Genomic DNA, 250,010 nt, shown 5'->3' on the forward strand with positions numbered 1-250,010 from the left:
GTGCGGACTATGCGGATGGTCAATCTAACCTGCGAACTCTGTAGCTTATTTATGCAACAATGGAGTCCCGACAATCTCTGAGACTATTTAACACGTTTTACTATTTGGTACCCTAGCCGCCTAAAAGTAAATATTATTCTTGCTCACTTGCTTAAATTGTATTTACATGATTGATGATATCCTTTGTAAATTTAATATAGCTATTAAACATTTGTATATATATTACGTTTTTTTCAAATGTGTCCTTAAACATAATTAATACTATTATATATGTCTGCACTAGACTATACTAAAACTAAATAGTGTTAAAAGTGTTGGAATTTTTATATGTGTCATAAATTCAAACTCCAACAAAAGGTCTATCAGATTAGCAGTCGAAATAATATAATACAACAAAACAAGCATAGGTACCTAAATATTTCTTACATATCTGCCTCTAAGATTATCTAGTACTATATATATAAAGTATAGTATAGTTCACAGTATCATCAAAAATAGTCAATTGTACATTTTCAGTTTTCAGTATTTGTAAATGTGTCATTCATTTTGTAGCTAAGTAAATTTATTTTATTTATATAAGTAATTAAGCAAGTAGAGTTTTAAATTACAATAAAATATTTTTCTATATATCTATATTGTTTGATGGATTTTCCGAACAGTTCTGCTTTTTTTTAATTTGGCGTTTCACTTAAACGTAACAATCTTCAATATTGTTCCTTTTGACATTACGAGACGTAAGGACACGCGAACGTAGGCAAAGTCTAGCCAACGTTCGCTGTATTTTATTAGGTATAATAATTTTTTGTAGTACATTATAAATATTAAAAAAATAACCCTTGCAAATGAAACAGTTACATTGAAATTTTCTTATAATTAGTTCTTAATTGAAGTCTACCATATGATAATTGTTGAGGTTATATTAAGATTTCTGGATATCGTGGCATATTGACCAAAATATATATTAAAAAGGCGAATACAAATCGTTTGCTTTGATGTAATTTGTGTATTTTACTTAACAGTGATGTCTCGAAAAAAAGCCTTTGAAGAGACAGACAAACTTACACGTATCGCAATTGTGAATGCTGATCGTTGTAAACCCAAAAGATGTAGGCAAGAATGCAAGAAAAGTTGCCCTGTGGTGCGTATGGGGAAACTGTGCATCGAGGTGACTCCCAACGACAAGATCGCTACAATTTCGGAGGAACTTTGCATCGGTTGTGGTATATGTGTCAAGGTTTGTAACATGTTACTGTATACTTTCCTACATAAAAGTTTCTTAAATACGTCTTAACACTCACAAATTATCATTCTCTGACCATAGGGACATTATATATTTTATAAACATCTAGAATTAATGAGGTTGTATATTTAAACATCTTTGTTATTTAGATTATTAATAGCTATATTATTTAATGTCATCATTTATGAAAATATTGTTTTTCATTATGTAACAAAAGAAAACCAAAGTTGCAGTATAAGTTATTATTAATGCATGATTTATTAAGACAATATTATGTACACTTATATAATGTAATTAATTGTATATTAATTATTTCAGAAATGTCCGTTTGATGCTATCACTATCATCAATATTCCATCAAACTTAGAGAAGCATACAACACATAGATACTCAAAGAATTCTTTTAAACTCCATCGTTTGCCAATACCTCGACCAGGTGAAGTACTCGGTCTTGTTGGTCAGAATGGTATTGGAAAATCAACTGCTTTGAAGATCCTTGCTGGAAAACAGAAACCCAACTTGGGTCGTTATGCTGTAAGTAGTTACTTATATATATTATATATTTACTTATGTCTTTAATTTATTTATAGTGGATATATCATTGCAAAGTATGAAAAAGATAATTTATTGTACAGAAGATTAAGTATGGTCAAAGAAATATCTATCACATTATCATAAGTTAGGACTGTAAAGCATACATATTAAGATAATCTTATGTAAATATTTACAACATAAATTAAACCAGTCTAAGTCCAGTCCCTAATTTATTGCAAGTATTGACTGTTTCTGAAATATAAATGTATGTTCAAAAGTATTATTAAAATTAATTACTTAAATATATACAAATATGAAATAAATTATAGTAAAAATTTATGAAATATTTGTTTAATATTCATATGATAAATAATTTTAAAAAGCAAATCACAACTAGAATACTTTTAGATTTTAAATAACCTTGTTATATTTTCAATAAGATAATAAAAATATTTTTTGTACAAACAATGATCTAGTGATGTGTTGAAATGTTATGCTTAAAACATTGCAAGGTACTTATTTTTGCTTTTGTAAAAATTGCAATTTTAATAGTTTACTCCATGACTGCATTGTTTATTATAATATGTTATTAAGTTACTCTTATATTTTAAATGAAAACTTAATAAATTACTGTTTAATTCATTAACATTTTAATATATCATATTTACTACTTACAATGTATACTAATATATGGTACATAATCTAGGAAAGAGATTTAATTAAAATGTAATTACCAGGACCCTCCAGACTGGCAAGAGATTCTGTCTCATTTCCGTGGCTCAGAGCTTCAAAACTTTTTTACTAAAATCCTTGAAGATGACCTAAAAGCTCTTATCAAACCTCAATATGTGGATCAAATCCCAAAAGCAGTCAAAGGAACTGTTGGCCAATTGCTTGATAAGAAGGATGAGAGAAAAAATCAACCTGAGATATGTAGAATGCTTGGTAAGTGTTACATATTCTATTACTACTATTTCCACCTGCAGCTTCACCTGCATGAGGGATGGACAGGTGTATAGAGTACTTATACCCTAACTCTATTTCTGTACCCTTGAAAGTGTGCATGTAAAACTTTATGATGATCGGTTAAGTAGTATAGATGTGAATGAGTGGCAAAAAAAAGAAAAAACAAAATCACTTTTGCATTTATAATACAACTTTTTAAGTGGTAGAGCCTAGCTACACCAACACCAGTGGCTCAAAAGGGCCAGGCTCGAATCAAATATTGTCGTGAAACAGCAGCACATTAATGCTGCTGTGTTTCGTCAGGTGAGTGAGAGTTCCAGATGCCCATAAATGGGGATTGGTCTGGGTGGTTGTGCTATATTAGACAGCCGTTTATCGATGCATTGGGTCACTTGTCCTGGAGGTCAGCGGGATCCGAAGAAACGGTACTCCGCTAGCCGCCCATGGTTTTTAGGTGGCCCAACTAGCGTGGGGCTAGCTCCACGTGAAAGGCTGCCCCGCCGGCCACGCATAATCCCGGAGTTTCGGTCGTCCCCGCGCTCTACAAACAAGTTCCCCATCGGTGTATTGTTCCTTGCGGGCTGCTTGGCTCCTGGTTTGCTACTTTTTCCCAACTTCTTTCCCCTTCCCCTATTCACTCTAACTATGAAAAGAACCAAAAAGAAAAGTAAGTTTAACCAGCGATTGCACTTCCTCTCCCTTAAAGTGCATTTCTCTAATATCCGAGGATTCCACTCAAATCTCAATTAAGTCCATCACCATCTCGATACTGAGAGACCTCACTTACTCTTTCTAACGGAGATGCAGATCTTGTAACCCGTCCGATCCAACATACCTGCACTATCCAGGGTATATCCTGGCCCATTCCAATTCCGTGCCCATGCGGGCGTGTGCGTATACATCAGGGACGTGATCTGCTGTCAGCGTCTTCGTAACTTGGAGGTTCCTGACCTCTCTGTTTTATGGGTTCTTGTGAATACTGGCCTTGATCAAATAGTTTACGCCAGTGTCTACCGTTCGCATAGCGGCGACCAGGAGACGACTAGACTTTTTAACCATCTAAATGAAGCTGCAGATTCGGTCCATCGACGCTTTTCATCTGCGCAGTTGATGTTTCTTGAGGATTTTAATGCACACCATGAAGAGTGGCTGTACCCGTATAGTGACACTGACCACGCTGGAAGAGAGATCTACAAATTTGCAATATCTTGTGGCCTCTCTCAGCTCGTCCACGAACCCACTCGTATTCCTGACGTCGTGGGCCACACTGCGTATTGCCTGGACTTTCTGTTGACAACCGATCCTGACAGATATTCGGTTTATGTTTCACCACCACTCGGGACATCGGATCATTGTGTGGTGAAAATTGTGTCGCACTACTCGCCTCCTGACACCAGTCCTAAAGGCACTAGGCGAGTTTGGCGATACAAGATAGCGGATTGGGATGAGATGCGTCACTTTTACGCCTCTTATCCTTGGAGGCAGATATGTTTTTCTTCTAGAGATCCATCGTGCTGCGCAGATGCTGTCTCGAGTGTGATTTATGAAGCTATGGAGTATTTTATTCCTTTTGCTGAAGTATCCCTTGAGACCAAAGCTCGCCCGTGGTTTAATGCTGAATGCCTCTTAACTGAAAAGCGTAAGCATGAAGCCTATTTGTCCTGGGCTGACGCTCGTAAAAGCAAAGCCTTGGTTGTCCAGGCAAAGAAGAAAACATACAACGCAGCTACTAAATCTTGTAAAAAAGTGATAAGAAAAGCTCGTTTTGACCACATTGGCCGTATAGGGGGAAAGTTAGCTTCTTTTCCCTCAGGGAGCATAGCTTTCTGTAGCCTCGCCAAGTCGGTTGAGAAAAACTTCTGTCGCTCTTCGCTGCCTCCTCTGCACAAACCTGACGGATCCCTGGCCCACAGCGCTAAGGAGAAGGCAAATTTATTTGCCAATCTCTTCGCAGAGTATTCTCGTCTGGACTGCAACGGTAAGTGTCCACGTCAGTTACCTCCGTTTGGCCCTAAAATGAGCTCCGTTAAAATCCTCCAAAAAGAGGTACTTAAATGTTTTCTGAACCTGGATATTAATAAGGCCAGTGGTCCTGATGGCATTCCAGCAGTGGTACTGAAGTGTTGTGCACTCGAGTTGTCTCCTGTTCTGACTCGTCTATACCAACTCTCTCTAGAAACTGGTAAAGTTCCGAGATCATGGAAGCTTGCTAATGTTCAGCCTATTCCCAAAAAAGGAAGCCGTGCAGACCCAGCCAATCACAGACCTGTCGCGATCACCTCTATAATCTGTAAGATTAAGAGCGTATCTTAAATAATCGTCTCCAGACATATCTTAACAACACATATATAAGCAAACGAGCTCCTTAGTGATAACCAATATGGTTTTCGCAGGGGACGCTCGACCAGAGATATGCTAATATATGCCGCCCACCTTTGGAGCGAGGCCTTGGAGGGTCACGGTGAAGCAATAGCCGTTTCATTAGCCATCTCAAAGGCCTTTGACCGGGTCTGGCACGAGGCACTACTGAGTAAGCTTCCAGCATGCGGCATACCTACTGAGCTCTGCGACTGGATATGTGACTTCCTGAGGGAACGGTCGATTCGAGTTGTCTTGGATGGTTGCTCTTCCGATCTAATGGCAATCAATGCTGGGGTATCTCAGGGATCTGTTCTCTCTGCGACCTTGTTTCTGTTGCACATAAACGATCTTTTAAAACCCGATATTATTAGCTACGACGATGACAGCACCGTAATTGAGAGGTACGTGTCCAACTCGCGAGCTAGTCCAGAGGAAATGCGGTCCTTGAGAGAGTTCATGATTGAACGGGTGAATGAGACATTGCAGTGGGTGTCCGATTGGGGTGACGCCAATCTTGTTCAGTTCAACCCTTCCAAAACACAGGCGTGTCTTTTCTCCGCGAAAAAGAGTAGCTTCGATTTAACACCCACTTTCGAAAGTGTATCCTTACCGATTACTAATCGTCTAGGGCTTCTAGGTATTACCATCACCTCTAACCTCAACTTTGGCCAACAAATTGAGTCTATGGCACAAGCGGCATCCAAGAAATCATCAATTCTTTCAAAGGTTCGGCGGTACTTCAGCTCTGAACAGCTGCTTAATCTTTGCACTGCCCAAGTTCGATCCCGCATGGAGTACTGCAGTCATCTCTTGGACGGTGCAGCCAAATATCATCTGGAAGCTTTGGATTCAGTTGGCCGAAGAGCCCGTAGGTTAATTAGCAACGACAAGCTCTCAAATAGCAGACTACACACCCTTGAGCATCGTCGTCGAGTTGCCAGCTTATCGGTTTTTTATAGGATACACTTCGGAGAGTGCTCGAAGGCTCTTTTCGAACTGATTGAGCCATCTCCATTCCTTTATCGTACTACTAGGCGAAAGCAAAAGTTTCATCCATACGTTTTTGACATACCCAAAATTCGAACTAAACGGTTTGATAGCTCGTTTTTGGTGAGAGTCGCAAAAATTTGGATCGACCAGCCTGAGTCTATTTTTCCTGATGAGTTGAACTTTGGAGCCTTTAAGAGTAGAGTGAACAGGTTTCTTTTGGATGGGCGTGTACCACCTTCGTCTTCATCTACACTTTCCATCAGGTGAGATGGAAAACAAACGCCTATTCCATTACAACTATAAAAAAAAACTATCAAAAAATAGTTGTACCTGCTTGCTTTTTATTTATTTAATTTATACCATACAATTTCAAATATTTATCATTATTTTAGATTTGACACATATTCGCAATCGAGAAATCGCAGCATTATCTGGTGGTGAGCTGCAACGTTTTGCTTGCGCCATGGTTTGTATACAAAACGGCGACATATTTATGTTTGATGAACCATCTTCCTACTTGGATGTCAAGCAGCGTCTTAATGCTGCCAGAACTATACGCTCACTCATAGACCCTGATAAGTAAGTTTTATGATAATAATTTGCCGCAATTTGTACTGTTGGCAAACACAGCACTAACCTTTAAGCATTTATAAATATATACATTACTACTAATAAGATTAGTAACAGCCCTATTACTAAGCACTGTCTCTTTTATGTAGGTTTATATTTTTTTAAAGAATAATTATTGGATTGCTTGACTGATCCTCTTCATAGATTGTGGACATTTTAAGCTCTATTGTGTCATGATATTGTCTTTTGCTAAAGAATGTTAAATATTCTCCAGTATGCTTGTATAAATATATAGTATTGATATAAATCTTGTAGAAATATACTTTATTCAAGTTGGCTTTTACAAGCTTTATATTCTTATTTTAACAAAATATTCATGTCAAATATGAAGGTACTATCTATTTGAGCCTAATAGTATTAAAAGAAATTGCAAAAATCGTAATACTTTATGCAATTTAGTGCAATAATATACATAAAATTATAAAAATTGTTAACAGGTTCATTATTGTAGTAGAGCATGACTTGTCAGTATTGGATTATCTGTCAGATTTCATCTGCTGCTTATATGGTGTTCCTGGTGCTTATGGTGTTGTGACTATGCCTTTCTCTGTTCGAGAAGGTAAGTAAATGAAAAAACTAAGAAATAACTATAAATTTGTGTATACATTAATATTTATGATGATATATTCATATTTCTTTCGTAATATTTCATAATTATAAATAATAATTAATATAATATAATAATAAGATAATTATTATAGTTGAATAATTTTTGTAGGTATAAATATATTCCTTGATGGGTTTGTGCCCACTGAAAATATGAGATTCAGAACTGAATCTCTTGTCTTCAAAGTAGCAGAATCTGCTACAGAGGAAGAGGTATGTATTATTTATTGTATATAAAAACATTGGTTTAACTTTTTATTGAATTAACACATAATCATAATATAGAGCAGACCAAATTTTTTAAATTTAGAATATTACATGCACTATACATAAACAACAGCAAACTTATTTTTTAAATTCAAATAATAAAATCTACATTTGCAAAACATTCAAATTTCAAAATAATTACACAGATAAAAAGAATGAACCATTATGAGTATCCAGAAATGAACAAATCAATGGGCGACTTCCATCTACATGTAGCTCAAGGAGAGTTCTCAGACTCTGAGATATTAGTGTTGCTTGGTGAAAATGGTACTGGTAAAACAACATTCATTAGAATGCTAGCTGGTAACCTGGAACCAGATGAAGGTAATATATATATTTTTTAATTTACTTCTACTTGAATAAATAGAAAATTATCAATGACTTAGATAATTATGTTATATATTTAAAGTTACTATAAAATTTCAACAAATTTTATAGAATCGTCTCTCATGCACACATCATTTATTTTAATATTGGGTTAATTTTTATATACTGATTATAAAGAAGGCTTAATATTTCAAAATAAAAAGTTAATCATATTTTTAAACATTATTTAAATAACAAAAAATAATTTTATCATTAAATTATATTTTACATTGTCTTAAAAGCGTTTTATTTTAGTCAACGTATCTGATCACGTATGACGTTTTAATGTGGCAACACGAATTAACTAACTGTCAAGTTTTCGTCATTTGTCAAATGTTTGGTTTTGTCGTGAAATCTACCAAGGAATTACTTTAAAAACGTTATCCTTATTTTATTTGAATGTTATTGTCGTGAAAATACGCTTATTTAAAATTAATTAATAAAAACAGTGCAAAAAATGTAGATGACATTAAACAGTGGAGGTTATATAGGCTAATGGTAAATTTTATTGCGCTGATGAATAAAACGTTGTTAACTAATTAATAATGGCTAGAACTGAATTATTTGATTTATTTTTTCATCCTGTGTTTCAAAAGTGTCTGAAACATGCTGAATCATCTATTACACCTGAAGGTAAAATATGATATACATTTCTAACATTAAAGAACTATATGATATAATATATGAACTACTTAATTAAATTAATAACTGAAATACTAATGCGTATAACTAGTTTAAAACAAAAAACTTTTTTAATAGCCTTATACAATAAACTACTTAAATTTTGTTTATCACTTGACCATATAAGTCATCATTATCCAATAGGGCCTTGGTCTTTAAAATAATATATTCATTTAAATATTCTACTCTTCCATTTATTTACATAGTTAAGTTAACCATGTATGATCCTTTGTGTGCAATTAAAATAATTATAACAACAAAATAATTTAAATTTACTAACAAAACAATTTTGATAATTCATTGTAGGTGCAAGCCAACTGCCGCAGCTACATATTAGTTATAAGCCACAGAAAATATCTCCCAAATCCCAAGGATTAGTGCGCAGTTTGCTTCATGACAAGATAAGAGATGCATACACACATCCTCAGGTAAATGTAATTAATTGTAGGTGTTTACAATAAAAATGCATAAATGTTTGATAAAAGAACATGAAATTCATTCATGTCATGTCAATAGTATAAATTAAAAGGGGGGTGAAACTGCAAAATACTACAAGTCTACTTATCTAATAATATTATATACTAAAACATAAGTATGCTGCATCTTCTGGTAAAAGTATCATGTTAATTGGGTTTGAGGTTTTTTCTTATAGGCATATTAATAAAACATTTACCCATTTATTAGTATAAATAGAAGTAATTGTATATATAATCTGAATCTTTGTATCGGCTATTCCTGAAAGTATGCAATACACAGTTAACTAATTATATATTGCACTATGAGTAAAGACTTAATGTGTAATATAATATGGTCATCAAAAGAAAAACAGGTCAAGTACTGGCTATCCTAGCTAGGCTAAAATTAACTAGCCTGTGTTAAGGATAATCAGTCCTCTCCCCGAAAGTTGTGATAATTAAAATACATTAGAGATCTATCGCCTGGGTATTACAAAACGTATCTTATGTAAAATGTTTATAGATAAGTAATTCATTAAATTAAAATAGGTAATAATTAAGAGATGTGTTTTTTTTTTTGTTGTTTTTGTGGGTGCGGGAGTGTTCGTGAGTGTTACTGTATATGCGTGTGTGTGCGTGCGTGTGCGTGCGTGTAAGTGTGTGTGGGTCAGTAGAAATTAGGTTATAGAAGTAATATATTTTTCTGTTTCATCGTACGTCTTGTTAAGCAGGAACACAAATACCATTTTTTTACACTGAGCTAGTGGCAATTTGTATATAAACAGTTCTGCATTCACCTTATTATACAAGTAAGGAACAAGATAATAACCGAATCGTTTAGTAAAAACAAATTTTGGAGTGTGTAAGCAACAAATGTTATTTTTGCGTCGTTTGTCAATAGAAGTGTACGGAATCCTCTTATGTTGGTATATAATTAAATTTAATACGAATAATTTTCTTACGCTAAGAACCCCACAATTTGAGTATAACAGATTGGTTGGATAGAGATGTGGCCGAAAAGTTGCCACCTTTAAGATGGCACGTTGAGCAATTTCTAAGGGTTTCATAGTAGTTTTTGGTGCACCACCCCAACATGAGATGCAGTATGCAATGAGAGATTGGCATAATGCATAATAAATTTTTTTAATCACTGAAAAATTAGCAACATGTCTTAGTGTTTTAAAAATATAAATGAATTTGCGTACTCTGCCTGTTAGTAAAATACTAGTGGTATATACATACACAGGGTTCTGTGCAACGTCACCTAAATAGATACAACCCATCCATGTTATACTGCCTAACAGTATGGTTCTTTGTCTGGTTTTGTCTTCGTTGAAAGATCACTTAATCTAGAGTAACAAATGGAATATAGTTAGCAGCATATTGACATTGTATAGTATGGTTCAATTCTTATAGTGCCATTAAATATCTATGATTGGGTAACCCCTTACCATATAAAAGCGTTGACTTCTTGTTACAAATAGTTTTTTTTTCTGCTTTTATTTGCAATCAGCCATAGAGCTATGAGCAAATCTGTTCAGTGATGCTGTCATGCGAAGCGGCTTCCCATTGGAGGCAATACATCTGTTGCTCAGAGCTACTGCCGGTCTTCTAACTCTAAGATATGATGACGTTTTAGTCATTTCACAAATTTGTCCATGGTGAGTTGGCGAGCGAGGTCGTTGGGGTAAGCCAAGATATCTTACGTGGTCACTGTGGGGTAGAATACATTGGCCCAATTTAACAGGTGGGCAATCTCCTCCTCTCAGTTTACTTTGTTAAGGGCTTTCTGCAAGTTCTCTGATACCAGTTTTGGTTCTTTGTTACGTGCCAATATAGCAGTGTCGTCTGCAAATGTTGCTGTGGTTACCCCTGGTGATAGCGGTAGGTCAGCAGTGTACAATGTGTAGAGCATGGGGCCGAGAACAGATCCTTGTGGTACCCCAGCATTAATTTCTTTGAAGCCAGAAGTGGCGTCACCTTCTTTTATATAAAATATGCGATCATCGAGGAAAGATTTGAATAATGCAAAGTATGAATGGGAAATATTTTGCCATTCAATACAATTACATAACAGGCCATCGTGCCAAACCTTATCAAATGCCTGCTGGATGTCCAAAGACACTGACGAACAGTATTCCTTTTGTTCTGAGGACTTTCTTATTACATCACATACTCTTTGGGCTTGTTCGACTGTACTATGGTGTTCTCTAAACCCGAATCGGTGATCTGGTATCACTTTGCGCTCCAAGAGGTTTGGCATTATTTTGCGAAGTATCAAATTCTCCAATACCTTGGATAAAGTAGGCAGCAGGCTGATTGGTCGATAAGATGTTTTTTCGGTCATTGGTTTTACAGTCTTGTAAATCATGATGATTTCCGAGACTGTCCAGAATAGACAAATAGAATAAAACATTGTTCTTTTTTATACTAACAATTTTGCCTACTTTTTTCTGATATATTGATAATGTTTATTTCAGTTCATAACCGATGTAATGAAGCCAATGAAAATTGAAGAAATTATGGACCAAGAAGTGCAAAACTTGTCTGGTGGTGAGTTGCAACGTGTCGCACTGGTGCTCTGTCTCGGAAAGCCGGCTGACGTCTACCTTATCGATGAACCCTCTGCATACCTGGATTCTGAACAGCGTTTAGTTGCCGCTAAAGTCATTAAAAGGTAAATATTTATTTCTATTCAAACAGATTTCAGATTTGGAAATATTGTTCCATACTGTCTCATAAGACATAATAAGTCATAAGATCTTGTGACACATTGTCTAACAGACATGAAGGAAAGAAATTACATGTCTGGCTTTGTAAATAATTACAGAATTTAATGTTTTTTTTTTAATAATCAATAAAACTGCTTATGTGTATGCGGTATACATGTGCAATCTGTATTTCATGTATTTAATTTAAATGTTGCGGTATTTATTGTTCTAGTACAATGAAACTCTTATCTCTATTTTAGTTGAAGATGTTATTAATATACTAAAATATTATAATAATAAATGTGAATAAATAATAAAATAAAATGTAAAATATATGGAATACAGCACATGCAACATATCCCCCTTCACACGAAGACGAAGCCGCGGGCGGAAACTAGTTATCAATACTGATAAATGATAATTGTCAAAACTATATAATGTTTAATTTTATATTTAATTTCCGCACATCAATACTTCACATGATTTAAATTAGTATGAGTCAATAGAATTTTTGGTTAGCTCTGTTTACATAACTTGTTTAGTGTTGCTTTTGTTGGTTACTTATGTTTTAGTTCGTTTTTAATAGTACATGCATATATGGTAATCATGATCAATTTGAAAATGTATTATAAATTTCTTTACCAGGTTCATTCTCCATGCTAAGCGAACGGGTTTCGTAGTTGAGCATGATTTTATAATGGCCACATACCTTGCGGATCGTGTCATCGTATTTGAGGGAACCCCATCCTCTAACGCAACTGCCCATGCCCCGCAGTCCCTGCTCAATGGCATGAATAAGTTCTTGGAATTATTGGGTATTACATTCAGAAGGGATCCAAACAACTTCAGACCTAGGATCAATAAACATTCTTCTGTTAAGGTATGGTTGCATTCATTACTAAATTACAGCTTTTAATAATTATACTAATCCACTTAATCAAAGAATGATCAGAAGTACTATTATATCTGCAATCTTAGATAAAAAGACATACAAATATATATTATTTAGCTCAACCTACAATGTTCAACCTACAATGTTCATCCTAATAATTATTTGGGAGTACTGTCACTATTACTAAACAACAGATGTTTGTCAACCTTTTCACCTAACTACCCAAAACAGGAGTTTAATGTTTTCTGGGTTCTTGTATGTATGTGAGTTTCTTTACTCCACCATAAAACATAAATGCCAGAATAACTTTGGATATATATGGTATCAATAGAATTCTTATATCCTCAAATGACTGACTATAGATTTATTAATTCATTCATAGCAGTTGTGTCTTTTAATTTTTAAATTAAAGAATGTTATACTTAAGTATTCCTTTGATGTTATGTAATCCTACTAGAAGAAATATATAAAGTAACAATCTAAATATTTCTTAGACTAAGATGTCTAAGAAATATTTGTAAATATTTTATATATTTTTAATGCTTCTACTTCTGAAACTGCTTGATAGTGTAGGCACTTATTAAAAATTTGTGTTTTTTTTAAGATACAACTAGTTAAGAAATTTTTTTTGTCATAAATCCTTACTAATTATACTAACATACATCTATGTATTATTATTATATAATTCATGTTTTGTTTTTATTTTCACAGGACATAGAACAGAAACGAGCGGGCCAGTATTTCTTCTTGGAAGACTAAATGCCACTATAACAAATATTTATATATATTGGAACAATTGTATCTGTCACAATGTTGATGGTCTGCCATCTGTGTATTTCCAAATAATTGTATTACCATAATAAATCAATTTTATACAATGTTTTTTTTTTTCTTATTTCTTAAATGTTTTAAATTATAATTAAGTTTGATCATTTATTTAGAAAAAAATGGGTATGTATTATTTTGATATTATAGTACATAAAATAATAACATATAAATATATTTTAATTTAAAGATTTATAAAATTGCACAATACTCATCTTCATTCAACAATTAATTTTTGTTTTTTTTAAACCACATTTGCATTTTTATCTATATAAAAAATCGTCATATCATATAAAAAAGAAAGAATTAAACAAAGATCAAGTCTCGCATACCTTGTAATCAAGTTATGAAGACGTGACTTTTTTGTATCAAAACATGTTCTTTTCATATAGCCCTATCAAATTCTTATGATAAATGCAATAAATCGTATCATTACATTGTATAAAACAAAGTCGCTTACCGGTGTCTGTCTTTATGTATGCTTAGATCTTTAAAATTACACAATGGATTTTGATGTGGTTTTTTTTAATAGACAGATTAATTCAAGGGGAAGGTTTATATTATTAATATATATTTATTATTTTTATATAATATTAAGTTTATATAATAAATATATATAATACATGCACAATATTGTAAAGAACCACTGATAATTAAAGTGAAGTCGTAAACATTGCGTTTACATTGCAAATGCTGGCTGAACCCTAAGAGATAGATCAAAATAATATACTACAGTATTGTACACCTTAAAAATGTCTTTTAAAAAAGTCCGAGATGGTATATGTCTCTCTCTTAGGGATAACCCACAATAACTACTATATCCTTTACTTTTTACGAGAAATAATGGCTCATTTTCGAAGCGATTTTAAGCAATAGAGCATTAATCCTTATCCAATTAAGTACCTTAAATACATTATGCATTTAATATAAGTCAATATGGCCTTTTACAGCATGTAATTTAAATGAAGATTTTCGAGATTTAAAACGCAGGGACATAGCGGTTTGTATTGTCTAACGACTGAAAAACTGTGAAGGCAGCAATGCACCTGTGCGAAGCCGGGGCGGATCGCTAGTATAATATATACGAATTTATGTAATTGCATAACTGCAATGCCATTTAATAACTCTTAAATACTATTTACACGCTTAAAACCGAATAAATTAATTTAACTTTAAGTGATAGATATAAAGAATCTAAATTGAAAAATAAATATTATGTAATCTGTTACACGCTTTTTTATTGCAAATTACGGAGAAGTTTTGGATATTAAATTGACATTATTACAAAATTATTTTACCGATAAAATATAGTTTCATACTCATGACACAACACAAAAACAATCGATATCACACACCCTTACTATTATTCATCGCATCTTTACCATCATATACATCGTCATAATTTATTCAATGCCTTATTACGCAGACTGATTCATTATTTATCTATAGGCTGATGATCTAATAACAGTGAATAAGATCTGTGACGATCACCGCGTCATGTCATACCTTTGACCCACGTAACAAATTGAATTGTACACACATTAACTAATGAAACATTAGTTAATGTGTGTACAATTAATATTATGTTTGTTGATATTATGATATACTTTGGTTTATTTTTATAACATTAGAAAATTCATTGATTAGATCTTAAGCTATTTATCTCAGTACAACTTAAATGTGAAATTAATAGAACTAAAATATTTTACGTTTTGTAGTAAAATTTTAGAACATAAATGTAACTACTTACGTTTATTTAATTATAAGCATAAAACTATTAAACATAATATAAAGTAATGTACTACTACACCTAGCAGACTACTACTAGGTACCTACCTCGGTACATAGCTACATAATATAAATTCTTGACCTTAATAAATTGTATTTTTGGGTAAGTATATCGTTGATACTTAAGTCCTTTTGATAACTTAATTCATAGATTTATTGTAATATGTAATTTAATTGTTGGTAAATGCCAAAATCTTTGCGGAATCACTGTAGTAATAATATCTCTATCTAAATAATATCTATCAATAGTTAATTTTTAAACCTAATATGAATATTTATGCATACGGTCTACTGTATTAAATTGCTGAGTTCAAAAAGTAATTACAATGATTGTTCTGTTAATTGAACTGATGTTTTGTTAAAGATTTATTTTTACGGAAAATTGCCGGCTAGATTAACTTGCCCATTCCTTTTTATATTAAGTTGTGTTCTAACACTATGCAATAAACTAAGAATGGAATCAAAACTCTTAAGTTAAAAGGATACTGATTCCTAAGTTAGAAGGATATTTCTGTATTTGTAGTAAGAGTTTACTACAGATACTGAAATAAAGCTTATAATTTCGGCCAAAGATTTAAGGTTTCCTAAAATTCTAGCCTGAACCTGTTAATACGATGTGAGTCTCAGCCTTAGGAGTGTTTCCCGGCCGGTACGGCGGCCCCGTAGCGCGGCCACGGGCCTGAGCGACGCCAATGACATCATCGCTTACGTGGACCAGTGTCTGTCAACATTTTGTGTAGTATTATTTACATTGAACTAAACATAGCATTAAACATGATGTATGTAATTCAACTATTGAATGAACTTATTATAACTTATTTAGGTTCATTATTCATTAAATAAATAAATTGAAGTGGTTGCAAAAAAAAACATTCGATTAAACAAATAATATATCCATAAAAATAATCAATATCAGCATTTCAAAGGTACCTCCCTAAGTTTTATATCAACTTTACTGCAAACTTAAAATACTATCAATCTTTTGTTTAACCAATGGTTGACAAGCCCTTATCTATTGCACTGAGTGAGAGGGCGAACAAAAACGCCACGATTACGATTCCGCCCGACCTCTCCGAGAGTTCTCGACGAACGATCGACGACGTGTTCGGTGTTTATTTCGGAATTCACTAGTGTCTTGTTTGGGTGTGTCGCTGATTAAATTAAAAGTACGTATTTATATTTCATTTTCTCATTAAAATACACAGTAACTTTTTGTTTAATGATAATAGCAAATCATGTGTCGCCGTAGTTTTAATTTTCTGTACATAAATGCTGATATAGTTACGATTCTGTTTGCAAAACGAAAAAGCCGGTTCATGTGAATCGTGATTGTAGTTTATTTTTAGTTTGTATAGCGTATATGCGTTCCAGTGTTTGGTTTTGAAGTTTTCGCGTTATTACCTATACTTATTTTTTGTTATAGAAGACAACATGAGCGGACAGCAGTATTACCCGTACAAGGTAAGTTTCCTCCTACATTGTGGATGCGAACAATCTGTAGTGGTATCGATTCTTATGAGATGATGTCATCTTTTCGGGGCAAGGTTACTGCTAAAGCGGGTTTTATTAAGAGAACTAATGGGTAAACAATTTAAATATAGAGGGGAAATATACTTTTTATTTCAGGTTTTAGTTAGTGTACCAAATGGTTATTTTTCTTATAAAATTATTCCATATAGATGGATGTAAAACTTTGATACTTTTAACAATATTCGTTACAGTACATAACATAATGCATACATAGAGATATATACCAAATATTTAGGATAATTTATTTTAAATATTATATTTATATAAAACAAGAAAAGTAAATAAAACATAGTTAGTAGTAGTTATTTAAACAAAATTATCTCCAAGTCACCTTACCTGCAATTTATCTAATGTCACGCAAGACTTACCAGATACAATAAAAGAAACAAACAATAATATAAAAAACTCACCTGCAGTACGGATGAAATTGCTTATTATCTAAATTATCTAAAATCTTTATTTCGTGTGATGCATTACATATAAACTAATCATATTAGTTCTAGAATAACTGATTTAAATAAATCTATATGAATCAATTTAAATAACATTTATAATAAAATACTTACTACTAGTAAAAGTAAGTAATTAGATTAAGACTTCACGCAATGAAAAACATATACGTATTATGTAAGTATGGTACTCAATAAAAATACAAACCTTTTTTATAGTGTACTCCCACGGTTTACCCCGCGGAACCTTTCGAAGCGGCCGCCGATGCGGAGACGCTCCGCAAGGCCATGAAAGGCTTCGGTACCGATGAGAAGGCAATCATCGACGTCCTTTGCCGCCGTGGTATCGTCCAGCGTCTAGAAATCGCTGAAACCTTCAAAACTAACTATGGAAAGGTAATTTTTCCACGTTTTTTATAATTATTTAAAGATCCTTATCCTCACTTACATCATGGTATGGTTATACCAATATGGTGCTATGATAATTGTTATCACAAAGCAAAAGTTTCATTAAAACAAGAAAATTTTATGATTTGTTGGAATCATTACAATTTTATAATCATTATTTAATTTATGACCTGCTATATAATAAAAGGCATTCACATAAGTTATGTACCGTATACGAGCTTTTTCTTTATATAACAAATAGTAATAGTCGCTACTGGATCGACTATTAATGTTTTTTTATTTGTTTATGCCTCAGAAAACTTCCGTTGTATTCTGCATAGTTGATTGGTTTACATGGGCATAATATGCCGGATCGAATAACACCTCACATATTTAGGGCTACCATTTTTTTAAAATGATTAACAAATGTTGGCAACATTTGTTAATCATTTTAACAATGAATAAAATTACTGAGCTAAGTTTTCCTTGACTCACTACTATTATGACTAATAATATGATCAAACTAGAGATGTTTCCGGTTCTTGCTCTAAATTTAATCTTGTAAAATGTTGGTTCAAAGGTGCTCGTAAGAGCTTACTTGAGAATATTTGGAAGTAAGAATTTGAGGTTACACGTTTAACTTCATTCTTCATTTATCACGGTGTTGGGATAAATTTCCGTTTAGGCCATACTTCTGATTGATCAAAGTATTGGTGTACATATCGATTTCGACGCCCTGTTAATTATGACATTCAAAATACCCACAAATTTAATTTCAACATCAAATCGAAATTCGTTTGTTTTTTCAATGTTTCTCCTGTTTATTTTGATAAATATTGCTGTTAGAGAAAAGAAATATCCTACAAAAGCTGTAGGTAAAACGATTTTGAATGCAAAACAATTATGAATTTATAAGAAAAAAATGCCGGAGTTGTATTATGGTGTACGATTTTCAATAAAATTAATCTCCTAAATGTACCATGTATGTATTGTTTTAGACATAAAAGTTATATTATTTCTATTAAATACCTAACTATCTATCTAAAAATACCTATTTAATATTATACCCACTGTTATACTTTTATTTGGTTTTAGTATCACATAAATAATTTCACGTTTCAGTAATAAGTTATATGTTCAAATTTTTCTAAAAATTCTTAGTCAATATTTTACTTTCTGAGAAATATGCTGTTGGTTAGTAAAACAATCTCGTGGTAAGTCAATGAACTGAAAGACCTACATTCAAAGCTATGCTACCTACATAAAGCGCAACTAAACACTTTAAACCTGCAATGCAGATAATAACCAATAAAATCGTATAACAACATAGGTATTATATTAAATATATTATACTAATAAAAAATTAATGCAAAGTTACTACTTCGTTATCGTATCTTACATATTTTGGTTAAATCGAATTAGTATTTTATAAATACAGATAAATAAACCATTACTGTAAAAAAAATGTATTGCGTTTTTACCAGCAAGTCTCTGATATCTAAACCAATAAAATTTTCATGCATATTTTATTCATTTTACGTTAGCCGTTAATGTATCGGAACTCGATGCCGTTCTCGTATCGGTAAATGTGAAATCACTTCAAGCATAATACTTTTAAGAAAATACCTTAACGAGACTACAATTGAGTCAATTTTCTTATAAAGTCTGCTTTAATTGATGAATCATTTTGTCCGATAGCGGATGGAGATGATCATTTTGCAAAATAGGGTTTAAACACGCAAGCGGAACATTGACATTCATAGCAGTTGTCATATTTAAAATTATTCACAAGTTACATTATTTATTAACAAACTACTTTTATTAACTTGGTGGTGCTTCGGGCAAGCACGACTGGGCGACCCAACATATACTAAGCACCAAACAGCCATAGCTACTTAGTATTATTGTGTTCCGGTTTTTAAATGAGTGAAATGATGAGCCAGTAAAACGGGCACAATGGACATAACGCCTAAGTTCCCAAAGCTTGGTGTCGCATTGGTGGTGTAAGGAATGATTAATATTTCTTAGTGCCATTTGCCAGACTACCTACTGCTACGGAAATAAATAAATAAACATTTTAAGGAAAGATTTATAATTGTATAGTTTTATTAGTTAGTTTTTTTTTAAAGTATTTAGACGGACGATTACCCACCAAGTTAATGTGTGCTCTAGTTGCGTTATGATTTTATATTTTCCACGTCGTTTGTCAAATAAATCATTAGGCATTAGTAAAAAATAATTGTTAGGTATCTTGAGTAACAATGATATTTGTTCAAAGGCTACAAATATATTGGCCTTGATAATTTTTCCTCATTGACTAAGTACTGAGTCAGACTTGCTGCGATAATAGTTGTAGCATTGTTTGGACTTGGAGTCTTGATCGTTGAGTGATTAATCTCTATGCAAAACGACAAAAAACATACTTCAAACATTTAACCGCCATATTTTTCGAAGTCATTTAAAAACCAGATTCACTGTCGCATATAAATTTTAACAATGTAATAAAAAATATTTGTTAGAATGTTTTTTACATAAAAGATACAAAACTAAATAATCTTTACTAAAATTATAAATAAGTAAATAACGCTATCCGTCTGTTACGCTTTCGTGGCCAAACCACAAACAACAACAAACCTTTTTTTTTGACACGTGATTGTGACGATAGGGCACAGATAACTTTGCCAATGGAGAACATTGAAGAGTGAATTTTAACCTCTTATTCTGGCTTAACTTTTACCATTGGCACTCCAAATACATTTAAATAATTTTATCTACAAACTAATTGAAGGTATTTAAACGTACACGGCGCGGCGGCGGCGGCGGCGACGTGAACAAAAAATTCCTACGAATAATAAAGATTATAAGTAAGAACGGTACGTTCTTTTATGGTTAAAATAAAAGTAAAAAGTCATATTAGTCTAATTTGAATCATTTTAGGGTCAGATATCACACCGCTAGTTGTTTTCTTCGCTCGATATAATAACCTTATCATTGTTTACATACTTGTCAAGTTGTCACAGCCGACACTACAAGCTTGTAAAAGGTGTAATCATTTTAGATTGCCATTATTATAATTATCTTGTCATTAAAGAAATACCCATTGAGGCCTTTCAAAACCGTGTTTTGCAATAAGAATATTCATTTTTTATGATATATGCGTACAAGGTTGACTTTAGGCTAATTTTAAGGGTAAGTTTAATTTAATAAGCCGTAACTCGCACAGGTTATGAGCCTGGTTATATGTGTTTATTAAATATGAAGTATTTTAATCTAACCTGGAGAGCGTCAGAGCATACTGATAATTATAGTCATCTATCTACCAGTCCCGACTTTGTTCGGGTATAAATCTTACAAAGTAATAACAAATAACAACTTTAAGGGAAAAACCCTTAAAGTTGTTATTTCTATAAAAAAAATACGTCGTAGGATTGTTTGCGTTACAAAATAAATAGTTTAAAATTTTAGCTTTTTCGAATCAGTAATTTTGGCTGTGCGTTGATAGTCACTCAGGGTGTATAAGTGTTGGTACAGATATATTTTCTAAATAATCTCAAGAGCTTCTGCTATTTCTATACTATTTTATCTTTAGACGAAACTGTTTTTATATTAAATGTTTATCTATTTGCCACCTGACCTAAGTATTAATTGATAAGACATTTAATTTCTCGTAGTCTCCTTTGCATAATTTATGCAGATGATGGAGATTAATAGTCATTTAGATTTTAACTTAACCAATAAGTAAAATGTTTAAATATTTGTGTTATAAATCCTTTCAACAATACAGCCTTATCATAAAAATTTAATACATAAACGATAACAGTTGTGAATAAATAACGCATACAGTAAAAGTCAGATTATATCACTAATTATAATAAATAGTATGTTAGATTTATATTTTTTTTCTATCTGTGACCGAATTAAAAAAGGTTTTAATGACCAATCAAAACTTAAAAAGATAAAACATTGTAAATAAAAAACATACTAAAAAAAACTACAATAGTTGTGTTCCCGTTCGATAGGACAACAATGGTTACTCAGTCAGATTGTGCCTTATTTGAGTAGGTTAATATAATCGTCGATTCTACCGAGTTTTCTCAGTCGAATGTCATAAAAAACTCTTTTGAATTGAAACTACATGGATATGTTAAAAAAAAAACTTTATTATCAAGGTCAATTATGGTGTTAGGAATGGTTAATACCTTTTAAACCCGTTACATACGTGCTTCTGATTCGCATTGCCACTTGACGAAATGCTAGGCGAGATATGCGTAAATTGAAATGAAATGTGAAGTGAAAAAAGCTGTTAGTAATGACCGTTTACATATTCGCGTGTATTGATTTTTACTTCCACTTTACGAAATGAACGACGTGGTCGGATAGACTGACGCGGCGGGGTACTCTATTCTATAATATGTAGTCGTAATCCCGTAGAGAATTACTACTTTCATTAATGAATTCGTACTCGCATAGTTATAGTTTAGTTGGTAAATGTTAACATTCCCTTCTCCGGTTCCCTCTTTAATCGTAGTTTAAATTACGCGCGATTGTGTTATGAGTAATCTAATTATAGCCCTATATTTACATAAATGTATAAGTAGAAGATTATACAACACATCCGCCACTACCTTCTAGTAAATTCCATTGGAGTAACTGATATACGAATAGTATTTACTATTACAATTATTGAATAATAAAAATGTTCGAATTTTACAGTGCTAACGTCTGAAATACAGATATGTTGGTACTTATCTAGTTCATACATATCTTTTGCCTTATTGATTTGTTAGATTATTTTTTGTATTGTAAATATCGATACAAAAAGCATCATATTATATTCTAAATAATATATAAATAATAATAGTAAAATCGAAACATATTCATTGAAATTATGTATCTAGACAAATACAGATTATGTAGGTAGTTATTTTATAACACGAGGAAAAAGGTTGTATTAAAATGCAGGTATATTTTTTTAACAGGACCTCATCAGTGAACTCAAGAGCGAACTTGGCGGTAACCTCGAGAACGTGATAATAGCTCTTATGACTCCCCTCCCACACTTCTACGCTAAGGAGTTGCATGACGCAGTCGCCGGGATCGGAACTGACGAGGAAGCTATCATTGAAATCCTTTGCACCCTATCCAACTACGGCATAAGGACCATTTCAGCGTTTTATGAACAACGTACGTAAATATTGTTGCTATTTTACTTTCGTGCGATTCTTAATTTAAAAAACATTTTTTGTAAGTTGTACAAACAATGCCAGTTTTTTACGGAATTAAATTCAAGTTTTAATATCTTTAAGGTTGTTAAATTTAAAAGTCTAATTGGAGTGCGACAATTATGTAACGTCTGAATAAAACGTTTCTGATGTAAGACTTTTTGCTTCGATGTTTCAAACATTCAAACCTCGATAAGAGTATTTCAAGTAGGTCAACTGAGAATGCAACGTAAATGTGTAACATTTGAGGTAACCGTCGTAATGCAGAAAGGTTCTTATGGCATATATCTCGAACAGTCTCATAGTCTCGAACGCAAAACGGTTCGTAGTAACCCATTTAATATTTTCATCAAATTTGGCTTACTCAAATGGAAAGCTACAAAATACTTTATCTAATTTAAATAATCCGTTATAAACGACATAATTATTCGTTTAAATTCCGTCAAATCTACTATTTACAACGGATATTACTAATTATGTTCGTTTCAATGTACAATCGTGGGTTCATTTATACATTTAATGATAAACCAGTTTATTTAGAAATCTATGACCGTACAATTTTCTTAATAATTCTATTATGTAAAATGTTTTTTATAATTCTTTGCGATTTGATAAATTTCTACTAATTATTATATCAATATATTAAAATTTATCACGATTCAGTTCGTAGAAACGTCATGAAATCATTTAAATTCCTCAATACACCTATTAACAATATAATATATTATTAATATATAATAAATTTAAATATTTATAAATCTCTTATGTCTCTAATGTCCAGGCTACCCTGATTATCATCATAATCATCAACATCGATTCTTTTCCTTGTATGTATTTAAAATTTTTCATTGCTACCATGTATGTTAACTCTATCAAATACCATATAATATATACCATACAATATTATATAGGTAATGGTTTAAATAAAATTATTTTTTGCTAACCGTATTTTTAAGTGCCAATTGACAGGTCGAGGTCATTGACATTCCTATTGATATTTGAATTGCTTATAAACGGGTTGCACATTTGCCCGCTTTTTATTTTGTTTCCAAGAAAACGAAAATGCCGACTAAATTATGAAAAACGTTTATTTTTACAAGAACATGAAATGCATGCTGTCATGATAATAGTTTAAATTTCAATATTAAAACCTTCTCCGAAATGCGCTTCACCATCTGGTGAAAAAAATCTGGGCATATATTGGTTTATTACTTTTATCAATGAGGTTGAGGCGGTTCAAAAAAGCAACTCCTCAATTTGAAAAGATACATAGTTTTGTCTTTAGTAAAAAGGTACGCTTGTTATAAAGCATCTTCTAAAATTACCTTTGTGGACTAGATGAAGATAGTTTTTCGCCAATTTTCTAGACATATAACCGGTTTGAAGGCAATGTGAGTTTCACTTATCAGTTAGTAGTTTTCGTATTTCAGATCAATATCTCGAGCTGTATTATCCCGTTAATAATAAATTCTAAAACATAAATGTTTAATATTCAGATTCTCGTTACAAAATTAAATGTGTTGTTTCAACATTTAAATTTAGTTTCAAATTTTTCATTGTAGTAGTGCTTGCTTGGGCTTGAACCCTCAAACATAAGTAAAAATCACGAGTTCAAACCACTGGGGTGTATAGAGACATAGATTTCGACTTGAAAAAAATACTTCTGGAACTTGCACGCGATGTGCCTAACGCCTAATGCACTGCGCAGTGCATAATTTACTTGAAATTGATTTTTCCATCAACCATACATCATAACACAGGCGTTTTATTAAAACTCTTTTTACAGGAAAAATCAATTAACGAAGGTAAAAGTAAAAAAACACGTACGACACAGTTCAGTATATCTAACAGAACTCACATTGCTCCATAAGAATTTCATTTTAACCTATAAACTTACGTTGCACTAAAAATGAATATGTAAATTTAACGTTTAAAATACATGTAAAGAGAATAGATCACGAGTAGTAAGCACACTCTCGACGTTATAGCGTGACGCTAGTCTATAATAGTTTTATGTTTGAAATCAATAATATTATTGTTGTATAGAGTAAGCATTAAAAATAATGCATTTACGCATTAGATTCACTTAATACTCTGTTGTATTAGTTATAATATTTGCTTCTCATCTTGAATCATGATAACGACTATACGACGTGAAAGTATTTTATTAAAGACGAATTCTGTTAATGTTCTTTAATTGAATAATCAGATTAATTGACAGCTTAATAAAAAAAATAGAAAATATTTTATCGAGTTAAATGTAAATTATTATTGTGCGTAACAATTAATGTAAAAAGGTTTTATAATTATAACGTATCTTTACTAATATTATAAATGCGGAAGTAATGCCTCTCTATCTGTTGATCTTTCACGGCCAAACCACTGAACCGCATTAGATTAAATTTTCTATGAAGTAAGCTATTTTTTACCTAACATCAACCCCTAAACCTAGAACTAGTATACTACAAAGATTAACGAATATTCCAAAGTTATAGATTGATATTATAATGTAGATAATTTTGAAAATGATGGAAGAGTCATGTTATATTTTTCAATTATTTTCAATTAATAGATATAATACAAATAAATATATATTGTTGTATTGGCGTCGACCATGAGTTAGTAGGTCATTTGGTACAAAGTGCCGTCATACGCCATTAGCATTCATAGCCAATGGGAAATTTACGTTCGTGAGCTAAAGTAATTAGACTAATGAAATTGTTTAGTTTTATGTGTAGAAGAATTTGCTGTACATGTTTTTTTTATTGTCGCAGTATATTCGTTTCCAAAAATTAATAGTAATTTGATATAAAGGGTTCTTTGTTTACACAAAAAAAAGCAAACCGCAAGGTTTTTAACAGTTATTTAATAACAGATATTGTTAGCTTTTGTCAAATATTAGATAGATAATTAATTTGAATAATCTTAATTTTATCTATTACCTATATGATTTTTTTTAGTATACGGCAAGAGCCTAGAGTCGGACCTTAAGGGTGACACCTCTGGTCACTTCAAACGTCTATGCGTGTCCCTGTGCATGGCCAACCGCGATGAGAACGCCGGAGTCGACGAGGGCGCGGCCAAAGCCGATGCTGAGGCGCTGGCGTCTGCCGGAGAGGGACAGTGGGGCACAGATGAGTCTGTCTTCAACTCCATCCTTATCACACGCTCTTATCAGCAGCTGAGACAAGTGAGTAATTAAGTAAACTAATTGCATTCCAAAGATATCCGATATTTAAAATAAACAACATTCCGTAAAATAACTACTGCTTATTTCCATATAATTTAATCTTTTTTCTTTAGGAAAGGTTATAATAAAAGTATGTTCATTATTTATGAGTTCTTCTCAATATCTAAAAGTACTTCTCACGCTTATTAATTCGAGTTCCATTTAATTGTATTACTTTAATGAATAAAATTAAAAATACTAGATTGGCTTCATTTCAATTTAACTGAGAATGTATTATAAATATTTGTAATAACTATAAAAACATAGATTGTAAACTATTAATAAAACTTGAATCTTAAGAATAAATCAGTCATTGATCGACTTATGTATGAATCACCTAAATACATATATTGTATGTCGTAGTCATTCAAGTGATTGAAAGCCAGAAACACTGACGAATAAGCTATTAATAAATCCCAAGCAATAAGAGAAACATTTTTGTTAAATCAATATGGAAGTATAGATTTAAAAAAAAAAACTTATAAATACGAGTATTATTAGCAATATTTTTATTCTTATTTTGTTTTATTAAGATAAAAATAGCGTGCATTAATGAAAACAAAAATAACTAAAACATACACTAATTAAGGTGACACTAAACTTATAACACAAATTCAATAGTTATGCTGTACGATATCTGTGTAATCTGTCACCCTATCTACAAGAAAATTGTAAATTATGTAAAAAAAAAAATACTAGTCAGCAAGTTACATACATCCAAATTCCAATTACACACACGTGTACAGCTACAATGCATTACGTATATACGTGTTTAATATAATTAATTCGAAATAAAAAGTTAATATGCTCAGCAAGTCTCGCTGGCTCATACTATCGTTATGCATTAAATATTTTAATGTTGGTCACAGACGTTTTTATAATGAATTATTCATATGTTCATACAATTTTAACAATACAATTCCTTAATTATCCGCGATGGCTCAGAAGATAAAGTACCTAGTATCTAAGGAATCATAGTTTCAATTCAAACACATAGATTTTACAATTTGTTAATTTTTACAAAGAATTTAAACAAAAACCACACAACTTGTAAATGTTAATTGAAATTTATGACTGTTGACATTGTATGATTGATGCACAGTCTACAATAATATTATATTATAATTTTTTAGTACAAAACAAATCATATTATTAATGTAGCACGTCGTCGGTTAGGTTGTCGTAAAAGTTAACTTCGATTTTTTTTTGTTGCGCATCCAAAACCAAACAAACAAAAAACCATCACAGGCTCCCACATTTGCCGCAAAGGCAAATATGAGGGCGGGGAACCAAAACGGACGAGCTAAACCAATTTCCCCATATGATTTGCATTAAGCAATGCAGCCGGCCATAAAAGTCCATTTTATATCCAATCCAATCTGGACATCCAATGATGATTATTGTTATTCTTGTATAAGCAAGTTTTTACATTAGAGTAATTGTGTCGTTACAGATCTTTGCTGAATACGAGGCCTTGACTGGCAAAGATATTGAAGAAACAATCAAGAAGGAATTCTCTGGAAGCGTCGAGAAGGGCATGCTTGCTATCGGTATGTATATTATAAAAGTAACAGCTTCTGTATTTTATATAATATATTCGTATTTAATAATTTACAAAAGTACTAATACATTAAAGCAATTTAAAGTAACAATTTCGTAACACTTTCTCTTATCATTAATTACTAAATTAAAATACTTGTTTCGTGAATTTATAATTACGAAATCGAAGACGAATAACGTTACTTTCGTCCTCTTAACCGATTTCGGCTATGACGGACCATCTCAAGAGACTAGCCAACTACGCAGGACATATAGTGCATAAGTGTGTGCACAAACACAAGAGCAGTCTCTAATCCGATGGGACGGCAAATGCGACACGACCGGAAAGATTCAGGCGCGGAACCAATTGCTTCACGCGCTTTCCGAGAAAACAAATATATCGGCATGACCTTGGTTTCATCCCAAAACCTCGGGATTTCGGCCCTATAGATACTAAACCAACGAGGCAGTCAAACTCTAGATTAGATATAAATACCAAAACAAACTTTCCCTTTTTTGTTACTTTACGTTACAAGTTATATAATTATAACAAAACAGCGTTTAGCAATAGGCTATTTGACAATGCGAAAAATAAAGTGTCAATTATTGTAATCAGTATATATTATGAGTTTCAAAATGGTTATTTATTAACGAAAGTTAAAAATAATAATTAATTAATTCATAAATCCATAAATAAAAATGCATTTCTTTAAACGTTTGTCACGTGACACAAAACGCTCCTGATTGGTCGGGCTTATTATGACGTCACTTGCATGTTAACCTCGTTTGCCTACTGTATGTGGATTATATGTGCCACAGATTACAATACAGGAAAGTGACGTCACCGACCCCATTGCAGCGCCATATTGTCAAAGTAGCGTTTTCGCGCGCTATTTAAATATGGAATTTTTAATTTGATATTTTTCAGCAAATATGTACTAGAATTAAAAAAAAAACAATTTTACTGGGTTCCTTAACCTCTACTAAATAATATAAAGTGGATTTTAAAAACGCGACATTTTTTATTAAGTAATGGCTACAGTTCCGAAAGTGTCAAAGATAAACACCGGAAACGGTATTAGTATTTCTTTTAACAAGGAATACCAAAAACTGGAAATTAATCTCATAATGAGTCATTAATGACGTACAAGAAGTGAAGGTTAAATTGTAACTAGAATAGGAAGTCAACTATGACCTTGCGATGACTCATGCAACTATTACATACAGAGCACGGAATTACCTCGACGATTTCGTCAATGAAACCGGTATAAAAAAAAAACCTTTTTTTAAATGTTACTATAAATAAACCGGCTATATCTTTAATTTTAAATTATTGCACTTCTTTATTGTTAGATATTTCCGAGCGAAGGGATAAGATGTCATATATTGAAACATACTTATAAGCAAAGACTAATTAAAATTTTCGTACGTAAATAGGAAAATCTTAATTGAATTACAAAATGTACATTGTATTTAGATGAATATTATGTCGTACATATTATTTTCGACATGATAACTCGAAAATATTTAAAGTCATGAGTGGATAAAGGTGTTATGACATAAAATTACATTTTACGTATCACCTTCATCCACTCACGTCTTCATTTATGAATTCTAGTATTATTTACTTTCTTTCTCTACATACTTACTTTCAAGCCTTCTGTGATTTTTATATTATTTTTATTAAATTATTAATTTTCTAGTCAAGTGTGTGAAGAGCAAAGTTGGTTTCTTCGCGGAACGTCTGTACTACTCTATGAAGGGTCTGGGCACCAACGACAAAACCCTTATCAGAATTGTCGTTAGCCGTTCCGAGATCGATCTCGGTGACATCAAACAGGCTTTCCTTGACAAGTACGGCAAACCCCTGGAGGAGTGGATCGCTGTGAGTACCTTGCACTTATTTATAATTATAGCAATTATTTTCTATACATTTTTAATAGTATCAGCTGAATTGGATGCTCAATTAGTACACTGTAAATACTTTGACAGCTACCAATACAGTTTTTTTAATAAATGAATCACTTATTGGCTTTTTAATGTTTATGTAGTGACAAATCTCAAGGTGATTAACCCACATTCATCACAAATAATATAAATCATTAATTGTGTAGCGGGGCTTGAATCATTAATTAGATTTAAATATATTGTATCAAACTAACCCAATTTTTATTGTTGTTTGTTTACTAATGGCATGTAAAACCTAATTTTTAAATTTTAACTATTTTCAAGATGCTGACCCATACTTTCTATGATATGAATAAAATAATAAATAAGTTAATTATATAACAGTCTGCTTTACTTTACTTTTATTGAATAATCAGCATGAGACAAAAACATGACATTTTACATTTTTCTTCCATGTATTGTGAATTTTCCATCATTTTTAAAGCAATAATGGTGTATACAGATCTGTTTATGTATTTCATTATTTAAATATTATTTTTATATATAAATAAAACCTCCACTCCTCATAAAGTCATAGTTATTTTGTGTATTCATATTAATTCTTTTAGAAAACATGTTTTCTAACGAATGTTTTATGTAAATAAATGATAATGTTTTAAAGCGTGTATGTTATATTGTTTAATAATAATTAGTTTCTTTATTTACCATTAAATATAAATGAAAGTTATTACAATTAATAAAAAAAGTAGGGTATTTTCATTTTGCTTTTAAAATACGAAGACTGATCTTCGCTATAATAGGTTTTTGGTGATGTTTGCCGAACAGTGTTCGACATACAGGATGCTTTTAGGAATCTAACTCATTTATCAAAATCAGGGTTAAGGTAGTAAATACAAACACGGAATTAAATACCCTCCTTTACTATAATCGGGGACCAAAAAGACTACAATCATCGTTTTACTGCTGATTATTGCTTTCGACAAAATAATTAGACAGCGTTCAGAATAGTGAAACATTTTGATTGCAGGGCGACACTTCCGGGGATTACAAGAAGGCTTTACTGACTCTTGTTGAGTAAAAAGTGTTGGCAAGGATGGTCTGGGAGCAACGAATGAGATCACCTAGATTTTAATTCACTACATTATTTTTGTCAATTGTTAGGTTCTTAAGAGCTAGGGTACGAGCACACTGAAAACAAACTTGGATATATTTTACTCTAATATTGTCTCAAAGACGATTAGTGTAAAAAATGTTTTCAGTATGACCAAACCTTAGGTTATCCATGCCGAGTGTAAATTTTATTTTTCATAAAGATCTGTATATTTTGCTTATGTTTATCATTGTCACGTAACTTTCTCTGCACAGTAGCTAACAGCTTAGTGTCGCGAGTGCATGGTGCCTGGTACCTCAGTGTGGAGGTTGCTTTTTTACAAGTAGTTGTTCCCATTTTTCAGGAGGAGATGGACGGTTCACTCGGTCATCTCCTATCTACAATGTGTTACTAAGACTACCCTACCCCAGACTAAATAAGTTATATTATAACCGCCACTACTATGTATGACCTGTGGTGTAAATATTTATAATCTATGGTACCCTATTTACATGTATTGGTACAGTTTACTTATTGATGCATTTCGAAAAAGATTATTGTTTTTAAGTTTTATTAATTATTTAATCTCATGTGTGATTTGTAATCTCATGCTAATCTCAATGCACGTTGTGTGATGTATCGATAGAAATTATGGGCCAGTTTCGGTATTATTTTTGCTACTGTTACAGTGTTGGTTTTTAAATATCTTTACAGGAAGACCTAGATGGTGACTTCAGGAATGTGCTAGTCACACTTTGTGCTTAATCCTGCAAAATAAATTATATATTTTATTTGCATATTATAAATTATTTTTCTATAAATGTTTTAAAAAATGCATGTTATTGAATAGTTCTATTACAGAAACAAATGTAATATTTTGCAGGATGATACGAAAGGAGACTACAAAAGGGTGTTACTCACTATTGTTTCTTAAGATAAAGCATAATAAGACTACAATGTACTGAATGTTTGTATTATTGCACTTAAAAAGCTAAGTCCCGATATGAAACTGCCTTTATATAACTGTTGAGATGTGTAGAAATAAAAGCTTGATATTTTTGTGAAAATGAGATATTTATTGGTGCTGTAGTTTTGTTTACGGTGTATTATATATACTTAAATACATTATTAATAAAACTATGTATGTTTCAATCGTATTTTATTGGACATCCCGAATTCCCTCGTGTGTTATCTGGAAAACCAAGAATTTACATGATTTATATTGCATAACTTTCTAATAGAATTTATTAAAAATATTGAAGAATGTCAAAGACAGATCAATTTTCAAGTCTCTCGAGGACTTAATTTATTGAAAACCAAAGATTACTCCATAAGATTATTTGATAAATTTTTGTGTTGGAAAAAAATGGACTAGATTTATGTTATTTTGGTTATATTTTTAATAGCATCTATTAAAGCTTGGATTTTTTTAATAGAATTGTGTCAATTGACTTTTACAATGTTTTATTTAAAAAGTTTTAAAGAACTATAACATTCGTGAACTTGGCAGTGTTTCAAACATTGAAGCACAATTACTTTGAAAATTATTCAGCATTCTCTTGGCTTGCTAAGACATTCCACATTAACATGCCAATCAATTTTACTGAACATTTAGTGGCTTTTTGCAAGTGCTCTTTAAACATATAAGCTTATACCGCCAGAGGAAATTTAAATATACATTTATATTGACGTAGTTATTAATATTTTTTTCGAATAGTTCATGTTTTGGTGAAAATTAGATTCCCTCCTCTTAACCGGAATATAATAAATTAGTCAAAGATACAAATCATAAATAAAAATTTAATTTAATAACTAGAATTATCTCTAAGATGGTTAAAATAAATGTATTAGTAAGGTCGTATGGTTTTTTTGTATTCTCCAAGGAATTTAAAAATCAAATATTTCGACTTAATGGGATAGTAATCATTTTATTATCTCATGAATGATATTATTAAGATAAAATCATTAACGTTTATTTAACTTAATAAACTATTCAAAATACTGAGGTTTGTAGAGAAATTGAAAGATATTTCCCCTGAATCGCATCTTAACGAGTAACTTATTGTTCCTTGGTACTGAATACACTTCAAATTAGCAACACACTGTTTCCAGTAATCGTAAATATCTTGTTAAGGAGTAATTTAATAAAATCGACATTTCCTTGATCCTGGTACTATAATTATAAAACATACTACCCATTTACATTACAAGTTGTAGAGAATTGAAATGGAAGAAGGAGTTTATAACAAAATCTATCCTATAATATGGAATAGTTTTATTAAAACAATAGACAAAATAAATATTTTGTTTACCTGAAACTTTCCAACGTCTTCTGCTACAATATTACTTTTAAGAATCGCAGCTAATCTTATATTCTCTAGCGGCTCTGGAGCGGAAAGAAGAACACGCATGTTACAACGATGCGACCAAGTGTCACCTAGAGAACCAACTATTGCTCCTGTTGATAGACCAATCCTGGTCGTCATTTCGTTTGTTAAAACGACCTGAAAAATATTAGGTTTTTTTGAGCGTAAAGATTATATTTACAATTCCAAAACGGGATACATGACGTTTTTATTCAAAATAAACTTGCATCTTGCCCTCATGTAAAATATTATTATTTGGAATCGGCACAGTCTTAAGTTTTATATAAAATTCTGAGAAACTATTTTAGATGGTGGGAAACAAGCGGGAGTTGAGGAGCTTTACATACTCGATCAGAGGAAATGCTCAGAAAAAAAAGTCTGCTTTTATGACAGCCATGGGTTGATTTATTGTAATTTTTGTTCTACTCTGCTAGAAAAACAGCTGATAAAGTGGTCAACATGTGGCATAAAAAATAAAGATAGCAATTTACATCTAAAGGTTGAAACTGGTTTAGCAAGGGTGCCAGTGCTACCGCGAAGAAACAACATAATGGTAATGGATTACCAGAATACATAGAGAAACAATTATTAAAGTGGACTATAATAATTGTTTATTTTCATTCATTTATGCTTATAAAAAAAGACTAAGTCATTATTTTTGTGCCAATAATGCATAGATGCAAATCCTATTTTACAAAAAAAAAAAAAACTTGTAACAATTAAATGTACTATTTAAATATAGTGTGCTTTATAAGTTTTTAGAAAAATTAAAATTTTATTTAAATATTCAATAGCATTAAAGAAGTTCTCACAGCAATTTGATTTTTCAATGTCAACTTCTGTAAATCCGCCACCAATCTAAAAAGCAATCCTGTTCTCTGTTTCATAGAGATGCCATCTTTAAATGGAAATGCTATTGAATCTATGACTATGAGTTTCACCTGTAATCAAATTTTATGTTACACAGATTAATTAAATACATCATGAATCATTTATTTTTCTAGACAGACTAGTCAAAGCAGTGAATCTGTTGAAATAAACAGTTGCTCACAGTTGGCCACTGAGCAAAATAGCATGATGTTTGGTGAGGGACAAGCGTAGCTGTTACGCACACTGAGATTATAAAGTTTGCTCATTTGTTTATATCTTCTGTAGTGTAACACTCTATCTAAATATATAAATAATAATCTAAGTAAATACCATTGAAAGTTATTATAAACTTATATTACATTCGGCTTATCCCTTATGAAATTGGGTAGTTGATATAAAAATGCACAAAATTTTTCGAGGCCAATTGCTTTAACATAATGAAATTTCTTCAAGGCATCCTCTTCTCTTATTGGTATTGAAGAATCCATAATCCTTTGACATTTTGCTAAGCTAGAAAATAATATTTCTACAGCACAAAATATAGCAGTTAGTATAGTATGTTAGTTAAATCAATAAATTATATAAATTCTTACCCTTAAATCTACTTAATGTAAAGTTTGAGTTTGTATCAATATAAAGAGCTTCTGAATTGAGCCCACCTAGAGCTTTAGGTACTTGTACAGAAGCACATAGTTGCAAACTATAAACAATTTAAAAATTATATAAAAAGTATGATTAATATTATTTACTTCATTTATTGCTATTTTAAAATGTGAAATATTTAAACATATGACTTTATAAATGTATGAATTATATTTGGTATATAAGTTTATTTTGGTTTAAAAATGGACGTAGACTACTTTTTTTAATTTTCATAAAAAATCGCGAAATAGACAGCGTTAACCGCCAGATTTGTATACAATTTACATATGAATAAATATTTTTTTATCTTAAGTAGGTATAGTGTTCAAACCATAGTTGTGTTTTCCCAGAACCCGGTAAGCCTAACAATTCTGTCAGAGAACCCAATTGTATTCCGTCATTACCGAGAACCTTATCGAGATTTTGACTAAATGTAGGTATAGAGGGTAAGCTGGTTTCAATCTGGAAATAAACAGATTTTGTAAGCATGTTCTTCAATCTTAAATAATAAGTATAATAGATTTTTCATATAAGTTGTACCTCTTCTACTCTTATTAGAATATTATTATAGTTATTTTACTTACTTGCCACAACTCTGTTGCATTATATATTTTGAATTCAGAGCTCATTCTCAAAAGGATGTCCTTGATGACTTGATGCTCATGAGTACAAATAGTTTAAATAATAAAAAGTTTAAAATTTGAGGCAAAGACTTTAAATATAATCAAATGTTTTGATTTGAAAATGTTTGAAAACTATTTTAAATTTTCATACCAGTATTACCAGTACTATATACAACAACTTTGTTAAGTAACAGGCTACTTGCTAGTTATTGCCTTTGTTGTGAATTTGCAAGTTATCCTTGTGAAAATGTAAATTTTTATTTTTTATATTTTTTTTATAAAAAGTCTAATGAACCTGGGTGTGAGGTACAATAATGAAACGTAAATAATATAAAAGTTAAAACAAATTAAATTACATGTCATGTACATTAAATTAATTAGTTGATACAATATTGCACCATGAAACGTCAAATATGTTATAATTGATAGTGTCAAGTTCTGTCAGATTGACAGAAGTTCTAATTCAAAACAAAAATATTAAAAACATTACAATTACTACGGAATTTCCAAAAAAATATCAAAATAACATCAACATCATGAATCAAATGAATATGCACGTGCCAATGAATTCAGTAGGTGCTAATCCTAATGTAGGCATGCAATTGCCAGTATCCGTTATGCCAGTGCCTTCACCCCAACAAATGCAGCCAGCAATGCCGCAGCAGCCTCAACAGGACAAGATGGATAATATATCTAAAGTGAAAACATTGATGGGCTCCTTGCGTGAATCTTTACCTGTAAGTAGGTTTACTTAATTAAATTCAGTTGTAATGGATAGGCTAGGCTATAAACTATGTCTGTAAGTATGTCAGAAAAGAACAAGGAGATATTATATAAATGAAAGAAAAAATATATCTTATTTAGAGATTTATAATTCTGTACTGTAATCTCAGCAGTGCAATGTCTCCAAAAGGGATAACCTCAATATGGTTGGTCAGATAACTTAAAATGATTTTTAGTGGCTTAGTTCAAAGTCACTTTGCATGAAGCAAAGCAAAACTTTGAACTGTATTTTAGTTGCTTCATAAAAAGAAGGTTGTTAATCCTAATTTGAAATATATAATGCTGATTATGAAAAGAAACATTTTTTTCAATTAATTAAATAATATAATACTACTTTTACAGATGACATTGAAATCAGCGGCACAAATTCTACATCAAAATTACAACATTGATTCAAATACTCAGTAAGTAAGCATTCTAAAATTACATAAAAAAATATAAAAACCTTTATACCTTTTTAGCAATACTAAAAAAAGAAAAAATCCACTATCAAAACAAAAAACACCAAGTTATTGTAAATTTATAAAAGTCAAGTTTTTTTGTTTTTTTAAATAAATGGTATATTGATCGGCAGGAAAGGTATGGACAATCCCGTGCCAAGATTTGATAAAAATTTGGAAGAATTTTTCTCACTTTGTGATCAAATGGAGCTACATTTGGTAAGTAAATCACACAATCAGTAAAGATTTTTGTTTATATCAAGTATTAATAATGTATTTAACAAACATATATTTTAATAATCAAACAAAACAGCCTTAATTTTTAATTTGTCAGTTATCAAGAAAAGCTTTAAAAAAAATTGTACAATCTATTTTAAATTGTATTTACAATATTAATTTGTCATCCATTACATATCTTAATAATTTATAGGATAGAAAATATTATACAATATTTAAAAAAAAAATACTTTTATTCAAATAATTAATGTTGATGTACAAATGTCCATTAGTGTATATCCATAAATACCTTTTATTATCCAATGAAGTGGCATTGAAATGACCGAGGCATGTCATCTTGTTATAATCAGGTGATCAGGTGAAAGCAACATTGATAATCCTATAAACTGTCACCTAATTGTAATGATCGTTTGGAAATTTCTAAATAGTTTTCTTATATACCTACAGTGTTACAATGTAACAAGCCAAGTAAACATATGTTTGAATTCATCTAAGAGCAACAATTAACTTATTGACCCGGCAACCAATCAGAATTACTTATTATAGACCCTTATCATTGATGTCTTTGCTTGACTCTATCGCTCTAACAAATAATAAGCAATGCACTTTTAATGGTAAGGCTTAGTTTGCATTAGCAACTTCTATTTTCAAAATCTTTTTTTTGTGGTAGTGTTACAATTAACATATATCTATAGACAGTTAAAGTGTATAAATACACTCTAGACTTAAGTTCGAATAAAAAAATAAACTTTTTTTTTTATTTAACATAATACACTTTTTAAGTGGAGAATGACGTAAATGCGATTGTTTCATTCCAAAGATTATAAGTCATCTAAAAAATGTATATAGTCATACAATAATTATTCAATTATTTTCCTATATATTGGCAGATTTATGATCCAATAACCAAAAGGTCACATTGTCACAGAGGTTAAAGTGCAATAACTTAATAGTGATAATGTGTATACTTAAACATTTCCCCCCATCCATTGTCTTAGGTTAAGTTCTAGTTATAATAACGGAAGACCCCTTTTACCGCTTTTGTTACAATTGTACAGAAATGTATTATATTAGCTATTTTTTATACTTGTTTGTAAATTACTATAGGATGATGTTTCCTAAAATTCTCCATGCAAAATTTATGCCAGTTGTCATGGCGATTGGTTGATGAGCTGCAGTGTCGTCTAGTGACCAGTTACAAAAAAGCTTATAAAATATAAAAATACATGTACATATGTGCCAACTTTCTAATGAAGTCTATTCTCTATCTATATATATCAAATACTTATACCAACATTCCTTTGTATAGATTATAGTAACGAGTGTCTTACGAAAGAAATAATTTTATAAATTTAATAATATGATATTATTCTAAAACATATATCAGAATTCATCTAGTGTGGCGGTAGCTTTATATTTCAATCACATTGACGCGATATGTCGTACGATTGCGTAAATGCGTTTTTCTGCTTTATTTATTCCTTTATTGATAGGTGTATTTACATAATAAATAAATGCAAGTATAACTACATTTCAAAGACAAAAGGAGACTCTTTTGTCTTGATAAGACTATCAGAGCGGAAACCTAATGCGAATTTACAATACAGAGCAGTTGCAACTTATTACAACCGATAAATTGTATTATATATATACAATATTTAGTTTCTTCTTCCAAATATCATTTTTACAGTACATATTATGATCCTAAAAGCGATGTATTGCACTATGATCACTTATAAATGTTTAAATATCAAATACATTCAAAGAGTTCCATTGTGCTGTAAGAAAGTATAAAAACAGATAAGAACATGGCGGACTATCAAATCAAATCAATCAATTTTATTAAAGTAAATTTCACAATGAAGCCCTTTTGAATCGTCGATATTTATATACTACCTATAGGTACTAACTTTATGTCATAAGGTCTGATTAAACTACGTAACTCAGTTTTGCAACCCAGACACTCCTACTTATTTCCTATTAATCAATTATCTTAAGTATACCAATCTTCCTTAACCTCTTACTAGAATTCTAATCCTCTTTTTTCCTGTTTCTTTAACGTTCTTATTTAAAATGCTCCTGTAATAACAAAACTTGGTGCTATTAATGTCCAATTGAAATGTGTTTAATCACCTTTTTATATATACTAATACCTCTAAACTTAACCCGACTGACAACGTTGGATCCCAAGATATAAAATAGCCCTTCAATTTAAATGCCCTGCTGAAACCTTTGTAATCTCTGGGAAGGCTATTTCTTTATTTTTCCATACCAACAATCAACAGTAGTCTGTTATTCTGCCTCCCTGACCCGTCTGTTGACTATTAAAGAAAATTATCTTCGTAGCAAATTATGATTTCCTATCGTTACTCATAAAACGAAACAAATCCGAAGTCTATCAGAACTATAAGTTCAATAATTTAATATGTAAAAAATCTTATTCACATTATAATTAAATAAAAACTTTTCCAGCACATCACACATACCACACAGTTCCCATTAGTTTTTATTTATTTTTCCAGAGGACGGCAATAACTTGCATACAACAAGCGCAGTCTGCTGCTCATTACCTTCCACTCACAGTCATACCATCGAGATTGGATTCAGGACCTACAAGCCAGGTATGTAAAACTGATTTTAAAATTAATGAATTATCGGTATAATATCGGTGGCCTGGTAAAAGAGCTAATATCTATAGCCCTTACTTTTGGTAATCAGAATAAAAACGTTAAACATACATTTGTTATTTCATATAACATATGCCGTTTTTTTATTTTGATGATTGACAAAGTTTTACATTTTACTCAAAAACATTTTTTTTTTGTTATGTAATATGTAGGCGGACGGGCTAATGGGCCATCTGATGGTCTTACCATGGGCGGTGGTGACCACTTATGGTCAACACCGCCCATTGACATATAAGAAATAATACCCATTCCTTACGTTACACCAATGCGCCACCAACCTTGGGAGCTGATGAAGATGTTATGTCCCTTGTGCCTTTGACACTGGCTCACTCACCCTTTAAACCGGAACACAACAAAACTAAGTATTGCTGTTTGGCGGTAGAATATCTGATGAGTGGGTGTACTTACCCAGGCGGGCTTGCACAAAGCCCTGCCACCAAGTAAATATATATACTTTGGAAGTTTTTACGCAAGTCACAGATATTAACAACTAATAAACTACGGCACTCAAAGAATAGATGTTGTAGTATAGATTTGACAAATAACCACGTTTTAAAGTTCCCATTTTTTTTAAAGACAAAAGAAATGCCCCAAATTAATTAAGAAATTACTAATATTCCTTTTAAGCTTATCACTTGTGTTGGGAGTGGAGACGAAAATAGGTCGTTAATACCAAGGGGTCAGGGTCGATCCTGCTACCTTTTACATCGCTAGCCTGTGTTTCATATAAGGAGTTACTTAATTAACAAAAAGTTATTGTTATAGTTGTAGTATGTTGACATCAGACCAATTTTGACAAATCTCAGCATTTTAAGATTCACAAACTTTAATTCGTGTTTCTTAGAAAAACATGCGTGTCTTGAGAATACATGATGTAATTGAGTCGAGACATAACGTTAACCAAAATGTTTTCATTAAAATCAATTTAATCCTTTTTTATAACTATAATGTTTTTATTAATTTGTAATGTTGATTCAGTGTTTGATTGTATTTATAACATTGCAAGTAAAAGTATTGGCTGATTTGCGGCGAATTCCCCTGCTTCTTACCTTCCCTTCCCTCTTATCTTCCCTTACCTTATTTTTATCTGCTGTTAATAGATTGTGTAAGTGCGGATGCCATTGACTGCGCTTTTTCGAAATTAGGTGGCTCGAAAGTACTCTATAACCTTCCGCTTACCAGATTTAAATTAATTTATTTTTAAATGAGATTTTATTCTTATATTTGAATACAGTGGATCATTATAACCAAATATTGATTAAAGTAAAAATTTCATATACTTATTGATGACATATTTATAAATACATAGTAACCTCGATTATCGAGAATTGTTATAAAATATTGCAATAAATAATATTATTATCTCCAAGGCTTCCGCGGTCTATTTACGTAGCTAGTTTGCTATGTTTTAACAGCGGTCATACTTACACAGGGTTACCAGTCGCGATTACTGACATATCCAATTTTTATTGAAATAATTTTTAGATTTTAAAGATATTTCGTAATACCATAAACCGTAACTTTTTATTAAATGGTATCGCAGAGAAACCGTTTGTATGCGTACCATTTCATAGTTTCTTAAAATTCCAATTTCAAACTGAGAATCTGCTGTTTTTTTTTGTATGCGTACCATTTCATAGTTTCTTAAAATTCCAATTTCAAACTGAGAATCTGCTGTTTTTTTTTACTAAATGCAGATATATTGTTGGCAACTAAGTGATTGCCGATTTCATATAAGAAGAAAAATTCAAGTCGAGTTTCTTGACATAATCAAGAATTTTTAAATTTCGATGCATGTATGCGATACATTGAGCTTCTCTGCAATATCACGTGTTGTACTATCACGATCTGAATCAATAATGGCCTTGATATGGGTTGCATTGATTTCGACTGGATGGCCAAATCGTTGAACATTTTTCAATGAAAAATCACCAGAACGAAATCTGGCAAACCAATTTCGACACTGCCTTTCTTACAAGGCTTCATTTCCGTATATGACACAAAACTTATTTTGTGTTTGCGCTGCGGTTTGCCTTTTCGGAAGTCATACAATAAAATATGCCTGAAGTGCACGTCCTGTTCTTCCATTTTTTAATTGGGATAAAAACTAATTTATATACTTTTTTAAAGGTGGAAGTCCAAATAATACGAAAAAATGTAAGTTAGATGTTTTGACCACGTTAAGAAAACAAAAGAAAGTGTAAAGTCTTCCTACCCACAAAATCGGCCATCACTTAGTTGCCAACCCAACATTTATAGAAGGTCTATTTCAAATCGTTTAGCGCCATGATGTTTTTAGTACGTGACGCATTTATCTTGTAAATGATTTATTACGTTATTTTGCTTATTTAATCGTATTGATTATATAATCAGTTATTAAAATGAGTGTTGTTTTCCTTTATTTTGTGAAAGTAACATTTCCGTGGAAAGTTTATTAAATATGAAGCCGGACTTAGAAAAGAAAATATTTACCAGAAGAGTACTTTGGACACCTCACAATCACCTTTGTGTATTTGTTATAGTTTTACCTCTAAGCCGTGACCTATAAGGTTGCAGATCACGATGTCTGGAGTCCGGTGTCATAAAAACGCTATCAGTACTTTATCTCAAGAATTTATCAGTAGTTTATAGCGGCTTTAAGTTTTGAAATTTATTGTTATTTCCGGTCATGTTGGATTTGCTGGCATTTCGGACTAAGAAAACGAATTTATATTTGCGCCTACATTTGGGCTCTATGGTATATCATGTAATTTTAACTGATTTAAGGAAATTGGCTACCAGAACATCCTTATTATCATTATTATCGATATCATCGGAATTCTATATAGCATTGTTAGGATACCAGTTCTTTAACGTCATTATAGAAACACCTTTAATGCAATACCTTCCACTAAATGTTTAATTATAAATTTCTTGTGTGCCCTAATACACATCGATTGACGTTCAATTTTGACAGACACTAAAAAAAAAAACAATTTTTTTAAAGTTCATGTTTTTTGCGTTTAAGAAGATGAAAACTTTCTTTGTTCATAAATGTTTAATAAATAATACAATTGCTCGGTAATTAAATCCTTATATCCTTGCACTAAATGATTGTGACTGTCGCGTCATCGTGACGCCTGCGCAGTCAGCATTAAAAATATAGTACACGTCCATAAACAACACACTGTCTCCATTTATTTATTATTTCAATCTAAAAATAAAGTGTTTTATGTACAGATGTGTGTTATGAATTATTTTGTGTAATGGCGTTTGGACGGTAATAAACAATTACTGAATTAATTTAAAAAGATCAATAGTCTTGATGTCACTTTTAATTATTTACATGTACCTACAAAAGTAACAATATTTTTAGTTTAGCCATTTATGTTTTTATTATTAATATTTATTTCTCCACAGACTTGTTCTATTTTGATTCATTATATAAGTAGTAGGTAATTTTGTTATTCTTTCTGTTTTTTATTTACACACACACAGTTACACAGCTAGTCACAGTGTATAAGATCTAAATAATCGTATTTCTTCGTTTTGATCAGCTCCTAGAAAATATCAAATTAGATAAAGGTATAATTTATATCGATCTTAACAACAAAATTAGCTTGCACTTTGATTTGATATCATAATAGTTGATAATAAATACTGATTTCGAGAGAGAGTTTCGTTTTTGCTTGCTTTGGCCAACACTGCCTCTAAAAATAACTGATTAGTTATTGTAAACAAGCAAACTTAAAAGTCGGTGTTACTTAACTTAAAAATAGTTTTTGTATCGTTTTTAAATTCAATCAATTTGATTAAAAAAAAAAGTGTTAGGGATGTTGTATAAGATATATTAGGTATGGCCATACAAAAGACACTGTCCAAATGAAAAAGCGCCGTTTCGAGAAAAAATAGTTAATTCCCTAGTTTTAAGTTATAATTCCACACAACAAATTATAATTTATTATAATGTTTTTTTCAAATTGATATATCTATATATCCATACCATTTAACTATAATATTCAATCGAAAAAAAAGAAAATTGGCTAATATCGAGTATAAGACAAACAATTATAAATTCACTACACTATATTTCAGTCGTGTAATAACATTTCGAATGAAAATGTGCTGAGTTAGACACATTTTTCATCTCCTTTTTAATTTCGGTTGTGATATAATAATTACTTATAAATATATCAAACTTACTAATAAATTAATAAATATATTAAAAAACCTAAAGCTTCCCTATAGGTTTGTCGTGTTTTCACGCAGCGATCGACATGATTTTTTATCTAAATCAAAAAAAAAGAAAAACAGAAAATGTATATTTCCTTCAGTATAGATCTACAGCGTTAATATGTTATGTATAGTTAATTACACATACCAAACTCGAGGTTCGGGTAAAAATTCGGGTAGATTTGGGTGTAGGTATAATTTTGTTTTAACAAGTTTAAATGCACTTCTTGATAATTATTATTTTATACTTTACTCGGAGTGAAATCCGTTGTGAAAGTGAAAGTGGTTAGTTTTTCTATTATATAAAATGTATTACAATTTTTTGTTTACAGGAGACAACTCTGAGCTACCCGCAGTATTTGAACACAGTTCGTCTACAAATATCATACGCCAAAGATATTCACGACACATTAGTAGCCGCAGCTCAAAACATCTCGCCCGCAGAGTGACCAGAGAGAAATTAAACACATTCTAGAGTGAAGAATATTTATTGTATAATCTGTATTCATAAGTCTAATTTTACGCTAAATTAATAAAAAATAATTGAATTCATTGGATATTTTTCTGAAAAATAATTTTATATATTATGTACTCCTAAATAACATTTATAAGTTGATACATTTTTTTAAATAGCGTCTAAATTATAAAATATAACAAACTATTTTTTATTTACAATAATTATATAACAATATTTCCACTCTTATTTCTAAAACAGGGCAAATTAAGGCACCAATATAATTTTAATAATTTTTGAGATCATAAATATTCTTATAAATTGAATTTCTATACAATAACATAAGTAACTAACATGACACAATTGATAATCATTATATTAAAAAAAAAACACTAAAAATACACAGATAATAAAATACAATAAATGATTTGAAATGATAACATGATTTAATTACATTTTAATTGGAACCGGCCTCATTGAAATATACGAAATAGCCAAATATAATAATGGTTATAATTTAAAATCCTACAATTCTAAATGTATCACAAAAATAAAATACTATCAGTCTTTATAATAGAATCATTTAATTAAATGCCAGTTTTCATATCTTCGCAAGACCAGGAAATGTGGTGTGACCTGTAATTAATAATATGGTTTTAATAGAGTAAGATATAGAATAAGCGGACCTTTACGGAAGGTTAAAATATAAATAATTAGATTTGATAAAAAAACTCTATATAATTGTCAACGTAATTTCATTTTACATGACCTGATATTTAAGTGACCTTTCACTTAGTGTTACCATCGCAATTACAAATAAAAAAAAAACATACGTAATCAATAAAAAAACAATAGAATATTTCACATCGGTAGGGAATTAAAACAACTTGTTGATTGAATGTTTAAATATTGGAATGTTTAAATATTTGCAATATTTTTTTGACTACATGAGTTGGTATTATTTTTAATCTTATCCACGATGTTTAGACATTTTAACGAAACATAAACAGCTCCACCATAGTATTTCACAATTAATAATTATTCTTTATCTGCATTAGTACCGAAACGAATACAGAATAACTGGTGTATTTTTAATATATTTAGTACAAACAAAATAATTATCGTATAACTTTAAATGTCAAACTGAGAAAATCGAAATAAAAAGGATATAGATCAAATGTTGCTAGCTCGAAATTATTCCTTCGTTTAATACACAGTATATGAGTATGTCGTTAGGAACATCTTGAGAGATATGAATCACCTAGTCAGCCCTTGGGGGGCTGTAGATAGAAGAAAGGACATAAATCGCTCTTATCAAGTCCTCGCTCCTCGGCCTGTTGTTTGTGTACGCGACCCGAGATAAAGTTATTATTGTGACATAAATAATTTATTGATGAGTGCCGTGGAATAATACGGGCCCAGGAACTCTGTCCGTGGCGACTAAATAAAGCCAGCTTATACATTTCTAGATGTTTAGTGAAATATTAGAGATAAGTTATCGTCCGTGACCTTCTCCATTTTGATTTAATTAAAAGCCTATATTTATAATTCATAGAAAGGTTTTGAAATAGTTTTTATTTTATTTTATACAATAACTTTACTCATTATTATACAAAACTTTAAAACCAGTTTTGTATTATTATAAACTTATTGTCTTATTTAATTACACTATAACTATTATCACAGAATCCTGCGCATAAACCTAATTCTAACATAGCATTTTGACAAGTAACCAAAGACAATGAGATTTAGACATAAACAAAATACTTTTTACCAATTATTATATTACTATTAAGTTTAAAACCTATGTTCAAAAAGTGGATAAAAAATTATTAAAGAAATAAAAAAAATAGTTTGAATAAATTTTCATGTTTGTTAACTAATTCATCCTATAAAGTATACGAGAATAATTTCACATTTATCACGATCTACATAAAAAAAAAATACTTATTGTTATTACCAATGAAACGAAATTCAATTAAAGATTTGTTAAGGGTAGCAATACTTCGCATCGTAACTATATTAAGATAAAATATAGTTACTCGCAAGTTTGTTGATAATTTCAGGTCATTTAAATTATGCCTAACTACTAGAAATCGTTATTTTACGTGATAATGATAGATAAACAATAATAATTATTATTTATTGCTAAAAGGAATTTTAGAAATACTGTCGTAGAATACTTTAGTATATAACTGCGATTCCAATTGAAAAAAAAAACATCCTAACACGACTGGCTAAACATGTAAATTCCTTATCTTTAATTTCTAAGAGTTGAATGGCCGTTGCATGGAAACATGAAAAAATAATACCATAGAAGTGCTAATATTACAGCGATAGTATAACATTACTTAATAGTTCCGGTTGCTATGTCGATTAAAGTGGGGACAATCACCCTTTGTGATAATGCTCAATGGACAATACATTTTAAATTATCTCCTTGACAACAGGCTGCTTTTTATTAAAATAGAATCATCAGCTTGGTAACATTTGCTGATGACAGATATAGATTCACTAAATTCTAGTGTGATTAAAGTAACAGTCTTATGTCACCACGCCGCGCCAGTGCAAGTTTGTGGCAGATTTACATTCAACGCATACTAGTCTACAAAATGCATCGCCGAGCTCAAGATGAATTGTGAACAAAACTCAAGAAACTCATTCGAAACTTATTCGAAATTTGGATCCACAATAGTTGATTTCTACATTCACCACTAAGCTATGTCGTCAGTAAGTCTGTTACATAACGATTAAGGAAGTTAACAGACACAAATGGAAACGATATGACATTTTAAATAAAAAATGTCAACTTAATTTTGTAATTAAAATGTATAAGAAAAACTTTCAACAAAAGTTAGAAAGTTTTTATTGAAACGTATGACTAAACTAATATTTACCAGATTACGAAACTAGTTAATAGCAGTTAAGATATCGGTATTGCATAAAATGACGTATTCAAATGTATAGCATAATAAGCATGTTTTCTTCCTTACCAATACTAGGCATGTTGGTGTGAACATGTTTTCTTTATACATTGTAAGTTGACCGTTATCACAACAAACTAATAAAACAAAACTGTACCTATACTTCAATGGGAGGAAGAGTATAAACATACCCAAAACAGTTTTTATAATATAATTTGACTTCCAAAGATCTGTTAGCAATTCCAAGCTATGTTTTTACTAATTAATATCACGGATCATTTTAGATATCACTCAATATCATGTCGATTTAAGGTCAAAGTTGTTTATCTACCTTTACTCTGGTTGTACTGGAAATTCTAAACTCAACGCATGTAAACTCAAATTTATACATCCATTGTCATTTTTTAAATAACTTCTTTGATTTTATTTTCAGATATATTTTTTTCTAGTATATTGATATTATTAGTATATGAATATATTTCAAATTATGTTATGAGCTACGTATTTTATATATAATATTAAGTGTAAATGGTTGTGTGTTACAATAAAAACTTTTAATTGTTACTTTTAATCGATATTCGCCTATCATTTTGTGACTGAGCGCCCGCTCCCTAGATTGTTCCCGCACGACGTTCGATTAAGATGGAACCGTCTCGAAGTTTCGATGAGTCTTCGTAAGCAAAATTGAACGCTTAGTACCTACTTACGGACTAAACTTATATTTTAATATTTTTACCTTAATATTTTCTTAATTTTAACTAAACTATATATAATTATAAATGTAATGACAGAAATATACATATTTTTTGTTTATACATGAGGTTTAAAAAAGTCTAATGTTTGTAAAAGCGATACCTACAGTAGCGACGGAAAAGTTGTATGTATGTATCAGTGTCGAGAGTGTGGAGTATGTATGTAAACAATTTATTATCGACTTTTGCAACGGAAGTCCTTGTTCCTGTTTATTTAATTAATTTTTAATTAAGGCATACATTAGTGACCTTGTTATGCTTTGCTTTAAGGACGCATTTGATATAAGTACGATTTTTCTAGTGATTTGCTTGACTTACGCTCATCAGTATATTTTTTTTAAATATGATATATCACATTTCGAATAAATGGTAACCGCGTTATTCTTAATATCTCATCTCTGCCCTAGAATATATGTGACGGAATTTCTTATGATACGTTTCACGGTAAAGCAGCGTGGTGGAATATTTTTCCCAGCAGAGACCTTTTAACTTTTTCTTTTAATTTTTACTGAATGTGTACAAAGGGATCGCGAATATTTCAAGTTGAGTTAAAAGACTATTTTGGAATGTCAGTTAATTTGAACACAAAACTTACCAATATTTTCAACCGAAGACTTGCTGCGCGGCGTAAGTAATGTGCAAAAATCCGTCTGCGCTTCGGAACTGGTCATACGCTTGAGCCATCGTCATGCTGTGGCTTACGAGCACTTTGTCGTTAACTAGTAGATACAACGCCTGGTATACAAAAACAGAAAAAAGTAGTAAGTACATTATTTTAATTAATCTGTTGAATTGGGTTTACAAATGTCACTGAAATAGGCTTTATTTGAAATGCTGCAAAAATGTGTCATTACCTATAAATGAGCTGGCTTTGTTGCGAATTCGTTACGACCTAGAACGTCGTATCAGATAAGACAGTGACCTAAACTATTAGTAAATTGTTTTGTTCATTAAACTAATTAATTTACAAAAATAAACATACCTGGGAGTCTCTTAATTTCATCTTAGTGCGAATTATATACAGGAACTGGGACATAGTGAGTTCTTGCGGCACCAAGAACTTGTTCCTGCCTAGTACAGGAACCTCTCTTTCTCTGGCGTATCTCTCCACGAATAACTAAACACAAGAAATTGAAATATAAATTTCAATACACACCATTACTAAAAATATATAACATAAAATAAAATCTGGAAATACAAATGTAAGACACAAAAAAAAACATTTTTTTTTAACCCAATTAATTACATGTTCATTTGTGTTATCTGTTAAACCTTTTATTATCATTAAGGTCACCCCAGCTTGTCGTTTTGGTACGGGTTATATTTATATATTTATCAAAGTGAAAAAAAATCTTTTTGTACAATATTATTTTAAAAATAGATTTTATGGATGGATATGACATCGTATTGATAACGTATCTCGCTTGTTTGTCAATTACCAAACTTTTTGTCAAGTTATTTTCACTTTGTTGTTTTGTACAATGGGTTATAAGATCATGTTTATATTATTTATCTTTAATAAATATTTAATTATATTATATGCAATGATTTACTCACCGGAATTTTATTCGGAAATCTGTCCCTAATTACTTGAACTTCCTTGTTAGATCCCGTCATATCTGTGAAAAACAAATGTGATTAAGAAACATGATTTTTTTAAGATGTTGTTTTTTTTCCAATTTCTTTGATAAACTCTGAAACCAATTTCTAAAATAAACTAATATATAAAATAATTGTTTTCTTTATAAATGGTCTTTATATGAGGCCGTAAACACCTCTGCAAATTTATGTCAGGCTCATAGAAATATGGACCAAGCATAAGCTATCATCAACGAATTTCATTGAAACCGGTTGGTATTCTCGCGTCATAAGTGTACAGTGTAAGAAAACAGTGAACTGTTTATCAAGCTGTGGTTAAAATTTTGTATTTATTATTGTTAATTTTAGGATAAAATAAGTATCTATATGAATATGTTTTTTATAATTATTTATTATACTTATTCTATTGGGCGGACTGCGGGCGGCTGAAATTTTCGCGTGTTTCGTTTTTTTTTTTAAACTTTCAAACAAAAGATAATCAGTTGACAATCAGAGAAGAAAAATATTAGTTTTCTTTGCTGTCTTGGGTCTAGGTGTTTGCGGTACCGTCGTTACTTCTGATTTTCATAACACAAGTGCTTTAGCTACTTACATTGGGATCAGAGTAATGTATGTGATGTTGTCCAAATACTTATTTATATTTATTAGAGAAAAAAAAGGTTCTGAAGAGTTTTGTGTTTGCATATTTAGACATAGCATATTACTGAGTAACTTACCATCTTGGTAACCGAAGACTTCCTGAGATGCGTAGGTAACGTAAAGAAAACCATCCTCGTCGCCATACAGCTCGTACGCCTGTGCCATGGTTAAACTCATGCTCAGCATAGATCTGTTGTTGATTATCAGGTAGAGAGCCTGGTAATTTAAAAACCTTAATTATTCTACAGCTAAAGTAATATTTTTTGTTTAATTACAGATATTTATGACAAATACCGGTAGTGCGTCTTTTTCGTAGATTTTACGATTTACGAGAACAATAATTTAGAGTCATCGTGAGGTACGAAAGGGATGTTTTTTTTCTACTTGAGCTAATCTAATTTTATCTTTCGGGGCTTTTACAGTTTACTACATCGTAAGGATGCATTTTTGTTTTTTTTGTCTGACGTGACACTTAATATTGAATGCATAAGAAAGTGTGAGTTGCACAAGTGAAGTGAAGTACATAGAAAAAGACGATCTAGTGGTAGCTTCAATCGCTAAACATATGTACTATGAACATCCGTGATCGATATAATACATAAAATTCATAAAATAACTTAGATTCATTGTTAAGTAAATCCCTACACTAAATATTGATAAGTAATGTTAATTATTTTCTTGTTTAGCACTGTTTGTAATTAATTAGTTAATCGTGATTTAGATAAGAGAAATGTTTTTCTCGCGTGCGTCAACTATCATCCGACTTTCAGGTACTAATTATTACTAGTTATTTATCAAGATCATAACCTTTTGAATCCGTTTAAACGTCTATCACTTGTAACTATTATTATCTGTGCTTATTCATTGATCAACAATATTAATTTATATACTGAAACATAATATACAAAATACTAACTATACGATGTTAATATGTATGATACCAGATATAATCCCTTGGAACGGCGACGTCATAGTATTTCGGATTTTATTTTAGATTATACTGTTTTATAATTGTTAAATATCATACACGATAAAACAAAACACAGCTATCTAAATAACATATAATCTTTTAATGGGGGTAGTCGATAATAGTGTTGATTTTGTTGTAGGTAATATTAATAGATTACATAAAATCTTATTTGAAAGAACTCAAAATATTTTTATACTCTCCCACGCATGAGAAAGAGATAGCAATATATTAAAAAGGATAGCAAGTCTTTAAATCCCGTAAAAAAGCAATCTATTTTTAAACAATATAGTTTTTTGTGTATAATTTTTATGACATTAAAATTTAAATATATCGTTTTTTTTGTTAATATAATATTTGTGTGAGTGTTAGAAACTGTATACATTAACATGTTAATATTATTATGAGAAAAACAACCGGTACGCATTGGCTAATTTGCAATTTTTTTTTGCTGCGGTGGCGTTATTACGTAATTTCCAAAAAATCTAATATATTTCATTAAATTTGTTTACTCACTTGATTTGGTTTTATTCTAATTCTGTTACGTATAATCACTAGGAATTGCGACATTGTAATGTCTTCCGGGACAAGAAACTTTGTTTTGTCCAACGTTGGTAGATTTCTCTCTTTGTGATATCTTTCTACAATGAGCTAAAACAATGAATACATAATTATTTATAGATTCTGTAAGACACGTTGCAGGAAATAAGTTATTGTTAGAGACTACTTACCGGTATTTTAGTCGGAAATTTACTTTTGATTGCCATCACTTCTTCTTTTCTACTGACTGAAAAGAAAGAGTTTGTTAATAATTTAAGAAAGACAAAACACTAATTAATCTCAGTTTGTTCCGAGAAAAAAGTCAATAGTATAATATATAAATTTAAGTAAGTAAAAATTATTTATTAATTTTACACAATAATAATAAAATAAATAAATAATAAATAATGTTATTTGTTTTTTTATTAGGGGTTTTGGTATGATTTTCGTTCTGTTTGTGGACAACGCAAGATTTTAATTGCAATTTTGCCTTCGTGCGTTTGCGCACTCTATGCCCGTAAATGAGTGCAAAAACTTACATATTAATATTAATTTTATTAGTGAGGTAGATGAGTGCTTGTCACTTGATGAAGTAAGTATTTTATTCGCAAACAAAACTATAACTTAAGACCATATGACATAATATAGCGTGCTATATTAATCATATAATTTATTGCACTCTTTGTTTATACTGAAAGATAAATAAATACGAATATTTATTTTCTGATTAATATTACAAGACAAAGTTTTTGTTAATGAATGTCTATAAGGAAATTATTATCTTTGTTAAATAATACAGAATGTCCAGCACTTGTAGTCCAAGATAATATCTTGTACTACAGGTACTGTATATTATACAGTTTAATATGATTGAAAGGGTTTAAATCATAGTTATTTTTTTTAAGCCCATAGGTAGTAATAATCTGTAGAAAGAGACAGATATACTTATGTTTAAAGACGCAAATTTTGTAGCACAACAGTATCAATTACTATAATTATTTTCAATAATTTATAATCTCGATTGCCCAATAAAGCTCCTTCTTGCCTTCATCCTACTTGACAGTGGCGAAATAATCTGTACCTTGATTATAAAACCAAGACTAGTGACGATTACTGTTAAGTATGGAACGAATTAAATTGAATAGAATAAGTAATTACTTACTAGTTAAAATATTTTCATATGCAGGCGACTGATCGCATTGCAATAGACATGTTGTTAATACGGCTTTAAACTTATGAATTAATATATGAAAATTACATAATTATCAATATATTCAATTATATTATTATTATTTATAAGTATCAATTTAAGAATTCAGTTAAATTTTGCCATCGAAGAGTCTTTCTTGAAATCCGCATAATTTTTTTTTTATGATTTCCCAGTTATGTCCCGTTATTTGGGTATATATTTTTTTATAATTATTTATAAGTCATATACTATGATACTTTCATGACAGACAGTGAAAAGTAAGTATACTTCTATATTTAAATAAAAAAATATTCTGAATAGAAATTAAAAATACGAATAACCAGAACGTAAAAATATTTTTAATATGAATTTATTTACGAGTTATCTAAGCTTTATAAAACGTAATGTGGGCTATGCACATAGATTTAAAATTCTAAAAGGGACTAGGTATTCCTCAAATTTTTAATCTTTATTGAATCAAAACTAATCAAAACCATAACCGGTTCAGGTACACAGTACACACTTCAAGAGGGAAGCGAGACGCACCCGGTGCGGCATTATTTAGATGTTTAGAATTCGAAACTATTGACACGGTGCCCTGAGTCACGTATCCAAAACACAAGCATCTAAACGTAATTAGGCAACTACTACATAAATTATGATAACGTTACGTGCAAATAGTGAATCCTAGTTTATTCGTATTTGATTATAATAAGTGCAATCAGTTCTTCAAGTTCAATGAACTGGTGTAATAAATCGCATTTAATTTATTGCTTTTAAAAGGCTTGAACTTAAGCGACATTGTTATAAATATCTAGTTTAATCATGGAATGAAAATTATATTTAAGCTGTATTGTATTTTTATATTAATTTTACAATAAAATAATTTAGCGCAAATAAATAACTTATTAAGCTATTATATAATAACTAATAAGATAATGAATGATTTATTATTTTAGAATTTCTGTTGCTAATTCTATTTTCCATTATTTTATAACCGTGTTTTTACTTTTATTGTATTAATTGAATACCGATCTTCATAAAACATTAAGTGCAAAGAGTCAATATTCCATTATAATTATATCAAAGTAATACAGTTATCTCTATTAGCTATTAAATATTATTTAACATAAATAATGATTCCTTATCGAATGAACAAACAACCCAATAAAGAGTGTTTAGTATCTTAACTTTGAGTAAAATAAAAGGATTCCCTAATAAGTAAGTATCTAATTGAAAGTAGAACTATTTTCCTTTTTGTGTTATTTAAATGTTAAAGTTAAATAATTATATATGTATTAGGCCTTAGCCTTATTGTTTTGACTATTCGTCCATCGAACGAGTTTTATGAAGTTTTGTAGTGGTATTTAGTAGTTTCTTTGGGATTCCTCTGAATGCGACTAAAAGCGTCAATAGACATCCATAAAAAAGCTCTCGAATGTTCATACAAGATCGAACTATTATATTCGTTAAAATTTAACTTACGTCCATATAAAGTTAAAACGAAATAATGCACTAATTATATTGTTCAATAAATTTGCTTTATTTTTTATAATAATTGTCGTTCTTATAAGAAAAAAACTTTAAACATTTCTTTAGATGAGTTTTAATTATTTTGAAAATATTATTTATAGAAATTAAACTCACCGAAAGGCTTTTTTGTTTTAAAACACTGTTTCACATTGTGGTTCACATCGTGTTTTATAAGGGTTGTAATAAAATTTAACTCCATTTTCGTAACTATCGCGGGCACAGTGATACGCGTTATTCCAATATTAATATCAATCGTCCGCTCGCGTCGCTGTCCGAAGCTTGACTACGGAAAGTAAATAATTACCCATTTGATTTATTTGTGAATTGATATAAAAATTGTAAACAGACACAACTAATCACCTTTATGTTAACCGTTTACACATAACCGAAGCATCTCATTCATCTAGCAGGTAGCTTTTTTTTTTTTTGATATACACATGTGACATTTTAAATTCCTTGCCCTTTGTTAATTTATTGGTTCCTCCTGTGAATATTACTCTAACAATATTTGTGATAACAGGTTTATTTTCTACATCTATAGATTGTAACGATTTCGAGTTCCTAATTCAAAAATAAAATCTTTATTATTTCGTCGTCCTCTATCCGTCAATACTTTTTTAGATTCTGGTATTTGCAAAACCGTTGCAGATTACTGTACATTGAAAAAACAAGATTATTATGATAGTTATATATGTGTGTTTTTGAGCTTATATTTACTATTTGTCATTAAATCTATTTTTTTCTCCAAAAAAGAATACACATCACCTCACTTTTGTAAATTACCAAAAATCTTAATGTTACATTTTTAAATTGGAATATTTTAGGGGTGCGCCTAACCCTGAATGTATTTCTGTCGTCCGTAGGGGAACGAGATTTAGCTGCCTTTTTTGCCACTTTACTTTTATTTGGTTACTATCTTTTCAAGGTTAACCTAACCTTATCTAGTACTAGCGACACGTCCCGGCTTCGCACGGGTGCAATATATACTACAGAATGTCTTACAACGTTCACAGTTTTTCAGACATTAGACAATACAAACCCTGAATATCCCTGCATTTTATCTGTAATATCTTCGAAAATATTAATTTGAATTACATGCTCTAATTTAAATGAATAGCTTGGTTTTATTCTGATTACCAAAAGTAAGGGTTATAGATATTAGGTATATTACCAGGCCACCGATGTTATACCGATAATTCATTAATTTTAAAATCAGCTTTACATATGATCGTGAGTGGAAGGTAATGACCAGCAGGCTTGCTTATTATATGCAAGTTATTGCCGTCCTCTGGAAAAATAAATAAAATCTAATGGTAACTGTGTGGAATGGGTGATGTACTGGAAAATATTTTATTTAATTATAGTGTGAAAAATATTTGTTATATATGACACTAGCGACCCGCCCCGGCTTCGTACGGGTGCATTGCTGATACTAAATATACTACAGAATCCATACTATCCATACTAATCCATACTTCCATACTAATATTATAAATGCGAAAGTAACTCTGTCTGTCTGTCTCGCTTTCACGCCAAAACTACTGGACCGATTTAAATGAAATTTGGTACACAAATAGTCTAGAGCCTGAGAAAGGACATAGGCTATACTTTTTATTTGGAAAAAAGAGGGCTGTAAAAGGTTGAAAAGGGGGATGAAAGGTTGTAAGTTGTTGAAAGTATTGTTATTTTTAGAACTAGAAGCATAAAACGTATATGTACACTTATAAACTAACATATCATGACACCCACTAAGGAGCGAATTTTGGAAATTCTACCCTTAAAGGGGTGAAATAGGGGTTGAACGTTTGTATGGAAGTCCGTTATTTTTTAAGTTAAAAACATGAAACTTTATTTTTGTGCTACCGATTAAAAATGAGTTGATTCGCATTTAAGCGTTTTTGGATATTTTACGCCTAAGGAGAGAAATTAGGTAGACATTTCGTTTATAGGATAGTTTGGAAGTCCGTCATTTTTGAAGTTAGACACTAGAAATTTTATTTTTAGGATACCGATTAAAAATGAGTTGATTCGCATTTACGCGCTTTTGGATATTTTACGCCTAAGGAGAGAAATTGGTAGACATTTCGTGTATAGGATAGTCTGGAAATCCGTCAGTTTTGAAGTTAGAAGTTGAAAAAGAAGAGAAATTGTTTTAACATATCGTATACAGGTTAGAACGCGTGCATCTTAATCGATGATTTCGGGTTCAAACCCAGGCAGGCATCACTGAATTTTCATGTGCTTAATTTGTGTTTATAATTCATTTCGTGCTCGGCGGTGAAGGAAAACATCGTGAGGAAACCTGCATGTGTCTAATTTCAACGAAATTCTGCCACATGTGTATTCCACCAACCCGCATTGGAGCATCGTGTTGGAATATGGAGGCCTTAGCCCAGCAGTGTGAAATTTACAGGCTGCTAATGTAAAAAAAATGTAATGTAGATAATACAAACCGCTAAGTCCCTTCATTTTAAATTTTTTCGAAAATATTCTTTTAAATTATATGCTGTCTTTACAGCATATCGATCTATATTAAATGCACAATGTATTTAAGGTACTTAATTGGGTAATCCCTAAGAGATTGACATATACCATCAGGGACTTTTTGAAGACCTTTTTAATGTGTACAATACTGTAGTACATTATTTTGATCATTCTTGTAGGGTTGAGCCAGCATTTGCTATGTAAGCGCAAAAAATATGTTTAATTACGACATCACTTTGGAAATTTTGGAAACCTTAGCACATGAAAATATGCGATGAAGTGTATGAAACTCAAATTCTTTGCCTAAGATATGTCACAGGGTCAGTACGGCTCTTTAAAAATATATTATATCCACCCCGAATATTATGTTGACGTAAATGTAAAGAAAGTGTCTACTATTCTACCGTGCAGGGGTCTCCACTCAAAGGAACTTTGTCCTGGGTAATTTGCATGACAAAGGGACATTATAAGACTGGTTCAGCACCTCGCACACAAATTTATTATTTATTTTCAAAAATGTTACCTCTTTTCATTTTATATTAGATAAAGCTTTGTAACAATCGAGTATTTGTTTTTATTTTTATTCATTTATAGATACGTATTATATTGTTGTATTTAATAAGTGACGCCCAATTTTTTTTTGTGTAGATAATTAACTCCTTCAATTGATACTCAAACTAGAACGGATTCCGTCTTTGTGAGTATTAAAAATACGCCTCCGATATTTGTCAGAAACAAGCAATTTAACAAACGAAGTTTCAAGACCAGAGCCGCTTTATATTTGAATTATATAATAACTAAAAAAGTGCACTCTGTTAACAACCGCAACGCGTTGATTAGACCGCTCCCGTTAACATAAATAAAAAAAAAAAATAATCATAACGCTATAAAACTGTCCCAATTTCTTAACTAATGTGCTTGCTCAAAGCTATTAAAAAATAAACTTCAAGAAGGATTTTCCCGAAACAAGAAGGAAGCTAGAGAATATCAACATCAAGGTACGAGACGAATCCTTCTTAACCTTTTCCCTTTTTGTCTCATCCAAACGCATAACACAATCAGTATATTAAGTATTTGTAATTTATTAAGCGTGTTAGTTGATTTTTTTAAAGTACCACTTGTAAACATTTCATCATTCACAATGGATTTTAATTCATTTCGTACTTTTATAATCACCTACTATGTTCAACCAACGAACGACGTGTCCGAATAGTTTTTGACCTTATATCGGAAACCTTATCAAGACCTTATGACCGCTTTGTAAGTCGCGAATGCTATTAATACGTTTATTAATGTCCATGTACCATGTCTAAACATTTTTTATGTAAGTGTTCCGAGAGATAAATAATAAAACGAAATGATAATTTAAGGAAAATAATTGCAACCCAATGTCTTTTGTCTATTTGATTATATATGGATAAAATTGTATAATGATTAAGGGATCTACGAATGTTTATTAACCATATCACCTCTTTCTTTTACAATCAAATTGCACAGAGTCACAGGATAGTAATATGCCTAAGATGTAGGTAATGGCCATCAGTAATACTTATTGCATTCTAAATTCTAAATCAATAAATATTTAAAATCTGGATATAGAATCAAGGAACTTTACAGAGAAGTTCATTATACAAGGTAAGTGAGAATTAAGGAGCTAGGGATCGGGTAAAGTGGAGGTTGAATTTTGGTTGGCGAAATATTTTTCTCTATAGCTAAATCGAACAAGGCCACAGGTGGTTAAAGTACTTCCTTGGAGATGATTGCATCTCGACACGAACAAATAAGTACCACGATACAATTATTTTTTAATGTCAGCGATGGGATCTATCTCCCTAAAGGAAACCAGCGACAGTTGCCAAGAATATAGAATACTACGCGATGACAAAGGTGGCTTCGCTTTTTATTTTTAACGAAATTGAACAAAACAGATCCATCGCCAACAATTATAAATTTTGCATAGGATATGTAACTGAACAGCGTGTGTGCGAGGGAAGGTACAAGTATTAGGTATCTTTTGTCCTTTTCTATACCCATGACAACATTCAGAATGATCGGTTAAGTACTAAAGATATGAAAACTCAGTTCTGCATTTATCATTTAAATATATAGGATACCGTAGCCATCGCCATTCCGCCACCAACTTTGAGAGCTTAGAAGTTATATCCTAACTGGTTCACTCACCCTTCAAATTGAAACATAACAAATATTATATGGTATACCTATAAAACCATGCGTGGTACCTATCGAGAGGAGTTTCCAAAAAGCTCTTGCACCAAGTTGTTTTGAAAGTATAAAAGAAGATTATTATGTATTTAAAATAAAAAGTTAAAGTTTAATGCGATATGGATATAGTTATCACATTAAATGTCTTTATTTAGCCAAGAATGTTAATTTACATAAAAATCCAACCAGGTAAAGATTTGCTAAGACCTTAAATATTATTTATCTATAAATATTCTTTATAATGTATCGATTAATAAATATTGATTCTTATGATACTGCTTATTAGGAGTATCAGAAGAATCAAGCAGTTCATAAGCCAAACATCAGATGGGTCTTGGAGGTTTTTTGTTGATTATAAGGAATTGAGGAGATTTATCTAACGAAGCATTAAATGATTCTCGTACGCAAAATATTGAAGGAAAATTTATCTGTTAGTTTATAGTCTGTTGTAGTACGTATAATGTGTGTATAATTATTAGACATTTAAAAAGGTCACCACACATCAGAAAGGGATGTATTTACTTTTCTTTACCCATAACCGTTCTAAGAAATATTAATCATGTCTTATATCGTCAATACGCCAACAGCTAAGTACAATCAACGAACTATTATACCAAGCTAAGGTCTTATGCAAGTCTGGGTTAAGTTCCACCGCGGATATCGTGGATATTGTGTTAATTAAAAAGTGTTATTTATATTATATGTATGTTAAAATTAAAATTCACGAATTTTATCGATATGTTAATATTATCCTCCCCGAGTCCGCAATATCAATTTCTTGAAGTAGTTAGTTATATATGTATACTTGTAGTTTTCATCGTCATTCAATTTAATTATTTATAAATTTCATCAATTGACTTAAATATTATTATAAAAAAATATTCGAATATATATAGATCTATACATTTAAAAAATATTAAATATTTTAATTTTTTATTTGTTTATATGTATACAAAAGTAGAATTATATTTTTAACCATAAGAAAAAGTACAAAATATCGTTATGTAATATTATTGTAGCGGCAAGATACGATGGCCGTTTTGACACATTAAAAAAGTGATGTGAAATGTAAATTTATTATCGATATAATATATTCAAATCTTTGTTTTTTGCAAGTAATTTAATTCAAGTTTTTGTTGCAAGTAGTATCTGATTAAAAAGGTTTAATAAAAAAAATATAAAATAAGTTTAAGTAATATATTCGAACGAAATCAATTTAAATCAAAAATTTGAATTAGAATGAATTATAAAAACGTTCTGTTGCCTGTTCTGAATACTAATATTATTTCTATTATCATTTTCTACAATAAACATATATAAATAAAATAAAATAATTTAAATAATTTATAAAATAGATAAAATATTTACTGTCAACACAAATATAACACCGACTACGAGGTCGAGTGTGAGAGTGTGACGTACACGTTTACGCAAAAAAATAAATAAAAAAGTTATCTTCGCGGTACCCTAATATTTGTAGTTTAGAAATCACATTCGATAAATTTTATGACTAACTGCACGTCACTGTTGACAATAAAGAACAACAATTTGCTCCTTTGATGTAATTATTTATTAAATACGAAACTTCATGAGCGGGCAAACGTCAAAACGGCCATCATAGCGTGCCGCTACTATAGTAGATATTTGTTAGGTCCCTAATTCCATTCCCTTGGAATTAACTACAGGAACTACAGGAACTTTTTTTATAACATCATATTAAAATAAAAGTCAGATTTGACCCAGGCAGCGTTAGTGATAGTAGACATACGGCTCTGTATCATCGTCATCGGCAATCATCTAGTTACTTAAACAGTTATTTTGTCGTAGCTATTATAATTTATTGCAATAAATTGTTCATATGTTTTTATCAATTTTTCTGCTAGTTGTATGTTTCACGCTAAACGACGATGATAACATTATAACTAAATCAGCAAATTCGATCATGGATAAGGTCATTATGTAATTCGGTTTTTTATACTGGCAATCTACAATTGACTTTGATAGTTTTGTGTAAAAAGTCATAAATGACATTTAGTGTGTAAAATCTAGAGCATTTGGAAAATGCGAAATTAGGAACAGAATTTCAAAATTGTCTTAATTTTTTATCACTGTAAATGAAAGACTTCTAAGTTTTTTAAAGTTTAAATCTAAATGCCTATTGGATTAAGTACCTTTTGGTGATTCTATTTTATTTTTTATATAATCATTATTGGATTATATCTGCATAAAAGATGGACTTTAGAATCGATAATGAAATTCTTACGGATTTTTGAATTTAGTCCAATATTGTATTGATCAAACTGAGTGACATGGTTTTGTGATTCGCTTAGAGGTGGTGCCTTTGATTAAAAATCAATAAGCATGCTTTTTACACCAATTTACATTGCAATGACTTTTATTAAAACTTGGCGTATCCGTTCATTTCGAGCTCGACTTTTAGAATTTCTAAACGGTAACACGAGTGTTGCATTTTGTAAAGTGCCTGAAAATGCAGCAGGTACGTAATATCAAACAAATTTATTTAGTAATACAAAATACGTATGATAGATACTTGACACTGTCATGAACAAAATTTTATTACATTAAGTTTGTTTATATATTTCCTATAATATGTTTGATATAAATCCTACTAAATATTTCAGAAACGCCTACTCTTAGTTCAAAACTATGTACAAATCCCAAAAACGCATATTTATGTGATCTACTAGACTACACCAATGCTTCAAGGATATGTAGCATGAAACCAACTCAGTGTATAGAAATCAATGACTGGGTTTCTTGTGCGGGGGGGCTGCCTTTAGGTTCAGAGGATGTTACACCGGCATCTGAATTAGATCTTGAATTACTATTTGAGTGTGAAATGGACCCACATGAAGATAGCTCATATCATGACATAATTCGTGTAAGATCATTTTATATACTTTTACTGGAATAAAATCTTCCTATCAGGAAATGTTATTCATGAAATGTCATTTGTAATTCACATAATAAAAAAAAAAAAAATATTTTATTCAAAATAATCCTCTTATGTAATCTATGCAATTGAATCTTATGCCAAGTCTCATAAAAAAGTGTAATAAACTATTTTTGTTTTAGTTGGAAACTATGGGAAAGCCGATTGCTTGGAAAGCTGGTTCCCATTTGGCAATAGTTTTAAAAACTAACATGGAAAATCTCAGCATGGTTGGTTTTCATTTTGTTGGAGGAGAATTCATAATTGATCACAAATTACCAGTTGTTAGGATACAAAGTATGTATGACTATTTATTGTTTAGTTTATTTTTGTTACAAACTATATTTACACAAGAAGTTCATTGACTTAATCAAAATACAGAATTCCATAACATACTTAAAATGAAGGGACTTGTATATTTATACAGTGGAAGGTCTTTGTGCAAGCCTGTTTCTGTTGGTAACTCCACCTCCACCACCACACAGCAATACTGAGAATTTATATGTTATGATTTGAAGGGCGAATGAACCCTGTGCGGGGAACCCTCACCATAAGGTGTCACATAAGGCAGTATGCCTACCTATTTTAAATTAAAATAAAATTCAACTAAGAGCCAACTCATAATTTGTCCATATGATGATTGATAATACTCTTCATTGATTTAGGCTGTGGCAGTTATTTCAACAAAGACTAAAAATATGTATATACAATCAAAGGTGTTCACTCTATTGTGTTCACTTACATAATGCAATGGGACTACTATTAATAAATATAAATATAAATAAATATTGGACAACATCACATACATTACTCTGACCCCAATGTAAGTAGCTAAAGCACTTGTGTTATGGAAAATCAGAAGTAACGACGGTACCACAAACACCCAGACCCAAGACAACATAGAAAACTAATGAACTTTTTCTACATCGACTCGGCCGGGACTCGAACCCGAGACCTCGGAGTGGCGTACCCATGAAAACCGGTGTACACACTACTCGACCACGGAGGTTGTCTTAAACTTGACTGGAAAACATGCATGCACAAGACCTGGCTTAATGTGCTTTCCGGAGCACAGGGTTAGCACTGTCTACTCATCCCAAACTAGGAGATAAAATTTTATAACTTTTTATTGGCCTGACCCATTATTTCAATCTAGGACCTTAAGATCTGCATCCTTTATAACTATCTAGATCAATAAGATAGTTTTGTTTAGTGAAATGTATGTAATATATGCATTCACACAATATAAATAAACATTAACTCCTATGTAAACTGAGCTAAAGGCATGTACACAAATGTATTGGAATTACTTTGACAACTCCAAAGTTGAATTACTTTCATGCCAGAAGCAGCATATACTTGTGTTTAAATTGTAAAATAATTAAAAATGTATATGTATGTCTAAAGAAAGATTTTTATTTAATCATATAACAGGAAATGCAGAATATCATAGTAGTTTCCTTAATTTGCTCAAATGTATTTTGCTCTGAATGTTTCCTTAATAGTTAACACGATGTCCAAGGACACTTATTATGTAGCTTTGCTATGATAGGTGTATTTTACTTGGTGGAATCTTATAGGGTATGAACCGTCCTATCATCATATGTAACACCACCAAGCAGCAATAATTTGTGTTGTTGTATTCCTGTTTGTAGAGTGTGTGAGCCAGTGTAAACTACAGACACAAGGGTCATAACAACTCAGTTCTCTAGGTTAGTGGCATAATGAAGATGTAAGAAAATGTTAAAATGTCTTACGACGCCGAAGTCTATGGTAACCATTATTTATGGTCTGCGGTAACCACTGACCATTAGGTGGCCCATTGGTCCGTCTGCCAGCTATTTCATAAATAAATTAATACGAAATAACTTTTCTTTATTTGAATGATCGTCGTACATGACTTTGCTCGCACATATATATTTATTATTTTTTAATTGAAATAATAATACTTATACTATGCAATTAATACAAAAATTAATTTCCGATTTATATGAAAAGCATTTTCCAGCTGTTCAAATATCTGGCGAGCCAAACAAAGCTACTGATTTATCGATGAGAGGTCTTCGAAGTGAAATTCAACACAGTCTAAAACAATCCAGGGAAGAATTTCAGTGGCCCATCCACGCAGCTCTTTTACGTAAATTATCCAAAGTCGTCGACATCAAATCTGATAGAAGGAGTATCGTGGAAATGAACGGAGGGAGTGACAAAGTTTATGATACAACAGTCGGAAGACGAAATGTTACTTTGACTGATGTTAGTACAATAACCACGAAATCTCTGTCAGACGAAGACATTAAAGAACCTGAGACTTCTAAAACGCTTCTTAAACCCGAAGTCAAAGTACCTGAAAAATCACCAAATACCATATCAGAGAAATTCATAGAAAAACCACATAAATCACCTGAGAAAAAACTCGGTGCATCCCCTGAAAAGATTTTAGGGAAGTCACCAGAGAAGAAAAATTTAGCGCCTGAAGAAGTAGTTGTAGAAAATGTCACCGTTGAAATACAACATAACATAACACCAAAGAAGTCTAGTTTGAAATTAGATTTGAAGAAGGGAACCAGTCAGCTTTCATCGTCATTGCTCAACATATCGAGTCAAATCAAATCTATAACAACTCATAAACGAGTAATAAGTACGACTGCACCGAAGCGGCCTCAGAGTCAAATGGAGACGACAACTTATATACGAGAAGAGACTCCAAAGAGCTCACCGTCTCAAATGACGCCAAAGTCCACGAAAAGTTCCCGTCCATTAGTGAATACTAAATCACCGAACGTTTTAATTTATTCGGATAGTATAGTGGCTAGAGACAATCTAGAAGCGTCTCTGAAGAAAGTTTTAGATTGCGATAGGTAAGTTTATTGCTCCGTTAATTATATTGTAATATTAATATTAAAGCGCAGGTGCACTCACACTTCAATAGTCTTACGGCTCAGCAATTATACAAGACTGACAATATAGTCTAAGCCACCTCTCCACTTAGTACTTTTGACGTTTATTCTTGAATCGACAATTTCATTGCCTTGGTCTCTTATGCCACCAATATATTTTAATACTAAATTTTGATGTTAAATACGTTTTCCTTCAATGTTGTCTGTGTTTTCTTTTCAACGATTACATTTTACTATATAGTTCGTAAATTATTACAAACTATATTAAAAAAGTAGCATTGGAGTTAAAGCTTGCTTCAAAGAGCAACAGACAAACAGACAGACAGACATAGTTACTGGCGCATTTATAATATTGGTACAGATAAGTTGATCAGTCAGTCTGACGTCGCAGATACACGGTGTACAGCGTGTCGCGCGAGGCGCTGTGCGGCGGCGCGTGGCGCGGGCGCGCGGCGCTGGTGGCGGTGGCGGGCTGCGCCGGCCGCGCCGCGCCGCTGCTGCTGGCGCACCTGCTGGACGGCGGCCGCCTGCTCGCGCTCTGCTCCGACCTGCTGCACACCGTGCTGCCGCACTACAAGACCGCTGAGGTAGGCCGCTCCACACGCACGATTCCATATATTTCTCCAATACTTTCTCGAGAAATAAATTTATTTAAAAAACTTTAAGTGACCTGATATGTTCAGACTAGACAAAGGATCTCACACACTTTCCAAAACGCATTCCTTTTTACTGTGCGAGATTGATGATCTTGATCGAGGCTTAATATGTGCTGTTCAGTTCCAGTTTACCGAAGCATCTTCTAAGCGACACCGATGAATCTAGTTTGTTGTGATTCCTAACCTTTTTTAAGGCAGTGATGCTTTGATATCCCGAATACTTTCCATCTTTCGATCTTTGCGAAAATTCTGAAACGAAAAAAAATCCAGATTATGATAAGAATACATATATACATCTTGAGAAAACCTCAACATGTTAGCTTAGGGGATAGAGAAAAATTGCCTTTAATAAGTTTTTCATTACCTAAAAATTGTACCAGGCGTTTTCATGCAAAAATAAAAGGACTTAGAAAAATTTGAAAATATGCCAAATGTCCAAAGAATGCTACAAAATAGTATTTAGTTATTACGTATTTACAAAGTCGTATCTTCGTATTATTTACGATTTAGACAAATCTTTATTGCAGATCAGAGAAAATGAAGTAGTTCAGTTCTCATATGATAAGTGGAAGTCGGTCAAGATGAAGCACCATATATTCTGCTACCAAGCTTCGCCCGCTAAGAAACAATTTTCGACTGAGAGCGATAGACAGTAAGGATCTTTGCATTTATCTTACAACTTTGAATATTTTATCTGTGTTTGACTTATCGATGGTAGCTTTAAAAGTGTTTTTTTTTTTCAATTTTTTCTTTAAGATGATTTCCACAGTACAAAATACTGAATTGGTATCAACGAAATATTTTAAATTTAAATTAAGGAATACAATGTTGTTATCATCTTATTGAATATATGTATTGAAAGCTCAGCTCATAGGATTGTTTCTATGATCTGAGGTCTGAAGCTAATTCAATGTTTAACTCTAACTTAAATGTGCTTAAATAATTACCTAATGCTTTATTTATGAGCAAGATTAAGATAGATGGAAATATGATTTCATAAACCACGCGCTTTGTCGTGGACAAACAAAAAATCTTACATAATATTTTTATTGACCCTTGATCGGTAGATTTGATACAAGTTGTGTTCGAAGATGGAACGAGCGAACCTTTGTGATGGCTTTAAATTTATCCAAACATCAAAATCAGGAGTCGAACTCATGACCCTAACTAAAAACCTAGTTACGCGTTTAAACTTTAAAAGTTTATAGGCGTATATAAATCGAAAATTAAATTGACCCAAATAACACAGTCGTAATTGTGAAATAAGTGCTTTATATGGTTTTCCAGAGCGAGTCAGGACGCTAATATATGTTGGTATGCAATACGCTTTTATTATACGTATATAGATATTCACAGCTTCGTATGTAAATACCGCTACCGTACGTGTTTACTCGTACTTGCTATTGATGTGTAGTGAACTGATGTTGTGCCTCTTTTGTTTTATGTATGTTTTTACGATATTTTAAATAATTAGTATTAAGAAGAATGAAAAACACGACTGCCTTGAATTAATTAATTTATAGCCAAAGTCACTCGATATATTATAAGGATTCTAACGATACCCATACATCCGAATTTGTTCAGGCATTTAAAAGTTACGGTGGAATAAACTCGCACCTCACACGCATACATACATAAATCTTGAAAACATTACACTCTTTTTTTGGGCAGTCGTGTAAAAATGTTATTGGTTTCTTGAACTGCTAATTGCTTGTTATGTTATAAAAAAAATCGTACTATGCATTTTTATTGATATTTCGTTTCGATATAAATCTCCGTCGATATTTCTGTTAACATTGTCAGTTGACTTTTCAGTTAAAAATTCGAAAGAAACAAAAACTAGAAGTAGTTTGGATTTGTAATGTTACGAATAAGTATCCAATGAAGCATGCGTAGAGACATATTAGAATATTGTGATCGATTTTATAACAAAAATGCTTTTTTACTAAAAAATAATGATACAACAAGGACTCGATAACAGTGTCTTGCGATTGAATCCTTTTTTAGAAATAAAATATTATTCCTTTTAATCAAATCTGGATTCTTGTTCAAATAACGAAATGCTAATGCAGGCCATCGAAGTATACGGGCCACCCGGGCCACGAACTCGACATCCAAGTGTTAGCGTCAGAGGAAACATGGCGTACTCCATCCTTGCTCCAGGCTACGGATCTTACTAATAGTGGCGTCGCGATATTCTCACAGGTAACTTCGGATATTTTGTAATATTTATCTATACGACGGCGACTGCGATAGATCAGCGGCCCGCCCGTCATCGGTAGGAGCTTCTGGGACAGGGTTCAAGGCGTAGGTCTCAGGCAGTTAACCACAACGATACAGTATGACAATTCTTGTATTTTATGTACGTTATCACAAATTATAAAGTAGATATATTATAATTATCCGAGTTGCGTGAACCAACGGTCCCGTTTGGAAGGCCCGACCTGTATCGCACTTTATAATAAAATGTGGCTTCCGACTCAAAATAATTCAAAATGTGTCAGTTGTCCCTTCAAACGATTCCGATCACGTAACTCATTACGTCACAGCGTTCACACCCCACAGATACAATAAACAGAATTATTAATTATTCGTAATCGACATATATATTTAAGATATTACACTGTTGGACATAATTAACTTCTAAAGCGTCAAAGCTCCGTGTTCCACGTCCACCTCTTCAGGTTTTCGATCCACATAGCATGAAGGCTCCGCGCCGTCTGCTGATCCGTGGGATCCACACAATAACTAAAACTATACTTTACGGTCATCGATCTTATAGAATGACCACGCCATTCCATTTACTACTTTTGCAAGCTTTATTGGTAGCTCTGATTCATCCCTAGATACTGTATTTTTGATTATTTTTCAATACTATTTTTACATGTTTTTATTAGTTTGTGATTTTACATCCCGTTGCTGTAGCGGAAGGTTATGGCAGCCATATCTAAACAGATAGTTCGTTATAGATATTTTATGAAAAAATAAAACCCGACAAAGTACGAGTCGAATTCGCGCATGAAGGGTGCCGTAACATTATCTATAAAAACGGCAAAAAGCATGTCTGTTGTATGGAGCCCCCAAAAATATTAATCTTATTCTGTTGTTGTTATAGCAGTAATAAAAATACATCATCTGTGCAAATATCAACTAACTATCACGCTTTTTGAGATACAGTCTGGTGACGGACGGAACGATAGCGAAGTCTTAACATTAGGGTTCCGTTTTACTGTTTCTAAGGTACGAAACCCTAAAAATTGTATAGAACGTAGCTTATGACTGTTTTAGATACACCTAGAAGCAGATCCAAGCGACTATTTGGGCGAAGAGGGTATCAAGAGTAACGAAGCTAGATTAGAAATCCTGCACAAGATCCTAGGCGACATTCTAGGCCTTCACGTCAAAGACACCCGAGACCTAGCCCAAGTGGAATATACAAAAGGCTATTTCCTAGGAAACCACGTGGTAAGAGAGTTTTTATATTAATAAATGATATCATTCTCATCGCCATCTTTGTTTTGTCACAGTAGCAATTGCTGTTGTTTGGCATTTATAATTTAGTATCACATAAACATGATGACTAATGATATAAGTTCGAAACATTTTATTTATCACATGACTGTATAGTCGTTGTTAATGTGTATTAGATTATAAATGACAAATTGAAATGAGTAAAGAATCGTTAGTTGTTATGTGCATACGTTAGAAGTGTAATATAAAAGTCTTACATTAATATAATATGATTTACGAGCTTTTAGAAACGCCGTCATTTGGTATGTTTTTTCATTATATTATTATTATGTATGAAAATTCAAATATATTTCAGAATTTTTTGTCATCGCGACTTCGTATCATACATACACTATAACGCGTTTACATTCAGCAAAATTTCAACAAAATTTAAAATAAATACAATATAAACGCAAAAGCATAGACAACACGTTCCTGGAGTATTGTCTATGAAAAGAGTAGCTATGAGCTGAATGTAAACGAGCTATTGGATTACACTAGTAGCGATAGTAACTTTAAATAATTTTTGAAATTCGAATCTTTAAACAAGGAACATACATGATGTGTTAGCAACTTCAACGGCAATCATTCTGTCAGGAAAGTAACAGTGGGGTTTTTAGCCATTTTGACATTTAAGCATAAGTTGTCAATTTTATGTTGACTTAAAAAAAATAAGAAGTAAAGTAACGGCCTGTAAACTTCTCACTGTTGTTCTAAGAGCTCCTCTCCTTTTGGGAAGGTTTGCAGAATTTCATTGGTATTAGACACATGCAGATTTCCTCACGATGTTTTCATTTACCGCCGCACACGAGATGATTTTTTATAAACACAAAGTAATTAGGTACATTGAAATTCAGTGGATCTTGATCATTAGTTAAGATTCACGTGTTCTAATCACTCGGTCCTAATGTTGACTTAAGATTATCGTACAGTTGCTAACACTCAGTCACACATATACATTTGCAAACCAAAGATAAGCCACCTCTAATACTAAACCATGCACCATTACTTGTCGGAAATCACCCTCACTGAAATAATAATATAAAAGCCATCTTTCACGTAAATACGTCGTTCATATTCACCGCATAACAGTCATATATAACCATAATTCAAAAATGGAAGTATCATTATCATAGACAATAGATCATAGACCATGCACAGATAGCGAAGTGGGTACATAACGGTGGTGTTTGTTAGGGCGGATGGGCGGCGCGGTCGGGCGGGCCGGGCCACGTGACGGTGTGATGCCCGGTGAGCGACAGCTCGCTACTTGTATCGCTTGCTTTAAGGAGATTTTATGAATATTATATTATTTATTTATAAATAGAAAAAGGAACTCGGTAAACGTACCAACTCGCCCAATGAGGTTTCACTCCAAAAACTTTAACTAGTACATGTTACTTGATAACATAAAACCGTTTAATTGTGACGTTGAGCTCCTTTGCTCGACGACTCAGTGTTTTGATTAATTACTTAACTTTAGTAGTTTTATTTAGGGCGTTAATAATGAGATTTAAAAAAAAATAAGCCAAACGAAACTTGATTAGCTTTAAATATATATTTTTTTGTTTTAAATATTCCTAAAATCTCAGTTTGCGTGTGCATATGCTTTGTTGAAAATCAAAGCTTAGAGCACCTAGCATGTTATCTAAATCAAAACTATTTACAGCACTGATTTATATATTTGTTTTTTTTTTCTTCACATGTGAAAACCGAAGTAAGTTTGCAACTAAATAAAATATTAACATAAATTAAATTATTGCTATTTATTATATTATAACGAAAACCGCTATTAAAAATGATTTCATTTTAGTAAAGCTTTGCGTGTTGCTTTAAAAAAATTGCTAGAAAAAGTCGAAAATTAAAACAATTATCTTTTATAATGTCATTCTCTATTTAATAGTCTGTGGCATGTATGTCTTAAACCGTGGTCTTTTAAATTCTAAATCTATTGTTTAAAATGAAAAAAAAAAAAAAAAACTTTTATATCAAAAATTTTTAGTCAAATTTCTGAAGAACTTGGCTTTTCTGTTATTATAAATATGCTTAAATATATTTTATCTTATTTAATAAACATTATACATTGACTAATTACGTCTTGGTAAACATTTTTCAAATAGAAATGGGTTTGTGTCAATTTCTTCAAATTTCAACACTAGAAAAATGCAATTGTAATTTCGTTTGGAATACTAAGTTGATTAAATACGTATTTTTTAGCAAAAAATGTCGCTAGTGGAGAGTTGGTGTCCGGTGGTAGATGGCAAGCGTATTCAGAAACTCGACGACTTGACGTTACAGTGGTGCATGAGAGACGAGACGCCCATACAACCCCCCTCCGAAACCTTCCTCCCCGTTCACATGTACGAATGTCCCGAAAATTTCTCAACCGTTGAATACTTTGACGTAAGTTTTTATTTTGTTATTAATTACTTAAATATTTCTTTGAACATTATTTTTTTAGTAAGGAACGATTGAATTTATCATTTCGATTGTATATCAATTTTTTTTTTTAATGAAATAGCTAGAAGACTGGAAAACGGGCCACCTGATGGTAAGTGGTCACCACCGCCCATAGACATTGACGCCGTAAGAATTTTAATAATGTCTTCATCTCCAATGCGCCACCGACCTTGGCCTGCCATTATGTCCCTCGTGCCTGTGGTTACACTGGCCCACTCGCAAATAGTACTGAAAGCGTGGTGTTACCGGTCGCGGCGCGTCTCAGAACCTGACGTCGCGGCACGTGGGGCGCGCCCTGCTGTACGCGGACGTGGTGTCGTCGACGGCGGCGTGGGCGCGCGCGGCGCGGGCGCACGGCGCGGGCGCGCTCGCCCGGCGCCAGACGCGCGCGCGCGGCCGCGCCGGCAACCGCTGGATCACGCCGCCCGGCCAGGCCGCCGTCTCGCTGCAGGTGACCGCGTCCTTCCCTCTCTCTTTTCTCTCAATTCTCTGCAGAGCAAGGGCGACGTCTAGAACGATTGATCTAATTTGTTGCATACTTATAATACATTCTAAATTTAATATTTTTTTTTTATTTCTCGAATATCTATACATTTTAACACTGTATAATAACAATTTCAAAAATTGTGTCTACGATACTAATAAAATTAACATTACGTCTCGCCGAATGTTCTTCTACCTAGACCTAAAATAGCAGATATGTGACCGTATATATGCAATGAATGAGAGTAGATAAAAACAATGGTCCGTCGGTGGTCGTCAGGTGTACCGGCAGGTGTCGGACACGCTGCCGCTCACGCAGCACGGCGCGGCGCTGGCGGCCGTGCGCGCGCTGCGCACGCTCGCCGGATACGAGCGGCTGGACATCAGGTCTCACACACACACGGACACACCTAGTGCACACAATAGTGAAATAGAATCAGACACTCATTATACTTCCCCCTACAATAATTTTATCTATCATATAATTTTAACTAAGCTAAACTCAATCGAATTTGAGTGCAAAATAATTGGAGCTCCCATACACATAAAGATACCATAAGAGACCTGGTTATCCATATCAATACAAACATTTGATGACCACGTCGTATTTGTAGCAAATGTTAGTTGGTTTCATCAAAAGAGTAATTAGTTCTGTGAATGGCCACAGGGCAATATAGTACATAGCATTCTAAAATACGCTTGCAATATCTAGTCACCCCGATACATAATACACGCCGAAAGACTTGTGACAATACAGAGGCAGTTTCATAAATACCTAGCGTACAAAAATTTTAGAACATTTAAAAGATACGAAAACCATCATAGAACGACACTTCAGATTCTAGAACAAAGAAGGGAACAAAGTGACATGCTTCAAAAAACAATCTTAAATTGAAAAATAGATTGCCCTAGCTTATTCTCAGCCTTCTCAATAAGTACTACAATGGACCCCCGGTTATCCGATAAACGTTTTGCAGGTCAATGTCGGACAGTAGAAATTGTCGGAATATAGTGTACCCTACTGCCTAAGAGTAAAACCCTAAATAGTACGGTTTTCCGACAAATTACATATCCAATGATAAGATTCTATATGTTATATTCTAAAGTATAAAGAAGTGATATGTTTTACATATAGTCAAATTCAAACTAAGCGATCAGAATCAAAACAAAAAACCTTATGCACGTTCGCAAATTTAACACACTCTAAATTTATAAATAATTTACTGCATCGTATTAAGATTTGAACATTTTCGTTTTTAGAATTAAATGGCCTAACGATATATACTACGGACGTGATGTAAAGATCGGTGGTACCATCACAACAGCAAATTGTATCGGTGAAGATGTTATTATTGAGATAGGTATGTATATTTAAATAAATTTTATATAAATTCACTAGGTGGTAAGGCTTTGTGCAAGCCCGTCTAGTACCAGTAGGTACCAGTAGGTACCACCCGCTCAACAGTAATTCTACCGCCAAACAGGAATATTTATTATTGTTGTTGCTCCGGTTTAAACCAGTTTAAGTACAGCCACAAGGGACATAACATCTTAGTTCTCGAGGTTGGTGAGGCATTGGCGATGAAAGGTATGGGTAATATTTTTGCACCAATGTCTATGGGCGGTGGTGACCACTTACCATAGACCCGTCCCGAAAATGAGATGTAATCCAATACCAGTTCGAAAAAATGTATGAACTCTTTTATGACTGCTTCGATTATTTGGGATCGAAATTAGATCAATGAGCGACCAGTAGGTCACTTGGAAAATTCAAAAACCATAAATACAGTTAGAATCATAATGGCATTTATTATAATTTCAGCATCATTAAGATTTTAGGTTAGATTATATTTTTAATAATCAATTAAACTAAATCAAACCTTTATTTCCAGGCACTGGTGTAAACATATCGAACAGTGTTCCAACAACTTGCGTGAACGATATTATATCGGAGTACAACAAGACAAACGGGACAACACTAGCGCCGATATCGATAGAGAAATTCCTTGCTCGATACTGCTCACAACTAGAGACGGTATTGGAAACATTGGACCAAGAAAATGGCACCGAAGCTTTCTTTGAAATGTACTATCAGTATTGGTTACACGAGTAAGTATAATTTGATATTCGTGTAATAATAATAAATTTATGTACGTGTAACTTAGTCCCATAAACTTGTGTGTGTGTATGGCAGTGAAGTTAAACTTGTTTGTGTCACTGTCGTTTTTTAAATGTTACGTATACACGTTGCACTAAAATTGCGCCTGGTAACATATCTAAATGTAGACGTAATGACGTAATAAAACACTTGGATCTGAACTCAAGATTAATTTAAGACTTTTTTAATCCGCGCAAGCAGTATTGAGCCTTTATGTGATGTATCTGTGGTCATGATTAATATCTTGTTTAGTAATAAACAGAAATGGAGGAAGGAAACCTGAAAGTAATGAAACCATCTTGTAGTGAAATAGCGAATGAATATATGGAATTCTTAATTAAAATATAGTTTATCTTAATGTGACGTAACAAATAAAAACATGTATCATGTTATTGTTAATATATTAATTATTACTTATATTTATTTAGATATAATTAATTTTTATTTAACAGTGGGGAAGAAATAAAAGTGAAGAGCTCCGATGGAAGCAGTCCAGTCGAGGGTACTATAAGCGGCTTGGATTCCGCTGGGTGGTTGTTAGTAAAAACCTCCACCGGGGAGATCAGAGTGGCACCGGATGGCAATACTTTCGACATCATGAGTGGACTAATTGCACCAAAGTTTTAAATTAATTTATACATAATAAATGGATTTGTTATGGGTTTCATAAGTAGTAAAGTCTACGTTTAAGGAAAAATTAAGCATAAAATAAACTTATTTAGGTAACAATTCGGGATTATGAGATCATTAAGTATAATACTCTTATCTCCAACAGGAGGTAAGATTTTTCTGTTGGCAATACCACGGATATCATAAGTGGGTAAATTAAAAAACGGTTTTGTATTCTTTACAAAGCCGAGTTTGTATCTGTAGAATATCTTATGGAAATATGCAAGGTGTGTTTGAATTCCATTGTCTGTCGGTCGGTTGTTGGAAATATTTGGAAAACATTAGAATACACTTATGCCAAAATGTAGCGATAATTATCGAAATAGTATAGTTTTTTTAAATGCCGACTATCAATCTGTAAACACTATCGTCTATTACCCTATATGTAAGAATGGTAAATTTACACCTTAGAACCTCCAAACGAACCAAGCGAAAGATTCATAATAATCGAGTATACTCTCAGAAATAATTCAATTTTTCGAAGTCGACTAAGAAAGATCTTGGTTTAAATTATAATTCCAGTTTCCACTACCTAAAGCTATAATACACGCTTACATATTAAGAACTCGGTAAGTCTTAAGACATTATTTAGAAGCCAAGAAAAAGTAGGCGCCATAAATAATATGATTATGCCCATTTTGGCATAAATTGATCCAATTGTTACATAGGTCATAACGTACGGATGAAGCTCACGATACGATTCTAAAATTATACAAAAAAAAATACAATTACATATGTTAAACAATTAGTAGACATGAAATACAACATTAAAATATATTTAAATTATTGTTCCAATTTAAACGAATATTATATCGTAATGCAAATTTTGCAACTAAAAAAAAAAGTTCTTGTAACGATATTGTGGATTTAACCAATACCAAACTAAAATGTTTCGTATTTAGTCGGGTTAAGGTAGATAGTTGTGTAGCAAGCGATTTTAGGCGTCATATCATGTAGTATCGGACAGCCGTATCACTGCCAGCGCTCCTATATCGGATTTCGGTAAGTATTGTACGCTAATGTAGTTGATATAATATGGGAATATATTGCTTTGAATCAATTTTCACAAAGTTTAAACAAACCACGTTTTAAATCCGTTTTTTTTTGTTTTTTGAGTAATTTTGTTATAATTTATGGTTTGTTTATTATTCTTTGTACAAATTTGATTCAAACAATCTATTTATTTTCCTCTTTTCGAACATGAACTGAATTATATTAAAACTTAAAAGAATGCGGTCTGTGTTAGATAAGATAAAAATTAGTTTTAAATAATAACATATAAATCACAATACACATTGATGTATGTTGCAATACCTTTGCCTTATCAAAAAGGAAAGGTAAAAAAAGGTATGTATAGAGGGACCAGCTGTAAGCCGGTGATATCGACTCAGCTTACTGAGTTGCCTCTTTTTGTCAACATAATACGTAAAAATGAAATTGTCATTATTTTATTTAGTTCAGTAGTGATATTATTTCTTTTTTTTGCCTTTATCATTAATAGTTTATCAGATATCTTAAAAGATTTTAAAATGTTATCCAAATACGGGATAACAATGAGTCACGTTCGAAAAGAGGAATAAGATTTGATTTCATAATTGTCAATTATAAGATCTCGTATAAGTGAGAATCTCATTAGTATTCGCAAATGTATTCGAAGTGTAAGTAGTACAATTACCCTATTCCCGCGAAGATTAAATGTTAATGCTTGTTAAAGTTTAAATAGACAATGTTGCCACTAGTATAAGCGTCTACCTCAGTTATGCTGCTTCCATATTGTACCCAGTTGACTTTGAAAACATAGACAAATATTCCTTAGTAGAACATCTTTTGCACGTTGTTATTTTGTTAATATTCCTATGAAATGAATATTTCTAAAGTTAATAGGTTATCCAAGTTGCAAGTGATTGAATGAGCATCTGAATGTGATTTGTTATTTTGGTGAATTTGAATTTTATCTAAACGGAACTGATATACTTTAAGTCAACGAGTTTCTTTTTCCGCAAGATTGTTATAAAATCTGATCATTATTGTAATAACCAAAGAATAATGTTAAAAATACATTACCCCATTGGTGCCTCTATATTTATTTGAAGAAATTTAATATAATATTTCATACTGGAGAAAAATTTGTGTCCATATAATTAAAATGAATGAAAATTTATAAATACATTTTCTCTTATGAAGATAGTTAAATTGGTTTTCACTAGTGTTTACTTGTAATAATATTTTAATAATTTTACTATAGAAATAAAACGTAATGCCAGGTTTATATTTTTTATTATTATAGATTGCTTAGTTCGGTATAGAAATTGTGATAGTATTTTTGGTGATAATAATTTTATATGTAGTAATTTAATAGTAAATGTTTTAAAATTATTTCTTAATAATATAGATAAACATTATTTGAAAATATATCTTTAAAATATTTAAACGCTTTGAAAATATAAAAAAAGAAAATGTAAAAAAAAAGCCTTTATAGAATTCAGTATAAAAATTTACACAAGACGTTGACAATTAGTATTTTTTATTTTTACTTGTAACACTTAAGTCTGAAATAAGGTTATTGAATGTTGTTACTGACTGTAGATTTCTCTAATAAAATTTACCAGATTTGGTAGTTTACAAAACAGTTGTTATGTATATTTAAAATATAATTTATATTTATGTTAATCAAATTATGACATGACGTATTTGTGCAAACATCAACGCAACATTTTTTAATTTAATTGTATTTTTATTAAACGTACTTTGTGTTGATTTATGACAGTTCAACCACATTTTTACCAAACAGTAAATACGTCAATTTTTCTGATTAAATATCTGAAATTTCACAATTAATTGCACTGTTGTAATGTTGTAAATATATAATGTACCTACAAATACGAATAATAATATTATATAATTGTTGTTTATTTTAACTATTTTGAAAAATTGTGTTAGGGTAAAATGTGCCTAAAATGTAATTAGTACCACATTATGTGGTTGTGAATTCATTGGTAATTTCGTATTTTAAAACATAATTCTTAGTCTCGGTGTGGTTGAATCTATTTAATCTTTTAAAAGATTGTTGATCTTATTGAAAGTTTGAAAATGCCATTCTCTATTTTTAAGAGCCGTTACTTTATCAACAACCAAGTGTCCTTTATTACTAATATTTCTGTTTGACACGTTTTTCAAATAAATTTTCAGAATATTCACGTGTTAAAATGTAAAACTTCATGTCGTCGTTGCAGTTATTTTAGTCTATGTAGGAACAGAAAAAAAATGCACAGATATGTTAAAATTTCGATCTTTTGTGTCAAATTGAGAAATAAGATTTTATTATTTAAGTTTTTTTATATCGTCCACATTAAAAAGAAGAATTATAAATATAAAATAAAAATATTCAATTATTTTATACGTTCTATGCAGTAGAGTATAATTAAAATAAAGTCATTAGACCAACTCTTTTGAAAAAGCATTTATTGTTTTTGGTATTAGAAGGCAAACAAAACTTATATATGTATAGTGCTGCGGCAGCGAACTCTGCTACCAACGCTGCTGCTGCTCTCTTGACCAATGTCTTTGACAAGAGAGATTTGCCACTTTTTATATTACCGTAAAGTTGAAAAACTTACAAGCATACTTGAGTCTAGTCGGTTCCACTGACAAGAATAAAGATAATAAACCACTTTGACTTTGAATGACACGACGTAATTGGTCGACATCCAAATAATCTGAATGTATTGGATTGTTGAAACAATGAGTTTTTATTAGGTATATGTTGTATCATAAATAAATATTTAATACTCAAGAACTATTTATCGTAAATAATATAGCAAAGCTATTACCAAATCGTATTGAATATTTATCTCTTGGTTTGTTTACTTTGAATCCTATTACAGTCGCTCGTGCCTACTTGTGCTCAAATTATAGTGCGGTATTTGCGGTGATACATGAAAGTGGTACTATAATGGCGACATGTCGATGTAACGACTCTTAATATTAAGAATCATATTGTTCTATACTTTAAGTTGTATTCAACCGTTGTTCTCTACAGTGTGTTTACAGTGTTTTAAACTTTACTAATAAAATTTCGCTGTTGTCATGTGTTCTTTGTTGATATTGATGGAGTCTAAAACGTTGTATTTCTTGTTAAAATCCACTTTATAAGCGCATGTTCTATAATAAATTTATTTCTGGTCAAGAAATGTTGTTTTTTTTCTAACTTTAATAATGTTGAAGGATATGAACTAATATTTTAGGACATAATAAGTTGCCTTAAATAAAATATCTAACAGAAAATGAACAAATACTTCAGTTTAGAAATTGAATCAACCAAATTATTTTCTTAGAACACATATTTTAAATTACATGTTTATAAAAGCGAGTTATCCGGTGTATTTAATCAATCATAGAGGCCCGAGACTCCCTTCGGTATGATTTAACTTTAGTCTTTTCCAACCACAAGAGGACAAAATCCAAATAAAAGACATTTGCCATCGAATTGATGCAATATTGGTCGAGAGTTAGAATAATCTATGATATTCATTATGAAAAAATGGCGTTTTAAACGAAACTGTTATCGGTACTTTGGAAGTAAAATTAAAGTGGACATAAGTCCTTTAGTGGAATAGTGTTGTTTTATAAATAAAGACATTAGTCGAGAACTATTAGTAGTGCACAATATAGCAGAGCTTTGATCAAGTCGCGTGGTATGCCAAAATTTTAGATTTGTCTTTATTCCGTCTTCGATTGGAATAGATTTAAGATATGTAGAGTACTTACAGTTGAATCATAATATATTAAGGACAGTGCTATCAATGAAGAATCAATGATGAATCAATGATATAATAATTGTATAATGTATAAAGCGTGGGAATAGCAGGATACTAGTCGATTTTCAAATCAAAATCAAATTAAATGTATTTTCACAATGAAGCGTTTTTGAATCGTCAATATTTTAACAGTACCACAGTTTCGGAAAGGAACCTCCAGCGAGAAGAAACGGCAAGAAACTCGCATAGTTGCTCTTTTCAAATAAACAGATTTACAATGCTGTTATTCACAATAAGTGTTCAGTCCCGTGATGGAACCCGAGCCTAAATCCACGGTTTTTTATTTCTAAAAAGTAATATTTTAATATTAAATACTATTTCAATATCTGCTGCATTACCCTATAACAACATTCCGTATGTCATAAGACTGAAAATTACTAAAATAAACTAGTCTAGCAGTAGGTAAATATATCTGTGAGTTTTCCAATTGTTTTGATTTCAAAAATGGAACTACTTAGTTTCCCTGCTAGGGCATACAGATGGGTACCCCACTGAAGTTTCGAGTCAAGGGTAATCCCTAGAAAGACCGTCAACTCAATAAACTAAAGGTATTCTTTATTCAAAATAACCGCAGAAGAATTTGACTTAACATTTAGCAGTGAAAATAAACTATATTTAGTGTTGTTTGCATTTAGGACTAAATTATTTATGTCAAACCAATCACGAACCTGTGTCAGAGCACTGCTAACAAAATCATAGTTGTTTATCTTTCTGTCGAATTTAAAAGCAAGGGATGTATCATATGCAAACAGTATATTGTCGCAAGACTTATTAATAAAATAAGGTAAATCATTTACATATATTACAAACAGCAGATGCAGTAAAATTGAACCCTGTGGTACACGCATTTGTGCCACAGCGCCGTTTGATTTTGCACCGTTAATAGCAACCTTCGAAACTCTTTCGTGAAGGTAAGAGGAAACGTCTTTTCACAACTTTATATTTCAAAAGCTTTTTTTTTATGTTAGAGGTGGCAAACGAGCAGGAGGCTCACCTGATATTTTCATACGTTTTTTTTTCAGAAATGTTTAGTTATAATTTTAAGCGGTAAATAAAACAAAATTAATGTTCTATTAGTTACGTATTTAATTCAGGTAACTCAAAAAATGAATGCCTTATTTTTTGTTTGTATTTATTTAATAATCATCAGCATTGTCAAATCGGAAGGAATACGCGGGCACGCCTCGGCTTCCTGTTCCCCTTATAGTGAATATAGCACCACTCAGCGGCTCGTTCGAGTCCAGTTTCGCCTTCGAAGTTGTCACAAATAATTCGTCCAGGTTTGGTCCGCCCCAGCAAAGCGAAGTCGTTCTAGACACCGGCAGCTTGTAACCGAAAACTATTTTTCGGCTGTCCGGGTCTATATGTAATACCTAAAAATTAAATTATGCCTAAGATAATCCCAAAATGCTGATTATTTTCTTAAATACCAGCGGCTTCCTTCTAATTTATTTTCTTACAAACTGTAATTTTTTTTTGGGTATATGGGATTTAGTTAGTATCTATGATTAAAAATAATAAGTAAATAATATTTTAATCGAAATGAAATCCTACCGTGCCGCCGAACATGACTGCGACCCAAAGGTGGCCGCGGCTGTCTATCGTCATACCATCAGGGATCGCGTCTTCGTATCCGTAGTTCGCTATATCGATAATTGTTCTTCTTCCGCCTGCAAATGAAAATTGATAAAATTGTTCAAAACAAGAATAATTTAAATGAGACTAATTAAATATAATCAACACGATTTACGTTTTATATCAATTAAAACAAAGACCAAAACGCAATCTAGCTGATTTAAAAAGATCACAAACCATAATTTGCGAAATTAATGTTTTTAGACCACAGTGCGTTGTAATCTAGCAATGCTAGCTGATTAATGTTAAAAACCGTGACGTGATTTGAGGTGTTAATTAGTAACAAAATCAAAACATTCGATTAATTGATATGAGTTTACTGATTACTTAATTGATATAAATTGCTTTATCATTATTGATTGAACTCATCACTCAATTTATATCAATAAATCAATTCATAATTTTTCTTTAATCTATTTTATATAACAATGACGAACGTTAAGAAAAAGTATAAAAAATATTTATATTTATAGTAAATAGTACATGCACATTTCTTAAAAGAAAAATAATATTGAAAACAGCACCATTTAAAGGCAGATGTCTAACTTTGTCCCTCTTTTCGCTTTGGGATACTTTACTGAGTAATAGCGTGTTTGTTAAAATTTCACCAATCTCGAAATTCAATATACATTATACATTTTAAAGGACACTTTCTGCACAGATATATTCTTTCTTAGATGAAACACATCAAAATGTATCACATGGTTATAGTACTTTAAAATTTCAATACAATTTTTATAAAATTAATGTTTGTACTAATACTTGTTCCTGATAATGATATTTTTATAACTTGTATATTAACGAAACATATCAGGAAGACCTTCACGTTTAAAACGTTTTATAAATTAACTTAGACATAAAATGACATTGCAACAAAGTTTATAAGTTCATTGATTGATCATTCATTATTGTTAAACAAACAGAAATAATGTTTAACTTATATAAGTACTCGATAAATTAAAATAAACATACCATACAAAGAAATTCAATAGAAGTTGTAAAGTTTTATGTGAAATATTTTACGGCAAAAATTTTTTTTATTATTTTTGTTAACTTCAGTACAACTAAACTGTATATCTAAATTCTTACTTATTTCTCCATTAACCGGATCAAAGTCGAATGCTTCAATTTTCTGAGTCGGTGAGTCGATGTAATACATGATAGTGTTATTGAGAGACCACACGAGGCCGTTGGAGATGGATACAGGTCTGAGATGTACCCGAGGCTGGTTGAAAGACTGCTGGCTAATGCTGTAGAACGTGGCCTTGTCTGGGAGCACATCGTCGCCTGATTGAGGACCTTTTGTACCTAAGCATTAAAAAAACACTACAATATGTAATAAAAAATAAAAAAGACATATTATAAGGGGCATTTTTAATGTTTTCTCATCGCGTGTACAGCCTGTAAACTTCCCACTACTGGGCTAAGGGCTCCTCTTTCTTTGAGGAGAATGTTTTCCTTCACCGCCGAGCATGAGATGAATTATAAATACAAATCAAGCACATGAAAATTGAGTAGTGCTTGCCTGGTCTTGAACCCGTGGTTAGGATGCATGCGTATTAACCACTGGGCCATCTCATCTGTCGGTAATGTTGAAAATAACTAAGCAATGTAATATTATATCATACAATTTCATTATATATTTTAACTACCCTACTCTATAAGTCAAATCTCACTCTGCCCGAGGTTGCCTGTAAGAGATCGTTGTTAAGTCGTCGTTGATAAGGCCACTTTTGCATGTAATTATATTATCTATGTATCCGTAAAACTTGTTAGTACTATTGTAATTGAGTGCAATATTGTTTATCTATCTATCTATATTATATACTCACAAGATTTAAGAATAAAATAAATTTTATACTAATGTACAAAATCTTTGATTAAAATTTTGCATATTTTGTTTTATTATTATTGTTTTATTTTGTATACGTCCTAGTGGTACATCAGATTAATTTACTGCATATTATTTGTCCGCAGCAATATATTTTATTTATATTTCTATTCATATAATAATAATTTAATTAATGTATTATTTTCATTTGAATGAAATGCATAAGTGTAACCGTTTTTATATATTATTAAGTTGTACAATTACCTGCCCAGAACCTCCCTTCAGAGTCTGCTTTTCCCTCATTGATCAGATTCTCTGGAAGACCCTCGTCCACCGTCGTCAGTAACCGGAGGGCGGCGTCACCGGATACCTTCCAGTCTAAGAGATAGAGAGCGGAGCGCACTGCCACTAACAGGCGACTTGATCCCGATACCAGGGATACTACATTAACTTGACCGTAACCTGTGAAAACAGCAAATAAACGACTTTATTTGATAATAAAAAAAGATTTTATAAAAACCAGTATTACATTTATACGAAAGGTGTTGTTTGTATATTAAACGGAATGATTTTTATCGATTAACAGATACGATTATTGACATTAAAATTACGCCTTGTTCTACTTATGCCCTTAGCTGGAAAAGTATCGGTCTTTTAGCGGAAAAAGCGCATTATTTCAATGTTATATAAGTTAATGTTGTTAATGTTACTATTAGAGTATTTCTTTGTTTTTACTATTGAAAATATTAAAATGTAGACACATACAGGACCAAATTAATTAGATGAGGAAATGTTTGCATATACTCAGTCAGTTTAAATAACATTTAAGTGTGAAATGGTAAATTGACATTCATTCACATGTATAATTATACATGTTATACATGTATAAATATACAAATTATACATACCAAATATAATTTGTCAATAAAAATAATTAGTAGGTATATCCTTAGTTTACTTATAAATTTAAAAAGATGTAGGTACATATTATTTTAATTAAAGTAAAAGTACGAACCAATATGTTTGGTAAAGATTTGTCCAGAAACATAATCTAATCTGTGCACGTTCTGCTGCAGCGCATCTACGAAGTACAGAGATTGTGACTCGACGTCCCACACCGGACTCTCTGCGTGCGTAAATAGTGCAACCGTATCGGTGTCGCCAGATGATACCTTGACCAACCATATATTGTTTTTAAATTCAGCGTTTCTTAAAAGAAATTTTGAATATTTATCAAATAATACCATCGGTTTGGATTTATATTTTACCTAATATTAATCGGCAATAAACTGATCATATGTTCATAGTTGCTCTTCAAAAATAATTTACTTACTTTTATCTATACTATATTGAAACAATATCATAGGACACAGTGATTCTGTTTTACGCCTTAAAAAAAGAATCACAAAAAATGTTCGAATTGACAATAAAAAAAAAAAAAATTTAACGAACTTTTTAATTGAACATATCCTGCGAAAAATCAGACAGACTCTAAGCCGTTTAGAATAAAAAATAATGTATTTCATTCCGGACCGGTTGAAATATATATTATATATTTAAAAAAATGAATAAACACATTTATTTTTAAATATGAAGGAGATTTTGATTTTCTACTTTCACTTCCTTTGACTTTTTTCAATAATATAAGCAAAAAAAGGTCATTCAGTCGTTGTGCCTTTATGCTATTCCAGTTTAAAAAAAATACTTATATTCTTTAAACTTCAACAAAGTAAATAATATAATATTCATCTATTTACATACTTAAAATGGTTTTTAATGTAAAAAAAACTTACCATAGAAATTTTGAAATGTTGTATATTTTTAGCCAGAGCACACCCAAAAAGGGACAAGATAAGTAATGAAAAATTAAGAGACATTTTGTGAAAACGCTTAAAGCACGAGTTTATTACACCTGCGATAATTACAAAAAGCCAACAACTGACATTGTTCTCAATTGCAATTAGATTAAAAAAATGTACGTCCACTTCGGCGCAGGTTGTTCAAATGTATGCAAAAAAATAACCATTACGTCTGCACAATGCGTAGTAAAACGGATAAAACGCACAACAATAAAATCAGGGTTCGGTGATATGAATATAGTTCAATTTATTTTGATAGTAATATATCATATTGATTCTTATCATTATACTTTCGATTGCTTACCGAAATATTGGTAGTTTTTATAGTAACTGAAACCTTATAATAATACTCTAAAGGAAGTGATAATTATTTTTACACCGTCGTTATAATCGCAACTAGCGTATAAGGCTGCAGATCACGGGTTCGAATTCCAGTTTGTTTTAAGTAAATAATAATATATGAATATTCCCTGACAGACTTTGTGGTAGGGCTTTGTGCAATCCCGTCTGGGTAGCTACCACCCACTCATCAGATATTCTACCGCCAAACAGCAGTACTCAGTATTGTTGTGTTCCGGTTTGAAGGGTGAATGAGCCAGGGTAACTACAGGCACAAGGGACATAAAATCTTAGTTCCCGAGATTGGTGGCGCATTGGTGATGTAAGGTATGGTTAATATTTCTTACAGCGCCATTGTCTATGGGCGACCACCTGATGGTATCAGGGGACCTATTTGCTTGTCCGACTACCGATATCATAAAAAAAACAATATCAAAAACTATATTGCTTTGATTTTTTGATAGAGTATTAAAATATTCCGATACTAAAAGGATACATCGACATTATTATTATTAATTCAAAATTGATAATCACTTATCATAAAAAAAAAATATGCTAATTTATATTATAGTCTTACGTAATTAAAATAAGATTTTTTTTTCACAAATGTATTTATTAATTAAATTATAATGAGCCGAGATGGCCCAGTGGTTAGAACACGTGCATCTTAACCGATGATTTCGGGTTCAATCCCAGGCAGGCACCACTGAATTTTCATGTGCTTAATGTGTGTTTATAATACATCTCGTGCTCGACGATGAAGGAAAACATCGTGAGGAAACCTGTATGTGTCTAATTTCAACGAATTTCTGCCACATGTGTATTCCACCAACCCTCATTGGAGCAGCGTGGTGGAATATGCTCCAAACCTTCTCCTCAAAAGGAGAGGAGGCCTTAGCCCAGCAGTAGGAAATTTACAGGCTGCTAATGTAAAAAAAAATAATTATAATATGTTATTTGGATATTATTAAAATTATATTGGATTAATAGAATATTTCATTTCCAACCCTAAATAAAACACATATTCATATTTATCATTTATTTTATAACATGACGTTATAGGTGATTCCTACGAGCTCACATTTATTTATCTATTTACAGTTTACTCAATGCAAAAGGACTAATTAAACTTCAATAACATCCTATATTAATAATTAATACATTAATCGAAATATGTTCTATTGAAATATAGACAATTCTAGGTATGAATCATGTATCTTCTGAGAATTGTCAGTTTTTGCAGAGTAGAAAATTATATGTATAATCCGTACGGGGACTTTTTGATTTAAATAAAAATTAAAACTATATTAAATATAAGCAATTAAAATGGTGTTATGTATGTAGTTGTTTTTATCGCAAAAATGCAGGTAATCATCATCGCTAATCAATTTACAATAATAAAATTATACGGTATTTAATGCTAGTAGAGATTCTATGTATATTTTTTATTTATATATGAAAAAAGATGAAAAGATAACATACATCGAAATAATGATTGGAGTTTAGTAGATAATTACTAAGATACGTTTACGATCCTTTTTTTAATTTGCAGTTTATCGCGACTTCAAAATACCATGAATTATCAACGATATACATTGTCAACGATAATGACACGAATGTAACGCATAATTTCGTAATCATAGATATTTTTTGTTTTATTCTTCATAATGTATTTTATTTAACAAAAATTATCCAAATAATTTACATTGTTTCCGTTTTTCTAATAAAATTTATTTATAATAATTGTATTGTGTATTGTTATATAAACAATTTAATTGATTTATGATGATAATACACGTTTGAATTTTAGATGAGTGATAATTTTTTCAAGAAACAATTTATCACGTGTTATCAGCGAGCTTTCAGGATGTGTATCGGAACGGAACTCATCATCTATAAGTACGTGATGAATTTTTATCGTCACTTTAATATTAAATTCTGATTGTTATAATTAGGTTTTATTGATAACGCTTTTCCTTGTAACTCATATTTAATCTTGCTAACATTACTTATATAGGTCAATTAAAAATAGCCAGCAGATTCACCTCATCAGACACAACATGACCCACAAACAAACGCAACACCTGATAAGTTCTTCCCGATAAACTCGTTTCTCCTCATCTATCGAAATTTGTAAAAATTGGAATACACGAGTAATAATTTAAATGCGCTCCATACATTAACATCATAATTCCCACACCGATATCATACAAAATATCCATTCGTCGGCATCGCCGCATCGTCACGCGTAGCGACACCGCGCCCGGTCGCTCATATGTTGGCGTATGTGTCGGCGCAGGTGTCGGCGCGGCGCGGCGCTCAGGCGTGGTGCGCGGGCGGCGGCTGCGGCGCGTCTGCGGGCGGCGCGTCGGGCGCGCCGGGCGCCGCGCTCGCCGCCGCCGCCGCCGCCGCCGCCGCCGCCGCCACGCCGCCCGACTCCGCCTGCAGTCTGCGCACGGAACGGCGAACACGTTATGCTCTCGCTCATCATCGATGGGAAGGAATCACCAGACTATCGCCTTGTAACGATTTTTTTTACCTTTGAATAGCGTGGTTTCTCGCCCGGAACTCGGCCGCCTTCAGCTGTTCCAGGTGGAACTGTTGACGTTCCTGTATCAGCTGTTGCCGTTGATACTCGAGACCTAGAAAATTTTCGTTATGTCAGGAACGATGAAAAGTAGAAAGCGGGTAGAGCGCGGCAGAAACTAAAATGCCTAGTATGTGACTTAAATCCTGACCTTCTCGCTCTCGCTCCATGGTTGCCTCGAGTTCCTCGAAGTGCCTCAACTTTATCTCCAGCTTCTTCATCTGCGTCTCGACGAGAAGAGCCACGAGGGACTTTATCTTGCGCTCCTCGACTCCCGCGAGATGCTTCGCCTTCACGGCGGCAGCCGCAAGAGCTGCCGCTGCCGCTGACTGTACCTTGGAATCTACCGCTGCTGGCGCTTCTGTGATGCAATACATTTTTTGTATCACTTAATTTTTGCCAATTAATCACTATAAATATTTTCTTTAAAATAAACATATATAAAATGTACATATTATATATACAAGGCGTTATTATATATTGTATTAGGTCCTTAGGTATGAAATTAGCGTTTTACATACTTAACGTACTAACCACTTTGATCTGAAATATTAAGAATTTAATCAAAGAGGGGATATTTCAGACTCAAATTTATAAATTCATTTAACTGGTACATTTGAGTTTTGGAAACGTCATAAATTTGTTTTTTCCTCATTCTTTTTTTCTTTGGCGTCGCTTATTACCGCACAATGGAAAACATGAAATATCGGTATATTTACGAATACGAGATCTACCGTGGCACCAGTGCTGCAGAAACAGCTCGAAGGATTAATGACGTGTACGGCGCTGGTGTCGCAAAAGAAGGCACGGTACGTTTTTAGATTCAACGTTTTCGTTCTTGAAATATCGACCTTCAGAACCAAACCCGTGGACGGCCGCAGACCAAAGTAGAAAATGAAGTATTAAAGACTATTGTGGAAGCGGATCTATCGCAAAGCTCTTAAGAGATAGCTGCAGGCTTCGGGATAAGTGATAAAACTGTATTAATCCACTTGAAGCATTTCGATAAGCAAGCAAAAAGTAAAAAAAACTTGAACTATGAATTGAGTGAATCGAACAAAAATGAAGGTATTTTAAATCGAATCATTACTTGTGATGAAAAGTGGATACTGTACGATAATCGGAAGTGCCCGTGGCAATGGCTGAACCCTGGAGACCCAGCCAAATATTGCCCTAAACGAAAATTTACTCAGGAAAAAGTTACTTGTGAATGTTTGGTGAACTAGTGCCGGTGTCGTTCACTACAGCTTTGTAAAATCTGGCCAAACGATTACGGCAGATATCTTAAGGAAGAACTAGCTGTTAAACAACCGAGATTGGTCAGTAGCTCTAGGCCATTACTGTTTCACGACAACGCAAGACCACACGGAATTTGGACAACTTATTTGGACAATGAAAAAAATTCAACTCCGATGCGGCAGTCCAAACCGCCTTCAAGGAGTTTATTGATTCATGCCCCCATGGTTTTTTTTTTAGTAAAGGGATCAATAAACTACCTATGAGATGGCAAAAGTGCATAGATAACAACGGTGCATACTTAGATTCATTTAAAATATTTTACAAAAAAAAAACATGACTTTATATTCCTCCCGTACAAAACGCCAATTTAATATAATATGTAACGAGAACACAAAATTATAGACGATAAATAAGTGTGGTGTTATTATTTGACGACTTTCAGGCATATAAATTTAATTTATACTCAAAAATTGTTGTTCCAAACAGTACTTAGTATATATTTTATCATTGTTCTATAAATTGTTCTTTTCAGTAAACAACGCTACTGGGAAAAGTAAGACGGAATTACGTTCGACTTTGCTATCCCTCTCGCTCATACCACACAGTCATGACTAAAGTTGTCATTGTTTATTTTTTTTTATTGCATTGTTGCGTTGTTAAATCAATTTCGTTTTTAAATTTAGCATTAAATTGTTTTTTTTTTAACATTTATATAACTGAATATAAAATAATTATCAAATTGTGTTGAACACATCTACAACTATTAATTTTTGAAGAATTGATTGACAAATGTGTTAATGCTGTGATATAAAAAAATACTTATTTTTTTATATAAAAAATATATGTATGCTAAAAATGTAACGAGCAAGGACTTATTGCTTATATTTTTATTTTCAGTTCAGCGTGATGCTTAGTTGTGAATGAGGACGACAAAAGCTCAAGATTGAAATTTTTAGTCTGTGTCGTACAATTGTTAATCATCATTGACTATCCCAACTAACCTGGCGGTGGGGTAGCATCGTCCTTGGTCTCTTTGGCTTCGTCTGCGGGCGGCGCCTCCGCCGGCTCCTCCTTCACCTTCGCTTCGCCCTCTCCGTCCACTTCCATTGCTTCTTGTTTTACCTCTGATCCTTCTTTTTTCTCTACTGCGGGTGAACATTAATCTCTCATAAAATCAATTATTTTTAGCAAAACTGTACCACCAGTGCCTTTTAAGAATAAAAGGCAAATTTGAAGTTTATCATATTTAGATTTAGAGAACATATGAAGCTGAATATATGTTATAGAACTAATAGGCATAACAAAACATTCGAGGCATGATCCAAAAGTGGTATGCAACTTAATAGCGGGGCAGGAGGCGGTACCTGCGGGCGCGGCGGGCGCGGTGCCGGCGATGCCGGTGGCGGCGAGCGCGGCGGCGGGCCCGTGCGCGCCGGCCGCCTTCACGTGCGCCTCCATCATGGCCGCCGGGACCTCGTCCTGTGCAATGTCACTAGCATGATACGTCACCGCGGACAAATTTTAGCACTTTACATAATAAAATTAATTTAATTTAAGCCACGATCAAAATCCTCAACCTGATGAGTCCACTGTAAAGTAACAATTTATTTATTGTCATTTTTTTTACAATAACTAACTTTTAGGGCTTATATGAATGTAAACAAACATAATTTTCATAAAATGTTTACCTTAATAGCAGAAAATTCGTCCATAGCAGCTCTAGTGGCTTTGGAAGCGATGCGCGGATCGACTACGGAAGCCAGGAACGCAACTGTACTCATCACGGGATTGCCGGTCTTGCTGAATGGAATGGGTTGGTAGGCTAATGGACCCAGGACACCACCTGCGAAAAAACAACATTTAAGTGAGTATAAATATTCAAATTCAACTTACAATATAAAAATATTTTTGATCTTTGTATTTTACTCTTAGACTCAGTGCACACTGAAATAATTACAACTTATTTTTAGGGGTATAAATTAGTTTACATCAACTTTGAACATGTCCATAGAGATTTTACCTTTCCAATAGACAAATGTTTATACATACAATACTGATTTCTGATTGGTATATACCTTATAACTATTATTTATGTCCCTATGACTAAAATAACTTACTAGCTGAGGTATCATTCAAATATGGGTCTTCTATGGGCAGTCGTAGGAAGTGCAGGATACACTCATCATGTGTTCTGGAGCCCACGTGCGCCGCCACGCGGTTCCAGTCGTCTCGGTGCAGTTCCAGTGCTTCCAACAGCAAGAGGGTCTCCTGTTCTGTCCATTCGCGCCCCCGGGCTCCTCCACGGTACTGAGATATATCAAACTTATATGCTTGCTGTTTTTATAAGGCAAGTAGAAATAGCATAAATTTCGTTCATATATAGATACAAGTATAATATATACAAACAAAATCGGGCAATCATCATATTTAAACTATTCCAAACATCGAAGTCTACAATTTTTTTTTGGTTATTTAATAACATCTCAATATTATCTAAACAAGTTACTTGGTCCATCTTGAGTCCAGGTGCGGTGCCCAGTTCGATGGTGGGCTCCGCCTTAACGTTGGGCTCGGGCTTGACGGGCGCGCCCGCATCCGCGCCGTTGGGAAGGCCGGCCTCCACCTTCGGCACCGCTACGTTCTCTGCTGGAATACGCCGCAAAAGTAGTGTATCGAGTTATACGAACGGTTCATGATATTAAATTTCAAAAGGTTTTCAAGGCTATTCATCAAGAGCAAAAGCATATGTAAAACAATTTAGTGGTACATGTACTGTTCGTACTCTTGCAACATTTCAAGCTGAAACATTACAAATTTGCGAACTAGACCTAAGATGAGCCGTGATGACACGGTATTGTATTGTTAAGTAACTTCGAGATTTCCACTATGCAGTATTTGTTAAATTACCTAATACCAATTCTGGTTGATAGAGTACCAAAAATATAATATATTAATTTGATTATTTTTCAGATCATCATTAGCATATAGGTAGCGATTATCTAAAATGGCAGTTATAGTCGAAGAACATTGAAAATAGATACTATCGGCTTCATGTTTTTACCTGGTCTAGGTTGAGTAGGTCTCGCCTGCAACGGCTGCAAACCGGACGGAGTGTCGGACAACACGTGGAAGTGTGACGTGGGCGGCGGGCCCATGGCGGTCGGACGAGACTCTGTCTCCACCTAGGACACACCAAATTATTTTTATAGTGTACATTTTATGACGTCACACCACAATGAGGAACAGAAGACAACATGTATCTGAAAATAAAATCCGCGAGCGCGACCTGGTAGTTGACGAGCCCCCACTGCTCGAGGAAGCCGTGCACGCGCATGATGGCGCACACGTCGCCCGCCAGGTTGCGCCGGCACGCCGTGCTCGTGAGGTACTCCGTCGGGTTCAGGCGGTACGTGTCCAGCATGAAGTTCCTGGGGGAGACGGCCGATGTGTGAACATGGATTATTGTTTACAATGAAAAATTCACTTGAAGCTTTACGATTTTCTATGCATACATTTAATGAAAGTAGCCGACGTCTGAAGATACATTTTGACTGGGTTTTGTCTTTGACATTGCCAACATTATAAAGTTATATTACGGTGCTACAAAAATGAAGCAATTCTAACATTATATTGCAATATTTAGAGAAGAATTAATAATACACTGTTAAATTATTAATGTAATTTAATTTATAATATATATATATATATATATTAGAAACTATTACCAATTATTGTATTTACACTTGAGCAGAAGTTTAATTTATTAACAGTATACACATTTTTATAAAAAAAAAAAACAAACCTATATGCCAAATATATCTCGGGAGTCTTCGACTTGTTTTTATTGTTGAAGAACTCGGGTAACGCTCTTTTCTCGATGGTGTGTATGGAGTTGTAGTCGAACCACGCCGAGTAGGACGGCACTACGATGTGGTGAGTTTGATCCGTTACATTGTCTTCCAACTCTTCCTTAGTTAGCATCTCCTGATGATATCATTATTAAGTTTTATTTTACCACTATGAGTTTGAATTAAATATTTCATTTCTTTTAGCTTTGAAATTTTGTTTCTTTAAATAATAATAATCCAATCATGTTTTTTTTGAGTGTAGAAAATTGGCATCGATTGAAATAAAATGGTGTATCTGTTAATCATTATTTATAGTTCCGTTTTACTTAAATAATATAAAACATGTTATTCGTCCCCCGCCGCGGCGCCGGCGTGTGGGGAGTTACCTGCGTGTTGGAGTCGCTGTGCTTGCCCTGCGAGTCGTCGTGCGCGTCCATGGCGGGCGCGGGCGTGGCGGGCGCGTCGGGCGCCGCGCTCGCCTCCGCCGCGCCCGACGCCGGCGCCGGCGCTGCGGGACAACGGCTAATGTACTATGCGGGACTAAATATCGAAGATGTGGCACATTCGTGAATAATTCATGGACTTCTCACAGTGCCAATGTCTATGTGCACAGGGCAGTGGTGGGCACATTTATTAAGGTTTTCTATTATATTTAAATAAAAAAAACTGATTTCATACAGAACTCTTACATTGTTATTTACAACAAAATACAAAATAATTTGATAAAAATAAGCTAGGGAAATTTTGATGGTTACTCGAATAATAAAGTTAACTGACAAATAATTAAACTAACTGTCAGTAGACCGCTCGCTCTCAGGTGTGGGTGCGACATCAGTATTGTCTCTGGACGCGTTATCCTCTTCTTCATCACCGTCGTTATCGCGACGCTTCGCCACACGACTAAACCAAAAGTTGAATAAAAACACACACATAATTACTAGATTTTGTCCACGAATGAAGTATATTTAGTGTTTGAAAAGCATTTTTATGTCGAAATAAAGCTCTTGGTTATAATAAATAATAATCGGTCATTCGTGAAATAGCTCAATTATTCGTACCTCTTTCTCTTCCCGTGTTTCTGCGGCGGCGGAGATGGAGATCGCTTCCTCTTACCCTTTTTACTTTTCCCTGACGGCTCCGACCCGGGGATTAGATCGTCAACGGACAGCCTCAACTTGTGTACCTAAAATGTACAGTTAGTATAAAAATACAAATAAGGTTTTGAAGAATTAAAATGGGTTCCGTAGCATTTTACGAATGGTTTAATTTAAGAAAGAACAAATCTTTGTTGCAAATATCAAATCAAATCGAATTCCTTTATTCAATATAGAAGCATTACCAATCCTCTATCAATCGGTTTGGATACTGAAATACTGATACTGAGCGGTTAATCATTGTCGATTTGTAATTATTTAATATTACATAAGTTTTACATATATTTAATATCACAGAGAAATAGACAGGGGGCGAACGTTTAATTCTCAAGGTATGCTATCAAAAAACTAAACTCACTAATTACATTTACCGTTGCAAAAAAGTATTCGTTTCTAAAAAAAAAAAATTACGAAAGATACTTAAAGATATTGTTAAGAGGCCTCGACTTTTTGTAATAAATTGCATCCAATGTGTTATGTGTTTTAATATACTATGAACGTATTGCTAGCTACAAATCTCATTGCGAGTACTGCCTCACCTTTTTCTTGCCGTTGACATCGACTTCGTAATCCTCCTCGTTCATCCACTCGTTGTACTGCGGCAGGTCAAGCGCCCACGTGGCCGACACGCGCCACGGCTCCGCCCGGTTGCACTCCCAGCTCACATTCTCGGGCACGTCCACCTGCCACATACAATTATCAATATAACTACATGAGGGGAGTTGTTCTCTTGATTAATTTTGGTACCCTCTCTAAGCAATTAAGTTTTGGGGATTAACAATTTTATATTTTTATATCGGCACAAAATATATTGAATTTCTTTTAATCTCAGCAAAAGTAGGCAAGTTTCGAGTCGATATCGTTCAATCAATGACGTATAATAATAAGATTCATATAACACTTGCCGGTAGATCAGACTGTGCCCAGGTGTCGTGGCTGTCGGGGAAGTAGTACCAGTGTATAAGAACGCTGTTCCCACGTTTGAATACAGGCCGAGCGTACTCTTCCTCCAGAGGATCTACCGCGGGGTGAATTATATGCGTTGCATCTTCTTCGTCCTCTAAAAAATACATTGTTATTAAAAAACTTTAAATAAAGGGTATTTAAATTATGTTAATTAATAAACCGAGATATTAACCGTTAAAAATTGCGGTTAATCTTAAACTTTAAATATGTATGTATTATGTGATTTTTTGAAAAAATAACTTCAATATGACTCACCGCAAATTTCTCCCTGATGATTGACAATGATATCCTTGACTTTATTAGCAGTGGCTTTGTCTACTTCTGGGCGTATGAAGATGCAGGGTGAGCGTATTACTTCAGCTCCCAGGAGAGAAGATTCGATTTCCATCATCATTTGCACGTTTAAGTCTTTTCGGGACGGATTCTGCAAATGGAAGAAAGAGGGAGAGGGGAAGAGAAGAGAGGGTACAGTGTTAGCAGATGATACTATCCATAATTCTAATCTCAAAATATTTTGAAAAACTATTTTATCAGAGAAAATTCATAGCTCTCATAATTTTATCTTAATGGGTACAACCATATCGATCTTTACAATTATTTTAATTTTAATTATAAAAAATAAATTGACAATTAATATTTTAAGCAAACAGTTTGTAAGAGGTAAATAAAAAAAAACATGCAACAATGAAAAGTGAGTCACAATCCCAATTCACATAATTAGTGATAGAAACAAACTGTTATGAAAACACATGTAACACAAACATTTTGTTTTATTAAAAAACAAATGATTCCACATTTATTTCCCAGAGATCCCAAACAGAATGGAACATTGCATGAAATGAGCACGTGAAATGAAAGAATATATACAGATTCAGATGTTCAGGATATTGTGATAAGTGTTACTGAAGTCCAGATGCTGAGAGTTGCGTTATTGAGTATCAGCATTCTTTAGTCACGATCAACCGACAGACTAGACGTCACGAAGACTCTCAGTGAACGTTCTCAGCGGCCGGACTTTAGACAAGAATATATTTTAATAACAATCATAATGTGTACAATTTGAATGTATCACTTGTGCTTTCAGTTTACAAAAAGTAAAAAAAAAACGTGTATCTTATAATTCTTTTAAATTTAACATTCCTGGTGCTAAAGTATTGTAACAATTCCAAGAAAATTTTGTTCATATTGTAAATTGATATTTTAAATTGTCTTTTTTAAGAATTAATAACAAATAGGACTTATTTGAATTTGAATAACTAAACATCATGCTTTTAATATTTGGAAAAATTGTGCTGTTGTAAAACTTTTTATAAGAAAATAATTATTTATTCATTTGAAATTATAGTAATTTTGTTTACTAATGTATTGTGTAATGTATTTGTTAATGACTTATAATATCATACCCACAATATCGTGCGATTGGGCAACGACACGCGTCTCGCGATTAATAACTAATAACAATTCTTACATAAAGAACGATAGAAAAATTGTGCAGTAGTAGGTTTTTTATTGAGTTTGAAGACAGGGCGATCAAATGGACCACCCCATCGCATCCAACATTGTTATACTGGCTCACTCACACTTCAAACTGGAACACAATACAAAGTATTGCTGTTTGGCGATTGAATATGTGATGAGATGGTGGTTACCATCAAGTAAATCACTGTTTTTCTTACTGTCATAATTGTAAAAATATGTTGAAAATACTTTAATCATTTCATAACAACTAAATTTAAGAACTGTTAATTCTATTCATATTGTGATGAAATGAGGTCAAAAATTAAGTATATTTGAACAGGTTTTCTCTTTAAGGTAATATTTTTCTTTTATAATCATTGATATATTCGTAGATCATGTCCAGTCATTATGTCGAACAAAATGGCCTATAAATGCATATGAACCAAGAACACTGTTTTTTTTTTTAAATGGATACATAGGATGACTAGGATTTGGATCAAGAATTTTTCACCTACACTTTATTCCAATTTGACAGCCAATTGACGCGATATCATTGGTCGAGAGCTTGATTAATCTATGATATTCACTATGGATTTGCGAAAAGATGGCGTTTTGAACGTCGACGAAACTGTCGGAATTTTGGAAGTAAAATTAAAGTGGAAATAAGTAGTTAAGTGTAATACTGTTGTATTATAAATAAAGATATAAAAATCATAAACTCTTAGTAGTACACAATATAGCTGAGTTATTAGCAAATCACAACAAATAAATGTGAGGTTTGTTTATCTTTTTTCCTACTTCCATTGGAATAGGCTATACAACGAAAGGGTCGTTGTCGAGATATTGTTGGAGAAAGTGAACAATTATGAGATAGAATTTAACTTTATGTTGTTTTCTTTCTTGTTATATATGAAAAAAATATATATTCTTTAAAAGTTTTATAGCACAAAATACCTGCAATGTTATTTTTTGTGTTTAAAATATACATAATGACTGTGCAATTGTGCAATGACTTATTACAATAATTATTATTTGTGCTATAATAAATCGCGAGACACGTGTCAATAGATGCATTGTTATGCCTTGCGGCGGGTCTGCGGGGCGGGGGCTGCGGTCTGCGGGGGCGGTGAGCGAGGCAGCGTGCGGGTGCATACCTTACCGACCTGGAAGTCGAACTTGCGCCACCGTTGCTCCGACTTGAAGCGGAACATGGTGGCGAGCACCGTGCACAGGGACCCGCCTGGTTTCATGTCCATGAATACTTTCATCTGAAATGATAACAAATTACAGTCAAAATCTGTTATAACGACATTGAAGGGACCACTCATATTTAGTCGTAAAAACCGGTGATGCTTATTTTTTTTATGAAGTGGTATTATTGAATGTGTAGGTCATAGGCAAAATATATTAATGAATGAAATTAAATTATATTTCGTTTATTTCAATCAAAACATATACATATTAAGAAAGAACAATGTCATTTTCCTGTATGCATAAAATCTGTAATTTTAGTTTGTTTGGAACACTTCTGTCTTGTATACACATTTTGTAATTCACGTTGGAGTTTAATCAGCGTATCATTATAATTTCCCTGCATGTGAAACTGTTCATTAAAAAGAAAAATCTTGCGCAATACACTAACAGCATTGAGACCATCATTCAAAGTTGCCACTGTAAATTGTTCATCATTTTCTTCTTGAACTTCTCATCTCATATCATCTTCCGAACCAGTGCACAAATCGCAATAGACCTATCTACATCAATGCACTCGTTTGCTTCAGTAGTGATTGTTTACAATATGGCTCAGCTGGTTGTTCTACAGACATAATTCTCCAAAAACATTAGTCAAATGTGGTCATGTAATGCAGTATTTTGTAGTAAACAATGTCGTACAAAGCAATATTTTTGATAAGACAGTTATATAGCATTCAGCCGGGACCTTTGATTTTGATCAATATAACCAATATGTTGTTCTAAACGATGTCGTCATACACGGTTTTAAATGTATTATCATTAGTTTTTTGTAAATATTAAAGATTTAGTTAATTTACATAAAATATTATACCTTTAATGTTATGTAATGTAATATTTTTTTTATTAGCCTTTTCTCAGTGTTTCACCATCACTTATCATTCCCTTGATCTATACCATATATTTTGGAAGCATATGTACCGCACAGTGTTTGTCAACAGTTTGAAAAGTATCATCATCATATTGGATGTTTAAAGAGATTATGTGCTCGATTAAATGATGCTTTTAAAAAATCACATCATGGTCACTTTAACAGCACCATAGGGTTAAGATATTAAATGGTGTATTTATATTGTGTGCATTTTAAACAAAATATGGTACAATTACATAAAAAATAAACAATTTTTCTGATGATTATGTGCCATGTATTTGATTTTGAATTAGCGACTGGCTCATTTTATTATTATTCATTAAATTCTTTTTTTTTTTTTAATTCTATCTTAGACTATTTGGCAATAATTTTTCACCACATTAAAAATTTAATCTGCTTTATGCAAATGCATGTGTATAGAATTACTTATACTCACTGGAAGTCTCATAAACGGAGGATCAGTTGCATTTTTTCCCAACTTATTCTCCTGATATTGAATAAGCTGGATGACCAGTTGGGCCAATCCCTCTTTGGTTGGTGGATCAGTTTGGACATGCTAAAAATCATAATTATGGACATTGTTAATAATATTAAAAAAAAAAATTAAGCAAAATACAATTTCTTATTTCAAAAATCCACTTATAATATTACACATTATAAGCCAGATGTAATTGCTAAGCATGATATTAATTTATATTTAATACTTTCATTTATTTACGATAAGATATACAATCACAATGTAATTGTCAGTCATCATCTCTTATTTACCTTTTTGCAGTTTTTCTGTAACCACACACGAATTTGGTCAAATTGAGTCAAAGATTCCGCCGACTGGAAGAACTCAATATTTGGGCCCCCATCTTTCTTAGGGCCTAAAGTTGTCATTGTAGTGAATAATCTAATTCACTTTCTTATTCAATCACCAAATACACAAACTATTCTTGTACAACTAAATGTAACCAAATGTAAAACCCAAGCGTCGCTACGATACATACACCGACTTTGTTTTTGACATCTACTTCACCGGTGTTGCCAGTTGCCCCTCTTTAGCTTTTTTGTTTAATGCGTGATTTATCCCTTTAGAACAATAACTAATGCTATAAAAATCTTATTCAAATAAAAGCCAAAGTATAATGTCTCTGACATTAAAACACAGTTTATACAAGACTGAGTGAAAAAGAAAAGTAATGGTTTTTAATACTTTTTTATTTTAAAATAAATAATGACATAAAATGACTGAATGAATTCTTTGTAATTATAATAATTTAATAATATTTAAAATAAATTTGGAGCCAAAATAATGGATTTATTATGATTTTTACTAATCTACATATATAAAAGTAACATACCACTCACTTTAATTAATCATGAAATCTCAGAAACTGAAACACCTATGTACAAACTTGAAATTTGGTAGGTAGGTTCCTTATAGACATAGATATAGACATCCGCTAAGAAAGGATTTTACGAAACTTTATCCCTGAGGGGCTAAAACGGGGTTTGGAAGTTTGTGTTTTAAATTTCGCGTGGGCACATTAACAAAATTATGATATTGTATTCTTAACTAACTTAAGTTTTGCGGTCTTCATCGTCGAACATACCTCGAGGTGCTAGTGTCGTGTGTTATATGGATGACACGTTTAAGAGGATCTGTCAGCTGGCTTTTGAATAACATTTTATGAAAAAGATGCGCTACAATTCATAATTACAGAGGAGCAAAATAAAGATTTTTTTACAAAATACCTACTGTATCAGTCAGTATTGAACCCACTGCGGAGTTAAGGCTTCCTGTCCTCTTGAGTATAGAGTTTGCAGCTTATTCCACCACACTGCTGCAATATACATATGACAGAATTTAATCCAATACGTCGTCGTCGAAGGATTCTTTACGATATTTACACAAATTAAGTATCTATTTAAAATCTCATTGGAGTTTACCCGGGTTGAACACGCAATTTTCAATTCGGAATTATGTATTCAAGACACTGGCCTCTCAGTTCAGTGGGGTTATTATGGTTATACCATAACAACTGTTGTTAACAAATATTTGTTGCGGATTGATAAGTGTTGCAGTCGATAAATCAGTATTTTGGAGTATTATGCTACTGCATATATCCAAATTACTATATATACTGATAGCAACAGTTGCTTTGCTTCAACAGTAATAGCCCCACGAGAGTCTTTACTATTTGTACAAGTTACGTCAATAACTCCAATAAATACTTATGTTTAATTAAGTGTAAATTGAGAATTGTATGTATTATGATAAAAAGATGCGAAGATAGAATAAAAACGAATAGGTGATTATCATTATAATAATTACACAAACTGTAATTTTCCTTCTATCCGTTCGATTTCATATAATTTCGATGAAAAAAATATTTCTGTTTGAAACTGTATATAATTTTTAGGAAAAAATTATAATATTATACGAAAACTTCAAAAAGAAAATGAAGAAAACTAGTATATAGTGTACTTCAAAATGTATGTACTAATTCATAAAATAGATGAATAACGTTAAAATCAGCATGTAGCTTATATATTTCAAATTGGAATAATCTCTTATGTAAGTTAACTTTCAGCTATAATTATAAAAATATACTTAACACAGGTGCTTGTAGTGTATATACACTTATTTATACATACTTATGTAAATTTTAAGATGCTGGAAAATCAAATCAAATCAAAATATTTATTCGAGTAGGCTTTTACAAGCACTTTTGAATCGTCATTTAACAAACTATTTAAAGTAGGTAAAGCTACCACCGGTTCGGAATGTAGATTATACCGAGAGGAACCGGCAAGAAACTCAGTAGTTAGGTACTCTTTTTCAACATCTAAAAATACAGTCATGTTAGTCAAACACAATTATATATGTATGTTATGTCTCCTGCCTGGAAGTCAATACTTCTTCTAATATACTCTTCTACTTCTTCTACTACTTCTTTAAATAGTAACGGTAACGAGTTCTTGGCGGTTCTTCTCGGTAGAATTTGCATTCATAAGTGGATTTATGAGCTTACTGAAATGAGGAATATGTATTTTGATTTTGCTTGTCATAGTTTGCGCTTTTATACTTTGTCTAGTAGATTTTTATTACGTATGTACTTATATAAGTAAAAAAAATTACGAAAATATTTCTTTCGTGACACGAACGAAATTCTATTTTCGTTTATAGCGTGCAGCACGCGGAAACAAACGATATTAATTCACAACTCTGAATAAGAATGACTTGCGAACTATATTGCGTTATTGCGAACAAAATTAATAGCTCATTGTCGAAGCCCAATTTAAGGAGACAATGGTGAAGCTCGTAGCGCAAAAACACGTACTACATTTATAAATATGGTCATCGATGCGAAAATAAAACCTATTAAATAAAGGGATTTTGGTATACTGATATTTTTTTGACTGTATTATACCGCTTGACATTTAGCATAATCATCAGTCAACTTACTTACAAAAAAATCCGTAAAGTAGGTACCAGTCTGTAATTGTCCCACTGATGGGCTAAAGTCTACTTTCGTTATGAGAAAAAACTTTGTTCTTTTTTATTCCAATGCAGGTTTATGGACACACATGTGGCTGATTTTCAACAAACAACTGGGTACCTCATGCTTTCCTTCACCGCTGCATACTATGAATTATAAAAATACACACACATGAAAATTCAGTTTGCTTGCCTGGGTTTGAATTTGCAATCATCGGTTAAGAGTCATGTGTGTGCCACTGGATCATCCTAGCTCTTTTAATGCATATTGCGCTCAGTAATTCACAATAATAACAACCATACCTTACCTGCTTTATATATTTATTATAAAATTACGAATAGTTAAAATATTGGATATATCATGAAAAGTCTTATCTAATCGAAGTCAACTCTATTGATCTACAAAAAGATATAATTTCCTGAGATGCGAAGGTTACGACCGTGGATTCACAGACCGCTGATTCGTATTCAATTGTATCAATCAATTCAATCGTATAAATTGTAAAGAAAATGTGAAAAGATTCTACAATTATTTAAAAAAAAACATTTATCGCTTTACGTTTTAACATTAAAGCTTGAAATTAAAAAATGTTTATTTTTATCTGTTTGATTAAACTATCATTACATACACAAAAAAGAAATATATTATATAGCATAAGGTCATTAATTAATACCTATAATCATAGATGAAAAGTACAGATAACCTTTTTGATCAAAGTTTCCAATCCGGCAAAGCTTTCTTAGCTTCCTTCATGGACCAAGATATGTCGATTCTATAATAAAAATTTTGCAGATATTTACCAATGAAATGATTTAAATTGTATGTTAAATTCATTAATAAATAAACTTACCCAATGTTAATTAGTCAACGCAAGATTACAATTGTAATTAATTACAGAACATTATACCTAGCCATATTATTTTATTTTATAAATACCTAACTGGCGAGTATCATGTCGGTTCTTCTAGGTAAATCTTCAGTGCAAAAAAATGGTGTAATGCTTCCACATTGGAAGAAAATATTTTAAAATGAATATTCAGAAGTGCTTGTAAGAGCTTACTAGAATAAAGTTTGTTATGATTTAGCAATGTATATTTCTTGTGGTATGTAATGGTTTGGTAATACATAACACTTATTTTTGTAACGATTCCCAAACGAACAGAACGTTGTGAAACAAAAGTAGGCTTAAATTATATTATATGAATTTAAGGTGCACTATAAACAGTAATTGAATCTCGTGAAATGATGAAATTAAAGGTCGATCTCCTGTTTGCACAGCTCTTGTAAAGTATTTAGCAACATCTTACCATTGAACGAGTAACAGCGAGACAAGTGAGACGTACTTACGAATTGCACACACGAATTTATTGTGAATAGAAACATGTGGATAAAAATTACTGTTTTGACTGTGTTCCTCGTGATTATAACCGTAGGTTCATTTAGGTCGACTACACCACTTATAAAGAATGTAAGTAGGTTAGTTACATTTACTTTAGGATTTGTGTTAAGGCTAAGTACTATATTCAGTACCAAGTTTATAACGATATTGAAGCTTTCTCAGTAACTTCTCGACCTTGTCACACGTTCGTTAAGATCATATTGTAGAAATATTCAGATGTTTTTATATAGTTTAGGTTTTTTTTATTATTATTATTACGTACATATTCTAAACCTAATTGGTTGAAAATTTTCTGCTTCCAAGATCGTTGGTTCAAATCCAATATGTAAAAAGTTGTTTCTTTGTAAAATTACGTTAAGTATGTATATACGTACGTTGATTCTGAGCCTGAAATCTTTCCGGTCATGTCCTTTTTTTTTTTTGTATCGTGTATGTAGTAGTGCAATAATTTAGGATGTTATACTGAGCATAGGTAGCTGTTGGCCCTATTGACCTTCACAGCGTCAGCGGACGTTGGGGCGAGTACTAGACTCAGCCGTTTGAAGTTTGAGCCCTTTCGACCTCTAGAGTGACGATCGTCCTGAGGGTGTCTCCTACGAGATCGGTCCTCGGCTCATAACGTAGTCGGTGAGGTCCGTCGGATTAATGTCCCATAATATTATAAAGGACAGGAAATAGACAGTGCACCTGTGTTTGCGCAAACATTTGCAGGGATTGTGCTCCAATATATCCTGCAGGGATGGCTATTCTCATTTACAAATGGACACCGTAATACGACGACGACAACAATTGACGACAATCGAAAAGTAACGACATCATACCATACGAGTGTCTTGTTTTATGAATCCTGACAAAATTTATTTTTTATAGGTTTATCGTGGTGGGGAACACTTTGAAGGTCCACACTTTGCAAAGGATGAAGGAGCTCTGTATTGGGTAGACATTTCACAGCAAAAGGTTTATAGACTTGACGTGGACACAGGAAATATCACTAGAAAGAACATAGGTATTTTAATTTAATAATATTTTAATATGTATTCTATTAGGTACATTACCTATGTTTTATGTCGCACAAATATGTTGATATATATTTATATATTTGGAAATATTATTAACATTAAGTCCAGTTAGTAAATTAAAAGTAAATAAATACAAATAGGAATTAAAAATAATTACTGTAAAAATCTTGACAAAGAATGCTAGCAGCATTTCCCTGTTGAAACGCAATTCCGATCCTCTCGCCAAAAAACGAACCAGCCCTCCTGTCACCAGTGGAGGCAATGAGGCGAGGTATTATATTTTAATTAATTAATTAAGCCTGTGTGGCAAATGGCATAATATATATATTGAATCCCTCTTGAGTCTAGCGGCTACATTAGTTAAAAAGCCACAGATCGTGTTCGATTTGCCTTATTATCGGATTATGAGAGCGAGGGAATAGAAAGTGCCCTTGTGTTGGTGCACGTACTCGTATCTGTACACAACGAGTTTAAATAACATATTCTGCGCCGTTGGCTAGTCTCTCTGGTCTCCTTGTATTAGAATTTTTCCTAATCATAAATTCATATATCACGAGTAACAGAAAAATTGTCTAGATTAATGTATATACTTTATATATATTTTATACATATCCAGTCATTAAAAATAACCACCGTAAATACTAAGAGAAAAAACTATCTTTATCGCAAAAATACTTTATTTTATCTATTGCGGTTAAGTTGAGTTATTAACTATTACAATCGTATGATAATTTTGTAAAACTTACTTGCGTAAAATTGACGTTTTGGCAATACACTGGCATTAATAAAAACGATATATAAGTACTTACAAATAGAAATTTACTTTGCTCAAATAGGTGTACCGTAAATAAAAGATACTTACTACTAATAACATGTTTTGAAATCCATTGATTTGAAATTAAACATAGCTACTCCGTCCACAACGCTCACTGAGAAAGTTTTTTTGTTGGATCACTCTGCATCTTTTACTGTATTTTTCACGGGGAATTTTTGGATAAATCCCGACCTCTGGGTTTTAACCTTCGGATATCATGTCAGAATTCTAAGTTTCATCCGCACCATCTTTATATTCGAAAATCCACCACAGCGCGATTTTCGCAATCACTGTGGAAACGAGCGGTTTTTCCGAGCCGATACAACTTAGGAACCTTCAAGAAAAGAGCCTGCTCATTTCTTAAAGGCCAGCAACGCACATGCAAGCCTTCCGGTGTTGCAGATGTTCGTGGGCGGTGGTAGTCACTTTCCATCAGATAAGCCTTCTGCTCACAAAAATATAAAATGAGAAAGATAAAGGGGTCAAGGTTAAAACCCGCTACCTTCACATTTTTTATGTGATATAAGATCCTATTAATTTCTTACTTAGGTTTAAAGTGTCTTTGAATTTTAAACGTTTTGTAATTATCTGGAACGAAAAGTATATATATTTCAAAATTTTTTATGGTGTTCATGACAATAATATATATACAAGTAGAAGTTAGGTAGAATACTATTTATCGACATTATGTTTTTTGTCTATACCTACTAACCTACTTATGTACGTAGTACAGAAGTAGTACATACATTATTATTAATAAGGAGTTATTTCTCTTTACCTATTCGTATGCGTGCGTCAAATCTTACAAATGAATCGTATCTAAGTTCGTATCTAAGTACAAATTGAATGAACTGAAATTTTACACACACTATGGTGTTCATGACAATACAATCTAATTCATAAGCTTACTTTTTTTGTTTTGCTTCAGTAACTAAAATATATGAAAGCTTGCTTTTAAATATATTTTTATTATTAAAGCTTTATTTTTATTTTATCATAAACAATGTGATTACAGGATATGGTCCAGTTAGTCTTGTAATAAGAGTAAAAGATTATCCCAAGTTAGTGTTAGTGACGTCTAGAACAGAAGTGTACTTTCTGTCGTGGGATGCGAAGGATGAAGATACATCATTAAGACTACTTAGTGCAGTAGATATCGGCTTTCCTGACAATAGATGTAATGATGGAAAAGTTGATGCTAAAGGAAGACTTTGGCTTGGTAAGATATATTTCTTTTTATCTATTTTACAAATTGTGAACTACGGCAGAAATTAAAATGTTTTTTTTTTTTTAATTATAAAATAAATTATGATGCAGTAATAAAATATAAGCAGTATGAATGTAGGACAATAACATAGTGTACCCAGATTATATCTATACTAATAATATAAAAAGGTAAATTTTGTTGGTTTGTATGTAATCTTCGGAACGCAGTAACCAAATAATACTTTTTCACTGTTAGAACGCTACATTATTCCTGAGCGCTTATATATTATAATATAGCGAGTATAAATTATTTTTACATCATATCATTTTCTTTATTACAAAATATCACCCGTGCTTAGCTGGTGCAGGTCGCTTGTATATAATAATGTTTGATGGACGATAAAAAGATATACTCATTATTTTTTTGTTGTTATATTAGCATACTTTTCCTTATCGTATCTCATGTATGTGCATAAATATTTGTTTTCAATTAAAATCAATTTATCGATGTATTTCTAATCGATAAAAATTCGATTGAGAGTGACGAGAAAAAGTTTCAAAATACAAAACTAGTTTTAAGAATAAGATTTTTATTAAATTGATTTTTTATGATAGGAACAATGGGTAAAGAAGAAATGGGAACAGTGGACAAAGATCAAGGATCACTGTATATGATAACAGAGAATGATTACATTAATCCTGAAACGAAAGTACGGCCCGTGTCAATATCAAACGGTATAGCTTGGACTGCAGATAATAAATTCATGTTTTATATCGACTCGGCTACAAGAAACATTGATGTATTCAATTTCGATTTAGAAACTGGCACTATAAGTAAGTAATTCAATTTAATGTTTCTAGAATGTACGTTAACTCGTTTCTTTATTTGATGCAAAATAAGACTTTAACGACTTGGTTGTCAAACTTAAAAGGGCTACTTTTAAATTATTTTTTTCATGTTATTTATGAATAATAATTGCTTCCTTCATTTTGAAGGATCGATAATTTATTTTAAAAGGAAAACGTAACCAATATGTATCTTAACAAAATGACGAAACCAAACTACAAACACACCAATATAAATTACTAATGTAACACAACTTGTGTGGTAATTAATAATAACTGGCATTGAAGTGGTAAAATTTAAATATTTAAAATAACGAAAAAGGAATTTAATTTAATGTTATAATACATATATATTTCAGAAAATAGAAGAGTATTGTTCAGTTTCCAAGCAAACAATGTCACTGGTGTTCCTGATGGCATGACTATTGATAGAGATGGAAATCTATGGGTAGCGTGTTATGGTGGTGGACTGGTAATATCATAATTAAATAATAAACTTTAAATAAATAAGAGTTTGTCAGAATTTGATAAAATCAGAATCTTTCAATCCAAGACATATTATAATATAGTCATATATATTATTATTATTTTTAGGTCATCAAAATAGATTCAAGAGCTGGTAAATTAATGGAACAGCACAAGATACCAGCCAGTCAGGTGACTTCAGTGATGTGGGGAGGATACGACTATTCAATTCTTTATGTGACCACAGCTAATCGTGGTCTCAATCCAGTTCAAAAGGCTCAGGAACCAGAAGCTGGATCATTATTTGCCATATACAATACAGGAGCAACAGGATTTCCTGAGAATCAATTTGTCTTCGGTAATGCTGATAAATATTAAGCTACGTCTAATTTTTTTTTTTTAATTTACCTTTAAAAGTTACTGTTATATAGTAAATAAAGTACAGCTACTAATTTGACTGAAAAACGATATGTTGTGTTAAAATAATAAATACCTTAATAAATATAATTTAATCTACGTCGGTATATGTATTTAAAGAAATTTCAATAGTTATTCTTAAAACAATCGTGTTGTTATCGCATTACAAATAAAATGAAATCGAATAAAAAACCATACATAACTTTAATAATAATTTATTGAACATCTATATCTAAAACAGTTTCAATTTAAAGTAACGGAAGCATGACGCCATTATTAATACCACGACTACATTCCATGAACATCAATTTTATTATTTCATAGTTTATTTTGTATATTTTGAATACGATATCTAACTAAATGTTCTTAAAACAAATCATATATAGTTTTATCTATTTGACAAAATATATTTGAATTTTCAAATTACAATAGCAAGCTAAAGCATGGACTAATTTACCGTCGCTACGGACGAAATTAATTTCACTAAACAATAGCGAAATTAAGTATATTATTATTGGAATTAAGCGGAATTTTGAATTAACATAATTTAAACGTATAAATGACTAGCTAATGTTTTGTCTTTTATTGGCACTTCCCGTAGCAACAGATTATAAATATACGTAACAACATATTATTAATTTAATATCAATTTAAAATGCATATACATACGTATGTAGTCATTACACAGAAAGTTACGCAAAGCCTAATAAACATGACAAAACATTAAATTTAATTGCTTATATGAGTAATATGGTAAACATGAGCAGATTTTGATGATAAAAATATATTTTACAGATAATATATAATTTATTTGACGTAAGCTATTCTCCTTTGCCAGGGTTCGGTTTAATTATGAAACGAATAAAATGTACTTTTATATGAGGATTTTAACATTGCCAACAGGATAAATTAAGAAGTCACTTCTCCTGCGATATTATTCTTTAGTTTTATAACCATTTATAACCATGATTTGTTATTAATGGACACAATAATCGACTTCATAGTAAACTTTTGAATTGACACGGATTACTATCTAGAGGAAGATGTCTATTCAACACTTACAATACTTACGATTACGTCTGATATAATTTTATTATTATTATTGTCAAATCGGTAATTGAACGACATTAAAACCGAGAACGTACGTATAATTACACATCGATACATATATAATACCACATAAATGTTACACACACAGTGGAACCACATTAGCTTTGGATCTATCTTAATATATTTAATAATATCAATTATACTGCAATCTGAAGTTGCCAGTAAAAAAAAAATACATTATTTTTATTTAAACTTTTAATATGTTAATTTATAGAGGTTATATTGTGATTCAGTATAATTATGTCATTGGACAAAAACTAGAAGGGTTTATGTCAAATAGGAACGGTATGAATACGCGATCATACCTACACAGTATATATATATCATCATGATATTCAATATTCTGATACCCTTCGGATAAGCTCTTGCACTATTAGATACACGTATTCGTTTTAATACCTTTAATTTCGTCGACATATATGTCAATAACAACGTGATAATTTTATATTTATTTATATATCTAATATTGAATTAATTTTTGTTATACAATTAAAAACAAACAATGTATATTGTAGTCTGTTTTTCACGGCAGTATAATTTTAACGATGCCAAAGGCGTTATCTATTCTAATAAAAATAATAACTCTTTATAAAAAATTAAATGCACACAATTTATCAAAAAACCAAAGCTAGCTGGGGACTAAGCGTTATATATCACCCGGTGAAAAAACCAGTACATGCTGAGTATAAACCTATAATATCAACAAGTATTAGCTAAGTGCAGTAACTATATTCCTGAGTTACAAAAATGTATCCATTTATGTTTTATTTTAACAAATAAACAGATGATTTGGTTGATTATTGTTAAATTTCAATTGTCATATATACCTCTTAAAATCTTCATTTTTTGTCATACGTTAGAGAGGATTGAGTAGGGCTGCCATTTCTATAATACTCATCCCATTAATGTTCAAAAATAAGACCAATTACATACTAGCCCGATAATTAATATTCAGAAATCACGTCGGACGCTAATAATATTATTGTCAGATCAGAAAACATTTAGAAACTGTAACTCAGAAGTGATAAACATTGTTTTTTTTATAAATGGCTGTTTTGAAAGATACATTATTGTATTGCCAGTTCAAATAAAAAATGTGACTTAAAACTATACATATATATATATATACATAGTTTTAAATACTAGACACACAGATTTTTTTTAGAAATTTTGCTATTTATTTAAATTTACGAGTTTTCAAAATTACCATGGATATTTAAAGTTACGGGCAATTAATTCAAACAGACAAATAGATTTTTTGTTTTTTTGAGATAAATAATATACTGCCTACAAAATTGACAAATAAATTAAACATAAATATTCATAAGTTAAAACATTAATCGCACAGCACAAATATTAAAATTAATTTTTAATAATAAAATATTATAATTAAAACTGAGTCATGTTCAACGTGACTACACAAAAGTAATTTTCTATAATTTAACCTAAAAATTTGCTAATAAAAAATATAACACATTCTTAATTTAAATTAAACAAAAATAGTGTCTTTGTCCTTCGAAATACATAATAATTAACCTTGAGACATGGAGCAATGTGACCAAATTAAAATTACACGCACTATTTTACACTAACTAAAAAAAAAAAAAAATTTCAAAAATGGAACCATTTTGCTAGAAGCATTCATCTAGTATTCAGACATTTTTGTCGAGTACATTTAATTTATCAGCCAAACTCTCTTTATATGTCCATCTCAAAACACTACAATTCTACGAATAGTTTAGCTTTATATATGCCTGCCGCCATATGTTTTTTTTTTAAATGCTAAGCAATACAAAATATAAATGTGCGTCGTTTAAAAATAAATGTTTTCTTATTGTTGTGTGGGGGTACGGATGCGAACTCATTACAGGCGGGGCAAGAATGGTTTTCATACTGCTGTTTGTTTTTATTTGATGCCGAGGTAGTTTTCGGCTAAACCTATGTAGTAAATAGATTGAGCTATGCCGAACAGCGGCGCAATTACTATCATTCGACAAGCTCCACCCTTAAAGAATGCCGTTGGACCTTCCTGCATCATAGTTTTCCTGAAAAATAAAATCAAGTATTTTTAAATAATTATAAATCGATATGATTAATAACTAACATAAAATAATAACTATCAAAATTATTTAATTTTTTTTTTAATATAAGCATATCATGACAAAAATTTGTCAGCCTAACACTTAAGACTAATAAATGTTTTCATACATAAATTATTATTAATGTATGTAAAAATTTATTATATCTTTCTGGTAGGGCTTTGTACAAGATCGTCTGGGTAGGTACCACCATCAGATATTCTACCGCAAAACAACAATACTTAGTATTGTTGTGTATACCGTATAACTTATTCCAGAGGACCAGCGAGTTTCGGAGAAGGTTCAGTTTATAATATTATTATTTAAGTAGTTGCGCTTCGCAGTTTCACCTCAGGTTTAGAGTAGGCTAGATACCAAATGTTCATAAGATATTATGAAAACCGAGCGTGTCATCTTTTTATACCTACGATGATGTCATCCCAGCCTTATTTGAACATCATGATAAATATTTTAAAATTACTGCTGCTATTGGTGGAATAAAATTACTTACGGATGGTAGGTAATATCTCAATAGTCTCGATTTACATAGTTAGTTTATAATGCACAGCTACACAACTACAAACTACAGCAGTTGCGCGTCAAGTTTTTGGACAGCGCAAACTTCAGAACGCTTGGTCGGACAGCTTGTAGTATCTAGCTTACTCCAAATCGATTTTCACTTGCTTTCATTGCAATTGTTCTTGTATAAGTAAAGTGTAAAATAAACTCACGTGACGCAATCTACTATAGAAGTGTACTGTCGCTCGTTTGAGCCCTTTGTGATGGTCTGCATGCGAGTCTTCACCACGTCCATGGGGTTGACAGATAACGCAGCAGTGGAACCAGCAGCGCAGCCGGAGAGGAACGACCACCTAAGAACAAGTAAAATATATACATTTATTTAATTTAATATATACAGTCATAGAAAACTAATTAATATATTGTAAGTTCATGCCAGTATAAAGTAGATTATGTTTTATAATTTGAGAACTCATTACTCGTCAACGATATTTCGTTGCTAATATTGGGAAGCCTTACCACGTTAACAATGCTTCATTGTACTCTAAGCCTAATTTTAAGCTAAAATATGTAATACTTTTAGGTAGAACTTGTACGCTATGCTTTTTTATTCTGTTCTTCCAAGGCGTTCGCTAACAATAATAATAGTGACATCATGACGGATTTCGGCCGCAGCGGCAATTTTTAAGGGCGACGAGTGTGCGCGCAAACACAGCAGTAATCTCAATTCTCTCCCATAATCCGAAGGGACGGCAAATTCAACACGACCGGAAAGATTTCTAGCGCATGAACAACTGCTTTACGCTTTTGCCGTGGAGTACCCGTTCTGTTTAGTCAAGAGGTTCAAGATGACATAAAACTATTATTAAACATAACATAACATAATCAGCCTGTAAATTTCCCACTGCTGGGCTAAGGCCTCCTCTCCCGTTGAGGAGAAGGTATGGAGCATATTCCACCACGCTGCTCCAATGCGGGTTGGTGGAATACACATGTGGCAGAATTTCGTTGAAATTACACACATGCAGGTTTCCTCACGATGTTTTCCTTCACCGCCGAGCACGAGATGAATTATAGACACAAATTAAGCACATGAAAATTCAGTGGTGCCTGCCTGGGTTTGAACCCGAAATCATCGGTTAAGATGCACGCGTTCTAACCACTGGGCCATCTCGGCGCACTAACCTATTATTGTCGGTTAGAAATATTTTTTTTACTGCTACGTAAAATCAACTTTTGTTTGGTAATCCAGGTTATGAAAATACCATATATGGCTACAAAGTTCTTGAAAAGCGTGCTAGATTATCTGGTGCCAAAAACCCAAAAGCAATCTCGGCTACGAGACTTAGAAAACATTTGGCTACCTTATCTAAAATGATAAGGAGCAACTAGATACATTCATGGGTCATACCAATGAAGATCTTAAGAAATTGTATCGATTGCCAGGTGACGTTTACCAAACCGCCAAAATATCGAAACTTTTAATTCTTATGGAAGACGGCAAAGGAAATGCTTTCAAAGGTAAATCTCTGGACGAAATTGATTTATATATGAATGAGGAGTTAGAAGAAGAAGTCCTTAATAATGATAAAATATTAAACTATGATTTTGAGTATACCGTAAATGTCAACTCTGATTGCGTTCAGCAAATATACAATCAAACTGATTTATCTTAAGCTGGACCATCCGGTTTTCAGAAAATTGAAAAGATGTCACAATTAAATGTCAAAAATAAAATAAACAAAGGAAAAAAAGGAACCTTAGTACCTTGGACAGTAGAGCAGAAGAATGTCGTAACAAAATTTTTCAAACTCCACATTCAAAATCATCAACCACCGAAAAGACACGAATGTGAAAAACTAAAAGAAAAACATGGAGATCTACTTCAAAACAAAGACTGGCTCTAGACCAAACTTTTTGTGCAAAATATTTATTCTAAGAAATGAAAAAATTCGTATTAGTGACGTCTTCATGGGCCGTTAGGATAGACACCTTTTAAACACTAATCGTGTTTTAAAAGATGTGTGATGATTAACATAGATGTTGATGATTAGGAAGATCTTAATATTATTAATATTCATTTTCAGGACTTTTATGAAACCAAAAATGCGATAAATTATTTTGAATGTCTCAGACAGTATTTGTGGATTTTTATTTATATAATATTTGAGTTATTAAAATAATACTAAAGTGGCTGGGTATAGCAATGATTAAGTTTTAAAAATATCTGTTTGTGTTCGTATCTTTTGTGTTTTACAATACTTATCAAATTGTGATTTGAAGACTGATTAAGTGTATTTTAATATTGTTGACTAATTATATTACTTTTAGAATATTGTTGTTAGTTATGTTTCTTTTTTCTTGTCTTAAATAATGAATAATGATTAACATAGAAATTAAAGCGACGTTGATTTGATTGAGAGAATTTTAACAAAATATGTTAATATTCGCTATTATTTTAAGAAAATGATTACCTTGTGATGTATGTTATGTTCAGTGTTTTATTTTTATGAAAGATTTTGACTTATGTATACAAAATGGAAAATAAAGCTTTACTTATATTATGATACGCTTTTTGTTACATGCATTTATAATATATATTTTCGAAAAAAAATTAAAATGAAACATAAAAAAATGTATATTTAATAATAATAATTAAAAATTACACTTCAATTTTCCGGAACTTATTTATATACAGCATTCACTTCTTTGTATTTTACCCACCCATATACACTAACTTACCAAACCATATAAGTAATCTTTCTACTTACCTGTTTACAGCAACTGATGTTAAAAAAATAAGTAGGTGATTTTTTCTACCTGTGTCTATGGGTTTGTCTACTTAAAGATGTATCTTTTTATTTACCCGTGTACGCCACTGCGCCTGTATTATTTAACTGACCTGTTTACACTAACTTACCTGCTTATAATGTTAAACCAACTTACCTAAATGAATGAAATGAATGAAGGCATATATAATGCCTTCATTCTTACTCGTCAACAATAACTTACCCGTACAAAGATATTCTAATTTTTTCTTTGAATATATACTTAAACCTAATCATAATTATCTTTCTGTTTATTTTTTTACACCAATTTACTTATAAATGTTGTCAGCTTACTTATTTCATCTATCATTTTTAATTTCGCTAACCACTATGCCACAGAGACGATAAAATGCAAATTATATACAAACCTAAAATAGTAGGTACTTATGGCTACGGACGCAGTATAAGCATTGGTATAGCTGGAAGCTGGTTGACTAGTACCATGAATACAAGATTACAAAAACAGTATTCGGTATCACTATATTTTCCAAAATAGATGGGTGTAACATTGTTAGCGTAATCTCTGTAATATATACAGGGCATTATATAGAATCGATTTAAGCATAAGTTTTGATGGACGCAGGAGCATTCACGGAGTGTATACAAAGTATACGGAGATATACAGGGTACAAGATGGTTTAGGTGGTGCACGGATGCGCTAAATGACCGGGAAGTTTATGAAATCGAATATTAAAAAATAATATTGAAACGAAATTCTGCGTTAACTCATGAAATTATACAGATATAAACATCATATATACGCATTAAAAACATTTAAAATGTTGTTACATTCAGTGGACGCCGTAGGGTGGTAATTTGGAAAGATGCGAGAAGTCTTTGACGATTTATATATATATATATATATATGCTATATAGCAAAATCAAAATATACTATATTCAAGTAGGCCTTTTCAAGCACTTTTGAATCGTCATTTAACAAACTATATTAAGTGAAGCTACCACCGGTTCGGAATGCAGATAAAAAACACAAAGTCATGTTAGTTAAATACAATTATATATGTATGTATATAATATTTATCCTGTCTGGAAGTCAACAAGTACTATTACATAAACGAGATTTTAATTTTAAAAAAGGATATTCATAAACAGTTTTAGTTTAAAATCGTGAGAAAGAGATATAATCCCGCAAAAGGGGGATATTAATAGAAATAGTTTTAACGTAAGTATGTTCTATAATTACCAGAATGGAGGCGGATCAGTAGGTTTCTCCCTAGGTCCGAGGTCGCTGAGTGTGGCGAATAACGGGAAGTACACGATACTGAATGACACGTCCCTAGCGGCGGTCGCGGTCACCCCCTTGTACAAGCCGAAGATGCCGCGCTCTTTTAAAAGCTGGCGCGTTAACTGCATCGCTGTTATGCGCTCGAATTTGCGACCCTCTGAAAAGAAATATGGATAATTTTAATAATCTTTAGGAGTCCTTTTAAACACATATAACAGATTTGTACTTATATTACGAGAATCAATCATAAATATGACTACGAAGCGAAATATAAAAGTAACATCAATCACACTACGTCATTTCCATGTCATCGCCCCAAATGACGACTGTCTATCAGCAGTACGCGGTAAAAGTAAATTATATAGAATGTCAAATTATTATCATGATTTATGTGATTACGTAACCACAAATTTTATTGCGCCTGCCACCACAAACTTCAATCGGGGAATCCCTACTACTAAACACTAGGACTATTAGAGATCATCACGTCACTCTCACCAGCTTTAGCTTGGGCTGCGACCCTTCCCGCGTCCTGCATCTGAATCTTCAGCAGCTCCATGGGTGTAGTGATGACGATTTGACACGCGCCCGCCATACCGCCAGCGGCCATCTGCCGCACTATTGGTAATGATCTGTACATGGAAATTACAAAGTATAAAAGTTTATCCTGCTAAAGTAACAATTAAAACCACCGTTACTGTATAAAATTCAAAATACATAACTGCTATAAAACGAATTGTGTTATTTATTTTTAATATATCATATACTCTAATTTTGTTATCTAACGTGAGATTTAATTCATTCTTGCTTTCTCTATGACAGCAAATTATCTAATATTAGTCGTTTCCTTAAGCTCGCTTTCTTAATATTTGTTCAATTGGCGGATGTAGTAAAGAAAAATAAACAACTTTGGCATTGAATTGACATGTCATTTTATGTCGAGATCTTATATTTATGGATCTAATTAATAATAACAAAAGGATCCCTGAAAAAAATGCTGTAATATCAATTAATTTGAATAGTGTAATAAATAAATATATTTATATATATATACAGGGTTATTGGTAATTCGACATATTCCCGTTAGGGGTGATTATTTGCGATAATTTTAAGAGTTAAGATATTCAAATTAACGCAAATAGTCACCCCTATCACCTCCTAACGGGAATACGTCAAATTACCAATATATATATATATATATATATATATATGTCGCAGCGTCAGATAATTAAATACTTTGATTGTAATCTTAGTTTTGAGATTTGATTCTGAATGGCCAGTGAAGTCAATCACTCTTTGTCACGTTACAAAAACATAAAATGTCAGTTGTCAAGAAGGAGAAGACAGATGTGGTCGCGGCCAATGAAATATTGTAAAAATCAATATACAATAATCCAGCTATCGATTTGTTGTATTATTTGTGAATATGTATGACGAAGATGGTGACCCCGAACCAAACAATACTGCCGGCTCGCCGTTATATATATATCAATCAAGAGCTGTTTGTAATGCATAATAAAATTAAATGTCTAAAGTTTGCTTATCTTTACTCTACATGCTATTGAAATGAACATTATACATTGGATGTAGTCTCCCATTATACTTAATATGGGAATTTCCACTTTATCAGCTATTACTCAATACAGACGCCGAATAATCTTGATATGCGAGTGGACTGATAATATATAATGCTATTCTTACACACTCGAAATTACTCTCGCATTCTTGTTATCTATATTTAGGCGGCATCACGATTTTAGATTTAACACTCGCTATTATCATTCATGTCAATTGCTAGGTTCGACAATTATGCGAAAATACAAAAATTGATTATTACATTTATTCCTAAATCAACCTAGTAAGATTTATAAGAAGAATATATCTATTTTCTCACTAAAGCACGCCCCTCCGCGACATATTAATTAAAAAAAGAAACCTTAACAAAAATAATCTAATTTGTATTACTGTACTTTTAGCTGTTTCACGCACCCTAAGACTGTAACGGATGATCAAAATATTTAGAGGCAATATTGACAAATGGAGACCTCCTGCTGATGAAATTGACGTACGATTAACGCTAAAGTATCAGCTGATATTCTACCTTCAATTAGACGCTAATGTGTGATGTACTAGTGGATAATGTATTTTTTATTAATTATTGTTAACATTTATTCATCCTCTATAATATATTTGTTGCTTTATTTTAAGATTTCGTTACGCTCAAAATTAGTTCGTATTACTTTGATAATTGAATTCCTGCCAGATTAAAATTACAATTAACACGGTGTTCTTAAGTATTTTAATTAATAAAAACGAGGACGAAACTCACAAATAATATGGTACAAATTATTGTTTCTAATGCAATAGTTCAAATCAAATCAACAACGTAACGAAACGAAACCAAAGACCAAAGCGTGAACAAAAAATGACATTGGAATCGTGATATGTGACTTCATTGTATGTCAATAAAGTTATCATTGTAAACATTAAATCAATTCATAAATGTTATCCATAAAAAAAGTGTAAGATAAATACTTGAGATGTTATTCTAATTATTTTTTTATTATACTCTTCTTGAGATGGGTTTAGTTCTAATATTATAAAATCTCAGGGATTCTATTCCGATCCAACTTCGATTATTCCTCACAAAAATAAAACTCAGGGCCCATTCAACTATTCCAACCATAACAGAAAAAAAGTCAAATAAACAACATTTTACTGCAAATTGATGCGATATAATTGATTGAGAACTTGACTAATTTATGATATTCACTATGGATTTGCGAAAAAATGGCGTTTTGAACGTCGACGAAACTGTTATCGGAATTTTGGATGTAAAATTAAAGTGGAAATAAGTAGTTAAGTGCAATAGTGTTGTATTATAAATAAATATATATGTCGGCGGAAAATCACGTATTTAAGAAAAACACGTGCCCGGAAATGATTGTTTTAATTATTTTTAATATTTGAAAACTGTTTGAAATATTATACCCATCAACATCATAATCAGCCTGTAGTAGTCGACTGCTGGACATAGGCCTCCCCCAATGCGCGCCACTAAGCCCGATCTTTGGCCTTTCTCATCCACTTCCTAACAGCCACCTTCCATACATACGCCGATTCACGGTCTCCACTCTAGAACCTTCTTGCCCCAACGGCTATCAGTTCTTCGACAGTGACCGGCCCACTGCCACTTCACCTCACCTCACTTCCGTTTCACCTCAATCCCTCGTTTCGGATTTGATCCTTCAGAGAATCGCCAAGCATAGCTCTTTCCATAGCCCGCTGAGCGACTTTAAATTTGTGGACCAGCCGCATAGTAAGTGTCCACGTTAGGTAATACGCATTGGTTGAATACTTTCGTCTTCAGGCACTGGGGCATTGGCGACGTGAAGACTCGACCTAATTACCCAAACGCTGCCCAGCCCAGCTGAATCCTTCTATTGGCTTCCCTCTCGAAGTTGTTTTTACCTAACTGCATAATTTGCCCGAGGTATACATACTCTTGAACAACTTCAAGAGGTATAGCGATGACAAAGATCACAATAATTATAATATTTGAAATAATCACACTAATTATAAAACGCGCAGAGCTGGATGTTTAGGCTCTGCGCTATAATTATGTGAAACTTTCAAATCAAAGCATGCCAACTATTCTCAAACACCATATTTTTTTATTTAATAAATTATACACGCTTTAATTTTTTTTTTATAATATTTTTTTATGTTAATAACTAACAAATATATAGCGGCCGATATGGATTTTCTTAGATATTGTTATTAATAAAAGAAGTTCACAAACTACTAGGTATACCCACAAGGAGTGTTCTTGATAGTAACCCTAAGCCACATGAGGGCAGAGGGAGTCAGAGGCGAGCAACGTAATATTTCAGTAATGATATCATTTGGCACGACCAAAATACTTATACCATGAAAACAAACGAATATAGAACAATTGATAATCTTATTCATTATTTATTTTTAGCACAGAATCTTGACCTTAATGGTAAATACGTCTTAAAGTTCGCGAAATGGAAGAGTTGTCAATAAAAAAATAGGGAACAATGTTTTCATTTCAAACAGCATACAATAAGATAGTTAGACACATTTCTAGCCTATTTAAAAAATGTTTTTCATCTCTGCCTTCAAAATGGCAAATATCGACTTGCATGTCTTTTAAAAATTTTCGAAAGAGATGAATCATTATGCAGTGTACTCAAATTGGCGGTATTTTATTCTCCCCCTAATATAGACAGCCGTTTCTTTTTCAGGCGCATGTTTTAATACTAATATTTCGACGATGTCTGCCATTGTGGCCTTAATTGACTGTATTCAATCGGTCCTCGACCTTGCTTCAATAGACCGTGCCGCTGATGAATCGTCTTTTGTAAAAACTAGGAGGATTCCTTAAACGGATTTCATCACACATTATGATTTGAGCGGATTTCCTTTGCTTGATCAATAACGATGTCTAAATACGATGTTTATTTTTCTCCATTATTAAAGTTATATTCTCGATGTTTTTTGAATAATTACTCAAAAAAAAAAAAACTTCATATGCTCAAAACGTGATATGAACGTGAATATACATAAACGAGCATATACTTATACATACTTCAAGTTGAAACGAGTATATACATACTTCAAGTTAGTTTCCAATAAGATGGTACTAAGTAAATATATCTACCACCACCTCTTCACCGCATTCCGCAAATATTTTAACTTCCCAAGTTCCACACGAAAACGCCCCTCCAACTTCGTTAGGGAGTCAAGGCAAAGCTACGTAAGACTAGCTTTTTTGGGTACACTTCAAGTAATAAGTTTTATTGGCATGCTCTCATATTAGTATAATACGAAGATAGTCGGAACTCTAAATTTAAATATCGCCTAGGCTCATATTAAATAATACACAATACATACCCATCAGGAAGAGCGAGATGGTAACGGAACAAATCGTTGGCCGCCAGCTTGATAGCCTTCTCAGGAGTGATTAGAATGATGTTGACCGCGGACCCTCGGTACATACCGAAGTAACCCTCCGCTTTGTATGTCTGTTTGAAGCAATCCAACCTGTAAGGTGAAAATATTTAAGATCACGATAAAAACACGACTAAAACATTACGTTAATCTTTAATGTCTAGTTATTGACAAATGATTTATTAACTACGACTGGGTGAAGAAAGTTTAGTGATATATGACCATAATATTGTCCTGCCCGATATGATAATTTAATTATCTTATTGTAGCGCACAATTATGTGCGCTTACACAAGTGCAATCTCTATTTAACAAACTTCTTAACTCTCACAATACGATGTGACGGCAAATCCGACATGACTGAAAATAGTTCAAGCTCAGAACCAACGACCAAGTATTTTCAGAGGCAAGAGAGTACTTTAACTGTTAACTTCCAAACTCTGAACTGTAACTGAAAATTTCATGAAAGAAAAACTCCAATAAGGGCCGCAGGTCCTTGGCATCTGACAGACAAGAAAAAGGTAGGTTTTTGTCCATCTACATTTATAAAAACGTTTTTCTATGCTGAGCAGATTCACTTGGAGCCAAAACGTGGGACAATAAGGCCATGCTTACCATAAATGCAAGTTAAATAAGTACTTATAAAACTAATAATTACATGTTCTTATATTGTCGTTCGCCATTGGGTCCTACGGTCTGATTCTGTAGTCGCGTCTTCACCAAGTCCAGGGGAAAAACTACCGATACACCGATAATTCCGGCAATGCCTCCATTTATAATTTTTGGTAGCAAACTGAAAACAAACGATGGAACTTGATGAAACTTTAAAAGATGGAAATAGTACCTAACCCTAATATAATCACAATAAGATTTTTTTATTTGTGCAAGGATTTTTGAGAATATTGCGAGCAAACTGAGTAGGCCGGTCTCAAGGCGTGCTCTCCAACACAATCGCATAAACCAATGAAAAATAATCATATTTTTTTTAATAAATTTACTACTTAAATCAATTGTGTTTATATTTATTTTGTTTCAAAATACTGTGAGAAAAACCGTATGCTTTGGACAGAATCCAAAGTAATTAAAAGATACATTTTTCGGATGTCATTGTTCTTAAGAATTTAGGGTTGCATAAGAAAACCAACGAAATTCGGTTTCTGCTCTTCGGAAGTTTAATCCATATTCTTATTCAAATTATAATATTCAAATCTCACAAATACAGCGTAGGACATATTTGCGGTTGTTAGAATACATTAACAACATTGACAAGCGCGTGTTTCTGTATGTGTACGTGGTGTGTGTGTATGTGTATCAGGTGACATAGTAGAGATATTAGATATGAGAGAGAAATTATACTATATAATTATAATGATTTAAATTTTTCGTAAAATATTGCGAGGCGCCAAATGTTACAAATATTCACCGTGGCTTTGCACGGTTAGAGTATTTTTTCCTTTTTAAATATTTCCTGATGTATTTTAAGAGAATCTCAAGTTAGTTATAATCCGATGGTATACCTGCGTCGAATTCAGCCTCCGCTACTCGGAACTTTATAAAAAAATAATTTAAATAAGTAAAAATAAATCCAAATTTTTTTTTCGCACTAAATTTTGACTTATCATAAAACATTCTTGGAGATAATTCATTGCAAATAAAACAAGATGGCACTATGCTATAAATTAAAATATTGTCATTTAGCAATCATCATTGTTGTTGTTAATTGCCTCTAAATAAATATACTAAACTAATTATAAAGATGTTTTTTTTTTTCAACGCGCTAATATAAAGATCTAACTATAATATCACATCACGCTACGAGCCAGGCTTACACCCCTCCCTCCTCAGCAGCAGACAGTTAGTATGTAATATGCAAATAATACATTTTATGTAATAAACCGTAATAAATAAAATAAGTACTCATAATATTATGATCAATTAATAGTATTTCATTAGAAACTCTTGTCGAACATTTCCATCTTTCTTAGATTTATTTTCGATGCAATACTTGTTGTTCTATTGTATAATATATTTTTTATTTTAAATATACGCATAATTAAAAAAATATCGTCGTACAAAATATGTTGTAGAATTACTTATTTAGATAGTCGAAGTTCTTTTACGCTTTTGTGAGTTCATTTTAGAACAAATATTAATCAATAATTAATTCACTTATATGTAATCATAATGCAACCATATCAGTAAATAGATAAACTATGCTTATAGCAATTTGTTAAATATTTATTGTACCTATGATAATTAATTAAATTCAAATTCGAAGCTTACGCATTTTTTCTATGGTAATAATATTATCACAAAAAAATCTTAAAAGTTGCCTTATAATTTAATTTTACACAGTTTTACGGTCACGTCCTGCCGCGGAGCGCAACAAAAATGTCTGGTTTTAATTAAATTATTAACAGTACTTTAATCAAACACAAATGAACCTTAAAAATTCCTTTCCTTTTTAAATAGTTTAATAGTAATAGTAACCATTACAGTCAAGTATAAAATCTTATCAAATCACTGTCATATTAATCTCTTATATTAATCAAGTGTATCGATCTATACCAATCAAAGATAAATGTTGCCTTGCTCGTTTAAATATAAAAAAAGATTCACATTTAAAATAAATGTAACAGCGGATCCTTTCTAAGTTTGTAGCTGTTTCACACAAAGAGTGAGAACAGATATTAAAAAAAAAAAAAAACCCCTAACCAGCAAAGCCTCAAGTATTAAAAAATATAACCCAATCCCAACACACTTGTACATATTTACTGTATAAATTTAAATATATTTGACTGACAAATAAAAATATGAAATGTAACGTTTTGCGAGTGACATTGTTACATAATGTATTGACACTATGTTATTTTAAGGACATTGAAGAAAACAATGGTATTTACTGAAGTCAAACTGCCTATGTATGAAATTAAACTTTATGTTGTTACTAATAGGGAGTAATTTATGTTAATTTAAATGACCTTTATAATCTATTACAAGATCATTCATTACAATTTGTAATATACATATGTGTTACTACTCTATTCAGTGAACATAATAATCTAGTAATCTATATCTTTTTAAGAATAATCACCATTGAATATTATTTACATAATTGACTTATTAATGTAAATTCATAATATAACTAGCCAATATATTATCACCCAAGTTAACAAAACTATAATAAATGTAATTTTTTAATAGTATATATTTACAGCATAATTAGTACCGCATTAACTGTGACTAGTGCCTGTGACCAACTTGAATTGTTTAAATGACTATGTTTATTATCATAGTAGAAATGTGTGTATTGTCTAAATATTATACTGCCAGTACGTATGTACTATACTTCTTGTACATATGGGTTTCTTAGCCCAGTTATTAGTTGTATAAAGTTAGTTGGTCCTTATCTAGTTCAGTCTTTAATTGACCAGTCTAGACAGCCTTACCTTACATATAAATATTTATAAATAGTCTACATCTTTATCAAATAACATAGGATTACAAATCAATACACATATAATATATATAAAGATCAGTAAATATAAGCACATGTCAGTCTGCATTATTCTGTGAAACTGGTTTTTTTATTTACATATCTTCTTATATACTTGGTTATAAGGTGGTAATTTACTATTGATATAAATGATTAACATACCTACTAACATTTAAATGAAATAGTATTAATACATATTAGGATTACTTTAAAGTGGAGTAATTAAAGTAAAACTAATTGTTTATACTTTTAATTAAGGACTTTTTATGATTTTTTTTTTAATTGCTGCACAATTAAACAAAAACCATTTAAAATTGTGAGGAGAAAGAACAATAGCCTAAGAGTCGGGATTAAACCAATAACTTTGACATTAGTATGTACCCTTGAATTCACACTCAAATATTTCTAAATTTTAGTATTAAACAATAAACTTAACAAAAAAGAAAAATTTGGGATAATGATAAATTATATATGTATATCATTTTCATATACTATGATGATTAACATTAAAATATAATGAGCAAAAGAACTCAAAGCAGTATTTAATTTTAATAATATTTAAAGAGAATGTTTAATTTATATGTCAAAGTTACATCACATATATCCAAAATTGTATAAGCACTCACTTAAACATAATCTATACTTACTTAAATTGTTGCGGGGGTGGTGCATTTGTTTTGGAACCACTCATTCTTAATTTTTTTAAAACCTGAATAAACATAAAAAAATTAAAAAAAAAATCAAGTAATCCAGAAAGCAGCAGCGTAACATAAATACGTTTCATTCTTCGTACTTTATAAGTAGGTAGGTAAAATTTCCATTATAATTTTAAAACTATGAAAACAGGCCAGAAAACTAATGCCTTTTACACATATAAATACGATAGAAGTAGGAAGATTTTTTAGGTGACTGTGCACTGTTCAATATAAATATTTTCAATAAATGTTACTTATAATTTTCTAAAAAATATTTTAAGAAATTAATAATTTGATAAACCTTTTCGGAACTAAATTATAAATATTAATTGATACTTTTGCTAAAAATATAACTTTTTACAAAATATATTTTGTACTCGCCTAAAACGAATAACTTTAACAATATGAATAGCATTAAAAAATTAATATGATAGAGACAATTTCATTCACGAAAAAACGGAATGTCTTTCTTTGGCATTATTTAGCAATACTGATTGTGGTATGTTTAATAAAGAGACATAATAATAAAAGATATGATCAGTTTTTTTGACAAGACAAATTGATTTTTTTAAAAAACATTAATTTTAAACTCAAAACAAAATGTTTTTTCGTTTTTACGTAATCTAGACGGTAAAAAAAATTCATACATACCTCTTCTCAATTACTACACACACAATTTTAAATACTGCAAATAATTTTGATCAGAAAAATGGCATAGCGAATTTGGTCTTTAAAAATTCTAATTATTGAACAACCTCAATCGATAGCTAGACAACCGGAAGAGGTTTTGCTGCAATTCCTATTGACATGAAAATGTCACTATAGAAGTTAAGAAGTATTGCCAGTATATTTTACGGCAATACCTTTTTAGGTATTGCCCTAAAATTATTAAACTGACATATGTAATATTATTATTTTGTATGTCAGTGGCTCTAACATAAAATACAAAATCATTATATCGATTATTTTGTATTTTTATGACAATACTTTATTATTTTCATATTTATCGGACGAAAACCGGTGTATTAAACCTGGTATGGACGTTAGCTATTTTCACATTTATATAAAATATGTCATTTATGTCAGGCTATTCTATTTTACTCGAAAGTTTATCACGACCATTACAGAAATTGCGCAGGATAAATTAAAGTCTAATATTATAATAAAAAGATTGACATTGTATACCTTACAGAACACATTCGATTTTGGGTTATACGCTCTATTTTTGTCACTTCTAATATAACGCAACTCTGCATATATGTTCCAAATAAAATAATGTAACTCAGATTGAGTTCAATGATCGCTATACATATTAAATTAGTTTATGAATGTATTTTCCTGTTTATTCATACATTTTTCTTCTTTTTTTAGTTTGAATATTCTTTTTTTAATTCAACTAACACGAACAAAATGAAAATACTCCGCAGTTTGCTTTAATTAATCAATATCTTAACAATCAGTTTTAGACTTTTCCAAATATATTATTAATGCCTACCAAACAGAATAACCAATCAAATTTTAATGCATAATACTGCATAATAAGCTTACCAGTGTTCTCCAGAGTACTTTGGATAGTTAGGTTAGCGAATACCATTCAGCTAACTTTGGCCCAATTGACTTTTTTTTATTGTAGCTGTTATCGCTTCTATCATTATGACGATAGAAGAAAAAATAAAGACGCCGAAGACATACACTACATCCTTCTACCCACATCTTAAATGACTGCTATGATAAATTATATTCTTTTAATTTAATTTCAGTAAATGAAAGCTTGAATTAATAGTAGAAACTTCAAAAATTGATATTTTCTTTCATAATATTTACTATTTTATCATTCGGACTGCAATAAAGCAAAGGAAATAGATTTGAATCAATCAAAAACTTATTACATTCCTTCAATTGTACAGAATACGAATTATAAGTTTTAGACGGTGTACTTATTATTAGTAATGTTAGATTATTTTTAATGTAATATATATTAGATAAGTTCTAGGAAAGTAAAAGACCTGTTTTTAAATTGTTTATATCCACTTACGGCCATCTCCTAGGAGGACAATCCCTTTCTTTTATTATATGACTTCCGCCTTGTATCAGTATATAATGATTGACTTGAAGTCTGTTACCAACAAAAACAATACATCGATCGTCAAAATATCATCACTTACAATGTCTCCAAAACTATTGGTGAGGATATATCTTTAAAATATAATTGTAATTTTATATGATGCGCCTGTAAGAAAAATATTAACATATTATATATTTACTACTTTTGCTTTTTTCAATTCTAAAAATTGTTTTATAAATGTTATAAAATTCGTGACAACCAGTGAATAATTAAATTTAAGAATCTCAGCACATATGAAATAAAAAACTATAATAAATTTATAATGTTTAGGTATTTTTTACGGCATTATTTGCTGTTTGTACTGCGGACAAGCATACTGAGAAAAGAAGTGCAGCTGGTTGGGATGTGACTGGACTTATCCCTGGCTTAGTACAAGTAGCTGGCGTGTCCATGCCGAGCAGCGGTATACCTTTTTAAACTAAATTGAATTATTGATTATTATTTATTCGTAACTATTTGGTATCTTATATGTAAAATTGTCTCAAGGTTGGTCATCAGAATCCAGTTCCGATGTTGCTGGCGCTATAGCGGCTGCGAAGGCTGCAGCGTCGGCTGTCATGGCAGCCCAGAAGCAAGTCGCAGCTGCTAAACATGCAGCACTGGAACAACAAAGTGCCGCTAGTGCTAAAGAGGCAGAAGCAGCACACGCCGCACATAAAAGGTGTGCCTAAATAATATAGGTGTATTGTTAGGTATACAAATCTTTAAAGAAACAAACACATTTTACTTAATTTGATTTTAAAATACTATTTGTCTAGTAGGAAAAGAAAGTTTAGTTCGATGTTGCAATCGCACACACGCGGATAACTCATGGATTAACTCATGGATAATCGGAAAAATCAAACTGAACTATAAATTAAATTGATGGGTATCTTTAAATTATAGTGAGGCAAAAGTCATATACATAATTAAGAAACAAGCGCGGGTTATAGAATACCTTGAGTATCATTTCAAGGTCACGGTTTTCTTTTTAATCATCTTGTATTTCTCTCGCTGATTGTTTGTCGATCATGTTAAACTAAATATCTCTAAAATGTATCAGTGTTTCTTGCATTCAGTTATTTTTACTATGGTATTGTTTTGATTTCATATCTAAATGTATTTTTAGTGAAGAAGCTTCAAGATTAGCTCGAGCCCAAGCTCTTGAATCAGCACAAGCGGCTGTACACTCTCAGGCTCAACTCGCAGCAGCAAAGGCTCGCGCCGCCGCTGCGCAGAAAATATCGGCAGCGCGAGAAGCTGCTGCGGCTATGGCAATTCAACGAGCTGCCCAGAACCAGGCTGCTAAGCTCCAAAATGCTGGTAAGGTTTTTTTATCGGATCATTTTACAACTTTTTCAAATATATTTTTAAAACTGTAGCTGCATACAAGTTATAGGAACTTGTTTATTTATTAATAGTATTTGATGATTATAATTTAATTTTGTAAATTTTATATAAAATTGTACATATATGTCCACTAAGTACCATTTTTGTTTAGAAAAATATATTAAGCAAATATTTTTGAATAACATTTTTAATCAACAGATTTGGAAGCTTTAAAGCTCTCAGTAATACAAAGTTCAGGGGCCGCTGGTGCAGCTGGCGCAGCTCAACACGCCGCTACAGCTGCAGCTGCTGCACTGCGTCCAGCTGTATGGAATCCTACCTGGAAAGCGGGCTGGACTCCATCTGCTGCGACTTGGACATGGTCATAAAATTATTATTAACCAATAAAATAATATAAGTTTCATACAGCTATGCACGTTTTGCTTTTATTTGATTTTATAATTTTTTAATAAATGTTTATTCCTTACAAATAAATTAATTTGGAACAAAACAATTTTAATTTTATTAAAAGTTGCCTAAAACCCGACTGGGATACGTATTTGTCTAGTGATATTTCTACTCTACGTCTAATTACGTTCCTATGAACTGTATAAAGATAATTATTTCTTACATATTACCTTTTAATATCCGTTTTATAATGTAATTATACTAATAATTATAGAAATAACCTACAAGTAGTGATTACATACTCTTTCATATCTCCTTATATCCTAGAAAATTGATTGGTACTCAATACGGCTGCGCCGTTTCCTTGGCAACTAGGGATGAAGCTCCATCTGTCGTTACTTCGCAGCTTCCGACAGATGTTACGTAATAATGTTTTCTTATTTTCTGAGTGGAATAAGTTCCATAAAATGTGAGTAAAGTTGAAAAATATTTAACCAAAATGGATGACATACGGTAAGTAATAATTCGTAAAAGAATAACGAAATTAATTTAATGTTTTCTAATTGTTGAATAAGGACAATAAGAGTAAGAATAAAAAAAGATTTATGTATTTAACACGTACAGTTAACGTTATTATAACATTAGATATTTTTTTAAATATCTATTGTAAATTTTAGTAGCATATTCGGTCCATTTTATGTAATATACCTACACATAGTTTAATTTTGCCTTCAAACTAAATTTTAATGAAAAAAAGACATTATCATTATTTTTCACAGAAAAATGATTTTCATCCATCTCATATTAGCGGTGAGCTGCTGTCTTAACCAAGTTGCTGGTCAAATAGACCGACGACGATTCTCGAATCCTACTTATTATAATGTTGGAGGTGTGCTCTCTAGCAACGAATCCGTCACGTTCTTCAAGGATACCATTTCGGTACTAAAATAATCCTTTAATATATTTCCAAACTACAACTGTTATATTATTAAGTAAACATTTTCAAACTTTATAAAAATATTATTAACATTGTCAGTCTGATAGTTGTGATTTAAATTATAAAAATATATTGATTATTCCGTCACATGGAATTATTAATTATATCTGATAGTCTTAATAATTAAACATTTTAACTCACGCAAATTAGCATTATATAGATTAATATTTTGGCATTCCAGAATCTAAATTTCAAAGACAAATACGTACCGCGAGGTGTAACGTACCATGACTATTCAATTCTTATGGATCCAAATCCAATAAAAACGGCGCTGAATGTGTGCAAAGACCTTATAGCTCATCGAGTAAGTACCTACTGTGTATAGAAAAAATTGCATATTTCATAAGTTTTTAATTATTTATTAGTGATAATAATACAAATGTCTTTAATAGGTATACGCAGTTGTCGTGTCTCATCCGTTAACTGGTGATTTGTCACCGGCTGCCGTTTCCTATACAAGTGGCTTCTACCACATTCCGGTAATCGGTATATCATCCAGAGATTCGGCATTTTCCGATAAAAATATTCACGTATCATTTTTGCGGACAGTGCCACCTTATTCCCATCAAGCGGATGTGTGGGTAGACGTTCTTAAACACTTTAATTATATGAAAGTTATTGTGATACATAGCTCCGATACAGACGGAAGAGCCATTTTGGGAAGGTATATTAAAATACTTCCAAAGAACATTACATGTTTTAAGTAATATAATTTATTGCATAATAATTGTTTCCATTAGGTTCCAAACAACTTCTCAAAGTATTGATGAAGATGTGGACAGGAAGGTTGTCGTGGAGCAAGTCATTGAATTTGAACCTGGCCTCGATTCTTTTAGTGATAAACTGATAGAGGTTAAGAGTGCGCAAGCAAGAGTATTTCTAATGTATGCCAGGTAAGTTTAATTCTCTATTCATTTTAATTAGTTTAATGGATTACGGTAATCATTTTATTTTTATTTTATGTATAAAAAATTTAAAAAAGTTTAGGAATATTGCCTGTATTATTTAATTATTATTAATTTGTATAAATTTTAGTAAGACCGATGCAGAAATAATATTTCGCGATGCCACCTATTTGAACATGACGACAACAGGTTACGTGTGGATGGTTACGGAACAAGCCCTGGATGCAGCTAATGCACCCGAGGGCTTACTTGGACTGAGACTGGTCAATGCTACCAATGAACATGCCCATATTCAGGATTCAATGTATGACGGATAATAAACTGTTTATTTTATTTTAAACTAGCTAATGGCATCTGGTGCCATGTCTCTTTAATTATTTAATATTTGATTAGACGTCATTTGCTCGCCACGTATTGTATTGTTTAGTACCATGCTAAAAATCTTGATCAACTTATGTGGATCAATGAAACGTAAACGCATAGAATACAAAAAAACACTATATTTGTGTAGCGATCCCCTTTTATAAAGTGTGATTATATTTGCAATTCTACGATTTTGTAAAATATTTCTACAAAAGTACACGAAATAAAAAATAAAAACTAAAAACCTCTAAATAAAAATCATACTTTATATCGAAAATAATATAAGTTCTTTTAAAAAACTAATTAAAGGCGTTTTTCAATTTATGACTTTTTTAGTTATGTCCTCGCATCAGCGATACGCGACATGAACACATCAGAAGAAATTCACGCTCCTCCTTCTGATTGTGACAATTCTGGTTCTATCTGGAAAACCGGACAGCTCCTATTTGATTACACTAGAAAGCAGAGTTTAGAGAATGGAGCTACGGGACACGTCGCGTTTGACGATCACGGTGACAGAGTACATGCAGAATATGACATGGTGAATGTGAGAGCTCAGGGAGAACATGTAGCTGTTGGAAAATACTTTTATTCCAAAGTAAGTTTTAAGCGTAACAATGCTTAATCATTACAGCCAGGCATGCATTTTAAACGATATACCAATCTACTCTTTTGTTACAGGAAACTCAAAAAATGCGTCTAGAACTCAAAGAAAATGAAATTATTTGGATGGGTCGTAGTTCATCAAAACCAGAAGGGTTTATGATTCCTACACATCTCAAAGTAATTATTTAATAATAATTTATAAGGCTCATTAAAGTGTTTAGTGAACACGATATCTTTGTAATAGTACTTTGTGTGAAATTTTGTTATTGTTTAAGGTTTTAACAATTGAGGAAAAACCGTTTGTGTACGCTCGTCGTGTTGACGATGAACTTGAATGTACAGTGGAAGAAGTACTGTGTCCACATTATAATGCTAGCGATGAAGCAGGTGAACCTATGCGAATTATTATTGTATTGATTACATTTAAACAAACAGACCGAGATATTCAATCCCTTTACCTGTATTTTAAGTTTAAAATACGCTTTGCTTCAGGAATATGTGCAATCAAAGCTCATCCATTCATTTCATCATCTCTTTAAAATTTGATCAGGTAGTTACTTCATAATTTATATTTTAGAACAAAAATATAGCTTTTTATTAACTTTTACTTTCAATTACGTCATTCAACGGTAGATTGTCTTAACTATTACATGTTTTCATCATTTTCTAGATCAACTTTATTGCTGCAAGGGCTTTTGTATGGACCTGTTACGGTACTTATCGAAAGCGATCAATTTTACTTACTCGCTAGCTCTATCTCCTGATGGACAGTTCGGAAATTATATAATTCGAAACTTTTCACAACCAGGAGCTAAAAAAGAGTGGACGGGACTAATAGGTATATTTCCAACAATTTTTATCACACTAATCTGACTAACTCTTCTATTATTAAAAAAAAAAAACAATCGAATATGATATTTAAATTATTTTTATAGGCGAATTAGTGTACGAAAGAGCTGATATGATTGTTGCTCCTTTGACGATTAACCCAGAACGAGCTGAGTTTATAGAATTTAGTAAGCCGTTTAAATATCAAGGCATCACAATTTTAGAGAAAAAGGTGAGACACAATTTTAAATATTGCTATAAATTAAACAATTAAAGTAGGTGTATAAAATTTTGCTATATTTTTTTACAGCCTTCACGCTCCTCAACACTCGTATCGTTTTTGCAACCATTTTCAAACACACTTTGGATATTAGTTATGGTTTCAGTACACGTGGTTGCTTTAGTACTATATCTTTTGGACAGATTTTCTCCTTTTGGGAGATTTAAGCTAGCGAACATCGATGGTACCGAAGAAGATGCCTTGAATTTGTCTAGTGCTATTTGGTTTGCTTGGGGCGTATTACTTAATAGCGGAATTGGAGAAGGTAACATTTTATGAACTATACAGGAAAAGCTTCTTTTTTATTTATTTTTATAGGAGCATATAAAATGAAGCCTAAAAATAGTTTGTAAAGATATCAAATTTGATTTAGGAGTCTTTTGTCTATTATTTAAAGTTAACTCACGATATACATCTTTAGTAGTCATATACATGTATCTGAATTATTTCAGAATACTTATTTGAACCAAAGTAGCGGGAATATATTGAATAAGTTAAATATCGTATAATATTTGACAATTTAATAACTTAAGGTACTCCAAGAAGTTTCTCTGCTCGTGTCCTCGGTATGGTTTGGGCTGGTTTTGCTATGATCATCGTCGCTTCGTATACAGCTAATCTGGCAGCTTTCCTTGTACTCGAAAGACCTAAAACAAAGCTAACTGGAATCAATGATGCCAGGGTAATTATTCTCTGTTATTTATGATTCGATTTTATTCTCTTGAAAAAATTGGTACCCAAATATGCAAATATTTTTTCATGTTTTAACATTATATTATTTGAAAGATACGTAAAAGTAATCCAACTATTGCAAAGACGTATTTTAGCTTCGTAACACAATGGAAAATCTGACCTGTGCTACAGTGAAGGGATCTGCTGTAGATATGTATTTTCGGAGGCAAGTCGAATTATCGAACATGTACCGCACGATGGAAGCGAATAATTACGACAATGCTGAACAAGCCATACAAGACGTTAAAAATGGGTAAATAGAAAATATAAACAAGATATAGAATAGATAAGAAGATAAATAAGACAAAAAATTTAATTAATCTTAAGTTTAGAATTGTTAGATTAGGTTTGATGTACAAGCAAGTAAATATTATCAGATATCAGATACGAAAAAGTGTAAACAAATTAAATATATTCTATTAACGGTAAAGATAAATTACATCAGTTTGATTTTGTGTCTACATTTCATGTTTAAAATACAAAAATATTAAAAAATGAACGTTTACATTAACATAATTGTGATATAGGCATTTTCATTTCTAATTTGCAAATTGATTGGTAAATAGCTTTAATGACATGAATATCCATTGGTATTTTAGACAGCTTTTAGGCGAATAGTAACTTAATAAGTATTAAGTTCGCATTATTCAGTAGGCAAGAACACGCCAAAGTAATGAATACGTAGGTAAGGTAGACAAATTAAGTTCAAAGTTTTCCATAAGCGGTACAAACTAAATTTTGTAAATGTATGGGGTAACATATTTATCTTAAAATAACATACTTACACGATTCTTGTTTGTTCTTTGTGGGAAATATTAGAATCGCTTCATATTGTGCGCCAATGTCACTTAACTGTGAACTCCATAATACCTACTTTTACAGGATATGGTTTAGCTTTAATATTTCAAATTGTATTATTCGTAATTTTTCTTAATCATAAAAAAGGTTATTTACAAATATTTGTATCAAAAAATATAAATATTCTAGTGTGTTTATAAAATAGACATCTAAATACTCAACAAATTGTCTTTAAAGGAAACTAATGGCGTTTATCTGGGACTCCTCGAGATTAGAATTCGAAGCTGCTCAGGATTGCGAACTAGTAACAGCCGGTGAACTATTTGGACGATCTGGATACGGTGTAGGGTTACAGAAGGGATCTCCATGGGCCGATTTAGTCACACTAGCTATATTGGACTTTCACGAAAGTAATAAAATAAAGTAGTTATTAATTAAAATCAGTGCTATCTTTATTGTAAAATGAGGAAATCAGTAATTACAATACTGCTAATTCTTTCACAGGTGGAATAATGGAATCTTTGGATAATCAATGGATACTTCGCAATAACATGCTTAACTGTGAGGAAAACGAAAAAACCCCAAACACATTAGGTTTGAAAAACATGGCAGGAGTGTTCATATTGGTCTTAGCGGGCATTATCGGAGGAATAGTCCTTATCGTGATTGAGGTGGTGTACAAACGTCACCAGATCAAAAAGCAGAAGAGGATGGAGATCGCGCGCCACGCAGCTGACAGGTGGCGCGGCGCCGTTGAGGTAAACCGAGCAAAGATACATGCCATGGACCACATCGACATCAAACGACAAATTGAAACAAAAATGTAACCCGCGCTTCCCCTTCTTGATAACGATTCACTTACAAGTATTGTTAACGACCAATATTCTTATCAATAAAAATATTTATCTTTCGTTTAGATGCTTAATTTGATAGTTGCCCCAACCGGATTGTCATCGTGGTTGTAAGTAGAAATGCGATTTTGTTATACTAATGGAATGTGCCGGTTTTTGATTATAATTATGTTACAGAAACGAAAGTCATTGCGGGCGTCTATTTTGCCATCACAGCGTCGAGCGAAGTCGAATGGCGTGAAGGAGACGGGAAGCATCAGCTTGGCGGTTGATAGAGGCGTGCGACGTCGCGACGAGCCACGTGTACCGCGCTACATGCCTGCCTACACACCAGACGTATCTCATCTTGTAGTTTAAACTTGGTCACGTATAAGATATAAGATTCATGTGTATTAAAACTTAGTTAGAGTCAAATCTCATATCACGTCTTTAGTCTTCACTAAAACTCAGATTCTTTAAGAAAAAACAACAAAATAATGGCCTGATGAATGAATGGATTTTACCGATTACCTGTTGCTAAAATTCATATTATTAATCTATTGAACATCATTTATTAGAATAATCATAACTGAAGGCATTCGGCCCCAAAAAACTAACCTAAAACAATTAGAAATCAATAAAGATTGTACTTTATATTTTTCGCAAATTCGGAGTATTTTAAGTGCTTACTTTATAAAGTAAGTAAAAATTATATAAAGAATATGTTTAGTATAACTATTCGTATAACATTAACTATTAGATAACTTGATGGGTACTTATTATATTATATTGTCTATGTATTTCATGAAAAAAAAGGAGTACAGTAAGTCTTCCTCCTTCTTCCCTTCTTCGGACAGAATCCTTTGTTGTCAAGATGGTGGGCTAGAACTGGGTGGACGCGCACAAAGAGCACGTCGTCGACTGAGAAGAGTAGTTCTTCGCCTGTGAACAATCTGACCACAGGTGCATTTGTGTGGTGAAGTACCACCTGTCTCAGCGGCAGCTGAAGTGACTTCTGACCGATGCCCAAGTCTCAGACGCAGAAGTTATCATCCGTGGTTCCATACTTGCCACCGCGAGCAAGTTTGCATGGGCCGGTGCCTTTTTCCGACCCTTCTTCCTCGTCTTAATATTCTTCTTCTTGCGCCACCTCTACCATCGCCTCTTACAACCCTGTCGGGAAAGATTTCGGCTCTAAAGGTGGCAAGTATCACTGCATGAGACCCGCAACTCACTTTAAAATCCCAACGTTACAGGCCCTTGACGTATTTAAGGAGACAGGAACAGAGAAGCAGGTGAGGCTCTCGGCACAACCGCCGCTGCGCCGCGCTTTTTCGTAGCAGAAACGCGTTTTAACGAAGCGGTCGAAGCCATGTTTCTTACCTTCTTTATGCTCCATGTGAGTCTATCGATCCACGCTCCTGCATCTTAAGACGCTGAGGTTGGTGAATTTGGCGCATTCTGACGCTCCAACCTCAGCACATTGTCATCAATCTCTGCTGCAGTCGTGGAATAACGTGTCTGTTCTCATAGCCACACGAAGACCGCGGACGAGGCTCCCTTTTAAATTGCGAGATCGATCCGCATTATTTTCAATCGCCAGAAAATAATTGGAAACACAGGCACCCAGTTCGTCCGTTTGACGTGCTTGCATTTCAACTCAACTAAGTTCTTCAGTTCCAGGGAGAATCTTTTTTCCCCCTGTGGCAGTTGGCACAACAGAGTAAGTAGTAATAAATTATCCTCAGTATCCCTTTCAGAAGCATCTCTAGCTTCTGATTCCCTTATTGGCTCAGATAACTCATGTCTGAGTCCTCATCTCTACCTCGGTCGCACTTAGGTCCGAACTCTTCCCGCCGGTCTAGACATTGTGGCTTGCGACTTGTCTCTCCCCATTCGTGCCTTCGGCTCACTCGGCGGCGGCAGTGCTCGAAACTGATTACGGCCGTTATTAGCTCACTGGCGCTGCCTCTATTTCTTTGGACAATCTCGCAGTTACAAGACTGCGAGATTTTCTGGAGCCTCCTCGACTATTGTCGCCTGTAAGGGCGAGTGGGTGGTATATGGTACCCGCTGGCTGAACTTGCGCCAGCTGCGAAGCAACTACTGCGCCCTCAGCATTGCTTCCTTAGCCAACCTCAACCGATTCGTCGTTAAGCACATAGGTTATATAATTTTATAAAAAAATGCTTTATTAATTATATGTATGATAAATTTAAACTTTTTAATGAAATTATACAATATGTACTCGTGTAAAAACGATGGAAGAAAGGATATAATTTCTTGTCTACTTCAAGACATTTTATGCAGACTTCGTATAATTTCTGTTGAGCCTACGACAAAATGACAATTTTGATATAAACAAATCATACATACATATAATATACACAATATATAAATACATATAAAAAATAAATTGTACTTTATTCAGTAGGTTAGCTAGAACTTCGTGTATTATGATGTTTTAGATTATTAAAGAACACCAAATAAACAACGATTAAGAGAGTAAATGTTTTAGTTAATTTTATTACCTTTTTTTCGTTCAAAGTTTATGTCATATCTTCTCTTACTTCTGATTTTTTTAATTCCTAGAAATTATAACAGTTATACCTTATTATAGGTACCATTTCGAAAAGTTAGACAACTAACTGATATTGATACCGCTCGTGTAGGATATTTTGGTTATTGTCATAGTATTATGTCATATGGCATATTACTTTTGGGGTAATGCTGCAGATATTGAATCTGTTTTTATTTTACAAAAGAGAGCAATCCGGTCTATTTATAATCTTGGAGCTAGAGACTCTCTTCGGGATGTTTTTAACAAAGTAGGAATACTCACTGTTGCGTCGCAATATATTTACAACAATATTATGTATATTCACAGTAACATTGATCACTTTGATAAAATCAGAGATAATCACTGTATGTGCACAAGAAGTAAGGATAAGCTTATAACGCCAAGTATCCGACTCCGCAAAGTCAATAAATCTTTATTCTTCACCGTTTCATAAATTCAAATCATTTATAAAAAATACGTTGGTAAAGAAGGCATATTATTGGATACAAGATTATAGATGATAAAAAAGCTTGGAGTTAATGCTTGTTGACTTGACCAGGCAGGATATATTACATACCTATATAATTGTATGTAACTACCATGACTGTATTTTTAGATGTTGAAAAAGAGTAACTACTGAGTTTGCCGGTTCTTCTCGGTAGAATCTACATTCCGAACCGGTGGTAGCTTCACTTAATATAGTTCACTTAATGTAGTTTGTTAAATGACAATTCAAAAGTGCTTGTAAAAGACTACTTGAATAAAGTATATTTTGATTTGACTGATTATAATTAGTACAAAAATTACTTTTCAATGAATTAATATGAAGATTTTTTTACTTTATATGTTAATATTTATACATATCATGTCATCTTTATCGCAGATATGACATACTTGAATCTGTGATAAAGTTACAATGCGTAAATCACAAGATTCATATTTTCATCATATATATAAAGAGTAGATATATAATGTTCTTCCACTTCCGTCTTAGATTGTTTTAAAATAATAAACTAAATTATTTAAAATAAGTACCTAACAAGATTTAGAGATCTCTGAAGACAGTGGCGGTGACCTGATGAAGATATTTCAAAAAACCGAACAAATAAACAAGTTACTTTAAATTATACTAACAGTATAAAATACGTACTCTATATGACTAGAAATGGTGGGTCAGGGGGTCTCTTAAGGGGCATTACAGAATCGCTTGAGCATATTACTAACTGCCTACCTATAATGTAATATAATCAATATATATATATATTATTAGCAAAAAGCTAATAATTAAAATTAAAAAAAAAAAAAACTACTCCAAATAAAAAGGTTTCTTATTTATAATCAATTTAACAATTAAACTTAAATAATAATAAAAACAAAATCATTAAATCTCTTATTAGAATATCTTTAAATCAACAAACAAAACTTTTACTGAAATGTTCTAGCAATTATATTGTAATAAACACAAAAGTATAGATTAAAGATTAGGATTACAAAAAAATCTCGTCAACGTCTTTACGTTCCGAGTGCCCAAGAAAAAGTGTCCGATCCCCCTTTGTCATGCTCTTTTATAGCTTTATAATAGTAGGACACGTGACCACAACACCGGTGATATTTTTGTCGCTAACAATATATATATATATATATGTATTTTAATCAAAAGAAAGTAAAAAAATCTTGAACAAAAAGAAGTTTTGTAATTTCTTGTAATATATTAATCTGAATATATGCACTTGCGATAAAATGCGTAATCAGGCGAATTTGTGGTGGGAGTCCTAAGCGCATTTTATTTTTTTTAAACATAAGTTTTAAATTTAGATATAGGCAAATGAAAATGTTCTGCAAAACTTTTATATAGAATCGAATAGCCTCATTTTAATTAATAGTCAAGCCATTTTACTAATCTGAGCATTGAACCAGTGATCTACTGGTCTGAATGAAATGTTTCGTTCATATCATAAAAGGATACTTTGCTTTAAACACTTTTTTAAAATAGTCACACTACTTATATGTATAAAAAAAAAATATATTTTAACCTAACTAATATGATAAATTTTATTATAATATATTCGATATCTACAGTAGAATAGGTACAGGATATAAATTTTATGATCTAAATTTGGTTTGAATTAAGAAGTAGGTACACTTACTCGTAGACACCTTCTGTTTTCCGTTTTTTATTTTTATAATTTATAATATAAACATTTCCAATATTTTGTTATATTGCCTACTGTCGTAATTATTTAATTCAATTCAAATCTTAATTTAATGGCTTTGAGTTGTGCCAAACCTATAATTAATTTAATTGTTAGGGCAATTTGAAAAGTCAAAACAATGCCAGTTGTCATTTTCATTGTCAATTTCACATGATGTCGTTATAGGTAGATTAAAGATTTGTATTTTTATAGTCAAAACCTCAATGCTATCCATAAGCTATTATATACTATCCAATATTGAAAGTGTTATTTAAATATCAGTTGTACAACATTTAATCAAAAATTGTTGTTCTAATTTCTTGAAAATCGTATATCATACTAGGGCAAAGTAAAATAATTTTATTTTTATTGTAAACGTTCCTTTTAATCATGATTAAGCCAGTAACACATGTTCTGTTTGATATGGATGGCTTATTATTAAGTATGTTATTGTTATTTATAAATAGAAGCATATAAACTGAATAAAAATATAAACTGAAGTTACGATTTTATTCATGTAATGAATGATTTTCAGATACTGAGGATTTATACACGGTAGCATTTCAGAACATTGTTTCACAATATGGTAAAGATTACACATTTAATTTAAAATTAAAATTAATGGGATCTCAAGCCCATGAGACAGCACAAACAATTGTTTCTGAGCTGGAATTACCAATAACGCCAGAAGAATTCATACATGAAAGTAAAAAACAGTTTGAAGTGTTGTTTCCAGATACAAATGTTATGCCAGGTAAGAAATTATAAAAAAATAATAATATGTATATTATACATAGATGTTATATGCACTTGCACAAATAACTTTTAGATACTTAGTAGTCTACATTAGTCACACTCTGTTAATTTATGTGTATAATTTATTGGAAACAAAAATTAAATATATTAATAATTATTTCAGGTGCAAAGAAACTTATTGAGCATTTACATAATAAAGGTATACCACTAGGACTGGCAACCAGTTCAAGTGAAGAAAGCTATCATTTGAAAGTTGATAAGCACCACCAAGCATTATTTTCTTTACTTCCATACAAAACATTTGGTTCTTCAGATCCCAATGTTAAAAACGGAAAGCCACACCCAGACATATTTTTAGTAGCTGCTTCAAAATTTCCAGAAAAACCTCAAGCTGAGCAGGTATTTAGAACTTTTTAATGAAATCATCATCATTAGTTTAAAAAATATATATATATCTTCATTCATATAAAATTTTATAAAATTGTGTCATCATTTGTTAAAATAATTATTTTAATTGTAGTGCCTAGTCTTTGAGGATGCTGTTAATGGTGTAAAGGCAGCAAGGGCAGCTGGCATGCAAGTTGTTATGGTTCCTGATCCCCGAGTAGACAAGAGTCTGACAAAAGAAGCCACTATTGTCTTACAAAGCTTAGAGCACTTTAAACCAGAAATATTTGGATTACCACCATTTGAAGATTAAACAATAAACCAAAATAAGTTTAGAAAAATGAGATAGAATTTATAATGACTCCATTACTTTATAAATGGTATTGGAAAGGTTACATAGAAATATTATATGTATATTTTGTGAAATCTATTTATTGGTATTTTTATTTCAAGTAAACAATCAACTTTGATGAGATTTACACAAAAAAAAATAGTAAAAAAATATACTTTTGTTCAGGGTTGTTGTTTTAAAAACGCTATATCTCCTATTGATCTGATTTTTTATCTTCGAGATTATTTTATTGTTTATGACAAAAATTTTAATTTTTTGAACCATAGTTTATTGCCAAATGTAATGAAGCACTAAATGTGAATATAACAGGGATACTATAGATATGTCGTTTCGGATCTGGATATAGATACGGATATATAAAAAATATTTTATCGTATTCACATACGTGTACGAAATTATTTCGGATAGATTCGGTTACGGATAAAAGATTGTAAAAGATAGACTATTATTTAGTATTAGGGATAATAACAAAGAATATAATGTTAAAATAAAATTAGCTACTCTGTTTATGTATAACACTATGCAAAAACAAAATTATAATTTAGATTTTTATTTCAGATATCCGATAGTTTCGGTTACGGAGCCCCATTACATCCGTGATATATAATTTATTTATGCACTTACTATACTGTACCAGTTTAGAATATGGACTTGAAAGTCAATATATTTCTTGTTTTTTCTAGGTTATTTTGTAGTATTTCGCAAGGTGAGATTGAGTTAAAAAAAGTTTTTTTACTTTTTATTTTAATCAGAGATAGAGGCTTTTCGCTATTATCATCACAGTAACTTATAACTAGGGGAATAAATAAAAGACTATACTTTTAACACATCTATATATTTACATAAGAATTTTAACAGTGCCATTATGGGAGACATACATAGCAAATTTAAGCAATTTATATTCGAAAGCGAGCCAAAACAAAATATTACAAAACAAAGTAGGAATGTGATGGGCGACTGCAAGATTACAGTATGACACTACACTGCAACCAGTCAAATCTTTACATCGATTTAAGTAGGCACAGCATAGGATGCTGCTGTCAAACCAAAATCTTACAGTCATCAATAATTCCTAAAACTTTATTTATTAATACATTTAATAATTAAAAATATTTCAATATTGATCTGTAATTTAACATTTTAAAACATAAAATAAAATTCAGTTGTTGAACTATAAAGCCTCAGCAAATCTAATGCCGATAATACTGCATGTAGAAGGAAGGTTATAAGACGCTTCAGTTTTAAAAATCTATGTATAGAATATAGATTATGTATATAGTAAAGTATTCTTAATACATTGTTTCAAATCCTATACTACATCCTCTAAATACATAGACATTGGGCTATGAATGAATTGCTATAATAAAATTTAATTTTTTTTTGAGAACTATTAGGCGAAACTAATGTACAGTAACAATTGAAATGATTCATTTATAAGATATAGGACCAGGCATCAGTAAAATCACATGACCACACATATTTAACACATTCTGGCGACTTAACTGTGTCATTAATCAGAATATATTCTAAACAGCGATAAAATTGTACGCATTATTATATAATATATAATTAATTAGGCAAAGGAAAACACTTATTGTAACATTATTTTAGTTCTAAGAAAATTTAAATAAATTGTTAGTTATAACAAGTGGATATAGAAGTCACCAATAAACTGTTTAATCAGTGAATTTACGGTTAGGGTTGCGTCCAAACAGAGCTGTACGGATCTCTGGCAGCAGCTGCTGGGCAATGAGCTCTAAGCGAGACTCCAGGGTGTTGCAAATCTACAAAACAAACAGAAAATAGGTAAGATAAGAGTAAAACTACATAGATCTCTTTGATGAATGTATATCATCATTATATGACAAAATAATCAATTTCTAATTACCTTAATGCGACCCTTGGCTGCGATGAGCTCAATACCTCCACAAGTGTCTGCAGACAGATAATTGTCTGGGTCCACTTTGAGCTGTGTATCCTTCTTTATCTTGGCTTTGTAGTCTTGCTGAGCCCTACCAAACAGAGATTCCACAAGGCTCTTGTCTGCCTGTCTGACACGGATGATCACTGCAGGTTCTATGAGCTATAAAAAGTAATATATGATTTAACAAGTACTTACAATTCCATCATTATGTAATTTATTAAATAATGTTGAAAATAACATGACAATATTTTTATTGAATAAATAATTAAAATATCAGGTTACAATTATTAATGTAAATAATTACATACATACTAGACACTCCCATAATAAAAAGTCCACATTTCATATTTATCAGTTATGAAGAGTAATACTACTATAAAATATACTATAAATCGGGTTCAAGTATTAATTTACTTGAAAAATAATAAGTGTTTTAATAATTTACAATTACATAAAATATTATTTACTTGATTAAATTTATTTGAATTTTTATTTTACCTGGAAGAGAGCCTGAACAATGAGTGTTACAAGAAGATCAGAATACAGCTTTGTGTCACTTGGGACCTCAGCCAGACGCTTGCGGGCCTCGTCAAGTACATTGCGTACATGGTCTTCACGTACTTTGAGTACCTTCAGACGAGCTTGGTTCAGCATGTTCGAGGAATTGCTGCAAATTACATCTCAATGAATATAACCAATTTGAAAATTACACTAATTATATTAATTAGACAGAATATATTAGTATATACCAGTTAATTATAAATTATGTAAAACAGTCACACGCCATTTCTTAAATGAATGGTTATATGATATGATTTTTGTGCTTTTTTTGAGATGGTTCTGCCTTGTTTTTAGCTACATATTGTTTAGTACATATTAGGAAGTTTACTTCCTAAAATGAATTCTTAAACATATGTCATAAATTTTTCATCTACATAGATGACTTGTTATCTCTAAGATAAGATTAAAGAGTTTTAAATCTATGGAATAGTATCCACCATGAGAGGCATCTATATATTACTGGTTACACTACAATTTTCTATTGATATTCTTATTAGGCATTAATAATCAATTTATCTCAATTATTCTTAGATTTTAAAAAACTATAATTAATTGAAATCTCATTTCATCTATATCAAATAAACATAAAACCTTTTTTAGAGAAGAATATAAAAACAAATTCAAACATAGATTTCCCTTATATAATAAATGAATACTTGCATGTGACTAACAGAAGCATGTAACCTCATACCAAAAGGGATGAAATTAGTTGCTTTTTGAGAAAAAAATTAAAATTGATTACCGAGGAAACCAGTCATGACTAAGAATTTGGATTAGTATTGATTAGCAAGTCTTAATCTACAGTATTAACTAATCGTTTTTTTTTATTTTTGTTGCTTTGACATCAGTCTCGTAATTTAATAATTACTTTAATTTGCACTTAGAACATGTTGAAGTGGATGGGATTCACAATCATCTAAACCTACATCTTTTTTTGAAGTTCAACTTGTTTTTCCTTCTTTTCATAGTATTCCATGATCTTAAGCCGCTGTTGTTGAACAAGACGGCCTTTTTCAATATTGAACTCCTCTTCAGCCTTTGCATCGATTTCTTCGGCCTTTTCATTAGCCTCTTGTTCGATGAAGGCCATCATATGTTTGATCTAATAAGAAAAAAAAAACAAAATTTGACTAAAATACACCTCGTATAGGTCATATCTAAAAAAATAAAGTGGTATTTTCTAGAATTAAAGATAGCAGCATAAAACATCGGAACCCGTGGATCAATCATTCTGACAAATTTCATGTCGAATTACGACGTGTAAAAATTTATAAAATACTGTTTACTTTATTGATATTTATACCTGTTTTTGAACATCTGCATCGCTGAGCGCCATGGCTGATAGTTATTTTTTAACACCACTAACACGAAAAACGGCCGATATTGAGCCAGAAATTAAAAAACTGGCTAGTTGAAGTAAGTCGACGCCTATCCGACGTGCTTTTGCATTGAACAATCATATGATCATTAATGTTGCCATTGCTCACATGTAATCTCCACTAAAAACCATAGACAATCGATTTTTTTTCAACTATCATTATAAAATAACATAAGAATATTTTTCATATTCACACGGTCCATTTATAGTAGATACTATGTTTACTGTGGATCGATGCAAGGAATAGTTTATTTAAGTCAAACTGGCTTGATAGTTGGATAGGTATAGTTATTTTTTCCGAGCCTTTCAGAGTCCATTTGCTTATCTGCTTTTCTCTAATGAACAAAAAAAAATAACCAATATTTATAAAATTTACGTTTAGAATGTTACTAATTTTTAACTGTAATAACTAAAATAAACTTGATTCTGCATATTTTTTATTATTTTAATTTGCATCGTAGCACTCACATAATATGTATAGCATTTATTATTTGGAGGTACTTCTAAAACTTAAAAAAAAAGTCTAAGCAATTCTACGGTAACGTATACTTTATACGGTAGGTGTTAATTTAATGGTTAACTTTTATTTCAAATTAATGAAATTTAAAACTGAGACGAAGAAGTTTACAATGTTATAAAACAATATGAAAAAGCGATTAAATAAAAGTAATACTCCTCCTAAGGTTCGTAAATAGGATCAATTTGCATAATAGTTATGTTAAAATATATTACTTTGTTCCAATTTCCGTTTTATATGACAGTATAATTTAGTGATAAAAATGCAACATGCGATCGAATTTACCCTAATTTGAAATGATATTCTTTAATACAATAACCCTTAGATCGTGATCATTTTGATTTAATCAATGCAATTCCTTAATATTGTAAAAATGCTTTTACTTTAAAAATAGAAACTTCATAAACAAACATATAAAAATCAATAAAACCTATCATTATTAGAAGTCATATTGTATTACATACGTTTAATGTAGATTTTTGGTAAATAATTAGGTAGTGTATTTGATAAAATTAACTGTTTCCGCTTTTAACAATATGGCCGCCAGTTGTTTAGGGTAATGTGGCGTTCGACAAATCCGAGTGAAATTGTTATAATTTATTTTAGCTACGTAAAGATGTACACAGTTTTAAGTATTTTATAGCAGTGTTTCATGGAAAGGCTGTATTAAAAATACTTAATAGTTGGTGAATAAAATTCTAAATGCAGAGAAATTGAACAGTCAACAAACTTTTGTTTATTTCGTCGAGTGAATTTATTTATTTCGCTTGAAAAAACTTGATTATGAAACAACCTTTTGGTTATTAAAATAGTGAAACAAGGACTGAATTTAATATATTAGGTAAATACCATTTATTTGTAAAGAACTGAAATTAGAACGTCTTCCAGTCGCCATTGTTTGACAGACGAATAAATAACCATCTTGATGTATGTATACCTACTTTATTTGTTATTATTGACTGCTCTTATCATAATTATCTCTATTAGAAAGACAATCTGAGGTTTTCTCATCAGGAATGACTTAAATAGTGCCTACAAGCTCATTCAGCTCATAGCTACCATCAATTCGAAGCTGGAACTGGATGATATTGATGCTAACTTTTTCATGTTCTTTTCACATTAGAGGTTAATTTTAATAAATAAAGTATCATGTGTATTGAATAAGTCACGAATGATAGTATATTTGACGTAATACTTCAAAATGAATTTAATTATGGTGATATTTAAGTAACATTTAATATATTTTTTCATATTTGTTAGGTCAGAATTAATGTGTGAAGAAATTTTAAAGTTTCGAGTATTGGAAACAAACAGACTAACCAATATGAAATGTTAGTATTGTAGAAATAATGACAGTGATGTTACTATTTATTATAATCATGTACAGTAGTGGAATTAATATATTATTGAAACATTTATAATGCTTTATTAGTATTAAGATAACTGACAAGTAACCTTTGTTTGTTATCAAACATGTTAATAATAATTTTTGAAGTGATATGTAGAGTGCATATACTCAGTTTTAGATTAAATAATATTTAGCTTTAATTAAATTAATGTAATAATATCAAATTACAGGTTATGGCAAACTTGAATTTCCAACAAGCGCCTAGAAGCCTAGCTAGTGGCGGTGTTGGAGGCAGAGTTGGTTCAGGATTGGTCGGTGGTGTATCAGGGCATGTGACACCAACATTTGGTGGTGCCCTGTCACCTGGACGGGGTTCCACGGCTATGCCTGGAGGAGCTCCTCCCTCCATGGCCTCTAGATCTACATTATTTGGACAAAGAGCATTCGCTGACCGCAGAGTACCAATGGCAACACCACTGTCACAAGCCAACTCAAATTCAATGGTGAGACAATTACTTGTTTTTATGAAGGTTTGTAGTAGTTACTTACTTATAGTAAACTAGGCTAACTAAAGGTATATTATTATTGTTACTTAATTATCAAAACTTTACAGTTAAAAGTCTTATTAAATATATAATACCTGATCAAATTTAAAATAAGTAAAAAAAATGTGTTCTCTTTTTTTAAATAACATTCTTAACATCAAGTAAATGTGGATCTTTAAAATGAAAGCTATGCCAAGCAAAATTATATTGGTTTAGATCATCAACTCATTCTAGTTATTTTGTAATTCAGCAATTTAGCAAGTAAACATTTATGTTATGAATAAAATGACTTCATTTTAAAAAGGCAATTAGGACATGCAGAATATATATTTGTATTAGCAAAAACATTTTTTGATTTAGCAGCAATGTTGAAGATTTTGTTTCATGTGCAAATTATAAAAAAAAATATGTTTGCTAAATGTACAGCTAATTTTAAAATTTAAAATGTCAATTCCATTTATACGAAGATAATTGCTTTGTAATGTTTCATACCTATAAATTGTGAGTTTATTTTACTTTTGCATATAAATGATTAGATTTAGATTTGTTTTTTGTATTTAACATATATTTGAATTTACAAGTTCTGACAGTATTTAATAAAATTTAAAATACAGAAATAATTGTATAAAATTCAATAATATGAATATTGTAAATTATTTAATTTCCTATACAATATCAATTCCTTCAAAATGTAATTATATAATAATCGTTTTGAATAAATAAACATTATAAATCGCCATTATGTTTATTTAATGAAATCAAAACTACGATAGTGACACGGTCGGTGTGGTATGTATAGTCGAGTATGGCGAATCTGTCGAGGTTCAACGCGGGGAACTACCATTCGGTGTTCGGCGAGGGCGGGGACACGTCGACGCCGCCGCTGTTGGACCTCAGCGAGTTCCCGTCGCTGACGGCGCGGGGCGCCGGCGACCAGGCGCCCGCCGCCGCGCCGCCGCCGCCCGGCTCTAAGCCTTACGGTGAGTCCGAGCTGCATGTCGTATTTAGTAGCACAAGTTAACAGAAGCCCGGCTCTAAACTTTACAATCAAAACTAAGTATACCCTGAAACGTAGCTTAGGAAATAAATACTTTTTTATTATGGGTCCATAATAAAAGATAGACGATAGTCATTATTACTATTACTACTTTTGGTGTGAACACATTTATGTACATATTTTTTACTTCTCTTCACATAAGACAAAAATAATATGTATCTATCGTACACGTTAAACACATCAGAATATATCACCACAACAAACTCAAAATCACATTCCTCCACTAGTGGGTATGGTGAAGCAGCCTACCTCTGAGCAGTCTGAGTTCACGATGTCGTCCGAGGACTTCCCCGCGCTCCCGGGCACGTCTGCGGGCACGCATGCGCCCGCGCCGCCCGCGGACTACGCGCATGCACCCGACAAACCATCACGGAAAGGCATACAGACATCACCGGATGGTAAGCCTATATATTTTTCTGTGTATTTTTGGGTGGAAAAGTTACCGTTATATGCTTTGCTCACATAGTAACGTTTTGTGATTACCTGGAATTACATTAATCTGAATAGTTTTCATCTTCAAACACGATGCTACTAATGTGGAACACAATTTTTATATAACACAATGAGAAAAATATTTACGAATGCTTAATGTTTTCACATAGAATACTCAATTATTCATTATTTTAATCTGAAATTAAAAAGTTAGTTAAACATTATTTCACGGCTATTTTATTATTAGCAAGTATGTGCTAGAAATATATTAACATATATCGGTGTTAATAAACTAAGCTCCCCACATAATGCTAATTCGACCATTAAAATAATCTTATTCTAGTTTCTTTTAGAAATATGACGTACTTGGTGTCAATTTAATGGTTTTTTTTTTATTTATAGAATATGCATGTGCTTATAATTTATAATTAAATCATATAGTTGACAAATAGATTTTTTAATAACAACATGCAATTTCTTTTTTCCCCCAAGTCATCAGTCAAGGAGCACATACGGAATACTATGGTGTGTATGAATATTTATACTGGATAAGACATTGTACAGTACTTTTCATTCATCCTCTTTCTTGTAGCCTGTAATTTGATAATAATAATTGTGGACTTTATATCTATGTTAGCATTGTTTAAGGTAGAATATGTAGTATTGATTTATCTGTATATTAATCAATCTTATTGTTAGTAAGACTTTTTATATAGGTACATAAAAATGTTTAGTTTAATAGTTCCTGTTTTATGCATATAAGATTAATATGTAATTATACTAATTAGATGGATATGTAATATTGAAATAATTTAAAAAAGAAGTTTGTTTTTGTATTTTGTGTGACTGGGTGCTTGAAAACTATTGAACTATGTTACGTTGTTCTTTGGTGTAAAGTTTAGAGCTCTGGGGTTAAATAGGCTAGTGAAAAACAACTCGCCCATTTAATTGAAGTGAATTAGCAAATACCATAAAAGTATATAAGATATTAATCAAAAATCATAATCGACCTTTAAATTTATTTGTTTCACTCAATATCACTTGACTACTTGAACTGTTCAAAGCAGCATGCTCTATATTACTGGAAATATATAATTAATGAGTACGATGTTTTCAGGCAAAGTGACGAACATACCAGAGACAATGATACCAAACCAGTTTGGTATAGTGGGACTTCTGACCTTCATCAGGGCAGCAGAATCCGACCCTAGTCTGGTGTCGTTAGCGTTGGGGCAAGATCTCACTGCATTAGGCCTCAACCTCAACTCACCGGACAATTTATACCTTACCTTTGCTGGCCCGTGGGCGGATACGCCTTGCAGGTGAGAATATTCTCTAAACTTAAATATGAAGTAGTCAAAGACATATAAATATTGTTTTTAAATTGACTGAAGATAATGACATACAACAGTATCAAAACATAATAAATATACATAACATATCCTCATAAATAATTGTTTCTATTCTATGAACCACGAGACAAAGCTCTTAATGTATTTTTTATATGTATATGATCAATAATTATTACATTACTTTCTTGGGTTCTTCATTGGATGATCAAAGTATAAAGGAATGATTTAGTGTGGAATTGTGTGTCATATCTACTTTGAGAACTCTTTGTAATGCCTGAATGTTATATTCAACAATGTTTTTTTTTTTTAATTATTTAGACCACAAGACATGGACTACCACGTGCCCCCCGAGTATCTGATAAACGGTTCTATCAGAGAAAAGCTGGCACCGTTACGACTTAGTCGATATAAAGAGGATCTGTTATTCTACCTTTTTTACTGCTTCGTGGGCGACGTTCTGCAAATAGCAGCCGCGGCCGAATTGTAAGTGTATCTTAATTAATTTATTAATAATAATTTGAAATTTTGTGTGTACCACATGTTATATGTCTGAAATGAGTTAAATATTATCTTTGCTTCATATTAAGTTCCATTCTAAGGAACGAGAGACTTTTTTAAGATTTGAATGTATATTAGGTTACATTCAAGTCTTAAAAAAATTGATATGTATAGCGTAATCCATTGAAGGAATAGCTTCGTCGATATTTATAATGAATATCATTGATTATTCAACCCTTGATATCTCGTCAATTCGATCCCAAAATTTGTTTATTTGTGTTTTGTCTTCTTGTGGTCGGAATAGATTATATATGTTGTATTGTTTTGCACTGTAGAGTTATTGCTTTGTTATTAATTATTAATTACAATTTTAATTATATTAAAATTAATTAATGTTTAATATTAATTTAATATCAAAAAACATCTAAATATTATTGAATATTTACTAGAGAGTCCTCCAATTTCATACGATTTGTTAATAACTCAGCTATATTCTGCAAGAGTAAGAGTTTATGCTTAATGTATCTTTATTTATAGCACAACACTATTATACTTAACTACTTACTTCCATTTTAATTGACTTCAAAAATCCATTTTTTCGGAAAATCATTACAAAATTTAGAGAAATATTCTTGGAGAAAGAACGGTGACGAAAATGGTTCTCAGGGAGGCAAATATGAAACGTAACCAACATCACGACTGTGTGTAGTTGGAAGATAGCTCTCGGTTATCGCTTAACAAAAACGAATTGTTTATCAGATACAACCGTGAATGGCGGTATCACATGGAGGAGAAGGTGTGGATCTCTCAAGCGCCCGGCATGCCCATGGTGGAGAAAACATCCACCTACGAGCGCGGCACCTACTACTTCTTCGACGCGCACAATTGGCGCAAGGTAAACGATTTGAGATTATTTTTTATTAAAATAAGTATAAGCTCATATAATATCAGAGCTAAACTAAGCAAAATAAAGAAATATTTAAAATAAGTTCTTTTTAAGTAAACAATAGTGACTTCAAATTCGAAAATAAACTGTCGTAAGTTGGTTTTTAGATTTCCTGTATAGTTCTCGTTTAAAGGAAAGTTATGAGATTTCTGTATGTGTCTACCGCCTTTAATCTGTAATAAGCTTAAGCTGCGAATACTTCCCTACGCGTTTCATTCACACCTTTGGGATATTAGTTAATTCACCAAAGGCGAAAGTCAGTTGATTAATGACTGTTAAGCCCGTTGAATATTATTATTATAATGATAGTGAATTAATAACTCCATAGTTAAATTCAACCTTTATATTTTGCAGGTGGCGAAAGAATTCCACTTAGACTACAGCAAGCTCGAGGGCCGACCGCAGCTGCCGCCGCACGTGCTCACGTAGCGGACCCGCGCCTCACCTATTGTAGTTTTGTTATATAAAAGTACAAGTTAAACTAACGTATTTTTATTTAAACCTGTTCATTATGAGCGCGCCTTAAGCGAGCACAATTTCAGATTCTTATATCTACAATGAACCGTGGTATAGTTTTGTTTATTCTATGGTGTAGTTCTGTTGACTATAATATGATATTGAATACAAAGGGCTGTCTGACACATTTTTAGTACTCTCGTCTTGACAAAGTCACAGCAACTGATTAAGGAAAGAAATGTATTTTTGAAGTCACCCGTACATGCGACTGATGTGCTGTTTCGCGAAAAGATAATGGAGTATTGCGTTAAAAGTTATTATTGTTATACATACAAATAAAACGAAAGAGATTTACTACAATTCCCTAATGTCAGCTCTAGATGACTTATATTTACAATTAATTACTCAGTTTTTGTTTCAAAAATCTGGTGTTTTGTTTTCTATCGAGAACACTATATATTTTTATTTTTTATCAAACACAGCCCTTGAAATTAAAATGTAGTTAAAATTAACACCAATGGTTAGCTAGTTGACGAGCAATATATCCGTATGATTGCTATTCGTTCCCAAATTATTGTCAATCAACACTCACTGTCAACATTTATATATAGCGAGGTAGAAAATTAAAACAGCTTGTAATTATATATTTTTATATCTATTAACATATAAATATTCATATCAACTTTTATTCATATACTTATTGTTTATAATATGAAAAACAATTGGATGAAACTAAATATCTATATAAGCTCTTGATTTCATTGTTTCATACTTAAGTCCAAGAGTTTTTATTCATGGACTTCTGGATCTGTGCTAAAAAATAATGTACCATAAGGACCAATTTTAGCCCTTTTCTATTTCTAGTATACATAAATGATCTTTCTTCTTATGTTAAAAGTATTTGTGATATTTGTATTGCTTGCTAACAATACTTTTTTTTTATTTGACAAAAAATAACTAATTATGACGATATAAGCAGTACATTATCATTATTTCAATTAGAAAATTTTGACATACGTATTGCTCGTCTAGTATGATTTAGTTGTATCTGGGCTGCCTCCATCTAACGTAGGAGGGCCGGAAACACCATGCCTATACGCCTGTACGCCAGTATAGTGCGCTCCATGGTTTACCCCTTTGAGGTATATATTTTTTCTTAAAACTTAGTATTCCAAATGTTGGAAAAGAGTAACTACTGAGTTTCTTGCCAGTTCTTTTCAGCAGAATCTACATTCCAAACCGGTGGTACATTTAATAAGATTATGTAACATGACGATCTGAATCGTCGAGAACTTGGAAAAACCTACTAGAATCTATAAATATTACAAAACAAAGTTGATTTCTGTTTAAGGTATCTTTATAATAACTATTTCAATCGATTATAAACTTAATAACAATATACCTACAATTCAGTATTAATCTTTATTCAGATATAATATGTAAGGTACTTTAGGTACTTAATATACACTAATAAATTTTCATTCTTTGGTCCTTTACACTTTATCATTCGAATTAATATTTAAGAAGACATGAACTTTAGCTGCAAAACAGGTGGTCAGATAACTGTCTGTAACAATATAACTTGACCTTAAGTTAAAATTACCCAAATTTGAATCTATAAGCCAATCTATATTTCATATTAACGACTAGAAAGCAATTTTTTTATTAATCATACTTCTTATTTATGACGTAATATATAAACTAATAAATAAATAAACGCCTGCCACGACAAATATATGTATGCGTGTTAGTGCAATTATCAAGAAAATATTAAGTAAATATATATTTACATTACGTACGTAAATTAAATTAACAGCCTGTAAATTTCGCACTGTTGGGTTAAAGCCTCCTCTCCCTTTGAGGAGAAGGTTTGGAGCATATTCCACCACGCTGCTCCAATGCGGTGGAATACAAATGTGGCAGAATTTCGTTGAAATTAAACACTTGCACGTTTCCTCACGATGTTTACCTTCACCGCTGATCACGAGATGAATTATAAACACAAATTAAGCACATGAAAATTGTGTGGTGCTTGCCTGGGTTTGAACTCGAAATCATCGGTTAAGATGATTCGCACGCGTTCTAACCACTGGGCCATCTCGGCTCTTATATATTTAATTATATATAATTGCACTCCTCATTTTCTTTATATGGTTATAGTGTATTTCATTATTAGAAGGAGCAATGGTTCAATAAAACAAATAGGTAAAATATCAGGCATAATAAACTCTTTATTGTTCATATTCAGCATTGTTATGTACATAACTAATAACACAGTTGTGGTGTTCATGTTCACTATGTAGCAGATTGACAGAAAGTAATTCTAGCTTATAACGCTACTAAAATAATAAAAAAAAAAAATTGATAATAAACTCTGTGCAAATCTGACTACTAAATGTAAAGCAGATTTTTATATTAACGTAAGTTAGTACTTGTACTCTAAATGATCAAAGTTTTGATCATCACCTGGATCTCTACAATGGATAATTGTTTCTTAGAATCTAGTATAGCACTGCAGTTTGAATGATGTGAGAATATTATTTTTGTGTGTATTAAAACTGAAATGCCTTGAGAAATTATATAATACTAATCAGTCTAAATCTTCTGTGCTAATTGAAGGGGGTTCATCTTTTTTCTGCTCAGTGGGTGATGAATTGTCTTTCATTGTTGCTTCTTCATCGTTCTTTCCGGGAACCCACAAACCAGCATCTACACATCTCTTCATGTAATAAACAGCCTCCTGTTCTGGCATTTTAGCAATGGTTGCTTGAAGCAATGGAACATCTTGTGCATCAAAGCATTTTTTCAATTCCTGAAATAGTTTTATTTAATAAATTTTTACTAAATTATTTTTAATAATTATTATTTCACTATGCAGCGGGAAATAAGTTACCTATTATTTAATAATTTATTAACTAGTGTCAATATTTAAAATACAAATTATAATACATACATCAGGGAGCTCTTCATAAACTTCAACGGGGTCTAATCCTCCTGGTCCAAGCCTTGCCTTTCTTTCCTCCTCTTCCTGCTCACGAATTGCCTCTTGAATCTTCTCTGCCGATCTCTTCTTAATTCTGGCTTTAAATTGTTCCAGCTCATCATCAAAGGAGTCTTTGTACGTTTTTTCAGCCACTTGAATTCTGTTGTAAAAATAAGTAATTTTAACGCAAAAATGTATTTTGTAAAATTGAGACAGAAATAGATAAAAGTAAATCAAATAATAGAATATTAAAACATAGTTGATAGAGATGTTTTTCACAGAAGTGTCTTTTTATCGTTTCCAGGCAAGCACTGTATTTCTATGTGCTTAATTTGTGTTTATAATTCGTCTCATACTTGACTGTGAAGGAAAACATTGTGAGGAAACCTGCATTTGTCTAATATCAATGGAAATTTAGCCACACATGTAATTCACATTGGAACAGTATTGTGGTATTAGGTCCAAACCTTTTCCTCAAAGGGGGGGGGAGGCTTTAGGCCACTAGTGGGTCATTTATAGGTTATATATATATATATATAAAATATGAAGTCTTGCATACTAAAAAAAAAAAAATTGTTGTGGGTTTATTTAATGCTTTGAAAAGATCATGAGGAAACATGAACACATGTAGAAAAAACTGTCACATGAGTACCCATCAATCTGCTTTAGAGCACTGTGGGGGAATAAGCTCTAAACATTGTCCTAAAAAAGAGAGAGCAGGTTTGGCAAGTTTAGCCTAATGATGAGATATTTATAGGCTTATATTTTTTCATAAGAGTTAAGAGGTAGTTTTCATTTGTTTAATAATATATTTATTACAAGTAAAATTATGTAATTATTTAATAATCTAAAAAAAAGTATTAGGATTTATTTAGTATAATAAAGTCAAATGAAAATGCAAACCTGGAAAAGAATGATCCCACACAGGCTCTTGGATCAACATCCAATTGCTTAGACAACTCCAATATATACTGCATACAAATAGTTTGGTGCGCTACATGAGCCATTAGGTCATGTTTCTAAAAGAAAACACATGAGGAAATAAAAATAAACTATGCATAGAAAAATACTAGGAAAACAATGTTGTAGTCCTTAACTCTGAATTATAATCGAAAGTTTCTTAATACTAATAGCGGAAGCCACTATCATATATATCATACTACATACCTCTTCCATTTCCAAATTTATACACCAAATAACAAGATAGTTAGCTGTTTCTTCACAAACTAATTGACTATGTGTCTGAAGGAACTGCTTTGAGTCATCATACCGTCGCAACATACCAAACTGCTTCAAAAAACTCTCATTATCTTTTATAAACTTTTTCATTTTTGCTTCCTTCTCTTCTTCTGTTAGGTTTTCGTCCTTCGGCCTTGTAGCTTTTGCGTTTATTATTGTTTTAGTAAAACCTGGTTCACTTATAGTGTCTACATTCCATGGAGTTTTCTTCTCTTTCTTTTTCAAATCGTCTTCTTTTGCTTTAATCTCTCTTTCCTCTTTTTCGAGATCCGCGAGAGCCTTCTTCAAAGAGTCAAGGTCAGTGCTGTTTGTAGATGCTTCCGCGATTTTCTTTTTTGTTTCAGCTAGTTTTCTAATATTTTCCGCTTTTCGTTGCTCGTGTTCCTCTTTCTCGCGCCTTCTTTCCTCCATACGTTCCACTCGGGCTTGGTGCCGCCAGCGGAACAAAGACGGAGTGTCGATGTTCGGATGAGTTTCATCTTCATCATCTGATATCTAAAAGTGACATTATTTCTCAGTAAAAAGCGCTATCGACTTTTATATGGATTAATATATTTTCAGATTAATAAAAGCAAAATGTTGAGATAGGTTTGTTGTCTTTTACTCGATAGTTTTCAATGAAAGTTACGCTTATTTTTATACAAACACAATTAAATTTTCTACTAACCTCAATATCTTTCCATTTACTGTAGTCCACCATTATTGATGTAGAACTTCTTATTAAATACTCAAATATTGAATAATTCTTTGTTAAAACAAAATAAAGCGGCAGGTAAAGGCGTTTTCTAGATTGGTCAGGAATGCCATAAAATATTTATTTGACAATTGACATTTGGTTTATCCGGAATATTCTGCTGAGTGCTGGTGCACAGATGTCAGATATTGGAGTCATCTCGATTGTTGAAATGGAACGTTAAAATCCTTTATCCGATTTTAATGTTCTTTTACAATTAATTATTTGCAATATTTAACGAATAACTTTTAATAAAATCAGGATAAAAGGTATTTTTTTCTATAATTGAACAGTTAATACAATATTTATAACATATTTCTTATATCATATCTTTAAACGATGACAACTAGTTATGTAATGAAACATCATATGTTTTTATAATTATTAGTGAAAAGAAATTAGATACATTATTATATATATAAATTTATTAAACCAACGATTAAAGAAGATGAGATTATAATCTAATCAGCTTTGAGTTTTTATTTACTTGCAATTTGACTTTGTCATCTTGCAATATAGAGATGTGCACTTTATCGACATGGTAATACTAGGGATACCCTCGGCTGTTTTTATTGTTATTTATAAAAAATCGCATTTGGACTAAAATGTAATAAAGATTGTAGAGGATATTTAACCATTCATTCACTATGAACTCTAAAATATCTGATTATTCTCACTATCGCATTAAAAAAAATTACATAATAGTGTTTTGCTCAGGATAAAATATGTATAAAAGCATATATAAGTACATGTAATTCACGCACACGTGATTGTGAACATATTGAGTGATATCATATTTTTGTATTAATATAATTAAATCCATAGCTCTAAATTGGTAATTTGTATTATAACTTAAATAAAAATTTTCGGCTGATTCGAACACCTTCTTGTTTTTTGCAGGCAATACAAGTTCATGAAACTGCTTCGAATGACTGGAGAATATCATATAAAAAGTCGTCCAATCAGTTGGTATATAAACCCGTTACTTGTGTTTTGTTAAATGAAATTCCAATTTTCCTAAATAGCGTAGTAGCGGTATTTTCGTACTACCTAATACTTAGTCAGAAAATTTAAAACTATATCCGTTGAAATTACTTAAGTGTCTTTTTTAAGAGTATTGGCCAAATAAATTTGTAAGCAAGATAGTAATGTTTTTATAATGTATTTTTTGTAGCGACGTAGGAATGGAAATGAAAGAAATAGGAGGAAAAGATGGTTCAAACAAATGAGGACGGAAAACGATGATAATTTGTGAACATTACTGCATGTATAATATCTATATATTATATTAGATGTTAAATCTTGTATTGAAAATCGAAATGTTATATACATATATCATATTTATTTAATTTAAATTAACTAAGATACTAGATAATACTGGTGTATTCTCTATCACTAGGTACTCTTTATTTGACATTTCTAATAATAATGTTATAATAATTGTAGAAGACATATACAGATATAAATAAGTGGTTCACTGTTTCTTTTTTCTTTTAGCTAGAGTCGTCAGTATCGTAGTAGCTAGAGTTGTAGTCATTTTAGTTGTTTCAGCTACGAACGTGTCATTTACTGGAATTGTAACGTCATCTGTTTCCATTTGTCTTTGATTGTCATCTGGAATGCTAATTTGGAATTGTAGTAGTACAACAAGATACGTCACCATCGTCGCTAAAAGCTGTAAAAATAAGATCACATTTTATATTTTATTTTATGATCTTTAATCTAAGCTATATTACGTAAAAGTTATATATCAATCGTATTACTGATTTGAAAAGATGCCTGTTGACATCAAAGAAACCACCAAGGCTTATTTGAGATGGATTCATTTCGGTTGCGCGCAGAAACATGTTCACTTCGGTTTGAGCGTCCGTGTTCATCCATGAAAGTTCCACCATCAATAATTTCTTTTGGAAATTTGTTCGTACCTGCGTGTGAAAGTAATACATACTTAAAAGGAAATTAGTGATTTAATGTATTTATTGTTTTATGAACACAATAACCATGAACATGTTCGGTCACGTTCCTTGTTTATTCGATCATGTTTTTATTATGATGTCACAAAACATCTGATGTACTACTGGAGTTACTATATGAATATTTATTCTATCAATTTTGAGTAACCATTTACTCTTATTGGACAGCTATTTTTATGCGCTATCTCTCATAATAGGAAGAGTCAGATGTTTCTAAATTATTGCGCGAGAAAATATTTTTTTCCAAATTAGATTTGTATAAGTTTTAACAAATAAATAACTACGATATAAATTGTATAAGTTATGTCGATTAGGAAGTTTTGATCGCGCATCATAATATAAAATATGAGATATTTTACTGTCCAGATGAATAATAACGAATCTGAGTTTTGACAATCTTGAAACAGAGACTGATATGCTGTTTTCAAATGTTTTTTGGCAACAATACAAAAACTAGTTTTATATTATTAAAATTAAATGTATATAGTTTGTATGAATTTATCAAGAAAGTCCAGATATTATTTTTTTACATTGCTTTTTATTGTTTTTTTGGTTACTTACATTATGAGAGGCATAGTGGGCTTCGTCACAGATAAAAAATAGAAGAAAAATACTACAACAGGCTGTTACTGCCAAGCCTATGTCTTTAGTACCAAAACCTTCTGATATTTGACTAAGAAGGCCATATATCGATAAGGTTATAATGAGAAAGAGGTACAGATTCACAAATGTAAATGTGTAGCAATTAGCGATGCCAGTATCGCGTGCAAGTTTGCTTAATCGCAACCAAAGTGCGCGATATTCTGCTACTTTTCCTGCTGGTCCAACATGACGAAGGGCCTAGAAACATAGAGTTTTTCAATACTCCTAATTACATTGTTTTTAATAAATAATATGTCTTTGTTTGATGTGTACTTACTTGTTGAAAATCTTCAGCAAGAATGCTAGCGCATACACTTAATATTTCACACAAGAGATACCAATATCCTCCGAGGATGTAAGTTAAAATTTCGAGAAAAATGTATGGTAATATTTGCATAAGTTTAAAATGTACCATAGTCATATGAGTAATGATCACGGAACTCGTTGATAGTATAGGAATGATTACAGCTATTGCAAGAGCTTTCCTGTATAATTTCACAGGCAGGATACGGCCAGATAGTTTTTTATAGCATACCTGAAATAGATAGCTAGATTAGAACACATTTTTTATTTTGACCGCTGTAATTAAAATAAATATTTCAGTTCAATTTAAATTGTGTTATAATACGATCGTTCTTGTTTATATACACATGTTTCGTGCGACATACAAAGCCGTCTCAAGCTATGCTGGGGCCTTGGGCACCCATGAATTTGGGGCCCTTTTGGTAGATATTTACTACCATGTACAAATACTTTGCTTATGGCCAGGCCTTAAGTATAGTTTCAAATAAGCGGTGCGGTAATTTTCGTAAATTCGTAGGAATCTGATTGGTTGTACAATCTTATGACTATTTTATAGAATATCTATTTCTTTCATGAAGAGCACGTCTTTATAATTTTAATATCGACTATCGTCAATAGCCTTTTTTGATAAATATGTAAACGTGTGAAGGAAATTGTTGGTTCCTCGGGGCCCTCTCAGGATGGGGGCCCTGGGCAGGTGTCCCATGTGCCCAATGGTAAAGACGGTAATGGTGACATATAGATAATAATAAATATAGGTAATAAAAATACGTACCTCAAAATCAACCCATCCATTTAGAATACCGGCTATCTTCCTTGTTTCATACCATATTATGGGAACGACTAACATGGGAAAAAGATAGACGGTAAAAAGATATTCAATGACGGCTTCCTCGAATTTGCCTTCAGCAGTACGCAATATTTGGACTTTGTTTAGAGACAGATAAAGCACGTAACTAATGAGGGAAACGTAGCAAATAATTGAGTACAACATTGAGGGTGATGCGATTTGAAACTGATTACGACCTGGAGATGTTCTCGTCAGCGGCAGAACACCCATCATACGCAAAATCGTAAATACTGGTTTAATATTTTCGTAAATAATATCGTTATTGATTTTTGGGGCAATAAAATTATCATGTATCGGTACTATAGAGTTACTGGACGTGGATATAAAATGCGGCGTATGTGGTGGCGTAACGTCGAGAAATATAATTTTATTTTTCGGTTTATCCGCAATTTGTGTCGCAAAACCATTAGGGATAGACATTGTTTTGGGGTAAAGAGTATTACTCTTGAATAAAGACATTTCGGAAATTTATCAGACGTATTTTTGGGTTACTTATTGTAAGCTCGCGATAATGGACAATGGAAGTGACCAAAACGAAATGAATTCTACGGGAAGGAAAGTCGTAATGGTCGGCACCTGGCTAGGTTTGCTTGTAATATTTCATACTTGACAAGTTGATTGTACTACCTAAGCGTTTTAATGACCGGTTTAAACTTGCGTTCTTCACCTTGAGCGTTACCTTGTAAAAGAACTTGAAGGTGATGTATATTTACAATTTGTTTATTACATTTGAGAAAGTTTTCAATTATACTTCATATAAATAATAAATGATGTTTTCGTGAAATTCATTTTCGAATTATTTTTGAATTGACGTAATATAATTAGCCAAGATGCTGAAATGAATTATTATTTTATCAATAAATTCTCGAAAAAATGGCTTCTATATTGTTGTCGAAATATTTATTTTAGCCTTGGCAGTAAAATTAAAGAGGATATAAGAAGTGAAGTCGAATAACGTTCTATTATATCTAAACATAAGTATATTAATCAAGAACTATCTGTAGTGTACGAGTCCTTAGATAAAATAGTAAATTTAAGGTTTGTTTATCTTTATTACTTCTTCTATTGGAATAGGATAAAGACACTGTGTAATGTTGTTTTATATTCATATATCTGTGACAGTTATATGCGAACCTATTATTGTTCGAAATTTGGCAGGAAGCCCTTTTATTTATTTTAATAGAATGTCGTCGGTTTATTTACGTATGTATTATATGGGGTTCAGAGGACACTTTTAATATCACTTTTAAGAAAGAGTATCTTTGAATGTTTTCGTTTTCAATTTTATACTTAGTATTATATATAGTTTTGTCGTAATAAATACTTCTTGTAAAATTGTAATTGCTTCGATCAAAAAAATGCATTGATGTTGAAAACTTTTCTTCATAAGTTTATTTTTTAATCCCTTAGATTTTTACAACTTACTTAAGTTAATTTAGATTGTTTGTCATTAATTTCAACATTTAATGATTTGATGTAAATCAGACAAATATGAGTATTGTTTAATTAAAATAACGTGAATCATTTAATGCTTAAAAAATTGTTAAATAATTTTGGTAGTATCATTCTCAATATTAATAATAGTAGTACTAGTGATTTCAACGTTTTGCTATCAAATGGTTATCCTTTTAATACATGTCTTATACCTCAGGATTACTTATTTAATATATCTAAGTATAAAATCTAAGTCTAAAAGTAAATGATTATCCGCACGATATGAAAGATGACAAACAAAATTTTTACTCAAGCTTAATATATAAGCTGATATATGTATATATATAGCTTAATATATAGAGTACAGGGTCATATTTACAGCCTTGTAGGCGGTATACCTGACCCTGTACTTTGAACGAAATGGGGGGCAATTCTACTAACCTATATAAAAGGGAGTGGCAGAGTCATTAATTGCATATAAATAAACATGTGATAAATAAACTCTAGTGATAATTCTACAATGCATTATTTTCCATAATGTTGTTTATCGATTTACACAGCGCACGCCATACGAGCTCTAAGGACGCACGATTTCTTCCGACTTAAACTATAAATATAACTATAGCATACAATACATAATACGCATTTATTAGAAGAAAATATTGTTATATTTATAATATATGCTGGTACTTTTATACAGAGTATTCATAAATATGTATCAAAACCTTTCTCGTATCACTTTCTGTCTGTTAGTGACAACAGACCAAAAATCGCCTTAGTATTTTATGAGACTTTAGAAAAAAATAAGTGTGTGACGGCAGATTTTAATTTATAAAATGTGGATGGAATTGAACTTTAATAAGAATAATAAAATATAAATAATTAATAATAAATTCTTAATTTATACTGTGAAGAATAGACTGAGGATGGTCTTTTCACTGAGAGATGTTTCCATTTATGATCTAATTCATCAAGTCCACTGCAGTATTGTATTTTATTATTGCCCACCTTAGTTTTATAGTCCATAAAGTGTTACTCGTTCATTTGTCGATATAAGTATCTAACACCACACTTTATGTGTTGTTGAGCAGGTGTCCTATAAAACGTCATATTTTATTACACATGACAACGAAGGTTTATCTGTATTCACATTTCACAGTTGAAGTTAATATTTCACACCTCAAACAAAATTGCCTACATTTACAATGAAGTTTTTGGATTATAATTTGATACATTTTGTTTAACTTTTCCATATAACTATTTATAAATAGCATACAATAACAATTTAAATCTTACTAACGAAAATGTCAGAATATTTATGATTACCTCGTTGGCTTGATTTAAGGCAACAGAACCTCGAACCTAAAAGTCGGTCGGGTAAATTATTGGGATCTTCTGTCAAACAATTATCAGTAACAGTCTGCAAGTTAAAAGTGTATACACTCCCAGGAAATCATATAAAGCCGTTGGTCCTGCTCCTTTCCGGTTGTGTCGGATTATAAGAAGCTGTGTTGGAGCACACACTTATGCACAATAATATGCCTTGCGTAGTTGGCTGGTCTCCCATGAGATTGGAGGCTTTGACTGAAATCGGCTTAAAGACACCATCATCACTGTAAACCATTTCAGGGTTATTTGTTATGAAATCTTAAACCCATTTAAGACTTCATCTATTTTTATTTTGAATTCTAGCAAAGAAGTGTATATAAATTTAAGCCAAATGGGCACAACCATATATATAACCTTTTTCTTTTTTAACCTCGTTACTCGCCTACGTGCTAGTTTAAGTAAATCTTAATCGTCGATTAACCTGGCAAGATGCAAGGAAATTTGATTGTAGGCAGCTTAAAAGAGCCCGCGGCGCCCTTTCTCCGAGATTAAACGATAAACGGTTAAAGTATCTTCGACGTGACGATTATATATCTATCGTTATGCTATTTAATAGTAAGTTAGTTTAGATAATAGTAAGTAGATTTATTAACATTATTTTAAAACGTGCTATAATAAGTAAATTATAATAATATAAATAACATAATAATTTATTAAATTTAATAAAATAATAAAAGTTACCAATAGTTATTTAATTATCTATGCAGTTTATACCGACAAATCTTCATTTTAATCTTAATCAAAAAGATGCTGATTTGCTTTTTTTTAGAGGCAAAGTGAATTTGAGAGGCAAATATTACAATTGGAATTGCATTATCTGTTGTGGAAACTTCTCCTTTTTAATAGAAATGTGGGGGTAAAATAAGCTTTAATTATACACGTAATAAATCAGAGTAACAAATTATAAGCATTGTACGTGCGTGGCAGTAATATGCAGATAGTTCAGGCGTGGGCGAGATATTCAAATGCATCATCCCACGCAAAAGGTTTGGAGTCCGTCACGTTTCTGTCAGTCGTATGTTAATAAACTTAACACGTTTCTCCGAAAATGCCAATATCAGTCCTTTTTTTCTTGAATTCTATGTATTCCAGGGTTTTTTCTTTACTTGCAATTGAATTAGCGACTTCTATGATTTAAAAGTCGTTACGACGAGTCAACTTAATACCAAGGGTTGTCAGACCTATGGCGACAGATGAGAGATGCCGAAATTTTTCTTCTGCCCAAATATTGTTTTGGCTTTTCGAATCATTAATTTAGTATTATAATATTTTTTATATATTTTCGAAAGGTATTTAATAAGAATAAGTAGATACTTAAATATTTATTTCGTAAAATTTTCTTTACTTGTCTGGGATTATTATATCAAAACTTTCAGTGGTAAATTTATTTGTTGCCAAAACAAGGGCAGCAGCAGTATTATATTAAGTATTTCAAACATTATTCTCAAGTTTAGTTTTGACTTTATAAAATTATATCATAAAAAAAAAATATATAGAAGAAACTTTTATAGTCAAGAATAAGTCTTTAAAAGAACGATATAATTTAATTATTCTGGGTAAAAGTGTCCCTTTGCAGATAAATAAACTCCGCCATCTTATATGAATTACTTTTAACGTCTAATCAAAAAGAAACCAGTTATCTTTTAATTAAGGCGGTGAGGAGCAATTGAGGCAACTCGGGGTGCCGCAATAAAGGGCCGATAAGCGAGTTTGCACAAAGACTGCTTAATTACAAACATTGCCTTCCAACTCGTGTTCCGCGCCTGTAATATTAACTATTTTGGGTCAATGTTGGGCCCAACTTCGAAGGCAGTATGTCCAATTGTACTAGATCTCGGTAACAACTGCAATTCAATGTAAATAATTTTACATAAATATTTTAGGATAGTTTCGAAAGGGAGAAATCGAAATGGGGATCCATTTTGTAGTATCTTACAAATAGATTAAAAACGCAATACAAAAAAAATCAGTCATGGTATACTATCCGTTTTTGAGATGTCGTGAGATAACTTCCAAAAACGAAATACACAATTTTTTGAGTAAGCTGTTTATTGGGATATGTCAATTCACATTTGGCTAAATAATTAATGTTCGTTTCCTATAATGTCAACGGTAGAAAGGTTGGGTATTTATTATTTCTCGCCTTATTTCCGATCGGCAACACTGTAGCACGCAACATTGATACTTTTAGTAAGAAAATACATGAAACTGTCAAAATCATAAAAAAAAATCAAAAAATAAATGCAAAGCCACTAGAAGAACGAGACTACATATATACCTAATGTAGAAATTACCAATGATTTAAGATTAGATAGAGATCAAATACGAATACAAATAACTTAACCAAGTAGCGTAAGACCCTTTGCAAATCTCTTAAGCCCTTCTCCCGTTTTCTTATAACAAGTGGCTTACACTAGAGCCATTAGCCATGCCCACTGTCAGTCGGGGTTAGCGTAAGTGTCACTTTAAATGACAACTTTTTTTAATATATACCATGATCTGTATCTGTACAATACCTATATTTTGGAAAAAAAAGAAAATATTTATTATTATGTCAATAACGACATATGAAATCACTTTATATAAACGAATGCTTTTTATTATTTTAATTGTAACGATTCATAAAATTTTGTCTATGATAATTTGTCTGTAAGTATTCAGTTAAACAGATATTTCTGTCATCAAAATCAGCCTTTATCAGTCCACTGCTGGACATAGTCCAAGCCAAGGCGTGCAACTGAGCCCGATTTTCAGCCCTTCTGATCCACTTTCTATCAGCCACCTTCTGTACATCATCGCTCCACCGTGCCACATGGCGTCGTACACTACGCTTGTCGATTTGCGGTCTCCACTCTAGCCCTTCTTGCCCCAACGGCTATCTCCAACAGATGTGACCGGCCCACTGCGACTTCAGCGGGCTAATCCTCTGAGCTAAGTGGACCCTTTTTTTATATATGTCGGAGGGACCTCAGATGTATTGTCACTATTATTGTACATCGTGTGAGCGTACAGTGGGTAATCGTGAACATAATATAAAGAACACTTAGTCAATATTTAATTACTTCTTATTACATAAAGCATATATCGCAAAGTAATCAAAATAAGAATTATAACACTCAAAGCATTTCAAGAACAGTAGGACAGTTCCATAACTTCACTCGGCTAATGCGTTGCAGTAAGTGTTCTGCCTAGACCCGAGCGACTGCCTTCACGACTCTGTCGAAAGTGCGCTGAAGTTAGCACCGAACTACACCGAAGTCAAGTTCACAACCGTAGGGTGCGCTTTTCGTTCCATTAAGTGTCTGTATGATTGACCGGATGTGACATAATTATACGTGTTATATAATAAATTAATAACGAATGTAACTTATATTATATAATTAATATTCTTTACCTATGACAGAACTACCGTTTACATGCTGATCGATTTCGAATTCGAACAACTTTTAAATTACAAGCGATTTCAACTGCCTAGAACACTCGAATTTGACGGGAAATTAATTATTTGTGTTATAAAATTAATTGCCAATAAGTAATAAATTAGTAAATTAAATAATTAAGTAGTAAATTACACTAAAAGATTTCGGGAAAAATATGTTTGCAACTTCGAAAATACGTAAATTTACTTATCCTCCTAGATGTTAAAAATGTTTCTACTTTTAATTCAAACTTTTATACAAATAAAATTGTTATTTGTATTTTGCTTTTATTTAAAACTAAAAACCCGTCCCAGCAGCCTTCTCAGAATCTCAAATGAAGAAGACTCGCGAGAAACCGCCGTCTAATATGTTTATTTTCACTCTTCTTGGACGTGCTTCATAATTATGTTTCTTTAGGATGTCTAAATAATACGAAAGTCCAAGCGTAGTTTGTCAAAATACGCCAGTAATTATTTTCGAACTATTCGTTGACTATTTTTTTTTTAAATCATATTTTTATTAATGTCGTAATAAATTGTCCTATTTAGTTTGTCTGGGATGTAGATCTGTCTTGATATAATTATTTGTCTATCCGATCCAAGGACGATCCCAAAAGGTAAGTAAGCATGAATAAGCTTATAAGAGACGTTGATTTTGACAGATAACGTTCGTGTAACCAGTTGCGAATTTAGTTTCATATAAAATTTTAGGCGAATCACATTTGAAGTAACGTTCTCGTTCGATCGAGTTAGCTGAATAGGAATTTTTGATACGGTGGAATCGTTAACGTTGTGACGTCATAAATTCTTTGGTTTGACGTTTATGTAGCTTGATCGAAACGAATCGGATGGTTGCGTGAGTGGAACAGCAAAACTGCTCAGCGGTAACGATCATGGTCCGATGCGATTGCGACAAAATGACATTTTATTAGGCGAACTGACTGCAGATTATGTCGTCTTGTACTTCGGTTAGTTACAAAATTACGTTCATACTTAAATATAGCAACGTACGTTCTACTAACATCCATTTTTGTATAACTGTGTTCGTCCAGTGGTTGAGTAATCGATCATAATTATTATTAAAAATGAGTAAAAAATATTTCTTTCAAATATATTTTTTCTACACTCACGTGTATTATTTTTATTGATAACAATAAAACTCGTCAATCGGTACCAAACAAGAAAAAGGTACTAAGCTGTTTTGTCTATAACTATTTATATTCTATAGATAAGATGATCCCAGGACCGGATTTAGATATCTGGAAACTCTGGTAACAAAGGTGCGGTTGTAGCCCCAGATGTCCTACCGGCGCTGGATGATTTGTAAATTTAAAAATAATACATAAAAAACTATATAGGTTTTAATAATAGCATCATAGCTATTAATATATAATATATATTAGTACTTTATTTTCCACGATCAGTCGGTAAGATAAGTAATTCAATTAGAAATGAGCACCTGTAATCCAATATCTAATCTAATTCTCTTACAGCCATATAAAAGCAGTGTCAGAAGATCTGTACCGAGTTTTCGTACGAAATAATCATTTATTAATAAAATAACTATTACTAAGAAGCCCATAGAAAGAAACATATTTAATTTCCAGCGACATTTTTCTTATATCCAAGCTTTTATAAGAACAATATAAAGGTGGAATAACTTTGTTTGCGGTTCAGATTATAAAACTAAAAGCAATGAAGCACAGAAAACATTATAGTGAAGCAAAAAAAAGCCAATTCAAATTCCAAGTTATGGCGTAAGGATTAATATTTTTGTCAATATGTGAAAATTAACAATAATTTAATTAAAGTGACAGAATATTTGACGTATTATTGACATTTAATGTGTATTCGTTTTTATATTGTATTCGTTTTTGTTGCTTCACTATAACGTTCAATGCGCTTCATCTGTCTTTTGTTTCATAAACAGAGGTTTACGACGTTAAAAATAACATGAAAGGGTAGTGACAAAAATGAAACATTTTGGAGTCATTAACGTTTAACTCCTACGTTGCATATATAAACTAATTTTATTCAAATTATTTATTATATTTTTTTAATTATGATGGCCCAATTCTTAGAAGACTTGAATCTTAACCAATTTTTCTGAGTTTAAACAGAGACACACTGAAGTACCATGTGTTAAATTTTTTAAACTGCAAGGATTCCAGGACAGACCACATGTCAACGGAATCGAATGTCTTATAATCCACAAAATATGTTATGTTTTACTTATAAATACTTATATATACTTATAGAGCCGAGATGGCCCAGTGGTTAGACCGCGTGCATCTTAACCGATGATTTCGGGTTCAAACCCAGGCAGACACCACTGAATTTTCATGTGCTTAATTTGTGTTTATAATTCATCTCGTGCTCGGCGGTGAAGGAAAACATCGTGAGGAAACCTGCATGTGTCTAATTTCAACGAAATTCTGCCACATGTGTATTCTCCTCAAAGGGAGAGGAGGTCTTTAGCCCAGCAGTGGGAAATTTACAGGCTGCTAATGTAATGTAATACTTATAAAGATTAAATATTTATATTTGAAATTGATTAAAAATATAAATAAATAATACTGCAACCGAGTTAAATTACAGCAGATTTTGAATTGAAACGTTAGTCAAAACACACAGCTGTCAACAAACGGGAATGGTATTGTCTAGTCAGCGGGAAACGTTACAATATGCGAAATTAAACTGCAGTGCTGGAACAAACTTGCCAGTCTGTCTCACACTAAGATTGTAAAAGTTTTTCATCTTCAATTTCCAAATTAAATTGAAGTTTTTAAAAATTTGTTTATTTATTTCACTAAGTTTTGTTTGATTTGATAAAATCACGCTCTGAACTAAGTAATTTGTTCAAGAATATAATTACAAATAAATTGCTCTGTTAATTTCACATTTTTGGGTGATAGTATATTATAGAAGGAATCACAAACATTCCTCGTATACGATACTACACTGTTGTGCGTTCATATAATAATTATTTATTTATTTATCCTTGGAGTAGTAGTGTAAAACCTTCATTAAACGTATGACACCTCGCCTTATGTTCTGCTCCTGCCTCCACTGATAACAGTGCATTTTCGGAATTGCGATTCAACTGCAACTCAACTGGGAAATATTGCCAGCATTGTTGCCATAATTACACGCGGTTGACAGATTAAATAAGAAATTATTAAATAAAAAACAAAAACGCTTACATTATTTATAGTATTTTTTAATCCATTCTGTAATAATAATAATTAGATTTAAATTATTTTTGAATTGTATTGATAACTTTGATTTTAAATAAGACGGTACTTTGACTCATCTGTTCGTGAATCATGGGATCTATAGTGAGGCTTATATAAATGACGGAAGCTTCTTATAGAACACTTCATTCCCGAGTAACAAGGTGTTAACATTTAAGGTATGATATAATTTTGTGATAAAGTATGACTGTTATTGGTTGTTAAATTATTCATAATATATGAATTGTTTTTTGCAATTATCTAGATACAAAGTTAGTATTAAGGTAATTAGTATTTATGTAAATATAAATTAATGCAATATTACGATTACTCCAGCTAGAATAATGTTTAAATAAATTAATGAGCTTCATATAATCTTTTCTTGTCTTATAACTTTAAAATATTATAAATTAATAAAGAAATAGAAATTATTCTTAAAATATTCTAACATAATGTAAAATATAAATAAATCTAACACGGTCATGATTTACAGTTATTATTTTAATTCTTATTGGTATACAATTAAGGCATTAATTTTAACAATTTTCATAAAATCATAAAATTTTACTAATATAATAAACTATAAGTAACTAAGTTATTATATTACTTATTGATTATATACGAAATTATAATTTTTTGTCTTCTTTGTATAACGTGTCAACTTTAAAAAATTAAAGATAATTTCGTTAATATTTTGTGGAGCAAAACATGGAATTAAAACAAAATTGTTTGAATGTTTTCAGTGACATAACTTGTTTAACTTGGAAGTTTAACCAATTGTGGAATAGTCTGAATTCAAGATTAGTTATTCGAAAACTGAAAAGAACGGTGAGTTTGATGAATTAATTAAATTCTGTTCTCTCTATCCCTATTCAAGTCTCGGTCATTCTTTGCGAATTACAAAAGGGAAAGTTTGTTTTAAGCCTTCGTTCGGAAATTGTCTGTGTAAATTACTTTACAAAGTGGACATATAACACTGTTTGAAATTAGACTTTTCGAAGTTAATCCTTCTTAAACAATTAAATTTAAACATTAAATATTCACAAACATTTAACAGTAGAGATTAATAAAAAATTATAAGTTATATAAATAATTCTGGAACATTTATTTACTATTAGAAGAGTGAACAGTATATTAAAGATATATTGTCCACTTCAATCACGCGCAAAGGTTACACGATACCCGAGAGTTTTCTTTGATTAGGGAAAAATTCCAGGTTTTGATTTTGACCGCTAAACCTGCGATCGAATTTGCGCGATATCATAGTCGTGAGCTTAAAATGGTAGTTATATTGGATTTTCGAAAAAATACCGTTTTGAAAATCGACGTTCACGGATCGCTATTTTCGGAACATATAATTAAAGTGGATATAAGTAGTTAAATGACTGTTAGCAAATCACAAATTATTCGTCGATTGGAAAAGGCTATATTGTCAGTCACCACGCACACGCAAGTAAAGAACGGCGTCGAATATAGGGCTACACGGTATAATGAGACTATTATGCCTTTTGCCGTCACATCATACGAGTCATTCTTACTTATAAGGCGCGACATAGATATTTCACATAAACATCTTTAAACTTATTTGAAGTAACTTTCATCAAGCACCATGCTGTTTTTTTTTGTGTTAAATGCAAAAACATTTTCAAACAAATATTTAATCAGTAGTAGATAAATTATTTCGCCAAACTTCGAAGCTTCTCGTCGTTAATGTATCTCGTTATCGGTCGAATCAGTTTGCGAAAACAAGTTTGTTTAATCCTAGACATTTAGCGCGGAGTTCGCAGTTTTTCCTCGGGGACACGTCAACTGAATCTTTCTGGCGGTAGAAGTTTTTCTTTTTCCCCATATTGATGGCCTCGTCTGCAAATTTGATAATGGCGTATTGAATGAGAATTAAATAAATTAAGATTGGATATTAATTGAAGTAAAAATGAAGATTTAATTATATATTTTAACATGAAAAATTTAAAGAAATAGGCGTATTAACGGCTGCTTCACAATATATTTATGATAATATAATGTTTATACAGAAGAATATACAAAAGTATTCCATAAAAGCTGATATACATACTATTAATACAAGAAATAAGAATAAACTCCTTTGTATTTTAAATGTTGAAAAAGAGTAACTACTGGGTTTCTAACTGGTAGAATCTTCATTACGAACCGGTGGTACCTTTGCTTAATATACTTTGTAAATTGACGTTTTAAAAGTGCTTGTAAAAGTCGACTTGAATAAAGTGTATTTGTGTGTGTAATTTTGAATGATTGTTTTTTTACGGTTTGTATCATAAATATCTGAGTTTGTATCTTACTGACATTGTTAACTTCAAACAATATTTAGATCGCTATTATAATTTAATTAACACGCGTTATTATAACGCTTATATTAAGCAGATAGAAAATATTGCAGAATTTAGCGTCAAATATTAACCGACCGTGCTCCTTCTACGCGTATAGGAGATTATGTACTTACATTTCTGAAATTGTTTTAAAGCTTGCAGCTCATCATCATAGAAGTATTGTTCTTGAAATTCACTTATTAGTTAAAACACTGTTACTACTACTGTTTATAAGATACACGTTTGCATTTTATTAATAAGTCGAGATGGTCCAGTGGTTTGAACGCGTAGCCGTACATTTTAACCAATGATTGCGGGTTTAAGCCCAGTCAAGCATCAAGGATTTTTCATGTGCTTAATTTGTGTTTGTAATTCATTTCGTGCTTGGTCGTGAAGGAAAACATCGTGAGGAAAACTGCATGTGTCTAATTTAAGTGAAATTCTGCCACATATGTATTCACCAACCTGCATTGGAAGAGCGTGATAGAATGAGCTCTAAAATGCTTTCAAAAGGAAAAGTAAGGCCTTGGCCCAGCAGTGGGACAATTACAGGCTGTTAATTTACTGTTATAAGTACTTTTTATAAGTGTTTTCTTATATATTCTAGGAAGTTAATTTTTAAATATGTACTATATGGTCATAAGTTTGATATTAAAGTACAGCATTTATTTAATCTATGTATAGCCCATTCCAATGGAAATAGGAAAAAAGATAAACAAACATTAGATTTACGTATTTCTTGCGATTTGCTAATAACTCAGCTATGTTGTACAGCACTATAAAGAGTTAATGATTAATATATCCTTATTTATAATACAACACTATTGCACTTAATCACATATTTCCACTTTAATTTCATTTCCAAAATACCGTTAACAGTTTCGTCGACGTTCAAAACCCCATATTTTCGCAGTTATTAGTGAATATCATTGACTAATCAAGCTCTTTACCAATGATATCGCGTCAATTTGCTGTCAAATGTTGTTCATTTGGTTTTTTTCCTGTAATGGTTGGAATAGAGTATACATATACAAGCCAAATGTTTGTATTGTAAGATACTAACAGCTTAGTATAAATAAAAGCTTGTTTACCTTATATCAGGGAAAGCACGCAATTTTTAGTGAAACGTTCCTTTCAGGGTAGAACCGTGCCGATGGTCTTTTAACTCATTGTTACCCGCCGTTTGGTCAAGCTCACCGCAGATTAAAAACTTTCAACGAAAGATTACAAAATATCGAAATTTTATGCGTTTTATTGTAAATTGAATCACCGTTCATAATCTTACGACACGTTAAGTCTCGTGAGAATAGATGATAATCTAACGGTATTTAGAATTTTACGCTGGTAATCTATACTATATACAAATCTTTCTTTGCTCTTTTTTCTCGTTTTCCATTCGATTCTAATGTAATAAAAGTCAGAAAACGTATCAGAAAATATCACATCATCACTTAAATACTAAATATTGTACTTTAGTCATAGTGGGCTTACGATTCTAATGGGAATAGTTTCATAAGTAAACCACATAATTTTAATCGATACCATTGTTTGTTCGGTGAAATCGGTTCGTTACGCGTTAAACTTGTCAGCTGTAGCTGGCTTGAGGGTAATTATAACCACGGAGACTGCTGATCTCGGTTAAACTAAGTGTACTTGTCTAGATTGGCGTATTTCATTCAGTGGTACCGTCAGAAAAATTAATTAATTAATTATTTTTCTTATTTTCGTTTTATTTCTACGATAGGGGAAAGTGATTAAATATTTGAATTTAATGCGTAAAATATTACTTCCTCGAGGTTTAGGAGTTGCAGAAACTTTTTTGGAAACCGATTGTCTAAAATACAGTTTTTACTGCCACGGAATGGTTATTTTTATTACACAGTATAAAAATGATCGCTTTTTCAAACTACAATAACTCCGAATTGCGATTCATACAATTGAAAAGGCATTAAAATTTGGCATCGGCACCAAGATATACTTTAGAGATTTAATATACTTAATTATTATTTGATTACAGAAGATGTGATATATTTGGCTTTGTCCTTCACTCTAGTTACAAATATTGGCACCAGGAGTATACTTTTTTTATTAGTGTAACAGGTAACACCACAACCGATACACTCACCGTAGGAATTGTTATTTTGTTTCTTACATCGTCCATGCTCTTCCCAACATGGCAATTAAGACGTGTGTGCTCACATTGGCTAACTCAAATTTAAAATAAAAGCGCCTTTTTTGGTGGTATAATATTTGACGACCTCCGTGGTCGAGTAGTGTGTACACCGGTTTTCATGGGCACGCCACTCCGAGGTCCCGGGTTCGATTCTCGGCTAAATCGATGTAGAAAAAGTTCATTAGTTTTCTATGTTGTCTTGGGTCTGGGTGTTTGTGGTACCGTCGCCACCCCTGATTTCCGTATAAGTAGATACGTATTTAAGCTTTTCTTGATTTGAATTTTTTTGAATTGAATTTGATGAAGTCCGTCATTATTTAAATTAAAAACATGAACCTTTTTTTGGGATACTGATTAAAAATGAGTTGATACGTATTTAAATGATTCTGGATATTTTACGCCCAAGGAGGGAAATAGGGGTGACATTTCGCATATAAAATAATCAGGAAGACCGTCATTTTTGAAGTTAGAACCAAGAAACTTTAGTTTTGGGCTACAGATTAAAAATGAGTAGATACGACCTTAAGCGTTTCTTGATATTTTAGACCTAAAGGGAAAAATAGGTGTTGACATTTTGTATACAGGTTAGTTTGGAAGTCGGTTATTTTGAAGTTAGAATTTCGAAATTTTTAAATATATTCATATTCTACGCGGGCAAAGCCGCGGGTATCACCTAGTAATTCTATATTTAAAAAAATATTATAAACAACGGAAAATATTTTGAACTGTCCACATAAGAAAACAGTTCCAAAAATTTAAATACAAAATAGTTTTGTTGTCGCTACGCAATTTTCTTGTGCGAAGAGAATTGACGATGTTCGTGGTAGTTATAGCTGGGTCTCATTCTTTGGGTAACCGTTCATTAGTATTGGCCACAGTGGGTATAAAGTAGTGACGGTATATATATATTATATAAACATATCATGATATTATATAACTTGAATTGAATTGGTCTAATTTTTAAGGTGAAATAGAGGTGCATATAAAGAAAAAAATCACTGGCAATAAAATGACCTGGTCGTGAATAATGACGTACTCTTTTATTTATTTCCATTACTACTCATGGTTTTGAAATGTTTTTGTAGCAAAGAGCTATTTAAAATTATATATTATGTTTAAAGGGATAAAATTATAATTCATATTTTAAAAGTTTAGTTCGATAACGATTAATGAGAAAAGAGGATTTAATGCAACTCAAATATGATCACATACATACTACTTTCATCTATTTTCTATACGAATTAAGATTTGTATAAATCTTAAGGTGTGTACCTGTCATGATAATAGGAAACAAATATGAACATAGTCGCATACGCTCGCCAGTCTAGTATAGGTAATTATATTGAAGCTGCGGCGATATGCTATTGAAGTTGAATCCTTCAACAGATTTCATTTGCGAAGACTGCGAAAGCGTGTATGAATATTCATGAGTGAACTGCGACTATTATTCACTTCACACTCGCTGCAAAATTCTTCATTAATATAATTTCAAATAATTATTTTGTTGAATATATAACTTTATTACTTATTCAGCCATACTTAACACAGGTTATTTTGATAATTTAGCTAGGGTGACCATACTGTATACTCTAAATTATCTGTGTTAAATTTTATTGCAAAAGTTGTTTTTTTTTTAGATTAAGTAAATGTATATTTTTAACATGGTCATTAAAAAAATTAAAGCTTATGTCAAAAAATATTGATAAATAACATTTGTCACTCAATACAAGATTTTATTAATAATAAGTAACGTGGACTTATATTTGTTGATTTTTAGGCACGATATTTATAAATTCAATTGTACTTTATGGACATACTCTGTAATTAAAACGGTGGAAAAGAGTAGCTACTGCATTACCCACCGGTTCTTCTCGGTAGAATCTACTTTTCGAATTGGCAGCTTTATATTTAATTCAACACTGTATCATGACGATTTCAAAGTGTTTGAATAAAGATTGTTTTGATTTTGATTGTGTAAAATGAAATAAATATTATTTTATATTTATTTTACTTTTTCATTACCCTCTTTTTATCGAGGTTATTATTTTGTTTTTTCCAAGAAATTGTAGAAACAAAAACGGTTACAATTACCTAATTATTGATTAAAAATTCCGCATGCAGTAAGTATGACTTTCTGTAATAAAATAAAGGTGAGTTTGTCAACGTTATTCGCCTGTAAGATAGAGAATAGTGAGTGAAGAATTGTTCCAGTTATTAAGATGGTGATGCGTATAGTTTTTGCGGCTTTTACTTTCTACGGAGATAGTTTCTATAGACAAATCAGTGTACGTGGCAATTTTTGTGGTGAAAGTGAGGGCTACGTTACGGTATATATACTGTCTCATTTTTCTTATCATGTAGCGTAATGTCTTATCAGATAATACCGTCTTGTCTTACGGAAAATACAGCCTAAACTCAAGTGATTCATTGACGATTTCTGGTTTGTTTGTATATAAGTATATAAGTTTGTATTTGAACTCGAGGTATTGGTGAACAACTATCTGATCTTGCTTGTGTTTATAATCTATTTGTGTTATTAAACTGGGCTCCAATTTTACTAACAAATGAACAGTTTATTGCAACTGAATCGAAAGGTAATCGTTGCCGTACAATCGTGTACATATTTTACAAACACAACGATCCATTTGCGGTTCAGTTAAAGTTGGATCCGAATATAATCGGGAACGTATTGCTACCGTGATAAGAATTGGCCCCCTACATGCTCCTGTGAAATGCTGTATACTTTCTGAGCTTTTGTGGCAGTGTCGGCAAAGGTCTGATTGTATTGTAAATTTACCATTCCTTATATCACAAAGGGTGAGTGATTTAGCGGGTACAGGCACAAGGGACATAGAATCTTAATGCTCAAGGTTGGTGGAGCATTGGCAATGTAAAGAATGGTTCATATATCTTACATCGCCAATATCTATAGGCGGTGATAAACATTTAAGATCACGTGGCCCATTTGCGCGCCTATATAAAAGAAAACATACATATTCACCGCCATTACAAGAGTAATTAGCACTATTTTCTCAACAGTAATGAAAGCAAAACCTCTGTAGAATTATTTTTTTCATACATTGACTATTCTATTAATTATTTCGGTTTTTATCCAGGTGAAGACAAGCAATGGATTGGGAAAACGTTGGGGACATCAATGACTAATGTTAAAGAGGTGTTGGTTAGTATTCATCGTGCGGTTATCCCCTCGATCTTTCCGACCTTCAGGACTCTGCGTGGACGTGATCTGACTTAAGTTTGAAAAATATCTTACGGTATTTTATATCTAAATGTTTGGGATTAATATGTACCTTCTCGTTTATATTTAAGGGATTATAAATAGGTACTTTTGAATTAAAGTTAATATACTTAAGATTGCCTTGGCAAAAATAGCCCCAAAAACTGGAATAACCTGAAAAATTTAATCTACCTACAACTATGAATGTCACATGAGTTGTAAAGTTATAAATAAATACGTTTTAACTTGTTTTTCGCATAAAATACCAATTTCATTGATAAACATAGCCTGGTTTTTTTATTTATTTTTTGTTATCTTTATTACCTAAACATTAATATTTATTTACTTAATAAATATTATTATTATTTATATTCCTTTTTTTAATCCAATTAAGCTTTCAGCTTGTGCTAGGAGTGGAGACGACAATAGTCCAAGAAATCGGGAACGAACCTGCTACGTTTTATATCGCCAAGCAGTCCGTAAACCATTGTGCTATTGACGCTTAATTAAATTAATGACAAATTATCTTTCTGTCACTTTTTTAAATATTAAAAGCATCTATAATGGTCTCTAATATTATAATTCTTCGGAACACATTTTTTTAAAGTTCTGCCCATAAGTAAAAATCTAGGGATATTATTTCTAGTTACTTGCCGGTCAGCTTACAGGTCGGTCCTCCATCTCGGACCATCCAGACTTTCACTAAATGTGCTATAAACACCATTTCCTAATAATTTAAACTACAATATTTGTACGATATGTTTACGAACTTGTAGGACAACTAAATTAAATAACTCGATTTCTCATCATTATAATTATTAATGGCTAGGTATTGGCACTACTGTCTTAGATATTCGATCAAAGGAGCAACTTAGACCCTGTCAAAAGGAATGCTGACAAAGGGAACACTCTCGCGCGCAGGATTTTGAAGTAGCCTACTAACCAAGTAGCCAAAATCCTACGAAACCCTACCCTATAATACCCTACGCGAAGGGACGTGCGAAATGTTTCATTTATACATTAATTTCAAACCAGTCTATACTAATATTAAAAAGAGGTAAAATTTTGTATGTTTGTAGTTTGGGGGTAACCTTCGGAATTAATGATCCAATTATAAAAAAAAAACATTGGTATAAAGCTACGTTATGTAAAGGATATAAATTATATTAACATCGCTATTAGGGTCGCTAGTTTTTATATATAATTTTTAATATAGCTATGCAGGTCTTAAAGCCACCACCGTATAAAAGAAACAAGTGACGAATTCCCTAGTTGTCTATCTGTAATTCATGGTTACAATTAAAAGTTTATCTGATTATTTTAATAGAATTACCATTCTTTTTATTTTTTTATGATAGGCCAATGAAATTGGCCACCTGATGGTAAGTGGTCACTACCGTCCATAGACAATGGCGCTGTAAGAAATATTAACCATTCCTTGCGCCACCAACCTTGGGAACTAAAGATGTTACGTCCCTTGTGCCTGTAGTTACACTGGCTCACTCACCCTTCAAACAATACTGAGTACTGCTGTTTGGCGGTAGAATATCTGATGAGTGGGTGGTACCTACCCAGGCGGGCTTGCATAAAGCCTTACCACCCAAAAAGTCACCAAGTAACCATTGAGGTTTCATATTCAATAAAAATAATTAATCGAATCATTCTACAATAATTGGTGAAGATATCAAAAATGTTCACACAAAATATCAAATCAGTCATTCGGTCAAATAGATAACCCCTTTTTTTCAAGTGTGATAAAAAAATTATGTTAGGTCTGCAATAAAGTTACTAGAGAATATATCGCTTGGCTCGATGCTGATTGCTTATTATTTTAATATTTTGTTTTCATCTCACAACAGATGAAATAGTTTACACAAGAAATACGATATAAATTTATTTTTTTGTGTGCCTATAATTTATATTGGTGGGGTGGAGTCTGACATAATCCTGATATACAGATTAAAGATTGTCTCTATTTACATGACTACGAATTACGTTTGAATAAATCACCAACAATTTATAAAGTTTGAAGTCATATTTACAGTAATTGTCCCACGTCTACTAGAGCCAAATTTACCAATTGGTCCCATCGAATCAATCGGTCAGTTCAGTTTTCCCAGATGTTCTCTTAATTAGAGAAACTGATGTTCATCGAACTTGTTAGCGATTAATGTTGCTTCGTAATTTGTTTTCCTCTTAGAAACTTCTAATCTGGCAAGTTTAAACGCCAGTTTGAAACAATTCTTGGAACGACTTTTGTTAGTATAGAAATATTTGTTATTCATTGTTTCGTACCACTAAGATTATAAAAGATAAATCATGATGTTATTTCGATTTTATACTTTAAAATTAAATACTTTAAAATTAATTTTATACTTATTTTAAAATCAATTATTTTTTTATTATTATTTTTTTTAACAACAATGTGACGTAAAAATGTCATTAAATTACTATACTATAGTCAATGTCAAATTTGACATTATGACATTGGCTTTCAGTTTTATCATTTCTAGGCAAAATAATTATAATCTCAGATTAAAATACTTTCACTATTTACAAAATTTAAGGCTGTAAATAAAATATGAGTGATATTTCAGAAGCATATTTGAATGCTGTTATGAGCAACGTCGCTACAGTACTTCAATTAAAACAATGGAGTTTTAATAAACAAAGTTTCGAAAATATAGCTCAAAACTATTTTGGTATTCTTATTCCCACAATTTTAACTGGCAGTAGTTGTGAAAAAAATGTAAAGTTTTCTGTTGTTTTAAAATTAGCACCAACTGATGAAAGATATAGAATTAGCGGCGCAGTAACAGTTATGTTTCTAAGAGAAATATTTGTTTACACCAAACTTCTTCATAAATACCGAGAATTTCAAAATCTTTATGCAATATCACCACATTTTGTCATACCTAAATGTTATTATGTCTGTTCAGATTATTGTAAGGAAGTTATTGTAATGCAGAACATGTGTGTAAAGGGCTATAAACCATATGTGGGAACCAAGTTTTTAGATTTAGATCATATAATTATAGCATTAAAGTCTTTGGCAAAATTCCATGCGTTATCATATTTATTAAAAGAAAAAAACGAAGATGCATATGAAGAAGTGAAAGAATATTGTAAACCATTAACGGAAAAAAGTAATAAAGGATATATTGATATCATGACAGATAGACTTAAAAAGGCATTGAAGGTATTTGAAAATACTACATATGTACCTTTGTTAGAAATGTTAGAACAGAAATGTGTCAAACTTATTGAATCAGCGACCAATTCAACTAAAAGTTTGTGTCTTTGTCATGGAGATATGTGGATGGCAAATTTACTCTTTCAGTATAAGGTGAAAAATTACATTGATACTTGATAAAAAATTGTTATAAAATATTTGTTTTAAATCTTAATTTACTCTCCAAACTTTTTCAGGATGACATACCAATATCTGCTTGTATAATAGATTACCAAACAACAAGAATTTGCAGTCCAGCATTTGATGTATTGTATTTAATTGTGAGCAGTACTTCAACATTGTTAAGAAAAGAGCATTTTGGACAATTGTTGGATACATATTATCAAACATTTGAACAAACACTTAGTCAAGTGAATTTAAACTCTAATGGTATTTATACTAAAGATATGTTTCAATATGATTTAAGTATAGTTGGACCGGCATGTCTCATAGCCGCAAACACATCTACTTGGTTATCTAGTGGTTTACAGCGGGAAGGTCATGTAAGAAGTAAGATTATACTCAATACAGAAAGAGAAATGGAGGAGGCTGTGTCAAAATATACAATCATCATAAAAAATATAATAGATGATTTAACAAATTATGGATATTTAAAAAATGTTTTTGAATAAACTTATCTTTCATACACTTGTTTTTTATTCAAATATATTTATATTTATAAAATATTTAAAAAAAAAAAAAAAATAATATTTTTTTAATCTCTAGTATCTTTATATTTTATCCAAGTAGAGGGATGATATTACATAATATTATAATCTATAATAAATTGAATTATTGTTCATAGTAGAGCTATAATTGTATATGCATACTTTTAAAGAGAGAATAATATTTGGACATAATTAATTTGGTTGAACTTGTATCTTTTAGTTTTGAAAAAATTTTTTCAAAAAAAACACTTTATATTTTGGATATTTAAACATTAACTACATGGGAGACTATCAACGGTTAAAAAAGTTACTTAAGTGGGCAAAAGCAAGTATAGTAAGGAATGTTTGGAGCTTTTATAATTCAGCCATCAAATTGCTCAAATGCAGAATTTCATGGAGGGGTGGTATATTAGATTATATTAACTCAGTAATAGACACGCGAAAATTAAAATCAAAAATTGTATGTACCGTTTTTACGATATTTTTTATAAATTTACATATAAAGTTACTTCTACTCTTCTTGTTAAGAAAAACGAAACACTTAAGAAACAAATCAAAAAACTCGAGTAAAATGTCTGATAGATTGTTTAAATAAAATCCAATCATGTGAGCAAATAGTCATTAAGAGCGGAAGGTAATATCGTATAAAAATAACGAATTTTATTACGGCGTGAATTTTAATTTGACGCGTAGATGGTACGCTTGAACTGAATATTCAAACAATCGGATCTACATAACTACACCTATATAGCACATTTCAATTTTTATCTGGCATATTTGCTGGTAAATTTGTCTTCTAAAATTCGGGTTTCATTGTGGAAATAACTTCAGTTTTTATATTTGTAGGCAATGGCGTAGCTATCTTAGGGTCAGGTGGTGCAGTGTACCAGGGCTTCGTAGCTTAGGGGGCCCTCTAACCTAAGCATTGAAAAGAGCGGGTCAGCCAACTCGCCAGCTCCTGAAGCTAGAAAACCTCGACCCTGTTCACAAGATATTTTTTTCCTATCTATAATTTTGAAGGGCAATGTAAGTTAAAGAGGGGATTGAAAGAGGGTTGGGGGCCCGATTCTTTTCCTATGCACCGGGGCCCTTGCCCACCTAGCTACGCTGTTGTAGGTACTTTATTCGGCATAATGTATATTATATAATATACAAATATGTATTATTTGTTTACAATTTGCTGAAGATAATAAATATATTTAAAGATTTTTAACTTTCTATTAACAAGTTATTGTATGGGAATCGATTTTTGGACGTTAACATTTTGATATTTCTCCACCTGCTGAGGTTCATTTCTGAAGAGAGTTCAATAGACATAAAAACTCTAATTTGTAGGTTTAATATCTTATACAGACTCAGACTAACACTTTTACAAGCACAGAGATCTCTATCCATGCCAGTTAATATGATTGATGATTGTATATTATTACAACAAAATAAAGACTGTGATTACCAAATACTATAATAATTACACAATGATGACTGATATGTAAAGATACGAACCACGAGTTACAAAAGGAACTTGAAAATTAATTCTGTAATTTTATTAAAGGCTTACTTAAATTCAATTAATCGGTTTCTTTTTTATGCTATACTCACCAGTCGTATAATAAATAAGATTGACCCTTTTTGTTGTATTATGCAATAGCCATCAATGTAAATGACAATAGGTAATCTAAAAGCGAACGTGAACTGAGCGCACTTTAATCTCTTGCATAATTCAAAATACCTCCACGTTTCGACCCGAGGAGGTACTAACATTGCGAATATCCACTTTCTTCGCGTTCATTGAAAACGCAATATCTTAAGCTCCATCGTATTACAGTTACATTATGGATAAATTGAAATGTTTGATTATTTTTTTGTTCTTTTAAAAATACTTTATGATTCATCATTTTTTTTTTGTAATTAATTTCTTAATATTATATTATGTTATAGGTATCGTTTTTTGAAATATTCGTAATAGTCACGTTGTAATATTAATACTACAAACATCCATTTACTTGTATGCTGTATCATCTGAATCCACGCATAACTTGTAATTTAATAAACATAGAATTCAAGCGACGAAAGGTTCTAATTACTTAATGTACCTATGTAGGTCATTTATTGTATTTTGAAGTGATTATTTCTTAAGGGAGGGTAAATCGTTTCGTTACGTAACGCGTTACGGCGGCAGTCTGTCTGGCTTCCCTTTTTCTTATACATTATTAGTTAAATTTTTTGAATATGTACATATTCAATAATTGTAACTAAGGATAAAATATATTTTAAAATCACTAATAGGTTTTATTAATAAAAAACCTTTCCTTACATTATTATATTAATATACTTACATAAAATTTAAGTAATATCCTAAGCTTTTCTCAAGTTAAACAATTTCAATATGAAATAGTTCAACTTAGATTAGTGTAAGTTATCACTTCTGTCAGGCGTCCCGAGATACACGTTTTTTTTATGACACTAGCAAGGCTGTCTTGTATGGAAAATAAAAAGGTAATGTATTTAACCTTCCGACATAGGTTTTTTCACTTAATGAAAGACCTGTGCCCAAGCTAATACTGTAAGTTATCAATTAATAAACTAACATGGTAATCGGTCATATTGTGTTGAAGTTTATTAATCTCAAACATATATACAACATCAATTTTATGTATATATATATATATATATATATATACGCTGCTGTTTTGCATATATTGCACATATTGCGACCGTTAAAGGGAATCGATAGGAAGGTTTAGTAGAATGTGCATTACGGCGGATGAAGACTGATGCCTGGCTGAGTTTTATAGTGGGAGTGGCTAGTATGTACTTGTAATATTCACATGTAAGGTCGATTGACCAATTAGATTAAATATATATTATATTTAAATGTCAGCTCGCTATGCACACACACCGTCTTCACCACGCGCCCATTTTTATATATATTATTTTCCCGCGCTTTCGCCTTGTGTGTCACTCGAGATGACAGATGCATCATTATTATAGATCTGTGTACACTACATCACATTTGTATGTTAAAAGAAAATACTGTATAAACAACAATTGTCCCCTTGTAAAATGTCTATATAAAAGTTTAAGCCCAGAGGTTTAAATCAATTAACCGATGATTACCGGTTCAAATCAAGGCCACTGAATTCTTCTTACACTTCACTAAACTTGTGTTTATAATTTACCTGGTAATAGGCCATAAAAGAAATCATCGTGAGAAATCTGCGTGTGCCGGATGCAAATATACAACCTAGGTATTCATCAAGCGTTCAAACCTTAATAGGTTTTAGCTATTTATTGAATAGTTTAGCTATTACTAATTACTACTGTTAACTGAGAAAATCAGATATAGAACTAAATCAGGAAGCCAAATATAGATTCTACGAAAATAGACTTACATTAGAATGTTATTGAAATTTAGTCTTTGTTACTTAAGTAACAGGTTTTCAATAGAAATATGATCATTGACAATTACATTTTGCATTGAAATAGTTTTCCATGCTGCGTCCAACTAAGGATCGTTTTATACCGTTGAATAACTAAGCGTTGGCGTTCAACGCCGAAGGGCAGAAAACTATTTCGAGATGCAGTAAAGTTTATTCTTCTTGGTTGAGAGTTGCTCCTGTGTGGGGTGAGCTAAAATTGGTTTAGCGTCATTGCATTTTGTGGCGATAAGGAAAATTTTATTCCAAGATTTTTCTAATATCGGTGTGATTTAAATTTAATTGATAAAGTTTAACAAAAATCTAACATATAAAGATATAAATTAACCTGATCGAGATTTAGGTCTATTAATCTGATTGAGATTTATCTAAAATATGTATTTTTTATTTGTATTTAAAGTAGAACGAATGACAATATAAATAAACCGATGGATGAAACATCTTATAGATCTGCACGTGTCGGATGACATGCAAATCATTTCAGCGCTTTTCTTAGTGGAATTAGCTTCAAACTCTCTTCTTAAGAAAAGAGGCCTATGTCAGCAATGGGATATTTACGTACAAGAAGAAATTTGGTATCTTTTTCCTTTGTCGCATCGTACAAAAAATGACGCAAACGCAGTCACACATCAAACATATTCCCATCATCATATAACCTGAGTTCTTTTAAACCTTGAGGTGTGAAGAGGCATCTTGAGGGCTGGCATAGCCAGGGTGGCTAGTGCAGTTCATTTTTCTTGACTTGATTCCGCTAATATGGCAAGCTTGAGGCTTATTTCGTTTTTAGAATGGTTATGTGTGGTATTGATTTTTATGTTACATACTCCCACGATTTATCTTCGCCATGATTAAAAAGATTCCAATTGTTTTAGCCTGCTTATAAAATTGCCTTAATATTAGTTTTTTTTTTATCCATAGTAAGTTTTTAACCGGATTTGAAGATATGGTAATTTTTCTTTTAACAAAATACGAGCTCGTTGTATTACAGAAAAAAAAGTACGTGAGTAAAATTGGAAGATCTAAAATGTCTTTCTTTAAAGTATATTTAGATGAACTCGCACGAAGCGTATCAGTGGGTTAAGGTAAGAGCGTTTTATTTCACGGAGCTTTACAAGGTGCCTGATAAACGTACCGGAGTAGGCGCAATTTTAGGTGACGCATTATTCGATTATCCGCTTGGCTTGCTTCACGAGGATTTTGCTTCATTAACCGTCACTGCCCTTGTCTGGAGTTACGATTCATATATACTTGGAAATTGCAACACAGCGAAGAAGGTGCTTCTATATATGTATTTCGTTTTTGATTTGATATTACACAGTATTTTAAGTGCCTAAAATGTAGCACATCAGACTAGATGCGAAAGAAATGAGGAAGAAAGAATGGAAGGCGGGAGTTTAAAAGTAATTTAAGAGAGGTCTATGTTCAGCAGTGGATTACGTTTCGTTTTATGATGATGATGATTTATTACCGATAATACAAGTATAATTGAAAAAATATATATTCTGTATATACATTCGAAAAAGATTCGTATATGTTGTTGTTAAATTGATGTATCATTTAAATATAATAGATATTACATTGGTATTTATTTTGTTTTTTTACTCCATTTTAGCGGATCGGCGTTATCCACATATCACAATTGCAATACGACGTGAATTCTTACAGAATAGCTCTTGTGGGACAAAAAGTACAATAACATAGTAACATATTGCTTTACAGGCTCTATTCATACTGAAGATAGCATTATTATTGCATATATTATAAAACTATTGTTGAATCTTTCTTCACAGAATTGCCACCATGACTGAAGACTGTTATTATTACAAAAACGTTCTCTACGTTTAAACATAATGCAGTAGATGCAGGCTTAATATTAACTGTTTTATTTAAAATGTAAAACTTAAATTTTTTTTCATCATGTATCTGTAATTTCATATTATCACAGTGTTATATAAGTAAATCCTAGCAATGCGTCAGCATTATGGCATAATTAGAATCAACGAGTCTCCCTACGCTGCGAAATGGGGGTTGATACAATAATTGATTCGCTCCCGTCGGTCTGAGAAGGAATTCCGTGAAATTATACATTTACTCTGATTGTTGACTTAGATTCATATTGAGTTACTATGATTTTAAGTTTTCATGACAAAGAATTGCTGCAGATGAACAAAACTTATTGTTAAAGATGATAATTAAGAAAACCGTACCGTACCATTCTAAAATTTTATAGTTTAGATAGTAGAATGGTTAATTTAAGTTAATTAGTCGGTTTCAGATAACTGTAGCAAAATTTAACGATTTAGAGACGTTATTAACAAGTAAGACAGAGCTTAAATTCCTCCTGTTGATGTCGTTCGAATCATTTCCTTGTTTTAAATGACAAAGATTAGTTGTGTGTTTGACATATACGCAGTAAAATGGCGCTAGTTTGCGGTATCTGCATGTAAAAACGCCTTTTAAAAATTAAAATCAAAGAATGGGTCTTGACATTGACATTACAAATTTTCATGGCAGACTTTCTAAATGCTCCTCGCCGAATTTGTCGAATTTCATCAAAATGTAATTAAAATGACATTATAAAAAAAAAAAAAAATTTTGAAGCCACATAGGAAATGTATAAATATACATCTTTCTCTAATGGTTATTTTTATTATTATAACAATACTCATTACGTGTGTTACCAATTGTGATGGTATTTCCCATTACATTTATATTTTTTATATATTTTACATTTTTTTTTAAATATTATATGTTTATATTATCCATTTAACGTGAATCTAATCTAATCTATAAATTAAAAAGGAAATAAGTTGTCCTAAAAAAAATGCATTTGCGTTAAGCTAATATCCGCTAACATAATAGTCATTTCCCTATCATATATACAAGCAAGAAGAAACGGAGCGGCTGTAATCGGTTGAGGTGTTTTGACACCTGTCAAATGTGACTCATTTTGAAATAAAACATTTCCTTTCGTCGAAAAATATATCATATATGTCGGGTTCACTTTAAGTATTCTGGTCTCAATTTGATACTTTTGTTTTTGAATAATATTTTTTTTTGATGATTTAATTGCGTCGATTTCAAAGTTGAAGTTTGATCCTACAATTGTTATTTTAACTGAATGTTGGCTATGTGATCATAAACCGATCCCGACTATTCCTAACTATAAGATGTATTCAACAACAAAACACAAAAATAAAAGTGACGGAGTAGTTGTTTATGTAGGAGATCATCACGGAGAAATCACGGAGGTATTCCTGCGTGATGTATCGTGTCTTCAACTTCAAATTGAAGATAAAAATATCCTGGCTATATATCGTTCCCCTTCTACTGTGGATTTGAGCGGGTTTATCGATTCTCTAAACAATCACTTGGAAAAGATTGCCTTTAGAAGAACAGTTGTTATAGCTGGTGATATAAACGTTAATATTATTCCGAAGGAAGTTGAACTCACCTCTGAACGTGAAAATAGAACCAATTACTTAGGAATGCTTGCTGGTCATAATATTATGCCTGGTCATAACCTACCAACCCGAGACAAAAATTGCCTGGATCACATTATGATAAAAATAGATAAAACAAAGTTAGTAGCGCAATCCGCAATTTTAAATACTTCTGTCACTGATCACATGATGGTTCTCCTACACCTAAATAGTAATAGTAATAGTACTTACAAAAATAGTAAATGCATAAAAACAAAACAAATTATCAACTACATAGAGGCATGTAACGATATAGCAAGTAAAAACCTGCATGTACTCTTGCTTTGTAAAAATCCAGAGCACGTGGCCCAGGGGCTAATTAACAAATTAAGGTTATGATGAACACACTGAAACTGTCTCAGTACCCAAGACTAAGCGTGTTCTGAAACCATGGATTACCCCTGGTATACTTCGTTGCATCCACCACAGAAATAAATTACAATATAAACTTCGCTCAAAACCGACAGACGAGATTCTTCGACTCATCTACAGACGTTATCGCAACTTTTGTAACAACCTTATAAAAAAATAAAACGCAACTACCACAAGAAACTATTCCACGACTTTGAGGGTGATTCGAAAAAATTTTAGAACAGTATTTTTAGTATTACAAATTTAAAACAGACGAAAACGGATAATTCTAAACTGCTTCACTGTAAGTCTTCGCAAGCAGAATCGCTTAACTTTATAAATAAGTACTTTAGCGGTATAGGAAAAGAACTGGCTGATTTCATAATTCGATGTTATGTTGATGATCCAGACATCACACTTCCGAGCGCTTCAAGCCTTAGCTCATTTGTTGTTCTTGACACCGAAGAGGAGGAAATACACAGGGTGATCACCAACTTAAAAACAAACAGTGCTCCTGGATGGGATGGCATTCCAACAAGCTTTCTGAAACTAGCCCAATCTCATGTTGTACCTATAATCTGTCATCTAGTAAAGTTGTGCTTTGAAAATGGTGTATTTCCCTCCTCATTGAAGGTATCACTTATAACACCAGTATACAAGGGTGGGGATGAACACGACATTGGCAACTACAGGTCAATATCTGTACTTACGTCAATATCAAAGATTGTGGAAAAATTCTTAAATACACGGATAGTAAATGATTTAAAAAAAATTGATATAATAGCAGAAAATCAATTTGACTTCCAGACAGGTAAATCAACTGCAGATGCTGTAGAAGCTCTGACATCGGTAGTCGTAAACGATCTGGATGCCAAACGTAAATGCCTTGGAGTATTTGTCGACCTAAAAAAGGCGTTTGACACGGTGTGTATCCCTATCCTTATGAAGAAGTTAGAACGTATAGGTTTTAAAGATACTTCACTTAAACTCATCAAGGACTACCTCAGCAACAGAACTCAGAGGGTTAAAGTTGGTGATACGATGAGTAATCGCGAGACTATTGACTACGGAGTACCACAGGGCAGCGTGTTAGGACCTACGCTGTTCCTGGTCTACCTCAACGACCTCTGCAACTTAAAAATAAGAAATGCCACTATTTTTTCCTATGCAGATGACACCGCACTGATATTTTCCAATAAAACATGGGATCTAGTTAGAGCTGATGCAGAAGTAGGTCTTGAGGTAGTTGCAGAGTTGAGCTGACGGCTTCTAGGTTACGTAAATTAATCTGGATATTTAAAATCCTTCGACATGTTGCAACAAAATCATTAATTAACCAAATTTATACTGCTTTGGCCCAATCTGTCTCCATCTATTGCATCACAGTATGGGGTGGGGCAGCCAAAAGCAAATTAATTCAGATAGAAAGAGCACAGAGGGCACTACTTAAGGTAGCTTATTTCAAAAAGCGTAGGTTTTCAACACAGAACCTTTACACCGAAACTGATTTACTCTCCATTAGAAAGCTTTTCGTATTACATGTAATATTAAAGAAACACACAAAATTAGATTACAACCCAAAAAATATGAATAAGCGAAGAAACACTAGTGTTGCTAAGAAAATACAGACACATACAAAATTTGCTCAATCACAGTTACAATATCTTGCATCGCACTTGTATAATAAATGCAATGATATCCTACAAATATACCCTTTAACTCTGCATGAACGTAAAGCGAAAATAATTGCTTGGCTTAAAAGTTTGAATTATGAAGATACTGAATTATTACTTTATCATCTTTTGTAGATTGAATTGGATATCGATACAGTTAGCCATTTAAACATGAACATTTAACGCGAATTTTACATACGTACTCACACATATACACACACACACACAAACACACACACACACAGACAACACACACGCGCGCGTTACTACCATTAACTATTTTCATTAGTATTTTTGTAATTCTTAGCTTGTTTCATCTTATAACTTTGAATTAAAGTATGAGTACGTTAAGGAAGAGCGACTTCTTCTGGCGCGGGAGCTCATGGCACTCAAAAGAAGAAGTCAACCTTCGTGATGTTATTGTACTGTGTTGGTAATTGATGAAATAAACATTATTATATTATTATTATTATTATCTTTGTTTTTTTTTTTAAATAATCACTAGAATTAATTCCACTAAGAAGAATGTTAAGAAGGTATTCTGTATGGTTGTATTCATTATTGATTAAAGAATGAAATCTACCCTATAAAACTCTATAATAATTGTTATATTTAATCAATGGAACATAACTTGTTGTGTAGGTAAGTGGATTGGCAAACAAGCCAATACGTGGTCACAACCTCGAATATATGTACATTGGCGCCATAATTAACCATTCCTTACATCATCAATGCGCTACCGACCTTAGGAAATAAGATGTTATGTCTCTTGTGCCTGTGGTTACACTGGCCGACTCACCATTTAAACAGTAGCAAAATATTAGAGTTATAGAATTTCTATTTGTCGGTGAAATATTTGACGTACCGAATATAGTAAACTTAAAAGCCGAGGTAGCCCAGTAACTTAATTAATAATTAATTAATTTAATTAATAATTAATTTAATACTCGGCGCTGAATTTGTTTATGAGAGTAATCAGATTTATTTAAACAAAAACCGTCCATATTATCATTTGCGAATTTTAATTTACATTTAAAACCTAAAAATCGTGAACTACAATCATATTTTTCAATACAATTTTATATACAAACGCATAAGCTTAAACGAAGAATTTGCTAACGGTAATATCAAATATAAGCTCGTAGCGAAATCATGAAGTCGAAAATCTTTAGCCATCGAAAGTCAATTGATAGTCCAACGAGCGCACTTCTGAGAATTCGTTGCTAAGTAAGCTGGGATTACACACGTTACTAGCACAAACATCACGTGTTAGAATAAACCCTATCCTACCTTTTTTATTGGAAAATATATTTTAGTAACTTTAACGCTTAAGTATCGTTTATGTACCTTTTCAAGATGGAGGTAAAAATAAATATTTTTATAGGGTCTGAGATAAATCATTGCGAACAACGTCAGAGAATGAACCGAGGTTGTTTATACAAATTATCCGGAGTTATCTACGATATTGACTTTGATTTTTAACATAAACATACAAACGGTGCTTTTTATAGACTGTTTACAGAAAAAGAAAACAATTATTGTTTAAACGGAACTTTCATAGCTTTCATTAAAGCATTATGCCTAAAATAATAGTCATGGATCCATCAATAATAATTAAATAAATAATAATTATTTATTATTTAATATATATATATTATTTTTTAATTAGTCATCCTCATTTGTTACAATAGTAATACTCCAAATAAAGCAAAAACCGCTGTGGCTTCGAAAATGTGTCACGGTGCTTGAAAGAAGGACATGTGGATCAGAATGACAGGGTGAAATTGAGGGTATAACGATTCCCTATATTCGATCGGGCTTATAGAAAATATATTGTTTTCATGTGTAAAAATGGTAATCAGTACCAACATGGACATTGGGGACTGGTTACACCTCTGTCACTAAAGCAACTAAATCCATTTGTCCTGCACCTTAATTCTTATCAGGCGTACCATCTGATTATGAGATTATAAAAGAACTTGAGTATGCGGACTTGTAAAATATATTTCTACACAGTTGATGATTGTCGAATGATCACCCTGACCAGCCAATAGGGAATCATCACCATCAGGTTAAAAAATGTGTGAATAAATATAAGATAAACAATTTTCCGATACGCCTATTGTATTAGGTTCGTCCGACAACAGTTACAGTACAATGTTTTGGATAAAATGCAATGAAATCGCACGAACTATTATTATTTATCTCGTGCACGACTCTGAAGGAAAACATTGTGAGGTATTCTGCCATAGTCGGATAAAAATCTGCTACATATGCTTCTGCCTGCTATATTCAAGCAACGTGGAAGCCTTCTTCTTAAAAGGAGAGGCTTTAGTCCAGCGCGACATTTACAGTCCGTTACTGTTAAATTATTTCAAAAGAAACATATAAAACGTTAAAAAATACAAAAATAAAAAATAATAAGTAGGCAAAATATAACCTAGTTTTGTATTCAATAAATAACCTTCCGTACAGATAAGTTCAGAAACAGGTTTTCAATTTAATACTTTTTATATTTTTGCGTCTCAAAGGCGTGTTAGGGAGACACTCGAAAACTAATTGGATGCAGCTGGGTGCATTTAGATAGGTACCGGATTACGCGAATGAATCACATGTAATGCCATCTTTGTCACGCTTAATTGTAATATTACGTACATATCTTTGGTGAGCTAATCGAATGACATTCATCTATTTTATAAAAGAGGTAGCATGATTTTTGTTACGAAATACTGAGGAAGGGTATTGTAGTAAAGATTTTTGTTTATTTCCGTGTATTAGTATCACCAGAACAAATACAATTTTAGAAAATTGTAAATAGATTTTGGTATATATTAAAAAAAACTAGTTCTCGCTCGCTGCTTCGCTCTCGTTTTAGAGGTTGGTTGTCAGGTGTTAGGCATAAAAAAGTCTATGCCTAGCCTATGTCGTTCTTTGAAGTTCAGTGGTTTCTTCATAGAGGGCAACATACATACAGACAGATAGACAGAGTTAGTTTTTCATTCATAATATTGTCTGGTACGCCAGCTGCGTTATATCTAAGTACTATATACATAGTTCAAATACTACAATATTCAATAAGACGTATTCGAGTTACAAATTATAAATTGTTAACTCCGTTTCTCGAACTTGGAATGCTGTTACTGCGATAGTGCTTAAGATGTAAGACGACCTACCCCCATATTGATTTACATAGTTGTTTTGTATATTCAATTATTTTACATGTAAGATTGTTAGTATATGCTTGTAATTGAACTAATTTTAATAACGAAATTTCATAAGTGTTATAACAAATGGGCTTACCAAAATTACTATGTGGTTAATTTAAATGCGATGGAAGTGAGAACGAGGGGTATACCAGCAAAATCTCTATAAGAAATCTCTCTTTTAGAAAAAAGACCTTGGCCTGTCGAGTGTAGGAAGTTCTATGTTAGACAATAACAGCCTGTAAATTTCCCATTGCTAGGTTAAGGTCTCATGCAGGTTTCCTCACGATGTTTTCCTTCACCGTCGAGCACGAGATGAATTATAACACAATTTAAGCAAATGAAAATTCAGTGGTGCTTGCCTGGGTATGAGCCCGCAATCATCGGTTAAGATGCACACGTTCTAACCACTGGGCCGTTTTAGAACGAGTATCCAAATCTGCGCTAACAGATTCCTACCAAATTTGGCTACTTTAGGAGGACAACACGATTAGTAAAGGTGAGTTAGTAGAGGTTGATGTACATTGCAAAGGCACCTCCTTGAACCTTTAACCTGGTCGTGAGTTCTGGGAACTGATCAGAGTTTCTCTCTCTACCACACCTGCACTAGCACGATGAATCCATAGAATGCTAAGAATTGGTTTATTTGTCTAAATGTTTACCTATAGAAAGTTATAGGTAAACATTTAGACAAATAAACCAATTTACTAATATTGTTATAGATTAAAGATTTATAGCTTAAGCTATACCAAAATGTTGCAACTTTTAGATTAAAAAAAAAAACTATTTGAATAATAAATTAACATCACGTTTTCGTTGAAATATAAAAGAAATCTCATCACAAAACAAATGATTAAAATCTTACTTTATCTAAGTTCAATATTGCAGTTGATTTGGATCGCGACCCGTAAGCAATTTTGCAATACATTGATCAGGTAAACGGTTATTTATTGGGAATTGGCTGCAAATCGAATATCCGGTAGAGACGTCGAACTTATTGACTTGCGTTTAACGGCAGTTGCGTCTTGAATATAATTAAGGTCACTTTTTATTTTCTTTCACTTATTTTGACTGCAATTAATTTGTAATATGATTTGTAGTTTAGATTTACTAACTATTTAATTTTTTGTATAACTTGTTGCGATAATATTGAACTAATAAATTTTACTAATGGTATGTGCTTACTTTTTATTGTTACTGTCTTGTTAGTATAATGGCTTTGTCTCGAGGTCTCGATTTCAAATCCTGGATCAATAGTAAAATTTCAGCGTAAGCTCGGATTTTGCAAGTTTTTAGTGTTTATGTTCCCGTGTCTTGCCAAACATGTAAAAATTCGATACCTAGTCCTATTCCTGATTTTTTTGTTAGTGTTTGTTTTGCTGTCTTTGTGCAACACATGTGCCATTATAATATACATATCTTGTGCATTTAACTAGTCTCATCGTAAGTATAATTTTTACATGCTTTATATTTATTCTTAACTTTGTTATTGTTAACGAGTCTTCCTAGACTCGTTAACAATAAATTTCAAGCCGCTCCCTCAATAAGAAGTTACTCAGTAAAGGTCCTCCTTTACTGAGTAACTTCTTATTGAGGGAGCGGCTTGAAATATTGAGTATCTGTTATTAGGCAGGTGAATAAAAAAATATTGTAATGGCATCCATATTTCAATAATTGGGTAATCAAGCTTATTATTTGAGCTAGGAATCGCATCGTTGGAGGCGCATTGGTGTTGTAAGGAATGATTACCACTACCCATCAGGTAGCACATTTGCTTAATCGCATATTTTTTTACAAATAAATGACTAAAACGATATACAATAATATGTTTATAGATACATAATTCATATATAAATAAACTATTTTAGAAGAATATATGAACTTATAGTTGTAAACATGATACGTGAGTCACACAGCGGACACGAGAGTTACATTCGAATAGAATCAAAAGAAAAGGTCCAAAGGATCGGATAAAATCAAAGAGTTTCCAATACATTGGTTCTAAGAAGAGGAGCAAAGGTCTATTCAATGACCCGTCTACTTTACTCTGCTTAACCTTCCGTATATATCCGCTTATAAAATTGCCAAATAAGTAATAAAAGTGTTGCTCTGAGAATATATGAATATTCATTCCCACGGTTACGTATAAGTTGGTTACTAGACCCACTTTACATCTCAACAGCTTTACAAGTAACAGGTTGTCTAGAAAGATAGGTTCGTGTTCGATTACAGCTTGGAATTTCGTTATCAACATAAACGTACCGCTTAGATGACGTAGAAATGGTAGTGAATGAATAAAAGCGAACAATTTAACTTTTTCTACTTCTCTCTAATATACTATTATATATATTCTTAGAAATAAGACCAGAAGTTATTTTTTTTTAAATACAAATTTATTACTACCCTCAAGAAAACAATTTACAAAACGAATCTACTTTGAAAACAATTAAATTTAAGAAACCAAAATTAAATTAAACAAAAACTAAAAATGTAAGACCTCCGAAACTATTACAACAATTACGGAACAATCTAACGAAAAACCCAACAAACAGAATGACGTTGCCGAGATGTTGACTCGATAACAGCTGAACAGCAAAGAGGTCGCGCCGGGTGCTGGCGCTGCTTTTTATATGTTTTCCCCACTCTTCTTCCATCTTCTACAATATTATATGTAGTAAGTAAATATTGTTTTCGTTCTAAATAGGCTACGTGTAACTATTTCAACTATACAAAATAGGTCAAGTCACAGTACAATCAAGACCAAGATAGCCACTTTAGGAATTTACTACGCTTCCCTTAGTAACGTTTCGTAATTATCTTATACTTTAAGAAATCATCCACTGTATTACATACACGTGTTATTTACGACCTTATTATAATAATAAAACTATTTATAGCTAAGCCTCTTATAATATAATTATTACAGCATTTTTATATAGATGAAGAATGTATACTAAAAATTTAAATAAATATACTTTTATTCTCACTCCAGATGCTGCGGTAGTCATATCTGATTTATCTACTTCTGTTCAGTGACTCTATTTATCATATTTATTGAATTTTCTTATATAATAAGATTACAATGATAAGACCGGGGCTTAGCATATCCGAATGGCCAAAAGCGTTTAAAAATAAACATAATTATATAAATCAAAATAAAATAAATGCAGTCACACATCATGACCTCGTGGAATGGTTGCCAAACTGCAACATTCCGTTGAATCGAATGAACCGCCTCACTAGTGGAGGCATTAAGACAGGGTCACACTATTCAATGTTTTTAGCCCTATTAATTAATTATATTTATAAAAAAATGGCAACTTTATAGTATGTAAGAAATTCAAGGCTTCGCAGAGAACAGTGACAAATGTTTTCAAATATACTAGGTTTATGTCCCATCAAGTAAATTGATTTTCCCCTACATATAAACTTTACCAACAATGTAATATCTTGTAAAGTACATTCAACGTAATGGTGTATTGCGTTATTAAGTTAAGTACATAGAGCGACTCGTATACGGAACCAATTTGTCACAGATACAATAAAATCAAACTGAAATAGTTGAGAAGTGTAGTGTCAGAACACCATATTTCGGCACAGAGTTGAAAATAGACATTTTAATTGAATTTTTTTAAAGTGTTTTCATATCTATACAAAAAGCCTTTTCATAAAATATTTTCTCTATTCGTATGTATATAGACTAATAGTCAAATAGATCGTCACAGTAGAATAGATATACTCCATTTCAACCCTTGGGTGTCAATACATCAGTTGAGTTTATAACCGCCCCAAACATGTTCAAACGTAAAGCGTTGGTTGGTGTTACCATCTACATTAGCTTTTCTACGGCAGGCGTCAGGTAGGCGACCTGTCGTAAAATAATGGTTATCATTTCCACACCGATTTTATTGCCAAGATAAGAGAACCCAAAATAAAAGAGTTATACTCGTAGAGTTAGTGAATCATTACGATGATATTGAGCAAAAATTATACTCTAGATTAATTTACTTTTAGATTAATTTACTTATAAATATGGTATATATAAAATATCGATGCCAATATGCATTAGAACCGCATAGAATAAGCTTTACAACATTTTCCTCGAAAGTATAAGAGGCTTGAGCCCAGTATTAGGACATTACGGATTGTTACTTCACTACGACACTTAAGTATTAATAAAAAAAATCATTAAAGTAACGTAAAATTATGAATAATGATCAAAGAATACTATATTATATGTAACGAAGTTCCGACAAAAGCAATCGGTATAATAATTTCAATAAAAATCTGGATTATGTTAAGCCTCTGCGCAGACGAATATAAATGAAGGATTAGTTCCAGCATAAATATTATGAAAAATATACGTTTTCGCAATAAAAAACCTTCTAAAACGCGTAATCGCTACTTATTCGTATATATTTGGAGTGTTACCTTTTGAACCAGCAATTATTTTAATAATCTAATGATATTATCAATCCAATATTTGTGATTATAAGGGTTAAGAATTTGATTTCGTTTATAACATTATATGTGTTAAGATTTTTTCATTTGAAAATAGGGTCCGTATTTACAGGATCGGATTTAATGTATGGTTACTGGAGGTTCCGTCCACATCGTCTTTATAGGACCGTTTTACCGGATCCGTTGCTATTGGAGCTTAACAACTTCATACATACATCGACAAATAAAAACGTCTACGTCGTGTTTGAGCTCGTTCCTACAACTGCCTACGTCATCGCCGAAAAAAACGTCAATATAAAACGGACCTGTAAAACGGATTGCTATATTTTTTACTGGATCTAGAGTAGTTTGTCGAATCGCAATCGTTGAATGAAAACGTCTCTACTAAAACAGACCTGTAAAACGGATCGGTAGGTGAATGTAGCCTTACCTCGAAAGTTCGATATTGATTTGCAAATTAATAACACCGCATCGGTTTGATGACGTCTTGTCTTTTTTCTCGTTTCTTTTGTTTTATCGCTTACACATACCAATTAAATTTTTCTTTGTGAAAAGGCGTTTTGCACGGGTAAGTCGGTATCTATGGTATATATAACGATAAAATACTACAAATAAAATGAAAAATAAATATATATATATATACATATGTATATCACATATTTTACTGCCAAAAAGTATTACTCAGTGTTCTTGTGTTCCGGTTACACAAACGGGTGAATAAGCCAGTGCTACACATGTATAAGGGATATAAAATCTTATTACCAAAGCTTGGTAGCGCTTTGACGACGTATGTGATGATATGGACGATGTACTATTTATTACAGTGCCAAATGCCAATGGTGCGATGGTTTTTAGCGATCGTGACTACTAATCATCACGCAGCAAGTCTGACTACATATTAAATATTAAAAAATATACTAGAATAAATATTATGTGCATGCGAGTTGCTACTATATTTGGCATTTTCAATGACATTTGATTGTGTGTCTAAAACATACAAAGCTTGAACGATGAACAATTAAAGAATGGTACCTCATTTCCTAGATGCTACTTTTTTCCTTCACGCTCAGTTGACATGCACTCTTATTTTTATCAACGTGTTCCTGGCAAGAAGTAGTACAATACAACCTATTTAAAAGATAGAGTTACAGCATGTAAACGTCCTTGAACTAGTTACAATAAATTTTTAAAGCAATTTCGAAAAAACTCGGGTCTCTGTTGTTTCCATTAAGAGGACTACAAGAGCTAAGTGCCCTTGAGGATCGCTCGCACACACTTACAAAATCCACAAAAACGGCAAGCCCGTGAACTAATGGTTAAGCGAGGTAATGAGGTTACGCCCAAATATTCTAATAGATGGCGCCAAACCGAGCGAAGTAAGATCAATCATAAATCTCATAAAAAATAGATAGGACAACAGAATTGTTTTTATTTCTTTCGATGTTAGTTAACAAATGGTTATAAAATAAAACTGATTCAATTAAACTTACAATATTTTTATTTATATTTTGTGTACAATAAAATAGTTAGTCTTAACCTTTTTTTTTCTTTATATTATTGTACCACAATTAGTTCTTATACTAAATATTAAAACATACAATTTTTTAACATTTTATAAAAGTTTGATAATCTATTTATATAATAAAATCGTAAGTGTTCGAAATCTGCAATTCTGCAGTGTAGTAACCGTGGGGTAACATATAGCATAGTGTTTGTTCGTTTTATTAATATCGCTTCGCAAAGAAAAAAATATATATTCAATTTAAAAAAAAACATCTAAATATTTACTAGAAAAAAATATCGTCAAGTCGATTTGGTTGAATCATTGGTTAACTAGGTTAATCATACTAGGTTTAATCATAAATCTCATAAAGATAGAAAAGATATTAGAATTATTTTTATTGCTTTTGACTGTTATTTGAAAATTATTAAAAAATAAAACTGATTTAATTAAACTTAAAATATTTTATTTATATTTGGTACTACAAAAAAAACATTTAGTGTTAATTTTTTTATTAAAATCTTTTATTTAATTTCACTTGTATGTATGACTGTATGTACATATGTATGTCCTGGAATCTTGCAATCAATATTACACCCACTTCCACTGAAGCTATGGAGCTGAAAGTTGGCACACATATTTAGTCTCGAAGACAATCCACGATTCATGAATTGCTGCCATATTCAATCCAATATGGCAGACGTTACAAAAAATTTAAAATTTTTGAATTACGTACAAATGAAACTTCTAAATATTCTAGTTCTCTGGTTCACAACAATTACATTTTTTTTGTTAAAACTTTACTTTTTTTTTATTATTAAAATTAGTTCATACATAACTTTAATTCCTATTATAAACAAAATCGATAAAATTAAACTCTTTCGCAATATAAATAGCTTCCGTGTTATTGTTTTCCACTTTCTTTATTCTGTAAATAATAAATATATGTTAGTAATTATATTTCTATTAATTATAAAAGTATGTATTTAAAAAATATATATCTAAATATGCCATGGTACTATTAATGAAAAATATCATTTTGCTTCGAGTTCATGGGGATCGATTGAAGTCACTCTCAATTGATTTTTTCCTTACTTTGACCAAATACTCTATCGTAATATTTAAAGAATAGCTCGAAAAATCTGTTTCTATGGGAACTGATTGCACATTTTTTCTAATAGATGTTTTCAATATTCATAATTTATAAAATAAAAAATATATGTTTACTAATAAAATACTCTTACCTTTTAATATCGTTCATATGTATGTTCGGCGCTTAATTTATACAAACGTTTTTTAGTTTTCCTCACGCGTTTCACTTTCTTTCCCATATTTACACAATTAAAATTTATAACAAATAATGTAATAAAAAACAAATGCCTAATTACTACTACACTATTTTAACTTAATATATTTATTTACAAGAAAGAATAATATTTATTATAAGAAAACATGAAACAATGAGTGTACAATTAAAATTACAAAAGAATATCTCGTAACGTAATGATGCGGCGAAAAGATGGACACGTCTGTATAGCATCAGGCCTCGGCCGACAATGTTTGTACACGGCGTTTACGCACACATGCGTACGCATTTTGATCGAAAATAAGAATATCTGATTTAGAAAAAAATCTATTGATTTTACTAAAAAAGTGACACAGGGGTAAAGTAGTATATTGCTTGTAGAATAATCTGACAAAAAACCAGAATTATTGAATGTATGTAAGTATAGTTTTTATTTGTTAAAATATTTTTTTAGAGGTAACTTTGTGATTTTTTTCTATCGTACCAAATAAATTACATCATGTTTTCAAAATAACATATAACTAGCATATATCCTGAAGATTATCATATATTTTTTTCATTTGGTTTACTGCACTGGATCATATACTTTTTTGCATTATAAAACTTGCATTTAACTCATGTAGTCCCCTTAACAAAGATGCCAAGTGCCGTTTAGTGTTAGACAGAAAGGTAACATGTAGAAAAGAGAGGACTTTTATTATAGAATTGATAAGTATTGTCCTAAATTCAAATGTTGTTTTTGAACGAGAGAGCACTTAAAATAATTTAAGGTAAAAAATTCCTGCGATATATCCAATTTTCGTTCCAAAAATGTGGGGGGGGGGGCGTCGTGAGGTAATTGAGAGTCTAACAAGCGCGCTCCTGAGAGTAAGCTTCTAAGTAAGCTGGGATTACACTCAGGGCTACTACGCAATTGATACATAAAAGCACAGAGAATCCTCTTACGAATTTCCATTTGTTAGAAAAAATCCTTGTATTTTAATCAGCCGACAAGAAACTCCATTATATTTTTTGAATATTGAATATTTTTTACTTAATTTAAAAAGGTAACCTTGATAGATATGATCACATTATTGAATAATTAATATAAAATTGTTTCTTTTTATAGTTACAGTACCATTATTTTCTCATAAAAAAAATTATACATGATCCTCAAATCCAAATATTATCCAATAATATTAATTGTCTGAAAAAAAAAATCTTTGATATTGAGTTAGTTATGTGTCTAATATTAGAACAGATGGATATTTCTAATTTTATATAATATTTTATGTACTGAGATACGTAGAGTTCGGTTTTATTTAAATTTTTGAATATTTTTTTTTTTTTAAAAGTTGTCGCCTGTCTGTGGCTTTACCCATTCGTGAATGTATTTGAACTGGTTCACTAAACCTTCAAACCTGTTGCTGTTTGCTGCGATTAAATTGGACGACTTTTTCTCAAATTAATAAATGAAACAATGTTGCTACACCAAATCAGTTATATATTTTAATATTTTATCGTATAGTTGTATATTATAAGAATAGCCCTGAATTTAATATCTCACAGGCAGCTAGTGAAGAGTACGATGCGATTCGCGAGTAATTCATTAATTCACTCTAAATCCTATTCCTTATTAGATTAAACGCACCATCAGTGGAATATACGCTAGGATTAAAATATAGCGGACATTAATTATATAAATACTAAAGAATTAAATAAAAAAATACTAAAGTATACTATTAAAAGGACTTATATCATATTTTTATGTTAAATTCGGATATGGTAAAAAATCTACAAAAATTATCGCTTAATAGAGAATTAATTATACTGCATTTGGTATTATGTATTCTTATAATAATCATTATATTATGGTAATTAGCCACTTCGAACTTTAATTGTAAAAGGTAATATTTTTATAATTACGACCTTCCCATATAAATCACGTTATTTATGTAAATCCTAAGCAATATCGTCTCATCCAAGTGACAGACATGTTAAGAGTCTTTGTTTCCAGAGCTTGACATATAAGGTAGGTTTTCCTCTTACGTTCGTATTCTAATTTCAAATATATAAGCTAAAACTGCTCCAGTTTAGCGTCGCAATACGTAAAACGTTTATTTCACTAGAAAGTCACATCAAAGATCGATAAAATAGGGAAAAAACACGTAAATCTTATAATACTTTGATGCAGTCACGTAGCAACATTTGTGCGCGGTATCACGTAATGCAATTGCATTGAATTTGTAGCATGAGCGGTGTGAAAATTGCATTATTTAGAATCTATTGCCTGCAGCACATAGAACGAACAAGGAGCTCTACTCGCGACTTTGTTTGAATGTTGAACAGCTAAATTAGTTTTCAAATATTTTATGTATGTATGTTTAACATTATTTTGGCCAGTGCATGCTGTAGCAGAAACTAGAACTAGGAGTATTTATAAGTGTAGTAACAGAGGTTTGATTTATCTTTAAAATTTATAACGTTATAAATTCACGTATATTTTGCTCCAGATAGTGAATTATATTTAACTATCGAAAACTACATTATTAATATTTGCAGTACATGTAGTAAACCGCGGTTTTCGTCAAGTAAATCAAACTAATTTTTTGTTGATTAACAACATTATAAAAATGTTTGACTTAAAGCTACTGAATCTATTGTAAATAAAATATCTACATCATATTATCTATGTAAAAATTGAACATAACTGAATTTGCCATTAGATTTAGCTATATTTCTAAAAGACATAATTCCGTCTACATTGATTGAGTCTATCTCATATAGGAATATTTAATCCTTACCACTAAACGACAAGCGACACGACCTTGGTCAGAGAATGTACGCACGTAAATCACTCGTATCAGTGCTTTCCAATACAGTTACATAATTGTTTCGCTGTCTCTTTCATTTCGGGCTGAAATATAGAGTAAATAGATATCATCACTTAGTTTTATTAAAATATATCCAGATTTATATCGCGATGCCTTTTGTACAAGTAAATTTAATCGTATATATGAGCGTATAAATAAATCATACTTTACACGTACGCAATAATTACATGTTATTAGCATACAATGATGTTGTAAACATGTAATTATTAAACCAATAAACGACATGTTATAAATACGTAATTATTACGTCTATCCAAGAATTGTCTTAGCTTCGATTTGATATTGGGATACGCTAACGAGGCCAAGTCATCAGATAATCATTAGAAACAATTGATTTTTATGGGAAATCAAAAGAATCTTTAGAGAAATCTAAATTAAAAAGAGATATGTCTTGGGATACTCGGTTGGAACGAAGTTGCTTTTGTTATATTATATATTAAATAACCGATACAAATAAATAAACTAACAACTTTTGATAATAGGTAATTAAATGATAGGAAATATAATTGTTAAAAAAGTGAATTAAACCAATAACAAAAAATTTAGGTTAAATACTCTATACTAATATTATAAATGTGAAAGTAACTCTGTCTGTCTGTCTGTCGATCTTTCACTACTAAACCAATGAACCGAAATTGATAAAATTTGGTATGAAGCAAACTTGAAATCCAAGGAAGGCTACCTGTTTTGGCTAACACATAACAATCAACCCCCAAAAACGCGAGCGAAGCTGCGAGCTACAACTAGTCTTATATGAAACTGTATATAGTAGAAATAGACCGAGAGAAAGAGAAAGGAAAGCCTGGAGGTTATCTGCCAGCTACTAGCTCTTTCCCGTGTGTACGCGCGAGAGATAAATGGACTGTATTTAGTTGAGCAAAAAGGGGGAGTTGTTACCTCGAAATTTGGGTCTTACTTTTGAAGAAACTTTCTTCTTGGGAGCGCTCCCTCGGTCTTCACACACTCGAAGAACCCAGCCTAGGGATGGGTGATGTTATAGGAAAAGGATAATAATTTGTTACACTAGCTAACTTTTAAACGCTGCACACTCTCGATGCACACGTTGCCGCGGCCCACACGAGAAGGGAAGTACGTCACACGTCAAAATCATAGCATTGACAATTAACAACGTTTCAATTATGTATTATTCCTAAATACTCTACATACCGCCCGCCTTAAAGTCACTCACTCTAATATAAACACGCGGACGATATCTACACTAAAACTACATGTTATATTATAACTAAACTACACTGTTATTGACTAAATTATTCACTGTCCGGGAGCGGACATATTTTAAAGATTGCACGTTTGCAAACACCTTGTGCAGTGTGCACAGAAACCACTCGAACCACTCCATCCTTGCCGGGATGCGTATTCTCAATAATACCGAGACGCCATTGCAAGGGCACCACCCTTGCAATGGCGTCTCTTGCAATTGTCCTCTTTGAGGATCACTAATGAGCCTTTTTTTTTTTTCTCGCTGGAAAAACGCATTACGCGCTTCCCCCACGTGATGGAAGGTGGGGGGGGGGATTCCCCGGAGCCCTGGACGCCGAGTGCGCCCAGGTAGGCCGTGTTTACCCACTAAAAAACCAGCGGTACCCTCTCCGTCTTTCGGCGGGCGCCACGGGATCGCTTGCGCATGCTACCGTGACGCCCTGACGGTCGGCCCGCCTATGCGGGCCTCCAACACCTAGAGGGGGTTCTCGGGGTACTGAGACCCCCCCTAGTCTCTACGACGCCTATTGAGGCGGGGGGAGAAGGTGCGTGTAGCGCTTTTTCCTCCTCCCCGGAAAAAATAATAAAGACAAAGCTGTAGCTGTATAATAAGAATAAAATACTAATTAGGATACAATAATATATACTGAAAATTGGAAATGTTGTAGACCTGTATGTTAAAGTCATGACAACTTTTATAAGAAAAAAATGTAGCCAACAATGAATAACAAAATTAAAGATATAAACAAACAAGGTAATACCATATATTTAAGGCTTGTAAATATCATATTTTATTTTGTTTAAATCTTTTTCATTTGATATGTGTACAATAGGACTTGTATCGTTACGGTGGACCATAATGGAACAATTTTTAACCCATATATAATGATAATGGTTATCCTTAGCTTTACTCTTAGCACGCTGTAAGAGAATCTTATTGGCACTAGTGAGGTGATCATTAAAAAATATAGGTGTATTAACATTGCTGAAACCCAAGTCGCATGCTTTTAATTTCAACTTACTCACATTATTCAAAAAATCATCCTTTTTATAGCGCGCCAAGAAACGAACTACAATCGGCTTACACTTTTTAGAACTATTCTTAGATGCTACACGAGTAATAAAGTTTAGGTCACTACTTATTTTTAACAAAAAATTTGCCTTGTCTGAAACGTCCTTAAAGATATTAAAAAGATTCTCGCCTTTCTTTTCTGGAATTCCATAGATCTCTATGTTGGATCGCTTTCCCCACTGCTCACGATCATTGTTATCACATTGAATTTTATCAATTATATCCTTTAGCTCACCGATAATCGCTTTAGTAGATATTAAAGACTTGACATCTTTTTCAATATGTTCAACTTTTTTATTTTTTATTTTCAAACTTGGAAATAGTGAAAGATACACTTTTTTTAATGGTTGCAATTTCATCCTTTAACGGTTTGAGTTGCGCAGAAATTATGTCAGTTATAGTATTTTCCAATTTAAGCCACAATTTGTCGAACTCCTTGGATACGATATCGTGAACTTCTTCGCTAGAGACTGGTATTACATTTGAATCCACTTTGGATGAAGCAATGTGTGATCTTACGCCTCTACGATGTTTAATATTATCATCCATGGTCTTCTTACAAATTAATTAAAATTAAGTTTACGCCCGGAATCGAAACCCTCGCTTTCTGGCGTTAAACACTAAATTGACACCGTTCGGCCAACCCGTTTTTTATGATTTTGTTGAAAAAGGTGTTTTAGTTAAGATAGCTTGGTTTTATCGTTTGATCCTTGACCAATAAGGAGTAAGGACGCAATCCTCTTGAGCGTTTGAATAAAAATATTAGTTTTTACGTTACTAATTATTGAAAAATACTTAATCACCTTCCTAATGTTAATGCACTTAATGTTTTAAGCACTTATGCCAGAAATAAGACTTACAAACACAAACACTTATCAATCAACAACTTAAGCAGAAAATACTATTAAGATGGTACACTAATAAGATAATATTATGAAGATAACAAATAGACCTCAAACACAAAAAATCACCAAGTTAAACCTCTACAAACGGAAATCGCGATTAATTATACAATAATTTAACCGATAATCACTTGGTCGTGGCAAAAAAACAAGTACTTCCAATTTTATTGATTTTTATGTACGGAGCTAATGTTTACGCTACCGGTAGCGTGACATAATTATATGTACATATATGTCGGCAAGACATCATGTTTTTCAAAACAATCTGGGACAAGCCACTTCGTCATATATATTTATTAGAAACCAAAACCAAATAATTAACATGTATCACAACTTATGAATAATATTACAATTTGAATGTACTTATTCTATGGGTACAAGCGCCTGAACTAGACCGAGCCTCTGTCTCAGACGCTAGTCTCTTCCGATTACGTAATACAATTTTACGAATATACAGTGACATGCTAATATGTATGTAGTAACATCTTATTATAAGCAAAGTAGTCTGTCGACGGTAATCAATAAATGAAAAATTAATATTTTTCAATAAATATACAGATCCAAAGAACGATAAGGCTAATCCTTACTTAATAAGGTCCAACGATTTATATTCCGTTCCACGATTCGAATTCAATGGGAACAAAATATTATTATCTCATTCGAGACGAATCCAGCATGTAAGACTACTCAGAAATTATTTGGCTAATTAAGGTAAGCAAGGTACAGGTAAGCACACAAGCAATGGACTATAGCCGCCAGTACTTATTCTCTTATTTTGCGATCAGAAGTATTAAAGAATTGAGTGCGACCAAATTAAAAGACTTCAATATAGTCTGAAGTAATATTGAATCTAACGAGAGAATATAGATATAATTAAATTCGAAAAACTAAGTTTTTTTATTGTTTTACGCTTTGACGTGTAACTGTTCCAATCACTGATCTTGAGGACAAAAGTATTTAGAAAACGTTTGTTTATAAATACATAAGTATTCTTTAATTATTTATTCCTTTATATTGTTAAAAATATATTTTATAAAGAAATAAAGCAGCGAAAGAAGAAAGAAATCTTTACTTAGACAATATACTTTATTCAAGTGGACTCGTACAAGAACTTTTAGCTCATCGTTTTACTGGATTAAATGTAAAGTTAGCGTCTGACTACCAACATAAAAATACTAACCCACGATTTTTATAATCTGTATACTCTTTTATTGAGTAATATACCTTATTTATCATTGATCACAATCATGATTTTTACAGTATTCAATTAAATGTAATAAACAAAAAAAAAATTGGTAAAGTTACCAGTAAACAAAATATAACACTTTTTATGGCATTGTGAGCTTACCTGATGGAAACTGGCTACCACCACCAATCTGACATTTGATTGACATATGACATTTGAGACATCTGAGAGTTGGTTCCACGGAATGGTCGTGGAATGAATCATGTTCGAATATTAATCTGATATGTTAATAGATTTAATGTGATCTTTTTTCGTCGTAAGTTCAACAGGTTATTGCAGGTTGGAACGATTTAACGCGGCATACTTAATTAAATTACACTTAAAATTACCACTAACGGCAAACCGAATTTACCCGGTCTAGTGTCTACGCTAAAATTTGATATTATATAATATATTATTATAAGTGATTTCAAAAATAATTAAATAAGTTTATATTTAAAGCTATGCTATTTGTTGCACAAAAAGGAATAAAACAAACAATCAATAAGAAAGATGTTGTCTACAAAACCTACCTAGTTATATCAATTTGGAAAATAATCATATATAAGTTATATGAAATTTGAAAAAATACATTACATTACATAACATTAGCTGCTTGTAAATTTCCCACTGCTGGGCTAAGGCCTCCTCTCCCTTTGAGGAGAAGGGTTGAAGCATATTGAACCACGCTGCTCCAATGCGGGTTGGTGAAATACACGTGGCAGAATTTCGTTGAAATTAGACACATGCAGGTTTCCTCACGATGTTTTCCTTCACCGCCGAGCACGAGATGAATTATAAACACAAATTAATCACATGAAAATTCAGTGGTGCCTGCCTGGGCTTGAACCCGAAATCATTGGTTAAGATGCACGCGTTCTAACAATTGGGCCATCTCGGCTCTGAAATTTAAAAATTACCATAGTTAAATTCTTTCGTTCCTAATTTAAAAAAATATGTTGCCAGTGAAATATCGTTTTTTTTTAAATCACTAAAGCTAATAAATAAACATAATACTATTCTTAATTCAAATTAACATTGACCTCGACATAAGACAGTTGTTGGAATGGCTTCTATTATATAAATAGGCTTAGTTCCCAGCTTGGAGATAACAGAAACATTAACTTTGTTATAAGCATTGAATTTATAACAGATCTTTTCTTTTGAAATAATTATAAGCAGATAAATTCGAATAAAAATATGAAATGGTAGTTGGGTGAGTTTTAAGGAGTTTTCAAAGAGTACATAAAATATATTTTTTTAATAATTCAATTGTTAAATTATTAACAAATTAAATCCATTTTTAGACCATCTACATAAGCAAATGTACGAAAAGATATTGTGTACAACAAAGTCCGCATTATTTTTGGTTTGTTTATCGAGAGAGATGATTAACGTAAGTTAAAATTATTAAAATAAAAATCTGCTACACTGAAACTGCTTGAATTATTTTTTAAAATGTGCACATCAATGTGCACATTTTAAAAAAGTGTGTGCGGGTATTTTTACGATTTAGGTCAATATGACGTCATTGTCTGGAGAAGGCGCATATGGGAAATTTAAGTCACGTCTCATAATTTTTATTAGAACTTATCCAATATTTTCAGCCTGATCTTTTATAGGCAAATATAAATAAAACATACACGTGTAGTATATTTTTTTAAGAGAATGATCCAACAATATAGTGGAGTATTAGTCATGTTGCAAAATCGCGTTCTACTAAGTAATATTTGGGAGTAATGGCTTGGCACCAGTGCGACTTCGACTGCTGTAATTGTGTGTTTCGTCGAAAGGTTTTATGCGTGAAAATATATTATATGACAAATAACAGATATGATCTTTTGTTCTAATATTTTTACTATAAATTTTTATCTTACATATAAATTAAAAAGAAAATACTCTAAATCCTTATCTTAAATATAATAATTTTATTTAATCTAGATTCAATCCCGAGTACAGCCGTTTGTCCTACAATCGTGTCAGATTGGCGACCAATCGGATTATTAGAGTAAGGAAATAGAGGGTTCGTTTGATTTTGCGCAAACAGGCACCTGATCTTGCGCAAACAGTTAAGAAGTAAAATATTTCCTGTGTGGTTCGCTTGTCTTTGACACTGTACGTAGTATCCGAAATTTGCTTAGAAGGAATTGTTGTCTTCTTAATATTACTTTTGTAAGGTTTAGATGTGTTCGTTCGTGATAGCTATACTATTGTTCATACTCAATTATTTCAGATGCACAATTTGATTGAACAGCAAAATGGTAATGCGATGCGGAGGTCTTTAATTTAAGCTTTATTCATTTATTTCTAAAAAATAAAAAGTTTTCCTAAACGTCATTCACCAATTTCAATTTGGACAAAAATCCTAAAAGAAACTTCACGTTTAAAACAAAATAGTATATGACGGAGTGTCCCAGCTTGTTTTTAAAAAACATGACGTCACCATTGCTGACGTTACGAATGTCAGGGTTTAGATTTCTATCCATCCTCGAAGGTATGAAATTAAACGCAGGAAATATTCTTCTTTGATTTATTCCAAGCTGAGGAGGTCCGATCGCTTCGACGGCTCGAACAAGCCTCTCAATACCGGTTTTTTTTTTTTTGTATCTTGAATGAGTAGTGCTGTTGGCCCTACTGGCCTTTACAGCGTCACCGACCGTTGGGGCGAGTGTTAAAACTCTGCCTGTAGGTGAACCCTTTTGGGCTCGAGAGTGACGTTCGTCCTGAGGGTGTCTCCTATGAGATCGCACCTCGGCTCAGAACGTAGTCGGTGGGGGCAATACCGGCGGAGGCTCGGCCTTTTATAACAAAATTGGGTGTGTATGACTTACACTTTACGGTAAATTTGTACGAGTAACGCTATTATTTTTTCCTACATTGCATACAATTTCGTCATCATCAAGGACAGCTGACTGGGAAATATGAGTTCCAAAATCAATATGGCCCTTTTTTTTGCTTATTCATTTTCTGTACATAAAACATTGCAATGAGCGATAAATCAATCAGCAGTCTTGAAACCTTCTCCCGATTGGTTCAAAATTTAACTCGCAAGTCGTAAAAAGGAAACAATCGTTTCAAGGATCCGAAAGATTTTTTACAACATCCATTAAGCAACAAAATTTCGTTATAACCTAAAAAACGAGTTTACGCAAAAAATCTTCCAATTTGTACCCTTGCGTGTCGTCGTTCCTCTTTACAATTTGCACATTTTATTTTCCGTTTGGGAAATCGTAAATGAAATTTACTTGTAACGTGGCGGGGTGAAAAGTGGAAAATCACTAAAACAGTTCATTTTCGCTTTGCATACATTAAAATTTAAATAGTTTAACCTTTTAGTGATTTTAACTCGAATTACTCACTGGAATTCATGATTATATTTCAACTTCAAAAGTAATTAGTGCGAATAGTTCTCATTAAAATCTATATAGGTCCTAATTTTATTTTATTTTGGTACTGGCAAAAAAGATACAATTGTTGCCTGGTGTTCGAGATTGCTACATTCAAAATATATATAATATATAAAAATAATATATAAAATATAAATTATTCTTATTTTAAAGTATTCGTTTTTACTATTCAATAACAGATAGCATTACTTGTGATTTAAACTGCGTTACCGTTTGCATCACACTAACAGTACATTAAATAAGTTTAATTAAATTGATAGAATATTTATATAGAAACAAAGTTTTACATATTATGCTAAGTTGATGCTGTGAACGTTGAGGAGTTCTATTGTCTAAAACCAATCATGGGTATATTATGGGTAGAACCAAGTCATAGTTGCCATAAAAACGCATTGCATCATATCAAATTTTAACGCCGTAGGTCGAATCGCCTTACAGGATCTAGCCCAAACAAACAAGTTGAATTAAAACCTGTAAAAAGGTTCATACTTCATAATAAATAACTACGCAGCAACAGTTCGAGAGACAGTGGTATTAAATGACTAAAAATTTCTAAGTGTCTCCTAGTCCCCTAAATATCGACGTATTAAACACCTGGTTTTTGCTTAATATCACTTGGTGCTGATAGTGTTTACCCAAAATAACAGCTTGTAGTGAACGTGTTCAAAATATTTACACGAATTTCTACGTACACGTAGTGTAGTTTGCGATACCATTTGCACGAACTATGAATATTGAGGTATAATTCACTTGAGAATCATTTTACCGTATAAAATTATTTGTACGCCTTCACAGCTGCCAGTTACGATATAATCATATAAATGATTTAGGGCTTCGTAATATAGAGAGATGTCAGCTACAAAAAATATACAAAGTACAATTATTTTATACAATGATCACTAAATTAATAATACATTCGAGAGTTATGATGAACCAGTATTTGGAACTCGAGAATCCTAACCGATGATTGTGGGTTCACATACAAGCACACACCAATGAATTTTCATGTCCTAGTGTTTAAAATTAGTCTCACGCTCGGTGGTAAATATGTGGAAAATATCTCGAGGAAACATGCACACTGCCACATCTTTAATTCACAAAAACTATGCCAAAACTAAAATAGTATAGTAGTTATAGTATTGCAAACGAACACAAGTATTTTTTAATTACCTGTTTTGTTTTATAAATAATAATTAATGCACGAGTATCACTTCAAATATCTATATGAAAAATGAATTTAAAAAACTTTTATTAAAAAGTATAACTACTTTTTGCGTCTCATACATTCTTGAACAACGATATAGAAATGACGCTAACACGATCGCTGACACGGAAAGAAACAATTGAAAAAGACCATAGTTAATTTTATTATACGAAAGTTCCAACGCAATACAATTCGAGTTTTGACATTATTATTGAAATTGCCATTTATACAGTTTTCTTGTTTCATTTTATAACTTTGTTTCAAATCGGTGGCGTTTTGATTTGTGTTTGCTTGAAATTTAAATTAAACGTGAATGAATACAGAGTACACCTCTGTTTGCGTTCACATTTGTGCTTTATGATATTCTCTTGCGATGAGAACTGTTAGTTGAGAACAGCCGCTTTGACCAGAATTGGTCAAGAAGAAATCAATTTAAAAATTTAATTCATATCTAAATTGACTTTAGTTTATATTACATATACAAAATCTCTACATGTCTTATGGAAAATGATTTTAGAAGAACGCAGAATATTTGCGTTGGAGGCTACGAATAACTTTAGTAAATAATAATAAATATACACTTGAAGTAAATTGACATAGAACAAATCAAATATGATATTATTTAAAAAATATATAAAAGGCCATTTGAAGCCATATGATAAATGAATGAAATGCAATTAATTCTAAAATGGTTGAATTTCATACGACATCAATCGTTCAATTAAAAGATACATTTTATTACAAAAGTCGTCCAAAAGCCTGAAACACCCACAGCTAATAGTCATAGATACTATTGGAAATATTAACTATTCTTGCAGCGTCATTGAATATCCCAACATGACAACGAAGATGTTATATTTCTAGTATCTGTGACCCCGACTCAGTCGATCTTCAAACCGAAACACATTGATAGCGTACTACTAAAGTTTCCAGGTAAAATAACCAGATTGGCAATTCTACTAACAAATTGTCAATTTATCGCAATCGAATCAACGATCCAGTTGCGGTTCGGTCGAAGTTGGATCGAAATATAATAGAAATCGTATCGCAACAAATATAAACAGTTAGTACTTGCTTCTAGTTACGATTATGCTGAAGTTTCTTTTTGTGAGGAATATTCAAAGTTAGATTGGAATAGAATAGAGAACGTATAAAAACCGTTAGTAGAATTGTCCCAGTGCAACCTCTCAAATATACATAAATATCATAGATTATTTGTATTTGTTTAGCCGTCTTTTCTTTATATTTTATTTTTACAAGCTTAGGAAATCACACACATAGTCCGAAGAAAAATCCGGCTATCCTCAAATGTAATCCGAGGTAAATTGCGAAAGCGTTTCTAGAAATAAATAAAATACGTCAATTAGACTAAAACGTTGCTAGTTTAACTCCCGCTGCACGAGATTGAAAAGTAAACGGATTCCAGTTAGTCTCTACTTTCTACTTTTAGTTTTATTGAAAACGCTCTTTGCACTTTGTTTTTGTATAAACAATTGTTGAACAACTTCTCTCGTAGCAATTATTATTCTTAATTTATTCCTTTGAAAGTTTTGCCGTGTTTTTAAAGTATTCCAACTCGGATTGGCGACATTGTAATTAGTAGTTTCAAGAAATTCCTTAAGAATTATTAAGACTTGATTATCAAAGCATTCACATTGATATTGAGGTGCTGATGACCAACTGATGGTAGAACCAAAACGACACGAAGTTTGATGGCTTTAAGAGAGGCAGTGTCCAGCAGTGAACGAACACGTGCTGACGATGATTGTAATAATTCCTGAACCCTATAATGGTTTAGATCACCGGTGAAAAGGATATTTGATATTCCATACTACTAAATAATGCAAAGATAATATTAGTTAATATGGAAGTAACGTTACTGTTGTTATGTTTGAATATTAAAAGAGTGAAAAGTGTTTAAAAATGTTTGAATAAAAAATATTTTACAAAGGTATTTGCTTATAAGACATATTACTTGATAAAATAATAATTAAATGTAATATCCTCAACGTCCTAATGCCACCGGAGACGGCCAATGGACGTATAGAGAAAGCCTATTAGTTCGGCGGATTAATTTGTGACTCGGTACTATAATTACCTAATACGAATAACTGTCTTAGAAGATTCTGAATTCATGTTCTTTAGGGATTAAAGTTTGTAAAGAAAATAGTTTAGTTAGTTACTTGGTGTTAGGGCTACTAAAAACAGAAGTACTCAGTATTGTTGGGTTCTAGCGATGGAGTTATTTTAACTACAGTCACAAGGGACATAACATCTTAGTTCCCAAGGTTACAGAGCCATTTTTTATGGGCGGTGGTGACCACTTACTATTAGGCGGTTGCTCATCTGCCTAAATATATCATAAAAAGTTTATATCAATGGTCGGCGTCGTGATGGTTTTCTAAATTGCGCTATGGTTCCGTTAAGCGGCTCTCTATAATAGTCGCAGTCGACGTTGTCTTCCTGGTACGAAAATTTATATGCTAGTTAGCGTCGTCTATCGACTATTGTTTTGTAATTCATTGCTATGTCGAGAGATTTCATACGCAGTAAGATTATACTTTTCTGTTTTATCAACACCTATTTGTAGTAATATAGGTATTGAAAGTTTTTAAATTATTTATTAATACATTCAATTCGTTTGAGTGTATTAATAATAAAAAAAACCATTGTAATAATTTTGCAAATTAAAGTTTAATAAACCTTATATTGTATTTTTCATCGTGTTTATTTGTTATTGAAAAATAAGAATAAATGTTGATGCATTAATTTGTGTTTGGATGTAGAACATAATTTTTTTTTGCGTACCCACCTTTTTTAATAAAGTTTGTGTATTTTATTTTTTAAAAAACAAGTATGTTTTAATTAACACCTAAGCATGTTAATTAGTTTTTGCATTAAGTAATAAAAGTGTCAATTTCGTCAAGTTCGTGTCATTTTCTTTTTTTTTTACTTACAACTTAAAAATGATCTTTGCATCATACTTAACAAAACCTTTTTTATTTTTATTTTTTTATGTTATAGGGGGCAAACGAGCAGGAGGCTCACCTGATGGAAAGTGATTACCACCGCCCATGGACATCTGTAACATCGGGGGGCTTGCAGGTGCGTTGCCGGCCTTTAAGGAATGAGTACGCACTTTTCTTGAAGGTCCCCACGTCGTATCGGTTCGGAAAAACATTTCGCAATGTCACTTTGTTGTAATTATATTCTATAAGGTAACTCAGTTTTGGATATATGGAACGTCAAGAGTAGTATGTAAGGACTGTAGATCTATTTACTTTAATTACTACTAATTTGTCGGTGTTTTTTATAAAATTAACTCCACGGTCATGCTGTCCGTGCCTTTGTTATATTGACGACGACGATTTCTTTTTTTGATTTGGAGTTTGACTTTGTTGAGTTGTGTTGTTGTATTATTCTTCGCGGAATTCTGAATTTCTCAGTGGGTCAGGATGGTAATTTACAAGTTTGTACATAATTGTTGACTGTTTCCGGTGTACAATACGAATTTTTTGGATGACGCGATACTGCTACCCCTGCCTGGGATACGCTATCGTGCAGTTGTAGCTTTCTTACAGCACATTTGATAACAACGACCGCCTCCTAATCCCTTGTGTCTGATGTAACGAGACTGTAGGGATCCTTCTCCGTTGCCGTACCCTAGGTCCTGGAGGTCTTCTCTACCTGTGTGTATGTTAAGTACAGGGTCTTAGGCTGGCTTCGTTCGTTTAAATTAAAAAAAAAGACATTTTGATTGTTTAATTTGTACTAGTGGGTCGTCCGCGACACTTTGCGTTTATTCAAAAGATTTTTTTGGTATTTCCAAACCTATGACAGGTTTTGTTTTGATTTCATTTCATTGTAAACTGATGAAACCTTTTTTAAATAACATTTTTGATGTCAAATACATTAGTGCTCTTTAACCGGCCAATGTTTTATCTGCTCTCTATAATATATTTTATTGCACATCTATGACTGGAGCTCTTCAACATGAGACCATAACCGATTTTATGTGCAACTATCGTCCCATAATCACTGGGACAAAAATCAGCTAACGCTATTAATATATAAAATATCTTATTGATATTAGCATAAATGCAAGGTTTTTTCGTATGCTGGTTTAACTTAATATTAAACGTTCTTTTTTTCAATATCCTTGCATTTGTAACGATTACATTGGATCCTGTAACTAAGTTACAGATAATAATTTGACTTATAATTGTTATACTTTTTTTTTTTTTAACTGATATATTTATGCACAGGCTCTGTATTTATAATGTCTATAAAAAGTCATAAATATTTTTTTTTATTAAGATAACACGGTTTACACTTTTCTATCAAAACGCATTTAAATTTTTTTTTTCGTAATCTTGAATAGTTACGTTCTACGGTAAACGATACGGTACGACAGAGTATATAAGTATAATTGAATTACTTTAGCTCAACCGCTTACGTGGATCTCGCTTAAAATTCAGCTGCAAGTTACCTAAACGTTAGTGCATGGAAAAAATACTTGATATGCTTAAAAAAATAGAACACAAGTAAATATAAGTACACGGACTGTATCACTAGGTCAGTATTGTACCTTGTGGTCTATAGCTGAAATTAATTTTATAGTAATTATATATATTTCGTTGAAATTTTACCACTGGATTGTCTTTTATTTTATCCGAGCTTAGCATATATACGATATTTTTTATTTTTAAATCTTATGTTTAGTATTTCATAGACTGGAGGATAAAATACTCGATTTTAGTAGATATTTTTTTGAATATTTTTTTATATATGGTATTATGTACAGAATCAGAAATGTTATTGTATTTTTCTTGTCGTGGAACATTTTATTTAATATGTCAATTGTCGCTTTAGAAAAAGTACAGTTTTTACAATTCTATCTTTAATAGTATCTAAGTCTCAAAATTAAACTCCAAAATCAGATTATGTTTATATACGATATACATAATGTGCACACAAACTATATATGTACGAGTATATACACATATTATCTATTAAGGTGTGATGTGATAACACTAAACTCAGTAAAAAATAAAATGTCTAGTATATTTAGAGAAAATATATGGACACGACAGGGTGAAAATGAAAAAATAAAAAATCACTTTCACTTCAGCTTTTAGATATATATTTTTTTGTAGAATTGCCTTGGGCTCTGTTATCATGGATAGAGCAACTTCCGTTTACTACAGAGTTGTTCATGCTCATGTTCATTTGTAACAATTTATATTCTACTGATGTTTTGTTATGTTGCTTTAAAAACGTAACATTTTTATATTTTAGCTTTTATGTTTAGTTCATCGTGACGATAATGAATGATGTACTATTATATAAAACAATGAACTGTACTTTTTTTTCTTAATTGTTTCGTTTTTTTAAATACTAAGAGTTTAAAAGTTATTATCTAAAAATATTTTCCGGAATTTTAAAAGCAACAGTTCTATAATATTCACCGATATTCATATTTTATCTCGCAACGTTTGAAAATGCACCATGAAAGATTCAACGTTAAATATTTTTGGTCGAAAGGAAAAATACATCGGAGCGACAAAATTAAATTCGGGCAGGACGATATACCTTTCACGAAACTGTAATTCGCAGGATATGGGAGTAGCGTAGGCTATCAGAATTTTGAGGTATAAACGAAACGGCTAAGGTTGAATCGACGCGCTGTTACCAAAATAATACAGATAACACATAGAGAGCATCATTTTACGACCTTTGACTTACGGAAATGTTTCATTTGTTTTATATAATAAAAACAAACAATATGAATATTAATAGAAAGTTAGATTTGGTTGTAGGCCTTTGTGCAAGCTGATCTGGGTAAGCCCCACCCACTCATCAAGTAATCTACCGCCAAACAGCAGTACCCTCTCAATATTGTTGTGTTCCAGTTTGAGGAGTGAGTGAGCCAATGTAACTACAGGAACAAGGGAAATAACATCTTAGTTCTCTAGGTTAGTGGCGCATTGGCGATGTAAATAATGGTTACTTACAGCGCCTTTGTCTAAAGGCGATGGTGACCACTTACGTCATTATTCGTAAATCTTAAGTTGAAAAGTCAGATGCATGAAACTTTTATTTTGAAAAATATGTTTTGATAATTTTGATAAAAATATTTAACATTTAATATACGGATCAAAATGTAAATGCTTCATTCTTGACATGGATATGGCATTCCGAATCTCTGCACAAAAAATGAAATCAAAAATACTTTAACATTGTATGTTAAAAACGTATTTAGTTCCAGGATCGATCGCTTATGTTATTTAGCATATTGACATTCATGACATTGCGGGGGCGAAAGTGTTTTTATTTCTTTATATCTTGGCGGGCGAAGTCATCAATCTTCATTGGAGCAGAAGTTAAATGTGATGTTGAAATTATGTTCCGACATTTCTAGAACATTCTACGCCTTTTGTTTCATTTCGCAATATACATGGTTCAGTGAAAAGGTTTTGTATTTATTTATTGGAAACCAATATTAAATACTAAGAATAAATTTGCTTAGTACGTACTCGACAAGAGTATTGTGAAGTATATTCCAAGTAAAATAATAATAATATTAAAACAAATGAAACGAATATAATATATTTACAACAATACGATGGAATATGTAAAGTATAAAGATAATGCAAACGTTCCACAGTTGGGCTAAGGAAGGCTTTTATTTAGAGCAGTGATTCCCAAAGTGGTCCAGGTAGACCCCCAGGGCTCCACGGGAGACTTGCTGGGGGTCTACGTAGGCGTGAATAAAAAATGGGGGTCCATAATATGTTAATGGGGGTCTACGAAAATTTATCTGCTTTTGATAGTACGGAGCAAAAATGTAAGCATAGTTTTTATAAGGGCCTACTTATATTGTTTTAAGTACCTAACTAAGCAGATAATATTTTAATAAGGCAAGCGACTGTTACTTGTCCAAACTTGCGTATTCGATATTACGTACAATTTCGTGTACAGACTTGCAAAGCGCTATCCGCCCGACAATGCTTTAATGCTTGTTCAGACATGAACTTGATCACCACTATAAATACTTGATGCCAAAGGCATCTATCTACCTCTTTTTTTTTTTTTTTCTTCAGTTTCAGAAAATCACTAACAAATTCATAGATTTTAATTGCTGAAATACTCGTAGGGTTATTAAGGATAGAATTAAAAGCACCAATATTAAACAAATTTAAATTTAGTTCTTATTTCAGTGTTTCTTTCAAACTGTGGTTACGGACACATGCCAATAGGTGGTCCACGAGAATAATATGTTTGGGAACTACTGATTTAGAGGATAACTAAAGTTTTGATACTTATTCATCCTCGCTGCTCCAATACGGAGTAGTGGACACCCATGGTATGAGTCACACAGATTGGATTGGATGGAACGGTGTTTGTCCGGATTGAACCCGTAATCTTCAATTATGAATTATGTTTTATTACCACGGGGCCATCTCAGCTGTTATAAAGATAACTTTTAGTATATTTTTATTTTCATTGTAATAGCTTTTTTAATGAGCAACAATTTAATGTTCAAGAAAGAACAAAATTTTTTAATACTCAGATTTTATAAATTTAAATATATTTAGCGAGTTTTATATGTTTTTTTAATACCTGTTAGGCTTATATCTGATGTATAACATATATTGTACTGTTTAAATATATATCATACATGAAATACATTATTTAATATAAAATACTGTAGAATAATAAGAAAAAACTGTCTATTCAAAGAAGTTTTATGATGATATGAAGTTTTATCAGAGCCTTGGGCTTTGTTCTAATTGTGTACAACTTTTGCAATTTGCTTCATTCGTTTTAAAAGTATGATCATGATCTTTTAAAAGAATCATAAAAAACGATTCAAAGGGAAAAAAGAAAAAGGAAATCAATTAACGCAAAATGCTTCCATCAAATATAATGAAAAATGCGAAATCATAATAAGAGCTTTCGTGTCTGTATATAGCACCAGATTACCTCGTTGATCACTAGATCAAGTTTATAAGGTTGCCGGCCTTAAAGCCTTGGGTTTAAATCCCGGGTCGGAAAAATAAATTGTTTTCGGATTTTTTGTCAGTAGAATGATTTTAGAAATTGACATTCCCGTGATTTGTAAGCATTTTTAGCCGTCGGTCGTGGTCATAAATTTTTCGTGTAATATCACATTGCTATCTCATTGCGTTTTAAAAGCGTCAGATTTGAGAGAACACCTGTGTTTGCGCGTCGTTAACTACATACATAAGTACCTATTTTACCTTAGTACTTTCGTACTTACGTTACGTTATCTTCCACGTGGTTGGCTAATCTTCATTGTGAAATGGTTGATTTTGCCTCTAGAATTGACGCTAAAATTGACAAAAAAATACATTATTTAAAACAAAAAAAAAAACAGCAACACCGAAACACAGTCATTGCATCGTTATAATATCCGTATGTATGACTTTGTACATTTAGCGTCAAACAGTGAATTTGTTCCTAGTATTTGTGGATAACAATAAATGGATAAAATATTAGATGTGGCCTGTTTTCTTTAACAACGTACGGTCGCAATTCCGAGGAGTAAAACGGAACAAATTGGACCTCACTACATATTTTTCTCATAACTGCATAACCTTACAGTAACATAATTTTTTAAAGTATCCTATTTTGAGATAAATCTTTAAACATATAAAATGTATCAATATACATTCTGCACAGTCAATACATTCTTCCTAGGTATAATTGAGGTATGGATCGATTCTATGAGAGATCAAGGGTAACTTGTTTACTTTAAAGTAAAAGAAACAATCGGTAGATCCCACTGCTGGGCGAAGACCTCCTATGACTTTGAGGTGATGGTTAGTGAGTTTATTCCACTACCCTGATTCAATACAGATTAGTTAATACATATGTCGCAAAATTCCATTGAATTTAGACACATACAGGTTTCCTGACGATGTTTTCTTTCACCAACCAGCACGAGATGATTTATAAACACAATATTTAGCACATTAAACTTAAGTGGTGCTTGCCTAGGTTTGAACCCGCGATCATTGGTTAAGATTAAAAAGCGCTTTAACCACTGGGCCATTTTGGCTCAAGTCTACTTCACCATTTAATAAATTCAACAGAGTATTAAAAATAATGGAATGAAGATATGTTATCCTCTACAAGATTATCATATACAGATAATAATGATTTTTAAAACGAATTTTCATACAGGATTAAATATATGTTTTACTTGGTGATAGGGCTTTGTGCAAGACCGTCTGGGTAGGTACCATCCACTCATCAGATATTCTACTGCCAAACAGCAGTACTTAGTATCGATGTGTTTCTGTTTGAACGATGGTAAGCCAGTGTAACTACAAGGTTGGTGGCGCGTTAGTGTGATGTAAGGAGTGGTTATTATTTCTTACAGCATCAATGTCTATGGGCCGTGGTGAGCACTTACCATCAGATGACCGCGAGGACTTGCCCGTCCGCCGTAAAAAAAGGGTATATTGTGACTCTTTATTGTGACTCGAAAATAGGAACAAATGTCGATTTGAATATCATATTATTTTATAACGTCAGCGATTATAGGTTTAATCGACTATACAGAAGTTAAATAAAACCACAGTTTAGTATTAGTAGTATTTAAGAACACATATTTTCAATATTAATCTTGAGTTTGGTATATTAATTTAAGTACCCAATCTTTATTGAACATAAACAAAACATCTGCTCTAATTTCCAACATTTTTATTGATAAAAATAAGGCCGTCAATACGAAAAAACGAAAATAATGATGTTTAACAATCGGAGAATCAAAAGGTTCAGTACCTACCTGTTTTAGTTCTAGTTTTCTATGTTGTCTTGGGTCTGGGTGTTTGTGGTACCGTCGTTACTTCTGATTTTCCATAACACAAGTGCTTTAGCTACTTACATTGGGATCAGGGTAATGTATGTGATGTTGTCCAATATTTATTATATATTTATTTATTTATAAACAAACAAAACCTAGATATGTGTATTTAATATATATGTATCATAAATATTTAATTGAAGATTAAAATAAATAATTAACTGATACGGATTACACAGTTTTAAATAATGCCTCTGGTCCTATTTCCTTTAACATCACTTTTGAGTAGCTGAATGATGTTACTAATTGCCTTCTTTATGCATATATGTCCCTATATGGGGCAGTAAATGAACAAAGAGGCCTCGCACCCGCTTGTAGTAGGTTACTACAGCTTTAGATCATGTGTCAGTGAACCTTCCTTGTTCATGGGTGTACTACACATTTTAAAGTTCACCTAAACCAACTTATTTTATACTAGTGGGTCGCACGCGTAACTTCTCGTTTATTCAACAGATTTTTACAAATATCGAAACCTATGACAGATTTTTTCTTTTTTTAATTTCATTGTAAACTGACGACGTCTGTTCGCACGGTTTACATTTGTTTTTTTATACAATCATAGCACCGCCCTCTACATGGCCAGTAGCTTTTTTTCCTCTCCCTAAAATTAATTCTTTGTTAAACCATAACAATTTAATAAATTGCAATCAAGAATCGTCTTTATTTTTCTGCATATCTACGGTTGGAATTCTTCAAAATGAGACCATAACCGATTTTTTATGTGCAGCTATTGTCCCATAATCACTGGAACAAAAATCGGCTTATGCTAATAATATACACATATATAAGATATGGGAAGGGAAGTCGAACAGAAGTAGTTAGCTGATGCTAAAGTGTTTAAGTAGACGTAGTAGTAGATAAAAATATATGTATAATAAAAAGTTTTAAGGAAAATAGAATTTAAATAATTACCATTCAATAGCGCCTGAATAAAATATATTTTTTATTTTATTCAGACGATTTTATACTTTTCTCTCGATCTGGTTATCGAGTATTATTGACTCCTGCTATATTATTATACAATATACATGTTCATAATATAGATTTATATATATATATATATATATATATATATATATATATATATATATATATATATATATATATATATATATATAAATTTAATTTTAAATTCGAAGATGTTTGTTGAACTTACCTAAGTTAAAACTAAAACTACTCGTCGGCTTTATGGACCGCTGTTTAATTTATACTTATGGGGAAACAAAGTGTGTATTATAACTTTTATCTTGGTTATAAAATTAATAGCAGTAGCTTAAATCCACATATGTGGGCGAAGTTACAAGTAGAAATGTATAAATATTTACGTTAGAGGAGTGGTTGAAAACTTGCTTATATTTATGTAATCTAAATGTCTGTGGTAAACCTACGCAACGCCTACTGATATGTAGAAGTAACATTATATTATGTTATTTTTATTTAACCTTTATTGGGTACTTTAATATTATAGTGTCGTCGTTTGCTTTTTTTTGTCCTTTTCATTCGTATTTATCTCTATTTCATTTTAATGTAATAATAATACTTAGTTTGAATATCGTATATATTATTATGATAATGATGGTGATGACGATTTTCATCACGGAGGCCAATTTCGATGGAGAGTAATCAACTATGCAGAAGACCTTCCACTAAGAGAATTTCAGCACAGGACCCTGGATTTTACGTGCTTTTCGAGGCAGTGGTAAACGAAGCCAAATATCAAATTTGGGATTATTGTTGATTATTTTTCTCGACATAGAAACGGTGTAATTTTTTTTATCCTACCCGTGACAACCTAGCATCCTCTCCTACATAGAATCTCCAACATTAGACATACCAATAAACAAACGAGTACAAGATGCATGTTTTAATTATCCTGACTACTTCTACGACTACTCGTTGCCTCGTCTAGTGGCTAAATATCCTGAGGTTCTGAGGCGCACTACACTAGGTCGCACCGATAAAAATTATCGGTTTTTTAGTGGAAAAATTCTCAGTAACAACCTCGAAAGCCGTTGGTCCTGCACCTGGACTCTTTCCGGTTGTTTAGGATTTGCCGTTCTATAGGAAGGATATTGAGTTTTAGGGACTATTTTCTGATAGTGATTGCGCATAAACTTGAACACTATAAAATGTCCTGCGTAGTTGGCTGGTATGTTTGGACTGACCGATCCGACTAAATTGTTCCAAGTTGACATCATGATTAGATATAATGTTTTTTTTTTTTTATGTGATAGTTGGCAAACGAGCAGGAGGCTAACCTGATGGAAAGTACAGATGCGTTGCCGGCTTTTAAGGAAGGCGTACGCTCTTTTCTTGAAGGTTCCAAATTTTTTTAATTTAGTTAAATGATTAAACTAAATCTAACTGTGAAATTAAAATCGTAAGTAAGTGAAGTAAATTTTACATTGAAGGTATATTTATATCCATATTATGTTATATATTATTTAATTATATCATATTCCTTTATATTAAGAGTACGAACAACAATAATACCCAGCAGGGAGTTGAGTTCACGGTTCAGAGAATTGCGATTCAACTAGGAATTGCAGCTGCATCCTTGTCAAATTCCTAGCGGTCATTATTTGAGTAGCAATTACAAAAAAAATATAAGCATCCATATTATCTAAAAGTACTTTGTCATGTCAAGTCTCAACTATATACTTTTAAATTAGTAATAAAAATAGTAAATAATTTTGTTCTATATCTATATGTTTATAATCTGGGTAGATTTCATACCTTCTGAAATATTTCACTTGGGCATCAAAATCCAATTAGATCTGTTGAAATATGAAGTGAAAAAACTATTAATAAAAAAAAAATCTACAAAACTTGGCAAAACTTTCCTTATAAATTCATTTTATTGATACTGAGTCTTTACATACATAAAAAACACAGATTAGGTTTAGTATGCTTTGGATTTCTATCACGTTTATAGAAAAACTAGTTTTACGGGTGAAACAAAATTTTATTACCGTGCTATTTTCTAATCGATACGATGTCATTATTCGCCAAATGAATTATTCGCCCGTTCTGAGCTAATGAATTTTATAACAAACTATACGTACTTTTCAAAATATTTTTTTTTAATAGATCGTTAAATTTCTACAACCACGCAGCGTCTCGACAAAGTTTTCTCTTGTTCTACATTGGCTTATTAAGTTCTCAAAAAACGTGGAACATACTATAAAACTTATATTCGTGCTGGAACTAAACATTAAAATGTTTTGAAAGGTCCAAAATAATCAGATTATTAGTGTTTTAGTAACCTGAAAAAAAAAACAAGCTATCAAAGAACACTAACGTCTTTATAATTATATTTTGTATATTTTTTATAATCAAACACTACGACTAAAAGTTTCTACAAGTAAACTCTTTCTGCAAAGAGGTTTTAAACCTATCTCTAGATGGTGTGTCTTTATATTGTCGTCGAACGGACATGCGTCATGGGCTCTATTGGCTGTGTTCTAGACAACCTAACCTTTGAGAATAACAACTGCGTATAGGAGACAATCCCGTAAGTTACAGTATTTATGTATTTTATTGACAAAGATTGAAGGGTATACTGTTGTAAGATAATAGCGATATTATTGCCAAATACGGGTACACTTGCTTCGAGCATCTGACATTATTGATGTAATAAAATGAATCATATTATATGCTCATAGAAAACGGTTTTAATTGTATAAATAAGTGCCGTAGAAATCTTTAGTATTTTTCAATATTACTTTGAAGCTATGCAGGTATATATATATATATATATATATATATATATTTAATTTATTTCATTAATAAGGAACAAATCCATTAATTAAATGCGAAATGGACGCAAAAGTAATGTCCGAGGAGAAAGACATAAATAAATATGATAAAAATACCATATTTCTTATGTTCCGAAGGTTTTACGCTTATAATTTTTGGCTACTTTTTCCGGGTAATATAAGAACTAAAAGTAGGGTTATTATATTGGGTCATGGTTGTTATGAATCACACGACTAATCTTTTCTGGCATAAATGAGATTTTGATATTATTATCTATAAAAATATATGAGAAAAGAATAGAAAAATAGTAAATACGTAATGTTTTACTCAAAAGCAGTTTACTATCTGTCCGTGTTTGTGATTCAAACTAACACATCCAATCTCGGTAATATGTTTTGCGCTGTCTTTTAGTGAAATTTAACTTTTGAAGCATGTAAACAAGTCGACAACCCATACCTTACGAAATAAGTATGATTCATTATGTTCAAATGATAAAATAGTTAAATTTCGAATTTCAATTTACGTTTATTTGGAAAGTTTCTAACCTAATTTAAGCTTAAAGTACATAAGCTATTGAGTTTATAACATGAAACTATATTACTACGTACATACTACATGTTATCGAACACAAGTGTTTTTTTTAAAACTTACTTGTAGATTTCGAGATTAGCGCGCTGAAAAAAAAAAATTACTATACTTGTGGATCACAATTGTATTTGTCCACGTGCGAAACCATGCCACACCTCTTTATAAACAAAAGGAATAACTTGTAAACATTCTACTATTGGAAAAAACTCTCCTCCTAACTTAAGAAAAAGGTCGCATGTCCATCCTTCCGACACATGAAGGTTTCCATGATTTCGTTCTCTAACACTGAGTACGAGATGTATTATACGTACACACAATATATATGAAAAGATAGTAGTTCTTGTCGTTTCATATTTTTAAATAGTCGATTAGCCAATACAAATCGCTTACCTGTACGTTGATGTATTAATGTCTGAAACATACAGGAGATTGACTCTTGCCGAAAATAGCTGAAGGTTCAACTCAATCATATAAATGATACGTCAACGCAAATAATTTAAAAACATAAAATTTGATATAATACAAGCTACTCGTTCTGGCTTCGCACGAGTAAACTAAACGTTTAAATAAAACGAATTTTCATAAGAATAATATGTTAATGTTAAATGACAAATAGAAGAAGAAACACATACATTGTATTTTTTTTGTTATTAGTTTTTTAATTATTACTGTTTAGTATAAATACATGATAAAATCTATTTTTGTTTAATATTTTTTACATAAAATATTTCGCAATCGAATGAATTTTGTAAAACACTCGTGTTTCTAAAACTGGAACATTTTAATGATGAAGTCTATGAAGCCTGAAGCACTTTAGACACATTATTATAGACATAAACTTGACACTTTTATGAAAAGAATACACCTGATAAATATGACAATTTATGTTGCTGAATTTATCTGCTTCGTTGATCGTGTGGATAGTTTTTATTGGTGCAAATCATAGAGTTCCGTGTGTTAGTCAGAAAGTGTAAGTATGCATCGAATATATAATATATTCAGCAAACTTAATTATTGACACCTCTGGCTTGGTTCACGCTTAGATACACCCCACTTCGCGTCAGACGCATTGTAGTGTTTCGCCATGAAGGACTGTAGCCTTCTCTTGTGATGATCGTCATGATCTAAAAGGAGATGGCATGACGTGATAGGAAATGGTCTGGTGGCCCTGAGCACGAGCTGCTGTATGTATTAACAACAACAACAATATAGGGGATGGGTGCGTGACTTACTTGAAAAGCTATTAGCGGAGGAGACGAAAAACGGAAACGTCCACAGGAGTTTAAGTGAATAAAATCCTACATAACCCGGCCACAACAGAGGTTTCTTGAGGTTATAAAATAGGCTACGTAGACTGGTTCGGTATACGAACAGAAGGGTTCACGTGAATATATTTTTCGATATGTTTAATAAACGCTGGGGCGTGGGCGGTTACACAGTGTTAAGGTTTCAGTAAAATTCGCGGGTATTCATGCATATTGATATTAAAAGATAATATTAACATTTCTTAGGACTCTCAAGACATATATTTTTTATATAAAAATGAATGCGAAATAAATTAATCAACATATTCATTCAAAATTACACCGAAAATAGCTGTGCTCCTGCTTAAAATTATTACGTATTCTAAACGAATTTTTGTTATATCACAAAGATTAATCATATGGTATTATTAGGCAGCTTCAAGAGTCATGTGAATGGCGCCAAGTTGCAAGTCTGCAATGTGATGCTGACGGAATTAATAATTATGCTTCTAATAGTTTCTAATAAATCAAATTACTATTGATAAGTGGTAAACAATAAACATTCTTTATTAGCTGCCTTAATAACATATTATTATAAATTTCATGGTACATTAGCAGCCTGTAAATTTCCCACTGCTGGACTAAGGTCTCCTCTCCCTTTGAGGAGAAGGTTTGGAGCATATTCCACCACGCTGCTCCAATGCGGGCGAGTATTCCACACATGTGGCATAATTTCGTTGAAATTGGACACAATGCAGGTTTCCTCAAGATGTTTTCCGCCGAGCACGAGCAAGATGAATTATAAACATAAATTAAACACATGAAAATTCAATGGTGCCTGCCTGGGCTTGAACCCGAAATCATCGATTAAGATGCACGCGTTCTAACCACTGGGTAATCTCGGCTCACAAAACTTTAAACTTAATTTTTACATTTCATGGTCAAGATTAAATATAATATAAATAGTATTTAAATTATTAAATAAACATAATAAATAAAGTTATTAACATTTAGGCCTTAATTATAAACAAATAAGAATTAATAATAGTTGTTGTATAAATCATATTCGCGTGGAATGGTGGCAGGAATGCTAGAAGCATTTCCCCGTTGAATCGCAATTCCGAACCTCTAGGCAAAAAAAGAACCAGCCCTCTTATTGTGGCGAGGTGTTATACTTTTAATGAAGATTTTTGCACTACTACTCCAATGTTCAAGTGTTTCAACAGCAAGTGAGACAAAAATATTTGGATCGTTTGTTCAAATTTTTTTTTTAAATTTTTGAATCTTCAACCGAATAGACATATTAAATATATACATATTCTTAATACTAAACAATATAAGGATATGTTATAATAAATTATTATTTATTCTATCTAATCGTTATCATTTACTTCTGCACTAGTAAGTGAAGATACAACAGGACGCTAGGGTTATAATGAAGCGAGCCTGATAGATTGGGGATTTCACATTGCTAGTCTGTCCATATTAATATGTATCGTGAATGTAGATGACGTTACGACACGAATAGCATACGATATATTGATACATACAATTACTGTGCAAAATGTTACTATATTTACTTTAATTATTAATGATGACTAGGGATCTCTTACTGAGCTTCATTAATTGCTAAAAAAAGATGCATTATATCGAAAGATAGGAATAATGAGGCGATACCTTGGCCTTTTAACAAAATAAAAACCCAAATGTCAAAAAAAACGTCATTAATTTTTAACTTTGACATGACGTGCGTTGTCATTGGCAATACGAACGTAAACTATGTATTTATTGTGTGTGTCAAAAGCATGTACGTGTCTTATGTTTTTTACTAATTTAATATATTTTTAGTGTATATCATATAAAAATATGTAAAAATTAATTACCGCTCTCCATATAAACTTTAACTGTGGCAAATTTTATTCTAGTCCGTCGCATAATTATCGTAAAGCGTAGCTTTTGCTTTACGTATTAATGTATAGACAAAGTCCTGCCGCATTTGTTTGTGTATGTTACGTCATACGAAATAATCCAGATGAAGATACGTTTGATGTACATAGTGATGAAAGTATTATCTTTTGCCACGAACAGGGTTCCTCGTTAAATCATAGGGATCTTCTAACTAAAGCAGACAGATTATACATGTTGTAAACAACAATTCGTTTATTTTGTAAAATTATGTGACTGCGGAACGTAAAGTGTTGCTCTGATATTTTGCAGTCCTAAAATTTATATTAATTGTTATTATTAATGAATGTTGTCTTTGCAGGAGTAAACTTGCAAACAAAACTTTTTTAATTTTCTCCAACGTAACGAGACGAGGCTATCTTGTAAGAATACATTATTTTTTAAATACTTTTTCATGAAAGAGGTAGGCAGACATGCAATTGTGCCAACTGGTAAGTACCTAGTAACTGGTACCCATTTTGGCGCCGTAAGATATAGTAATCATTTCATACATACTCAATGCGCCTCCTTCCTTGGGAACTAATTTGGGATGTTTCTTGTGTCTGTAATTACACAGGCTCACTCATCATTCAAACCTGAACAAAAACATATAGGCGAACGTAACGATTTCTGGGTACTGCGAATTCCAAAAGAATTATTCGACTTTGGTCCTGTCTAAGTTTATATAGAGTCGGACATGCCGGAAAGATTCGCTTAGGTTACGGAGCAGTTCGGTAAGATGTTCCAACGATTTAGCAATGAGGACGATATAATCGGCAAATAAAATAAAATAAAAAATATCTTCCATATTGACGAATTGTAATTATAACGGTTTATTCACGCTCGATTACTGACCAGCTTGTGGTTAACACAACAGAGGTTTATAGGATGAAATCGATTGTAGCCAACCGTCTCGGATATTGCGAGTTTGTTCATGTGTAACATAATTATATTATAGTTATATCCAGTTCAATGCGATGTTATTTTATGTTCGTAAGAATAGCTCCACTTATTATATAATTTAATATATTATTTAGGTATGTGTTTGATGCGACAATATCAAACTACTTTACGTTGTTTTTGTAAACAGAGTACAAAAATTCTTTGTCATAAAACATAGTTACACGGACTCATTCATTCTTCAAACCGTAACACAACAATACTAAGTACTGCTCTTTGGCGGTAGAATATCTGATAAGTGGGTGGTACCTACCCAGACGGGTCTGCACAAAACCCTACCATCAAATAAAATTGCTAGGAAAATTATTTAAAAAAAGTGAATTAATTGCCGATTTTCGCAGCAATTTCCAAAATATGTTATCGTTTTCATTTAAATAATATAATTAAGCTATTTACTAAGTATAATATAAAGGAAAGATTATTAACGGAATTGCGAACTGCTACAGATTTAGTGATAGCGAAACAGTTTTGATCATATAAATATTAAACAGTGCTAAAAATTTATTCCTCCAGTCACGACAAAATTTATTCCCAACAATTTTTCAGATGAAAATTGGGAAAACGTGTAAATTCAGAGGAAACACGTTTATGCTTTATTTGCACGATTGAGCGCGAACGTACGGTTAACCCGCATTAAATACGTTATTTATTTCATATTTTACTTGTTTTTTTTTATCCGTATATTTTATTTGAACCTGATTTTTTATAAGTATTAAATGACCATTTCCTTAGCATTGTTTTGTAATAATAATTAACGTACTTAAATATTGTCTACGGGTATGTATGTGCCGTACCATAATACATGTGACACGATCATCTTTATATAGGTAGGTAGCATAGGTAGACAGGTAAGATGGTAGAATCTAATGGTGTACTGGATTTATAAGTAAAAGTGTGTTTTCGCGGATGGAAGATTTTTTTTTTACGGTTACAAGAATAGTAATTATATCATTATGCACTATCAGTTCGGAGCCGCTATAGCTTAATTTGAAGTTTTTCATATTATGAGTGAGTGTGCTAATAAATTATTAACAAAGTAAGTATATTATAATTAATATTATATACTATTTTTAGCAATCAGAAGTTAAACTAATTTATTTATTTAAAAATACTCTTAAATTTTAACAATAATTCGATTTATAATCCAAATTCGACCGATAACAAACAACCGTTAATATTGAAAATTACAAATACAATAAATAAAACGAAAAACCACTATCATAAAGGAACGAACTTACTGCTAAGCAGTGTAGGTACCGATACTCCTTCCGACCGACGACCGACGACCAAATGACTAGCAGTCTAATGAGCGGTCTAATGACCCACTACCAACAGTCAGAGCCGTCTCAAGCTATGCTGGGGCCCTTGGGCACCCATGAATTTGGGGCCCTTTTGCTAGATATTTTTTGGTTTAATTTGATAAATTGTTGGTTCTTCTGGGCCCTCTCAGGATGGGGGCCCTGGGCACGTGCCCCATGTGCCCTATGGTAAAGACTTATGCTTATACTATATATTAAGTATATTATACTTCTGATGTGGTGATAGGAATTAATTTTTTCTATTTCTTCTTCAAATACTTTTATATTTGTTTTGTAGTGTATTAGTAGTATTTGCTGATGGTAAATTTATGCTTAAAACAAAATGAAACGAATTCAAGATCGTGACGGGATCCTGTCGTAATAGTCAAGCAAATGCGTGCCTAACAACTTATGCCTGCTTGTTAATGTTTAAATAACTGGGCGATCGAGTATCGCTCGGCTTCTATAAACAATTAATTAAAAAATACAGTCGAATTGGGAACCTCCTCCTTTTCGAAGTCGGTTGAAAGGTCTTCATTTAATAAAAATGCTATTTTTCAAAAGAGCCACATATAGTCTATATAAATACAATAATTTCTCACTTATAATTCTAAGATAGCTACTACAATTTAAAAAAAAAAGTCAAACTTCTAGCAAAATTAAATTAGTAATGCTATTTTTATTGCTTGCATAAATAAAATAAAAATTTAAGTCGAAATTGGTTTGGCAATTTAATTTAAAAATGGCTTAATAAAATTGGACTGTTTGTAATATTAAAATGACCGCTTTTTACTAAATGCATATGTATACACGGTAAATATAGCAAAATAAGATTTTTTACAATTTTTGTCTGCCTGTTTGTTCCGACTAAATTCTGGAACGGCTGGACTGATTTTGAAGGCACTTTCAATGGAAGATAGTTTATATAATAAGGAGTGACTTGTTATCATTTTAAGTTTTTTTAAAGTGCTATTCAAAGTCGCGGGCACAGCTTGAACTCATTAGTAAACTCTAAGTGCATTGAATTGTCAGTTTTAATCAACTTTGTAGCAACACTTAAATTAGTAAGAATAATTACAACACAATTGAACGTGTAAAATTTTTTTTTTAATTATTGGAAGACGTAATTAGCTAAAATAACTTATGTTTATTTTATATTATCAAAATATTATTTACTATTATTTCGTAGTGAATTTATTCTTAATATTTTATGTACAGTAGCGCCTTAATTCATACTATCAGGAAATTGAATGAAAAAATATACTCCATAAATAATCAATCTGATATTATCTTAAAGAGGGTACTATTGAACTGTGACATTTATATTTCCACGGTTGGTATATGTTATAGACACATCATATATTTATTTACTTGTATAAACATTGATATAACTTAGGTGGTTAGGGAATACCTAAAGACACCTGCATGTTGCAAAGCAACTCAAAAAGTGTGGAGTATTTATCTTATCTGTGTGGCCTTTCAAGATTGTTGTTGTGCATTGATGTTATATCGATACCCAATAATTATCGCAAAATTGTATTTTTTAATTCAATTTCATTACATTTAGTTTGTTTAAATATTTGTGAAAGAAATAACATGAATATTTAAACTTATTTGGATTCTGAAAAACCGGATATCTCAGCATAGCGCATTGTAATTTATTGCACTCAGCGTCAAGTCTTGTGCTTACAGAATGCCTGAGTTTGCTTTTATTTACAAACCCCACCAAGAACACCGTTTATCAAGGAAGTCAACTTAATATGAAAACAAGGGGGAAACATTATTTAGCGTCATTACTTCTTGGACTTCTAACGTTTTTAATTATTAGCATCCTTTTCTATGTATACGAATACTGATGCTTAAAAATTTAAAAACAAGAAAAAAAGGCGTTTAGACTCTTTGCCTTCTTTCCCTCTGCTTGTAGGAAAAGGTTAATATTTGCGGCAACCATATGTTGAAAGGACTTGCTTTGAACGTATTGGGATATCAGTTACACAGTCTGTATAGGTACCACCCACTCATCAAATATTTTATCTCTAAATAGCACTACTTAGTATTCTTGTGTTCCGGTGCGGTGCGGTGGTGACAACTTACCACTAGATGACCCATTTGCCATTCTGCTCACCGATGTTTAGTACCGATAGATGGCGCTGATTAAATACTTTTAAATACTAGATAATTATTAGTCAAGAACAACGCTTGTAAGGAGATCTGATCTTACAGGACTCCTGTGCTCCTGATGCTGTAGAGTCCATTAGGCTGTTGAAATACAAAAATATTTTTTTTAAGGAAGCAAATGAAAACTACTTTTTCAAGTTTGAAACCCCCCTTAAGACTCAAACGTTCCAGTCATTGTGATAATATAAAATTAGAGTTCATAGTCGGAAAATTCAGTGATATCGAAAAAAAATACGTTAAGTACTATATTGTGGTTCAATTTTCGAAGGTAGGAGACAAATCTTACGCAACTTATCTAATCTTACAAAGCGGTAAATTTTATTCATAACGTTTTTTTGTAACCATTTCCCTGTTCTGTGAGTTATATGACTCATACTTGTTGTTTAACTATTGTGGCGGTTGTTTGCACATGAACATTTTAAATAATTTAGTAGGTAAGTACTTACTAAGACGTTAAAAGGTTTTTAGAGTGCCAGTTAAGAACGGTAAATTGCGGAGATCTGTCCACTGTGAAGTCCACCTCATTTTTGCACGATATTGGTTATCGTTGCCAAAATCACCTGTTACAGAGACATTGTTTTCACTTTTAGTTTTGTTATAAAGATGTCAAGTTATATTAATCCGTTGCTGGGCAGGCCTCTTATCTAATATGCAAATACTCGCGTTTTTTTGCTAAATGTTTTCATTTCATCTGCAATTATTTTGCTAATGAAATTTTACCATCGAATGGTTGTCTGCAAAATTGTCATCTCGCTTTTCTAGGCCATCACTCCGTGACTAATGTATCCACCACCGTCTGTATTATCACTTGAAATTATCTTCCATTTCTTATTTAAACTTACATATTTAGTTCTATATAATGATGATAATATTTACGACCACTATAATTTATATACAGATATATAATTAGCTAGTATTCTTAAAGTGTTCAAAATTCGAACGTAATCATTTAATATTGAAAGTTTGAGGAAAGTATATATAATATTCATTTTTCGAACATTGTTTTTACAATTCTTCGTGGTTTCGATTTTGTCGATAACATTAAAATTTGTCGATAGCTATCGATGAAATAAAATAGTTGACATTTCACATGCATCATGTGAAAATGTATAACTTCACTTAGCTTATTGCCTGTCATAAGCAATGTTGCCGACTTACGATGAAGTTCTACATACTTATTGTTTCCGTCTGAATAATGTCGCTTTGTGGACTTTATAACAATATATTCAATTTTATGTTTGCCCATCGTCTTACTGTTTACATAAGCCTTCCCGTCTTAGGTACGAGCTGTTCCTGCATTAGACTTAGAGCTTAGGCGGATTTTACAAGTAGAAGTAAACAGTGGAAGCCTTATGTTAAGTATCAATTTAGATATTCGTAACATATGATGCTAAGATACATTTTATACGGTGATTGTCTATCAGTAGTACAACAAATGCAATTATTATTTAAAACATAATTTCTACATTAGAGCTGACGTCTCATGAGGTTTGATCAATTTTATTACATTATGATTTTTTTGACAACCTCGTTGGTCTAGCGGCCAGATATAAGGCCACAGATCTCGTAGATCTGAGTTCAAATTCCAGATCACGCAGATAAAAAGTTATTGGGGTTTTCTAATTAAAAATTCTCAGTGATAGCCCGGAGTCTGTAGGTAAGAAGTGCGTACACCGTACCTTGGCAAGTACGTAAAGTGATCCTCCACCGGTCGTGTCGGATTTGCCTTCCAATTGGATTATGAGAGTAAAGAAATAGAGAGTGGACCTGCGTTTGCGTACATATTTGAGCATTATAATATGTCTTGCTAGCTAATCTCGCTTGAGATTGAAATCTGAAAAATTGAGGCCGCCGTGACTGAATTCGGTCATCCTGACCGATCAGACTTCACTCTCTTTAAATATATTGCTATAACGCTATAAACACTTATTTGTTTTTGTGCGAGACCGTCTGGGAAGGTCAAATATTTTACCACCACATTAATACATACACAGTAATAAATAGTATTTTTATGTTTCGGTTGAAAAGGTGAATGCCAAAGGCACAAGGGCCTAAACACTTCCAGGTTTAAGTGACATTTGACTCCTCTATGACGTTAAACGTCACTTATAAAAAAACAAACTGAAACAATTATTATGAAAAACTCTCAATCAGAGTCATGTTAACTAATTTGATTTCAAACTAACAGGTTTTTGTTCGGTGGCAGCAGATGATACACTAAGTGAGCAATGAGCGTACATTATTTTAACATATCAGATACTTTCTGACTGGCTGGTTAGTGTACTGTAAAATTGTAAGCATTATCATACAAGTTATCTAGTTGTTTCTTTAATTTTTCTCAAAGTCTTGATCTTTAGTCCGTCGGATTTTTGCGATGGAATGTATTAGAAAGACTTAGGCGGATTTAAGATTTGTACAAACATTACAATTTCTATTTTATAACGAAATATGAAATTCCATTACGGATCGAGATATAATTCATATTATATTTTATATCATTATAAGAGAATATGATGATAAATCTTTTAATAACATTAATATTTTAGGAGATATAAGTTGTAAAAATAAATTTAAATTACTCGTGACGTCAATAAAACACGTTGCTTTGAAATGTTCTCAAAAAACTATATACAATTTTACAACTATTACCTGATGTACGGAATATATAACAATGCCTTTTTTAATTCGTCTTAAAACTATTATATGAAATGCGAGACGCGCTCTAATATTCTCCCAGAAAATGTGTTCGTATATAAATTGTCATAGTGGTCGTTTGAATTTAACAGAAGGTTATGTGCTGCAGCTACATTTATTAGAATAAAACGTCTATGAAAAAATACACGTAGCATTTGTCATACTTCGTAATTATCAGTCAAACGGTGTCAAAGTCATTTCATCTCAGATTCCATTTTCAAAATCTATTTTTATATAGATATTATATGATAATATCACGCTTGACAATAATCGTATTGCAATTTGTCTTACTTGAACTACAATATCAGATACGATGACTATTATTTGAACTTTATTCTATAGTATTCCTGTCTTTTCATATTGAATCTATTTCATTATGTACACAAAGCGAGTTGAACAATTGTTTGTCTAGAATGAATATTGGTAATTTGTATGAATTATTGACTGTTACAACTATTGTGTTGCTATGGTTGAATTAGACAGAAAACTGTCTTTATTAATATATAATACTGATACTTAAAGCATAATATTTATTCTTATTAAGGGCTTAAATCAATGTAAATGTCTCATTCTCTCGAAGAGAGAATGCTGGCAACATTTTTCCTTTGAACCGCGAAAACTTATCTTTTATACCCTGTACAAGATAGCTTGATCTTTTTGACAGATGTCAATTTTTCTGATCGACATAATGTCAATGACCAATATATGTTACATCGGTCGGACGGTAATACGGACGGACGCGAATAAGAGGCAGTAACTGCTACAAATATCGATTACAAAAATCCTTATTAAAGATCATTGTTAAATTATTGTTACGAACGGGCGTCCTTTTGTTTTAGGTCTCTATGGCTAGTGGTTGGGGTCTCTTTAGCTGGTATAATTCTTTTTAGAAAAATAAGTTATAAATTTAAATTGAATTCTAATTTGAATTACACATTCCATCGTTCCATCGACTGTTATATTTTCTGTTTCTCATTACTAGCCCGTCTGTCAAAAAGATCAAGCTAACTTGAACAGGGTATACCAGTGGTATTATATAATCGTATGATATTTTTATTCGGAAATAATATGGGAAAAGTGATATCAAAGACCAATTGTTGATTGTTATGGACAATTTATATCTTCTAAAAGTTAAATGTTCTCTGTTTCTTCTCTATGTTTATAAGTGTCTTTGGTTTTTTCAATTCTATATATATAGTATATAAATTATTTTTAAGTAATGGTTAGCTTATTAGATATATACGCATAAATCTGTTACGTTTTAGTTAACTAGTTTATTTTAGTTTTTTCAACTTGTTGCGCATAAATTTCATAATAATTAAACAAAGGAACTTATTAACTGTACAAAAATTAAATCTGATCTAGTTTTAACTATATAGTAAAAATATTTAAGTATATATTCCAATTCATTGTATTTTCTGCAATAAAGTATAGATAAATTTACAGTTTAACAAGGAAAAAAAAGAAATGTTGTCAAAGGTAGTACAAATAAAACGAACAGCAAAATTTTCATGAAAACGAAAAACAAATAAGACACGACGTAAGTCCTAATTTTCTTTTTAAGTTAATCTGAGGACCCTCGTATTTGGTGTTTTTATTTTTATCGAGCAAACTTTACTTTCTGTTTTTTTAACTTTAATATATCGTTATTAAAAAATTCAAACACAATTTGAGTGTTATCAGAATTCATAAATAGTAGAAAACATATTAGCTTCATGCTTGTGTTTATATCCAATATTTTTTTCTAGACGACGCAACGGATTTTGAATCGGTTTTCACTAATATAAAGAAGGATAGACGAGGAAGGTGTGTATACACAATTACTACTTTTTTTTTACAAAATTGTAGTAAAATGAGCGTATTTTATATAAAAAAAAAACATTAACTGATATAGCTTACGTTGTGTAAGCTTTAGAAATGACACAGAAAAATGAAAAAATAATACTGCCTAAAATTACTCAAGCGCATCATTTTCTTTATTAATAAATTTCATCCGTGCGATGCTGGGGCGGGTTGCTAGTACCAATAAACAAATGTACAAAATATTTAATACTTTATGAAGACTATTTGATTTTATGTATTCTTAGTCTTTTTTCAATTTTAATAATTATGTAATTAGTATCAGTGGAAACTTAACTGATGTATGTAATATTGTACATTTTTATGCCATAAGTGTCATCTCATTGTTTGTTTTCCTAAAATAAAAAAGTAATAATTTCAATAATTTATTCTAGTGGAGCCCCGTGGTTTCACCCCTCTTTAAATTTGGATTACATATGTATTATATAGCTGCTTAACAAAGGTCGTCGTAAAAGCAACGTAAAGAGAGATTTTCAAAGTGAGCGGTTAGTTCCTAAGACCAACAAGTACCAAATGAACTTTCCAGCATTATTTTAATTTGCACATGTTCATAAATTTTCCTTCCAAGAAATAATTCTATAAATAATAACAGTAATCAAACGCTCAAAACTATATAAAGCATTGAATTAGTTTTTGTAGATTTCCAGATTTGATATACTTCAATTTAATATTTGATATGTCGAGTAGTGTGTACACCGGTTTTCATGGGTACGCTACTCTGAGGTCCCGGGTTAAATTCCCGGCCGAGTCGATGTAGAAAAAGTTCATTAATTTTCTATGTTGTCTTGGGTCTGGGTGTTTGTGGTACCGTCGTTACTTCTGATTTTCCATAACTCAAGTGCTAGCTACTTACATTGGGATCAGAGTAATGTATGTGATGTTGTCCAATATTTATTTATTTATTATTATTTATTGATATGACATTGCAATTAAATTTGTAGAAAAGAGTAGATAATGAGTTTCGTGCCGGTTTATTTCGTTCGAATCTTCGTATGGATGAAGAATGAATATTTCGGTTTTATTGAAATAACTTTCCGACATACATCTTACCGTGCTCATCGAAACATGGTATGACTCACAGCAATAACAATACCTATATAAATAAATATATCCAGTGCAAATATGATTTCGAGGGGAAATAGAACTCGTGACAATCCGAGTCGGAAGCAGATTAACAGCTATTTCGCTGGACGAATGTTAGTTAGTTGCAGATTAAGGACAGTAATGGGTTAAGCTTAATAAATGTGTCGTAACTCTTCGTTCAACTTTTAATGCAGATTTATGAATAAAGTTTCTGTTGACCTTTATTTTAAAATGACTAGCGTCTACAAGTTTGCCCGCTGTCGATGGGGATAAACAAGATCTTGGTTTAGTGACTTTAATTTAGTAATTTGATTAAACTCTTCTTGATTGCTTCGTTTCGCTTCATAACAAGATTAAGCGCTTGTTATGGTGTTTATATTAATCATATTCATAGAGTTTTGAAGTTTTTAAACGATGTAGTCTGTTTATTTTATCAATATTTATTGTATTCAATATGTCAACCCTGATAATGGTTTTATTATATTTTGAAATGTGTGTGATAAAGAAATTTTCTGATTTTGATAACACATATCCTAAAGACACAGTATTATATAACTATCTTTAAAATATATTGTCAATAAAAGTGTTGCATTTATTGTTTTAAAATCAAAAACGTGCTACAAAAAACAAAAACCGATTATTATTTTGTATCAAAGTCATTTTTTCGTTACTCAAAAGTTCAGTAAAGAGACGTTGACTACAATCACTAATGTATGCTAAAAAAAGAGTTTTTATGGTGATCGTGAATTGACAAACCGCCGAATTTTACTGTGACCAAATTACTGTCACTGATCTGTACCGGAAAAGTAATTCATTTGAGTCCTTTGTGCTACACGTTGATAGCCAAATTTCGAGATTAAATTCAAAACTCGAAAATACTAATTAATTAATTTCTTCGCCAAACAAATTACAAGATTGTTAACTTTATAGTTGCATAGAGTCGATTTCCGTAAAAACATTCTCATCGGTGGATGCTGAAGCATATGCAACATGAATGTCAAATTTCAAGTAGCTCTCTCGTCCCGGAGATCTGGTTATTTGCTGAACTTGCATATTACTTGAGAGAGTTATTCCATAAATAACCGAAACCAACTATTCTGAAACGAGCTACTGTATATTTAGGCAAATTCAAGTTTATTCTACTAAAAACTGAACTCGTAAGTTCTAAAATGTAATATCTTCATAGCTTCTTACTGCTTCTAAGTAATCCTATTTCACGCGACATAAGATGGTTGGCATTCAAAATAGAGTAATTTTGTAGTTTGTATAAGTGGAGTGGTTTCAGTATAATTTGTGATAACTGTTTTATAGCTGCAGTAAATTAAAATAGTTTCATATAAAATGATAAAATTATTCAGGATTTGTAAGCATACAGTTCCGTTGAAGTGAATCCTCTCGCGTGAAGGCAAATCACGACATATTCAACCAATAAAATCTCAAATGATTTTCTGTAGTGGAGTAATTTAACCAAATAACAAAATGTTGCATAACGCTTAGTTTATTTCTGCTACATACATATAGACATTGCTTAATTTCATTCGGCGAACTAATAAATAATAATACGACTATTTAATAACAGTAAATCAAAATGCATCAATAGACATCTGTCATCCAATTTTTTTTAGTTCAGTGCACACGTTTTGACGACCGTCGTTTGTTTATTGGAAACCCTCCATAGGATTTTTTATGCTGATACATTGGTTACCTATACCCATACGCCATGGGTAGGTGAGCCCTCCGGAGGCACTTCTCAATTTTTTTGTAGGTTGTTCGATGCCTTAGGTGGTACTGGGTTTCGTCACGTTAGCATGCGAAAGCGATACCCGACGAAGAGACGGAGAGTACACCGCTAGTTTTGTAGTGGGTATTCCGGTGTACCAAGGCGCACTAGGTGGCGAGTCTCACGTACTCCCCACTTCACGTGGGGGAAAAGCGTAATGCGTTTTCCAGCGATATAAAAAAAAAATTGTACTGGGATCAACTCTATTTTACAATGTTAAACCGTATATTTAAAAATCGTATACAACAAATTATTCATTGGCCACACATCTACTATGAACCAACATTACTTAAACAAGATCAGTAAATATTTAAGTTAATGGTTTGAGCCCGAAATCATTGGTCAAAGTATTTTAACCACAGGTCAATTTCAGCTGGAAAACTTAAAAAGTTTATTCTAATCTTATAAGTACTATTCACAAAAAACCAATGACACCAAATCTCCTAATCTCTCTAAGGCTCTCTTGACATAGGGCTTATTAAGGCTCCAACGATTCCCTTTCACTTTGGTACTGTCAATGAAGCAATTACTATGCTATAATGGAAGCCATAATTACTGTATGGCAATACAAGAGCACAATCGATCATCGTTAATATTCAGCTGTGGATAACCGATAGATGAATGACATTGCGATATTAACCATCCTTAAAGTAACGAGCTTTCGGAAACATGTTGATATTTGACATATATAATATAATATTTAAAAAAAAAACCTGTAACACTCCTTATTATATTTGATTCTTCTTCTTTTTATGACATAGGACGAGCAAATGGGCCACCTGATGGTAAGTGGTCGCCACCGCCCGTGGACAATGGTTTTGTTAGAAATATTAACCACTACTTACATCACCAATGCGCCACCATCCTTGGGAACTAAGATGTTATGTCACTCGTGCCTGTAATTACACTAGGCCACTTACCCTTTAAACCGGAACACAATAATACTGAGTAATGCTATTTGCTGGTAGAATATCTGATAAGTGGGTGGTACCTACCCAGACGGAATTACACAAAGCCCTACCTTCTACAGTCACGAATACATGCAGTCTATAATTATATTGTATAATGTCAATTCAAGGTCAAAGTTGTTTCATTGTCTTTATACCGCGTGCTATTGAAGTCAGCTATATAATTTAATGCCGTATGAGAACCATTTAGAACTTGCGAATTATTCTTAATTGGGATGGTTTTGATGCAAGAAAACAAATGATATTTCGAATACAATAATCGGAGCTTAAGCATTGTCTGATGATATACAACGCGTTATTTATGTACGTCTGTGTGAGTGTTTACCACAAGGTCATCAATATTCTACTACCAATCAATATTAGGTATTGCCATGTTTCAATTTGAAGGGAGAGTGAGTGAGTGCAATTACAGAAAGGGAACATCTTAGGTCACATGTTTGACGGTGTATTAATAATGTAAGGAGTGGTTTACACTTCTTGCATTGCCAGTGTTTATGAGTCATGGTGAAGAATATGTTCGCACGGAATGGTACATTCATCTTATTTTAACTTAAATGTAGGATTTTGTTCTGAATAATAATTAATAATTAGAAAAGTTAATTTTTTTTTATTATATATTAAACGTATGTAATGCCCCATTTTAAGAAATTACTAATATTCCTATTTCGTAATATCTTTTCTATAGTGAAATTATTCAAATTTTTTTGAACTACTATTACTGAATAATTACCTAATTTTTTTTATTTAATTCTCGAATTAAGCTAAAGCTTGTGCTACGAGTAGGGATGACAATATCCTCAGGGTTCAGTATCGCACCTGCGATTTTTTACATCGCTATACTGTAAATGTATACTGCAAATTTTGGCACACTTGCTAGAAAGTGTATTTAATTATGTTGCATACTAGCTGAACCTGCGGCTTTACCCACACGAAGTTTATAAATCACAAACTTCCAATCCCTGTGTTCATAAAATCTGTTCTTAGCGAATGTCTAAACCCTATAAGGAACTTACCTGCCAAATTGCAAGTTTGTAGGTGTTATATAGTTTCTGAGATTTCGTGATTAATCAGTGAGTTGTATTTCGCTTTTATATATATACATATATATAAATACAATAAGTTATTGACATTAATAAACGCAGTTATAAAGATACATAAATACAATATAATCAATTTAAATAGTTACGGTTATTTTGCTTGTAAATTGCTTATAATTTAATTTAATTTAATATGAAATAGTAATTATCAGACAATTGGATGATTGTATGGAAATCTTAATAGTTATTTGAGGGTATGAGTATTACTTTCATACAACAAACGTAATGAAAAACATTTATATGTAAATAATCTCGTTCTATATCTTTATTGTAATCGTGAATAACATCGCGGCGTTGAGAGCGTCGGGTTAAGGCTATAAATATGGAAATGACTACTTAATCGTGATCCCGCAATGGGTACATTCGTCAAATATATTTTGTATATTATGAGAATTTATTTATATGTACTTAAAGAAAATTCTATTAACGAAACTGTCAGATATACAACATTTTCAATATTTTATTGACTTTACGTAGATAGCTTACTGAAGAGGTTTTACTAATACGACTTGGGAATCTTCAAGCAAAGAGCGTTCGCATTTCTTAAAGTTTGTCAAAGCACCTGCAAGCCTCAGTTTTGCAGATGTCTATGGGCGGTGGTAGTCACTTTCCATTAGGTAAGCCCGTACTCGTTTGTGAACTATGACCTAATTCAATATGTTAACATTTAAGAACACAACAATAGTGAGTACTGCTGTTTGGCGGTAGAATATCTGATAAGTGGGTGGTACCTACCCAGACGGGCTTGCACAAAGCCCTACCACCAAGTGAATATATATATATTAGTATAATAAATAGCCACATAGAATATTTTATAGTAAGTAATTTAATGTCTCCTTTTATAATAATATTCACTGAAACCATCTGCGAAATTTTTACTTCAATATGTATATTCGTTTAGTAGTTTTTTTTGTTAGCCTACGATAGTTCGTTTTCCTGCTTTATTAATAACTAGCTTCTGCCCGCGACTTCGTCCGCGTAGATTTCGGATTTGTGACAGGATTGCGTATCTCAAACGGAAATCAAAATCACCCATAAAGCTACAAAATATATATTTTTTAAATAAATAGAAGTAAGAAGATGATTTTTTTAAACTTTGCAAAAATTATGAAAACTTTATAGCACTAAACAGATCATGGATGAGATCTAAATAGTTTTATTATGACTTGAATTTTGATTTTGTAAACTTATTTACCGACAATTTTTTTCTATACATATAATCAAGGAGTAAATCGACCGAGTCTGTAGGTGTACATTGAATATTTTTTGAAAATTCAAAGCTTATTATATTTTTATATGTTTAATTAGCGGTCGCCCGCGGCTCCGCTCGCGTGGATATCGGTTACCGCTGCAAAAAGCCTACCCAGGAAAGACACGGTTAGCAAATTGATTCCCAGGTCAATTCACAGACACCGACACTAACATCGACGACGCAGTCATTATCCGCAGGCTGCATAGATGAGCCGAGATGGCCCAGTGGTTAGAACACGTGCATCTTAACCGATGATTTCAGGTTCAAACCCAGGCAAGCACCACTGAACTTTCATGTACTTAATTTGTGTTTATAATTCATCTCGTGCTCGGCGGTGAAGGAAAACATCTTGAGGAAACCTGCATGTGTCTAATTTCAACGAAACTCTGCCACATGTGTATTCCACCAACCCACATTGGAGCAGGGTGGTGGAATATGCTCCATACCTTCTCCTCGAAGGGAGAGGGGGCCTTAGCCCAGCAGTGGGAAATTTACAGGCTGTTAATGTAATGTAATGTGTATAGATTGTCTTTATGTGGATGTTAAAGTTGTTAATGATGAAAATATTTAAATGTAATGAATACTAAGTTTTCACTTCTGCCGGCAGTCCCGGAGTGCAACCCGTTGTTTTAGGATAGATAACTAAAGCGATTATTGTAGAGCTTCTCTATACACAACATTTGATGTTAAATTATTTTCAGGTAAAAAAATATATTGATGGTCGGGAGCCCTGGCCCGTGATAGGGCAACGAAAAGTTGCCCATGCGTAAAACATTATTTTCGTTCCTACTAATTTGAATGTTTGTCTCTGGGATTTTTTTATCGTTAGTACGAAAGAAATTTTTACTGGGAATTGGAGCCTTTTGTATATGAGCATATTTATATATCTTAGTATATGAGCTAATTCACCAGCTGCAAGGCCGGTGATAATAATCTTCGCTACTATTAAATTATCTTTTAGATCCTTTATAAGAAGTCTCGTGCCATTACATATGTTGGGGGGGCTTAAATTTCTGAGAAGCATTATCGGCGTGAAAACTTTTAACGACAGTTCATGAGGTGGTATCCCAGCGGGGTTAAGAGAATTTAAAAATTCCTGGGGGTAGTGCACTGTGTCCTCGATGTTAGTGACGGTGTCTATGGATTTATAGCACTTAACTTCACCCGGTACTTTCTGCATAATTAAATTGTTTATTTCGTTGACTGTTTAATTCCTGGGAAAAATTATTTTGATAAGGATTAATAGCATTAGTAAAATAAATGCATATAAATGTACTCCAAAAAAATTCAAGATTTTTAAATAAAAAAGTTGTTGTTGTGCCTCACTCGACATAGATAAGTATAGTGTGTCGCGGACTTTTTTGTAGATATTTATAAGATCTACAATTAATTTGAACATTTTATGGTTCTATCTTTTATAGTTTAGGCAGCGTACGCAAAATAAGTAACTTTTTTGGTTGATTTTTTACACCTTGAATCCGAAAAACCCAAATATCTTACGGAAGCCTATTTTTTCAAAATAAAATTTAGCCTATGTTACTCGTGGATAATGTAGCTTTCAAATGCTGGAAGATTTTTTTAAATCGGTCCAATAGTTTTTGAGCCTATTCATTACAACCAAACAAACAAAGTTTTCCTCTTTATAATATTAGTATAGATATACTACAAACACGAAAGTGCGTACCTTTTCGGACCGTATATTGTTCCAAGTAACATGCACTTTAGCCGCCCCTTAAGATTACATCGTCGGCATAGCTCCATCAAGCAACATCCCCCGACCCTTACCCTGAGGTGAACTGCTTTTATGTATCATATTATCAAAATGACGAGAGCATTCGTGACGTGTTGGTGTGTTACCGGAAAAATTTAATGTACAGTTTACTTACACGTTTGTTTATATAGACGAAATGACACAGTGTTCCGCGACACCCACAAACATAAATTGTTTGCCCAATTGTTGGGTAAAACCGGGATTTCAGTTATTAATTCATCTTGAGTTGGACAGAACTACCTGCCTAGGTCCCATGAATTTCAACTACATCTACTCGTATATAGGTTAATAAACCAGAGTGGTTGAGTAAGCTCGGATAACCTTCTGCTCAAGAAGAAAAGAGACTTTTGCCCAATCCTGGGTCATTTACGGACTATAACAAAAAACTAATAAATTTATATTCACAAGAAGATTGCAATACTTAACAAAATAAAAAAGTCCTGGTTAAAGCTGTATAAATATGTATGTATGCTGTATAATCCAAAACTTTGGTTAAATTTGTATTATACTTTTTTATTAATCAACATAAAAATCAATGGGTATTCGTTACGATTTCATTCGAGAATTGTAAGGATCTTATCTCTAATAATACGAAATAGATTTCATTGACGTTGTATTGTTAGGAAACAGTACAAATTCATATTGTCCTTGATTCGGGGGAATTATACTCTTGATAATTCCCATCAACAATTTTTGAAGATGTAAAAAAAATGTTATTATCTTTGAAAGGAGATTATATCTTTTATTTATTATTTATTTATTCAGCGTAACCATGCGTAGTCATACATTTGTTGCGTTCGACATATCTGGACGCGTCATAAAATCTCTTAGCACTGTCATAAGGATTTGTAATCTAATTTAATTTAATGAAATAAAATATAAAAAATGATGCAAAGATATTGTGCTCTTAAGTTTTGGATTAATTATTTCTATTTGAATTTGGTGGCTATAGAATCGAATCAAAACATATATTTATTTAAATAGGTTCAAAGAAGGACCTAGAAAGACCTAGAACGACTTTTTCAAATCGTCATGCTACAGTATTTATATTGAAAATAAAGATATACGTGTCAATTGAAATACGTATAATTTTTGCTTGAAGACCCATCTAGAAACTCAGTGGTTGCTGTTTTTCTCAATAAATACCTAAGAAAATATTTACAATTAAATTTATACTTTTGTCAACTTTGTAAATTAAAAAATTAACACGGTTTTATTTGTCTATATATATTTTATTGTTTTGTAAGTAATTAGGCTATAAGATTTAAATTTATCTATAGGCAAAGTTAAAATGATCTGTTTTATTATTGAAAAGTATAATTTGTAAGAATTTTAAGTTGATCATTATTTTAATGAAATGAAACAAGAAGTTTGAAAAAATATTTAATATAAATTTATACGACAACCCATTTTATTAAAGAGCTAATTACATTTCATATACACAATATCATTACTAGTAAGAAATACTCGAGACGAACAGTTTAACACACAGAAGTATGTATTTATATATTATATGTATTACAACGTTGCATAAAAATATTATATACAATAATATAATGCGGTCCAGTAAAGAAAATATTTATAAATATCGGAAAGTGCAGTTCATGTTAGTAGAGACAGCAAAAACATAACGATATATTTTTTTAAATTAAACATTCTATTAAAATTATACTGAATTAATAAAATAAAAAAATAAATACGTTACTTACGTAGTAAATTATTTTTGTAATGAGATTAGTTTATGCTTGCATTGCTATGACTTAATTCAGTTACATTAATTAGTTATATTTTTCTATCCGTTGTTTACCAGTTAGATAAACACAGCCGATTTTTATATATATTTTCTTTATTGACTCGAGTTAAAACAGTCAGGCACACTGGTGTTGATTATGCTCTTATATTTTTGCTATTGGAATGTGTGTTGCGAATTGAATAGATTTACCTTTTTCCA

General features: G+C 31.9%; 18 protein-coding genes across 31 annotated transcripts; 10 read left to right on the plus strand and 8 right to left on the minus strand.

Moving 5' to 3' along the window:
- The first annotated feature begins 680 nt into the window (after positions 1 to 680).
- Positions 681 to 13,577, plus strand: Pix (pixie). The gene is made up of 12 exons (XM_026641766.2): positions 681 to 789; positions 1,020 to 1,234; positions 1,559 to 1,774; positions 2,512 to 2,719; positions 6,484 to 6,670; positions 7,159 to 7,280; positions 7,440 to 7,540; positions 7,741 to 7,918; positions 8,948 to 9,069; positions 11,577 to 11,773; positions 12,453 to 12,687; positions 13,411 to 13,577. The coding sequence occupies exons 2-12, from the start codon at positions 1,022 to 1,024 to the stop codon at positions 13,456 to 13,458; spliced, it is 1,827 nt and encodes a 608-aa protein (XP_026497551.1). The 5' UTR covers positions 681 to 789; positions 1,020 to 1,021; the 3' UTR covers positions 13,459 to 13,577.
- A 2,754-nt stretch (positions 13,578 to 16,331) lies between these two features.
- Positions 16,332 to 31,818, plus strand: LOC113401750 (annexin B9). 4 transcript variants are annotated; one of them, XM_026641761.2, is made up of 8 exons: positions 16,332 to 16,478; positions 16,736 to 16,773; positions 17,511 to 17,687; positions 22,658 to 22,862; positions 25,861 to 26,090; positions 27,583 to 27,679; positions 29,372 to 29,553; positions 30,604 to 31,818. In XM_026641761.2, exons 2-8 carry the CDS (start codon positions 16,744 to 16,746, stop codon positions 30,652 to 30,654), a joined length of 972 nt encoding a protein of 323 aa, XP_026497546.1. In that variant the 5' UTR covers positions 16,332 to 16,478; positions 16,736 to 16,743; the 3' UTR covers positions 30,655 to 31,818. The 4 variants fall into 4 exon arrangements, with proteins under 4 accessions (XP_026497546.1, XP_026497547.1, XP_026497548.1 ...); XM_026641762.2 differs by having other exon boundaries at positions 31,031 to 31,818; XM_026641763.2 differs by having other exon boundaries at positions 31,381 to 31,818.
- On the minus strand, positions 31,038 to 35,311 carry LOC113401752 (DNA repair protein RAD51 homolog 3-like). The gene is made up of 7 exons (XM_026641765.2): positions 35,129 to 35,311; positions 34,876 to 35,006; positions 34,496 to 34,602; positions 34,262 to 34,428; positions 33,845 to 33,973; positions 32,979 to 33,170; positions 31,038 to 31,858 (listed from the first exon to the last, which is right to left on the minus strand). Exons 1-7 carry the CDS (start codon positions 35,171 to 35,173, stop codon positions 31,826 to 31,828), a joined length of 804 nt encoding a protein of 267 aa, XP_026497550.2. The 5' UTR covers positions 35,174 to 35,311; the 3' UTR covers positions 31,038 to 31,825.
- Positions 35,312 to 35,636: 325 nt separating this feature from the next.
- LOC113401774 (mediator of RNA polymerase II transcription subunit 29) lies at positions 35,637 to 44,078 on the plus strand. Its single transcript, XM_026641800.2, has 5 exons — positions 35,637 to 35,904; positions 36,293 to 36,354; positions 36,525 to 36,609; positions 39,150 to 39,248; positions 43,859 to 44,078. The coding sequence occupies exons 1-5, from the start codon at positions 35,704 to 35,706 to the stop codon at positions 43,973 to 43,975; spliced, it is 564 nt and encodes a 187-aa protein (XP_026497585.1). The 5' UTR covers positions 35,637 to 35,703; the 3' UTR covers positions 43,976 to 44,078.
- A 97-nt stretch (positions 44,079 to 44,175) lies between these two features.
- On the minus strand, positions 44,176 to 54,488 carry LOC113401773 (uncharacterized). Its single transcript, XM_026641799.2, has 8 exons — positions 54,238 to 54,488; positions 51,593 to 51,648; positions 51,378 to 51,512; positions 49,972 to 50,110; positions 49,214 to 49,275; positions 48,639 to 48,773; positions 48,252 to 48,391; positions 44,176 to 44,616 (listed from the first exon to the last, which is right to left on the minus strand). Exons 1-7 carry the CDS (start codon positions 54,320 to 54,322, stop codon positions 48,260 to 48,262), a joined length of 744 nt encoding a protein of 247 aa, XP_026497584.1. The 5' UTR covers positions 54,323 to 54,488; the 3' UTR covers positions 44,176 to 44,616; positions 48,252 to 48,259.
- A 6,236-nt stretch (positions 54,489 to 60,724) lies between these two features.
- Positions 60,725 to 74,939, plus strand: LOC113401771 (biotin--protein ligase). Of its 2 annotated transcripts, XM_064218030.1 has the most exons (15): positions 60,725 to 61,327; positions 61,473 to 61,732; positions 61,927 to 62,080; positions 63,792 to 64,644; positions 65,075 to 65,270; positions 65,867 to 65,991; positions 66,627 to 66,653; positions 67,412 to 67,544; positions 68,628 to 68,804; positions 71,067 to 71,252; positions 71,575 to 71,760; positions 72,073 to 72,179; positions 73,053 to 73,153; positions 73,685 to 73,901; positions 74,403 to 74,939. In XM_064218030.1, the coding sequence occupies exons 1-15, from the start codon at positions 61,192 to 61,194 to the stop codon at positions 74,575 to 74,577; spliced, it is 3,033 nt and encodes a 1,010-aa protein (XP_064074100.1). In that variant the 5' UTR covers positions 60,725 to 61,191; the 3' UTR covers positions 74,578 to 74,939. The 2 variants fall into 2 exon arrangements, with proteins under 2 accessions (XP_064074100.1, XP_026497579.2); XM_026641794.2 differs by lacking the exon at positions 66,627 to 66,653 and having other exon boundaries at positions 74,403 to 74,938.
- Positions 74,940 to 80,504: 5,565 nt separating this feature from the next.
- Positions 80,505 to 84,921, minus strand: LOC113401668 (regucalcin-like). Its single transcript, XM_026641664.2, has 6 exons — positions 84,696 to 84,921; positions 83,918 to 84,074; positions 83,167 to 83,364; positions 82,161 to 82,379; positions 80,991 to 81,106; positions 80,505 to 80,809 (listed from the first exon to the last, which is right to left on the minus strand). Exons 1-6 carry the CDS (start codon positions 84,777 to 84,779, stop codon positions 80,573 to 80,575), a joined length of 1,011 nt encoding a protein of 336 aa, XP_026497449.2. The 5' UTR covers positions 84,780 to 84,921; the 3' UTR covers positions 80,505 to 80,572.
- Positions 84,922 to 86,871: 1,950 nt separating this feature from the next.
- LOC113401630 (SWI/SNF complex subunit SMARCC2) lies at positions 86,872 to 99,501 on the minus strand. 3 transcript variants are annotated; one of them, XM_064217986.1, is made up of 20 exons: positions 99,243 to 99,501; positions 98,911 to 99,030; positions 97,507 to 97,620; positions 95,150 to 95,318; positions 94,834 to 94,988; positions 94,468 to 94,611; positions 93,833 to 93,957; positions 93,568 to 93,674; positions 93,161 to 93,282; positions 92,729 to 92,910; positions 92,213 to 92,354; positions 91,988 to 92,108; positions 91,433 to 91,569; positions 91,044 to 91,233; positions 90,615 to 90,769; positions 90,291 to 90,405; positions 89,928 to 90,071; positions 87,839 to 88,048; positions 87,640 to 87,742; positions 86,872 to 87,549 (listed from the first exon to the last, which is right to left on the minus strand). In XM_064217986.1, exons 1-20 carry the CDS (start codon positions 99,357 to 99,359, stop codon positions 87,420 to 87,422), a joined length of 2,802 nt encoding a protein of 933 aa, XP_064074056.1. In that variant the 5' UTR covers positions 99,360 to 99,501; the 3' UTR covers positions 86,872 to 87,419. The 3 variants fall into 3 exon arrangements, with proteins under 3 accessions (XP_064074056.1, XP_064074057.1, XP_026497403.2); XM_064217987.1 differs by having other exon boundaries at positions 86,873 to 87,549; positions 91,433 to 91,572; positions 97,516 to 97,620; XM_026641618.2 differs by having other exon boundaries at positions 86,873 to 87,549; positions 91,433 to 91,572.
- A 3,719-nt stretch (positions 99,502 to 103,220) lies between these two features.
- On the plus strand, positions 103,221 to 108,204 carry LOC113401637 (regucalcin-like). The gene is made up of 6 exons (XM_026641629.2): positions 103,221 to 103,433; positions 104,235 to 104,370; positions 106,213 to 106,416; positions 107,019 to 107,237; positions 107,609 to 107,721; positions 107,844 to 108,204. Exons 1-6 carry the CDS (start codon positions 103,347 to 103,349, stop codon positions 108,090 to 108,092), a joined length of 1,008 nt encoding a protein of 335 aa, XP_026497414.2. The 5' UTR covers positions 103,221 to 103,346; the 3' UTR covers positions 108,093 to 108,204.
- A 2,704-nt stretch (positions 108,205 to 110,908) lies between these two features.
- LOC113401638 (mitochondrial glutamate carrier 1-like) lies at positions 110,909 to 125,898 on the minus strand. The gene is made up of 8 exons (XM_064217978.1): positions 125,728 to 125,898; positions 125,029 to 125,090; positions 121,544 to 121,678; positions 120,830 to 120,979; positions 116,408 to 116,541; positions 115,868 to 116,066; positions 112,051 to 112,191; positions 110,909 to 111,286 (listed from the first exon to the last, which is right to left on the minus strand). The coding sequence occupies exons 2-8, from the start codon at positions 125,070 to 125,072 to the stop codon at positions 111,148 to 111,150; spliced, it is 942 nt and encodes a 313-aa protein (XP_064074048.1). The 5' UTR covers positions 125,073 to 125,090; positions 125,728 to 125,898; the 3' UTR covers positions 110,909 to 111,147.
- Positions 125,899 to 127,242: 1,344 nt separating this feature from the next.
- Positions 127,243 to 128,938, plus strand: LOC113401639 (antifreeze protein Maxi-like). The gene is made up of 5 exons (XM_026641631.2): positions 127,243 to 127,260; positions 127,472 to 127,604; positions 127,688 to 127,862; positions 128,310 to 128,503; positions 128,729 to 128,938. Exons 1-5 carry the CDS (start codon positions 127,243 to 127,245, stop codon positions 128,896 to 128,898), a joined length of 690 nt encoding a protein of 229 aa, XP_026497416.2. The 3' UTR covers positions 128,899 to 128,938.
- Positions 128,939 to 129,292: 354 nt separating this feature from the next.
- LOC113401631 (glutamate [NMDA] receptor subunit 1) lies at positions 129,293 to 135,776 on the plus strand. Its single transcript, XM_026641619.2, has 17 exons — positions 129,293 to 129,430; positions 129,697 to 129,856; positions 130,096 to 130,218; positions 130,307 to 130,578; positions 130,655 to 130,807; positions 130,950 to 131,123; positions 131,519 to 131,780; positions 131,864 to 131,965; positions 132,064 to 132,175; positions 132,459 to 132,626; positions 132,724 to 132,848; positions 132,927 to 133,161; positions 133,430 to 133,578; positions 133,724 to 133,881; positions 134,664 to 134,836; positions 134,931 to 135,184; positions 135,455 to 135,776. Exons 1-17 carry the CDS (start codon positions 129,417 to 129,419, stop codon positions 135,632 to 135,634), a joined length of 2,814 nt encoding a protein of 937 aa, XP_026497404.1. The 5' UTR covers positions 129,293 to 129,416; the 3' UTR covers positions 135,635 to 135,776.
- Positions 135,777 to 140,209: 4,433 nt separating this feature from the next.
- On the plus strand, positions 140,210 to 141,484 carry LOC113401640 (pseudouridine-5'-phosphatase-like). Its single transcript, XM_026641632.2, has 4 exons — positions 140,210 to 140,450; positions 140,544 to 140,762; positions 140,928 to 141,163; positions 141,285 to 141,484. The coding sequence occupies exons 1-4, from the start codon at positions 140,399 to 140,401 to the stop codon at positions 141,462 to 141,464; spliced, it is 687 nt and encodes a 228-aa protein (XP_026497417.2). The 5' UTR covers positions 140,210 to 140,398; the 3' UTR covers positions 141,465 to 141,484.
- Positions 141,485 to 142,322: 838 nt separating this feature from the next.
- Positions 142,323 to 145,485, minus strand: Vha26 (Vacuolar H[+]-ATPase 26kD subunit). Its single transcript, XM_026641633.2, has 5 exons — positions 145,292 to 145,485; positions 144,915 to 145,090; positions 143,926 to 144,094; positions 143,392 to 143,586; positions 142,323 to 143,287 (listed from the first exon to the last, which is right to left on the minus strand). Exons 1-5 carry the CDS (start codon positions 145,322 to 145,324, stop codon positions 143,180 to 143,182), a joined length of 681 nt encoding a protein of 226 aa, XP_026497418.1. The 5' UTR covers positions 145,325 to 145,485; the 3' UTR covers positions 142,323 to 143,179.
- Positions 145,486 to 146,024: 539 nt separating this feature from the next.
- Positions 146,025 to 152,542, plus strand: LOC113401633 (regulator of gene activity). Of its 8 annotated transcripts, none has more exons than XM_026641623.2 (10): positions 146,402 to 146,724; positions 147,144 to 147,214; positions 147,462 to 147,734; positions 148,576 to 148,756; positions 149,061 to 149,231; positions 149,758 to 149,790; positions 150,383 to 150,587; positions 150,936 to 151,100; positions 151,875 to 152,010; positions 152,416 to 152,542. In XM_026641623.2, the coding sequence occupies exons 3-10, from the start codon at positions 147,465 to 147,467 to the stop codon at positions 152,488 to 152,490; spliced, it is 1,236 nt and encodes a 411-aa protein (XP_026497408.1). In that variant the 5' UTR covers positions 146,402 to 146,724; positions 147,144 to 147,214; positions 147,462 to 147,464; the 3' UTR covers positions 152,491 to 152,542. The 8 variants fall into 8 exon arrangements, with proteins under 8 accessions (XP_064074073.1, XP_064074074.1, XP_026497408.1 ...); XM_026641625.2 differs by lacking the exon at positions 146,402 to 146,724 and adding an exon at positions 146,908 to 147,008; XM_064218003.1 differs by lacking the exons at positions 146,402 to 146,724; positions 147,144 to 147,214 and adding an exon at positions 146,025 to 146,049.
- A 2,181-nt stretch (positions 152,543 to 154,723) lies between these two features.
- LOC113401636 (hsp90 co-chaperone Cdc37) lies at positions 154,724 to 157,636 on the minus strand. The gene is made up of 5 exons (XM_026641628.2): positions 157,407 to 157,636; positions 156,668 to 157,234; positions 156,404 to 156,519; positions 155,471 to 155,660; positions 154,724 to 155,329 (listed from the first exon to the last, which is right to left on the minus strand). The coding sequence occupies exons 1-5, from the start codon at positions 157,437 to 157,439 to the stop codon at positions 155,108 to 155,110; spliced, it is 1,128 nt and encodes a 375-aa protein (XP_026497413.1). The 5' UTR covers positions 157,440 to 157,636; the 3' UTR covers positions 154,724 to 155,107.
- A 1,221-nt stretch (positions 157,637 to 158,857) lies between these two features.
- Positions 158,858 to 161,758, minus strand: LOC113401632 (gustatory and odorant receptor 24). Its single transcript, XM_026641620.2, has 5 exons — positions 161,166 to 161,758; positions 160,365 to 160,622; positions 160,007 to 160,285; positions 159,236 to 159,397; positions 158,858 to 159,147 (listed from the first exon to the last, which is right to left on the minus strand). The coding sequence occupies exons 1-5, from the start codon at positions 161,697 to 161,699 to the stop codon at positions 158,947 to 158,949; spliced, it is 1,434 nt and encodes a 477-aa protein (XP_026497405.1). The 5' UTR covers positions 161,700 to 161,758; the 3' UTR covers positions 158,858 to 158,946.
- A 19,234-nt stretch (positions 161,759 to 180,992) lies between these two features.
- Positions 180,993 to 182,386, plus strand: LOC113401667 (uncharacterized). The gene is made up of 2 exons (XM_026641663.2): positions 180,993 to 181,816; positions 181,900 to 182,386. The coding sequence occupies exons 1-2, from the start codon at positions 181,052 to 181,054 to the stop codon at positions 182,332 to 182,334; spliced, it is 1,200 nt and encodes a 399-aa protein (XP_026497448.2). The 5' UTR covers positions 180,993 to 181,051; the 3' UTR covers positions 182,335 to 182,386.
- The last annotated feature ends 67,624 nt before the right edge of the window (positions 182,387 to 250,010 follow it).

Source organism: Vanessa tameamea, chromosome 20 (genome assembly GCF_037043105.1).
Source record: "Vanessa tameamea isolate UH-Manoa-2023 chromosome 20, ilVanTame1 primary haplotype, whole genome shotgun sequence".
Lineage (NCBI taxonomy): Eukaryota > Metazoa > Arthropoda > Insecta > Lepidoptera > Nymphalidae > Vanessa > Vanessa tameamea.

What these genes read in the sequence shown, in the direction of transcription:
- Pix (XM_026641766.2), top strand. Translation starts at nt 1,022, where the DNA reads ATGTCTCGAAAAAAAGCCTTTGAAGAGACAGACAAACTTACACGTATC. An exon ending in GTTGTGGTATATGTGTCAAG is followed by an intron (nt 1,235 to 1,558) that starts GTTTGTAACATG and finishes TAATTATTTCAG; the next exon opens with AAATGTCCGTTTGATGCTAT. An exon ending in AATCTGCTACAGAGGAAGAG is followed by an intron (nt 7,541 to 7,740) that starts GTATGTATTATT and finishes ATAATTACACAG; the next exon opens with ATAAAAAGAATGAACCATTA.
- LOC113401750 (XM_026641761.2), top strand. Translation starts at nt 16,744, where the DNA reads ATGAGCGGACAGCAGTATTACCCGTACAAG. An exon ending in TTCAGCGTTTTATGAACAAC is followed by an intron (nt 22,863 to 25,860) that starts GTACGTAAATAT and finishes GATTTTTTTTAG; the next exon opens with TATACGGCAAGAGCCTAGAG. An exon ending in CCCTGGAGGAGTGGATCGCT is followed by an intron (nt 29,554 to 30,603) that starts GTGAGTACCTTG and finishes TTTTGATTGCAG; the next exon opens with GGCGACACTTCCGGGGATTA.
- LOC113401752 (XM_026641765.2), bottom strand. Translation starts at nt 35,173, where the DNA reads ATGAGCTCTGAATTCAAAATATATAATGCAACAGAGTTGTGGCAA. An exon ending in ATGCAACAGAGTTGTGGCAA is followed by an intron (nt 35,007 to 35,128) that starts GTAAGTAAAATA and finishes GTTTATTTCCAG; the next exon opens with ATTGAAACCAGCTTACCCTC. An exon ending in AAGACGTTGGAAAGTTTCAG is followed by an intron (nt 31,859 to 32,978) that starts GTAAACAAAATA and finishes TTGGTTTTCCAG; the next exon opens with ATAACACACGAGGGAATTCG.
- LOC113401774 (XM_026641800.2), top strand. Translation starts at nt 35,704, where the DNA reads ATGAATCAAATGAATATGCACGTGCCAATGAATTCAGTAGGTGCTAAT. An exon ending in AACATTGATTCAAATACTCA is followed by an intron (nt 36,355 to 36,524) that starts GTAAGTAAGCAT and finishes ATTGATCGGCAG; the next exon opens with GAAAGGTATGGACAATCCCG. An exon ending in ATTCAGGACCTACAAGCCAG is followed by an intron (nt 39,249 to 43,858) that starts GTATGTAAAACT and finishes TTTTGTTTACAG; the next exon opens with GAGACAACTCTGAGCTACCC.
- LOC113401773 (XM_026641799.2), bottom strand. Translation starts at nt 54,322, where the DNA reads ATGGAGTTAAATTTTATTACAACCCTTATAAAACACGATGTGAACCAC. An exon ending in TAAAACAAAAAAGCCTTTCG is followed by an intron (nt 51,649 to 54,237) that starts GTGAGTTTAATT and finishes CTTTCTTTTCAG; the next exon opens with TCAGTAGAAAAGAAGAAGTG. An exon ending in AGTCTTCGGTTACCAAGATG is followed by an intron (nt 49,276 to 49,971) that starts GTAAGTTACTCA and finishes TGTTTTTCACAG; the next exon opens with ATATGACGGGATCTAACAAG.
- LOC113401771 (XM_064218030.1), top strand. Translation starts at nt 61,192, where the DNA reads ATGCTTTTTACACCAATTTACATTGCAATGACTTTTATTAAAACTTGG. An exon ending in AGTGCCTGAAAATGCAGCAG is followed by an intron (nt 61,328 to 61,472) that starts GTACGTAATATC and finishes TAAATATTTCAG; the next exon opens with AAACGCCTACTCTTAGTTCA. An exon ending in TATCAGTATTGGTTACACGA is followed by an intron (nt 73,902 to 74,402) that starts GTAAGTATAATT and finishes TTTATTTAACAG; the next exon opens with TGGGGAAGAAATAAAAGTGA.
- LOC113401668 (XM_026641664.2), bottom strand. Translation starts at nt 84,779, where the DNA reads ATGTCTCTTAATTTTTCATTACTTATCTTGTCCCTTTTTGGGTGTGCT. An exon ending in AATCTTTACCAAACATATTG is followed by an intron (nt 83,365 to 83,917) that starts GTTCGTACTTTT and finishes CTGTTTTCACAG; the next exon opens with GTTACGGTCAAGTTAATGTA. An exon ending in TGAAGGGAGGTTCTGGGCAG is followed by an intron (nt 82,380 to 83,166) that starts GTAATTGTACAA and finishes TTTAATGCTTAG; the next exon opens with GTACAAAAGGTCCTCAATCA.
- LOC113401630 (XM_026641618.2), bottom strand. Translation starts at nt 99,359, where the DNA reads ATGACAACTTTAGGCCCTAAGAAAGATGGGGGCCCAAATATTGAGTTC. An exon ending in GGGCACAGTCTGATCTACCG is followed by an intron (nt 94,612 to 94,833) that starts GCAAGTGTTATA and finishes TGTATGTGGCAG; the next exon opens with GTGGACGTGCCCGAGAATGT. An exon ending in GGGGGCTCGTCAACTACCAG is followed by an intron (nt 92,109 to 92,212) that starts GTCGCGCTCGCG and finishes GGTGTGTCCTAG; the next exon opens with GTGGAGACAGAGTCTCGTCC.
- LOC113401637 (XM_026641629.2), top strand. Translation starts at nt 103,347, where the DNA reads ATGTGGATAAAAATTACTGTTTTGACTGTGTTCCTCGTGATTATAACC. An exon ending in CTACACCACTTATAAAGAAT is followed by an intron (nt 103,434 to 104,234) that starts GTAAGTAGGTTA and finishes TATTTTTTATAG; the next exon opens with GTTTATCGTGGTGGGGAACA. An exon ending in TAAAGGAAGACTTTGGCTTG is followed by an intron (nt 106,417 to 107,018) that starts GTAAGATATATT and finishes TTTTTATGATAG; the next exon opens with GAACAATGGGTAAAGAAGAA.
- LOC113401638 (XM_064217978.1), bottom strand. Translation starts at nt 125,072, where the DNA reads ATGAGTGGTTCCAAAACAAATGCACCACCCCCGCAACAATTTAA. An exon ending in CCACCCCCGCAACAATTTAA is followed by an intron (nt 121,679 to 125,028) that starts GTAAGTATAGAT and finishes GTTTGTTTTCAG; the next exon opens with TTTGCTACCAAAAATTATAA. An exon ending in TCTATAGTAGATTGCGTCAC is followed by an intron (nt 111,287 to 112,050) that starts GTGAGTTTATTT and finishes TTTATTTTTCAG; the next exon opens with GAAAACTATGATGCAGGAAG.
- LOC113401639 (XM_026641631.2), top strand. An exon ending in CGTGTCCATGCCGAGCAGCG is followed by an intron (nt 127,605 to 127,687) that starts GTATACCTTTTT and finishes AATTGTCTCAAG; the next exon opens with GTTGGTCATCAGAATCCAGT. An exon ending in GCACACGCCGCACATAAAAG is followed by an intron (nt 127,863 to 128,309) that starts GTGTGCCTAAAT and finishes ATGTATTTTTAG; the next exon opens with TGAAGAAGCTTCAAGATTAG.
- LOC113401631 (XM_026641619.2), top strand. An exon ending in GGAAGAGCCATTTTGGGAAG is followed by an intron (nt 130,579 to 130,654) that starts GTATATTAAAAT and finishes TGTTTCCATTAG; the next exon opens with GTTCCAAACAACTTCTCAAA. An exon ending in TGATTCCTACACATCTCAAA is followed by an intron (nt 131,966 to 132,063) that starts GTAATTATTTAA and finishes TTATTGTTTAAG; the next exon opens with GTTTTAACAATTGAGGAAAA.
- LOC113401640 (XM_026641632.2), top strand. Translation starts at nt 140,399, where the DNA reads ATGATTAAGCCAGTAACACATGTTCTGTTTGATATGGATGGCTTATTA. An exon ending in AGATACAAATGTTATGCCAG is followed by an intron (nt 140,763 to 140,927) that starts GTAAGAAATTAT and finishes TAATTATTTCAG; the next exon opens with GTGCAAAGAAACTTATTGAG. An exon ending in AAAAACCTCAAGCTGAGCAG is followed by an intron (nt 141,164 to 141,284) that starts GTATTTAGAACT and finishes TTTTAATTGTAG; the next exon opens with TGCCTAGTCTTTGAGGATGC.
- Vha26 (XM_026641633.2), bottom strand. Translation starts at nt 145,324, where the DNA reads ATGGCGCTCAGCGATGCAGATGTTCAAAAACAG. An exon ending in ATGCAGATGTTCAAAAACAG is followed by an intron (nt 145,091 to 145,291) that starts GTATAAATATCA and finishes TTTTCTTATTAG; the next exon opens with ATCAAACATATGATGGCCTT. An exon ending in CAGCCAAGGGTCGCATTAAG is followed by an intron (nt 143,288 to 143,391) that starts GTAATTAGAAAT and finishes TTTGTTTTGTAG; the next exon opens with ATTTGCAACACCCTGGAGTC.
- LOC113401633 (XM_064218003.1), top strand. Translation starts at nt 147,465, where the DNA reads ATGGCAAACTTGAATTTCCAACAAGCGCCTAGAAGCCTAGCTAGTGGC. An exon ending in AGCACATACGGAATACTATG is followed by an intron (nt 149,791 to 150,382) that starts GTGTGTATGAAT and finishes CGATGTTTTCAG; the next exon opens with GCAAAGTGACGAACATACCA. An exon ending in ACGCGCACAATTGGCGCAAG is followed by an intron (nt 152,011 to 152,415) that starts GTAAACGATTTG and finishes TATATTTTGCAG; the next exon opens with GTGGCGAAAGAATTCCACTT.
- LOC113401636 (XM_026641628.2), bottom strand. Translation starts at nt 157,439, where the DNA reads ATGGTGGACTACAGTAAATGGAAAGATATTGAG. An exon ending in TAAATTTGGAAATGGAAGAG is followed by an intron (nt 156,520 to 156,667) that starts GTATGTAGTATG and finishes GTTTTCTTTTAG; the next exon opens with AAACATGACCTAATGGCTCA. An exon ending in TTTATGAAGAGCTCCCTGAT is followed by an intron (nt 155,330 to 155,470) that starts GTATGTATTATA and finishes AAACTATTTCAG; the next exon opens with GAATTGAAAAAATGCTTTGA.
- LOC113401632 (XM_026641620.2), bottom strand. Translation starts at nt 161,699, where the DNA reads ATGTCTTTATTCAAGAGTAATACTCTTTACCCCAAAACAATGTCTATC. An exon ending in ATGGATGGGTTGATTTTGAG is followed by an intron (nt 160,623 to 161,165) that starts GTACGTATTTTT and finishes TATCTATTTCAG; the next exon opens with GTATGCTATAAAAAACTATC. An exon ending in TTGCTGAAGATTTTCAACAA is followed by an intron (nt 160,286 to 160,364) that starts GTAAGTACACAT and finishes CTATGTTTCTAG; the next exon opens with GCCCTTCGTCATGTTGGACC.
- LOC113401667 (XM_026641663.2), top strand. Translation starts at nt 181,052, where the DNA reads ATGAGTGATATTTCAGAAGCATATTTGAATGCTGTTATGAGCAACGTC. An exon ending in ATTTACTCTTTCAGTATAAG is followed by an intron (nt 181,817 to 181,899) that starts GTGAAAAATTAC and finishes AAACTTTTTCAG; the next exon opens with GATGACATACCAATATCTGC.